Source organism: Quercus lobata, chromosome 1 (assembly GCF_001633185.2).
Source record: "Quercus lobata isolate SW786 chromosome 1, ValleyOak3.0 Primary Assembly, whole genome shotgun sequence".
In the NCBI taxonomy this organism is placed as follows: Eukaryota; Viridiplantae; Streptophyta; class Magnoliopsida; order Fagales; family Fagaceae; genus Quercus; species Quercus lobata.
The window spans coordinates 2,713,091-2,993,647 of NC_044904.1; the positions used below are offsets into that span (position 1 = coordinate 2,713,091).

At 34.4% G+C, this 280,557-nt stretch overlaps 21 protein-coding genes, 2 long non-coding RNA genes and 4 pseudogenes across 46 annotated transcripts; 16 read left to right on the plus strand and 11 right to left on the minus strand.

The window, feature by feature from the left end:
* The first annotated feature begins 3,926 nt into the window (after positions 1-3,926).
* LOC115974429 (loganic acid O-methyltransferase-like) lies at positions 3,927-6,601 on the plus strand. The gene is made up of 3 exons (XM_031094803.1): positions 3,927-4,156; positions 4,735-5,394; positions 6,119-6,601. Exons 1-3 carry the CDS (start codon positions 4,064-4,066, stop codon positions 6,458-6,460), a joined length of 1,095 nt encoding a protein of 364 aa, XP_030950663.1. The 5' UTR covers positions 3,927-4,063; the 3' UTR covers positions 6,461-6,601.
* An 8,929-nt stretch (positions 6,602-15,530) lies between these two features.
* LOC115993564 lies at positions 15,531-17,236 on the plus strand (annotated as a pseudogene).
* Positions 17,237-23,207: 5,971 nt separating this feature from the next.
* On the minus strand, positions 23,208-27,879 carry LOC115993574 (annotated as a pseudogene).
* A 1,788-nt stretch (positions 27,880-29,667) lies between these two features.
* On the minus strand, positions 29,668-52,664 carry LOC115974420 (putative disease resistance RPP13-like protein 1). The gene is made up of 28 exons (XM_031094792.1): positions 48,632-52,664; positions 48,255-48,434; positions 48,128-48,160; positions 47,607-47,729; positions 45,644-45,995; positions 45,252-45,521; positions 44,973-45,124; positions 44,595-44,774; positions 44,468-44,500; positions 43,938-44,061; positions 43,546-43,665; positions 43,150-43,274; positions 42,003-42,330; positions 41,540-41,768; positions 41,060-41,442; positions 40,744-40,858; positions 40,000-40,123; positions 39,625-39,724; positions 37,841-38,166; positions 37,448-37,606; positions 36,966-37,320; positions 36,619-36,754; positions 35,979-36,064; positions 32,573-32,693; positions 32,365-32,480; positions 32,158-32,246; positions 31,310-32,050; positions 29,668-29,974 (listed from the first exon to the last, which is right to left on the minus strand). The coding sequence occupies exons 1-2, from the start codon at positions 52,568-52,570 to the stop codon at positions 48,384-48,386; spliced, it is 3,990 nt and encodes a 1,329-aa protein (XP_030950652.1). The 5' UTR covers positions 52,571-52,664; the 3' UTR covers positions 29,668-29,974; positions 31,310-32,050; positions 32,158-32,246; positions 32,365-32,480; positions 32,573-32,693; positions 35,979-36,064; positions 36,619-36,754; positions 36,966-37,320; positions 37,448-37,606; positions 37,841-38,166; positions 39,625-39,724; positions 40,000-40,123; positions 40,744-40,858; positions 41,060-41,442; positions 41,540-41,768; positions 42,003-42,330; positions 43,150-43,274; positions 43,546-43,665; positions 43,938-44,061; positions 44,468-44,500; positions 44,595-44,774; positions 44,973-45,124; positions 45,252-45,521; positions 45,644-45,995; positions 47,607-47,729; positions 48,128-48,160; positions 48,255-48,383.
* On the minus strand, positions 41,632-47,266 carry LOC115993581. Its single transcript, XM_031117523.1, has 5 exons — positions 47,212-47,266; positions 45,180-45,410; positions 43,546-43,665; positions 42,003-42,097; positions 41,632-41,880 (listed from the first exon to the last, which is right to left on the minus strand). The coding sequence occupies exons 1-5, from the start codon at positions 47,264-47,266 to the stop codon at positions 41,632-41,634; spliced, it is 750 nt and encodes a 249-aa protein (XP_030973383.1).
* Positions 52,665-57,040: 4,376 nt separating the features above from the next.
* On the plus strand, positions 57,041-59,462 carry LOC115993592 (probable S-adenosylmethionine-dependent methyltransferase At5g37990; the record flags this gene model as incomplete). Its single annotated transcript, XM_031117533.1, has 2 exons — positions 57,041-57,337; positions 59,121-59,462. Coding segments are annotated over 2 exons (639 nt in total), but the record flags the coding sequence as incomplete, so codon positions are not given.
* An 8,677-nt stretch (positions 59,463-68,139) lies between these two features.
* Positions 68,140-77,180, minus strand: LOC115974437 (vacuolar-sorting protein BRO1). 2 transcript variants are annotated; one of them, XM_031094819.1, is made up of 9 exons: positions 76,303-77,180; positions 75,241-75,510; positions 74,560-75,108; positions 73,464-73,553; positions 72,172-72,240; positions 70,771-70,911; positions 70,477-70,525; positions 69,547-69,650; positions 68,148-68,935 (listed from the first exon to the last, which is right to left on the minus strand). In XM_031094819.1, the coding sequence occupies exons 1-9, from the start codon at positions 76,981-76,983 to the stop codon at positions 68,417-68,419; spliced, it is 2,472 nt and encodes an 823-aa protein (XP_030950679.1). In that variant the 5' UTR covers positions 76,984-77,180; the 3' UTR covers positions 68,148-68,416. The 2 variants fall into 2 exon arrangements, with proteins under 2 accessions (XP_030950672.1, XP_030950679.1); XM_031094812.1 differs by having other exon boundaries at positions 68,140-68,935; positions 74,560-75,510.
* Positions 77,181-78,291: 1,111 nt separating this feature from the next.
* Positions 78,292-81,074, plus strand: LOC115974451 (sarcoplasmic reticulum histidine-rich calcium-binding protein). Of its 2 annotated transcripts, none has more exons than XM_031094832.1 (3): positions 78,292-78,400; positions 79,019-79,095; positions 79,806-81,074. In XM_031094832.1, the coding sequence occupies exon 3, from the start codon at positions 79,865-79,867 to the stop codon at positions 80,852-80,854; it is 990 nt and encodes a 329-aa protein (XP_030950692.1). In that variant the 5' UTR covers positions 78,292-78,400; positions 79,019-79,095; positions 79,806-79,864; the 3' UTR covers positions 80,855-81,074. The 2 variants fall into 2 exon arrangements, with proteins under 2 accessions (XP_030950692.1, XP_030950698.1); XM_031094838.1 differs by having other exon boundaries at positions 79,840-81,074.
* Positions 81,075-81,753: 679 nt separating this feature from the next.
* Positions 81,754-87,880, minus strand: LOC115974465 (fruit protein pKIWI502). Its single transcript, XM_031094850.1, has 5 exons — positions 87,046-87,880; positions 84,717-84,816; positions 84,512-84,607; positions 84,344-84,424; positions 81,754-82,027 (listed from the first exon to the last, which is right to left on the minus strand). Exons 1-5 carry the CDS (start codon positions 87,606-87,608, stop codon positions 81,965-81,967), a joined length of 903 nt encoding a protein of 300 aa, XP_030950710.1. The 5' UTR covers positions 87,609-87,880; the 3' UTR covers positions 81,754-81,964.
* A 408-nt stretch (positions 87,881-88,288) lies between these two features.
* LOC115974475 (ATP synthase subunit beta, mitochondrial) lies at positions 88,289-92,974 on the minus strand. Its single transcript, XM_031094862.1, has 9 exons — positions 92,377-92,974; positions 91,149-91,224; positions 90,951-91,039; positions 90,721-90,838; positions 90,534-90,637; positions 90,261-90,419; positions 89,925-90,149; positions 89,518-89,829; positions 88,289-88,786 (listed from the first exon to the last, which is right to left on the minus strand). The coding sequence occupies exons 1-9, from the start codon at positions 92,851-92,853 to the stop codon at positions 88,673-88,675; spliced, it is 1,674 nt and encodes a 557-aa protein (XP_030950722.1). The 5' UTR covers positions 92,854-92,974; the 3' UTR covers positions 88,289-88,672.
* A 25,644-nt stretch (positions 92,975-118,618) lies between these two features.
* On the plus strand, positions 118,619-122,325 carry LOC115974491 (histone chaperone ASF1B-like). The gene is made up of 3 exons (XM_031094885.1): positions 118,619-118,862; positions 121,399-121,514; positions 121,618-122,325. The coding sequence occupies exons 1-3, from the start codon at positions 118,754-118,756 to the stop codon at positions 121,969-121,971; spliced, it is 579 nt and encodes a 192-aa protein (XP_030950745.1). The 5' UTR covers positions 118,619-118,753; the 3' UTR covers positions 121,972-122,325.
* A 425-nt stretch (positions 122,326-122,750) lies between these two features.
* LOC115974483 (protein DETOXIFICATION 16-like) lies at positions 122,751-129,999 on the minus strand. Its single transcript, XM_031094875.1, has 9 exons — positions 129,799-129,999; positions 127,170-127,452; positions 125,437-125,981; positions 125,039-125,125; positions 124,635-124,691; positions 124,311-124,549; positions 124,087-124,205; positions 123,772-123,858; positions 122,751-122,998 (listed from the first exon to the last, which is right to left on the minus strand). The coding sequence occupies exons 2-9, from the start codon at positions 127,395-127,397 to the stop codon at positions 122,930-122,932; spliced, it is 1,431 nt and encodes a 476-aa protein (XP_030950735.1). The 5' UTR covers positions 127,398-127,452; positions 129,799-129,999; the 3' UTR covers positions 122,751-122,929.
* A 4,126-nt stretch (positions 130,000-134,125) lies between these two features.
* On the minus strand, positions 134,126-148,365 carry LOC115993621 (annotated as a pseudogene).
* LOC115974500 (kinesin-like protein KIN-7B) lies at positions 141,055-146,458 on the plus strand. 19 transcript variants are annotated; one of them, XR_004087935.1, is made up of 9 exons: positions 141,056-141,252; positions 142,076-142,124; positions 142,218-142,310; positions 142,860-142,937; positions 143,894-143,941; positions 145,412-145,501; positions 145,609-145,709; positions 145,921-146,034; positions 146,193-146,458. XR_004087935.1 is itself a non-coding variant. In XM_031094897.1 (4 exons), exons 1-4 carry the CDS (start codon positions 145,318-145,320, stop codon positions 146,334-146,336), a joined length of 543 nt encoding a protein of 180 aa, XP_030950757.1. In that variant the 5' UTR covers positions 145,139-145,317; the 3' UTR covers positions 146,337-146,458. The 19 variants fall into 19 exon arrangements, 1 of the variants encoding a protein (XP_030950757.1); XR_004087938.1 differs by having other exon boundaries at positions 142,892-142,937; positions 145,418-145,501; XR_004087934.1 differs by having other exon boundaries at positions 141,057-141,252; positions 142,892-142,937.
* Positions 143,948-144,897, plus strand: LOC115974558. The gene has a single exon (XM_031094971.1). The coding sequence runs from the start codon at positions 143,989-143,991 to the stop codon at positions 144,493-144,495; it is 507 nt and encodes a 168-aa protein (XP_030950831.1). The 5' UTR covers positions 143,948-143,988; the 3' UTR covers positions 144,496-144,897.
* Positions 148,366-153,036: 4,671 nt separating the features above from the next.
* Positions 153,037-154,784, plus strand: LOC115993627 (histone chaperone ASF1B-like). The gene is made up of 3 exons (XM_031117573.1): positions 153,037-153,052; positions 154,211-154,326; positions 154,430-154,784. Exons 1-3 carry the CDS (start codon positions 153,037-153,039, stop codon positions 154,781-154,783), a joined length of 486 nt encoding a protein of 161 aa, XP_030973433.1. The 3' UTR covers position 154,784.
* A 910-nt stretch (positions 154,785-155,694) lies between these two features.
* On the minus strand, positions 155,695-163,863 carry LOC115974571 (protein DETOXIFICATION 16-like). Its single transcript, XM_031094984.1, has 9 exons — positions 163,490-163,863; positions 159,923-160,267; positions 158,212-158,756; positions 157,818-157,904; positions 157,421-157,477; positions 157,097-157,335; positions 156,871-156,989; positions 156,565-156,651; positions 155,695-155,807 (listed from the first exon to the last, which is right to left on the minus strand). Exons 2-9 carry the CDS (start codon positions 160,178-160,180, stop codon positions 155,742-155,744), a joined length of 1,458 nt encoding a protein of 485 aa, XP_030950844.1. The 5' UTR covers positions 160,181-160,267; positions 163,490-163,863; the 3' UTR covers positions 155,695-155,741.
* Positions 163,864-166,605: 2,742 nt separating this feature from the next.
* On the plus strand, positions 166,606-167,441 carry LOC115974579. Its single transcript, XR_004087976.1, has 3 exons — positions 166,606-166,685; positions 166,894-167,001; positions 167,102-167,441. It is a non-coding gene; the product is annotated as an uncharacterized LOC115974579 (long non-coding RNA).
* A 7,227-nt stretch (positions 167,442-174,668) lies between these two features.
* On the minus strand, positions 174,669-182,332 carry LOC115974567 (protein DETOXIFICATION 16-like). Its single transcript, XM_031094979.1, has 8 exons — positions 181,965-182,332; positions 176,814-177,358; positions 176,503-176,589; positions 176,263-176,319; positions 175,909-176,147; positions 175,676-175,794; positions 174,971-175,057; positions 174,669-174,872 (listed from the first exon to the last, which is right to left on the minus strand). The coding sequence occupies exons 1-8, from the start codon at positions 182,253-182,255 to the stop codon at positions 174,834-174,836; spliced, it is 1,464 nt and encodes a 487-aa protein (XP_030950839.1). The 5' UTR covers positions 182,256-182,332; the 3' UTR covers positions 174,669-174,833.
* An 8,436-nt stretch (positions 182,333-190,768) lies between these two features.
* LOC115974649 lies at positions 190,769-193,298 on the plus strand. The gene is made up of 2 exons (XR_004087991.1): positions 190,769-190,880; positions 193,100-193,298. It is a non-coding gene; the product is annotated as an uncharacterized LOC115974649 (long non-coding RNA).
* A 6,279-nt stretch (positions 193,299-199,577) lies between these two features.
* Positions 199,578-208,257, plus strand: LOC115974607 (protein DETOXIFICATION 12-like). The gene is made up of 7 exons (XM_031095029.1): positions 199,578-199,913; positions 202,344-202,888; positions 203,557-203,643; positions 203,756-203,812; positions 203,898-204,136; positions 206,292-206,497; positions 208,104-208,257. Exons 1-7 carry the CDS (start codon positions 199,644-199,646, stop codon positions 208,143-208,145), a joined length of 1,446 nt encoding a protein of 481 aa, XP_030950889.1. The 5' UTR covers positions 199,578-199,643; the 3' UTR covers positions 208,146-208,257.
* Positions 208,258-211,230: 2,973 nt separating this feature from the next.
* Positions 211,231-220,330, plus strand: LOC115993635 (protein DETOXIFICATION 12-like). Its single transcript, XM_031117585.1, has 8 exons — positions 211,231-211,488; positions 217,441-217,985; positions 218,086-218,172; positions 218,319-218,375; positions 218,972-219,210; positions 219,298-219,503; positions 220,032-220,106; positions 220,223-220,330. The coding sequence occupies exons 1-8, from the start codon at positions 211,231-211,233 to the stop codon at positions 220,328-220,330; spliced, it is 1,575 nt and encodes a 524-aa protein (XP_030973445.1).
* A 10,814-nt stretch (positions 220,331-231,144) lies between these two features.
* Positions 231,145-238,853, minus strand: LOC115974624 (secoisolariciresinol dehydrogenase-like). 2 transcript variants are annotated; one of them, XM_031095061.1, is made up of 3 exons: positions 238,192-238,853; positions 232,212-232,276; positions 231,145-232,072 (listed from the first exon to the last, which is right to left on the minus strand). In XM_031095061.1, the coding sequence occupies exons 2-3, from the start codon at positions 232,247-232,249 to the stop codon at positions 231,277-231,279; spliced, it is 834 nt and encodes a 277-aa protein (XP_030950921.1). In that variant the 5' UTR covers positions 232,250-232,276; positions 238,192-238,853; the 3' UTR covers positions 231,145-231,276. The 2 variants fall into 2 exon arrangements, with proteins under 2 accessions (XP_030950921.1, XP_030950911.1); XM_031095051.1 differs by lacking the exon at positions 238,192-238,853 and adding an exon at positions 235,597-235,681.
* Positions 234,259-238,145, plus strand: LOC115974641 (annotated as a pseudogene).
* A 13,025-nt stretch (positions 238,854-251,878) lies between the features above and the next one.
* LOC115974585 (protein DETOXIFICATION 12-like) lies at positions 251,879-276,740 on the plus strand. 3 transcript variants are annotated; one of them, XM_031095018.1, is made up of 7 exons: positions 251,879-252,224; positions 253,204-253,748; positions 253,847-253,933; positions 254,053-254,109; positions 254,235-254,473; positions 254,559-254,764; positions 276,505-276,740. In XM_031095018.1, the coding sequence occupies exons 1-7, from the start codon at positions 251,970-251,972 to the stop codon at positions 276,586-276,588; spliced, it is 1,473 nt and encodes a 490-aa protein (XP_030950878.1). In that variant the 5' UTR covers positions 251,879-251,969; the 3' UTR covers positions 276,589-276,740. The 3 variants fall into 3 exon arrangements, with proteins under 3 accessions (XP_030950878.1, XP_030950870.1, XP_030950861.1); XM_031095010.1 differs by lacking the exon at positions 276,505-276,740 and adding an exon at positions 255,357-255,737; XM_031095001.1 differs by lacking the exons at positions 251,879-252,224; positions 253,204-253,748; positions 253,847-253,933; ... (1 more) ...; positions 254,235-254,473; positions 254,559-254,764 and adding exons at positions 272,999-273,370; positions 274,344-274,888; positions 274,975-275,061; ... (1 more) ...; positions 275,362-275,600; positions 275,688-275,893.
* LOC115974615 (protein DETOXIFICATION 14-like) lies at positions 263,131-267,607 on the plus strand. The gene is made up of 5 exons (XM_031095041.1): positions 263,131-263,446; positions 266,030-266,574; positions 266,660-266,743; positions 267,085-267,141; positions 267,281-267,607. Exons 1-5 carry the CDS (start codon positions 263,180-263,182, stop codon positions 267,522-267,524), a joined length of 1,197 nt encoding a protein of 398 aa, XP_030950901.1. The 5' UTR covers positions 263,131-263,179; the 3' UTR covers positions 267,525-267,607.
* Positions 267,500-268,135, plus strand: LOC115974633 (protein DETOXIFICATION 10-like). The gene is made up of 2 exons (XM_031095072.1): positions 267,500-267,825; positions 267,993-268,135. Exons 1-2 carry the CDS (start codon positions 267,571-267,573, stop codon positions 268,044-268,046), a joined length of 309 nt encoding a protein of 102 aa, XP_030950932.1. The 5' UTR covers positions 267,500-267,570; the 3' UTR covers positions 268,047-268,135.
* Positions 276,741-280,557: the final 3,817 nt, after the last annotated feature.

Below are 280,557 nucleotides of genomic sequence, written 5' to 3' on the forward strand. Positions count from 1 at the left end.
GCAAGATAGTGTTTTGAAAATAATCACCCAAAATTATTTAAATTTATTTCTAAGAAAATAACATTCCAAATTCCTCTACTCTTAGATGATTTTCATGGCTCTAATCTATATATATAATATAAAACGAAAGATGTTTGATTATTTGTTGACTTTCTTATATTATTCCGTATAAGCTTTGGAGCCTTCACAATTTTTCACATCATTATTATTTTTTAAATATGATTTATTCTCTTTATTACTTATTTTGAAGAACCCTATTCCAAGTTTCTAAAAACTCTACACATGGTGAAAACCTTAAGCTTCAATTGCCACCTTCTTTCTCTCTCACTCCAATCCAATCTCTTATCTCCAACGAAGATCCAAAAAGCCTGATTGCTTTGGTCCATTACAAATATAACGCTTCTTTTCCTCTTTATCTTCTCTATGACTTTAAGTTCTTTTGTCTTCTTTTATTTTTCTTTGTTCTTCATTGCAATTTTTGTGCAATGCGAATTCAAAGACCGATCAAAGAGCCACCTTCTAAATAAAGAGAGGCCATTGCGTAAAATTGTCTTTTGTGTGCGTGGCATGACTGCACAAGTACGAATTTTTTTTTTTTAATCAAAATATTTTTATCTCATATTTGAGGTCTTTTTGTTTAACCAAAACCCTAGCCATGCTACTCCCTCTACATTAATATAGTACCCCTTCTCTTTGAATCTCCATATTGCTCAAATCTTAGTATCATTTTTTTTTTTGTTTATTTATTTTAATTTTCTTATTCTAAGAATGAGGACACAAGTTTCGTTCTAGGCTCAGGGGTACTTTTTTAGCTGTGATATAGCAGGATTTTGTTTGAATATTTAGATATTGTAGTATAAAACATTGCTAGAATTTTGTTTGTTTGATTTCTTAATTAATTATATCAACTCTATGTTTGTTCTTTATTATGGATTTTTTAAAAAAATTGCAATATAATCCTAAATGCTAAAATATAGAAAATCACATAAAAATTCAAAAATTAACCAAAGATAAAAATTAAATCCCATTTCTTGTCCTAAATCACAAATTGGCTTGCTTAAAATTTATGTACCACTTAAAGACATCATACAAACGAATGATATTCTCGGTTACATAATAGATGTGTTGCAAACACTCCTAAATGAACTTCGAAAATCGAAGGTGCAACAAAATGCCCCCACTATTGGGTTCTATGCTAAATGGCTTGAGAAACATGATAAGCTTGTCCTCTTAATTTCAAATACTTGTTGGGGGCAGTGGAGGTGAGAAAGATAGTCTAGCAGTCTAAAATAGTAGTATCACTCACAAATCTTAGAAGATGATGGACTGTCATTTAATAGATGATCAAATAATCCATTTCCTCTTAATAGATCTCATAAGCGAACTCCTAGCGGTTAAGCTCAAGTCTAGTAGTCATAGTGCAAATAAACAGGTAGAAAATTCAAAAGTGCAAGCAAGAAAGTAAAAAAGGATTTAAGAAATGGCCTTAAAGTCTTTGAATGAGCTAAATAATAGTTGAACTGGCTAAAAACAACAAAGAATGTCACTAAAATGGCCTAAATAAGCTCTTTTTTGGCCCAAGAAAACCACCCGATCCAAACACGTTTTTATGAAATCACATATTTTCTAGCAGTTTTTCTTGAATCCAACCGAGTTCTATTCTATCATATTTTACTTCGGTTCATCTCATTTGTGCTCAAATCAAAGTGCGTTGGTGGTTCATTTACAGCTAGACTTTTGGCGGAGCAGCCAGGCTAATTTGAAGAGTTGAGGGCACGATCATATCTGGTTAATATCTTTTGTTTTTAGTATGTTTGATCTTTTGGAATATTTGTATGGATCTAATAGCTAAACAATGAACAAAAGAGAATTAGAAACTTTCACGACAAGCAAAACCCAAAAAGACATTGGATAAAGCTTGAAGATACAAGTACAATTATATATTATTTTGTTTACTAATTCTTTTGTAATACTTATTAAACCAAATGTAAAAGCATATTATGATTATTGTAATATATTACTGTATAATATATGTATGTTTCTCATTTTTAACGATCTTATTTGTGAAAATTTGACAACTTTTCATAAGAAATGTTTAAACTACATTTTTCATCTTAAATTGGAGCCAATTTAGCTTTCAAATAATTGAAATTAGACAAATATTTAAACTTGATCATATTTATATTTGATCTAAAAAATTTTCCGTACATCGCACGAATTAGTGACTAATTATGATGATGAATATTAAAAACCACTTGTTCTTTAAAGAGAAATTATGGAAGCTGCCAAAGAAAAGATAGACCGTGGCCAATCAATTTGACATCAACACAGATATCTATTATAAAAAATGTCATGAAAATTATTGAATTTATGAATTTATTTAAAAATAATTTTTTTTTTAGGAAAATGCTAACGAGTGCCCTTAGGGCACTGGTTAATAATCCATATAAAGAAAGTTTTTATGGAAAATGAAAAAAAAAAAAATTACTATTTTGACAGTTTTTTTCATTTCCCATAAAAGCGGTATTAAAACTTTCCTAAAGTGGCTTATTAATGAATGCCCTAAGAGCACTCGTTAGCTTAAATTAATGTACCGTCTTAAATTTTTTAGTAACTGTGCATCCTACCAATTTTATCTGACCTTCCTCTATAATTGGACCTCAATAATTAAACTCATGTCGGTCACATCTGGACATTAACAAACGTGATATTTATGAAGCTTGATAAGTTGCATCATGATCACACTTTGACAGATCCTAAGTCCAACATCAAAAATCCAAGCTGCAAACCGCCATATAATTTTTGTTGTTTTCAAGTACAGAGTCAGTGGCCAGGTCCTCCGTGATCTTTGTTTTCTATTGCTGCAATCCGCTAAACTTTTTCTTGTTCACAGTTTTCTGTACTAGGGACTGTTTCTGGGACGGCAAATAACAAGTCCAGCTTTGTATTTATCATGACTCATACAAATCTATCATGCAAATCAACTCTCATTTCTGTACAATTTTAGCTTGGTGTGGTTAATATTTTTAACCAAAAAATAACATTTTGGTCCAGGGTTACGTTAATTTATTTCTTACATTTTGGTAATAGTCAAATTGGTCCATTTTATTTTCAATTTGCAATCATTATGGGTCTAACTTTGGGTTTTTTTTTAAGTTGCTGGGTTGATATGTGTATCTACTAGAGTTGAAGATTGATAAATTTGAATTGTGTTATTGTGTTTGGTTACCAAGAAAATGTAAGAAAAGCTGTGATTTATGGTATGGACCAAATTAATAGCAAATTGAAAATAACATTGACCAAATTGACAATGGCCCCAAAATGTAGGGATTAAAATAGAATTTTCGTCTTAATTCTACCTAACATTTCAGTTTGCATTGTAGTGATGGCTATAAAAATTGTCAAACTGAAGTTTCAACCCAAAAATAAAAAATAGTTTTACCATTCCAGTTTGCGTTGTAGTGATGACCATAAATATTGTTAAACTAAGTTTCACTCCCCCCCACCCCCCCCCCCCCCCCCCAAAAAAAGAAAAAAAAAAAAAAAAAAAAAAGCTTTTACCATTCCAATTTGCGTTGTAACAATGGTCATAAATATTTTCAAACTAAGTTTCACCACCCCTAAAAAAAAAAGAAGTGTTTTTACCATTCTAATTTGCATTGTAACAATGGCCATAAATATTGTCAAACTTAAGCTTCACCCAAAAAAAGAAAAGTTTTTACGAAATCTTTGATTTTATGTATTATAATTTATAAATGAATTTTTGCAAAACTAAGTTTAGAATCAATAAATAGATGATTTTCTAGATTTTAATTAAACTTTGAATTTTTTTGATAAGATTATAGAAATTAATTTGATATGTATTAAAAAACAGTTATTTTGCTTCTTTTCTTAATTTATCCTAAAACACCGATTCCTTCGCTACGACTCCATCAATTGAGCTGCCTTTATATTCTCATCTTCTCTCAACAAACTCCGAAAGGCATGCACATAAAAAATAAATAAATAAATAAAAATTACATATAGCAGGTGCATCTGAGTTTGTGTGTCTCGGAGAGAGAGAATGGAGGACAAAAGGACTCATGAATTGCCTGAATTATATGCACCGAATGGAGGAGAGGGGCCTTATAGCTATTCTCAAAACTCCAATTATCAGGTATTCTTTAATATTTAGAACTTTTTTTTTCTTCTCTTTTCCATCCATTCATTGGTGTGTTTGTTGAAGCATCAACGCCTTGTATGAAATCTGTTGGAAACTAAATTAATTTATACTGCCTGCTTCATAGCAATCGCTTGTAATTTCCAAGCACAGTGGACCAAGTTACTTTCCTATGAGAGTCAATAACTATTTTCTACGCAGAACCTGGGATGAGTAATTGAAAGTACTGTTTAATAAAAATATTTGCAGAAGATGAGCATCTTTACGTAACATTATCCTGAGAGAATATGGAGGAAATAACAATTTGTGGGCATGACAGTCTTTTAATATAAAAGCAAAGAAAGTCGTACTCAGTGCATAAAACTTTCATTTTTGCAAAGTATAGGCGAGGTGATTGAATGTTGGAAGTATTGTAATATTGATTACTCAAAATTCTTTTATTTCATTTCCTAGAAAATTACATTCCGAATCTAGCTTATGTTAGAATTCTTTGTCAAATTTAGGATAATGCAGCCAATCAAAATATATAGTGATTTTCATGGTTCTAATTATGATAATCACCCCTTGTTCTGCAGAGAGGAGTTGTGGAAGCTGCCAAAGAAAAAATCAACGAGGCTATAGCCAATCACTTTGACATCCAGACCTTTTGTGGTTCTAAAAACCCAGTTTGTATAGTAGATTTGGGTTGTTCTACAGGAGCCAATACCTTCATTACAGTGCAAAGCATAGTAGAGGCTATAAAACTCAAATGCAAATCAAAAGGAGTAAATGCTCAAATGCCAGACTTTCTAGTGTTCTTTAATGACAATGTCTCCAATGATTTCAATACTCTGTTCAAGTCCCTCCCTCCCGATAGGCAATACTTTGCAGCTGGGGTACCGGGTTCTTTCCATGGTTGCCTGTTTCCCAAGGGATCTCTGCATTTGATTCACTCCTCTTGTGCGCTAAACTGGCTCTCCAAGATTCCCATTGAGGTTATGGATGAAAGTTCTCCTGCATGGAATAAAGGGAAGATTCACTACACAAATGCAACAAAGGAAGTTGTGGAGGCTTATGAAACTCAATTTGCCAAGGACATGGAGTCCTTCCTTTTTTCTAGAGCACAAGAGCTTGTGGTTGGAGGGTTACTAGTACTCTTTGTACCTGCCGTCCCTGATGTCATGAGCAATTCTGACACATTTACTGGTACAGAGCTAGACATTCTAGGATCTTGCCTAATGGATATGGCCAAAGTGGTAAGTAAGCAATTCCTCTCCATTAAACCAGGATGATTGATGTGATTGATAATTTAGTTGGTTTTTTTCCACACATTGGTTAGCAGGATATATAGCTAGGATACAATTTTCCTTTCCCCCACTACACTATGTGACAACTCAAATAGGTATTAAAGTGGAATTTTAATCAAATGGTTTTAATTAAACATGTGATAGGTTTTTTCCACGTACACATAGATAGTCTTATAAAATGTCATGTAATAGCTTGAAGGAATCTCCTATAACCTGGTTTAGAGAAAAACTTTGGCCCAACTTAGTTCAACTTTCATCAAATGGAATTGAGATATAAATTATCCATCCTAAACTATAATGGGACATTTACAATATTATGCACTTCAAAAATATTCTACAACCTCAGAATTTGAGATCAATTTACAATTTGTCTACTTTACAATTTATATCAATATTAAAATTAGCAAATTAAGGGACAATATTCACCAAAGTTATGAGAAATTGACACTAATTTTCCCACAATATGATACTTTGACTAGATTAGATGGTGGATATTAGATAGACATTGTGAATTAATCTCAAATAAGGGTGTTTATTGCAATATCTATATTCTAGATTAGAGTGTATATAAAAATGCCTTGTAAGTCAACACTAGACAACAGAAATTATAGGATGAAGGTTAGCATAGACTGTGGTTTTTACATTAGGTTATTAAGGTTGTTCTTTCTTGTAGGGATTAGTCGAGGAAGCAAAAGTGGATTCTTTTAATGTGCCAGCTTATTACACCCCCCCTAAGAAGTTGAAGGCATTGATAGAAAGAAATGGAAATTTAAGCATTAAGAGAATGGAAGTATTGAATAACCAGAAGAAGCATCTTATCTTGCGGAGTGCCTCACTGCGTTCCTTATACTTGAGAGCCGTATTGGAAGGAATAATTGAAAAACATTTTGGAAATGAGATCCTGGATGAGTTGTTTAATCGCTTTACTCACAAAGTTGAAGGATCCTCATTTTTCTTAAATCCAGAAACTGATAAATTAATCATATTGTTTGTCCTTCTTGAACGCAACAATTAGATTTCATTGTTATTCCAGCCAAATAAATCTTATCATTTGTCATAAACGCATAATCTCTCATTGCAATAAGCTAAGAGCCTTGTACTTGTAACTCAATTGATTGACACCTTCTAGTGTTTCTAACAAAATCCATTATTCAAATTTGTCTTCCCCAATTATTGATGTATCCAAAAAGAAATTTAAAAGGAAAAAAAAAAAAAAAAAAAAACCTTTGTGTATACAATTACCCACTTATTCGTATCTCTAAACTCTAATTTTGTAATCATTTGTAGAATCCTAACATTTATTTTCTTTGATGTTCTATTTTTATTCAAATAAGCTAGGGACACAATAAAAATTTACAACATTCTCTAATAGAAGGAACACTTGAATTTTCCAATGCTTATTTGCACCATTTATTAGATGCTAAACAATGGTTTCCTCTGGTGAAAGATCAATGTGAAAAAAAAAATTAACTAAATTGACATTGGTTTCCAATGAGTTCTAGCTCAAGAAGCACTTTCTTTTCCCATAAGAATGGATGGGGGGTGAGGGTGCATGAGTAACTTACTTTTTCAAAAATGAAAAAAAATAAATAAATAAAATAAAATAAAATCTAGATTGTACAAAATCTAAAGGCGATGTTGTGGATTTAAAGTCCCACCCACTCCTGTAACTTACCATTAAACAAAGGCAAACATATTTTGAAACACTTTACATGGTTATTATAGGACTGCATGCTTCTTTTTATGATTGGACTGTATACAAATTTCATTTATTTATGTTTATGAATATGATATCGTAATTATGCTCAATATACATTTTAAATGCTTCAGTATTAATTGAAGTTGCTTTCGTATTGATGGAAGTATATGTAATTCTCTTTTTTATTATCTTGATGTGGATTAGCACAATGCTTATACTCATGTTTTTGTCACCAGTTTATATCATTTTTAATAAATTGATTGAAGCATTTGCTTGGAAACCTAGGGACCCTGATAGATCATATTTAACCTAGGGAAATTGTGAAAGATCATTTGACAAATTGTTTATTTCTATACATTACCGATTATATACATTACCACATCAGTTTATAAGTAGCATGTAATAAAATTTGTAATGACTTTAGTATTTTTCTTATAATAAAGTCTTGTTGAGTTGAAATGTATTAAATTTTTTATTTTTTATTTTTTATTTTTTATATATTGAATAGGCATTAGTTTTATTATAAACAAATTTGAATTTTAGTTTATTCTTTTTTTTGAAATGACCCAACAAATTTTATTTATGTTTGGATCCCCGAAGAGGCAAAGATCAAATCCTGATTTTCGTCCCTACTTGATTAAAGGCAAAGAATACTTAATCAGGGAACACATGTAGTGGCAAACAAAAGCAGACTCAACCAAACCTACTATTGTAGTCTTTAATATCATTGGAGCACTAAAAATAATAAATTCTTAAAGCTAAAAGAATCTAAACGAGGAAGTAAGAAATGTTGGTTTTAGAAGGGGTAATGTCAACCGAAGAATTGAATTTTTCTTCTATAAAATTGAAGAGATAATTTCTTGGTGAACACATTTCTTAGACACCAATATATTGCGTGAACCATGAATGGAGGTCTGGGTCCAAACTGTCAAAGTTTAGTTGACTGTACAGATAAGAAACATAAGGAGAAGTCAGATGTAAGCAATTCAAGCTGAGTTTGTTGAAGAATGTTTGAAGACATTAGCTCAGGCAGAGAGGCAGAGCATTGGAGCAGAGCATTGGACGATTTGTGGATGAGTTTGCTAAACGACTGTTACAGCAGATACGACCTGTAGTTTAGGCATAGATCAATTAGAAGCTATGTATAAACACGTGTAATGTAGTGATTGGTTGTAGGTATTGGATCCGTATAGTGTGGAGTTAGTTAGGAGATAGTTATTTCATTCCTGTACTAGTTCTGTTATATAAACCTTATGTACATTCAGTTTTGTTAATTAATGCTAGTATTAGAAAGTTTCTTCAATCTTGATTCTCTCTCTAGCTTCTCTATTTCCTAGCTCTCTGTTTTCTTATACAAACAGCTATGCTCAAAACTCCTCCTTTCAGGTAGTCTTTAATATTCAAGTCTGCTTTTTGATCTATTTTCCTATTTGATTTGTATCAGTATAACATCGCCACTAAAATTCTAATGGTGTTTGTTAAAGCAACTGCAACTTATATGAAATCTGCTGGGCACTAAACAAACTGATATTGGCTTACTTGATAGCAATCGAGATTATATTAAGTTCATTTATAAACATTGAAATCTAGACTCATTAATCTTTGTATTCTTAGAAATCATCTATAAGACGGATTTAAACAACAAAATGAACTATTTATACTATCAAAAAAATTTTAAAAAAAAATAACTTGATATATTATAAGATTATATAAATTTTTTGTTAATGTTATATCATTTAATAACTTTTTATTAGATATTTTTTTTCCTATTCTAAAAAAAATAGATGTCTTTTTGTTTTATTTTTTTTATATACTTTTTAAAATCAATTATTAGATTGCAAATTTTTTTTTTCTCAACATGCACACAAAATTTCATGATAATCAATATTATACTATCTATCTAATGCATAAACTAATGTTAGATCATTTTTTTTTAATTTAAAAATATTAAAATTATGAAACATATTTAATAGTTATTAGGTGAAATATTATTGACAAAAATGAGTGGTATGACTTGCAATTTTTTTCACTAGAAGATTTTGGATTTAAATCTTCTCGGTTCTTCTTTGGTAACTATTTTATTATCCATTAAAAAAAAAAAAAAAAAAAAAAAAAAAAAAAAAAAAAAAAAAAAAAAAAAACTTTGACCTAAGCCTTTATATGAATCTATACTTAAATTGAGCCATATAACGCTTGGTATGTCTGTAAACAAACAATTATGCACAGGTTCTATTTTTTTTTTCTCTGAAGTCATAGATACTTATGGACAACTCAACTCATTTACTATTTTACAGCCCCACCTATGAGATATAAGAACTCTTTTGTGTTGGGAAAAATCCTAATCCCCTCTGTGTCTATGTGTGAATTAAAATTAATGACTACCAAGCAATAGCAATATTATGGAAACAAAAAAAATTCAGCAAGCACCACATAAATACAACCACACAAGAACACCAAATCTTACATGAAAAACCCTCCGGTGTAGAGGGAAAAAAGCCATGGGGCAGCTCCGAAAAATATCCACTATGGAATAGAGATTACAACTATCAAGTTTATGCTAAACTTGAGTCCACAATAAATTTGATATACAACAAATAAATCTCAAAGAGTAAATACAATCTCACCACAAAGCCAGTAGCAAAATCTTCCTCTGAATACTCCAACTCTCCATGGTTGTAGCACTAAGAAACTCCATGAGAACTCCACCAATTTATCTTCTTTGTGTGTAACTTGAGCAAAGAAAAATGTCACCTTTTTCTTTTTCACTCTCTCACGCTCTCACTGTGTTTCTCTCTATTTTTCGAACTGCACCTCTCAACTGAAGCTCTCTCTTTTGTGTTACTTGCTCACTCTGGAACTCACACAAATATGGTCGAAACTCTTTGTGCTTCAGCTCTCTATTTCTGCTTCAGCTCACCACAAGGCTGAATGGCCTTTGCTTCTTTCTTTTCTTTTTCTTCTGCATGTCCCACATGCCTTGCAACACTTCTCATTAAGAGAAGTCAGACCTCTCCATGCTTTGGTCACTACCCAAGGAATGGCATACTGACTTTGGAAGCATGAGGAAGCAAGCACATTAATTGAACTTTGACTAATGTGACAAGCAAGTGGGCTAGACCCTTTAGGTGCCACACACCCAACAAGGATTAGGATTTTTCCCAACAAGTGGTATCAGAGCTTTTGGTTGCTTGGGTTTGACTGTCTTGTGTTGGATTAAATGGAGAATATGGCTATGCATACTATGATTAAACTCTCGGCATCGAATTATTCGATATGGAAGCCGATGATGGAGGATGTCCTTTATTGCAAGGATTTGCATGACCCTATTGAGGACGATAGTGTTAAGCCTAGTGATATGTCAGATAGAGACTGGGAGAAATTAAATAGAAAAACTATCAGGTGTATTAGACAATGCATCGATGTCAGTATTTTTCACCACGCATCTCAGGAAACAAATGTAGAGGCTTTTTGGGAAAAATTAAGGAGTCCTTATGAAAGAAAGACAGCTTAAAATAAAGCTTTTATTGCTAGAAAGCTCGTGAATTTGAAACTTAAAGAGGGTAAGTCCATTGCCGAGCACCTTAGTGAGTTCCAAGACTTGGTTAATCAGATGGTTACAATGAAGCTAGTAATAGATAATGAGTTGCAAGCTTTATTGCTTTTGAGTTCCTTACCTGATAGTTGGGAGACTTTGGTAGTGTCACTTAGTAATTTTGCTCCGAATGGTGTGTTACAACTTGCCATGGTTAAAGATAGTTTGCTTAATGAAGAAACTAGAAGAAAGGATATGGGCAAAGATATTGCACATGCTCTTGTCACAGAGAACAGGGGGAGAAGTAAGAGTAGAAGTTCTAAAGGGCGAGGTAAATCCAGAAGTCAGTCAGAGTCAAAAGGAAAATTCAAGTGCTTTTATTGTGATAAAGAAGGTCACATAAAAAGGAACTGCAAGGCTTGGAAAAATAAACAGAAAGAGGATAAAAATCAAAAAAGGGTGGATGATGAGAACACTGCTGCTGTTATAATGTTGGAAGATGAGGTCCTAGCCATAGCACAAGATGATTGTTGTACAGTTTCAGATCCTTATGTTGAATAGGTGATTGATTCAACTACTTCCTGCCATGTCACTCCTAGAAAGGAGTTATTCACTTCATACAAAGTAGGAAACTTTGGGAGAGTGAAGATGGGCAATGATAGTTATGCCGACATTGTGAGAATTGGTGATATATGTGTTAGGGCTAACACTGGATACACCCTGATTTTGAAGGATGTGAGACATGTTCCGGATATTCACATGAATTTTATTTCCACTCATGTTCTTGATAAAGAAGGTTATGGCAATTATTTCCGTGATGGAAAATGGAGGCTTAGCAAAAGATCATTGGTATTTGCTAAAGGGAAGATTTGTTGTACACTTTACAAGACACAAGTAAAGTTGCGCAAGGATGTTGTTAATGCAGCTCAGGAGGATTCTTCGCCTAACTTTTGGTATAGGCGACTGGCTCACATGAGTGAAAAAGGGTTGCAGATTTTGGCAAAGAAGTCTCTCATTCCCTTTGCCAAAGGTACGTCACTAAATCCTTGTGAATTTTGTTTATTTGGTAAACAACATATAGTTTCATTTAATATACCCTCTACTAGAAAACCCAATGTATTAGATCTTGTTTATTTTGATGTATGTGGTCCCATTGATGTTGAGACTTTAGGTGGCAATAAATATTTTGTTACATTTATTGATGATGCTTCACAAAAGGTGTGGGTTTATGTTTTGAAAACAAAAGACCAGGCATTTGAGCGCTTCAAGAAATTCCATGCCATGATGGAAAGAGAGAAAGGGAAGCCTTTGAAGTGTCTCCGTAGTGATATCGGAGGTGAATACACATCTAATGAATTCAAGAGTTACTGCTCCGAGAAAGGCATTAGACATGAAAATACAGTTCTTGGTACCCCACAGCAAAATGGTGTGGCAGAAAGGATGAACCGCACTATTGTTGAGAAGATCAGATATATGTTGAGAATGGCTAATCTGCCTAAGTCATTCTGGGGTGAAGCTATTGAGACTGCATGCTACCTAATTAATAGATCTCCATCAGTTCCTTTGGATTTTGATATTCCAGAAAGAGTATGGATAGGAAAAGATGTTTCTTACTCTCACTTGAAGGTATTTGGGTGCAAGGCATTTGTACATGTGCCTAAGGAACAAAGATCAAAGCTTGATAGCAAATCCACTCCTTGTATATTTGTTGGATATGGAGATGCAGAATTTGGCTACTAGCTATGGGATCCAAAAGAAAAGAAGATGATTAGAAGTCGAGATGTAGTTTTTCATGAGAATGAAAACTTGGCAGACTTTAAGAAAACTGAGAAACCTAAAGCTACAGTTGAGAATGGTTAATCTGCCTAAGTTATTCTAGGGTGAAGCTGTTGTGACTACATGCTACCTAATTAATAGATCTCCATCAGTTGAAGGTGTTCCTGATCTTACACCTACCTCTTCTTCCTTAAATAATGCCACAAATAGGGAAAAGGTACAAGATGAGAATTATGGTGATGAACCAACTGGTTTTGGTGTTGATGAGCCAGCAGGTGTTGATGGTAATGATGTGACAGATACAAATGGTGTTGAGCAGGGGAAGCAGCCTCCTCCACTAGAGATGGTAGAACCTCAAGTGAGAAGGTCTACTAGAGAGCGTCATCCATCAACTAGATACCCTTCTTCTGAGTATACTATGAAAACTGAAGAGGGGGAGTCAGAAAGTTTTCAAGAAGTACAGTCTCATAAGGATAAGCAAAGTTGGTTGAAGGCTATGCATAAAGAGATGAATTCTTTGAACAAGAATAAGACTTATGACTTGGTGGAACTTCCTAAAGGCAAAAGGGTATTGAGAAACAAATGGGTGTTCAAGTTAAAGAAAGATGGTGACAAGTTAGTGAAGTATAAAGCTTGATTGCTGGTCAAGGGTTTCAGTCAGAAACAAGGAATTTAATTTGATGAGATATTCTCTCCAGTAGTCAAGATGAGTTCCATTCGGGTAGTTCTAGGATTAGTAGCTAGCTTGGATCTTGAGCTTGAGCAACTTGATGTGAAGACAGCTTTTCTTCATGGTGATTTGAAAGAAGAAATCTACATGGATCAGCTAGAGGGATACAAAGTGAAAGGGAAAGAACATATGGTTTGCAAGTTAAAGAATAGTTTGTATGGTTTGAAGCAAGCTCCAAGACAGTGGTACAAGAAGTTTGACTCATTCATGGTGGGTCACGAGTACACGAGGACAAATACAGATCATTGTGTGTATGTCAAAAAATTTCCCAATGGTAAATTTGTTATTCTTCTACTATATGTAGATGATATGTTGATAGTAGGACAAGATGCAGGTGTGATTGGAAATTTGAAGAAGTACTTGTTCAAGTCATTTGATATGAAAGACTTGGGTCCAGCAAGACAAATTTTAGGTATGCAAATTCTACATGACAGGAAAGCCAAGAAGCTATGGTTATCACAAGAGAAGTAGAGTGAGTGGGTTCTTGAAAGGTTCAATATGAAGCATGCCAAGCTAGTCAGCACACCTCTTGGTTCTCATTTCAAGTTAAGAAAGAGATCTTGTTCTTCATCAAAGAAAGAGAAGGGAGACATAGCATCAACCATTTATTCCTCAGCAGTTGGGAGTTTGATGTATGCTATGGTTTGCACACGACTAGATATTGCTCATGCAGTTGGTGTTGTCAGCAGGTTCATGGTTAATCTTGGTAAAGATCACTGGGAAGCAGTGAAGTGGATCTTCAAGTACTTGAGAGGTAGCTCTAAATTGTGATTGACTTTTGGTGATTCTAAACCAGTTTTGGAGGGTTATGTAGATGCAGATTGGGCAGGTGACCTTGATGGTAAGAAATCTACATCGAGGTATTTATTTACTTTTGCAGGGGGAGCTGTATCATGGCAGTCAAGATTGCAGAAGTGTGTTGCCTTATCTACAACTGAAGCTGAGTATATTGCAGCTAATGAAGCAGGTAAAGAGATGCTTTGGTTGAAACGGTTTCTCCAAGAATTGGGTTTGAAGCAAGATGGGTATGTAGTTAATTGTGATAGTCAGAGTACTATAGACTTCAGCAAGAATTCTATGTATCATTCACGCTCAAAGCACATTGAGATGAGATACAATTGGTTGAGACTAGTTGAACAACAATTATTTGAATTAGAGAAGATTCACACAGATGAAAATCCAGCTGACATGTTGACCAAGGTTGTGTCTAGAGAGAAGCTAAAGCTTTGTGTTGGGTTGGCTAGCATGAATTCTAATTGAAGAGTTGGGTTGAAGATCTCCTTCTAGTGGGCTAGAAGGGGAGATTGTTGGGTGTGTGCCACCTAAAGGGTCTAGCCTACTTGCTTGTCACATTAGTCAAAGTTCAATTAATGTGCTTGCTTCCTCATGCTTCCAAAGTCAACATGCCATTCCTTGGGCAGTGACCAAAGCATGGAGAGGTCTGACTTCTCTTAATGAGAAGTGTTGCAAGGCGTGTGGGACACGCTGAAGAAAAAGAAAAGAAAGAAGCAAAGGCCATTCGGCCTTGTGGTGAGCTGAAGCACAAAGAGTTTCGGCCATATTTGTGTGAGTTCCAGAGTGAGCAAGTAACACAAAAGAGAGAGCTTCAACTGAGAGGTGCAGTCCGAAAAATAGAGAGAAACACAGTAAGAGTGTGAGAGAGTGAAAAAGAAAAATGAGACATTTTTCTTTGCTCAAGTTACACACAAGGAAGATAAATTGGTGGAGTTCTCATGGAGTTTCTGAGTGCTACAACCATGGAGAGTTGGAGTATTCAGAGGAAGATTTTGCTACTGGCTTTGTGGTGAGATTGTATTTATTCTTTGAGATTTATTTGTTGTATATCCAATTTTTTTGTGAACTCAAGTTTAGCATAAACTTGATAGTTGTAATCTCTATTCCATAGTGGATATTTTTCGGAGCTGCCCCGTGGTTTTTTTCCCTCTACACCGGAGGGTTCCACGTAAGATTTAGTGTTCTTGTGTAGTTGTGTTTATGTGGTGTTTGCTGAATTTTTTTTGTTTCCATAATATTGCTATTGCTTGGTAGTCATTAATTTTAATTCACACATAGACACAGAGGGGATTAGGATTTTTCCCACCATTTTGTTCATAAAGAACTGGGGATGGTTAACTGCAAGAATTGCATAAAGAAATCTAATTACAGAAGATGAGTATTTGTACGTTAAGTTCTATCGCAAAAATATAGTGGAAATAACAATTTCAGGACTTCATATTGTTTTGAAACTAATAACCCAAAATTTTGAGTTTTATTTCTAAGCAAATTGCATTTCAAATTTTGCTGCTGTTATATGATTTTCATGATTCTAATTATGATGAATATTAAAAATGATAATCACCACCTGTGCTGTGCAGAGAGGAGTTGTGGAAGTTGCCAAAGAAAAGATCAACGAGGTTGTAGCCAATCACTTTGACATCAACACCCTTTCAGGATCTCTAAACCCAATATGTGTTGCGGACTTGGGTTGTTCTACTGGACCTAATACCTTCATCTCAGTACAAAACATAATAGAAGCCATAAAACTCAAATACATATCTAAAGGAGAAAATACTGAAACCCCAAAATTTATGGTGTTCTTCAATGACCAACTCTCCAATGATTTCAACACTCTCTTCATCTCCCTCCCTCTCAATGGGAATACTTTGCAGCCGGGGTACCGGGATCTTTCTATGGTCGCTTGTTTCCCAAGGCATCTCTTCATTTTATTCATTCCTCTTATGCACTACAGTGGCTTTCAAATGTCCCAAAAGAAGTTATGGATCAAGGGTCAACTGCTTGGAATAAAGGAAGGATTTTCTACACAAATGCACCAAAGGAATTGAGGAGGCCCATGCAACTCCAATTTGCCAAGGACATGGAGTCCTTCCTAATTGCTAGAGCACAAGAGCTTGTGATTGGAGGGCTACTAGCACTTTTCATTCTTGCTGTCCCTGATAACATGAGCAAATCTGACATATTTGGTGGTTCAGAGTTGGACATTCTAGGATCTTGCTTAATGGATATGGCTAAAGCTATAAGTAAACAATGTCATAACCCGTTGTCATTAAAGTAACGTCGTTTTTACTTTGATTCACTAATGACATTACTTTTATTTTGCACCAATTATAACAAATCATGTTTAATTGTGAAAAATATTACATCTTGATTTAAAATTATACTTGTTTAGTGTGCAAAAGTTGTGAATGGTTGTAATTAACCCTTTGTTGGGAAATTCTAACCAAGGTATAACTTTCAATACTTTGAAACAAGTAACAAAAAATGGGATAAATTACAATCAATCATATGAAACTCCAAAAAGTTACAATCAACATCCTAATTAGAAATTAATTAATAATGTCAAGTCTACCATTCAAATTAGTATATAAATTAATAAAATTAATGGACACTTATCCATCCTACAAATTTCTACAATTAACATCTTGATTTCGCAATAATCTATCCCTAATCTAATACACTAATTTGGATGAAGAAGGACATTGCAAATTAATCTCAATCAAGAGAGTTGATATAAAATTCTATTGTTTAGGGTGTATTGCAAACGTAACAAATTTTAAGTTGAATAACTACAATTATAGAAAGAACATGGGTGTAACTGAGCTTCCTTGTTTCAGTGACTAATCTGGTTAGATAGTGAAATATTGGTTCATGAAAAAGTTACTACTTCCATGAGACAGACCATGGTTTTTAATTGCAGGGATTAGCTAGTGAAGCAAAAGTAGATGCATTCAATTTGCCCGGTTATTTCACCTCCCCTAAGGAATTGAAGGCATTGATTGAAAGAAATCAGTATTTTAACATTGAGAGAATGGAAATATTGAATAGTCAGAAAAAGTATGTGAGCTTGCGAAATCCCTCAATGTGTTCTGCATTCCTAAGAGCTACATTAGAAGGAGTAATTGCAAAGCATTTTGGAAATGATATCATGGATGAGTTGTTTAATCGCTACACTGTGGAAGTTGTAGAGTCCTCCTTCTTAATTCCAGAAGCTGATAAATCGATTGTATTATTTGTCCTTTTAAAGAACAACAATTAGACTTTAGCTTTATTCCAACTAAAAAAATATTATCACTTGCAAATAAATGTAACAATGGAAAGGAGAATATTCTTGTAATAAATTATCCATTAATTCGTACATCTCTTATTGTATAATCATTTTCAATGTTATATTTTCTTTCATTATTAGAGAGTAGTATTATACTTATTTTGTATTTATTTATGTATTTTATACAGGGTTTTGGATTAATGTTTATTTTTTCTTAAAATGAGTTTTAATGTGTGGATATGCTTTTTAAAGAAGTTTAGAATTAATTTTTACAAATTTAGCAAAACCGCACGAGTTACAAGAAGGGCATGATGAGAGGATTTATTTAATGATGAATTAATGGACTCAATTTTGACATGGGCCATTCCTTAATATTGAATGGTGCCACATCAACAATTAAAAAAAAAAAACAATTAAAAAGCTAGATTGAGGTAAGATTTTATTTAAAAAATGGATTATAATTTTAAAAAACTTAAAACACCAAAAAACTAAAAAAACCCATTTGTATTTCACTAGACCCATATGGGCTTTACAATCCCAATTGTACAGAAACCCAATTGGGTTTTGAAGAATTGTGTAAACTTATTAATGTTATAGCACCCAATAACTTTCTATGAGCATGAAATGTCTTTTTTATATTTTCTTTCTTTCTTTCTTTTTTCTTTTAAAAAAAATTCATTATTAGATTGCATATTATCTTTATGCATAACATGTACACCTAATTTCATGATAGTCAATATTATACCATATGATCCATAAACTAATGTTTAAGTATACTTTTAAAATATAAAAAAAATTTAAATTTAAATATATTAAAATTATGAAATATATCTAATGGTTATTAAGAGTTTTCATATTGACAAAAATTACACCATGTAACTTAGGTCTGAGTCGGCCCCACATCTTGTAGATTAGTGCCCATGAGCAACTCAAACACATTTACTGGTACAGAATTGGTCCTTCTGGGATATTGCCTAATGGATATGGCCAAAGTGGTGAGTAAAAGAATTTTCAATTCTTCCTCCTTGACCCTTGTTGGGGAAATTCTGGATAAACTAGGTGTGACTCTCAATAAGTTGAAATAGAAATGAAAAAAAAAAAAGGATTTATTACAACCATTCATCATAAAACTTCAAAATTCTACAATCAACAATTTAAATCGAAATTAATTTGTAGTGTCTATCTTGCCATCCAAATTAATAGATTATTGTACACTTATCCACCCTAAATTATGAGGACATTTGCGATCTATACTCTAAAATACAAAATTCAACAAACCCACTCAGATTTGGTGATATAGTAATTTCAACCAAAAAAAAAAAAAATCATACTTTTATACCATACTTTTTATAAACCGATTCCGAAAAAATTAGCAAATTGAATAAATAAAATTTAATTGATATATGTTTTTTATTTAAGGGTTCCCCTTCTAACATATTAACTTCTTAAACTTACAAATACATTTTGGATAGAATCACCTGTCAAAAAATGATTTGAAAATTGTTGTGTGTGACATTACTTAAAAAAATAATAATGAATAAAGAAAGAGTCTACCACCTTAAATCAATCATAACTATGTATCCTACAAATTTTATCGGACCTTCCTATACGGTACTTTGATGCGACCAGTCCAGCCAATATTGGTCCATTTTGGTCAATTCATCCACTTTAGTCTGTTTTGGTTAATTACAGTCCACTTCAACCCATTTGGTCCATTCAGTCCACATCAGTGATTCTTTGGAAAGAGAGATTTGTGTAAAAAGATGAGCTAATTCATTAATTATTTTACATTCTCAGCATAATGTTGGTAGGTTCTTGATAAAATGGTATTTTTCTTATGTTATTAAAGTCTAGTATTTTTTTTTTTTCGTAATATAAGTAATAGCTTTACTTATATTTGCTTCCTCTTTAGACCATTCAAAACATATAGAGGATGAAATGTTTGTGAGGAGCACTAGAAATAATTCTATCCCTAGTTGTGATGAATGGCAAAGAATGGTTCAGCAAGACCAGATTTAGTGGCAAACAAGAGTTGAATAGGAATGAGTACATTTTCGAAGTATTTTTACCTTCCAATAATTTTTTGTTGGAGCTTCCCTCCTTTTATCGAATATAAAGGTGTGAATCGAGCTTTAATCTATATATATATATATATATATATATCTAAAAGCTAAAGCATAACATTTATTGTTGCTACGCGCTCTTGTTGAGCCACATCATCTACCAATTTCCAACGTTCTCTCTCTTCTTCTTCTTTTTTAACTTTTTTTTTTTCGTCTTATTAATTTTCCAACTTAATGTTATACTTTCACCAACTTTTCCCCTCCCTTTTATCTTTTCATCTCCCCACTACTATCATCTTAATATCACTTTTCCTCAATCCCTTTATCTTCCTTCATTTTTGGCTTTTCTTATTCCCCTCTTACTATAAATTTACATTTCTCAATTTCATTCCATACATAGTTTCCCCACACACATAAGGTTATTTCTCTCTCTCAAATTTTTTTTTTTAATTTTTTGGTGGTTTTTTTTATTATTTTTCTTGCATCTCTACATTAAGTTGATAAGTTTTTGTATTATTTGAAACTCTACTTTCGATTGATGTGATTAAGTTATGTTTTTAAGTCGTTGTTTTTTTTCCTCTCTTTGATTTCATAGATATTATCCTATTGCATTATATATAAATATAGTATATAAGAATATAATGCTATTTTATTACATAAAATAACATGACTTGGTTAATTTGGTGTTTTTACAATATTTTTATTTACTTTTTTTCTTCTCATATTATTTTACATAAATTTCTTATTATTCTCTCACATTCTCTCTTGAAACATGGGTATTCTCTACCCTTCTCTCTCTCTCTCTCTTCATTTTTTTTTAATTCTTTCCTCCAACTCTTCTTTATATCGATGAATTATTGTGATTTTTAAAACTCTATTTTGGGTTCATATATTTTGGTGTTGTATTTTTTAGTTTCTTTTTACAAGTTGCATATTTTTCTCTCCTATTGTTTTGGTTTGATTTTTATTTGAGTTAATACTTGATTATTTTGGAAGTAAAAATTTGAATTTATATCAAAACACAATCTTGGCTATGCTAATAACAAATTGGCATTCAGTCCACTTCATCAATTCAGTCCGATTCGGTCTACTTTAGTCCACTTTAGTCAATTTTGGTCCAATTCAGTCTACTTCAATCCAATTCAAATAGGTCCATTCGGTATACTTTGGTCAATTCAGTCCAATTCGATCAATTCAGTCCAGTTCGATCCATTCAATCCCATTCAGCCCATTCGGTCTTCTTTGGTCAATTCGGTCCTGTTCGGTCCATTTGGTCCAATCCGGTCCATTCAGTCCACTTCGATTTATTCGATCCAATTTGGTCCATACGGTCAACCTAGGTCTATTCGGTCCAATTTGGCCAATTCGGTCAGTTAGGTCTATTTGGTCCATTCCGTCCATTTAGGTCTATTCGGTCCCATATGGTCCATTCGGTCTACCTAGGTCTATTCGGTCCAATTTGGCCAATTTGGTTCAGTTAGGTCTATTCCGTCCAATTTGGTCCAAATGGTCCACTTGGCAAATTCGGTTCAGTTCGGTCCTTTCGGTCTACTTTGGTCAATTCGGTCCTGTTCGGTCCAATCCGGTCCATTCTGTCCACTTTGATCTATTTGGTCTAATTTGTCCACCTAGGTCTATTCGGTCCAATTAGGTCTATTCAGTCCATTTTGGTCCTTATGGACCTCTTAGATCAACTCGGTCCAATTTGGTCTATACAGTCGAGTTAGCTCTATTTGGTCTATTCTGATCCATTCGGTCCACCTAGGTCTGTTCAGTCCAATTTGTCCATTTCGGTCCAGTTAGGTCTATTCATTGTAGCTAACTATTCGGTCCAATTTGGTCCACACGGTCCAATTGGCCAATTCGATCAAGTAAGGTCTATTCGGTCCAGCTTCGTCCATTCAGTCCATTCAAAGTCTGTTTGGATATCGCTTATTGCTGAAACTAAAAACCGAAAACATTGTAGCAAAATAATTTTTAAATGTGTGAATAGTACTGTGGGACCCAATTTTAAAGTTGTTTTTGCTAAAAAAAGTACTTGTGAGTCCCGTGAAGAGTGCACAGGACCAAGGGAAACGCAAAAACAGACGCAAAAAAGCAGTACGCAAACACACACTTAGTCTACTTTGGTCAATTCAGTCATGTTCAGTCCATAGGGTCCATTCAGTCCACTTCGATCTATTCGGTCCACTTAGGTCTATTCAATCCAATTTGATCCATACGGTCAATTTGTTAGGACATATGTGATTCACTTGTTATGAACATATGTCACTATTTTATGTAATTGGCTAATCCTCTGACAAAACACACTTTACTTTTATTTGAGTAGATCTAGGATGTGTTTAATACTTAAAGAAACAAGGTTTCAAGTTCAAATGTTAAAACCATGCAAGTCTGTCCAAGATTCAAGTGTGAAAAGTGCTATTCATTAAAACTCGACAACTAGCTTGACAACTAGCAATCTATCGAGCCTTGAAGAGCTATTCCAACAAGTGGCTCCACAGCAGCTCAACAGATAGGTATCTATCGAGGTTTATAAAGTTCAGTTTTTTAGGATTTTTTTTCATTCAATCCATGATTGTATGTTTGGGCTTTCTTTTCTCACAACCCTAGACATATAAAAGGATTATTTTAAGGGCCATCAAAGGTGACACAAGTTGCACAAGTGTTGAGCAAAGTTTGTTCAAGCAAATTGTGACCAAAGACAGAATTTGCCCTAATTCATCTTTCTTGTGAAGAAGCTGCTATGTTTGTGCACCGTAGGGTTTTATAACCAAGGAGCTTCTCGATCTTCATCGTGTGATGAATTGAAGAACTTCGCAACCAACAACCTTCTCTAGTTCGTGATTGAAGTCGCGTACTAAGATTCGTGCAATTGGTTAGTCACGTACTAGGAGTCGTGCATTGAAAATGAGAGATTGTCACTACAGAACAAGTCCAATTGGGTATTGGGGTAAGGATTCAACTGTAGGTTGGTATAAGGTACTGGGATTCCTTTACTTGTAACCGTTTGTTGTAATAATAGTGGATTCTCGGGAGTTGTGACCTTAAAATCACTCGATGGGGTTTTTGCTGTGTAGGTTTTCCCCATTTGTAAACAAATCACCGTGACAATTTATTTTCCACTGCATACTTAATTTAATTGGTAATTTGTTTGTGCTACCACGCGCTTTACATGTTAATTAACTTGGTTAATTTATCACAAAGGGTCAATACATTCTTGGCCTATCAAGTGGTATCAGAGCAGGCACACTCTAATTAGGGTTAATCTTTGCTGTGTGATCCATTAACCCCTGTTTGTCATGGATAAAGGACAGTCTCTCATTATACCTCCTTTATTTGATGGCACTAACTATGTATACTAGAAAGTACGCATGATTGCTTTCTTGTAGTCTCTAGATGAGAAAGTGTGGCAAGCTGTGGAGATAGTCTGGACCAAGCCAAAGGAAGCGCCGACCGATTGGGATGATGCCAAGATCAAGGCGACAAACTTCAATAGTAGAGCATTGAATGCTTTGTTCAGTGCAGTCACTAATGAGGAATTCAAGAAGATATCCTCCACTGAAACTACAAAGGAAGCATGGACCATCCTCCAAACAACCTATGAAGGAACTAAAGCTGTCAAGGATTCGAAGCTTCAGAGGCTCACTACAAGCTTTGAAGAGATCAAGATAGAGGAGGATGAATCGTTCGATGAGTTCTATGCCAAGCTCAAAGACATAGTGAACTCAGCTTTCAATTTTGGGGAAACCATTCCTAAACCCAAGATTGTGAGAAAGGTGCTCAAATCTCTACCAGAGAGATTCCATGCCAAGATCACCACGATCGAGGAATCAAAGAACATCGACAAGATTCCTTTGATAGAGCTAGTTGGTAATCGGCAGACCTATGAGTTAGATTTAACAAGAATTGGCAAATTGAGTTGCATAGGCCTCCACAACTACCTTTTGTGCATTTGTGTAGAAATCCTCCCTTTATTCCAAGCAGGAGACCCTTCATCCATAACTTCTATTGGAACCTTAGACAGCCACTGTAGTGCAAAAGAAGAGTGAATAAAATGAAGAGATTCCTTGGGAAACAAGCGGCCATGGAAAGAATCCGGTACTCTAGCTGCAATGTATTGCTTGTTGGGAGGAAGAGACTTGAAGAGAGTGTTGAAATCATTGGAGACATGGTCATTGAAGAACACTAGAAATTCTGGGATTTCAGTATGTACTCCTTTTGATATTGATTGGAGTTTTACGGCTTCTATTATGTTTTGCACTGAGATAAAGTTATTGGGTCCGGTAGAACAACCCAAGTCTGCCACACATACTGAGTTTAGAGAAGCTGAAAGGGTCTTAATGTCAAAGTGATCTGCTATTGCCTTGTTGATCTTTTCTTTGGCAGCTTCAGCAGCCTCTCTCTACAACACAAGTGGTGATTATAATTTTTTTTAATATTCCTCATAATTAGAAGCATGAAAATATTCTAACAGTTTGGATTTGGAATGCAATTTTCTTGGAAATAAAATTAAATAATTTTGGATGGTCAGCTTCAAATTACTATCACACCCTCAAATTGTTATTTCAGCTATGATTTCTACTAATTTTTTTTTTAGAATAAATGATTTTTACGTAGCATAAAAATACTTATCTTCTGCAATGAGTTTTCTTAAAGCTTGTCCTTCAATAAAAATAAATAAATAAATAAGCAAGTCCTTCAATTATGATAAATTCAACTATTCTCTTGGAAGCTCTTAAAAATAAAACCTATTTTCTTGGATACTAATTATGATAAATTCAACTATTTACTTGGCAATCTATGGTATAATCCAAAGATTCCAAACAAGAAAATAGATCAAAATGTAGGCTTGAATATTAAAGAAGACCTGATAGATGGAGTTTTGAGCATAGCTATAAGGGCCCTTTCCTCCGTTCATTGCATATGATTCAGGCATATGTCCTCTTGTCCCCCATCTCTCTCTCTCTCACTCTCTCTCTCTCTCTCTCTCTCTCTAACAAATACATATTTTATATATATGAGTTGAATTCAACTTTCAAGTTACCCATGGTATAATTTTAAGCAATATTACAACATTTAAAAACTTTTTCTTGAATTAGTAATTTAAAATTTCAACCATTGCATTACATGCTCTCTATGTTTTTAACAAGTTTGTTATATTTCATACAAATCAGATATTATTTATTATTTAATTCATAAACTCATCTTTTATACAGATTTAAAATTGAAAAACATAAAATTTAAACATTTGATATCTGACCTATTTATAATCTTCGAATTTAGCACCTTAAAATTTTGCAAGCATGAAAGGTATAAGAAGAAAACATAATCAACCATAGATTTGTCAAAATTTGCATCTAATAAAAAAAAATTAAGTGGTTTAAAATTTAAACATTTTTTAAAGTTACATTAAGTGAAAATAATAATAATAAAGTTAGGTGTAACTCAATCTCACCCTATGTATATTTCCAAGCGCATATCTTCAGATGTGTTGATTTTTTCATCAACTTTATCACATGAAAAATTCAATTTCTGTATTTATCTTGCCCTCCACATTTAAAATTTTTAATTAATGTTGTACTAAATACATCTTTAAATTTATATTATTTAATTTGAACCATCCTATTAATTAATTTAAGATTGGGAAGATCATTTTTTTTTTTTTTTTTGAGAAACACACACATATATAGGGGAAGGATGATGAGATAAGGGAATGCACTCACACGCCAACACCAAAACTGCATGCAGATTGGGAAGATCATATTCCATATGGTTCCTTACTTTCTCGATTTGATGCTTGAAAAAATACTATATATTAAGTAGTAATTTTTTAGTGTTTTCAATTTCATGCCGACTTAGACTTGCACAAGCTTGTTGTGATGTGCTCCAATGATGTTATATTTTAATTGATTTAGACTTGATAAAGTATTCTCTACATGAAAGCCCCTTGGACCTCACGGGTTTCCATCCTAAATTTTTTCAAAATTTTTGGCTTCTTTGTCGGGAAATGTACTGAAATCCATCTGTTTTTTTCTAAATCCTTTTATTTTTTCAACACTAAAATCAAGACTTTCGATACTGCACCAAATGGTCCAAATCCAAATGCGAATGCAGCGAATCTATTGAAACACCTTTACATTTTCTTTGCAATTGTCAACTCCATCTTTAATTGGTATCATTTCTATTTCCGCAAATAAATGCAATATTTCTCATGGTCTTCCTTGGTGATTACTTTATATTTTGCCATCTAGAACATATAATTAAGACAAAGACACTCTTACACCGAAAGTTGTTTGTTTTTAACAAATATACCCTTTACCTTCTATAACTTTGATCAATTGTTATTAAAGACCCTTTTACACCGGAAGTTGTTTGTTTTTAACAAATATACACTTTACATTCTATAACTAATCAACCCCATGCAATTGCTTTAAAAGTAATGACGTTAAAATAAATGAGTAATTGCCCTAAAGTAAGACCTTATATTTAAAAAGACTTTCACTTAAATTTAGCCGGATTAAAATAAACTGAAATGCTACGTTAATATGGCTTAACAGGAGCGTAGAAATAATAAATATTTTATTTAATATTTTAGATATTAGGAGATTGAGATCTATATATTTCTAAGTAAATTTCGATTTAGAAGAGGTGCTTTAAACCCAAACCTTTCTTTTCCCATTATCTAAGTGCACAAAAATTGACTTAATGCATCGAATGCACCAAACTGGACCAAACTGGACCAAATGGGCTGAAGTTATCTGAATGGACCGAAGTGGACCGAATAAAGTGAAGTCAAACGAATAGGACCAAACTGGATCGAATAGGAACGAAGTGGACATAATGGACGAAATAGGATCGATGTAGACCAATGAGGAACGTATAGGACCGAATAGAATCAAAGTGTATAGAATAGACCAAATAGGACCGAAGTGGACTGAATAAAACTAAATAGAACCAAAGTGCACCGAATAGGACTGAAGTAGACCGAATAGACCAAAGTGAACCGAATAGAACCAAAGTGGACAATATGGACCGAATGAGTGGACAGATTAAGACCGAATAGGACCAAAGTCGACCGAATGGGACAGAAGTGGATAGAATGGAAGTAATAGGACTGAAGTGGACCAATGTGGACTGCATTGGACCGAAGTGGACCAAATAGAACCAAAGTCGACAAAATGACCAAATAAGGAAGAATGGACCGAATATGACCAAAGTGGACCGAATAGAACTCAAGTCGATCGAATGGACTGCATAAGACCAAAATAGAATCATAGTGGAGAGAATAGACCAAATAGGACTGAAATGGACCGAATAAAACCAAATAGAAAAAAAGTAGACTGAATAGGACCGAAGTGGACTGAAAAGGTCCAAAGTGGACTGAATAGAACCAAAGTGGACTGATTAAGACCCAATAGGACCAAAGTGGAATTTGGAGTAGTTCTTTTATCTTTATGAAAAAAGAATGATATTCTTTCTAGTTTATTGACTAATTACTTCAAGGTTTTTCAATATATTACCCCTTGGATGATGTATTGAAAGCGGCCTTATATAGCCAAATTGGATGAATGATGGATCGTGTAAAATGTGGAATGATCTTGTAAGTAAATTGGTGAATTTTGCATATACGAGACCCAAATGGACAAATTTGAGTCTTTTGCATATAGAAGCCTTAATAATATCATAGTCCACAATACTTGATATTAAAAAGTTGCTCTCACAACTCCATCTGGAACGGGATTGTAGTCACAAGTGGTGCATTACGCCTTGTCTTATTTGAATGCTCACGAGTAATCGTGTGTTCCATTTAATTTAGCGTATCAATGGGTAGGTAAAAAAGGGGATGGGTGAGTCAATAGTCAATTTCTGTTTACTATTCTCTGAAAAGTAGATAAAGTATATACTCAGCTCCCTTGTGGATTCTAAAAAAATATAGCTTAAATAGTAAATATTTCCAGACTCAAATCATTCTAAAATGAAAGTGAAGAAAACAAGTAAGTATACAGTGTAACAATGGCGGAATAGAAAGAACAGAGTAAAATCTATGTGATTGAATATTAGCAGTACTAACTGAATAATACGATGTGTATAGTTCTCTATATATAGAGCAAGAGATAAGCTTAAATCTAATCTAACCAACTGACAATAATTCCGTAAGCTTGGAATCAGTTACACTCTATTTACACATGGATTGAGATCCCGTGCAATACCTAGGGTATTGCACGGGGTGCAATAGCTCAAATCCTAGCCTTTCATTCAATCTAATGGTTCTAAAATAACTCCACGTCACACTCTCATTCCTTCTTTCTCTTATTTTTTTTCCTGTTCATATCTTTCTCTCTGCAACTTTTCACTCCTTAGTCCTCTCCTTTGTTCTCTCTAATTTTCAAAATTTTCAAAAAATCCCGATGTTGTTACCGCTTCGCTTGCGCTCTCGCGGAAAACCACCGTCATTGTACGGACCAAGTCTCGAATCAGCCACCATTGCGCCACCCACCGGCCACCATTTCTCTCCCCCAATGATCTATCAGCCCCTGCTACACCTTTGTCGGCTTCACTGCTTAGCATCTCTAAACTACACTGCCAGCCCAATCACTTCCCAATGAGTTCTCTCTCTGACTTTTCATATATATTGGGAACACGAAAGAAAATAAATTGAAATTGCAATTTTTTTTTTTTTTTTAGTTAGTTTTGAGATTAAGGATTGAAATTAGATGGTGGGTTTTTTTGGCTGTGGGATTTAAGGGTTCTTTTAATCTGGGGTTTTTTTTTTTTTTTAATTTTCATTCTCACGGTGGTGATTTGTACTAAGACCCAAGAAATTGTTGATGGATATATTGTTTTGCTCGGTATTATGGGTTGGATTATTAATTTGTTTATTTTTGAACTTGAGCAGAATTTAATGCTTCTTCATTGTTGAACTTGAAAGGCACTATGAATACCTTTATCTAACCTAAGTTGGACATATAGGTGATATATGTGGACAATTTAGAGATTTGCTTTATTATTATTTTTTAATAGGGTATTGCAATGAAGATTAGGCATATCAAAATCTGTTAGTGATTCTTTCTTGAAAAAAAAATAAATAAATAAATCTGTTAGTGATTGAAATAATTCATTATTACAAAATTTGCATCAATGTGAAGTTCTAAATTTATACAGCAATTTAGTGTATTCATTTGCAGTAGATGGCATTAGTTTTGATGATGGAGAGTCTCCATTGTAGACCTCTCAAAGTTGAAAAGGTAGATTTTGCTGTGCACGGGTAATGTAGCATTAGTGGAATGCTTACATTTTTTTTTTTTTTTTTGGTTGGTTGTGATCTTGCTAGTTGTAATCTAGGTTGGTTTTGATGTAGCTTGTTTGAAAGCTACAGTAAGAGCTAAAGACCATGGGCGTGATTTCTTGTTGCGGTGACAGTAGACAGTTTGACATTGGTAGTAAACAATAGATACTAAAGACAGATGCAGTTTGACATTGGTAGTAAACAATAGGTTCCAAAGACAGATGTCTTTCAGTGTGTCATTAAATATTCGTACTATGCTTTGGTTGACTGCATTTTTGTGGTAATATGCTCTCAATTTGTAGTAATAGTTGAAATTGATAGCAATTAAACCTTGTAATGTAGGTTTGATAGTTCATGTACAAGCAAAATTGGTTGTTTCTTTGCTAAGTTCTGTGTAGTCATAGCTATGCTTTTGATATATAAATCACCCCCCCTCCCCGGGGCCCAAGTCCGTCCATCATCTTAATAGTAATATTCTTGTTTTTTTCTTTCAACCTTTCAATATTATCATCTATGTAGTTTGAATTTGAAAATATTATTGCAATGAGTCACAATATTAAAGGTTGCTACTTTTTATTATCCACTATGCAGGTGATTTCTTGGATGCAATTGAGCACTAAACCTGTTTTTTCTGAATTGGTGGCTCAATAATCTCAGCATGGTTATACATAAGGGCTGGCACTAACAGCCTACCATAGACAAGCCACTTGAGATCGAAAAAGCATATGATCTTGAAGCACACACACTTATTTCCCTCTTTTCTTTGTGTGGAAATTATATATATTCTACTAGCTAGTGGGAAAAATTGGCCTTATAATCAAGGTCTATAATTCAGTAGAACCCTTGTTATCTTGTTATTTGGCATTTTGATCAAAGTATACATTTCAATGAAATTTGTACTCTTTTGGAACAAGTATTTTTTGTTCCTTTTATGTGTTTGTTTTAATATTGCATTTGTCACTAAATTGGATACTCAATTATCTGTTGTCTATTGATTTTGATGAAAAAAAAGTTTTAAGCTTGGTAACATTTCAAAAGATAAATCATACAAATCATTACAGATATTGAAATATCAAGAAAAGAATAATTGCACTTTATTACATTCTCTTGGTTTGTACTATACATCATTGTAAGGGTTTTTATATACATAAACAGGGACACTCAAGTGTCAAAATTGAACGATACAACATAAAACTCAAGCAAGTCTTTTTTGTCTCATTACATGTTTCGAAGTAAAAAGAAGTTCACTCATATCAAGTCTAAAACTTTAATGACACTGAAAATTAGTCTTGCTAGCATCAAGATATCAATCCATAAGGAATGCTTCAAAACCTTTTCTGGCAATATAGCTTGGCTGGAGCTCTATGCTCTATCATCCTGCAACGTTAAAAAACAAATTTCAATCAATACAGTAACATCTTAGAAGACCAACCCTCTATTTACTTGCAAAAATCTTATATGATTCGTTGGTTTCAAGTGAAATAAACCAACAATTTGACTGGAACTTGAAACATAATTGCTATATATAAGTACTTTTCTAGTGCCCCACACAACCCACACCTTTTGAAATTAGAACAACCCTTATTTCAAGCTTGGCTAAGAACCGACAGAAATTTCCATGACAAAGAAAACCCAGCAGAAGAAAAACTACATCTACCAAAATTCAAAAATTTATCTATAATTTACTGCAATTAGAGCAAAAGTTAGCCTAGCTGCTGTATACTTGAACAGATGCACCCCCCATCATTTGTAATTGCACTTTGAACCAACCAAGTGATGTAAGAAAACTGCCAACTTATGCTCAAATTGTAGTGGCAACCGAAGCAACTAAAGAGTCTAAGACAATGCATATCTCTACATTATTAACATTTGAGGAACTAAGGAGGCAATATTAACATGATAAATTCTAATATTTGGAAGAAAAATATCCTCTTTGCCAACAAATGGGATTTTCACAAACTTCACAATGTCAGGTAGTTGAACGGAAATAATAGAAGAAACAGCCTTGTCTATGAGCACATTCTTGGCAAAATCAAGACCAAGTGTGATGCTTGCACATATATGAAGCCTTCCTCCTCAGATTGAATTTGAGTGTTATTAGGAGTTAGTAAAAATGATAGAACTATTAACAAATTAATGGGTGAAATTAATAAGAAAAACTCAAAAGACAAGTTGTTCAAAGGAAAACCAAGAACCCAAACACTCAAATTACAGTGTCTTGAAGAAACTACGAGAGCAACACGTAGAAAATCAAAACAAAAATTTTCTAATTGGTACTACCAGTGACATCAACTACAGACGCAATTCTTCATTTTTTTTTTTTTCATCCTAACCCACACCATCATATAGGAAAGCGAACAAGTGAAACTTAACCCAAAAAAAAAAAAAAAAAACCAATCCATAATACCGAGCAAAACAATATACCCATCAACAATTTCTTGGCTCTTAGTACAAATCACCTCCGTGAGAATGAAAAATTGTAAAAAAAATAAAAAAAAAAATCACAACTTCACCCAAAAAAAAAAAAAAAAAAAAAAAAAACACCCAGATTAAAAGAACCCCTAAATCCATAGCCAAAAAACCCACCATCAGATTTCAATGCCTAAGCTCAAAACCAACTTTTAAAAAAATATATATATAAAAAATTGCAATGTCAATTTATTTTCTATCGTGTTATCAATATATATGAAAAGTCAGAGAGAGAGAACTTACTGGGAAGTGATTGGGCCGACGGTGCAGATTGGAGATGCTAGGCAGTGGAGCCGACAGAGGCATAGCAGGGGTTGATAGATCGTTGGGGGAGAGAAATGGTGGCTGGTGAGTGGCGCCATGGTGGCGATGACGGTGGTTTGGCGTGAGAGTGGTAGCGGCAAAAGCAAGTCAGCAACATTAGGATTTTAAAATTTTGAGAATTAGAGAGAACAGAGGAGAGGACTGCGGAGTGAAAAGTTGGAGAGAGAGATATGAACAGAAGAAAAAAAAATGAGAGAGAGAAGGAATGAGAGTGAATTAAAAAAATTTTTCCTAAGTGATGCGGATCGATGACGTGGAGTTATTTTAGAGCCATTAGATTGAATGGAAGGCTAGGATTTAAGCTATTGCACCCCGTGCAATACCCTAGGTATTGCACGGGATCTCAATCCATTTACACATGTGATTAATTTGCTCTTAACAGAAAATATCTAATTACAAAAAAATATCTCAGCACTAATCCTTTGAAGAAGATGCTAACACGGAATCTGAAGCTCCAAGGCTAAACGATGTCGTATAGCTCAACTGAAAGAATTCTCTTTAAAACCAAAACGTCACCATTTGTAATAATGGGATACGGTGCCGTTTTGCTGCAGAGTTAAAATATGACCTTCAGCTGAAACTAGTCGTTTAAATATTTTCTATGTTCGCTAATCATCTAACACTTCTATTTGAGCTTCCACATTCTCGTTTTGGATTTATCTGCAAAACAGAAAAAATACAAAAGTTATTTTCTTGTTAAGGAAATTAAAGATTGTAAGAATTTTAAAAAAGAGACAAATAATATTTATTTGTGCAATTGTACTAACTTCTTCAAAATTTTTGTTTTCTTTACTTCAGCAAAGATTGTTTCTTTGGATACTTCATTTCCATTCTTAGTCCCTCTTTTTGTTGTTTCCTATAATCAAAGATGCAATATGTCATTATGCGTCATTGATAATATTATAACTTCATCGATAAAGTAAACGAACCATTTTTTCCTGTTCATTTCCTTCAATTTCAAAGACTCTAGTTACCTAAAGTTTTGTTTGCGAACGAAGAAATTGTATGCAGTAACTTTCACTTGGAAGATGTAGGTTTTCCCAATAATGCAATTGATACTATTTGGAATAATATTGTCACCATCTACATCCTATTATTTAAAGAAAAATAAAAAAATTTCAATTAGTGTAACATAATAGAATTAATTTAATTAAACAAATAACCTATTTCTATTATTTTTACCTCTTCTTCCATATTGGAGAGTTGCGTACCGAGAACTTTAATTAACTTCTGTGCTTCCTTGTCAAATACTACAAAATTTGCATGTTCTGTTATATCACCAACTTGCATGTCAAGCCTGTATCTGAAATATTGTTTTCAATTTACATCAGCATATATATATATATATATATATTCAAAATTAACCAATAGTAAATATATAGAATTACATACCTAATTTTTGGAAATTCACATGCTTTCATACATTTGTCACACCATAGTTTTTAATTCATGTTTTTCTTTCAAATTTTTAGGACACACATCACAGGAGACATTAAACGTGTCACATTCTACCAGAAGTGTGTTATAAGATTGCCCACTAAAAAACAAGGCAAAGCCATGAGGCAATAGACTAACCACTCAAGCCAAAAAAGTATAAGGTGATCAATGACTATCACTGGACTATGCAACCATAAAGTGGGATTGCATAGATACTAACCACTTAAGCCAAAAAAGTCTTAGGAGATCAATGAATATCGCTGGACTACCGTTTGAAACCACCTTGAGATAAGACTAACCACTCTGCAATACAGTGGGCAGGGCAATCTTCCCTTCGCTTGAGCATTCCTACCAGTGGCCAAGCTCATGGGGGGATGCCATCATGCATCACCAAACTACTCCTCCCCCCTAAAGAGCACTTAGGAGCAGATCCTTCCTTGCACTAGGAAATATTGATTTGTCGAGGAAACATAATGACCTCTTTTGGGGCAATTCTTTTAATCTTGTCCTAATTTTTTGCATACATGCTAAGAAAAATCCAATCTTGAAGGAGGAAAATTTTCAAGTCTAGATTCAACATTTTTTTTTTTTAATGATTTTTGGAAGCCAAAAAAATAGGAAAAATCATAAAAATTCAAAAAATGCTCAAATTGCTGAACCAATTGCTGGAAACCCTCTCTGAAATCTTGGAATGAATTTAGGAATGGATTGTAGGAACACAATTTGGCCAGGGGGAGGGGGAGAGGCGATGCAACATGCACGCGGGCATGCCGAAATAACCTCCTTTGGGCATCCCAACATGCACAAAGAACCTCCTTTAGGCATGCTGGCAGCCCCATGTGCATGCTGCCAAGGCCAAGGCATGCCCGCATGCATGTTGCCAAGGCCATGGCAGCCCAACATGAGCATGTAGCCAAGGCCATAGTATGCTCGCCTGCATGCTGCCTAGATATCCAAGAGGGGCCAAGTAAATGTATACAGCCGGTGTATGCAAATTAAGTGCATTGTGGCAGCTCAATTATGCCAAAATGATGGCCTAAGAAGTGTTATGGATCTGATAACAATATCCTCTGTTGGTTATCAAGCTCACGTAGGCGATATAATCAATATCCTCTCACAGAAATTTTAGATCTGATCTTGATCTAAACACCGCTATCTCTCTTTGATCTCTCCAATCTAAAAGGACTGAAGCATCCATGCTCCTCTGCAGCAAACCCCAGCCACCACCATCTCTCTCTCTCTCAATCCGAGCATAAAGCCACTCTTTGGACCCAATCTTTCCAAACCCTAATAGAAGTTTGAGAAGCATGGAGATAAGGGCACAACCACTGAGATATATTTAGACTACAAGCCAAGTGACAGAGGGGTGGTTCAAATGGAGTATAATGTGATATACTATATCAAACTTGGCCAGCTATTATGGGGGGACAGCATGTGTGAGTATCTATAGAGCAGATCCTTCCTGGCACCGGTGTAATCTCCTAGAAAACTAACCACAAGTTTTTTTAAAGTATATTGAAAAAACATGTCTATACTGTAATCCATAACATCAACCATTGCTAGTACAGAAAAAGATAAAAACGATGGAAGGAGGCAAAAGGCAGAGTCTTGATTCAATCCCATATTATATCATCCTCTATATATTCTCAATGCTTCCACTTTTTTGTGTCTTCAAATTGAAGTGTGTGTGTAAGGCATGGCATGCGTTAGTATTAGTGCCAAACTTTTTTTTTTTTTTAATTAGTCTCAAACTTTAGTAGAAGAAACTTTTATAGATGATACCCTCTAAACCTAATGAATACCCTCAAAGAGGGTGGGTGAACTTTCCCCCTGAACATAAAGAAACTACTATTGTTATTTGTGTGTAAACGAATATTAACTGTGAAATAGACACATCATTAATAAGCATGGATGGGAGGACAAAATCCAAAACCCCAAGAGGAGAGATCGATGAATGATATTAGACTTATAGGTAGTCTGTGTTGTGCAATAAAGTTTCTGTGGGTGAATCACAAAAAAGTTTACACCTGCTGGTTCAGCTTGAAAGACAATAGTGCACATCAACTATTGAGAGCTTAGAGAAAGTGAGATCAATGGATAGAGGGGAAGGCCACTTCAGTGTTCGTTTGTCACCGACGAGATGAGAATGGATGACCTTGGTGATCGGCCATGGAGGTTCAGAGAGAGAGAGAGAGGTTTCTAGAAAATTGGGCATACCGCTAGTGTTTTCAATGGTTTAAGTAGCAGTGGACAAGCAACCTCAGCCACCTCTTCAAAGAATCATTTCTTTAAGCCTCATATGAGAAGAATGACATTTGAATAATAGCAAGTTGAATGCATTATCATGCTACTGGCATGCTTGAAAAGCATAGTAACTCACTTGAAACAGAAGCCAGCCTATCAAACGTTGTCACTTTTCCCAAATTAATATTTCCTATTTTCCTTTGATTTTGTGATTTCTATAGAGAAATTTTATTATGTAAATGTCTAGTTACAGGATCTCTACTGCTTTTGAGTAAACTTCCTTACAAAAGGAATAGTTCAACACACCTTTAGCACTTTTTATTCCACCGTTGAGTCAATTCCCAAGAGTTTTTAATATATTGACAATTTTTTGAAGAACACATTGTTCACATACAGACATGAAATTTGTACTTCTCTTTTGGTATCAGATTTTATTTCACAGTATGTTTGTGTGCATAATTGTGAATGATGGATCAAAAGTGGGTTCAAGTACACAAAAGTGAGCACAAAGTATTCACCATTTACTTCAGCACATATCAACATATAGTGAAATTGATAGTAAAATTGAGTGGGTCACTTATTTGAGGGCTAAGGCATATGCAAAACTGGAGATGGGTGATCTGCTTCACTTGGGGATGGGAAGGTGTTAGACACCCAACCCCACCCCCGCCCTTAACTTTCATGTGTTTGGTTAATAACTTATGTTAAGTTGTGATGCTTAAGGTTTCTACATTGATTCTATGTGGTGAAGCCTAGAGTTTGTTGTTTATCCCTGCATTCCTCTTTTATCCTTATTATTCTACACTGTTTTACATCAAGCACATATTATGTTTAAATTGTTAAAAGAAAGTATCAATCATCAAATAAGAAACTAAAATACCTGATGTCATTATAATTTCAAAATTACCTGAACTTAATATATAGGAAATGGACAATTCTAAAAGCCCCCTTCCAACTAGAATGTGCACAAAAGACGTTAGTTTAGAAAATCCCCTGCAGAGAGAAACATAATTCTGCAATGGTCATTTGAATCCAATGCTGGAGTGACATAGCAGAGCAAAAAAAAAAATTATGGGACTCCTTCCTCGTGAAAATTTCAAATCAAGTTGTAACATAGTCGAGAACAAGGTAGCTAGATATGTTTCATTGGCACCTCCAAAATAAAAATAGAAAGGAAAAAGGGCAAAAAGAAGAGAAATAGAAATACTCCTCTAGAAAGGAATCCACATCCCAGCAATCAAGATCACTAATTAGGAATCCTAATTATTTAAGAGACTGCAGTCTTTGCGAACTCCACTCCATTTTAGTGGAAATAAGTTTTTTGCTGTCCTCAATTGCTAAATAAATCAGATTGGATAGCAGACCACCTTCTGGAAAAGACTCAAGCTGTTGACATTTTATGATTTGCAAAAATTTAAGGGAATGTTTTTATATTTCAATTCAAACAATCAGTTGCATGTTTGTATTTTTTTTTTCCTGATGTACAGCTGAAAAGAAATATAAGTAAAATCAAGATTGAAACTTATCTGCTCAAGTAGAATCAATACCTGATTTGGGTTGGGGCATCCATTTTTATGCAGCAGATGTGACCAATCTTTCGCCACTATTTTCCCTTCTTCCTTGGCAATTGTTTTGTTAACTGCACTTCTGGAATGTGTTTGACCAAGCCTTTTGTGGCACTTGCTATTGACAAATGGAAATAATCTTACAAAATGACCCATAAAAACTTGAGAACTCCAGCTTTGGACTAACAATCTTAGAAGAAATCCATTTATTTTTCCATCTTTTCATCAGATTTTAACAAATCTTTCAAATTTATTTATTCATAAACAAGGCTAGAAAGAAGCATAAATAAAATCAAATGGAGGCCTAGAGGGTTAAATGGAACAAGTACCTTATTGTCAAGTGGGATTTGATCTCATCTACACTTATGGCTCCGATAATGAGACTCATCATTGATTTGCATGATAGAGATGTGAGCAATCTTGCATCTAACTTTTATTCTTTTTTTTTTTTTGGAATTGTTTTAATCAAGGCAAGACATTGACGAAACTGTAGCTTAGAATGGATACAAGAAATCCCATCTTCAGCCATCTACTTTAGTATGGGGTAGTCTGAGATAGACAATTGTTGAAGAGAGGTAAGGAGTTGAAGGCCCTTATTGTCTAGGGATCTCAGATTTTGAAATTCCTTTATAGGAAGAGTGCTAAGACTTGTGGAAGTCCTCCTCAAGAAAGCACTTCTCTTCCCTGCAATCACGACAAGACAATAATAATTGATTAAGAGAGTGCAGTCTTTACAAACCCCACTGCTTCCTTTTGGCAATGAGTTTCTCAGAAGCATCAATGGCAAGACAATTCATATTGGTTGGCAGACCTTCTGGAAAAGACTCAACTTGTTGATAGTTTGCGATATCCAAAATTTGAAGAGATGGGAGGAGTGTATCCATGTTTTCTGGAAGTGACTTGAGACGAAGGCAATCATGAACTTTTAACAGTGTAAGGTTGGGGGCTAGGAATCCCCCAGTATGAGAATCTGCAAAATTAAGGCATTCCTTGATTTCCAAAGCTAGGATAACAAGTTCATGTCCCTCCCAAACTGAAAGAGACTTAATGTTGCCACACATGTTGATTTTGAGACTACAAAACTTTGGAAAGATATCCAAACCAAATGATGACAGGGAATTATATCTATCGGATATGACAAAAGACTCAAGGGAAGAGTGACATGGGCATGAAGGAAATTTTAATTCCCTACATTTAAAGATACCTTTGAAGATTGTTAGAGTAGTCAGTGAGCCTCAACCTAAGCAATATAGGGCCAGCAGCTGGATTTCCCCCTCTCTGCGCCTCTGGACCCTTGTCTTAGCATAGTTAAAGTTAATGTTCTTGCTGGTAAGAAGGGAGATGCGCAGATCCTACTGGTGTGGACAAAATGGACAGAAGGAGCATTGACATGCTGAGCCTTTGGAGCTGTCTGGAGTTAGGAAGACAATCTGCACCCATAGAGAGGTAATAACCAAAAGCAGACCTATCCTCTGGAGCAGCTTAATGCGAATTCCAAAATTTAAAGAGAGGTAGTCTTAGCCAGCCAATCTGCACCCACAGGTAGTTTGTAGCATCAGATGATGTAACTTGAATTAAACTAGGGAACATATATAAGATATACAAAATATCCTTCTCTATGTGGTAATATATATACGTTATGAAAAAATGATAAACAGAACGCATTATGAAAAAATGAAAACTAGATATATATATCCATTACATAGGCTCAAAGAAATAAAATTCTAAAAGATTGAGCTACTAATCTAAACCCCACCATATAAATTAAAAAGCTCCCTTTCACTTTCTTAAATGCTTCAACTTTTCCTTGTTATGAATTTACTCCAAATGATGAATATCTACTTTCAAACGTCATAAAAATCAACAAAAAGGAATTATGTTTGATAATGTTTGATAAGGACCAAAGAATTCTTATTTTTAGCAACAAAGGATGTGTTTAAAAATTCTGTGTTTTGAAAATTTGCAGGATCCATACAGCATGGATTTTTATTGTTTGTGATTATAGAACATTTAATTAGGCAAGAAAATCATTCAATACATTAACTATTTATAGAGTGTACATAATCACATGTGATTAGTTAAGCTGGTACATATTATTTTCATGAACTACCAACAAATGGAGAATCATTCAACATCATTGGACATCCCCAGTTGGACTGTAATGAACCCAAAAGCCAGTGAAATAGAATCCTTAGTAAAGAAAATATATTGGCACAACAAATCATTGAAAAAATAAGTATGCAACTAGGAATATATTCAAAATTTTCTGTAATGAATGAAAATTTTTTGGTATAGGTGAAGTCAAGTCTTTTTATGTTTTGGGTCAAAGCCTACGTTTACAGTGAGGTGGGGTAGGGGGAAATAGATATAGACTCTTAGTCACAAGTGTATTCTACACTGATCTCATCTAAGAGATTTCATTACTTGAATCTTGAAGAGCAAAAAAAAAATCATGAAAACATTTAACATTTTCAATTCCAATTTCTTTCATATATGGTCAATTCTGTTTAATTTCACATTTTAAAAAATAATGAATAAAAGGATGGCAATCAGAATCATAGTGAAACACTAACATGCATTGCTCAATTAAAACATTGCCTCCCACAAAACAGTCACTGACACTTTCCATTCTCAAAATTTTTTTTTTATCAATCCTGCCCTCCTTTCCAACAGCCACAGAATTTTCAAGAAACTAAGGTCGTCTGCATATTTCACAGGGCAAATGTGAGAATTACTCCCTATACCATAAATTTGATTAAATGAATCTGTTTAGACTCCTTAGTCACGTGTATTCAACACTAATCTCATCTACGAGATTTCATTACTTGAATCTTGAAAAGAAAAAAAAAATCATAAAATGTTTAATGTTTTCAATTTCAATTTCTTTCATATATGGTAAATTATGTTAAATTTTCCATTTAAAACATTAATGAATAAAAGGATGGAAATCGTGAAACATTGACTTGCATTGCTCAATCAAAACATTACCTCCCACAAAAAGTCATTGGCACTTTCCATTCTCAAATTTTTTTTACCAATTCTGCACTACTTTCCAAAAGCCATGGAGTTTCCAAGAAACTAAGGTTGTCTGCATATTTCACAGGGTAAATGTGAGAATTACTCCCTATACTATAAATTTGATTAAATGAATCTGTTTACACTCCTTAGTCACCTGCATTCAACACTAATCTCAACTAAGTGATTTCATTACTTTTATCTTGAAAAGCAAAAAAAAAAAATTCCTGAAAACATTTAACATTTTCAATTCCAATTTCTTTCATATATGGTAAATTATGTTTAATTTCCCATTTAAAGCAATAATGAATAAAAGGATGGCAATCAAAATCACAATGAAACCCTGACCTGCATTGCTCAATCAAAACATTGCCTCCCACAAATAGTCATTGGCGATTTCCATTCTCAATTTTTTTTATCAATTCTGCTCTACTTTCCAACAGTCACAGAGTTTCCAAGAAACTAAGGTCGTCTGCATATTTCATAGGACAAATGTGAGAATTACTCTCTATACTATAAATTTGATTAAATGAATCTGTTTAGACTCCTTAGTCACATGTGTATTCAACACTGAATCCAACACTAGTGACATAGTAGAAATAAAAAAAATTCTTGGGACACTTTCCTTGTAAAAATTTCAAATCAAGTTGTGACATAGTTGAAAACAAGGTAGCTAGATATGTTTCATCTGCACCTCCAAAAGAAAAATAGGAAGGAAAACGGCAAAAAGAAGAGAAACAGAAATACTCATCCAGAAAGTACTCCTCATCCCAACAATCAAGATCACTATTTAGAAAATCCTAATTATTTAAGAGACCGCAATTTTTGCAAACCCCACTCCGTTCTAGTGGAAATAAGTTTTTCACTGTCGTTGATTGCTAAAGAAATTAGATTGGATGGCAGACCACCTTCTGGAAAAGACTAAGCTGTGGACATTTTATGATTTTCAAAAATTCAAGAGAATGTTTTATACTTTCAATTTCAATTACAAACATTTGGTTGTATGTTTATATTTTTTTTTCTGTTGTACAACTAAAAAGAAATATAAGTAAAAACAAGATTGAAACTTAGCTGCTCAAGTAGAATAAAAACCTGACTTGGGGCATCCATTTTTTTGCAGCAGATGTGACCAATCTTTTGCCACTATTTTCCCTTCTTAACTGCTCTTCTGGCATGTGTTTGACCAAGACTTTTGTGGCACTTGCTACTGACAAATGGAAATAGTTTTACAAAAGAACCCATTAAGAACTCCAGCTTTGGACTAACCATCTTAGAAGAAATCCTTTTATTTTTCCATCTTTTTATCAGATTTTAACAAATTTTTCAAATTTATTTATCCATAAACAAAGTTAGAAAGAAGCATAAATGAAATCAAATGGAGGCTTAGAGGGTTGAGTGGAACAAGTACCTTATTGTGAAGTGGGATTTGATCTCCTCTACACTTTTGGCTCAGATAATGAGACTTCATCATTAAATTGTATAATAGAGATGTGAGAAATTTTGCGCTACACATTTATTCTTTCTTTTTTTCGTATTGTTTTGTCAAGGCAAGAAATTTACAAAACTGTAGCTTAGAATGGAAACAAGAAATCCCATCTTTTGGCAGCTACTTTAGTCTGGGGAGTCTGAGACAAACATTAGTTTTTTTGATAAATATTGAGATAGACAATAGTTGAAGAGAGGTAATGAGTTGAAGGCCCTACTTGTCTAGGGATATCAGATTTTGAAATTCCTTTATAGAAAGAGTGCTAAAACTTGTGGAAGTCCTCCTTAGGAAAGCATTTCTCTTCCCTGCAATCATGACAAGACAATAATAATTTTTTTTTTTTTTTTTTTTGTAGGAAGACAATAATAATTGATTAAGAGAGTGCAATCTTTGCAAACCCACTGCTTCCTATTGGCAATGAGTTTCTCAGAAGCATTGATGGCAAGACAATTCATATTGGTTGGCAGACCTCCTTTTGGAAAAGACTCAACTTGTTAGCAGTATGCGATATCCAAAATTTGAAGAGATGGGAGGAGCATATCCATGTTTTCAGGAACTGGCTTGAGATGAAGCCAATCATGGACATTTAACAGTGAAAGGTTGGGGGCTGGCAATCCCCCACTAGGAGAATCTGCAAAATTAAGGCACTCCTTAATTTCCGAAGCTAGGATAACAAGTTCATGTCCCTCCCAAACTGAAAGAGACTTGATGTTGCCACTCATGTTGATTTCGAGACTACAAAACTTTGGAAAGATATCCAAACCAAATGATGACAGAGAATTATATCTATCAGATATGACAGAAGACTCAAGCGAAAAGTGACATAGGCATGTAGGAAATTTTAATTCCCTACATTTAAAGATACCTTTGAAGATTTTTTAGTGTAGTCAGTGAGCCTCATCCTGAGCAATATTGAGCCAGCAGCTGGTTTTCCTGCTCTTTGCGCCTCTGGACCCTTGTCTTAGCATAGTTAAATTTTATGTTCTTGATGTTAAGAAGGGAGTTGGGTAGATCCTACTGGTGTGGACAAAAAGGACGGAAGGAGCAGTGACATGCTGAGCCTTTTGAGCTGTCTGAAGTTAGGAAGACAATCTGCACCCACAGAGAGGTAATAACCCAAAGTAGACATATCCTCTGGAGAGGCTTCATGTCAATTCCAAAATGTAAAAGAGAGGTAGTCTTAGCCAACCAATCTGCACCCACAGGTAGTTTGTGGCATCAGATGATGTAACTTGAATTAAACTAGGGAACATAAGATATACAATATATCCTTCTCTATGTGGTAATATATATCCTTTATGTTTTGATAAACACAAAGCATTATGAAAAAAATGAAAACTAGATATATATATCCTTTATGTAGGACAAAGCAATAAATTCTATAAGATTGAGCTACTAATCTAAACTCCACCTTAAAAATTAAAAAGCTCTCTTTCACTTTCTTAAATGCTTCAACTTTTCCTTGCGATAAATTTACTCTAAATGATGAGTATCTACTTTCAAACGCTTAACAGTTTCAATTCCAATATCTTTCATATATGGTAAATTCTGTTTAATTTCTCATTTAAAACAATAATGAATAAAACGGTGGCAATTAGAATCACAATGAAACACTAACCTGCATTACTCAATCAAAACATTGCCTCCCAAAAATAGTCATTGACGCTTTCCATTTTAAATATTTTTATCAATTCTGCCCTACTTTCGGATGGTCATGGAGTATCCAAGAAACTAAGGTCGTCTACATATTTCACAGGACAAATGTGAGAATTACTCTCTATACTATAAATTTGATTAAATGAATCTTTTTAGACTCCTTAGTCATGTGTATTCAACAGTGATCTCGAGATTTCATTACTTGAATCTTGAAAAGCAAAAAAAAATCCTGAAAAATGTTTGACATTTTCAACTCCAATTTCTTTCATATATGGTAAATTTTGTTTAATTTCTCATCACATTTAAAACAATAATGAATAAAAGGATGGCAATCAGAATCACATTGAAACACTGACTTGCATTGTTCAATCAAAACATTGCCACCCAGAAATAGTCATTGGCGCTTTCCATTCTCAATTTTCTTTTATCAGTTCAGCCTTACTTTCCAACAGCCACGGAGTTTTCAAGAAACTAAGTTCATCTGCATATTTGACATGGCAAATGTGAGAATTACTCTTAATACTATAAATTTGATTAAATGAATCTGTTTAGACTCTTTAGTCACATGTGTATTCAACACTGATCTCATCTAAGAGATTTCATTAATTGAATCTTGAAAAGCAAAAAAAATCCTGAAAATGTTTAACGTTTTCAATTCTAATTCCTTCATATATGGTAAATTCTGTTTGATTTCCCATTTAAAACAATAATGAATAAAAGGATGGCAATCAGAATCACAGTGAAACACTGACCTGCATTTCTCAATCTAAACATTGCCACCCACAAATAGTCATTGGCACTTTCCATTCTCAAATTTTTTATCAATTCTGCCCTACTTCCAACAGCCAGAGTTTTCAAGAAACTAAGGTCATCTGCATATTTCACAGGGCAAGTGTGAGAACCACTCTCAATACAATAAATTTGATTAAATGAATCTGTTTAGACTCCTTAGTCATGTGTATTCAACGCTGATTTCATCTAAGAGATTTCATTACTTGAATCTTAAAAAGCAAAAAAAAAATTCTGAAAATGTTTAACGTTTTCAATTCCATTTTCTTTCATATATGGTAAATTCTATTTAATTTCCCATTTAAAACAATAATGAATAAAAGGATGGCAATCAGAATCACAATGAAACACTGACCTGCATTGCTCAATCAAAATATTGCCTTCCACAAATAGTTATTGGCACTTTCTGTTCTCAAAATTTTTAATCAATTTTGCCCTACTTTCCAACAGCCACGGAGTTTTCATGAAATTAAGGTCATCTGCATAGTTCACAGGGCAAATGTGAGAATTACTCCCTATACTATAAATTTGATTAAATAAATCTATTTGTCATCAAGACCCCCCTTTGGCCTTGTGATTTTTTTCATGAAAAAAGGAAACTAATAATAATAAAATATAGGCCTCTGGCTTTTGTTTTTTTGAAGAAAATTGCATTTTAAAATTAGGGAATATCTGCATCCTCAAATTGTGAGCCATCAGCCATGGGGCGTGGGTGTTTTTTAAAATTGGCACTTTTAAAGAAAATTGTTTTTTCGTACTACAGATTTTCACAATAACAACACTTATCACAGATTTTACCAAACCCCAATTAAGATTTTAAAAATCATGCTTTCAAAACCAAATGGACACCAATCATGAAGCATTTGGGTAAAAGAAGAATCTTACCAAGTGGTGAAATTAACCTTGCATACAGGGGATCTACATCAGTCAAATAAACATCATTTAACAAATGTTCAAGCAATTTTTCTTATTTTCTAATTAAGTAAATCATTAAATCATATGGGTACTTAACTGGTTCGCTAGAACAGGTAGCTATGCATGAATTTTGAGTTGCACACTTTTCCATTTTCACTTTGAAAGCATTTGTCTAACAAAGAACAGGTAACTGAGCATGAATCCTGTCATACTTTGGGCAGCTTCTTCACAGAAATCAAGATAGAAATGTTCTTCTCCGTTCACCATAGATGGACAACTTCATGAGCCCAACATTGTAAAAAAGCGAATCAGACAAAGAATTAACAAGAGTCAAAGAAATCGTTTATTATTAGTAGTATTTTTTTCAATCATATATAATTAATTGACAATTTATAGAAAAAAAAAATTAGATGTCAATAAATAAAATTAAAAAGAATCCAAGTAAAATCAAGAGCGGGTTAAGTAAAACAAATACCTGATTGGCTTTTATTTAATGTGTTGGTTATTGATTTTTATGAAGGGGGTGTGAGCAATCTTGCGCCACTCTTTTCCCTTCTTCCTTTGCAACCGTTTCGTCAACAAAGGACATCCCACGATCGTTAAGTAAGTGATGGAGACAGGCAGCCCCTGCAATCATGACAAGACAATAATAATTGATTAAGAGAGTGCAATCTTTGCAAACCCCACTGCTTCCTTTTGGCAATGAGTTTCTCAGAAGCATCGATGGCAAGACAATTCATATTGGTTGGCAAACCTTCTGGAAAAGACTCAACTTGTTGACAGTTTGCGATATCCAAAATTTGAAGAGATGGGAGGAGCGTATCCATGTTTTCAGGAAGTGACTTGAGACGAAGGCAATCATGAACTTTTAACAGTGTAAGGTTGGGGGCTGGCAATACCTCATTGGGAGAATCTGCAAAATTAAGGCATCCCTTGATTCCAAAGCTACGATAAAAAGTTCATGTCCCTCCCAAACTGAAAGAGACTTGATGTTGCCACACATGTTGATTTTGAGACTACAAAACTTTGGAAAGATATCCAAACCAAATGATGACAGAGAATTATATCTATCGGATATGACAAAAGATTGAAGGGAAGAGTGACATGGGCATGTAGGAAATGTTAATTCCCTACATTTAAAGATACCTTTGAAGATTTTTTAGTGTAGTCAATGAGCCTCAACCTGAGCAATATTGAGCCAGCAGCTGGTTTTCCCACTCTCTGCGCCTCTAGACCCTTGTCTTAGCATGGTTAAATTTTATGTTCTTGATGGTAAGAAGGGAGTTGGGCAGATCCTACTGGTGTGGGCAAAAAGGACAGAAGGAGCAATGACATGCTAAGCCTTTGGAGCAATGACATGCTGAGCCTTTTGAGCTGTCTGGAGTTAGGAAGACAATCTGCACCCACAGAGAGGTAATAACCCAAAGTAGACATATCCTCTGGAGAGGCTTCATGTCAATTCCAAAATGTAAAAGAGAGGTAGTCTTAGCCAGCCAATCTGCACCCACAGGTAGTTTGTGGCATCAGATGATGTAACTTGAATTAAACTAGGGAACATAAGATATACAAAATATCCTTCTCTATGTGGTAATACATATCCTTTATGTTTTGATAAACAGAATGCATTATCAGAAAAATGAAAACTAGAGATATATATCCTTTATGTAGGACAAAGCATTAAATTCTAAAAGATTGAGCTACTAATCTAATTCCACCTTAAAAATTAAAAAGCTCTCTTTCACTTTCTTAAATGCTTCAACTTTTCCTTGCGATAAATTTACTCTAAATGATGAGTATCTACTTTCAAACGCTTAACAGTTTCAATTCCAATATCTTTCATATATGGTAAATTCTGTTTAATTTCTCATTTAAAACAATAATGAATAAAAGGGTGGCAATTAGAATCACAATGAAACACTAACCTGCATTACTCAATCAAAACATTGCCTCCCAAAAATAGTCATTGACGCTTTCCATTTTAAATATTTTTATCAATTCTGCCCTACTTTCGGATGGTCATGGAGTATCCAAGAAACTAAGGTCGTCTACATATTTCACAGGACAAATGTGAGAATTACTCTCTATACTATAAATTTGATTAAATGAATCTTTTTAGACTCCTTAGTCGTATGTGTATCCAACAGTGATCTCGAGTTTCCATTACTTGAATCTTGAAAAGCAAAAACAAAAATCCTGAAAATGTTTAACGTTTTCAACTCCAATTTCTTTCATATATGGTAATTCTATTTAATTTCTCATCACATTAAAAACAATAATGAATAAAAGGATGGCAATCAGAATCACATTGAAAAACTGACTTGCATTGTTCAATCAAAACATTGCCACCCAAGAATAGTCATTGGCACTTTCCATTCTAAATTTTCTTTTATTAGTTCAGCCTTACTTTCCAACAGCCATGAAGCTTCCAAGAAACTAAGGTCGTTTGCATATTTGACAAGGCAAATGTGAGAATTACTCTCAATACTATAAATTTGATTAAATGAATTTGTTTAGAGTCTTTAGTCACATGTGTATTCAACACTGATCTCATCTAAGAGATTTCATTAATTGAATCTTGAAAAGCATAAAAAATCATGAAAATGTTTAACATTTTCAATTCCAATTTCTTCATATATGGTAAATTTTGTTTGATTTCCCATTTAACACAATAATGAATAAAAGGGTGGCAATTAGAATCACAGTGAAACACTGACCTGCATTTCTCAATCTAAACATTGCCACCCACAAATAGTCACTGGCACTTTCCATTCTCAAATTTTTTATCAATTCTGCACTACTTCCAGTAGCCAGAGTTTTCAAGAAACTAAGGTCGTTTGCATATCTCACAGGGCAAATGTGAGAACTACTCTCTATACAATAAATTTGATTAGATGAATCTATTTGGACTCCTTAGTCACGTGTATTCAACACTGATTTCATCTAAGAGATTTCATTACCTAAATCTTGAATAGCAAAAAAAAAAAAATTCTGAAAACATTTAACGTTTTCCATTCCAATTTCTTTCATATATGGTAAATTCTATTTAATTTCCCATTTAAAACAATAATGAATAAAAGGATGGCAATCAGAATCACAGTGAAACACTGACCTGCATTCTCAATCAAAATATTGCCTCCCACAAATAGTTATTGGCGCTATCTGTTCTCAAAAGTTTTAATCAATTCTGCCCTACTTTCCAACGGCCACAGAGTTTTCACGAAATTAAGGTCGTCTGCATAGTTCACAGGGCAAATGTGAGAATTAATCCCTATACTATAAATTTGATTAAATAAATCTGTTTGTCATCAAGACCCCCCTTTGGCCTTCTGATTTTTTTCAAGAAAAAAGGAAACTAATAATAATAAAATATAGGCCTCTTGCTTTTGTTTTTTTGAAGAAATTTGCATTTTAAAATTAGGGAATATCTGCATCCTCAAATTGTGAGCCATGGGGAGTGGGTGTTTTAAAATTGGCACTTTTAAAGAATATTGTATTTTCGTACTACAGATTTTCACATCAACAACACTTTTCACAGATTTTACCAAACCCCCAATTAAGATTTTAAAAATCATGCTTTCAAAACCAAATGGACGCCAATCATCAAGCATTTGGGTAAAAGAAGAATCTTACCAAGTGGTGAAATTAACCTTGCATACAGGGGATCTACATCAGTCAAATAAACATCATTTAACAAATGTCCAAGCAATTTCTCTTATTTTCTTATTAAGCAAATCATTAAATCATATGGGTACTTAACTGGTTCACTAGAACAGGTAGCAATGCATGAATTTTGAGTTGCGCACTTTTCCATTTTCACTTTGAAAGCATTTGTTTAACAAAGAACAGGTAACTGAGCATGAATCCTGTCATACTTTTGGCAGCTTCTTCACAGAAATCGAGATACAAATGTTCCGCTTGATTCACCATCGATAGACAACTTCATGAGCCCAACATTGTAAAAAAGCGAATTAGATGAAGAATTAACAAGCGTCAAAGAAATCGTTTATTATTACTAGTATTTTTTTTCAATCATATATAATTAATTGACAATTTATAGAAAAAAAATTAAATGTCAATAAATAAAATTAAAAAGAATGCAAGTAAAATCAAGAGCGGGTTAAGTAAAACAAATACCTGATTGGCTTCATTTAATGTGTTGGGCTCAAGGATTTTTATGAAGGGGGTGCGAGCAATGTTGCGCCACTCTTTTCCCTTCTTCCTTTGCAACCGTTTCGTCAACAAAGGACATTCTCCGATCTGTATGTGAGAGACGGAGACAGGCAGCCCCTCTTCTGGCATGTGCTTGAGCTTAGGGCAGTATATGATGGACAAATCTTGAAGAGAGGTAAGGTGTTGAAACCCGTTGTTGTCCAACGTTCTCAAATTTCCAAATCCACCGATGCAAAGATGCTTAACAGTTGTGGGCAGTAAATACTCCTCCGGAAAGGACTCCACATCCCAGCAATCACGATCATGATTCATGAATGCTAATATTTTAAGAGACTGCAGTCTTTGCAAGGCCCACTCCATTCTATTGTAAATTAGTTTTTTGCAGTCCCTGATTCCTAAACAAACTAGATTGGATGGCAGACCACCTTTCGGAAAAGACTCAATTTGTGGACAATTAATGATATCCAATCTTCGAAGAGACGGGAGAAACGTGTGCATGTTTTCTGGGAGTGAATTGAGACGAGAGCAATTACTGACTTGTAATTCTGAGAGATTGGGGGCCGACAATCCTCCACCGGGAAAAGCTACAAAATTAGGGCAATTTTTGATTTTCAACTGTAGGAGATCAGTTAGGTGATGTCCCTCCGAAACTGAGAGGGCCTCCATGTTGCTACACCTTTCGATTTCGAGAAAACGAAGCTTCGGGAAGATGTCTAAAGGAAATGACTTTAGAGGATTACAGCTATCTTCTATCGTCAGTCGCTCAAGGGAAGAGTAGCAGGGGTACATCGGGAATTCTACTTCCTTACAATTACGGATACCAAGCCATTTTAGTGTAGTGGGACTGGATAGACCACCACGAGGAAGAGACTTGAGCACAGGAAAATCATATATATATAAGGCTTGAACACGGTGGTTGTGGTCCAACACTCCCTCTGGCAGAGACTCCAGGTTTTTGAATCCGATTACTGCGAGGTCGTGCAATGCGGGTGGCAATTCTTTCAACAGCGCATCATTACATTTCCTTAACTCTAATTCACGAATAGAAGGAGCAGTTGGAAGAGAAGTCTCAAGCTGTTCACATTCCTTAATCTCAAGTTTGGTTAAAGAAGGAAGGTGCTTGGGCAAGCTTCCACTTAGTTTTGGACATTCTTCAAGATAAAGCTCTTGGAGACTCGAAAAAGCTCCTCCTTCATCTTCGCCTTCTCCGTGATAAGGAGACCATTTCTCCCACTTCGACATTGCCTCAAATCTCAATATTTTCAGTGATTGGAATGGCGTAGTAGTGTAAGAACCACTACCATAAAAGTCAGCATCCACGGTAACAACTTCATCAAACCCAAAAACGAAGAGGTCTTGAAGAGAGGGGAGTTGTCCAAGTGATGGCAAACTAGAGCAATTTCTACAAGAGTTTAGATGAACAACTGTTACATTGGAAAATGAACCATCTCCAACCCAATTTGGAAAGCTTGTGTCATTGTAATTCCTGATAACAAGCTTTGTTAAGCTCGTATGAGGCTGCAGATTGTTGAGTACGTCTCTTTCACTTCGAGAAATAATGTCATTGGCAGCACCCCATCCCAATCTTAGCTCCTTAAGTAGCTCCTCATCGTTCAACTTTGCTTCCAAAGCATTAAGACTGTTGAGTACGTATCTTTCAAGTTGAGAAATAAAGCCATTGGCAGCATCCCACTCCAATGTTAGCTCCTTAAGTTGCTCCTTATCCTTCAACTTTGCTTCCAAAGCATTAGTTGAGTTTATCACATTCTGGAGATTCGATATCACAATGACTCCCCGAAGATTTGAAAGTTTTCCTAACTCTTCAATTCGGAATCCAGTGTCCTTGCCGACAACAAATTTGGTCAAAGTCTGAAGACATTGTAATTGACCCATATGTATTGGCATATTTTTAATGCTAGTTCCACTAATATGAAGATGACGCAAACTAATGAGATTTCCCATATTTTCAGGCAACGTAACTAGAGATATGCATCCTGATAAATTCAACGTTTGTAAGTTGAGCAACATACAAGTAGACTTAGGCAATCTCTCAATCCCAGTAAAAGAGACATCTAAATAACGTAAATGTTTGAAATCTCCAATTGACTCTGGCAACTCTAGATTACAATAATGTGAAAGAGAGAGCACACGTAAAAATCTTAGTTTCAATAATAGATCTTGTGGTACCCTCTTTGTTAAGTAGAACTTCCAATTCTTATCATCTTCTTTCATTCCTAACGAAATGAAGGTGCGTAAATTTTTAGCTTTGCACAAAGCATCAAACTTCTCTGGGGTGTCATACTTGCTTCTTAAGTAGGAAAAATGACGAGTTTTATCTATAATTTTGTTTGTGTTATCCTCTTCCAATCTGAAACAAAATTTGCCAGATATAGATGTAGCTAAATCATGGACTAGGTCATGCATTAGAAAGCACACTTTGCTTCCATTTGATTGTTGTAAAAGTGACCTCGATACTAAATCAAGGAAGTACTCAGCACCGATAACTTCCATTTCTTCATTCTTGTTGTGTTGTTGCAAGAAGCCCTCTGCCATCCACAACTGAACAAGTTCTTCCTTTTTGAATAGATAATCCTTTGGGAAGTTTGAACAATATGCAAAACATAGCTTTAAATGTGAGGGTAGGTAATTGTAACTTAATCTTAAAGCTGGAAGAATATTACCCCCATCCTTAGGCAGACTCCAAATTTCGCTTTTCAAAATTTTATTCCATTCCTCTACATCTAATTTAGAGTGCAATAGACAACCGAGTGCTTTTGCTGCCAATGGCAGACCGTCACACTTCTTAATGATTTCTTCACCAATTCTTTCTAATTCAGGATAAGCATTAGATTTTCCATTTTCAAAGGCATGATTTGCAAATAATAGCCAACAATCTTCTTCTGATAATTTATTAAGATTAAAAATTTGAATAGGGCGCATGATCAATGCAACACTTTTGTTGCGTGTTGTCACAATAATTCTACTTCCCGATGTTCCATATTTAAAGGGAATACTCAAGAGAGCCCAATCATCATAATTTTCATTCCATACATCATCAAGAATCAGTAAACATTTCTTTCCCATCAAATAATTCTTCAATTCAGTTTGGATCTTATTGAAGTCAGTGTGATCATGTTTTTGTGGACTGACAGCCTCAAGAATTTTTTTAGTTATCTTACGAACGTCAAATTCTTCTGAAACACAAACCCATGCTTTAAGGCTGAAATGTTCTATGATTTTTTGGTTGTTGTAGATTTGCCGAGCAAGGGTTGTCTTTCCAACCCCACCCATGCCCACAATGGGAATCACACCAGTTGAGTGGTTGTTGCTTGCTACATCGTTTGAGAGCAGCAAGTTGACTATTGCCTTTTCATCATCATCCCTACCGTAAATTATAGTCTCTGGATCTACCAGAGAAGTTGTGGGCACTCTTTGGGAAGATCTCCCTTCAACACTTTCTCTCAGACCTATAGCATTTGTTTGTGAAGCTAGATATTCCAGCTTCTCTAGGACTTTTTGTATCTTTGATTCTAGTTTTCTCCCAAACCGATCAAATGAAGTAGAGATGAAGTTACGTACCTTACTCGTAGAGGTACCAAAATCAGCTTCCACCTGGCACCGCAAAGCTTCAGTAGCGATCTCATCCAAAAGGTCCTCTGCGTGATAGACAGCATCCTTAAGCTCATCAAGCCATTCTTTGACAATTGTGTCTGTGATTTCCTTTTCCTCTGCGTCATTGAGCACTTTGCTGAGGGTAAGACACCATGTCTTCAGCTTTGTTAGTAGTGTAGCAGGGACTTTTCTTCCCCGGATGAACTTCACGACCTCCTGAGATGCCATCCTGTCAAATAACACTTGAAGGGTTGCTGACAGAAATGCTCCTCCTACTAGGGCAGCAGCCATGATTTTCTTTTTTGCAATGGAAATAAATTGACAAAGTGAGTAACTCCAGGAAACTAAAAGAGATTGGTTTTTGCTTGTGGTGTGAAAGCCTGTGCAGTTCGGTGCAGTTCTTAGTTCTTATAACACATTTAAGTAGATGCAGTTCTAGCCATTAGATTAGGTTCATGCATTCGTAGTTGCACATGGGACCACCTTACCGCGTGGTTGACTTGACCCCACATTGCCAATAATTCAACAATTTCTTTATTACTTTAACTCTATGGGGAATGCTTTTTGACAAAGGCTGTATTTGTTTTGGGTGAAAAGCATTTTCGGAAGTGTTTTTTCATAAAATAGGTTGTTTGGTTTATCCGGAAATTTGGGTCAAATGGAAAATAATTTCCGTTGACCATAAAATAAGTTCTCTAATTCCAGAAAATCATTTCCGTTTTTATTTTACCTTCAAATCACTTCCGAAACGACGCGCAAAGGGAGAAAGACAGAGAGAAAGAAGACGCGCAAGGGAGAAAGAGAGAGAGAAAGAGAGAGAGAGAACGACTCGATCGTCGTAGCACCGGGTCTGATCTTCGCAGCGCCGCGCCGATCGCCATCTCGCCTTTGACTTCGCCTGTCGACTTCGCCGTTCGACTTCGCCCTTCGACTTCGCCTTTGCGTCGATTGCGATCGCAGTCGCAGCACCGATTCGTCGTCCCCGATCGCGATCGTCGCACCCCAAAACCGATCGTCCTCGACCCCAAAACCGATCGTCCTCCCTCTCTTCCTTCTTCTCTCTTTGATCGGATTATGATTTTTAATTTTTCTGAGTTTTATTTGTGTTTTTGAATTGAGGGATGAAATATTTGTTTGCCAGGTGCGAAAATGTGTTTTCTGTGTGATTTTGATTTTTGTTGTTGTTGTGGTGGTGTTTTGGTGGTTGTGGTTTTTGATTGCCGGTGTTTCCTGCCGTGGGTTGAATTGCCGTGTGAAATTTTGTAGGAAAATAGCATTTTCAACCATATAACCAAACACTAGAAAATATTTTTCACAACATTTTTTGAAATGCAACCAAACACTTAAAGTTATTTTCCTTTCCGGAAAATAGCATTTCTGAAAAATAAGTATTTTCCGGAAAATCATTTACATGAAACAAACACAACCAAAATGTAATTTTTTGACCCCACATTGTTATAATTCAACAATGTGAAAGACCCAGCCACGCTTTCTTGTTAAACCAAAAAAAAAAAAAAAATGCAATGGGTTTCAGAAGTGGGAAGTAAGTAAATTCTTTTCTCCGTTTCTCAACTAAATACAAGGTGTATGCAAACTTTTGGGGGAGAATTTTTTGAATTGGTAATTTCACCATAAATATGTCTTAGGAAAAAAATCAGAGCGGTTGTGATTTTCACTTCTTGAAACTTAAGGTCCCATTTAATATGTGTATTTAAACAACAGTTTTCAGTTTTTTTAAAAATACGTGTGGGTAAAAAATGTGTGAAAATACGTGTAATATTGTTTAAAAATTGAAAACATGTGTTTAAGTTTATATACCAAACGGGCCCTAAAACTCAGGTCCTCCTCAAAATATGTTAAAATTTGTTTGAATAACATTGGCAATAATAAATTATTCTCAGGTTTTGTGACATAGGTTGTAATTGTGCTAAACTGAATCAAGCTAATTATTAAAATTCTAAGATCATTTAATTTTCTATCTTATATGGAACCCGAGTTGAGTTTGAGTTAAGATTTATTTAACTCTTTTTTTAGTATATGTTTGGATACGGATGAAAAGCAGCCCGTTTTGCGTTTGCGTTTCTTTTTTTTGAGCCATGATTTTTAACTTTTCTGTTAGTGCACTGTTCATACCAGCAAAATAAACTATTCACGGGACCCACAAACCTTACTTTTCAATAACTTTTTCATTAAAAATTGGTCTCACAACACTATTCACACATTTAAAAATTATTTTGCTACAGTGTTTTCAGTTTTCGGTTGAGTGTTGGACATGCAAATGATATTTTGCATTGAGCTTATTAGCTTGCATGTCCGAATGTTCATTCCTTGTGTGAATGATCATTGTGGTCACTATTTATAGTAATTGTTTATTTTTGGTCAGGCCATGCTTTATTGCTTCATTCCTTTTTGCTTGATCGCATTGTGCTTGCTCCATATGCATTTCAAGTTTTCTGCTTACAATGATTGTATTGTGTTGTTGTTTTCAAGAAATAATTGTCCGTATGATTCAAGAGTTTCACAGATTCTAGAGTTAGGTGTGAGTAAGTTTTGTTCAACTGTTCTCAATTCACATGTTAAGTCTAGAGTTTGTTTTAGAGGTTTGTCACGGAATAGTCAAAGGGGGAGATTATAAGGTTGAATTTATTCAATCATTAGTTGACTTTATTCTGTGCCAAATTTGCTTGTAGTTCAACATTTAGAAACCCTGTATTTATGTGGGAATCATGTAAGGGTAGTGTGTGAGAGAGTGTGATAAAAAACTCAAGAGTGTGCACTCAATAAGAGCCTCGCAACTGGATCTTGCGATTGGTGAGTCGCCAAAGGTGGCACACGTGTGAAGCATGCAGGGGGATTAAAGGGTCACGCCAGCTATTGCACTACAGGACAAAACTTCCAGTCTAGCTAGGCAGTTAGCTCGTGACTCAAACTCGTGACTCGTTCCAGTCGAGAGCTCGAGTCGCCAGAACACCCTGTTTGGTTGTAACTGACTCTTCGCATTCGATATACACTTTACTATAAATACCCTTATACCCACAAAATGTAGAAAGCTTCTAGAGAGAATTTTGAGAGAGAAACCCTAGAGAAAAACAAGATTAACTCATCCACAATCTTCATCCTTTGATTCTACAAATTCCTCTACTCTCACCCTCTCTATTGTTACATCCTTGAGAGGTACATTAACCAAATCCTTATCTCACCATACCCATATCTGTGAGAATGTTATTTGGTGCTTGGGAAACAATTCAGAAGGGACTAATTCATTTTGGTTGATGCAATGAGCCTATTACGGGATCCGATAAGTTAGAGAAGATAAGATTCAACGTAACCTTGTTGGAGCAAGAAGTTTGGAGGGCTTAGGTGCATTAGGTAGATTAGGTTTGGAGGGTCTTCTGCTATTCATGTATCCCAACTATATTCTCTAGTGGATTATTGACCGCTTTGAGGGCGACGGAGAGATTTTTGGCCGAGGACTTTGGTTTCCTCTTCGATAACACATCGCTGTGTTGTTTTTGTGTTTGCATCTCTCTTCCCTTAATCTTTGCCTTTTAATTAATGTTGTGGTTGTGATTAATTTCGGTTTAGATTGTTTTACCAATTTTGTTTTAGCTTATTTTCATATTCCGCACATATATTGTTTGATTATAAGCTTGAGTTAGTAATTTGTAAATTGAGGGTCTAAACATTCATAGATGTTTTACATACTATTTGAACATTCAAATTCAACAATGTCTTTATTACTTTAAATCTACGGGGAATGCATTTTGGCAAAATGTAATTTTTTGACCCCACATTGTTAATAATGAAACAATGTGAAAGCCCCAACCATGCTTTCTTGGTAAACCAAAAAAAAAAGCAATGGGTTTCAGAAGTGGGAAGGAGGATATAGATTGTTTTGCTCTCTGAATCAATGTATGCTTCAATGATTGAGAGTAATTTAAACCAAATCCACATTTTTTTACCGGGGTAAGCTTTAGAGAAAAATTGATGTTAATTGTATTTTTATTCTTCAAAAATCAAAAGCTTGCTTTTAGATAGCTACCTTCCTAGCTATCTTCTTTTGCTTTTGTTTCCGTTTGTGTTTGTTTCACATGGTAACTCAAAATCCTGAGCAAGGCAATCCAATAATGCTATAGGTCCTTTCTTTTCTTTTCTTTCCTCTTTTTTTGTGTGGATAATCTGCTATAGGTCATAAAATAACAAAATGAAATTTTTGTAAATGTATCACAAATGGATCACAAATAAGATGAGAGGAGAGAACAAAAATAAAAAATAAAAAAGGTCAAGACTCCATGGTTTTAAAAACCAAACTGGCCAATTTGACTGGAAATCGGGCATCAATTCAGTCCGATTATACCTAAAAACCAAAAATTACATAAAAAGTAGAGATAATCGAAAAATCGGTTGTTTAATAGGAGTACAATTGGACCAGTTTTAGAACAGTTCAATTAAATGTAAAAAACGCTGTGTTTTTTCAAAAAAAAAAATCAAATATAAAAAATAAAGAGTGTTTGAGAGATGGAGAAGAAGAAGCAAATTCTGAATTTAAGAGAGAATAAATAGAAGGCTTAAAGAAGTGGGGACTGGACTCGTTGGGATTTTTTTGCCATTTAACATGATTTTGCTAACAATTTTGTTAGTTGACAAGTTTTTGAAACTAAATTGTAAAGTTGCATCTAAAGTCTCTATGACTTGAGTTCCAAGCTCTGGAACAGCTGACATGTTATTTTCAATCCACGTTATATTTTTTATTCACTCCTCTTTGCACTAAATTGGCTGTCGAAGGTACCTAAAGAAGTTATGGATGATGGTTCTCCTGCATGGAATAAAGGGAGAATTTTCTACACAAATGCCCCAAAGGAAGTTGTGGACGCATATGCAACTCAATTTGCAAAGGACATAGAGTTATTCCTTTTTGCTAGAGCACAAGAGCTTGTCTTTAGAGGGCTACTAGCAGTTATCTTACCTGTTGCCCCTGATGTCACGAGCAACTCAGACACATTTACTGGTACAAAATTGGACCTTCTGGGCTATTGCCTAATGGATATGGCCAAAATGGTGAGTAAAAGATTTTTCAATTCTTCCTCCTTGACCCTTGTTGGGGAAAATCTGGATAAACTAGGTGTGACTTTCAATAAGTTGAAATAGAAATGAAAAAAATTATATATCAGGATTTATTACAACCATTCATCATAAACTTCAAAATTCTACAATCAACAACTTAATTTGAAATTAATTTGTAGTGTATACCTTGCCATCCAAATTATAAATTATTGAATACTTATCCACCCTAAATTATGAGGACATTTGCAATCTATACTCTAACGCTCCGTTTGTTTTGACGTAAAATATTTGCAAAAGTAAAATATTTTACATGTAAAATATTTTACTGAAAATATTTTCATTTTACCATGTTATTTTCATTTTACCATGTTTGTTTTGCATTCTTGAAAATGCGAAAAAAATGTATGTTTCAACAAAATGAAAAAAATTTAACAATCTCACAACCACCACCTAATCTGGCAAAAACCAACCCACCACCACACCACCAACCACCCAAACCACCACCATATCTACACAAACCCACCTACCACCACCCTAACACTCCACTGACTGACCGACAACTCAAATCCACAAATTGGAGAAGGAAAAAAACAGGCCAAAGCCGGCCAACCACCCACCATAACCCACAAACCTTGGCCCACAAACCATTTTAGCCACCAAAAAACTCAGCCATCACCGTGACCCACAAACCATCCCAACCACCCACCACAACTCATATACCAGCCAAAAAGCCCACAATGGTTAAAAAAACCCAGATTTGAGAACCAATGGATGAGTTGACAACGATGGAGGTAGAATTGGTGTGATGGAGGATAAATGAATCGGCGGTGGAGTCAGAGACGGTGTATGGTCGGACTGAAAAAAGAACTGATGGATTTGAGTGGTCAAACCAAGAATCGGTGCACAAAGGTGTAGAGCCGATGATGGCACAAGCGGAGCTGACAATGAGAGAAATCAGAGATGGGTGGCGCCGGGAACCTGAGTGGTTTAGTGTCTCTGGTTTGTGTGGGTAGAGGTGGAGCCGACAATGGCAAAGGTGGAGCTGACGATAAGAGTCGCCGGAGATGAGTGTTGCCGCGAACTTAAGAATGGTTTGGTGGCTCTGGTTTGTGGGAAGGGAGAGCTGAGAGTGGGAAGGGAGAGAGTCATGGGAAATAGTATGAGAGGTACTGAGGGAGAGATAGTGTAGTTACTTTGGATTGAAGGAGTGAAAGCATCGGGGTGAGAGCCAGAGAGCAAATGTAAAATGTTTTACCAAAATTTTAAGCGTAAAATATTTTACATAAATTTGTCTAGTTGATTTGGTTGACTGAAAATATTTTACTTTTGACTAAATATTTTACTGCAAAACAAACACAGTAAAATGAGAAAATATTTTACATCAAAACAAACAGAGCGTAAAATACAAAATTCAACAAACCCACTCAGGTTTGGTGATTTTCTGCCCATATATGATAACTAATGTGGACGATTTAAGGACTATGCAAATTAATGTTCAACTAGAGAGTTTATTTAACATTCTATACTTTAGGGTGGTTGCAAATGTCACAATGTTTAATTTGAATAATCACGAATTAATCTTGAACTAGAGGTGCAATCTTTTACCAACTATAAGGTTGGATAGGTCATTTGTGAAAAATCGCATATATAAACAAGAAAATACCTAAAATTAAACGTATCATTTTAGACCTAAAATTATGTCACCTTGATAGTGAAATATTGCTTCATGACAAAGTCACTCTTTCCATAAAGCATAGACCATTGTTTTTTATTGCAGGGACTACTTAGTGAAGCAAAAGTGGATGCATTTAATACTCCTGTTTATTTCACCATGCCTAAAGAATTGAAGGCATTGATTGGAAGAAGTGGGAATTTCAGCTTTGAGAAAATGGAAAAATTGAAGACCCAGAAAAAGCATCTTTTCTTGCAAACGCCCTCAATGCGTTCTTTGTTCTTGAGAGCCCTATTAGAAGGATTACTTGAAAGACAGTTTGGAAATGATATGATGGATGAGTTATTTGATCGTTACTCTGAAAAAATTACATGGTCCTCCTATTTCTTAATTCCAGAAACTGATAAAACAATTGAATTGTTTGTCATTTTGAAACCTAAAAATTAGATTTCAGTAGTATTAATTCGGACAAAAAAAAAATCTTATCACATACAATGAAAAAGAGAATATTATGTATAAGCAATTATCTTAATTCATGCATCTATATAATCATTTTGAGAATCTCATTGTTTTATTTTCCACGAATCTATGAATACCCCTAGGTCGATCGATCTGATGGTTTCCACTTTTCATGCTAAATTTATTTTAAATGTTCTTTTCCCAAGGAACTATTCCCATAAAGTTAAATCGCACTCGTATAGTAATTTCAACCCAAAAAAAAAATCATACTTTTATACCACACTTTTTATAAACCGATTCCGAAAAAAATTAGCAAATTGAATAAATAAAATTTAATTGATATTCTATCCCAAAAAAAAATATTAAAATTGATATTTATATATTAAAAAATCTACTAAAATTTATCACATTAGACCTCAAAATATAATGTGCCTACCAACCTTTTTTTCATTTGTTCCAACAACACTCTTTTTAAATTTCTTCCTCCTCTAGGTTTTTTATTTAACGGTTCCTCTTCTAACATATTAACTTCTCAAACTTACAAATACATTTTGGATAGATTCACATGTCGAAAAATGATATGAAATTGTTGTGTGTGACATTACTTAAAAAAATAATAATGAATAAAGAAAGAGTCTACCACCTTAAATCAATCGGTATTTATTATTTTACATACTAATTTGGATGGCAGGTTGGAAATTATAAATTGATTTATAATTAGGGTGTTGATCATAAATTTTGAAGTCTCATATGAATTCTCATATGAATGATTGTAATTAACCCTTTTTCTATTTCTTATTTCAAATTAGTTATATCCCTTGGTTAGAATTTCTAACCGAAGGGTTAATTACAATCATTTATAACTTTTTGCACCCTAAATAATAGAATTTTAAACCAACTCTATATAGATATAACATTTTTCCCAATAAAATCTCCAAACATTTTTCACAAGTTTTTCATTATATATATATATATATATAATCAATCAGTAATGCTCCTCCTACTAGGGTCGCAGCCATGTTTTTCTCTTTTATTTCAATGGAAAGAAATTGACAAAGTGAGTAACTCCAGGAAACTAATAAGAGATTGGTTTTTGTTTGTTGTTTGAAAGCCTGTGCAGTTTTTAGTTCTTAAGTAGATGCAGTTCTAGTGGTTAGATTAGGTTCATGAACCCATGTGCAACCATAATACATGAACCTAATCTATTAAAAAATAAATTAGGTTACCTAATCTTTTTTTTTTTAATAGCTTAGGGTGTTGCACTAATCTATTAAAAAATAAATTAGGTTACCTAATTTATTTTTTAATAGATTAGTGCAACACCCTAAGCTATTAAAAAAAAAAAGATTAGGTAACCTAATTTATTTTTTAATAGATTAGGTTCATGTATTCGAAGTTGCACATGTGACAACCTTACTGCGTGGTCCTAATTTATTTTTTAATAGATTAGTGCAACACCCTAAGCTATTAAAAAAAAAAAAAGATTAGGTAACCTAATTTATTTTTTAATAGATTAGGTTCATGTATTCGAAGTTGCACATGTGACAACCTTACTGCGTGGTTGACCTGACCCCACACTGCTAAGAATTTTTTATCACTTTAACTCTACGGGGAATGCTTTTTGACCAAATTTAAAATGTAGTTTTTATCCACCCTCCTTCAGAGGTGGAGTTGCTTATTAGATTAGATACCGTTGGCACTTTGTATGACAGATATGTAACCTCTTCTGCAGAGGCCTTTTAGTTTGTTTATGAAAGTTCCTTATTACCAAAAAAAAAATTGTGTTTGATTTGAAGAAATGTAAAATGCATTTGAGGAAGTGTAAGATGTACTTTTTAAACAATAGGTTGCAAACGGAAATGCTTCGCCCACAAAAGGCCCAGCCATGCTTTTTTGTTAAACCAAAAATAGACAATAGGTTTTTAGAAGGGAGGAGAAGATCACCACCGCACACCTTTGATGCAATGGTCGCTCTACAAGTATAAGTGCTTGTGGAGTGTGGGGGGTAAGAGTCGGGGTTCAAGTCTCCAGGAAGGAACTTCATACACATATATACTTAGATTAGGCTAGAGTAGAATTCTATCTTGTATCAAAAAAAAAAAAAAAGAGGAGGAGAATATAGATTATTTTGCTCTTCGAATCAATGCTTCAGTGATTTAGAGTCATTTAAACTAAATCCACATTTTTTTACTAGAAATGTTAGTGTCACAAATCATAATTTTTTATATAACTCGTCACATGATGAGTTGTAAACAGTAAAAATAAAATAGTGATTTTACGTGAATACATATTTTCACTACTCACAACTCGCTATTTAAGCAAGTTATAGCAAAAATTGTAAATTATTTTCTGACACAGTATTTCACTTTCTTTTTTTTCTTTCGGTGAAAGCTTTAGAGAAAATTGATGTTAATTATATTTTTATCCTTCAAAATCAAAAGTTTGCTTTTAGATAGCACTAAGAGATTCGCATGCCTCTGGCTAGTAGTAGGCATCATTGCCAACAACTTTAGGCCCCGCGGTTGTATTAATTGTATTTTCTTATTCAAAAGTTTGCATCTTTTTCCTTTTTCAAGAGTAAATTCTTTATTTTTTGGATTTAGTCTGGCACCAAGCACAAGATTTTCTTTATAAAATATTTTGTTTTTTTCTTTATAAGATCTTGGCATCGTTAGATTAGGTTCATGTATTCATAGTTGCACATGGTACCTCCTCACCGGTTGTCTTTATTACCAACTACCTTCCTAGCTATCTTCTTTTGCTTTTGTTTCCGTTTGTGTTTGTTTCACATGGTAACTCAAAATCCTGAGCAAGGCAATCCAATAATGCTATAGGTCTTTTCTTTTCTAAAAATTAGATTTCAGTGGTATTTGGACCTAAAAAATCTTATCACTTACAATGAAAAAGAGAATATTATGTATAAGCAATTATCTTAATTCATGCATCTATGTAATCATTTTGAGAATCTCATTGTTTTATTTCCATGAATCTATGAATGCCCCTAGATCTGATGGTTTCCACTTTTCATGCTAAATTTATTTTAAATGTCTTTTTTCTCAAGGAACTATTCCCATAAAGTTAAATAGTACTCGTATGGTAATTTCAACAAAAAAACAAAAAAAAATCATAATTTATACCATGCTTTTTATAAACCGATTTCGAAAATTTTAGCAAATTGAATAAATAAAATTTAATTGATATTCTATCCAAAAAAAATTTTTAATTAATATTTAAATATTAAAAAATCTACTAAAATTTATCACATTAAACCTCAAAATATAATAAGCCTACAACTACGTACCCACCTTTTTCATTTGTTCCAACAACACTCTTTTAAAATTTCTTCCTCCTCTAGGTTCTTATTTAAGGTTTCCCCTTCTGACATATTAACTTCTCGAACTTACAATAAATACATTTTGAAATGAATCACATATTGAAAAATTATATGAAAATTGTTGTATGTGTGACATTATTATTTTTTTTTTAAATGATAATAAAAATTAATAAATAAAGAATGAATGAATGAAAGAGTGTACCACCTTAAATTAAACAGTAATTACGTATCCTACAAATTTTATCTGACCTTCCTCCAGTACTTTGATGCGACCAGTCCAGTCAAATGTCAGTCCACTTATATCCACTTTAGTCTATTTTGACCCATTTTTGTTCATTTTGGTCTATTTTGGTCCATTCAGTCCACTTCGGTGATTCTTTGGAATGAGAGGTTTGTATAGAAAGAAGAGCTACTTCATTGAGAATTATGTCACATTCTCAGCATAATGTTGATAGATTCTTGATAAATTTTTTTTTTTTTTTATATTATTAAAATCTTGTATTTTTTTTCTATATAAATAATAGATTTACTTGTTCCTCAAAAAAATGTTTCTCAAAAAAAAAAAAAAAGATTTACTTATATTTGCTTCTTCTTTAGGTCATTCAAAAAGTATAGAGGATAAACCATTTATAAGAAACATTATAAATAAATCTGTCCCTGGTTGTGATGAATGACAAAGAATGCTTCAGCAGGACCACATTTAGTGGCAAACAAGGGGTGAATGGGAACGAGAACATCTTCAAAGTATTTTTACCTTTCAATACTTTTTGATGGAGCTTCTCTCGTTCCTTTTATCAAATATAATGATGTGAATTGAGCTTTAATGAGTTCTAACATGCAACATCAAGCAATTCCACTTCCTCAGTCCGTAAAGTGTATTGTTGAAACTGGATTGGAACACCAAGTAACTCTAGATTCAGGGGCTCTCACTATAGCTAAACACGAGAGAAAAGATCATTTCTACCAATGTTCACAAGTAATTAAGTAAACCCCCTACCAAAAGGAGTGAACTAATTAACAATTTAACACAACATGATGCTACTAGTTTGTACCAAGACTCTTGTCAAGCCTTGCTCAATCAAAATATAAGATCATTGGAGCATAATGTAGCAGTGTTGTACAAGTTAATCTGGAAATTAACAGGGTATTGGCATCACAAGAGGCAGGGTAAATCTGGGAATTGAGTCTTTTACCGATAAAATTGAAGAAATAATTTATTGGTCAACAGTGATAGAAAATAAAACATTGAAAATAATTATACAATTAGAGATGTACGAATTAATGGATAATTGCTTGCAATAGTATTCTCTTCTTCATTGTTACATTTTATTGCAAGTGAATATTTATGTGGTCGGAATAAAGCAAAAGTCTAATTGTTGCGCTTAAGAACATCTTTACATTTATATTGTAATATTTATTCATTTTAATTAATTAATATTAAAATGCTCCAACACTAAGCATGGCATGAAAATGCTAATTAAAATGATCTAATCGAAGAAGTTAGATATTGGCATCACATGAACCTAGGTCAATCGATCTGGGTTTTGAATCTTTCTTCCTATATATTGCATAGACCCATGATGCCCTTATAATTAAAACTACAACTGCTGTCAACAAACATATGAAGGCATCCACATGGTAATAAATAGCAGGTAGTTGTGAATTTGTGTCTGTTTCAAATAGTACTAAAAACGCGCTCTATAGCCGTGTTTTCAAAGAACGCAACTACAACTAACCTATAGCCGCGTTTTTAAGAAATGCAGTTTAACCTATAGCTGCGTTTTTAAAACACGGCTATAGGTTAAGTCTATAGTCGCGTTTCTAAGTATTTTTAGCTGCATTTTTTTTTTTTTTTTGGATAAGGCCTATTTCCGCATTCAAGATGCATGGTTATCGGTTCAACTGAATTTTTTTTTTTTTTTTTTTAAAAAGGACCTATTACAACATCTAAAAAACGTGGTCATAGCCAAACAAGAGCATCATCAAATTGGAGGTAAGATTGCTCACTATTGCCTCTCCCAAACTCTGCAAAAAATGGAAATTTTGAGCATTAGATTCAACCATTTTCACAATGGGGGAGATGGAGGGCGAAAAGACCTTTGCATTGCCTAAATCATCTGCAATGAATGGAGGAGAGGGTCCTAACAGCTACGCTCAAAACTCCGCCTATTAGGTATTCTTAATAATTCAAGCCTACATTTTTACCTATTTACTTGGAGTACCATATTGTGGTTTAACAGTGTTTGTTGAAGAAACTACAACTTATATGAATTTTGTTGGGATTGATATTGGCATACTTGATAACAATCACTCTGAAATATTAGTAACAATGGACCAAGTTACTTTAGAAGGGGTAACTTTCTTATGGTTAGATTGTAGCGGACTTACACCCGATAAAGTATTAGAACTTCAAGATTGGTTTATTTAAACTTATTTTGAGTTAGAGCCAAATTTATATTTATTACTCGGCTAAATTATACATTTTGACTTTGATGGGTTATTTTTTTCTTTTTTCTTTTTTCAAAAACAAGTTCAAGTTTATTTACCATATACTTGATTAACTTATTCATATTCTTTTCCCGTTTAAAGTATATATCATAGTTAAAATTATGTACTCGTTCACAAATATAATGATTAATAACAAAATTATAATTGAGATTATATTCTTCAAGTTCTTTTATAAACTCTTGAAAACTAGGCTCATTAATCTCATATTGTTAGAATAATATATATTATGACATACTTCTTCTACAAAAATGAACATGTTCATTTATATCATTAAAAATAATAAAATAATAGTTTGATATCTTATGAACTTATTTATAAAGTTAAAAAAAACTCTATCAATCTTACGCCACTTAATAATTGTTTATTGTTTTTTTTCTTTTTTATTCAAAAAATCCACAATTAAATTGTATTTTCTCTTTGTTTTTATCATGTATAACAAATTTCATGATAATTGATGTTATATCATCCGATGAATGTTTAAAATGTTAATCATCTCTCGTGTTGTAGGGAGGAGCTGTTGAATCTGCCAACGAGATCATAGCCAATCACTTTGACATTAACACCCTTTCAATTTCTCCAAACCCAATATGTGTAGCAGACTTGGGCTGTTCCACGGGACCCAATACTTTTATCTCAGTGCAAAACATAATAGAAGTAATAGAGCTCAAATACAGATCAAAAGGAGTAAATACTGAAATCCCAAAATTCATAGTATTTTTCAATGACCAGGTCTCCAATGATTTCAACACCCTCTTCAAGTCCTTTCCTCCCAACAGGCAGCAATTTGCGGTTGGGGTACCCGGTAGTTTTCATGGCATCTTGTCCTTATATCTCGGTGGTATGGAATTCAGATGCCAGATGGAGTTTTCTTGGGACTCAACACTTCTCTAGGTTCGTGGAGGTGGTTTAGAATGTGATAGACTGGGGGAACATCTTGATGAGTTCGCAATGCTAGCTTGGACCTTATGGTTTCAGAGAAACCAGTTGAGAACTAATGATAGAGCCTTCCCGATTTCCCAGTTACTACACAAGCAAACTCATCACTGTTAGTCCCTTATTGTGTATGGTGATGTCGTTAGACTGGGAAACACCAACATAGACAAAGAGAATAAAATTATGTAACATAACAATGAATTAGGAGTCCTAGTATTTATAGACTCCTCAAGTCTTTTGGAAAGAGATATGTCTATTTTCCAAGAGTTGTATCTTATCTAAAAGACACATCACTTCTATAGATAACTAACTTTAACACTTAATCAATTCTCTCCACTGTTGGTTGGTGAAGCAACACTACCCACCAAGTGAGTGTTATTATATAGATGAGGGTGCACCATATTATAGTGTGATCACCAATCACTATTATATACTAACAATCACTAAGTGAGTTTGTTCGTGCTTTTCTAATAATTCCTTCAATTGTTCCCCAGATTAGCTCTTCTAGAGTTGTACGTTGGAATACTTCTCCTAGAGCTATAGTTAAAGTGAACTACGATGGTGCTCTATTTTTTGAATTAGATGAAGCGGGAGTGGGGGTTGTTATCTGAAACCACTTGGGACTAGTATTAGCATCAATGGTAGATAAGGTGCCTTCTATCCTCAATTGAAGCTATTGAGAGAGCTTAGCTGTTGTTCATCCTCTTCGACTTGCCAGTGATTGTGGGTTTCCTCTATTATACTTGAGGTAGATTCGGAAATTGTGAACAATGCTCTTAGAAGTGAAGAAGAATCTTTCACCTCGTTTGGCCACTTGATTGTTGAAGCCAAGACTCTTGCAAGGACCTTTTATATACAATTACTTTCTCCCATACCCGTAATCAAGCAAACTCTATAGCTCATAACTTTACTAGACATGCTAGTTATGTTAGCAATTTCATGATGTGGACGAAGAGTGTTCCTCCACACCTAAATTCTGTAATTTTAGCCGAGCTTGGCTAAGTTTTACTAATATCTATTTTGCTTTCTTCCTACAAAAATAAAAAGTTATAGATGCCATGAATCATTTAACGATGATTTGTTTAATGATGGGGGTGATTCATTTTTGTAAATGTAATTGATAGCATATTAGTTTCAATCTTTGAAAATTGAAATTCAAATATGGCAAAAATATTTTTTGCTTGGGTCTTTTTTGTCATCTTGTCATTTGCTGAGCTTTCATTAGTTGTTCTTGGACCCCGAGATGAGGCATTTCTATTTTCTTTAAAATACAAATGCATTCACCATAAATTAAGCTGCTAATCATCAACATTCTCAAACAATCATTGCAATGGCTAAAACCATAGCAATATGTAGCCGAAGTCTGAGCTGCAAATATTCTGTATTACATGCAAAATTGCAACTTAAATTTGGGAAATAGGCCAATGTTAATGTACAGCTGTATCACCAACAGAAAAGATCAAACTGCTACCTGGATGAGCATACAATTATTTTCCACAAGTCTAGATAATAAACAAAATTGTATTGGGTCATACTTCCAATGTACCATGCCTTATGAAACAGAAGTCATGCATAGCTTCAAAACTTTCCCTCCTCTTCCCGTTGCAACTTGCAATCATACTCATTCATCAAAAAACAACCAAAAAGAGAGAGACAATAAACACCCCAAGGAAATACTTTTTTCTAAAGACACTCATAGGAAATTTCCCACCTCAAGCAGCAAAACCGGCTATGCATTTATCTAGTGAACAGATTATTGTCTATCAAATATATCAATCACAACCTCCCATTTGTCTGATTTTTTTTTCCCCATTTTAAACATTGGTTATTTTATAAGGGAAAAAAAATTCTAACAATTTGTGATTGATAGAAGCTTAAATGGAACACAAAAAGTGAAATAGATGATTTTTATTTATCAAATTAGTATCATTTCGGTAAATGTCAACATAATTTAAAAGCTATACATAGAAAAATCCTTGTACAAGCTATGCAATTCACATACAAAGCATTAGGCAAACCAGCATACAGATTATCAAGAGGCTATACGATCATAAATAAGATCTAGCTAAATCCAATCCATTTAACCAAGGATGGAACAAAGTGACAGATTACATATCAAAAGCAATCAAATTATATAGCCAAAATGGATAGATGCTACACAGCTACACTATTGTTGCTTATAGTAGCCACTTTGGTGAGGAGGAGGGTATGGAGCTGGGATGGTGTAAGGAGGCCGAGGATGAGATCCAGATTGTTGTGCATGGGCATTGTAGTATGGGCCTCGCCACCCCGGATAAGCAGGTTGGCCATACTCATGGCTTGCATGTGACTGCTGCTGTTGGGCCTGAGGATGTGGATATGGAACAGAAGTAGGTGGAACATGGTAAGGAGAAGGCACCTGTGGCGAGCTATAAGCGGGAGGTGGGGGACCATACCCAGGCATTGTAGGCTGCTCCGGTGGCTGATAGTAAGGTGCTTGTGGCCGAGAATCTGCTTGCTGTTGTGAATTGGATCTTTGATTCTGATGTCCTACTAAAGGGTAGTTATTGTAAGCACCTGCGTTTTTATTATCCTGGAAATTGAGGCCCGCCATTTGTCTTTGCACATCTTCAGTCATTTCCCGGCACTGGATGTTTCTGGTCATGACAAAATCGTTGCATTGCTGCTTTACATTTGTGATTGCATCCTGTTGAAAAAAGACAGCTCATTTATCAACACTTTTTTAATGTTAATCCTATTGAAAAAAGAAAATCTTGCATACACATGATGTATATACAAGTTACAAACATTCCTAAAGAATTAGAAGAGAGTCAAACAAAAAATAAGGCTATAAAAGAAATAGTCTATATAATCTATAATGGAATGCTCATCCCTAGTTCCAAGAGTAAAGAACTACTCATACAACACTCTGACTCTCAAAAAGAACATTTGAACTCCATAATTGGAATCTCCACACCATTTTAAAAGTGGAAGGAATTCCTCCCTCTCACTCCACACCAAATGCATTACCATGATTACCAATACAAACATGCCACCCAGGAACTACATACACCTCCCAAAAAAAAAAAAAAACCAAAAACTAAAATTTATGATGCAGACAAAATAACTAGTCACTTCTAGCAAAGTTCACAAATACAATAATGAAAAAATCATGTACACATGCTCACAAGGAGAAATCTATGCACATCAATAATATTAAATCTCACCCACAGCTACAAAGAGGAGCAAGTGTATACTTGAACAATAACTTTATTAAATAAATACTTGCACCACACAGTCTAACCAAACTTTTCTAACCTGTAGAGTAACATAAAATTTCAGTCCCTCATTGATGTTCTCCTTAATCTCTCGGAACTTTGCTATGGCAGCTTGAATCTGCTTGTAACATTTCTCACGAGATGCTGGAAAAAATAGAAGGGAAAAGATCAATAGAGAACCTTTTTCTATTTTTTTTTTTTTTTTGATAAATAAAATAAAACAAACTATTTTTGAATTGTAAAATGCAGCCTATAAGCATCGCTGAAATAATATTAGCATTTGAAAAAATCCAGAACGTTAGAGGAAATGTATGATAATAGAATCTGATTAAGTGATGTCCTTTGACCAGTAGAATCTAAACTTCAGAGAAACATGAATATAATAGATTATTACATAATGGACGAGCACAAACACAGACCCCCCCAAAACAAGAAAGCCCAGGTTCAGGTATATTGATAGAGATGGGTACAGAAAGAACAAGGTCAGAATCCTAGTGGCACATTACAAGTTCATCTAACATAGTTGAGAGATAGGTGGACCTAAACTATTTCATAGATCTGGTACAGGTCACAGTTTTCAGGTGATCTGAACTACTAAATTATGGTCAAACCAACTAGGATTCCATGTTCTGATGAGGTTATTGCTTTGAATTCATCATCACTGATAGAATTTTCAAAACTCGTCTCTCAAATGTAGGCCTCAATATGGCATCTCAGTAAATTTTTCGATAAGTGACATCCTCAGTTAATTGCAGAAGCCAACAAAAGCTGACATGCCAGAGCAACATGGTCTAAATGAAAATTTTTGAGCCATTCATTAGACTCTAAAAAGTACAGCAAGAATGTAGATTTGTTACACATTAATGATACAAAAATGCCAGAAAATTGAATGAATGCTTAAAAAATCTATATGACAAACAGATAAAAAAAATATATATATATATATTATAATCCAAAAAAAACAACCAACCTTTATAATCTTCAAGATTAAAGATGGCTGAAAAATCATCATTCTGAGCCTGAAAGAAATGTCAAACAATTATTGGAGGATCATGAAATCCCTCTTAAAATCTCTCCTTTTTTTAACTGAGCAGATATTAGAGACTAACAATTATATGAATAAAGATGTCAAATTTGCTTCATAACATATTCTCCAGTCAAAACCAATTCTATTTGGTAAAACATTACATTCAGTAAAAGAAAAAAGAAAGCTGGTATTCAAAGAAAATAAACAAAAAAAAAGCAGTAAAATAAAGAATTAAACCTGGATTTGCAGCAACAGTTGTTCTTGTGCCTCAATATTGTGGGCAATATCTTCACTAATGCGATCATATTTTGATATCTCCTTCCTGAAAAGATCCTCATAGGAGCCAGTTGATGTCATCAACTTTGGTAGTATATCGTCCTGAAGCCATACATAGAACACAAAAACAACCAATTATATCATAATGTATCACAGCAATACTGTCAATTACAAAAAGCAAAACAAACAAAAAAAAAGGTACGAATGAACACATACTGATCATAATACAGTTTTATAGCCAGCCTGATATGTAGAAACCAAACAACCAACCAATTGATTACTTGCTTGCACAGAAATTGCCAAAAGGAAAATAAGTGCAAAACCAGGATAATACAGAAAAGAAGATTCTACAATACAACAAATGTGCCTGTGACTTTTGTGCATGCCTTTGCCTTGCACAACTTCAAATATTAGGCCAAACCTTCTTGTAAGATAAAATTCAACTGTCATTTTCTTAGACTATAATAACTCTCATATCCAAACCGAATTAGCTGGTAAGTTTAGTTCATACGCTAAGTAGCACATTTTCATAAGCTATAAAAGTTTAGCTTCAATTAGTACTTTCTAAAATTTATCCACAATCACAATGCAGATATTAAATAAATGAATTTTTTTTAAAAGGATTGGCTATATAGCACAAGATATAATATTAAAATAAAGGTTTGACTTTTGAGACACTTCTTGCTAATTGGGCTGATACAACAAACAACTAATACTCAGAGATCAATCTGTGTTGGTTAAATGATCTAAACCCATGGAATCCTTGCCATACTATTGAAAATACTCATGATAATAATGACCTTGAGATAGTCCAAAGCAATATCAGTAGTAAGTTCGGTGGTTGAAAATCATGTAAAAATTAAACCACATGGCTCATGTTTATCTAAACCCAACAACAATTAATTCCCATCAGCCGAATGAGAAATACACTAAGAAATTTGCATACATTAACAGAAATTAAGCATTGAACAAAGAATCCTCATCTGTATATTTGTTGGATGAAAAGAAAAACCCTTACCCAAGTTCAAACAAGAAAACACTATTATATTGGATTGACATGGAAAAAATCCATAAAGTATTAAAAACTAAAGAATACTAGAAAGGAAATATCAACGTTCCCCCAAAAATATTAATAAATAAACATAAGACCAGCCCACTAAATAATTATGTGCAAGCAATTAACAATCCAAACAACACACTTTTCTTTCAATAATTTATTACTTTACAAATAAAAAATAAAAGCAAAACAAGAGTATCATTAATAACAATCCAACTTTTCTTTCAATAATTTTTTAAAAAAAATATTAGTTGATTAAAAATAATAATAAGTCAAACAAGAGCATCATCAATCATATTTCGCACCTTCCTTTTCATCTCTTTAAGCATGTCTTCAAGACCAGCCCGTTGTGCACCAAGAGTTTCTAATTGCCTCTGTATTGAGCACAAAATTGAAAAAATACAAGTCAAACACAAAATGTAGCACAGAACATACCAACCTTAAAGTATAACAACTCAAGATATGGTTTAGCACCTTCAGGTTTAATCACAAAAGCAAGACAGATATTATTTCTTCGACTATTTAAAGGTAAGAAAACATGATATGAACTAGTTGACAAAAATTTTCCAATTCCCAATGTTTAGTGAACATGATACTTCATAAAAGTTTGATTGCTTTGCTAATACCACCTCTCCAGGTTTTTAGCAAAAACACCCAAAGGCTCAGTTTTGAGGATCAATTTACAGAGGACACAGATCAGTAGAGGTTCACTAGATTCCTGCCTCTTCAGAAAAAAAAAAATATATATATATATATATATAATCCGTTAACATGGGAACTTGCTGTGAGGTTAGGACCTTTTTTTATTATAATTCAAAATTCTTGAGCTGCTGTAAGTCATCGAGAAAGCTATATGGATATATTGCATGCCAATATACCACATCCCATCATTAAGCACATGATCCCCAAAAATAATTTTAGTACATGAGTGCAAGTGGTTATGCTTCAACATCTGCCCATGTATTGGCACCCTTTTAATATTTTTCAAGCCACATCCATGCAGGCACACTTATTTTTTCCAGTGTCTACAAATATATAAAAGTGTATGGCAATGCTGTCCTTCCACAAACCTAAGCATTAACATTTAACCTTTTCAATCCTAGACTAATGGTGCAAAAAGTACAGTCCTACCACAAAATAAATTTGAAAATTTCCCTAGTCCTTCACCATCCCAATTTCAAGACACCCAATTGTTTAGCATTATTCTTATTCATACAATTTCTGGATACATATCCTTTTCTTAAATAAATACTGTAAAAATATCTATACTCAATACAAATGACATAATACAAATTTATAATAAATATTTAGAACAAAAATGTTAAAATCGTATCTATCAGTAAACAAAGCACAATACATATTCTGTAAGTTATGTGAAACAACCATGTGATATGACTAGATTGTTATCATCTTTTTGAAAGCTTCAAACTGATCTCTAAGCAAATGAGCGGATAAAACTATATGTCCCTTACAAAATGTACATTGGGCATGGTGAGAAAATAGGAAAGATGAAATTGACAGTCAACTTTCACAACGGGCTCACAAAAGATGTGGTTTTTGGGGTGGGTGGGGGGGGGGGGGGGTTTAGAGATTTTACCAAGCTCTGCTTCAGAGCACCCACAACAGCATCCTCATTGGCATCCAGAGACATTATTGGCCTTGCCAAACTTGGGAGGGCTGATTCAATCTGACAAAAGAAAATGCAAATATAGGCTTAGAAGCAGATAGCACCCACAGATGATTAACTAAGACCAGCTAAGGAAAACAATGCTGGACAAAAACTAAACCCAGGGTGCTGCCAAAAGCTAAACCAGCCAATACAGGTCAATAAAAAAATAACTAAATCAAACAAATGGTCAGTAGTTTGTACTTAGTGAATTCTAGCAATAATATAAAGGGCATCCCAAAAAATGATGAGAAGTAAGCTGTACAAAATTTATTAGTGTGAGAAAGGAGAAAAAATTTCCAGTAAATCTATTTGTGTCCCATTTCTTAGATACCAACTTCTCAGAAACTTAGAACACAAAGTCTTGTACTTGTACAGTAGGAAAATGGATACTTTTTATTTTTGGTGTTTTGGTGGGGGGGATGGAATTGCTAGGTGAAGGGTCAAAGGGATGACACCCCCAAGATTTGAACTGAGGCATTCCCCATAGTGGAAAGCCAGACATGCCCACCCCTTAATATTTTGATTTACACAACAAATAACCCCTTATGACCATTTATGTTCATTACAAATTTTCAAATTTCTCAAATTAAATTCTCAACCAGTATAACCACCAAAAAAAAAAAAATGCTTAATAACCAGATTGGTTATATCTTAAGAAAAATTTAAAAATAAAATAAATAAAAATAATAACCATAGGGGGCTAAGTGTCATTTTTAAAAATAAGAAACGGATTCTGACATTTCCTCAAACCTTAAGGAAGGTTAGTGTAATTTGCCAAAAAAAAAAAAAATCACCAATGAAACAACACAGCCTTACACAACAAATTGTACCAAAAACCTTAAACGCAAAAAGACAACCTTGGATCAAGAAATGCCTTTGAAATTCATATCAGCTTGCATTTTCGACATAGTATGATTATGCTATTTAAATTTTCTTATTGCATGTCAATGCATCATCCAAGGCCCATGGTATAAGGCATGGGAGACAAATGATAAACATAAATAACACAAATAGTTCAACATACTGGACGGCGATCAAGGATTGACATGAGTGCTGAATGTTCTCTCACAGAACGCTCAATCCGGCCATCACTTTCTGCAGCTTGCTTCAAGTTAGCTGCAAATCTATTCAACCTATCCTGTAAGTTTTTTGTTAGAGTGCTGGACTGAGGTCTAGTCCACCGTGTTCCAAATTGGCCTCTAAATTGAGCATCTTCTCTTGCCTCTTTCTGCAAAAGCTCCTCTATCTGGACCAGCATTTCCTGGTTGACCCTCCTCAGATCCCTAAGTTGCTGTAACTCTGCTTCCAAACCAGCGGGGCCCCCACTTATCTGCACTGCCTCCACATCTTCTTTGAGCTCTGTTGGGAGAGTGAAATTCCCTTCTAAAGCTAGAATGGAATCAGGAAGGTCCATCTCTTTGAGCCTTACTCGGGTTAACTCACTGGCTTGTTGTAATTTTTCAGCTTGTGTTCTGATAACATCATCAACCATTTCAGTATACCTAGAAAGTGCCTTTGCACTGCTGTCAGGAACAAGGCTTGCAAACATCTTCTCCTTGCTCGCATCCAATACCTCACTCATTGCCATTGACTTAACCATGGAGAATGCTGGAAGAGGTGGTAGGGAACTGGGGGAAGGAACCCTCATGAGGTAAACTCTGTCATTCTCTTTCATGGCCCTCTCTAGGTTCCGATTAATATTGACCTCTAACTTGCTAATTGCATCCAGAAGTTGTGCTGGAGCCCCCTTTGCAGATTTCTTTGACTCCGTTATGGCACTAACTGCACTCCTCAACCGTGCAATTTCCTCAGCAATCTCTTCTTTCTCGTGTAACTCTAAACTGTACCTATAGCAAGCTTCTGCATAAAATAGAACAGCCTTTAGTTGCACATGAGATATCCAGCCCTTGTCAAAATGCTGGTTCAGAGGTGCAACATTCAGTGCTGCCAAAGCTTCCTCATAGTACAACCCAACCTGTAATCACATACATCTCAAACCAAATTAGAAAATATGTAACACCACTGAAAATACCTAATATAAAGATACATTTCACTGTACTTGTGGAATGCAAACATGTACTGGAGTCCCAAATGACATTTAATTAAAAATGCAACTACAAATACAGTGCTAATTTAAATCATTATTATTAAAATCATATTGTTTTACTAATGTTTACACAGATATCTAAATGTACAAAAAATCCACATCCCACACACACAAAAAAATCTTATAAACATCCCAATCATCAAACAAGCAAAGAGTTCACATTAAATGATTTTTTTCTCATATATGGATAAGGATAGGATTAGAAACCTATGGTGTCCGCTCCATGATACTACTATTTACCATTAGACTAACACACCAATTGATTTATTTTTGGTGTAAGCAGGATTTGAACCTTAACCCAAATCCCCTAATTGAAAACAAGAAGCTTTGAGCTAACTAGAACCCACAAGAGTTAACATTTCATTGGTGCAATATCAAAATTGATCACTTATCAAAGAGACCCATCATACAAATACACCCAAATATCAAAATCCACATCCACTCCACTTCATCAAACAAGAGATTTTACCAATTGAGCTAACTAATACCCACAAGATTTCACACTACATAATCAAACCACCAATTGGTGCAATATCAAGATTGATCACTTATCAAAGAGATATCAAAATCCACATCCATTCCAATTCATCAAACAAGCACAACAATTCACATAGTAATTCATTACAATTCCTAATCAAATACCAAAATTGAAACACATACCTGCCTGGAGATCTTAGCACAGACCCCCGGCGTGCTCCCTTTCGCGATAGTATTCTCGAACACAGACTCTTGCGCTTGCGCAAGCATCAACCTTTCGAGCATCCCAGCGCATTCCACCCCCACGTCCACCGTGGCGCCGCCTCCAATCGCAGCTTTGGTCGCCGCATTATCCCTCAGATACGCGAACGCCCCGGCCGCCGCGATAAACGCGTGCGAAGCCAATCTCCGCCCGTCCACGGTGGCGCGATCGTAAGTCAGCCCAATCTGACTGTACACCGCCCCCAAATTGAACAGCACCGCCGCCTTCTCCAGATGAATGTTCTGCTGCGCCGCCTTCTGCTTCGGCTTGAACGCGTCGAACCACGTGAAGGTGACGGTGTTGACGTGGTCCTTATCGGGAGAGATCGGGAAGCGAGTCTCGACGAGACAGAGGGCTTTGAAGTAATTCTGGAGGAGGTCGCGACGGGCGGTGGGAGTCGGGTCGGGCATGCGCTCCAAATCGGCGCGGTACTGCTTTAGGGTTTGGAGATCGTCCTCGAGGTTCTGAGCTTCGCGCTCGGAGTAATTGAAAGCGATGTAGTTGCGGAGAGGCCGGTAGAGCTCGACGGAAGTGGTTTTCTTCTCGAAGATTGCGAGCATGATGTTGGAAGACGATGACGAAGAAGCCGATGGTGTGGCCATGGCTAATGATATTTTGAGAAGAAGAAGAAGGAGGTGAGTCAATTTGAGACTGTGATTTTGAGTTTTTGTTTTTGTTTTTGTGTTTTTGGTGTTTTTCTTATTGGCGAAGCAAAGTGTGATTGGAATGGGAATGAGTCAGCAATGTAAATGTAAATGTAAGACTTATGATTATGAGACGATTTTTTTTTTGGCAACACATTTTTTGACAACCTTTTAAATTTACAAGAAGAGATTTATAGGTCGGTACCCAAAAGTCTTCTGAGGTGATTGTTTGCGTAGCTCGGTCTTTTGTTTTAAGGTTTGCTTGTTTATTTAACTCATTTTTTCATGGGTTGCTACCTTAATAAATTATGGAATATATGAGTTATTAATTTATTAAAAAATCATTTTTGTGATCCTGTGGGCAAGTTTTTAATGTTGGATGGGGTATTGAGTTTGAAACTTTCAAATATGATAGTGTGATGCTAAACTAGTTTAGGTCATCAATTATTATCTCTTATTATTTTTGGCATTGTTGAACTGTGGGTGAGTTTGGGATCAAGTTATGACTCAACTCACATAAGTAAGTAACTATAAACGTGGTTAAGTTATGGCTCAACTCAATCACCTAAATCCAAATTATTCTAGGTGATAATAAGATGAAACTATGACTTTACTTAGGATAAGGATTGGATTTAGTGTTCTTGTGCATTGGACTCGTTAAGATGTGAACGCATAATAAAAGTTTGGAAAATGTTGACATCTCAATAAGTTAAACTATTCCTATAAAAAAATAATAATAAAATAAAATAAATCAAGTCAATTTATGGTTCAACCACACCACTCTACACCATTAGACATTGGGTGGGATTAATATCAAGCTATCAGCGGATTTGTCTACAAGAGAAAATAAAAATAATTAAAATAATTTAGTCAATTTTCACATAGTAAGCTAGTAAATTTTTTTAATGATTTGATCAAAATAAATTTTAAACCATGGGAAATTCAAATTAAATTCCACACTTTGACAAAACCTCAAATAAAAGCAAAATTTTCAATTCAAACCACAAAACTTTCTAATTTAACTTTGAAAAAACGTGCACTAGTTTTTAATTCAAAATGTGAATTTCCATGCTTTTTTTTTTTTTTTTCAATTAATTCGGGCCTGAAAAAACGCGTCTAAACCCAAGGGCCTAGAGATAAGAGAAACGCACGCTCGCACGCACCGACCATTAATCTTATTTTATTAAACAAAAAAAAAAAAAAAAAGGAAGTAACTTAGCGTGTTCGTTTCTGGCTCTATATATAGGCCTAGTACATTTTTACACACGGCATAAAGAATTTTCTGGAAGAAAGCTTTGGAGAGAGAGAGAGAGAGAGTCAAGCTTTGTTAATCTCCGATCTCAGCCTCCCTCCTTACCTATAATCTCCGATTCAGGTACGATATATCGATTCCTCCAAATCAAAGTTTCATTATTGCTACGTTTATGCTCTCTTCTTTTTCTTTGTTTCTTTAATTTTCCCGAAAGTTCAATAATTTTTTAAAGGTTCCAGCTTTTCTTTTTCTTTTCTTCGTAATGGGTTTTGTCGTGAACTCGATCTTTTGTTATAAAAAACTGTTCTTTTTGATTTTGTTCGAATTTGTATTTTCTTGTTTAAGTGCTGTTTTTGTTGAATAGGATCGGCTTGTTTTGATTTGATTTTTTTGGGTCTTCTTGTTCGGACCTAGGGTTTATATGTTAATTCTTGTTTTTAATATTGATGAGGGAAAATAAGTTAATAAAAATAAAATAAACGAAAAAAAATTATCTTTTTTCTGTATCCTAGGGAGAAAAAAAAGCTCTCAACTATATATCTAGTTCAGCTTCATTGTTTATGTATTTTTAATTTTAAGTTTATGGGAGTTTAAAATAAATAATAATATGAACTGGGTTTTTTTTTTTAATCAGCTTGGAGTTCAATAGGGTTTGGATTTTAAAAAAATGGGGTTTTGATGATTTGAAATTGTAGACATGTTGTCTAACCAGTTCTTGTCTCTGTTGTTTTCTCTGTACAGATTTGTGTTGGTTAGTGTGGACTGAGGCTGCTTGTGGTTTTGGGATTCCAATTAAATCCATTCTTTCTTCACATAAGGTAAGGAAGCCGAATCAAATTTTTGTTCTATTTTGTTCTTTCTGTTTTGATTAATATTGTTATATTTTTTTTTTTTACCTTAAAACTGTGTTATATGTCAGAATTTTTTAAGATGGAGTGATATACTTTTGTGCTATGAGTTTATGGTTAATTATAGGACATGAAGTAGTAGTCTATATATTTTATACATTTCATAGGTGGACATGAAGTAGTATATTATTTTTATAATGAAAAGTGGTTCTTGTTTATTAGCTGATTTATACTGTTGTTGAGATGTATCTAGTAACATCTTGTTCATGTTTATTTGTCGTAAGTATTAGTATGTGTGAAATCTTTTCCCTGTTGTGTTTTTGGGATGTATCATGTAAAATACTATTTGTAAGTGTAATTGTCAACCTAATGTATGTTGTACAATTGATTAAATGCTTTGTCATAATCAGTGTTGTAGAACGTGGTCATATTCATGATCATTGTCAATCTGGTGTATGTTCTAGCATTTACATGCACTTGTCATAGTCAGTGTTGTAGGTAATATTTATGTCCATTATTGGTCTAGTGCATTACATTACAATATTCATTATTGGTAATATTAATGTGAGTCACAAGTATTATTTGTAGATCTGATTAAGGAGAATTAAGTATGTTCTATTAGTTGTTACTTGCATTATGAAATGATGGAAGAACTAACATTGTTTTTTCTCTTCTTTGAGATGCACTTCCAATCATCATCATACCAACATGCAGATTTTGAGTTGGTTTTTGTTTTTGAATGGACACAAAGAGGTTCATCCAACTGGTCGAGGAGAAAAAGAAGAGAGCCCTGGAGAAGAAAGAAGCTCCTTTAAAATGGGAGCAGAAGCTAGAAGCTGCTGCCAAGGCAAAGGCTGATGCTGAAGCTAAGAGGAAGCTGAAGGCTGCAAAGCATAAAAGAAGATCAGTTTCTGATTCTGATAGTGACAGTGATGGTGACAGCAGTGATGAGGGAAGAAAGACAAGTAAAAGAGCCCACAGGAGGCACAGGAGGCATGGCCACTCTGACTTAGGTGGTGACAATGAAAGGAGGAAGGAGAGGAAATCTAAGCGAAAGCCAAAGAGACGATCCTCTAGCTCAAATGATGATAGCAGTGAGGAATATGAGAGTGGCTCTGAAGAAGATAGGAAGAGAAAGAAGCGAAACCACCGAAGGCACAGGCATTCAAGATCCGATACTGAGGGCTCTTCAAGTGATGATGATGGTGAGGCATTCAAGAAGAGAGGCCATGCAAAACGACACAAGCACCATAGGCGATCAGAATCTAGTGATTCAGATTCTTCTAGTATTGAGGACGATGGCTTAATTCGAAGAAACCATGGAAAGCATCACAAACGCCATAGGCAGTCGGAGTATAGTGCTTCTGATTCTTCAAGTGATGAGGAAAATGGTGCAGTCAAGAAAAAAAGCCATGCAAAGCACCATAAACGTCATCGTAGATCACGTAGTGTGGACTCCAAGTCATCTAATTCTGATGCCCACAGAAGCTATCGAAGGAGTGAGTCTATAGGAAAGTCATCAGATGACAACCATGAAGAAGCAGGTAAACGATCAAGGCACAAGATTTCTGGCCTTCATCACCACCACCACCACAAACATAGGCACCATCACTCGGATGAGGAGAAACATCATTTGCTCCAAGCAGAACCTAATGGAAAGAATACCGAGGATATGTGCAAGATTGAGAATAAAAATGCTGCTCATGATCATAATGGTGGAAACAAATAGGGAGATTACTGGTATTTGGGTTGGTTGATGTACCGTACTATTCTCATTTGCTTTCTTTTCTGACTGATTGGAGGGATTTCTTGAAATTTAAATGCAGACAGCAATTGCCTATTACTATTTTACATTTTACTGGAATTTGTTGAAGTTTAATGTTCAAACTTGATTAGTGATTCAAGTTGCTTAGTCTGTTCTTAAATCTAATTGGTGTTTTTTACTGAAATTTGTTGGCATTCCCTTTTTGCATGTTCAAGAGTTGATGAATAGTTGGTATTACTTTTTAGATTTCAAGTTGAGTAAATTGATTTGAAATTGACCCATTGGAAGATTGTTAGTTGTTACCAATCCTTCTCAATGGGTGGGCCAGGTGTGTAATTTATAACTTAATGAACATCAATAATAGATTTATAGTTTAGCTTGGACCTCTTTCCCAAGTTCACCATCAGCTTCTCAAGTTGTCCTTTTCGTAAGGTGATGGCTCAGGTTTATTGTCTGCAAAATGGTAGTTAGGAAGGGCTTTAGGAGTTAGGACAAAGCTAAGGTCCATTCACATCGTATCATGTGCTGAGGATCTCTGTAAAAGTTCCTAATTCTTATTTAGAAGCTGCGGTAAATGATAATAGTCGAGATAGTGTTTTTCACATCATACATATATTCTGTCTCTATGGGAAAGCTTATGCCTATTTAAATCGATTTGGCTAATGGGGTTGTCAGCATCATCCATGTACTTTATGTAGGTGGAACTAAAAACCAAAATAAAACAAGATCATCCCTACCCTAGGTGTAACAAGAAATGAGATTCATGAAAAAAAAAAAAAAAAAAACCTACAATCATCCCCTAAAAAGGGGTCCTGATATCATAAGGTTTCTCATCATTCAGATTAACATTGGATATCTAATCCTTGACAAAACTTTAAGAATGGATTTTCTATAATTTATCTTTGCTTGGGAGGCAGTTTTCATCCACCATCCACACATACAATAAGATGCTCAAAAATCCCAAAATTGGTTTTATTTTCTACACCAAGCTGAGATAATATTCAGCGGTTGGAACAAATAAATCACTAACTGTTGCTCAACAATAATACAACAATATGAACTACATCTAGTTTGTCAAAAGTTCTTTAATATCTTCTCACTTGACACGCCATCTGCTACAAGAATTGAAGTAATTTCCTGCCAGAATCAAACATCACTAGTGTTACTATAAAACATTAAACTAGACTGCCAAAATTACTAGCTTTGATATTATTGACTGCAAATAATGTTATACAGCCAATACCAGCAACGCTGACAATTTAGATGAACGGTAAGATGAAGATGATAAAATACAGCAATCAGTAGGCATCTAAACAAAAACCGGTTTCATGTGGCATACATGCTAACAATTAATGATGGATAAAAGCATTGAGCATATCATGCTCTTTCATATGCTGATGCATTCCTGCACCAATGCCACCAGAAAGACATACATAGAACAAAAAGAGTAAGTGAGCAACAGTAGGGCCACAAGCAAAGAATTATGGTATGACTTACAAGAAACAGCCTAGATTTTGACAGGTCCAAACAGCAGATAGAAAAATAATGTAGCTGACACAAATTGCTGGTATTTAAGGCTTTTCCCTAGCTAAGTTTTTTGGGAAGGGGGGAATCTGAAAGTTTTCCCTAAATCTTTACTAAGCTAACCACAAACTAAAGATTGTTGGAAACAATACCTATCTCCATAACAGAACATTAATTTAACAATTATTGTTGTCACATTTAGCAGCTTATACTAAAGGCCCCAAGCCAGTGGCCTGGGCCTCTCACATTTTCCATTCTGAACCAACAACCCATCCCGACTCTTCCAATCAAGAGGTAAGGGTTCACATTTCTCAACCAAGATATCACAGAACCTGCAAAATATTTCTGGACAAAACCCAGAACCAAGCTTGATAGAGAATGAGTACAACAAAGCTAGCTTTAGCTTTTTTTCTGACCCAAATCTTGATTCGCATGTATTCTTGTCTGACTTATATTACAGGTTATACAGAAGTCTGATACCTTTTGGGTCCAATCATGGCAAAGAATGCACCGCCCAACAAAGAGCAATTCTTCAACACCATTAAGTGAAACAGAAGATCAAGCATAATTTCAAAATTAATACATCATATTTATAGAACCCTGTGGGCTGTGGCCAATCCTTCCTCAAGTCCATCAGACTTTAACTGGTCTATTTGGGACTTAAATGTCAATTAAACCCACTCTTTAGCTTTAATATAAAGACGAAACATCATACCTTATTCAATTCTCTCTATCAAATCCCACCTTTAAACTTACAAGTGCATCATCTACAAAGAATGCACAATGACAACTCTCAGAAAAAAATTAAATTACAAGCTCTAGTTTGGCCCCAAATGTAAGTATATTCTATCTCAATAATTTTTTTTTTCTTCAAGTCAAAAGTCTTTTTGTCATCCCAAACTTCTCATTCTGTTGTTTGAGTAATATTTTTCCCACCACCAACCATCTTTCTCTGTACTAGGAGAGCTGATCAGTACAAACTGTCTATATACAACTTACAGCTTTATGCATGTGCATTGCAATGGCAATGTTTTATTGTTGTAAACCTTTTTCTCCCTACATTCTGCTCTTGACTCTGTACTCCTGTAATATCCACTCAATTAACACTAAACGTTTTCTTAAGTCAAAAGTTTTCAAATCATCTCAAACTCCTTAATCAATTGTTTGAGCAGAAAAGGATGACCTTTCTACTAGAAGTCCATATCGTGAAGCTGAACTAGGTATTTTTAGTTCTTGTAAATATTTGCTCTTTTAGTGCCTCTAACATTCCTTTAGTATGACTATTTCGAGTTTTGACAAAGTCATTCAGCTTTGAACATCTCCAAATTATCAAGTATAGGCAGAAAAAATCTTCTCTAAGGTTTAAAAAATAATTTTCTATCAATAAAAGTAAACAAAACATTTTCAAATTTAAAATTTGTCATTGAGCTCTAGCTCAAACACCACCTCATATGCCATAAATTTATAGCATTCTATAAGACAATTTTATAAATACTTTTTGAAAATGAAGAAAAAGTCCCAGTATTTCTATGCCATAAATTTATAGCTTTTAACATTTTCTGAACTTTCCTTTTGCAGTGTATTTTTCATTTCACCCCAACTATTAACACGCTACATGAATAAGCCATATTCTGACAATCATGATCTCATTACATATATGGAGATCAAATGAATGAGGGAGAGTCCACATCAATACAATGCAAAACAATAAAAGCATTTTACACATAGTGGCCAGGAAGGCAGGAACCAATAGTAAAGTCAAATACAGAGCAAAGACAAACACAGCTTAATCCCCCCACTCAACCCCGAAGACATGCTCACAGAAAGGAGAAAGAGGAGGGGGGGGGGGGGGGGGGGCACAGAAATCTCAGCACACCACAAGAAAATTTTAGTAACAAATAAAATAAATAAACTAGAAGAGTGGCAAACCTCAGTCATCTGTTTCTGCCCACAGAGCACAACACCAGTAGATTGAGGGCTGTAAATTTGCTTGGCTCTAGTAAAAGCAGCCTGCAAAAGCAGTTACATAGCTGAGTATAGATTTGATTATAGGGAAGAAACAAGACCAAAGCTCAATTGCTCAAGTGCACAATCTACCTGTACATAGCCACTTTCACCCGTCCAGTTGCCATCTGGTTGTGATAAAACAGGCACAATCTTAACCCCAGAAGATTCCCAATCTTTAAATCTATCCTATAAGAGGAAGAAACACAATTTTTAAATTAGATTCCATTGGGCAGACTAGCATTGCTGATTCTAAATAGTAGATTCGTGACACAAATAACAAAAATTTAAAACAAACCTGATAAGCCATTCGCTTAAGGTTTCTTGCCCCATAATAAAGCCTCACATCAGATCTCTTATCAGCACTAAATCCTGACTCAATGAGAGACCGGATTGAACTGCAGATGAGAAAGTCAAGAGAAATTAGTAAATGATGAGGATGTGCACATGGAAACTTCCACAAACATTGACATGAAAATGGAGATCAAGGAACAAAAGCACATTAAATTTCTATCAGAATGATTCCTTCTAGCAATAGTACTACATCAAAGTCCACATGGGCACAGTAATACTAACATTTTACATTTGGAGACTACAAATAAAGATTTAAATGTGAGATTTCAAGACCTTTTTTTTAAGGAAGGAAAAAAAAATCTTTTAAAAAAAAAATTTACTATAAGTAAGTTACACATGCCCCAAGTGGGTCTTGAACCTGTAAACTCATCCTTCATCCCACTGTGTTGGGAGGAGGAAATGCCAGTTAAGCTATAGCTCATTGGCAAGCCAAAATTATAGGCTATGAACTAGAGTTTGACAAAGCACAAGAAAATTACAATCAAATGGACAAAAGATGTTTAAGTTCTTAAGGGTTGCATCGTTCAGTAACTACGGAATTAAAAAAATTTATTTTTGTTGCTGCTGGACTTATGAGCAAAGTGAGTGATGCCTAACAGCCTAAGTCAATGATAGACTTGTTTTAATGTTGGCATAACAGTTCTAAGACTTTTTTTGGAATTTAGCCCTTTCTTGTTTAGTGCAGCTCAGGTGGAACGAGAGCAGTAGGAGAACATTTGAAGATTAAAAACTATTATAGAGAGACTCAAATCTCAATTTATTGGCACTTTATTTTATGGCTCTCCTTGGATCCATGAGACCTTTTTCTTTAGATGATTTTATTGATTCAATGTATTTGTAACTTATATCAATGAATTTTGGGTATAACCAGTATACTCCATAGGTCAAATATCGTAACGTCCTTTATTTTGGTTCAATCAATTCTATTACCTAAAAAGGAAAAAACAAAATACTGCTATGCTATACCAATCATCCAATTAAATTTCCAATCTTCATGGTCAGAATTAAATTATTGGTCAGCAAAATAATTCAAAAACATATCTTTAATCTTCTTTCACAGGCATCACATTCAGGGGATGAGGCTCAGGCCATAAGGTATAAATCGCAATCCACAGCAAAAGGAACTCTACTCTGCTATAAAAGGAGACAAAGGACTACTGCTCTCCAAATGGAAAGGGTTGGCAATCACTGAAAAAGGCTCATTTAGAGTAATTCAATGAGTTTCAGATACCAAATATCATTTTCAGTTTTCACAAGATTAAACCGTAAAAATGGCTGTCATGCAAAGCATGAGGCAGAAAAAAGGATACCATTCTAACAACCAATCTAAAATTCATGTAGTTATATCTATAGAAGCTCAAAAATAGGAAACAGTTGAACAAGCTTATATTGCTCCCATTCTAGTTCAGAATTACTACAAGCAAACCTTTTAACATCAAAACATCACTATAAGAGGTAGGAACTGCCAGCTCATGAGGGTGCCCAGCCTACCCACAATTATTATAAATTCTAGAACCACATCAACCAAGATAACATAGATGGGCAACATAATTTAAGATATTCCACAACGCTTTACCATGAAACTCGATAAATTCTAAGAACAAAGGATGATTAGTAATTTAGACAAGCAAACTAATTCCTAAGTACTCTTAGGATTACAAAATTTTCCATCATTGAGCACAAAAATACACCCATTTATGATGAGAAAAAAACATAGGGAAAAGCATTACGCAGTTAAACCTTCATTTCTTTAATACACTCCATTGGTTCTATGGAAAACGTTGTCCACATCTTTTGATGTTTGGTATGATGGAAAACATAAATAAATTGAAGACGTTTTCCTTAGTGAACAAAAACAAACCTAATAAAATAAAATAAAATAAAAGCATAACAGTTTAAGTTATACACAAACCAAGTGAACTTTAAACCCACGACTTAACCCTTCATGCCATTTGACTTAGAGCTCATTGGCACATTTCTCTTTTCCCCTAAACTTTCTACACAAAAAGGCCAGACAAAGCAAATCTTGCAACTTTCTAACATTAACTCATAAAGATCAAAGAAGTTCCCAATTCAACTTTGCATTGCCTTTACAAGCTTACCAATCCAATTCAAACACTAGTTTAACTAAACCTCCAAATCAAAACTGAAATTAATTAGCAAATTGATCCCATATTAACACATTCGTAAAGTTCGAACTCAAATTCAAATCTTGCAGAGACACGTAGACATTAAAATTTAAAAAAACGAAGTAAACGAAACAGAAATCTGACCTAATTCCGGATCCAGTGGCGAAAATGAGAAGCGTAGGAAATGACTCGGGCGGGTCGACCCGATCGATATCGAATCCACGTCCCATGACCTGGCTGAGCTCAACCACATCGCCTTTCTTCAATCCACAGAGGAGCTCAGCGGTGGAGCCAGCCACACTCTTCACCAGGAACTCGAATGCGCCGCGCGCTTCCGAGAGCGAAGGCGGCGACGCGATGGCTAGGAAGGAAGGCTTTTCGACGTCGGGGACCCGGAGCTGAAGGTACTGCCCCGGGCGAGTGTGGGACACGGCGAGGTCCGGCGCGTCGGACACGTCGATGGTGACGTGGAACAAGGACTCGGCGGCGGGCTCGATTTCCGTGAGCGGAGCTTGCGTCCAGACTGTGGTGTCTTGACGTACGGCTGCGACGGCTAAGCTTCTAAAGAGGCGGTGGTTACGGCTACGGCTACGGCTACGGAGATTTAGGTGGTTGTGGAGGTTGAGGCGGCGTAAAATAGACATGGGAGGGAGGAGTGGGCTAAGGTGCGCATGGGGCGAGAGAGAGAGAGAGGTAGTAACAGACATGGTTTTTTGGGTTTTTGAATGGTTGGGTTTTTATAATAGTAGGAAAGTTTAGGTCTTCGTGGCGGGGACTATGGAGAAGAGAGGCGGCGTTAAAGGTGGGTAGGTGGTGATGAGGTGGCGTGTGACAAAATGCGCCGAGGGTGTGTTTGAATTTGGTGGATGGTTAGTGAGAAGCCACGTGTTATTGGTTTTAGACTAGTTGACCCTGGGAGACTGGAGGATAGAGTGCATACAAAGATCTATTTTTTTTGCTGAACGTGTATAGAAAGATCTACTTCTTAGCCATAGAATGAATGGAATTCGGTCAACCTTTCCTGAATGGCCAAGCTCTTATCTTTACCCCTTTTTTTTCTTTTCTTTTTTTAATAACTTGATAATTACAATGAGTTGGAGAAATTTGAAAATGATGGTCTCTGTTAAAATAGACTTCAAATTTTTTGTTTTGTGGATCCAAAAGTGTTATTTTGTTTCAAGTTTTAACCTTATAGTGAAATAGAGAGGATGCCTATGGCTATGCTGTAAAGAAGGATTATGAACTTGACTCGCTGCCAGTGGATATAACAGCCCAAAACCAGTAGCAATGATAACGTTGCATTATCTGTGATTATTTAAAACAGCCAGCATCAGTAAAGTTGATGATTGATTGAAAGCTTCAACGTAGATGACACACAGTTTTGAAGGACAACCAAAACAAAACTTTCATTGAAAATCCAGTAAGCATACATAGATGCATAGTCGGCATTGCATCTCTAGTAAAATTTCATATGAAACAAGAATTTAAAATTAACACAATTCCACGTTTTAAAACACAAGGTAATATACATGTCCGCTTTCTTTTTCCCCTTATTAAATAACAAGAAAAAAGGGGAGGTAGGGCATTTTGGCTCCATTTCTCTTACACAATCTGCCATAAGATCAAAACAGAACTGGAAATTCCTGATACATTCAATCTCAAAAAATTAAATTTCCTGTTGCTGGCAATGCCAACACCACCTAAATTATTTGATTTTCGCAATTATCAAGAGAAGCTAACAAGAGACATTGGGGGTAGAGAAGGAATTTGATTAGGCTGCAGATTCCTTGGCAATCTTCTCTGCCTTAGCAATGACCTCTTCAATACCTCCAACCATGTAAAACGACTGTTCTGTTAGGTCATCGTATTTGCCATCCAAAACTCCCTGTCAGCCAAAAAAGGCAAAACTCCAATGAGTGAAAATCATGGACAGTGCTACTAAAACTAAGCACCATATTAATAATTTCATATGACAACGTTGTCCGTATCTCTAATACACACATTAACACATAGCATATGCAGGTGGATGCCAAGTGTGTTTGCACAATCATATGAATACGGAATTTATGGTTCTGCTTCAATCTTATTGCAAAAAATATTGTGTACTGCTCATAAACAAACATAACTCAACAAATGACATGATCATATAATACATTTTGTGCTGTTCCTCGGTCTCCACATGTACGGTTTTTTTTAATTTTAAATAAATATAGAAAATACTTGAAATAGATCAACGAAAAACTAATTAGATCCTCAATTAATAAAATCCTTCCACACATACAGAACCTAAGATGGAAAATATAGAAAATACTTAAAATAGATCACTGAGCAACTAATTAGATCCTCAATTAAAATCCTTCCATACATACAGAACCTAAGATGGAATATATACCCAAAAATTAACATGGACGCTTTTAAAACGGGTAGTAGTCTAGATAGAAAGACAAGATTAAACTTTTCTAACTTCAGGATCAAATATGCAAGGTATTATTGAAGCTCTGATATAGGTTATGAAGGATAGAATTCCAAGACTATTCTCCATCATTAAAAGAAAATATCTTAATATAAGGAATCCATAGATATTGGAAAGCAAGAAAGAGGGAGAAAGGAAGGCACCTGGAAACTGGTAATGCTCTCTTTCAATTCCACATACTTGCCAGGGGCACCAGTGAACACTTCTGCAACATGGAAAGGCTGGCTCAAGAACTTCATAATTTTACGTGCACGGGCAACAGTCAATTTGTCATCTTCACTGAGCTCATCCATTCCCAAAATAGCAATGATATCTTGCAGATTCTTGTAGTTCTGGAGAACCTTCTGTACCCCACGAGCAGTGTTGTAATGTTCCTCACCCAAAATGTGAGGAGAGAGCATACGAGATGTGGAATCTAGAGGGTCGACAGCAGGATAGATACCAAGCTCGGAGATCTATTATCATTAAAGCATAATAGAACTAATTAGATGACAACCTAAGAAGTAACGATCCCAAAGAACCGGTAGTACTTCATGAAACATGGTCAAACCTGTCGTGACAACACAGTTGTGGCATCCAAGTGAGCAAAGGTTGTAGCGGGAGCAGGATCTGTCAAGTCATCAGCAGGCACATAGATAGCCTGGACAGAGGTAATGGAACCTTTCTTGGTGGTTGTGATACGCTCTTGAAGACCTCCAAGATCCGTAGCCAAAGTTGGCTGGTAACCGACAGCAGAGGGAATTCGACCAAGCAAAGCAGACACCTCAGAGTTAGCCTGCAGGATGCACCAGAAGGAAAAGAGAAAATGACATCATTAGCAAGAAGAATCGCATGATGTTGGGTAAATCTACAGGCAGGAAAAAAGTTACTGGACAAGCTTGCTTACTTGAGTAAAGCGGAAAATGTTGTCAATGAAGAGAAGCACATCCTGCCCCTCAGCATCACGGAAATGTTCAGCCACAGTCAGACCAGTAAGACCAACACGAGCACGAGCACCCGGGGGCTCATTCATTTGACCGTACACAAGAGCACATTTGCTTTCAGCCTGAGAGACGGAAACAAGACAGTTAAAATATAAGAATCAAAACTAAGATTCAAAGAATAAGGGTTGAGGTGCAACAAAAAAAATTAGGATATGAATGAACATCATTCTATTAACCTGCTTATCACCAAGCTTAATGACACCACTCTCCATCATTTCCCTGTACAAGTCATTGCCCTCTCGAGTGCGTTCTCCAACACCAGCAAACACAGAGAAACCACCTGTTAAAGAAAACAGGAAATTTTTATTTTAAAAAATTGAATAACAAACAATTCCTGACATGCGTACTTAGAGTAAAGCCAACCGTGAGCTTTAGCAACATTGTTGATAAGTTCCATGATAAGCACCGTCTTTCCAACACCAGCACCACCAAACAGCCCAATCTTACCACCTCTTTGGTATGGTGCAAGAAGATCGACAACCTGTAGATGAAAACAACATTAGAAAATTTTGCAACAGTTCTAAAATTACGCTTCCAACTCTAGATTACCCAACTATTAAGGCTCTACAGTAGAAGGGACAGGGAAAGCATACCTTAATTCCAGTCACAAGGATCTCTTGTTCAGTTGCCTGCTCAACAAAAGATGGAGCTTCTCTGTGGATTGGCAAATAGTGGTCGGTTTCTGTTGGAGAATTCCCAATAAAATTGTCAGAAAATTTACATCACATTGAACAATGCACAAGAACAACAACCCGTGAAAAACTACACTTAAAACTTTATATTTTTCTTACTGAGATCTCCCCTCTCGTCAATTGGCTCCCCAATAACATTTATGATACGTCCAAGTGTAGCCCTACCGACAGGCACCTAAAGGGGGGGCATACAAAAAACAATTTATAAAATGGAAATAAAAATTTAACCGAGGAGAACACTGTCAATAAAAGGCAAACAAACAGCATGTTGATAACCACATAACAGATTGCCCAATTTTGCAGAAAACAAATGAGAATATGGAGAATTACAAAGCCTATAAGACATAAAATTTTCTGATAAGTAAGTTTTAGGACTAGGGGGAGAGGAGACCCAAACAAAACGAACATCATGACATTCAACAACAAAAGCATCCTTATGTAAACGCAGCCAAGGGACTGGAGCCAGTGAAATTTTAATGGCTAGCGCACATTATAATAGAGCATAGAAGCACAAGACTATAAAGAAAGTGCCCATTTGGAACCAACGGAATTTTAGTGGTTAATCCAGGTTCAGAATAGATCAAGTGCCCATTTGGTACATCTTATTTTTCGGGGCTTTTTTAAAATGGCCCATTTGTAACTTTTAAGCAAAAGGTTCTTACAAAAATGTGGTATTACAACATTCCTCCCAAACCGGCACAAACACACCATTTTGCAATAAAAACTGAAAAAGTAAACTATGCGCCTATGCCAAACAGGCCTTAAGAGTCTTCTTGATATAGAGCAAGTCACAAATTATGTTCTTTTAACACCAATCATCATCAGGACTACAACTTTAAACAAGTTATGCATCGCACTATCCCATCGAATCATCGATTCATATCAAAACAATAACTTGAACACTATTTTTAGACATTTATCATTATCACATTTAAAAATAAATAAATAAAACCCTATTTATGGTTCAAATACTATCAATCAATGGCATGCCATCTCCTACTATAAAATTGAAAAAAATAACAGTTTAAAAAAAATTTTAGTTGCTGAGAAAACAGATGAGAAATGCAATTAAAAATTTGAACTTTATGAGAAAAAGTCCTTGTTTTGGAATCGTTGACCAGAGGATTTTCAACTAGGGACATTTTCTCCGCATCAAAACAGAGACAAACAAAAGTAACACTCAGATCTACAAAACACATTAAGATCTACACCTACAAATCACCAAATAACCAAAGCTCAGCTCTTTTCATCCAATCACAACAATCAAAGCAACACAAAAAAAAAAAAAAAAAAAAAACCAAAGAAAAGTCAAAAATCCAAAACTCACAGTGATAGGAGAGCCAGTGTTGAGCACGTCCTGGCCTCTGACTAGACCTTCAGTACCGTCCATAGCAATAGTACGAACCACGTTCTCTCCCAAGTGCTGAGCCACCTCAAGCACCAATCGGACCGAGTGTCCCTGAACCTCTAGCGCGGTCAAGATCGGAGGCAAACCTTCCTCGAACCTCACGTCCACGACGGCACCGATGACCTGGCACACCTGCCCGATCGATCCGGCACCGGTGAACTCATCGGTGATCTTGCCTCTCTTCTTCGGCGCCGGAGGAGCCTGAGCTGGAGCCGCCGCAGCAGCAGCAGCGGAAGTCGAGTAATCGGCCACGCGCGACAAGAGGTAGCCATATGGAGAAGCGCGTGATGATGGCGACGGAGATGTGAGTCTGGGGGCAGAGCTTGAGATCGGCGATCTGGTGGATCGTCGTGCAGACGATCGGAGAAGAGAGGATAAGACTCTTCTAGAAGCCATTTTCGCGTAAGCTTCAGAGAGAGAGAGAGAGAGAGAGAGAGAGATGCTAGGGTTTGTGAACTCTGTGAGTGTGAGACTATAAAGTAAAGTTACAGTGGCTAAAATGGGAATATGCTTTGTTTTTTTCCTTTTTATTTCCCTGTTTTTCCGTTTTTGATATTGCCAAGGAAATAGGAAATGTTATTTCCATGGGGTCAATTTATATCGAACGGTTCAGATTTTTCATTATAAAAAATTTAACGGTTTAGATTTTATTTTATTGAAAAACAAACGGAGAAAGAAACGGGTTTTAATACAAAAACAAGTTACGGATTTTACTCAAAAGTCATGATAATTGCTTTTTTTTTAGATTTAGGTTTAACATTTTCAAAATTTTTAAATTTATGATAATTTCTAAAAACATAATTAATATCACAAAATCACAATATACTGATAATGTATACAACTATGAATGGTATACATTTTTTACCTATTTATGTTTACATAAACCCACAATTTATGATCAATTATTCACAATTATACAAATCAGCAAATTATAAACTTGAATGTAAAGATGGATGCTTTCTCAAAAAATAAAAATGTAAAGATTGATGTGCATGTAATATTGTTGTAAATTTAATTTTTTTAAAATAAAATGTACCAAATGGACAAGATTTAAAACGAGAGATCATGGCTATGTGATAATGATTCTAGGGGAGGGATATACTCATTCCGCTAATTAATTTCACCATACGTTAACATATGTACAATTGTGAGTAGTAGACATTTTTTACCTATTTTTGTTAACAAGATGCACCAACTACTTTTGATCAAGAATAATGGTAGAGATACAAATTATTTTACAAAAAAATTTATAAAATTTTGATATGGTGAGTGATTATTAGTAAATGAAAAATGTAATATTAATGATAAGCCTAAATAAAAACCAATAAGAAGTTGGTCACATCAACAATTTATACAAATATTGTAAAATAGTTTGTGTTTGGAGCAATACTCTTTGATTAATCATCCATAATTGTACAAATTAGGAAATTGTAAAACTGGGTATAAAGATTGATGTGTCCATAATTAATAAATTGTTTGTAAAATTAAATCAAAGAAGTGCAATGTAACAAATGGACAATGGAAAGATCCTGTACCTTTCAATAATTTGAGGATTTTCCAAAATCTAAGACTGGAAACGATGTCGTTTTGGGAGGTTGAGTTTATCTGGCACTCGCCTTGGCAAAATAAAGTTTCCTTTTTGGTATTGTCAAGATGTGCACGATAAATGACAACTCAAAAAAAATAAAAGTTAAATTTTAACGGGTACTGTACTATCTGCGTTTTCATGCTACTTTCCAACTTTTTAGTTTATGGAGTGTAGTGGAAAGACCATTATGCCCTCTCATAAGTTCACTCCACTAAACTAGGTGAACAACACTCCAACAAAAAGTCAATACGAGTTTGGGGCCAAATATCTAGTTATCTAGATAATATACAACTGAGGATTTAGTGGGGAGGTATTTTTATTCTCTAGAATTCTAAACATATTGTGAGCATGTATTTTCTTTTTATAATGAAATAATTTGGTGTCTAAATGAAATTTGAGAGTCAGTATTTAATTCCTTCAGATTATTAGAAGAAAGTTATTTTTTCACTATTAAGTGAGAGAGCAAAATGAAAAAGAATAGTAATATTTTTTGTATTATATAAGTGAATCAACAAAACAAATTTGCAAGAAGCTATGAAGAGAATGACTACTTTTGTGTGCAAGAATTATGTTCTATAGGCGATTAGGCATGACAATCTTGTGAGAGATGGGCACATAGTCGTAGTCATAATTATACACACAATTCATGCTTCTCAAAATTTTAATTCTCACCACCGCGCACCCTTAGTGCAGTAGTCACTCCACAAGTATAAATGCTTGTGGGGGTGTGGGGGGTAAAGGTTGGAGCTCAAGTTTCCAGGAGAGAACTTCACACACATATACACTTAAATTAAGCTAAAGTCAAAATTTTATCTTATATAAAAATAAAAATAAAAATTCTCCTTCTCAACTTGAACGAGTTAAAAATGAGGGGCTATTTGAGGGATTAAGCAGATTAAGCCCAACAAGCCCATGATTTTAATTAAGTCCATCAGCCCAAAACCTAGTGTTGAAGGGTTTATAAGTCAAGCGTCATATTTGGCCCATAAGTCTTGGAGTTGAGTTTAGTGAGGTGCATTGTCTAGTAATATCCTAGACTAGATAGCAATATAATATTCAGAAGTACCTCCTCAATGCTCAACCTACATCACCATTTGAACTAACCACCATTGTCGTCACCTTTTGATGGAATTGAATGCCTTAAATAGCTCAAATATGTGCCTAAAGGAATCTCTCATTTGAACGATCTGTATTGCTCTCTTAAAGGGAATAGCTTCATGATTGTTGCCAAGTGTTGACTTGCCTTCACATTAGTAGTTATTGTGTCTCACCAAATTTCAATCGCATATAAACCATTTATACATGTCCCCATTTGCACCATGTTCTACCCTAAGGTACACTCCAAAAGAAACAATCTTTGTTAGTTGTCACACTCAAAAACTGGCCAATTTGCATTATTCTCTTCTAAATAATAGCCTTGTGAGTTTTGCCAAGTGTCGACTTCTCTTATCATTAATAATTATTGAGTCTCATCAAATTTCAATCTCATTTATGCAAATGATCATGTCCCTATTTGAAAACTAAGCTTATCACTTAGGGTACATCTCATCATCCCACCAAATGAAACAAACTCTATGACATTTAGAAGCCTAGATTTTGGGCGTGATTCCCACCAAAACTAACCCCATTCCTCCTTATAAAAAAAAACATGTCAATTATATCGAGAACTTAAATCCACATAGTATTGTAGTGTTGATTTAACTATCGAAATGTTTTTGTCCAACCCTAACATTGGGTTAACCTAAGTTACACTTAGTGCCTATTTTAGTTTGAGGGATATGAAAAGTAAGGAGATAGAAAATGAGAAGGGGATAGAAGAGATTTTAATTCCCCTAATTTATGTTTGGTTTGGGGGTGGAAAAGTGGAGTGATAGAAAATAGAGTGTGTATAAATTTACCCATATACCCTTATTTCATGACTTTTTTATTTTTTTTTTTTTTTATATAAGTATTTTATAAAGGAAAAAAATGTGTTCTTGGAAAAAATAATAATAATAATGGTGTGTGCAGTTGGGGGCGGGGGGGGGTGGGGAGCGATAGATGGGTAATTTCCATCCAACCCCTTCTCCTTCTTATTTTCTCTCCAATTCTTTGAGGCTGAAAAATTGTGGGTTTTGGGAGAAAACAATTGAACCCACCATTTTCTCTCCCTCAAAATTACTCAAACCAAATATCCCTCCCACCCAAAATCTCTTCTATTTCCTCTCCCCATTTTCTATCTTTCCTATTTTAACTCTAACCAAATGTAGTCTTAAGATTTTTCTTTTCCTTACAAATAGGGGTGATGTTTGTAAGGGGGTGGTGGGCTGTGCTAGTGGTGTTGGGCTGCCTCTTGCTGCACTAAGCCCAAGTTTTTTGGATAAGAGAGTTGGGACCGATCTAGTTTCAGCTCAAGTTGGTCCGGCTTGTGCGTAAACTAGGCTAGGTTTGCCAGGAACGTGTTTACGACAAGCAAAACTGTTTCAGGCAAATCATGGCAGACAGACATAATGATAATAAAATAAACAGAAAATATCTAGCCACTTAGTGGAGAAATGACCGAATAGCCCTTGAACTCAATTACAACAACAATATTAATCGTTTTCTTTGCGAAAGGGAAAGAACATAACAGAGAACATCAAATATTAATACGCATGGGTTAGTCAGAATATTAGGAAAATCAATCAAAATCCAATCCGTAGGAGTAGAGCCACAAAGGAAAGAACGTTCCTTCTCAACGCAGTCAATCTCTCAGGAAAGAGTCCTGTCGTGGAGATTAACCGCCCTGAGGGAAACGAGTCTGAGTGGTTTTTCTGCACAGATACTCTCAAGGTTTTCACAAAGGGCCAGATTTCATAAGGGAGAGAAGGGACCAATCTACCGCAGTAACCTCCTTCTGCTTCGGTAGTCGCTTCCATTCAATACTCAATTCAATACATAGCATGCATTCAAATCCTTCCTCAGCAGCCTCCTGGTTCGTAAGCAATTAGCGGAAGGGAGAAAGAAATCCATAGAAAGAAAAGGCAAAGCTCCGTATCCAAGTGGGAATCTTGTTCCATTTAGGGAGGTGAAATCCCGTCCAGCAGAACCATTTGCGAGGTTTAATTCCTAAACCGGATCGAGCGGGTGCCTAAGCTTGAGTCATGATCATTAGGAAGTGTAATAACTTATTCACTTGCAGCGAGTTAGCCTCCTTATGAGTCGGGCACAGCTAATATCTTATTTGAGGAAGAAGGAATAGTCTGATCTATGATAAGAGATCTCATTCTCGGATGATGTAATAGCCAGACTAAGTCCCAAAGTCTTTCCAACCAACTTCAATTGTGAGGCATCCTTTTCTTAATAGACTGATCCGGGCGGGTTGGAGAGGCATCTGCCTATAGATAGACTGAAAGAAGGAAGACATCTTTCCTTCTTCTCCTCCCCATTTTCTCTCCAATTTTGGGGGGTTGAAAAATGGTAGGTCTTGGGAGAAAACAGTCAGGCCCCACCATTTTTCTCTCCCCTAAAATTACTCAAACCAAACATTCCTCCCACCCAAAATCTCTCCTATTTTCTCCCCTTCCATTTTCTATCATTCTTGTTTTCACTCTAACAACTAAATTTAGTCTTAAGATTTTTCTTTTCCTTACAAATAGAAGTGATATTTTTGTGGAAGCTCATCATCTATACTACTATTTAAGGGACTTCCCTTATTTAGACTGGACATTTTTTTAATTCCAAAATACCCCTAAAGTCTAAATTTAAGCAGAGATAAAGCTTAAAGATAACATAGTAAAAATACATCTTTAACTCTCACGTGTAACCTTGCCTACAAATAGGCAATGTTTAGATCCCACGTTTAACTCCAATTGATTTTCAAACTAATAAGCATTACTCCACGTTTTCACTTTTCTTTCTTTTCTTTCTTTTTTCTTTTTTTTGCCATTTTTTCCTTTATCAAGACATAACTCCTTTTCTTGCATTTAAAAAAAAAAAAAAAGACTTAACTTTTTTTTTTGAATACCCGGTTTCCCTTTCTCCTTAATCTCATCTCACGTTTGGTTTTTTTTTTCCCCTTCAAATCACTTTGTTTTGATTTTGAAGAAAAAAATATACTAAACAGTAGAGATAAAACTAAAGGATAACATGCTAAAAATAATTTTTAACTCCCATGTAAAACACTACCAACAAAATAGGACAACTGTCACATTAGTTACTCAACTTCTTCAATTTATTTATTCCTCAATTCCTCTCAGCTCTATGTTCTTTTTCTCTACACTATCTTCATCATCTTTTCTAAATACAAAATTCCAAAAAAAGAAAAATTTACTTACAAAAACAAAAGTGCAATTTTAATTGTTCATGTTCAACAGGTATGTCAATGTACATTGCTCTTTTCTATTTGTTTTTATAAAGAACTCAACACCCTTCTAATTATTTGGACTTTGGGTCTTCTTCAATTTTTTTTGCCTTATGATTATCCTTTTTTTAAAAAAAAAATATGCATTTGTGGGTTAAAGCTTACTCATTGCCTTTCTTTGATTACAATAGTATGGTATTTTTCTTTGATTACTATTATAGTAAAATGCCGATTGAATTTAGAACACAAACTGTGCAATTTGGATAAGTATCAAATTGTGTAAAAGTAACAAAAAAAAATAAACCTTTACCCAAAAATGTAGTAATTCCAAATTATAATTGTTGCAAATTTTAAAATTTTAAAAAAAAATAAAAATAAAAAAGCCTCTAAACATGCACGTGAGCGCATGCTCAGAGGCTATTATTCAATTTACTGAGGCAAACCCCTTACAATCCCATTATCTCAATTTACTTAACACACCCACAATCTTCAAGTCTAAAATGCTTCCATATAATCTTATAAATTCTAGCTAATCAATAATGTTAGTACAAATGTAAGAAATAACATTAAGTGTAAGATTACACACTACTTAACCATAAGATGTTCTTTTTTTGAGAAGCCACCCTCGAAACAGAAGGGAGGAATATCATTTAATAACTTCAGATAAATATACATCAAACACTCCTGGAGGAACATCCTCCACCCAGGATTGGAAATGCACAAAATTACATGCCAACCTGGCCATTTCGTGAGCAACTCTATTACCCTGTCTGCGTGTATGACTAAAGAGCACATTCCTAAGCGATGAGGACAGCACCATGATATCCTTTATGATGTGACCAAAGCTGGAAGAAGAAGGACCACCATTTTTGAGAGCTTTTATGATAATCCCTGAGTCTCCTTCCAGAATTACCTTGTTAAAATCGAGGTCCTTAGCAAAGCAAAGGGCACCCCGAGCCGCCAACACTTCCACCATCTCTACAGAAGTAGGCAGTGGAATAGGTTGTGTAAAAGCAACCATGACTAGACCCATGTCATTTCGAATTATTACTCCCAAGCCTGCGGAGCTGGAGTTACCGAAGGTTGCGCCTTCGAAATTGACTTTCACCCAAGTTGAAGGGGGAGGCAACCACTTTGGGGCTTTTGGATGAGAGGGAGTTTTTGGAGGGTTAAGGCAGGACTGTTGGAAATCCTGAAGGCTAGTTGATGCTAGTTGATTGATCATACCTAAAGGAGCAGCATTGTCACCCACACAATGCTTGTTTCGCCTAGTCCAAATTTGATGAACTGTCATGGCAAGCAGCTCCAGATGGCCGTTCTTCTCTGCACATTGCTGCCATACATCCATAAAGTTTGAAGCCTTACCCGATTCCTTAATCAACCAAGCAAAGTGAATATTCCAAATCTGCAGTAGGGAAGGACACGACCAGATGGCATGAACTGAGGTTTCTGGTTCCAAACCGCACAATGTACATGTTGTATCGATTGGGATTTGCCGCTTGCTTAGGTTTGACTTCGATGGCAGTGAGTCCGACGCTGCTCTCCAAATTAGATTCTTCACTCTATTAGAGACTTTTAAATTCCATATACCCTTCCATAGTCTTTTCGTATTGGAGAGATCCGAGGGCCTAGGGTGCTCATTTGATTCCATGTCCATTAAAAGATGGTAACCTGACCTTACAGAGTATACCCCCTTACTATACATCGGCCAAGTTATCAAATCCATACAATCGCCCAAACTAAGGGGGATGGCCTTGATTATGGAAGCATCATGGGGAAGGAAGTTAGAGTCAATTGTCTCCAGGGACCAACTATGCCTCTCCCTATCAATGAGGCTTGACACCTTTGCATTACTGTCCAAAAGGATAGGAGTAGAAAGAACTTTCTTCCAGCTAGGATCCGGCAGCCAATTATCATGGAATATCCGAATAGATGAGCCATTGCCCACTCTCCATAACATGCCCTTTTGGATAATTGTCCTGCCCTTAAGGATGCTGTTCCATGCGAAGGAACCATTCCCTTCTTTCGCCTCCAGAATGCTGCCCGTTGGGAAGAATTTTGATTTGAAGAACTTGTAGAAAAGGGAGTCCTCATTTGTCAGCAAGCGCCAAACTTGTTTCGCTAGCATCGCATCATTAAACTTTTGAAGATCTCTAAACCCCATGCCTCCTAAGCTCTTAGGTTTACAAAGGTTGCTCCATTTTGCCCAGTGGATTTTCCTTTGCTCACCTCGTTGACCCCACCAGAATTTCTTAATCAAGGATTTTATCTCATTGCAAAGGGTGATAGGGAGCTTGAAGCAACTCATGGCATAAGTCGAAATCGCTTGAATGACCGCTTTGAGTAGCACTTCGCGGCCTGCTTAGGAGAGGAGTTGCTCTTTCCACCCTTGAAGTTTAGCCCAAACTTTTTCCTTAATGTATCTGAAACTTGCTTTCTTTTTTTTTCCTATTAGGGTAGGAAGACCCAGGTATTTTTCGCATTGCTTCACTTCTTGGACTCCGAGTGAGGCTTTGATTTGATTAAGGGTGTCCAGGAGGGTAGATTTACTAAAGAAGAGGCTCGTTTTGTGCATATTTAGTAGCTGCCCCGAAGCTTTCTCATAGCAGGCAAGGAGAGACTGAATTGTTTAACATTCTTGCATGGAGGCTCGGCAGAAAATTAGGCTATCATCGGCAAAAAACAAGTGAGTGATCCTTGGTCCATTCTTGCAAATGGAGACCCCACGGATATGACCTACAACTTTTGCTTGGTGTAATAGGCTATGAAGACCCTCTGTGCATAGGAGAAACAGATAGGGGGAGAGCGGGTCCCCTTGTCTTATGCCTCTCGATGGGTGGATCACGCTTGTAGGTTCTCCGTTAATAAGAATGGAGTAGCTCACCGAGGTAATGCACTCCATAATTAGTGCCACCCACTTATCATCAAAGCCCATTCTTCTCATAATCCTCTCAAGATAGGACCATTCAACGCGATTGTAGGCCTTACTCATGTCCAACTTCAATGCCATGAACCCAGACTTACTAGATTGGTGGTTTTTCATATAGTGAAGGGTTTCAAAGGCCATGAGAACGTTGTCGGTGATGACCCGACCCGCTTGGAAAGCACTTTGGTTCTCTGATACTACAGCCGGCAGAACAACCTTGAGTTTGTTAGCTAGGACTTTTGATATTAGCTTATAGATCACGTTGCATAGGCTGATTGGCCTGAATTCAGTAATATTTTCTAGAGATTTGACTTTAGGGATCAAGGTAATATTGGTATGATTAATCTCTTCAGGAATTTTGCAATTATTTAAACAATCTAGAACTGTAGAGCATACTTCATCACCAATAAAAGACCAAAAGGATTGATAGAAAAGAGGGGGCATACCGTCCGGGCCAGAGGCTGTGATGGGTTCCATTTGATTGATGGCTGTCACTACTTCCTCTTTCACGAAAGGCCTAATAAGAAGGTCATTCATTTCCTGTGTAACTGATGGCTGGATTGCCTTCAAAACAACATCAAGTTCAGTGGGTTGGGATGAGGAGAACAGAGCTTGGTAATATTGAGTAGCAATCTCCTTAATCTGGGAGTCATCTAGGCACCAAACATTTGACCCATTTCTTAAGTCCAAAATCCTGTTTCTTCGAAACCTCTAGGAGGCTTTACTGTGGAAGTATCTCGTGTTTCGGTCACCCTCCTTCAAAAAAAGAGCTCTGGATCTTTGGTGCCACATTAGGCTTTCTTTATCCAGAAGAACATTGAGCTCTAACTGCAACGACTGATAAGTCAGCATTTCCATTTCCCTTTGCTTCATCTAATTCGGCTCTGTTTAGTCTCTTTGATTTCATATCGATTGATTTTTTGATGCTACCAAAAGATTGCCGACTCCAAGAAATGAGTTTTTCACCTCAGTTTTTGAGTTTTCCAACTACTAGAGACATTGAAGCATCGGGACAGGATTGACCCCAAGCATCCTTCACTGTTTTGGTGCAGCCCCCATCACTTAGCCACATTTTTTCGAACTTGAAGGGCCTATTCAGTTTTGGATTTATGCCTTCCGGGTTGATGATTAAAGGTTTGTGATCCGATGCATGAGTTTGGAGATGGTGAATTGAGGAGCCTGGATTAAGGAAGAACCACTGATTATTAGCTACTACTCTGTCAAGCCTTTCGAACACCATACCTCCCTGTCTTTTACCTTTCCAAGTAAACTTATCTCCCAAATAACCCAGGTCTTTGAGCCCACATTCATCCAGGACATCACGAAAAGCCCTCATACTCCTTTCCTGTCTCGGTCCAAGACCCAACTTTTCATGAGACCATAAAATTTCATTGAAGTCCCCTGCACACAGCTAGGGGAGGGAAGCATTACGATGGAGAGACCTGATACGAGACCAAGTTTCAGGCTTCCGAGTTGCTTACGCAAAGCCATAAATACCTGTAAAACGCCATTGTGATTCTGGATTACGACTAACAATGGTATCAATATGGTTGGGGGAGGAAGAGGTTACCTCTATGTGCACTGATTTTTTTCCAAAAGAGAGCTAAACATCCCGTTTTATTCACTTGGGGGACAATCCAAAAACAATCAAACAAAAGTTCCCCACAAAGCCTTTTCAAACGATCTTCACCTGCCCAAGTCTCGGCCAAGAAAAGAGCTGTGGGATCTTGCGCTCGAACCAATGATCCGAGTTCATGAACGGTATGCCAGTTCCTAAGCTCGCGCACGTTCCAGCAAAGCTAACTCATTTGGTTCAGCAAGGCTAGAGTGCAGCCGCCGCTGTTGAAGGAAGGCTCTTATTTTGTTTGGTGTCATGATGCACTCTGCGTTTGGAAGGGGCGAGTTCTTCCTGGGTTAAAGAATGATTACGTTTGCCCAGAGATACACCCAAAGATTGTTCTTCATTGTGAGTTGTAGGCCTTTGAATTCGGACCCATTTCTTTTCTTCATGGGCTTGGGGTTGGGGGGAGACCCTATTCAGATTTGTTATGTCTTGAAGAGGGGTGGTTTTAGTGGGTTTGGGTGATGAAGTGTTTGAGTCTGGGTTTGGGTCCAAATTAGAGGCAGGCCCAGTACTATCCACATGAGGAGCTCCATTATGGTCATAACGTGAAATCTCCTGGTCAATCTCCTGGATTAGGTGCTCAAAATCCGAGTTGGGGGGAACCATCCTAGTGGGGTTAAGTTTTGAATTTGATGTGGCCTGGGAGTCCCCTGGATTTTCGGGATTTGACTTCATGGGGTCTTTCACATTTAATGTTGACAGAGGGGGAGGGGTGGATACCGAGACCATTTTCAGGAACACCGTAGACGGTTGAGAGAGCGACCTGGAGAGTAGTGTTCTTCCCATGCATAATAGCGCGCGTGAGATAAAAATAAAGTCTATCTGCTCCCCAAATCTTCTTGGCAAACAACTCGGAGTCATGCTTCCTCCCTTGTCACAATTCTAGTTGCGTCAGAATCAACTTTGATGCAGTTGTTTGTCCCATCACAACGTTGTCTATCTGCTGTAATCATAAGGTGAAATCCTATTTGCTTGGGATTGACAATTCTTTAAATGGGACTCTCTGTGGGCTGAGCCGCTGAGCCTGGCCCCTTTTCAGTGTTCAAAAAGCGAGGAAAGTGGGTATCAAAGATATGATATTGGGATTAGATGCTCTAAAATGTGTTAGAGTCCATCCAATATGTCTTTTCTGGACTGGTCTATATGGCTTCCATTGTGGTTGATTTTGGAAAGCTTTGTTAAGCCTTTAATTATTGGGTCATTTCTCATGTTTTGAAGTCTCCCAATTGTATGGCCCATTACATTGCATGTTATGGGTTTCCATTTTGGGATTTATTCTCATCTTCAATTTTCCAACCCTGGTCCACACCAACCATTTATATCAGTAATTGGGATTGAAATTCTATAATTTCTTATTACAATTTTAAGTTATATTATATGTAATTTTACTGAATGATTCTATACGGCTTTTAAAAGGTGGTGAAACTAACTACTACTTGGTTCTTACACCCTGTATTATTAAAAAAGAAAAAAAATCCGTTCCTAGGTTATTGAAGATTGGATTATGTCAATGTAGTCATTTGAATTTTTGAAATAGTTCAGTGGCACCAAAATTAACGACCAATAAACAATTGGATATGTTCTATATAGAACTCTCAAATATAAATATACTTCTGTCAAACTACAATACTGTACTCAATAGCCAAAGAAAAAGAAAAAAAAAAACTCCATCCATATTCACTTTAATTTTATTGTTTGTAGTGCTTTTTAGTATATAGTATTTAATTACATTTAAAAAGAAACTGTAATATATATACACTCTCTCTCTCTCCTACCCCCTCTATACATAGTTACATACATTTTTATACATATACATAATTTGTTAGTCTCTTTTTAACATTTTCCTTCTTAACTTCCAACTTTTTTTTATAGGATTTTCTAACAATTTTTTATTTTACTATTTGATTAATTTCCACAACATAGAGTTTTACTTGTAAAAATTATAAATTTGAATTTTGACAATAAAAGAAGTATTGAAATTTAAAATTTATAGTTTACCAAATGTTTAATAGACTCATCATACGCATGCAATTAGGCTCATGGAAAAACCAAAAATTGATCAAAATAGGCTCAACATTACAAAACATTACAAAGGAATCAAATACATACCTCAATAGAAATTAAGACTAGGCTTGTAGTCGACGATCTTTGTCTCTCTCGTGATGGAAATATCCACGAAATTCTCATATTTGTGAGATGCAAAAATAGAAAGAAAAAAAATATATGCCAAAGAAAAATAATTATACACAAGACAGTATTTACTTGGTTCGACAATTTGCCTACGTCCATAGAGTTGTAGGGATTTCACTATCCTCAGGGGAAAATTACAGAGTGTAGCAGTACAGTTTTCTCTCTAAAAAACAACATAAAAACCCTTTGGAATGCCATTTCTGGAAGTTAATACTACTGATGGTTGACAAGAACGTTCCAGGTTCTGGCTCCATATTTGCAGTAGGGTTAACTGTATCATCTACTTCGTTATCAGAAGGGTTTTGTAATGAGATTCTGTCCTCATTGCCTTGATGTGAAGTAAACTCCAGATTTTTGACCCTAAGGTCCATGAGACCATGATCAACCCTAAGGATGGTTAATTCCTGCTTAAGGTTTCTCATCTCAATTTTGTTATCCTTAATCTCTTTCTGGAGATCTTGGATGGTTACCTCTTTCTTTGATTTGGTAAACCTGCTGTAGATTTTTTCCAAATCAACTTTGGGTTCCTGAAACCTAGGTTTGGATGTACTTGTTTCCTTGACTAGGGTTTTATGGAACTCACCAAGCCTTTGAGCTTTCTCTTCAGGGTCCTTGATCTGTTCTATGAGATCGAGGAGCAGCTCTTCTTGCTTGGTTAGGACATGGACAGTTTTGTTTCTACAACAACTATCCTGGCAAGCTAGGATTTCATCCGTGTCGCTAGAGGAACTAGAAGATACTCTAGAGGTTTCAGAGGATGTCCTAAACAACTGGTGTTTCTCTTGGTCACTAGACCCACTGCTTAGGTGATCGAGTTCTAAGAGTTTGAAGATTTCTTGCCTGCTGGTTTGGTCATTAATGAGAGTATTGATAAGGGTTTTGGCCTTAGCTCTACAATCTTTCAGGTAATGACCTTTCTTTCCACACTTATAGCATGTTTCTGATGCTGTAGGTGTGAACTTCCTTGGAGGGTTGGATCTACCTTTCCTGTAGAAGTCATTTGTTGTGAACTTTTGACGTCTATGGTGTTTAGAGGTAGGTTTTCTCTTATGGGGTTTCTCAGAGGGTTCTTCGCCTCTGTGTTTGGATTTCCTTTTGGAAATGATGGAAGGTAAGCCGTACTGGGTACAGAAATTCCCTATTTCGTACTTGGCTTTGCTCTTACTGGCTTGGCTCTGTATTTTGAGATCTCTACACATCTTCATCCCTTCATTTCGGATTGTGCTTGAGATGTCTCCATAGGTCAGGTTATCATAATCTATGATACCTAAAGAGCTGGCAAGAGTTTCTTTGACCTTTTGTCCAAACAGTGTGGGTAAGCCATTGATAAACTTCTCCTTCCAAAATGGAGAGTTGCAATCGCTTCTATGCATGACACGGGTGGTGAACACATCTTCATACCACCGGTATTCTCCAAGGTTCTTACATCTAAGGTTACTCAACTGATCGTAAATCCTAGATGTGACATTGCTGGGTTTACCTATGAAGTGTTTCATGATCGTATAGATCAGGGTATTGACTCCATCGGGAACTCCTCTGCCTATGCGTTCGTCAAAGATAGGGTTCTCGTCCTCATCTTTTTGGACAGCATGCTTAATGTCTTCCTTAGAGGTGGCTGTCATACAGTGGTTCCACCAATTCAACAATTTTCCAGTAAATCCTAAAACAATGAGCTCTACAACCTCGGTGTTAGGAATACCATCATTTAGATAGTTATTGGCTACCATGGTTATATGCTGGATTTTGTTTTGGATTTCTTGTTCAGATAAACCATCTATGTTCCATTCATAGAGTTTACCACTGGATACTGTGAATTGCATGGTTCTTTCCTCAAATTGGAGGTCAGGGGGTGTTGGTCTGGGGTACCAATTCTTGGTAAGGCTGGTTGGCGTTACCTTGGGTTGGTAAAGCTTATTTACCTGTAAACCTCGAAATTGGTCTTCTATTTGTTCTATCTCCTGTTCAGTTTCTGAGGAGGTTCTGCTAGAATTACTAGAAGCTGTATGGGCATGTAGGGTGTTTGCCTGGTGTTCAAGCCTAGGGTCCCTACTGGTTGAGATAAGATCTGGTGAAGGGGAAACTGGTTCCTTTTTCACGAGATCATCAAGCTTTTGAGCCATTTCCTTTAGGGCTGTTTGCTCCTTTGGTTTGAGGCTAGCTTGTCTGGTTGTGGGGAGCTTGACTAAAGGGTTTTCTAGAGGTTGGATTGGTTTGTTAAGGTTTCTTGGTTGGAGGAGAACTTTGTTGTCAATCCTATCTTCTATCCTGTCAAGCTGTTTTCCTATGACTCCTAAGCACTGGTTGGTATAGTTGTTTTGCTCTATTACCTTCCTGACAACCTTTTCTTCTGGGGTTGGACACTTGAAGGGTGAGGCAATAACATCTGTACTATGGTGGTTAAGGAGTATGGCTTCCTGAGGAGGATGGCTGGATCTAACAATTTCTGGTTTGCTAGAGCTTGGAGCATCCTTTTTGGGAAGTAACTTCCAGTTGGTTTTGGATATGACACAGTTCTTTTTATGCCAATTGAAATGTTTCTCAAAGTATTCAAAGAAAGGATAATCTGCTTTGACCTCTTTCATGAACAACTTCCATTTCTCCAAAACTTCAACCTTTTGTTCTCTGGTATGGTTTGCTCGATAGGCTTCTCTTTTAATTCGGTTCTTTTCAGAATTAAAATCCTTTTCGAGGTAGTCCATATCAGGAATGAATTCCTTGGTCAACACGAGGAGCTGATGGTCATATTCAGATTCTTGCTGAATAGGATTTCTAAAATCAGATCCTGATGGTGAGGGAGGAGGTTTAAGACTGTCCTGACTGTTGTTGTCTTCTTCTTGATCAACAACTGAGTCTTGCTTGGCTGTGTAACAAGGGGTACTAACCTGGGAGTGGTCTTTGACACCTTGAAACTGTGGACCTAAGTCTCTTCTAGATCTAGGAGCTCGTGTTCTAGACGAACTACTATGGGATGCAGGTCTATCTTTCAAGAGGATAGTTGGCTGCCTAAAAGGGGGGCGAAGATCCATGGATCTTGACCTTGGTTCCTGGTATGTATCCTGGTGCAGATCTAATGAGGATCTGGGCAAGGGTTCATCATACTCTAGGGGTGACCGAAACCTAGATTGGTCAAAACTTAGTCTAACCGTTCCATCGGCTAACTGCTGGACATAATCTGGATCTGGGTTCCTAACAGGATTCTGGATCTGTAGAGGATAATTTTCATTCTCTAGAGACCACTGTTCTGGGAATGTTATCTCAGACCAATTCAGGGTTCTTGGTACCTGAATGGTGGATCTAACATCTGAAGTTTGGATAAGAGTGGTTTCACCTGCCTTTCTCTTATCGAAAGCTTGGATGGACATGTTCGTCCTCATGCACTTATAATACACTCGGTATATAAGAGCAAGTTGTTTGGTGCCATGTAATACAAAGATTCCATGGGTTCTGATGTTGAGGGTGAGGACCTTCAAGATATGAGGGTCGTCAAGTGCAACTGTGAGGTTTGGAAAACAGTCGAAATGAATTGGACCGTTACTCAAACTGGATTCTATGGTTCCTAGGAGACTGTCTCTGAATCTGATGAGACGGGTATCTCTGAGGGCCATGAGGACCGAGTTGTTCAAACCTTCCCTGATCAATGGTTTAACTCCGACTTGGACAAGTCCTATGTGGAGGTATTTGTGACCAGATTCCCTGTGAGCTTTCACGGCTGCAGGGGACAACAAATAACAGGTTTCATATTCCTTGTTAATGCTGTAGACTTGTTCTATAGTCCTAACATGGTAGTCCGTTCTGAAAGACTTTTTCAAGGACCATGACGAAGACTTATAGATCTGGGTTGTGGGAACTTTAGGTATGTTCCAATCTCCTAACTTCTGATCTAGATCTGAAAGCTGGTACGACTCTGAGTTGATTGTTCCATCTTCTTGTGGAATCTCAGGTGGGTTTGTACTGCTAGATCTAATTGAAGTGGAAGAGTCACTCCTTCTAAACATCCTATTCATCATCTTGGATTACAAGCCTAAGTAATCAATCACAACCTAGACTACCTTTATCTTCCAATTTCTGGATCTATCCTTAGATCTGAAACAGGGAGTGTATGGACGCCTACTGTATCTTGTTACCAACTTACCACTAAGAAACCGGTCTATGAATCCTGCTACTACTGACACTATTCCCTTAGTCTGAGTGTACTTTCCCTATCGTTTCCGACCCTCAACGCCTAACGCTCTCCTGGCTAACGGCTAAACGGGCATTACAGATTGACTCGGGCTTCCTTCTCATCCTTCGGTACTTAGACTTTTTGGGTAGCAATCGATCACAGAACAGGACTTACTCCTAGGCTTACCGGGTAACATACTGACACAATACCTGGCATAGTACACATCTGAAACAAATTGTGGGAAAGAAACAAAGAATGGAAAAAGAAGATAACTGGGAAGCAAAAGATTAGCTTAAACAGATAATCACAAGATAATAAACAGTTTGAATGAACGGGAGGCTCAGCCTACCACAAAAAGAAAGAACAGTATAAACTGGCTAAGATGAAGTAGTAGATGAAAAATGTAACATATGGGAGTGGAAGTGCTATCAGAAAATAGATGTAAAACAAAATAATGTTTGTTAGAGATAACATACTTCAAAGTAATACACAAAATAATGGATAACTATGGCGGTTGTACCGGCCAACTTGATTTAAAATCAAAATTTACAGTAACTTACAAACACTTACGATCGAGCTCGTAAGTGTTTGTAAGTTACTGTAAATTTTGATTTTAAATCAAGTTGGCCGGTACAACCGCCATAGTTATCCATTATTTTGTGTATTACTTTGAAGTATGTTATCTCTAACAAACATTATTTTGTTTTACATCTATTTTCTGATAGCACTTCCACTCCCATATGTTACATTTTTCATCTACTACTTCATCTTAGCCAGTTTATACTGTTCTTTCTTTTTGTGGTAGGCTGAGCCTCCCGTTCATTCAAACTGTTTATTATCTTGTGATTATCTGTTTAAGCTAATCTTTTGCTTCCCAGTTATCTTCTTTTTCCATTCTTTGTTTCTTTCCCACAATTTGTTTCAGATGTGTACTATGCCAGGTATTGTGTCAGTATGTTACCCGGTAAGCCTAGGAGTAAGTCCTGTTCTGTGATCGATTGCTACCCAAAAAGTCTAAGTACCGAAGGATGAGAAGGAAGCCCGAGTCAATCTGTAATGCCCGTTTAGCCGTTAGCCAGGAGAGCGTTAGGCGTTGAGGGTCGGAAACGATAGGGAAAGTACACTCAGACTAAGGGAATAGTGTCAGTAGTAGCAGGATTCATAGACCGGTTTCTTAGTGGTAAGTTGGTAACAAGATACAGTAGGCGTCCATACACTCCCTGTTTCAGATCTAAGGATAGATCCAGAAATTGGAAGATAAAGGTAGTCTAGGTTGTGATTGATTACTTAGGCTTGTAATCCAAGATGATGAATAGGATGTTTAGAAGGAGTGACTCTTCCACTTCAATTAGATCTAGCAGTACAAACCCACCTGAGATTCCACAAGAAGATGGAACAATCAACTCAGAGTCGTACCAGCTTTCAGATCTAGATCAGAAGTTAGGAGATTGGAACATACCTAAAGTTCCCACAACCCAGATCTATAAGTCTTCGTCATGGTCCTTGAAAAAGTCTTTCAGAACGGACTACCATGTTAGGACTATAGAACAAGTCTACAGCATTAACAAGGAATATGAAACCTGTTATTTGTTGTCCCCTGCAGCCGTGAAAGCTCACAGGGAATCTGGTCACAAATACCTCCACATAGGACTTGTCCAAGTCGGAGTTAAACCATTGATCAGGGAAGGTTTGAACAACTCGGTCCTCATGGCCCTCAGAGATACCCGTCTCATCAGATTCAGAGACAGTCTCCTAGGAACCATAGAATCCAGTTTGAGTAACGGTCCAATTCATTTCGACTGTTTTCCAAACCTCACAGTTGCACTTGACGACCCTCATATCTTGAAGGTCCTCACCCTCAACATCAGAACCCATGGAATCTTTGTATTACATGGCACCAAACAACTTGCTCTTATATACCGAGTGTATTATAAGTGCATGAGGACGAACATGTCCATCCAAGCTTTCGATAAGAGAAAGGCAGGTGAAACCACTCTTATCCAAACTTCAGATGTTAGATCCACCATTCAGGTACCAAGAACCCTGAATTGGTCTGAGATAACATTCCCAGAACAGTGGTCTCTAGAGAATGAAAATTATCCTCTACAGATCCAGAATCCTGTTAGGAACCCAGATCCAGATTATGTCCAGCAGTTAGCCGATGGAACGGTTAGACTAAGTTTTGACCAATCTAGGTTTCGGTCACCCCTAGAGTATGATGAACCCTTGCCCAGATCCTCATTAGATCTGCACCAGGATACATACCAGGAACCAAGGTCAAGATCCATGGATCTTCGCCCCCCTTTTAGGCAGCCAACTATCCTCTTGAAAGATAGACCTGCATCCCATAGTAGTTCGTCTAGAACACGAGCTCCTAGATCTAGAAGAGACTTAGGTCCACAGTTTCAAGGTGTCAAAGACCACTCCCAGGTTAGTACCCCTTGTTACACAGCCAAGCAAGACTCAGTTGTTGATCAAGAAGAAGACAACAACAGTCAGGACAGTCTTAAACCTCCTCCCTCACCATCAGGATCTGATTTTAGAAATCCTATTCAGCAAGAATCTGAATATGACCATCAGCTCCTCGTGTTGACCAAGGAATTCATTCCTGATATGGACTACCTCGAAAAGGATTTTAATTCTGAAAAGAACCGAATTAAAAGAGAAGCCTATCGAGCAAACCATACCAGAGAACAAAAGGTTGAAGTTTTGGAGAAATGGAAGTTGTTCATGAAAGAGGTCAAAGCAGATTATCCTTTCTTTGAATACTTTGAGAAACATTTCAATTGGCATAAAAAGAACTGTGTCATATCCAAAACCAACTGGAAGTTACTTCCCAAAAAGGATGCTCCAAGCTCTAGCAAACCAGAAATTGTTAGATCCAGCCATCCTCCTCAGGAAGCCATACTCCTTAACCACCATAGTACAGATGTTATTGCCTCACCCTTCAAGTGTCCAACCCCAGAAGAAAAGGTTGTCAGGAAGGTAATAGAGCAAAACAACTATACCAACCAGTGCTTAGGAGTCATAGGAAAACAGCTTGACAGGATAGAAGATAGGATTGACAACAAAGTTCTCCTCCAACCAAGAAACCTTAACAAACCAATCCAACCTCTAGAAAACCCTTTAGTCAAGCTCCCCACAACCAGACAAGCTAGCCTCAAACCAAAGGAGCAAACAGCCCTAAAGGAAATGGCTCAAAAGCTTGATGATCTCGTGAAAAAGGAACCAGTTTCCCCTTCACCAGATCTTATCTCAACCAGTAGGGACCCTAGGCTTGAACACCAGGCAAACACCCTACATGCCCATACAGCTTCTAGTAATTCTAGCAGAACCTCCTCAGAAACTGAACAGGAGATAGAACAAATAGAAGACCAATTTCGAGGTTTACAGGTAAATAAGCTTTACCAACCCAAGGTAACGCCAACCAGCCTTACCAAGAATTGGTACCCCAGACCAACACCCCCTGACCTCCAATTTGAGGAAAGAACCATGCAATTCACAGTATCCAGTGGTAAACTCTATGAATGGAACATAGATGGTTTATCTGAACAAGAAATCCAAAACAAAATCCAGCATATAACCATGGTAGCCAATAACTATCTAAATGATGGTATTCCTAACACCGAGGTTGTAGAGCTCATTGTTTTAGGATTTACTGGAAAATTGTTGAATTGGTGGAACCACTGTATGACAGCCACCTCTAAGGAAGACATTAAGCATGCTGTCCAAAAAGATGAGGACGAGAACCCTATCTTTGACGAACGCATAGGCAGAGGAGTTCCCGATGGAGTCAATACCCTGATCTATACGATCATGAAACACTTCATAGGTAAACCCAGCAATGTCACATCTAGGATTTACGATCAGTTGAGTAACCTTAGATGTAAGAACCTTGGAGAATACCGGTGGTATGAAGATGTGTTCACCACCCGTGTCATGCATAGAAGCGATTGCAACTCTCCATTTTGGAAGGAGAAGTTTATCAATGGCTTACCCACACTGTTTGGACAAAAGGTCAAAGAAACTCTTGCCAGCTCTTTAGGTATCATAGATTATGATAACCTGACCTATGGAGACATCTCAAGCACAATCCGAAATGAAGGGATGAAGATGTGTAGAGATCTCAAAATACAGAGCCAAGCCAGTAAGAGCAAAGCCAAGTACGAAATAGGGAATTTCTGTACCCAGTACGGCTTACCTTCCATCATTTCCAAAAGGAAATCCAAACACAGAGGCGAAGAACCCTCTGAGAAACCCCATAAGAGAAAACCTACCTCTAAACACCATAGACGTCAAAAGTTCACAACAAATGACTTCTACAGGAAAGGTAGATCCAACCCTCCAAGGAAGTTCACACCTACAGCATCAGAAACATGCTATAAGTGTGGAAAGAAAGGTCATTACCTGAAAGATTGTAGAGCTAAGGCCAAAACCCTTATCAATACTCTCATTAATGACCAAACCAGCAGGCAAGAAATCTTCAAACTCTTAGAACTCGATCACCTAAGCAGTGGGTCTAGTGACCAAGAGAAACACCAGTTGTTTAGGACATCCTCTGAAACCTCTAGAGTATCTTCTAGTTCCTCTAGCGACACGGATGAAATCCTAGCTTGCCAGGATAGTTGTTGTAGAAACAAAACTGTCCATGTCCTAACCAAGCAAGAAGAGCTGCTCCTCGATCTCATAGAACAGATCAAGGACCCTGAAGAGAAAGCTCAAAGGCTTGGTGAGTTCCATAAAACCCTAGTCAAGGAAACAAGTACATCCAAACCTAGGTTTCAGGAACCCAAAGTTGATTTGGAAAAAATCTACAGCAGGTTTACCAAATCAAAGAAAGAGGTAACCATCCAAGATCTCCAGAAAGAGATTAAGGATAACAAAATTGAGATGAGAAACCTTAAGCAGGAATTAACCATCCTTAGGGTTGATCATGGTCTCATGGACCTTAGGGTCAAAAATCTGGAGTTTACTTCACATCAAGGCAATGAGGACAGAATCTCATTACAAAACCCTTCTGATAACGAAGTAGATGATACAGTTAACCCTACTGCAAATATGGAGCCAGAACCTGGAACGTTCTTGTCAACCATCAGTAGTATTAACTTCCAGAAATGGCATTCCAAAGTCAGGATTGTCATAAGCAAGGATTTTGAATTTGAGGTAGTTGCCCTAATAGATTCGGGTGCTGATCTCAATTGCATTCAAGAAGGTATTATCCCCTCTAAATACTTCCAGAAAACCAAAGAAAGGTTAACTTCTGCAAGTGGTGGAAATATGCAAATTGAATTCAAAATTCCAGATGCACAGGTTTGCCAAGACAATGTGTGCTTTAGAACCACCTTTGTTCTTGTCAAAAATATAACAGATAGGGTCATCTTAGGAAACCCATTCATGTGTCTGTTGTATCCTTTCATCACGGATAGTGAAGGAATCACTACCCATTCTTTTAGCCAACCAGTTAAGTTTAAGTTTCTTAGGAACCCTGAACCTAAAGAGATTGAATGTCTCCAAGAAGTTTCTGTTTCTAAAAATCTTAACCTCACCAATACCAAACCACCTTCTTATGGTCCAAATCAAGCCCAGAACCTTGATCAATTTGTACCATCCATCATATTTGATAATTTTTTGAGTCTTCTACAATCTCATAAATTGTCATCTCATCACAATGCATACAAAAGAATTTGTTCCATGACATCATATGATTTTAACAAAAATGCTTTTGAAAACAACCATTTTGTTAATACAGGAATGTCTTCTTCAAATTCCAAGAAAAAGGGAAAGTCACCTATAAAGGGATTTCCTCAAAGAATGCATGAAGGCGCTTCTTCTGGCCAAGAACCCAGAAAAGCAATATCCCTTCAACCTATGTACCCCGCAGCGGTTACATATTCCAGTGGTTACATGGCTGTTACTCTTCAAGAAGTTAAAAACAAGGCTTTACAATTTAGCAATGGAGTGTATAAAGATCTCCCACCCTCCACTAAATTCATCCTTGATAACCTTCAGAGAGCTTTCACCCAAAACCACTACAACCTTTTCCAAAGAACCCTTAGGGCACTAGAACTGCACCTAGTTGAGCTTGAGGCAGGAAATACAATTCTCACTAATCAACTCTTTGGCAAAGAGGATATCCATTCCATGGATAAAACAACTATCATGGGCACAGACTACGCTAGGTTAAGTCTTAAGACTCAAAACCAGCTTAGAAGTGCTATTGCCAACTTGCCTTCTGATATACAAGCACGTATACTTAGAAGCAAGGCTATGTCTGAATCATGTGACCTATGGTTCACGCATTTTGAAATTATGGTCACCACCCATTTCCCGGTTTTAGGTGAAGAAGCAGATGCTATTGAAACTGCCCTCATCCGTGAAACCTGGAACCAATACTTTGGAAGCAGTCACAGGGTCTATGAAAAGAAATATCCTTTTCCCGGTCTAATAGTCAACTATGAAGACGGAGCAGACGATGAAGACAGAAACCCAAGCTGGCTTTCAAAAATGTTTGAGTATGGTTTCCTTAGACTCATCAAACTAACGAGCCATAATCAGATCAGCCAATTCCCTTTGATAATACAACAGGTGGTCACAAAGATCAAGAGTCCATTTGTATCCATCAGATGCTGGAGCACTCTCCCACAATGGGACGGTAACAATTGGATGACAGTTCATCTTGCTCACCACCTTGTACTCATCAACGGGTACACTCACAATGGTCCCTGGTATGATGGTGATTCCTACCTTTCTTATGATGATCCCTTGGCCCTCTCAGAATGTTGGAATAACTACTTCAACAATGAACTCCGAGATGTCACTGGAGAATTATGGGAAAATTACTATTTTATTGGTAATACAGGAAGAATTACAGTTTTCACCACCAGGCCATACTCAGAAGCCTTCACCACCCAAAGGCTTGACTATACTTTTCCTAATCAACTCATGACTCGGAAAGCAGACTACGAACCTCTCCTTTATTGTGGGCTTTGTAATCTGTTTGACAAATACCATGAGCATGGCTATGACGATGGTCCCCCTGAATTTGATCCATATGAAGGGTACCCTTCTGGCTATGATACTGATTAAGGAATTTCCAGAATGGCTCCAGGATGCTCCAGAACAGCTCCAGGACCCCCAGCTTAGCTTAAGAATCACCTTTGCAGAAACGGCTACTATTCAGAACAGTACCCGCACCAGCAAAGCTGCCAGCAAGCACTATTCACTGCACAGTCAAGAATACTATGCAGAGCTACTATTCCAGAAAAGCAAGGGGACAATACACTGTTCATAAACAGTGACCAGCTACTGTTCACTCCAACAGTGCCCCAGCAGAATCATTGAAGTTACTGTTGCTTTCGGTTGAAAAGATATTCACCTGAAGTAAAAGCAATTTACCTTCCGTGATTGACGCAGTCTCCTGAACGCATCCAAGGCTCTCTCCTTCTATATAAGGCATCCTTGGCCTCAGTCTTCAGCAGGCTTAATTCGAGGCTCAATTCCACACCTCTTCAGAATTACCTCATAGCTCTCTCACTTAAACAGAATGGCTCTTTTCTTTTCTTCTCCCCTAGTTTACACTTGTACACTGAACTACATTTGTACTCTATTATGCTTCCGCCCCCAGTGCCCTCTGAACGACACTCTCTGTTTGTAGCTTACCCCCATTTGTTTCAGTGCCCTCTGAACGGCACTCTCTATTTGTAGCTTACCCCCATTTGGGATAGTTTTTATATCCTGCATACAAAATTCACAATGGACTACAAAAACGAGACAAAATTTTTTCAAGCCTTAGAAAATCTTCCATTAAAGACTGTAACAATATTATTTCAGGTTGTGCCATAATTTAGATCAAACACAACTAGACCCCAACATCTTGCTGAGCTTTCTCTCAGCAACAAACACCTTTAAATACATACCTCAATAAAAATTCTTTTCTCCATATAAATTATATATAATGTACCTTTAAATATTGAAATTCAACAAATTTCAAAGGTTGTTGTGTTTAATTATGTTATGAAATTGGTGGGTTTGTTAAATTGGAATGAATGTGTAAAGTAGGAAGGTGGGAGACGTGATATGTTTGATAGTGGTTAAAGGGAATTGAGGCAGAGGTGGGTAGATGCAATTTGAACGCGTTCAAATGAGGACAATTTTGTATCGCAAGAAGTTGAAACCCAATAGGATTTTTGAATCTATTGACTGGGATAAGAATTGTGATAAATAAAAAAATTTAAGATTTGAACAAAAGAAAGATGATATACGCTAGTGCGGTTGGATGGAGATTTGAGATAATTGTATAGAATTTGGATAATAAAAATTTTGGAATGTTTTGAAATAAAAAAAAAAACCATAAAATTTTCGAGATAAGAAAGAGTTATTTTTACATAAGGTAGAGGGTTTTTTTTTTGGAAGAAGTAATTTTGTATTTGTTTTAATAAACATAATTCAAGTATTTGAATTCAAATAGATAACAAATACATATAAGAATCAGACATTTGAATACAAATGAGTGGTATATATATATATATATTTCCTTTTGTACGTGAGAGGTAGTGGGTTTTTTTTTAAGAAGTTTTTTTTTTTTTTTTTTTTTTTTTTTTTTTTTTTTTTTCATAATTGAAGTATTTGAATTCATATAGATAACAAATACATATTGGAATCAGACATTTGAAAACAAATGAGTGGAGAGAAAAACTGTTTTTTTGTTTCCTTGTGTCCGTACATAATTGAAGTATTTGAATTAAAATAGATAACAAATACAGATAGAAATCAGATATTCAAATTTTTTTTTTTTTTTTTTTTTTTTTTGTGTGTACGCGAGATAGTATTACTCTTTTAACATTTTTTGTAGAATTTGTATGAAGATATAAGAATTTGTACGAGAATATTTTGGTATGCCAAAAGTTGAAAACAAAATAGAGGAATCCTCCTGTTATTAGTATAGATTAATAACTATAAGAATAAAAACCAACAACTATATTATCTAGTTTGATAAATACTACGTCTACAACATTTTCATAATAAATCACACAAAACAAATTGTTATTGGTTTTACTATAAACCTATCATTAAATTTATTTTTTTTTCCACCAATAATAAACTGTAATAAATTATCATTTAAAATTTGTTTTAAAAAGTATTTTAAAAATATTATGAACACCTTTAATCTACAAATCAAGAACTAAAAAAAAGTAAGAACAAATTTCAATAATATGAAAAGGGCAAAAAACTCCCGCCAATTTGTAAAACCTTTTCCCTCCACACTAGTCACCGGCTACAGCCGGTAACCCCAATATTCCCTCTCCCAACGCAGCCACATATATAAAGAGAAAATGCTATGTCCAATCTTGTTTTCATAGCTTCCACTCTTCAATGAGGCTCAGCCAACCCAGGCTTATTAGAAAAACCGATACCTATCCACGACCCGAACCAGAACCATCAAATCCAAATCAAAATCCCTTCTGTTCCTATTCCGGGTCGAGACTATGAGCGCCGTGAACATCACAAACGTCGCCGTTTTGGACAACCCGGCCGCGTTTCTCAACCCCTTCCAGTTCGAGATCTCCTACGAGTGCTTGACCCCTCTCAAAGACGGTAACAACTTCACAAAACGTCACCGTTTTGGTTTTTTCAAAATTTTTTAGCTTCATCTAGGGTTTGTTGTTTGTTAATTAGTGTAAAAATTAAACTACTACTTGAATTTAATTAGGCTTCTGTTACATTAATCTATTGTTAATTTAGTGTACAATTTTCGTTGATGTCTTGGTTGTTATGACTTATGATGATGTTTCTGGACTCTTTCTTGTACCCTAGCAAGTCTTATGTTGTTGTTCTTTGCAACTAATTAGGATAAATGTTATGTTATGTGTTTTTATTTATTTATTTTTGGGCATGAATTCTTTGCTTTTTTTGAATTTGTTGAATGACTAGGAGGTTGGAAATGACAATTTTGACATTCTTGTTGTGTTCATGAATGAACAAGTGGCGGGTTGTGAGTTCAAGTCCAGGATTCAGCCTCTCCAAAAAATAGAAAATAAAAATTTGGGGCTACGATTGTCTACCAATCACCTATGCCAGACTGTGCAAAAGTGGGAGTTTTGTACATTGGGAACGGCCTTTTTGTTTTTTGTGTTCACAAAGGGCTAAAGTCTTGTTGGGTGGCTAATGGGTGGTTCAAATGGAGAGAGAGGGGGGAGGGGGGGGGGGTTCTAGGACGATTTTTATACTAAAATCTTAAATTGGTTTTGTATTGTGAAAATTGATACCCTTTAGCTGGTTTTAGGAAGATATGGGGAAAGAGAAGAAACCGTGGTATCAAACCTTATGCAAAAGGTAGAGAGAAGAAAAACAAAAGGAAATGGAACCAGGAAAGTTGATTTCTTATTATACCCTCTCTTATTTTTGAAGGGCTAAATTGGTTACTATGAAAGAGTTTATAGACCTTGTTACATTTCTTTTGAGATCCTAACACTTGTGTTGAAGTCAGCATCTAAGGGTCAATAGGTTGCCTGTTGCCACTATCTCTATTTCAGTCTAGAGCACCGAGACTAAAGATGGGTTAGTATGATTAATGCAGTTTGTTTGGTGTTAAGAGTGCAGTTATCTGGCAGATTCATTTATGCAGAATGAACAGGCAGTATCTGACTTAAAGGAAGATTTACCTGTGGAAAAAAATGTAATATTTGAGCTTTGTAATCTGATTAACATTTCCCATAAATTTGGATGCTTTATAGTTACTTTTTAAGGAAACTAAGAATCCAATGATGTCTGATCCAGTCCTGATTTGATTTGAAGTATTGAGAATTAATGGTCCTAGTTGATTTCCATGATAATATGGCCTTAATGTGATGAAAGAAATGCTTTTATCTAGAGTGAGGAAACATAAAAAGATGATTTTTGGATGTAATCCTAGGATGGTTCAGATATGATGGAGAATTGTTTGAGATGCTTTTGACATATGCCATGGAGGCCTCTGAATGTAATCAAAATTGTGATAATAATCATATGGATGGAGCAAAAAAGGCAAAAGGGAGGCCAAAATGACTGGGGTAGAAGTTGTATGGAGTAAGCGAAAGGCATGGTTGTTGGATAGATAAATGGGACACGACCCTAGATAAGTTTCAGTGACATAAAAGGTCTTTGTACCCAATTAATTTGGCTTTAGTTAAGTTGATTAGTTGGATGTAATGCTAAGAGTTCTGGATGAGTTTTTTTAGTAGCTTCATATATGTGTAATAATTTTTTTACTTAAACACTCAAGAGGATTGATAGTTAGACAAACCTAAACGTTTTGAGTTATTGGTCTCCTTATATAATTTCAGTTGCATTGTTGTTTAAAATACTTCAAATTTAAAAGTATTTGAACCAATATTATATATCTCTGAGTACTATTTACCATTAAACAACTAGTCACTGATTCATTTATAAATTTTGGATATGATAGGCTTAGGTAAAGTGTTCAATAGGAAGAGAAGCTCAAAAAGTAGTTTGATTTAGTTAGTCCTGTGTTAGAATCCATGTGTTTGTTTAAGATATGCCTTACACAGGATGAGACAACAAAGAAGCCACTGATGGTTTGAAAAAGGCACTGGATCTAAGTGAGGCTTTTGGCCTGTTCCTTTTAATTTTTTCTTTCTTGCCCTGAATGAATAAACTAATCTTCGTCTTTAAGCATGTAGATGTTTATATCTTTGATGGAACTCATAGAAGAAGCATTTCGATATTTCCTATAGAAGTTCCTTTTTGAACTCCAGCTACCAAGTACTTGAATAGGAGATACTAAAATGCTTTGAGGATGTAGCATGTTTTGTCAAGATATTTTGTACATTTGCTTGGGGTAAAAGTGGCAGGTGCAGCAAAGTTGTATTTCAGTATTTGATGCTCTCTTTAACCACTCGATGCCTTCTCTCTTCTCCCCCACTCTCCCTGTTAGGTGGAGTCACTTAATTATACTAATGGGAATCATTCATTTTTCTCTTTGAAATTTTAATTTTTTTTAAAAATTAATTTTCCCTAATATAAACTTCTTGTGTATTTCCCTTGTTTGTTGTCACCATCTATGTAGTTAAATTTGTTTCCTTGACTTCTGCCTTGCTAGCCTTGCCATATTTTAACTCATAAAACATTGCAGATTTGGAATGGAAACTCATTTATGTGGGATCTGCTGAGGATGAGACATATGATCAACTTCTTGAAAGTGTGCTTGTTGGGCCTGTCAACATTGGCAACTACCGATTTGTCCTTCAGGTAATTTTTTATGAATGCTTGTGCTAAGTCCTAAACTTGGTTTTCAATGCTAATTTTCTTATGAAAATAACACTAAATTTATTGTTATTGGGGCCCCTGGCAGGCAGATCCTCCAGACCCATCAAAAATCCGTGATGAAGATATCATTGGTGTCACAGTACTGCTATTGACATGTTCTTATCTTGGACAAGAGTTTATTCGAGTTGGATACTATGTGAACAATGATTATGATGATGAACAGCTAAGAGAGGAGCCTCCACCAAAGGTTTTGATTGATAGGGTTCAAAGAAATATTTTGGCCGACAAGCCCAGGGTCACAAAGTTCCCAATCAATTTTCATCCTGAGAACAATGAGCATGGTGAAGAAGCCCCTCCTTTAGCTGAGAATGCCATTGAGACCAATGTGAATGGAGAAGAACCACTCCCTTCACCTGAAGGACCAGCCATTGAGCAGTAGGTTGTAAATTGAAGCAACTGTGTGACATATTGACTTCAAATTTTGACATACTGATGATTTTGGGTGAAACTGGCTTTCCAAATCTCAAACATCTCCATCCATGATATGCTTTTGTGACTGAGATCTACTGTGAATTGTCAGTTGGAATGTTTTGTACCAACACTGTACTTGGGTTGATGTGATGTGGTACATAATGGGTTAAAGATTTTGTATGCCATGAAAATTAAAGTTTAGGTTTTGTTTTTTTAAGTCTTTCATTACTTAGTCTTGTAAAATTTTCAATTTTATTGGAAAAACAGTATGTTTGACTGTGTTCTTTTAGAGATGGTAAATTATATGAAATGAATTGGAACCGAATTGCAACCTATGCTTAAAAATTTTATAGGAGTTATTGATATGAATATTTAGCCAATCTGTAAAAAATTTTGACTTTGTCATTGGGCAGAGATCATGAAAATTTTTGATAGTAGGTTGAGACAGCTTTCTGAGTTTGCATAACTTGTGCCATGCGAATAATCAACTATATGGATTTCTGGTTTCTAGTGAACATCGACGGATAGACTAAATTAAAACCAGTTAAAACATTTAGGCATTTAATGAACTTTGTGGATCAATTGGATCTTCAAGCAAATTTTTGGGACCAAAATTGGTGTTTTACTCATTAATTTATAATTGCATGCATTTGCGTAGATGAAAGAACATAGGATAGGATTGATATTGCTGGCTTCAGTCAGGATAGTTTGCAAGATCTAACTCCTAAAAGTTTGCAGGACTAGAAATGATAATATGTCTAAGGATATTTGTATTCAAAGTCTAAGCTAACTTGAAACTTTAAATCTCAACAAGAGCTATAATTTATTTATTTTACAAGTAAAGCACTTCATTTTATTACTCAAAAAAGAGAATTATTTATCAACAATTTATTTTCTTGGTGTGTAATGAAAAGTGAAAATCAAATCTATAGTTCCTCTTCCTCCTCAACAATTACGCTGCCACCTCTTTGAGCACCACGCACAGCTTTATTTGCCTGAAAAAGGAAGGAAAGACATTCTGTAAAATATAATACAATCACTTGGCAAAATTAAACCCAATGTTAGTAGGGAATAATGTTATTTATTTATTTATTTTGATGAACAAAAAAAGGGCCTCAAACGTGTGATCATTGATCCGGTCTACTTAAACCCGCTATTGATAGTGTGGGGCACTTCTGGGCAAGTTAGGGCTATCTACGTTGTGGCACAACATTTTTGTGAAGTGTACGATTCAAACCTGATAACTCTTGAACTCGCAGGTGTGACTAAGTCTGGGACTCCTACTTACGCGCCACACCCCTAGGGGCTAGGGAATAATGTTATGTCTTTGAACAAACCTAGACACATTATATTGTAGGTATAAATTTGGCACCTGAATAAATTATGAGAAATTTTTTTAACACTTTTAAGTTTGAAAGCACTTTTCTAGTCTAGTACGTTTGGAAGTAACTTTAAATCGAAAGCTTCTTTGTAAAAAGTTTGTTAAGTATAATTGTATTTAGAAAAAGTGAGACATTAAAAAAAATTAGACATAAGCAAATAAATTGAAAAAACAGTTGCCAAACAGATTAGCACGTTTCCAATAGTCATGATCATTTTAGTCCTATGGCATGGTCCCAATTTATTGAATCATTAATTAATTAGTGCCTCTTTATAAAGAGCTAGTTTCTTACTTTTTTGTGTGTGCTGAATATGCTAGTTTCTTACTTGATTCCTATAGATTAAGTCCAAGTTATGGGTTAAAGTTAAAGAGATGAAATTTTCTTACCTCTTTTTTCCAATCAGCTCGTAAGTTTACTATAACAAGTGCCACAACTTGAACAGAAAGTCCACATATGATGCCCATCCAAAGCCCCTAATTAAAATCAATTTCACAACTCAAATATTAGTATAGCAAAATACTAAAATTGCTACCAATTTTGCTATATATATATTTTTAAAAAAAGTAAATTGACGTGATAATGAATGTGATTGATAGAACGTCAACAATATAATAATATTATTTATCAATTACTTTTTATTGTGTATTTAAAAATTGAAATAACAGTTTTTAAGACACATGAAAGAGAGACTAAAGACTTACTTTGCCTCCAAAATGGAAGACGAAAGCAAAGAGCACAGCAGAAGGAATTCCCACAAGATAGTAAGCACCAAGATTTATAAATGAACATAGTTTTTGCCACCCACATCCTCTAGCAGCCCCTACATAGCCAAAGCAGAAATCACTAAGCAGATGAATCAAAGTAAGAAAACCAAACAATTTGTAACAATTGAACTTGATTAGTACTTGTGACATAAATTTAAGACCTGAAAGAACACATTGGAATCCATCCAAGAAGTCTGATAATGCAAGCAGTAGCATCATTTTAGCAACGTATCTGAGAACATCTTCCTCTTTGCTATAAAGCTTTCCCCAAACATTGCGCACCAAAATTGTAGTAATTGCTATTATTGTACCCTCTGAGAGAGCAACTATGATCATCACACGAAGAGCCAAACGTGCACCATATGGGCTCCCAGCACCCAATTCATTTGACACTCTTGTACTGTATAATAGCAAGAAGATTCTTTTAGTTTTGAGGGGCAATGGTATTAGTGGGAAAAGTCATATGAACTAGCTATGTCACTAACCTTAAAGTACCACCAAGACCAACAGAAACCATATAAACCAACCAACATGTGTTAAGGCTGCAGAACAATTACGAATGATTTTAAGAATATATTATCATAAAAGAGGTTTAAGTAATAAACTTAACTATTAGAATAAGGTAAAAACTAAAAACTTAGTTACATTCTTCTAGATTTTCAATTAAATTCAAACACATGATTGTATTGATTAATATAGTATAAATAATGTTATTTTTATAAAGGATAATTAAATTCAATGTAATCTTGTGTTTGAATATAATTAAGGAATCTAAAGTATAGCACTTTAGGAAGTGTATTTAAGTTTTACCCATAAGAAAATCTAAGATATTGACTCCCTATTCCTCATTTTTTATCTTTTAAAAATTAATGGAAGTGATAGCAAATACCTTATTGATAACACCGATGTCTCCAGTGTTGGATTTGGGAGAAGTCCCGCTAAGAGAACAATCATTTCAAATGACCAATATTCTAAGCTGTCAATCAAATTATTCAAAGAGTTAAACCCCAAGAAGAAAAAAGAAAGAAAAAGGCTAAATGCTTCAAACATTACAACAATGCAAATGAATGAACCGCAAGCTGGAATGATCCAAATTTCTTTTGCAAATAGAAGAGCTCCTTTTGTTAAGCATGCTTCAAACATTACAACAATGCACGGAACAAGACTCTTTTCACAATCTTTTCCATAACTTGTTAAGGTGATACATTGTGATTGAAACATCAGTTTCACGTGAATCCACTATTGATACTGCTTTTACAATACTAGTGATAAGCAGCTAGAAATTACCATATCATAATTGCTGAAGGAACTGCTAGCTTTAGGAAGCTGAGAATATCATGCAAGGCTTCTTTTGAAAACCCAGTCCAAGTTTTCTTGCAAGCCGGAGAAGATCTTACATAAATCGTGAACAAAAGCACATTAACCCAATTGGAAATGTTAATTGCCAAGGCAGCTCCTTTAATCCCAAGTTTGATTTTAAACACAAGAAACCAACACACAAGAACGTGTAGCAAAGCTGTGAATCCAGAGCCTATCAACATAGGAATAATGTTGTTTTGTGTTTGTAAAAACCTGTTTAGGCATTGAAGAATACCATAGGCAAAAAGGCTTGGGATCATCCAACGATTGAAAACTCCAGCTTCAGTAGCTATTTCATGGTTTTGGTGTAGAAGTATGAGAATGGTGCTTGTATTATACCAAATTATTGCTAGAGGAATGCTTAAGGCTAGGAGGGTTAGTATAGCTCGCTGTGTGTGAACACCAAGCATGCGGTACTGTTTTGCTCCATAGGCTTGTCCACATAGAGTCTCTAATGCGCTTCCCAAACCTAGCTTTAAGAGATTTATGACATAATGGAGATGAGAATTTGCATCAAAATGATACTTTATGATGAAAAATGATGAAGAATGGGGATGATGCATTTAACTGGAAAAAAAAAAAAAGGCTTTGTTAAGGTCATTAATTTGTTTAGAACGATTTGGACAAAAACAGGCCCATTAATATTTATGAATTCTTCTTTGTGCAGTGACCTCAACATGGAGTTGTGCATGCCATTGTTTAATCCTATTTATAGTTTCAATGCTTCTAAAAAAAAAAAACTATAATCTCAATACAGTTGGAGACACAAAAGTTATCATAATTGTTGGTGTAATCTTATACGATTGTTATATAATAGAAGTTTTATCAATGGTAGACTTGTGTAAAAGTGGCGATGCTCCAATCACAACTTACTTCCTTAACAAGTAGTGAAAATTTCTATGTATCTAATGATATTCTTATAGTTTAGGCCTTAATGATCAAGAGTGGAAGGAAAAAATCCACTGGCATGAAAGTAATGGGCTAAACTTCCGATATTTTCATTTCAAGCCCATGTATATGGACTTATGAAGATAGCAAATGCCCAGGAGGTAGGCCTTTTCAATTTTGACACAAGATATACTTACTCAATGCTACAAACACCGTTCTCAGCCAAAAAAAAAGAAAAAAAGAAAAAAAAAAGGCTACTAACACAATAAATTTAACTTTTTTTTTTTCATAACCATTTAAGCTGACAGATTGTAATTAGTGCAACTAGTGGTGATAGAGATATTAAATTTTTTTTACATATGGCTTAAAAATTGATGCGTACAAGAAAATTACTTCACCACCAATCATAATTATTGTCACATTAATTTGTAAATATTTTATAGTAAAATTTATAGTAACTTTAACATTTTCTTTAGTAAACATTACTTTTATTATATACAAATCACTACTTGCTGCCACGGCACTTATAAAAAAGGTTGTGAAATTTGTTGGGTATATATTCTTTTATCACTTATAGTTATTGATACTTACTAGACTTATCTTTAATGGAAGGTCTTTTTTTGTGATGATGTACAAATATTTGACACTAGTTAAGCTTTCCATAAATGTGACAGTCATGCACAGAATAAACTACTCATTGCAGAGAAAATTATTCAATAATCCAAGAACAGTATTCCTTCCTCCACATGAATCCAAGAATCCAATCCACTTACCAGGACATAGAGACCAGTGACTGAAGCAAAGGAAGATCCCAAGGAAGCACCAGAAAGAGGCAGCTCTCCTAAATGACCAGTGAACATCACTGATACAATTTGTAAGCTGTACTGCAACAAACTAACTGCTATAAGAGGCCCTCCTAGCCGTAGTTGCTTTTTTGCTTCTTTAGAATATTTTGGTCTCCAGCCATGGTTTTCTGATCTTTCTTCTCCTTCAACTTCCATATCATGAATTCTTACTTGTGTTGTTGTCACTTAGTGCTGAATAATCTAATGCCACCTGCGACAACACAAACCCAAATATCCCTTAAACGTTAAAGCTTTCTTAGTTCTAGCCATGTGGGTTAAAAAGCAAAGGCCTTTTTTACCTTTTAATTTTTTGCTTTTCTCACCTTTTTTTTTTTTTTCATCACAAAACTAACTTAAAAATAAAGTTAATTCTTATCGTTTTGTTTCACATTGAGTAAATAAGTTACCAATAACTACGTGATTATTATGAGTTATACCCAAAAATAACAAGTATGTGAGATGCTTTGTTTTTATTTTTACAGGACCAGATTAAATATAATAAAATTCTTAAATTAAAAATGAAAACTTTCATAGTAGAATAAAAAAGCTTTATTTTCATAAATTAAATTTTTTTTCAGGGTATCAAAATTATCTATAATATTTCTAAACTAACTTCATAGCAATCTCTCTTTTTTTTTTTTTCTTTTTTTAAATTTTATTTTATTTATTTTTTATGTACACAAAAACTCATTTTTCATCTTATTATGAAGTTTTTTTTGGACAAATTTCAAGAGCGAAAATACACCTTTTGTAGTTGCTGTTGAAACAAAAAGAGCAAACACAAGTTTAATCAATAAATGAATAGATTGCTGATTTTCTAACTCTCATAAACCCTTGATAAAAAAAGTATGGATAAATTCTTTAGATCTGGATGTTGAGGAACAGCAGGTTGGATTCTCAAATGTATTTTTTTTTTCCAAACTTAGTTATACTTATACAGCAAATTTAAAAAGAAGAAAAAAAGTATGCACAATGAAGTATAAACTACTATTTAGATACAATGAGAAATTTTTTTTGTCTTTATCTCAAATTTAAATAGTTAAATATATTAGCATATAATAAGCACCACTATTATATAATAATAATAATAATAATAATAGATTATATTATATAAAGCAATCAGAGACCTAGAGAAATTGACAGTCACTAATGAGAGGGGTGTTACATATGCTTGTTACACTATTTTTTTCCGTTGTTCATCATGTCATGTTTGACTAAGGCTGTAGACAAGATTTCGACGCAGGGGGGGGGGGGGGCGGTGGCGTTGAGAGGTTTTTTTCCATGAAAATCCAAGTTAGTATTCATTTAGTATTAACACAAAAATGATGTAAGGGATACCAAGAATATTTTAATATAAATATTATAAATTTACATGTCATCAATCATAAACAAAATTCAAACATTAATTTATTATGTTGTTTTGGTGGCACTAATCATACATCTGTCATATCAATTTGTAAGCTTTTTGTAATAAAAAATGTAGTACTTTTGTCATTTTCTTTTACAAACTATCAAGTACAAAATAATTTTTTTACAAGTAAGATATTATTTATTGGCTAAAAAGAAGAAGTTACTTTGTTTTATGCCAGAGTTACTAGCAAAATCTTACAAATTGATATATAAATTAAAGAATAGACAAAACAAACCATCTTCCATTTAAGATGGAAGAATGCTAAAACTAATGTAAATAGTAACAAATTGATGTGACAATAAACATAATTAACAACCTAATAAATGATATTTAAATTATTTTTTGTTATTGATAAAAGATCAATTTATAGAGGTTAGGCCTTAGTGCAATGGTATATAATTTCCACTTACAAATTCGGGAATCAATCTCTCCAAAAAAAAAAAAAAAAAAGGAGTAAAACCGTCTATCATAACATCTCTAAAACCCAGCAAATATAAATATTTTGTGCATTGATACCACTTTTAGAACAAATCATTCTATAAATCTATACAATAAAATTTGTAAAATTCCAAATACCATTTTTTATTTTAATATTTAATAGCACTGACACAATTCAACTCACCACCCACCACCCACTGTCATCATCTCTTTGTTAATTTTTTTCTTCAATGTCAAATTGTCAATGTCACAATAAGTGGCGACTTTAAGAAAAAAATTTATATATTGACAACAACAATAATAAAAAAAAAATACAAATATGTAAAATTTACAATTATTTTTTTATGAGTTTTCATATTTTGAAATCATTGTATAATTGTTCTATTATCGATAGATATCAATAGATTCATCGCTCAATGCACAGTTGCACGCTAGTAAAATACAAAAAAAAAAAATTAAGATAGCACAAACTTTTGGACTTTCTCTCGTACCAATGTTTGTGATTCCACATTTTCTTTATTAAAAAAACAAAACTCATATGCATAGTTAAAGAGTCTTGCTGTTGGTTTGTCTGTCTGCTTTATCTATCTCTATCTGTGGTCTGTACGGTACTCTCTCTTGAACAATAAAGCTCAGCCCTTTTATGCAAAACTAAAAAAGAGAAAAATAGAAAAGCTATAAAAGAGGAGTTTTGAGAGAGAGACATACTAGCTGGTCCAGAAGCGTCGCCGGCGTAGAGGGCTGGGCGGCGCAGCGGCGGTGCTAGATGGTTTGTGATTTTTGCGGTTGGTATGGGGATTTTTTTTCTTCTTCTTGAAACCAATGCATTTGGGTATAGGATTTGATAAAATGAGTTTCCTTTGTAAAGGGCTTAAAGAATGGATAAATATAGACTCACAAACACACGTGAATTGGCAAGTTGTTAACGGTTATGGCCTATGGGGTTATTAAAGTAATGCCAGTGTGGGCTTAAATGAGAATCCATAAAAATTACCAGGCCAATTGCTTTAAAAGTATTGTAAAAATGTGTGTGAGAGCTGTGAATCATTGCTCCCTAAGAATGGGCCATATGGGAAATTTTGTTGGACTAGACCCTAAAATATCATGACAACTTGTTAACGGTGTAATGTGAATAGTAAAGAAGCGAAAATGACGGTCTATATGAGAATTAATAATAATTTGTCAACTCAGCATGTATGAATTTTGTGGCAAAATCTGTTGTCTGTAACATTGCTATATAACCGCCGCGCACCCTTGGTGCGGTAGTCACTCTACAAGGGTTAGGGTTCAAGTTTTCAAGAGGGAACTTCACACACATATATACTTAGATTAGATTAGATTAGAAATTCTATCTTATATTAAAAAAAAAAAAATTGCTGTATATTTATGGTTTTAAGTGTTTGAAATTTTGAACCCATGAAAGCTGAGTCTTGGTGGTTCGGATTCTGTTGGGTTCTTGCTACTTGCTAGTACTCTAGCAAGTCTTATCGTGCTGTCAGGTTGTTACCTAGTGTGAAAATTAAAGTGTGGATGATTGTGATATATGGCTAGCTGTAAACTATGATAAATGTTATGTATAGGTTGTTGCGTGATTGATTTGTTTGCTTTTGGATTTGTTGATTGACTAGAAATTTGGAAAGCCATTTCAATGTTCTTGTTGTGTTCATGAAGGGTTAAAAGGCTTGTCTGTGTCACTATGCAATGTTGAACTTTTTGGTCAAAAAAGAGGGGGAAAAAAGAGAGAGGGTAAGCTAGGACCGTGTGTACTGGTTTATACTCAAGTCTTAAAATTAATGTTGTTAGTCAAACCAAAGATGCTTTAGTCTTAAAAAAAAAAAAATTTAACTTTTTTCATTAATTTCGTATTATCTTATAACCTCCCTTAAAGCTAATGAAAGAAATTTTTTTAGTTTGAGCAAAGAAACATAAGAAAGATGAATTTGTGGATGTAATCCTAAGATGGTGGTCATGATGGAGAATCATTTGAGACGGTTTTGATATAAACAATTCAGGCATGTGAATATTTCGGTACAAAATTGTGATTTTAATAATGTGGATGGAGCAAAAAGGGTGAAAGGGAAGCCAAATTGGATGGGGTAGAAATAGAAGTTATATAGAATAATGGAAAGAGACATTGTTGTTGGAGACACAAGTTGAAACATGACCCTAAAATAAAGTTGAGTGACATAAAAGGTCTTTGTAGTTGACCCCAATTAGTCTGGCTTAAAGACTTAGTTAAGTTGAGTGGTTGCTTGTAATGCTAAGAGTTGTGGAAGAGATTTGTAACTGGCTTCATTTATATTGTAATGAATTTTTGACTAAAACACTCAATAGGATTAATAGTTAGACAAAACTAAATTTTTTTGAGTTACTGGTCTCCAAATATAATCCCAATTCTTTCCTTTTTCTGTTGTTGAAATTTGACTTAAATTAAACTCTGCAACAATATTGAAATTTGAAAGTGTGATATGTTTTCTTATTTTAGCATGTTTCATTCTAATAGTTGTTTAATGAGTTAGTACTTCGCACGTTCAAACTTATGAACATGCCTGCCTTCGTGTAGTTAATGATTTGATTAAGTTGTGTTTTTGCTTGATGGGCTATTAGATATGTATTGGTTGACCTCACTTGAAATTGATGAGTAGTCATATGTATATTTTGGCTTGTTTGTATGTTTTTCAATTTTATGACATGGGCTCTGGTGTGTTTGTTTAGTTTGTCTATGCAACACAACTCAAGAATTGAGAAAGGGTAACCATTGAAAAGTGGAGTGTTTAATTTCTTTCATTCTTTTCCCTTTTCAAATATGTTGGAGGTGAAATGAAATATATTTTGAGAAGAGAGTGCTTGATATGGTCAGTTCACAAAAAGAGAATATCTTTCTTAATTGGAACTGCTTATCATTTGTACACCCCAAAACTAGCATTGTTATTTCATAACAATCCCCATTGGTAGAAAGTTGACTCATTTATGTCATGGCGTGCTTACTTGGATCTCACACTTGGACTATGAATTTGCATGCTATCGACATCTAGATGATGGACTTCCTTGGAGCTGTCTTGAAAATCCCTCTCTCTGGTGTGTGTTTATAATCTTGAGAGTTGTTCATCTTGACTTTAATTACATACTAGTAATTTGAGGGAAGAACAAATACTCTTAGATTGCATACAAGGAATTTTATAAACCATTGGGAGTTGGGAATTTCTTCTAGAAAATGCATTATCTTGGAAGATTTTGAAGTCGTGGTAAGCTGGAGTAGGAAATGTAAATTAGGAACATTTGAATTTGCAAAGGGCATGACTTATTGTTCTGTACCTTCACCGGTCCCATACTCTCATTGAGTATTGGAATTTGGAACCTATATTATAAATCTGCTAGTACAATTCAACAATGAGTCACTGAATCATTGATGAATTTAGGATATGATAGGTTCAGGGTAAAGTGTTCAATGGGAAGAGAAGGTCAATAAGGAGTTTGATACTCTTTGATTTAATTAGTACCATTTTAATGTTCATGCTTTTGTTTAAGATATGCTGTACACACAGGATGAAACCACAAAGAAGGCCCTGCCGGTTTGCAAAAGGCACTGGGAGCTAACTGACGGCTTTTGGCCAGTTCCTTCTACTTTTTTTTTCCTTGTCCTGAATGAATAAACTAGTCTATGTCTTCAAGTATGTATATATGATTATGTATGTGACATAGTTCATAGAAATATTTCTATATTTCCTATAGAAGTTCTGTTTTGAAGTCCTGCTATCAATTACTTGGATTTGATATACTAATGCTTTGAGGATGTAGCAAGTTATGTCAAAGGTGTTTTGTGCATCTGCTTAAGTTAAAATTGGCAGGTACAGCAAAGCTGTTTTTGGTTTCTGTTTACTGCGCGATGATGCCTTCTTTCTTCTCCCCCGCTCTCCCTGTTACTGTTAGGGTGAGTGACCTAATATACTAATTGGGAATTTGGAATCGTTCATCTTTTCTTGTTGAATTTTTTTAAAATTTTAATTCTCAAGTATGAACCATAGCATTTCTCTTAACTTATTTGTTGTCAACATCTAAGTAGTTAAACTTCTTCTTTTGAGTACTGTTTTGCTAGCCTTGCCATGTTTTATACTCAATTAACATTGCAGATTTGGAATGGAAACTCATTTATGTGCTGAGGATGAGATATATGATCAACTTCATGAAAGCATGCTTGTTGGGCCAGTAATGTTGCCAGCTACCCTTTTGTCCATGAGGTTATTTTATTTTATGATTACTGCTTGTGCTAAGTCCGGAATTTGAGTTTTTATTGCTAATAAGCTCATGAAAATAACACTAAATTATTTCTTGTTAGGCCCCTGGCAGGCAGATCCTCCAGATCCATAAAAAATGTGTGATTAAGAATTGAAGACATCATTGGTGTCACGGTACTGCTATTGACATATGCTTATTTGGGACTAGAGTTTATTCGAGTTGGATGCTATGTGAACAATGATTATGATTATGATGATGAATGGCTATGACAGGAACCTCCACCAAAGGTTTTGATTGATAGGGTTCAAAGAAATATTTTGGCTGACAACCCCAAGGTCACGGAGATGTAAGTCGAAGAACCCCCTCTTTTAGCTGAGTATGCCATTGAAACCAATGAGAATGGGTAATAACCATGCCACTCCCTTCACCTGATCGTCCGTCCAACTGAGCAGTAGTTGTGAATCGAAGAAACTGCATGACATACTGTGACATTTCTGCTTCAAATTTTGACATACTAATGATTTTGGGTGAAGTTGGTTTTCCAAATCTCAAAATCTCCATCCATGATATGCAAAATTGGCTAGATTGTGCTTTCTTTATGGCATATATATTGGTCATTGGAAACTAATAATGTCAATTTTTGCTTTTGCTTTTTTTTTTTGGGTCATGTTTGTTGATCTGAACAAGAGCTATAATATGTCAAATTTTATTTTCTACCTGAAGTATAATTTTCTTATTTAAAAAGAGAATTATTTACAATTCACTTTCTTGGTGTGTTGGGAAAAGTGAAAACCAAAATCTATAGTTCCTCATTAACAGTAAGGTCACCTCCCTGAGCACCATGCACAGCTTTCTTTGCCTGAAAAAGAAACGAAAGACATTCTGTAAAAAGAAAAAAAAAAAAAAAACTAATTTGCAAAATTAAGCCCAATGTTCGTGGTGAGTAATGTTATTTATTCCTTGAAACAAACCTGGACACATGATATTGCAAGTCTAAAATTGACACCAGAAAAACATTATTAGAAATTTGTTTCACTTTTAAGTTTGAACAGTTGAACATCACTTCTCTAGTCCAGTGCGCGCATTTGGATGTAACTTTTTACTGGAAGTTTAATTGATAAAAATTGAATGATATATACTTTGTATTTAAAAAATATGAGACATTCGAAAGTTGTACATAAGCAACTAAGCTTTAAAAAATTTGTTACTCAAAATATTAGCACATCTCAAATAGTCCAATAGGAAGATCATTTTAATCCTATAACATGGTCCCAATTAATTAGTTAATTAGTTTTTTTTTATTTAATTTTTTAATATTTTTTTATACAAGATAGAATTCTACTTTAACCTAATCTAAGTGTATATGTGTGTAAAGCTCCCTTTTGGAGACTTGAACCTCGACCCTTACCCCCCACACCCCACACCCCACACCTCACACCCCACACCCCACACCCCACAAGTACTTATACTTGTGGAGTGACCATCGCACCAAGGGTGTGCGGTGGTAATTAGTTCATTAGTTAGTGCCATCTATGTAGCTTAAATTTTGTTACTTGATTCCTATAGGATAAGTCCAAATCAAGAGCCTAAACTGATAAAATTTTCTTACCTCTTTATCCCAATCAGTGAATAAGTTTACTGCTACAAGTGCCACAACTTGAACAGAAAGTCCACATATGATACCCATCCAAAGCCCCTAATTAAAACCAATTTCACAACACGGATATTAGTATAGGAAAACATTAAAATAACTACTATAGAATTTTTTACAAATTGACGTGATAATGAATGTGACCGATCACATCAATAATATAATAAATAAATTTATCAATTATTTTTTTATGACCTATTTAAAAATTGGCACAATATAGTTTGTAAGACATATAAGAGAGAGAGAGACAGAGAGACTTACTTTGCCTCCAAAATGGAAAACGAAAGCAAAGATCATAGCAGAAGGAATTCCCACAAAATATTAAGCCCCAAGATTTATAAATGCACATAGATTTTGCCACCCACATCCTCTAGCAGCCCCTACATAGCCAAAACAAAAATTACTTTATAAGAACTTGAATCAAAGTAAGAAAAATCAAACAATCATTAACAATTGAACTTGAGTAGTACTTGGGACGTAAATTTAAGACTTGAAAGTACACATTGGAATCCATCCAAGAAGTCTGATAATGCAAGCAGTGGCGTCATTCTAGCAACATATCTAATAACTTCTTCTTCTTTGCTAGGGACAAAACTATGTACAAGCAGAGGGGGGCTGTGCCCCCCCCCCCCCAAATTTTTTTTTAAAAAATATTAAATAATAGGTAAAATAAGTCCATGAAAATTTATATTTGCCCCTCTCAAAAAAATTATATTTGCCCCCCTCGACTTTGAATTCTAGTTCTGTCCCTGTAATCTCTACTATAAAGCTCTCCCCAAACATTGTGCACCAGAAGTGTAGTAATTGCTATTGTTGCACCCTTAGAGAGAGCAAATGTGATCATCACACGAAGAGCCAAACGTGCACCATGCGGGAATCTAGCACCCATTTCATTTGACACTCTTGTGCTATACAATACCAAGAAAAATCTCTTAGTTTTGAGGGCAGTGCAGAGACTTTAGGAACTGGCAATGGTGTTAGTGGGGAAAGCCATATAAACTATGTCACTAACCTTATAGCTGCGCCAAGACCAAACGAAATCATATAAACCATCCAACATGTGTTAAGGCTGCAGAAAAATTACAAATGCTTTTGAGTTTGTAGTTTGTGATGGTAAAAACTTACGTAGAGTTCTTTAAGTTTTCCAATTAAAGTCGAATACATTTATGTTGTAATGATAAATGTAACCATGTGTTTAAATATGATTAATGAGCCTGAGCGATGTAACCAAGCCCCCGAATCAATTCTTCATGTACTTTGGGAGTGCGGTGCAGCGCAAGATGTGTGGGCAGGTGCTCCAGGCAGATTGCAGAAAAGGTGCACGGAGCAGAGGGATTTTTTGCAGCTGCTTGAATACTTATGCCACAGTTTGTCCATGGAAGAATTTGAGCTTTTTTGGGTCCTCTGCTGGCTAATTTGGCACCAGAGAAATATGTTACTGCATGGAGGGAAAGTCCAGGACCCATCAAGAATCACCATTCGGGCTACTGAGCTGATAGAGGAATTTAAAGCTTCAAGGGATCAGTTGGCTATCCATGCGCCAAGGGAGACAGTGCAATCGTGGTGTCCACCTCCAAGTACTCTGTTTAAGGTGAACTTCGATGCGGCTGTCTTCATGGATACGGAGTCGTCGGGTTTTGGCGCGGTTATAAGGAACAATATGGGTGAAGTGATGGCGGCGTTGTCAGCAAAAGGCCCTCCAGTTGCAAACAGTGAAGAAGCGGAGATTTTGGCTTGCCGGAAAGCTTTGGAATTTGCTGTGGAGGCGGGGTTCCAAGATGTTGTGGTGGAGGGAGATAATGCCACTGTAATGAACGGCTTGACAGCAATCAAACCCGCTAATTCATGGCTGGGATATATATATGAAGATGCTCGTTGCTTGGCTATGAGATTTAGGAGTGTATCTGCTAACTGTGTACGTCGTAGTGCGAATGGAGTGGCCCATTCTTTGGCCAGGTTTGCAAGTCAATTAAGTGAGGACTATGTATGGTTGGAAGAACAACCAACCCCTGCCATAGAGGCTTTGTATGCGGACTCTTTTGCTACTGCCTAATTGATTAATATATGGTCCATTTTCAAAAAAAAAAAAAAAAACACCCAAGGGACTGTATCAAAGTTTTACTCAAGAAAATCTAGAATATATGCTCCTCATTCTTTCATTTTTATATGTTAAAAAATTATGAAAGTGACACCAAATACCTTATTGATAACACCGATGTCTCTAGTTTTGAATTTGGCTGAAGTCCAGATAAGAGCATTAGCATTGAAGAATGCTAATGCCATATCTAAGGGAAATTTGACATTTGCAGCCTTAAAATCATCTGCATCAAAGAATTGTAAAGGCAAATATTGCAAATTTTTTTGCAATACTGCTACAGTGCAATTCTATCTTTAGAATTGCATTGTAGCAGTATTGTAAAAAAAAAAATTAATATTTTATCTCTCACTCTCTCATCTTTGTCTCTCATTTCACTTCACTCTCCCTCACTCCCACTCTGTATCTTCGTCTCTCACTCCATGTTTCTCCCCCATCAAACCCCATCAAACTCCACTCCCACACCCACACCTTCCCCCCGCCGCCGCCCTAATTACATCCCCAATAGCCCGGCAGCTCGCCAAGCTCAGCATCGACATAATCGAGGCCGGCTTCCCCGCCACCTCCAACGACGATTTTGAGGCCGTGAAGACCATTACCAAGGAGGTTGGCAATGTTGTCGATGCCGATGGGCACCTTTCGATCATCTGTGGCCTCTTTCTGTGATTTGTAATGGGGTTCGATGGTGTGGGTGTGGGGTTTTGATTTGTGGGAGTGGGTTTTGGGTCGTGGTGGTGCAGTGGCGGCATGGGGCCGTGGTTGTGGCAGGGTATTGATCTTGCTTAGGGCCGTGGTTATGGAGACAACGCCGGTGGAGGCGTGGAGATCAGCTTCCAATGGGTTTTGATGGGGGTTCTTAATGGATTTTTCTTTGATTTTTTGTGGGTTTCTTTGCATGGTGGTGGTGGGTGTGTTGTTGCCGTGGTAGTGTCTCTGGTTGTGGTGGCAAAGGTGGGTTTCATTTGTTTGGATTTTTACCGTGGGGTGGTGGTGTGGCCATGGGTTTCGGTTTGGGTATGTTGTTTGTGGTGGTGGTGGTAGCAGGTGGTTGCAGATTTGGGTTTTTGTTTTTATTTGGGTTTTGATATATATTATTTTATTATGTAAATATATTATTTTAATGAGTAGAATAGAAAAATAAAAGTTTAGAATGCTGGAGGTATTGTAAAAATGGTATGGTATAAATGATAAGGTGGCTTTTTGAGATGGTAAAATAGAGTAGGATAGCATTCTTCAATGCTAATGCTCTAAGAGAACAATCATTTCAAAGGACCAATATTCGAAGCTGTCAATCAAAATTTTCATAGAGTTAAATGCTTTGACAGAAGTGACATCTTGATGTTGCAATTACAATGTTATATGCTTAATTTCTTCATGCAAAAATCAGTGAAAAAGAAAGCTTCAATGAACCAAGTTTCTTTTGCAGATAGAGGAGCTCTCTTTGTCATGCATGCTTCAAACATTACAACAATCCAAGGCGCATGACTCTTTTCATAACCATTTTCATAACTTGTTAAGGTGATATATTGTGATTTTTATTAGAGGAACCCTCTTTGTGATGCATGCTTCAAACATTATAACAATGCAAGGGACACGGTGATTTTCATAACATTTTTCATAAGTTGTTAAGGTGGTATATTGTGATTTTTTTTAATAGTAAATGATAGAAGATTATATCTCTTGATTAGACCAACACCATTTTCACATGAGTCCATTGTTGACCTAGAACTTACCATATCATAATTGTTGAAGGAACTCCTAGCTTTAGAAAGCTGAGAATATCATGCAAGGCTTCTTTTGAAAACCCAGTGCTGGCTCAAGGCCTAGGCAACTTAGGCCTAGGCCTAAGGCCCCACAACAAATAAAAAATTTCCCTACTAAAAAAAGGCCCCATCTCCCTTAGTAAAAGGCCCAAAATTTTATAAAAATATAACATTTTTTAAATAATTGGTACTTTTTTTTAAGAGTGATGCTAAAGATACCACAAATTTTACTATAGATTTAACTGACATATCACCAATCACATAAAAAGTAATTCAAACACAAATAAATTAAGTTGTTGAAATTCATCAATTACAATGATAATCACATTTATTGTGAATATTTTGTAGTATTTTTAGTATTTTTCTTTTTCATTTCTAACAAGGCTTTTAAAATAGGAGACCAATAAAAATTTAACCCAATTGAAACCCTAAGATGTTTCAAATAAAATGCAGCAAATGTGATAAATCATTAATGACGACTAATCTCCTACTAAGCCACACACCAAATAATATCTATCTATCTCTTTCTTTTAAAAAGAATATATAAAATTAAAATTTAGATTACAACTGTACTTAACTATGCATAATCATATATCCAAGTTAAAGTAAGTTCCTTTTGATTCAACTATAATATTCAATCTTCTATATGAAATTAATCTTAGGGTCTGTTTGGATAGAACTTATTTTGCTAAAACTGAAAATTGAAAATTGAAAACACTGTAGCAAAATAATTTTTAAATGTGTAAATAGTATTGTGGGACCCATTTTTAATGAAAAAGTTGATAAAAAATGAAATTTGTGGGTCCGTGAACAGTGCCGGATGCACTGTTCACGGAAGACTGGTCAAAAATTGCGGCTACTGTTCATGTACAGTACATGAACAGTAACCGCTGTTGGGGTAAAACGCGTGCTCCAAAAAAAAAAAAAGGAAAACGCAGCAAAGAAAACGCCGTATCCAAACTCCCTCTTAGTTTAACTAGTATTATTCATCAATTTCTGTATTTACATCAAATTAGTCTTAATTTAATTAGTATTATATAATTTTATTTAATTAATGTTTACATATAAAAAGGCCCCATATAAAATTTTTGCCTTAGGCCCCAAATTTTGTTGGGCCGGCCCTGAAAACCTAGTCCAAGTTTTCTTGCAAGCTGGAGAAAATCTTACATAAAGTGCCAACAAAATCACATTAACCCAATTGGAAATGGAAATTGCCAAGGCAGCTTCTTTAATCCCAAGCTTGATTTTAAACACAAGAACCCAACAAACAAGAACGTGTAGCAAAGCCGTGAATCCAGAGCTTATCAACATAGGAATAACCTTGTTTTATGTTTGTAAAAATCTGTTTAGGCATTGAAGTATACCATAGGAAAAGAGGCTTGGGATCATCCAACGATTGAAAACTCCAGTTTCATTAGATATTTCATGGTCTTGGTGTAGAGCTATGAGAATGGTGCTTGTGTAATACCAAATTATTGCTAGAGGAATGCATAAGCTCAGGAGGGTTAGCATAGCTCGTTGGGTGTGAACACCGAGCATGTGATACTGTTTTGCTCCATAGGCTTGCCCACATAATGTCTCCAATGCACTTCCCATGCCTAGCTATAAGAAATTTTTGAAAGAGATGAAATTTAAGCTAATGTAATTGAGATGAAAATCTAAATCAAAATGATAATTTATGATGAAAAATGATGAAGAATGGGGATGATGCATGTAAAGAAATTAAAGCTTTATTAAGGTCATTAAATTGTTTAACAACAATTTTGACTAAAACTAGCCAATTAATATTTATGTGTTTTGTGTGTGGTGACACTCATATAGCTTAACTTAGAGTTGTGTAAGCCATTGTTTAATCCACTTCGGTTTCAATAAATGGAGACACAATTTTTCATTATGGTTGATATAGTCAGTTGTAATTATACTACAACAAAGTTTAGTTATTTCAACCCTCTTTTATCAAGGATTTACTAAAATCTATCGATACAACCTATAAATACAAATGCGGTAGGATATATTACTTAACTTTATTTCAAAAGTTATTTAGACCTTCAAAATAAATTAAAACACCCTTGAAATAGATGTGAAAAAAAAAAAACGCGCCAGTTTTTTCAGCCCACAGCCCTTGATAAAAAATTACAAATTTTTCAGCCCTCGAAAAAAGCCCACAACAAAATTGTCATCCCTTGAAAAAGCCCAACAAAATTTATAAATATAGCCCAAACGTAACCAAGAAACACAGAGCTCTTATCACTCTTTCGTTGAAAGCCTGAAACTGAGAAATCTCACGGAGCGCATGGAGATCTCATAGAGCTCGACGATCATTGATTGGGTACGTAATCGCACAGCTCCAATTAGGTACGATCTCGGTTTTGTGACTCTTCCTCTCTCTTGGCGTTGTGTTTCTCAGCTCTGGTTAGGTACGAATCACAAACCCTAATTTCGTCTTTGATTTTTTTGTTTTTTTGGTTTACCCACACTTTTTCATTGATTTCCCCATGATTTTCGTTTCACATTTCTCAGAAAACTGAGCTCATCATCGATTTCTAATTGTTCGACCTTTGCAATTTCATTATTCGATTTCAAATCATAATCTCTGTTTCCTTTACAGTTTTCATACAAATATTGATTGAGTTTTTTTAGACACCCTCTATGACTTGATTTATTGTGTTTGTGTATTCAAATTTAGTTTTCTTTCTCTCCGTGTGTGTGTGTGTGTGTGTGTGTTTATTTCAATCTGCATCGTCCAACTTGTTGGCTTTGGTGGTGAGTGTTGACTTTGAACTGTACGGATCTACTGGGTATCATTGTTAGCTATTGGGAATTTGTGTTTAGTAGTAGAGGAATATTAGTAGTGCTTAAAGCTTACTTGGGTTTATAGTGAAATAGTAGTAGTAGAGGAATATTAGTAGTGCTTAAAGCTTACTTGGGTTTATAGTGAAATAATAGTATTTTAACAATTCCAGAGTGGAGTTACCCTAAAACTTTGGAGACTCAGAGGACCTTAATTCGTAATTTACTATTTTAAACATTGTGTTTGGGATGATGGGTTTATTGAAATGCTATCGGTTTTTCTTTTGATGGTAATTTGGAATGGACACAGGTTTTTGTTTAGATAACAGAATGGTTAAGGCAAATTTAGTTTTATTTCTTGTTTATTTATTTTTTTCCAGTGCTTTGGTTCATATTTTATGGTTGAAAAGGATGGGCTCCAATAGAATTATAAATATTTCTGTTTGACAGGCTATTCGGACGCTGATCTCAAAGGGTGCTAGATCTGGTTCCAATCCAGGTATTTAATTGAATGAGTTTTGTCTTGCTAATCCTCATTTCTTTTTTACTTAGCAAAAATAAAAGATCTATATTTTTTCTTGTCATTTATTAGGCCCCAATAAGTTGTTTCTATTGGTTAAGGCTCCTTGTTCTTTCAACCTGCCTCTGCATTTTCTTCCCAAATGATTTTAAATATAGCAAAAAGGTAACAATTCTCCTTTATTTAGTTATTTATTTTGGGTTAAGTAAAAAGTGCAACAGCAAAGCTATATAAATAGCATGCCTTTTTATCAATTTTATTTTTTATTTTTTTTCTGTTGTATGGTGAGTCTGCTTGCTTTTATGTGCATAAGATAGTTGTATACCTGACATGATAGTGGACAGTCTTGATAAACTATTGTTCTCACTTTTCATTAATTGTAAATTTACTAGAGAGATTGCTATGTGCTATTGCTATGGTTGCTTCTAGCCAAATTCACTTATAGATTGCAGTAGAGTGTCCTATTTGAAGTAGGAAATAGGACACTGTTATTGTCTCATATAAAATACTGTTTCTTTTACCTTCTTGGAATTATGATTGTGCTGTGGAATGGACTGAATAAGTCTACAGAGTGGGTTAGACAGCAGATCGTCTTTCCACTTAATATTATGGATGCTTATCACTCTTTTAGTAATAGTTGGGTGAATTCATTCTGTGTTACCTTTACTTACTGAAAGCATCAGACTGTTACCTTTTTGTTCGCTCTTTTGGCAGTTGACTAGATTCTATTATTTCTTCTTTTGCAGCTTACTTGGACTTGCTACAACTTCTATCAGCGCATTTTTTGGGCAGGTGAGTTATCCCAACAATTTAAAATGATCAATTTGACAATCTGAGTTCTTGCTGACATAAGGTTTTAATCATTGGAAAAATATTAGTTGATAAAGTTCTTGGTGATGATAGAGTAGAGACTGAATATTAGCTTGTGTTTGTTTATAAGATGTGTTGATGCAACATAACTTTTCTTCTACTGGGAATGTATTTCCAGTGCAAAATGAATGAAGTCAAAATCTAAATTTGGAAATTGTTTTAGGTGTATTGAGATTGATAAATAAAAGTTGCAGAGTGCTGAGAAATTATATTAAATAATGATTAATGCAACTAAGTTGGTGCCTCAGATATTAACCATCTTGTTTTTGTCTAGTTTTCAAATTTCTTAGAATTTTGGCCCTGTTTCTGAATCAATGCAAACATATACGTTGGATTAGTTTGTTGTATGAGCTTATTTGTCTAGTTGGATAGGATACATGCCAAGTTCCCAAGCCTCTGTTTCTTTTTTTTGTTTCTCATTTTGTTCATAAATACCTGTTTTAGGACATGACTGTGGGCTTCTACACAAGTAAATGAATGCACTTCGGATGTTTGTTGTTAGAATCCCCTTGATCTCCCATTATTTGATATTTACTTATACTATTTTTGGGCTGTTCTTGTTGTCTAGTTTCTGACAGTTCTTAGCAGTCACTTCTTGAAAAGTTTCTACTCAGCTTGCCAATGAGTTTCTGATTTGCTGCATTAACACGTATATGCACTAAATAGTAAATACACTTTCTAAATGACCAAATAAATTTTTCACCAAAAAAAAAAAAAAAACACTGTTTCTAGTCATAGAAACAGTGGGTTGGTAGATTGTTTCTGGTTCCTCTTGTATCATATCCTTAGAGCTTAAGATCATCAAGTACTTTGAAATATAATGTCCACTGGATTTATATAATGTCTCAAACTCTACATTGAAATATTCTTTTATGCAGGCTTTTCCACTGGATTTAGTACTCTTTTCCGGTTGAGGGCAACTTAAGGTGTGTCCCTCATTGAAGATTTAAAAAAAAATTTAATCCAACTTTAGATGGAATGGAATTGGGTAAAGCTCAGGAATAGAGCTCTTCTTGAGTATAGACAAGGAATTAAAGACTTCCTTGATTTTGCATTTGAGCATACAACAATGGGGTATAAAATTTATTGTCCGTGTAAGAAATGCAATAACTACTTTGCAAAGACCAGAGATGATGTTGAGGCTGATTTGCTTACTATTGGTATTCTCCCAAGTTATACTCATTGGTTTAGACATGGTGAGGAGAGACATTTTCAAACATGTGATAGTTTGGATAGTGATGATGAGTCAGACGGGGATGGCTTGAGTGAGATGGTAGAAGATTATTGTGCAGCCTTTAATGCAGCCAGTTGTGTAGCTGGAGATTCCAGTGGTGACAGTACTCCTGAAAAGCCTAATGATGATGCAGCTAACTTTTTTCTGAAACTAGGAGATAACGAGCAGAAACTTTTTCTAGATTACAAGTATACAAAACTGTCTTTCATTGTGAAGTTACTTCATATTAAATGCCTTAGTGGTTGAAAAATCATAAGATAGTACAAGATTATACATAATAGTAAGCTATGAGATTTAACATCTAGAATGCACGGACGCGGCTGGGAGGGTGCCGCACTAGACTCTGACGCGGTGCGACGCGGGACGCGGCGTCCGACGCGGTTGAACGCGCGTCGATGCCACGTCTGCTTTTTTTTTCTCAGATTCGCGCCGACGCGGCTCGATTCGCGCCGAACCGGGCTGATTCGGCCAGAATTGGGCCATATCGGTCCATATCGACCGGCGACCGATATGGCCGATACGGCCGAAACATGCCGGAATCGGCCGAAACAGGCCGAAATCGACCTTGAAAATCGCCGGAGAGGCCGAAATTCTGACCTCAGATGCGTTTCTTGCCTTATTGTTTCTTTGTTTTGTGAATCAAGTATATTAATGTGTTTTTTAAGAATATTTTAATAGTAAAAATATATAGAAAATATAAATAAAAATATTTTTAATAATTTTTTAATCGCCGAGTCCCGCCGCACCCGCACCCGCACCCTACTTTTTCAAAAATTGCCGAGTCCCGCACCCGCACCCGCACCCGGGTCCCGAAACGCACCCGTGCTTCATAGTTTAACATGCATGTTTGTCCTTCAGAAGAAAGTATGTTTTAGCTTGATTTACAAGTGTTTACCTTGGAATATATATATATATATATATATGCTGTTATATCTAAATTGACTAATTTTTTTTAAATGTTCACGTTAATGTACACTTTTGTACACACAAGTGTCCATAATTTCACACGCGTTGTCCACATTTTTTAAGTATGTCCACACTTAACACATGAAAGGATGTGTATAGAAGATGTACAATAACGAGTGTTTTGCTTATTTATTTATTGGGGGATTGATAAATGAAATGGGATTTTTGTTTGCTTTCTGTTATTCAAATGTGACAGATAAAGTTTTTAGTCCTACGTGCTCGGCTCAGAAGGTTTATGAAGAAGGTGCTAAGGATGTGGCTCTATCTGCACTTACTGGAATTAATGGTTAGCTGCAGCTTATTTAGCGAGCAACTTGTAGTTTTAATTATGTTTCTCGAGTGATAACTGGTTCTTTTGGCCGATTCTAAGTACTTCCCCACCTTTTTTTGCAGCAACAATTTTCGCATATGGGCAGACTAGCAGTGGCAAGACTTATACCATGAGAGGAATCACAGAAAATGCTATTAAGGATATCTATGAACATATCAGAAATGTAAGTTCTTCTGGGACCCCCCTTTTCATTGAAAAATATCATAAATAATTACACACTTGTAAATCAAGCTGAAACATACTATCTTTTGAAGGACAAACATGCATGTTAAATCTCATAGCTTACTATTATGTATAATCTTGTACTATCTTATGATTTTTCAAGTTGAGTTTATATCTGTTCCCCTTTGTGTAAAATTATTTCAATCTCGCAGCACCAGGAGAGGGATTTTGTTGTGAGGGTTTCTGCTTTAGAGATCTACAATGAGACTGTTGTTGACCTTTTGAATCGCGAATTTGGTTCCCTTCGGCTTTTGGATGATCATGAGGTACCTGCCCATGAAGAAGTTTTTAGATAGATTCATTATGTGTTTACTGTAACCCTTAATTTCTGTCTTTTTTTTTTTGTTTTTCTATTGAAAGTTCAATGTTGTGATATTCTGTTCTTTTAGTCTGATTGTGAAATTTCCATTTTTGTTTTTTTCAGGTGGTTTTGCTGTTAATTTGGGTTGCTAATATAAGGAAACATGTGAAGAATTTAGAATTTGAGAAGGGACATGTATATAAAGCTGTGCATGTAACCGATTTTTATTTCCTTTCATTACCTTTGGCCTTATATATGATGTATTAGGATTTGTTCTGTTCACCTACTATCATGTCAGATTGTGCAAAGAACCTTGTTTTTACAATTTAAAACTGTTGCCCCTGTTGACTATTGAATTAGATCATATAAATATTGATGGGTTAATCTGACTTTTGGTATCATATAAATTCATACAATTATGAATTTTTTTGTATGTATATATATATATATTTATATATTTGTGCATGATTGTGTTTTTTTTTTTTTAATAAAATAAAATCTTGTTTTGAGGGTTAAGAGACCCCTTAAACAACCTTATTTATCAAGGGTTGTAGATATAATTTTTTTAAACCTTGGTAAAAGGTTATTTAAGGGTCTCTTGACCCTCAAAATAAGATTAGAGCACTTATTTTAAGGGCCACGAAGGCCGTTAAAATTTCTTTTTCGACGGTATATATTTCAAAGGTTATCAAGGGTCAATTGGACTCTTAAAATAAATTTTTTCAAGGGTTTTTAAGGTTTTGACCCTTGAAAAAAGTCAAATTTGTTGTAGTGTTAGTATATTTAATAATAGTGGTGACAATGATAGACTCGTGAAAAAATGACAAAAAATGACAATGTTCGGATCACAACTTATCACGTTAAAGAAGTGAAAAGAAAATGCATATCCTAACATTCCAATCACAACTTTTCCATTGTTTACGCCATATGGCCAAGAGTGGAAGGAAAAATCCAATGGGTTAAATTTTGGACATTCTCATTTCAAGCCAATATATATATGGACTTAAAAAGACAGCAAATACCCATGACGTAGGCCTTTTCAATGGCATAGAAGTATTGAGCTAAATTTCCGATATTTTTAATTTCAAGCCCATATATATGGACTTTAAGAAGACAATAAACACACGAAGGCCCTTTCAATTTTGACACAAGATATACATCCTCAACAATGCCATGGAGTATGTATGGACATAATAAATTTCACAAATTTTTCATAATATCTAATGTGATAGATTGTGTTTAGTCTGCAACATCACTTTTATTATATAACAACAATCACAATTTGCCATTTCAACAGTTTATAAAAAAATTTGTGAACTTTGTGGTGTATTTAGAATTTTTTTATATATAATAATTTTTTTTTTGAGAGAGAGTTTCAACTTATGATGTTCGCTCCTGATGATATCTCTTTATCATTAGGCCAAGACACCATTCAGTTTTTAGTGTAGGCGAGAATTGAACCCCAAATCTCTTATTCAACTATCAGAGACTTTACCAGTTGAGCTAGCTAGAACCTACTTTTATATATAATATTTGATAATTAGGAATGGAAGATTTGAATTTTAGAGTTAAAAAAAAATGGTATAAAAGATTTTTATTGATATTTGACACTAGTTAAGACTTAAGCTTTTCATAAATGTCATAAACTTGTAGTCATGTATTGAATAATTACTCACTGTAGTGAAAATTATTGAATAGTGAACATCATGTCTTCTTCCTGCATGTTGGATCTTATTATAAATTTAATTAATAAGACTTATTTTTATGTTTCCATATATATTCCATGCTTTTCTTTTGAAAGAAAAATTATTAATTATTATGTAAAAAGAAAGGAGAATTGATCGGAAAGTACCGAATAATTGCTCTTGTTGTAGTTATTGTTCACCACAAAAATAGTACAAGACTAGAAACTTGGAAAGAGAAGCCAATAGCCTTGTTTTAAATGAAAATATTGAGAGTTGAAACCTCTCTTTTCCAACTATCGAATAATTCACAACAAAAAAATCAAAAAAAAAAAGAAAAAAAAAAAAGAAAAGAAAAAGGAGAAGTCACTTACCAAGACAGTGAAACCAGTGACAGAAGCAAAGGAAGTTCCCATGGAAGCACCTGCAAGAGGCAGCTCTCCCAGATGACCATTGAACATGACTGATATAATTTGTAAGCTGTACTGCAAAATACTAACTGCTATAAGAGGCCCTGCTAGCCCTGCTTGCTTTTTTGCATCTTCAACATATTTTGCTCTAAACCCATCATCTTTTCCTGATGATGATCTTCTTTCTCCTCCTTCCAGTTCCATATTTTGCGTGGTTTCTCACAATCTTACTTGGGTCGTAATCAGATATAACTATATAATCTAAGCTTTCTGGTGGCTGTGGCTGGAGCTATGTGGTTCATATGCAATCATGTACAATCACTCAAGCCAGCGACCAACAAATTTGTGAGAGTAACACTTATAATCCTAATCTACTTATTTTCTTTGTTTACTTAACAAAATTGACTAGGTTGTTCGTTTTTATGACATAGATATTCAAGTTTAGAAATGCTAGTTTTTATTTTAAAATCTAAACGAGAGCTATAAATTATATATCAGGTTTTATTTTCGTATTTTCCACCAGAACTACAAAATTTTTCTTCCTAAGAAAGGAATGAATTATCATCAATTTATTTTGTTGGCGTGACACTGTCATGAAAAGTTAAACCAAATCCATGGTTCCTCGTCAACAATTATGCCACCTCCTGAGCACCACGCACAACTTTCATTGCCTGAAAAAGGAAGGAAAAAAATTCCTCAAAAAATAATAGTAATTGTCAAAATTAAACCCAGCCTACGTTTGGATTTAACTGAAATTATTTCAGTGGCTATGTTTGGCGTTTTTCTGTGGGTCCCGTGCATTGTTCATAGGACTCACAAGTACTTATTTCAGCAAATTTAACTTTAAAACTGGGTCTTATGGCACTATTTACACATTTAAAAATTATTTCACTACAATGTTTTCAGTTTTCAGTTTTTAACTGTAGGGTTAAGGGCCCAAATCATGTATTGGGTCTTGGGCCTTAACCGAGGACGTGAGCAATCCGAGGATGAGTGAATGGTAATGAATGGTTCAAACCCAGGATTCAATGAGCGAAATACAGATATGAGGATAGTTCGAGGAGGAATATCTCCTCGGATATGATAAATTCGTCTCAAATACGTATTCCAACAATCACAATGACCTTCCAGGAAGCTCTAGTGATAAAGATGTGTCTCATTAACATACGAGAAAAAAGGAAATCTAAAAATATTTAAGGGAAAGATGCTATTACGGCATTAAATGCACTACATCTACTTTTCTGGCCGCATTTATGTGGAGAAGACCTCTGAACAGTACTGCCTTGACCACCACAACTCACAGAAAGCCAAAGAGGGTGTTCGATGGAACAGGTACTCAAGTAAGGGCTCAGATGATCAATAAGTGTAGGATCAAGATGGTTCAAAGGAAGCTATATAATGTGAGAGACCCTCCATGAGATGAGGATCGAAAAATTCATTAGAGAAAGTACTGTAGCAATCTAAATTGTATTTGTACCCAATTGTGATTAACTTATAAAAGGTAGACCTCCTCGGACTATAAGTCTATTGATATCAGGGTCTCTTATTGGTGTTTGATTGTTATTTAATTCAATATTAGCCGTTGTCCAAACTCACTAAGGCCTAGTTCTTTGATCCACTCTCTACAAATTTATTGTACTGGGTTCATTGGGCTAAGATGGGCTTGGGCTGCGAACCGTGTCCCTACAATTGGCGTCGTTTGTGGGAAGAACTTGTGTGATAGTGAGTTTGACGTCTAATTATGGTAAAATTAGGTCCTCATCAAGAAGAATCCATGGGTTCTAGGCCACAGGATGACTTCCTTATTTTGAACACAAGCGAGAACGAGAAGGTAGCGCACACACCACACATACTGGTAAAAGTCATTCTCGGGTTGAGAGTCATGTCTCTCAAGAGCAAAATGAAAGAGCCATGCAAAGGGAGATTGACGATTTAAAGAAGAAGTTACGCCATGCACAACGGAAACGAACCCCTTCCAGTTCTGACGTCTCCTCCAATGATGAAGAGGACGCTAGTTACAGGCAAAGGTCAAGAATTGCACCAAGCAAGTCTTTCTCCTACGATGAAGAGCACCACCACAGGCGAAGATACAAGAGCCCGCCTCGTAAAGGCTTGGGAAACAATGTTATGAGCAAGGCGTTGAATCAAATCTCCAAATTACCTTTCACGTGCAAGATAGAGAGGGCAAAACTTCCTCGGTGGTTCCATCAGCCCACGTTCACCATTTACAATGGTCGAACGGACCCTATAGAACATGTGAGCCAGTTCAATCAGAGAATGACTATCCACTCTAAGGACAAGGCTTTGATGTGCAAAGTATTTCCCTCCAGTTTGGAACCTGTGGCGATGAGATAGTTCGATAGTATGAGGGCCAATTCCATAGACTCCTTTAAGGAGCTCACCCAGGCCTTTGGCTCTTGTTTTATCACGTGTAATAGGGTACCTCGGCCCTTGGACTCACTACTGTCCTTGTCCATGCGAGATGAGGAGACCCTGAAAACGTACTCAGACAAATACTGGGAGATGTACAATGAGATAGATGGTGACTTTGATGACGTAGCTATCAGCACTTTTAAGGTTGGCCTCCCGGCCGAGCACAATTTAAGGAAGTCTTTGACTGGCAAACCTGTTACCAGTGTGATCTAACTCATGGACTGGATTGATAAGTACAAGAGGGTGGACGAAGACCAATAGCAATGGAAAGGTAAAGCGAAGATTATCTCTCAGGAGAGGAGGGATTTCAGGTCGGACCGATTCAATAATAACCGACCTCGGAGAGATTTTGCTGGACAATCAGGGTCTGCCAACACCCAGATAGTTAATGCAATATTCCGAGAACAGGTGCATCAGGTTTTGGAGAAGATTAAGAACAAGCCGTTCTTCAAATGACCAGACAAGATGGCTGGAAATCCCATGAGACGCAACCAGAACTTTTATTGCCAATACCATCAGGACCAGGGGCACACTATAGAAGATTGTAGGAATTTGTGGGACCATTTAGACCAGCTGGTCCGAGAAGGGAAGTTGAAGTAGCCTCTGCACCACTCTAGTGGCTAAGTGGAGTAGACAGGTTCGGATCCTCGAAGAGATGCTTCTTCAAGTCCTCCTATGGGAACGATCAATGTCATCTTTGCTGCTTCTGGTAGGACCGGTTCTTGTCCCTCCAGAGTGATGTCTGTGGCTTGACTATCCACCGATGGCAACAATTCGGAGCCAAAAAAAGCCAGAATAGAGATTCCACTGGTTCTGGGCTTCTCAGACGAGGATAAGATCGAAACCATCTGACCCCATGACGATGCTTTGGTGGTCACACTCAGGATATGGGGGTATGATGTGAAGAGAGTGTTGGTAGAAGAGGGCAGTGCTGTCGAGATAATGTACCCTGACCTGTACAATGGGCTGAATTTGAAACTCTAGGACCTAATGGCCTATGATTCCCCTTTAATAAGTTTCGAGGGGAAGACTGTTATTTCAAGAGGTCAGATTAAACTACCCCTTTAGCTATGGTTCGGACGTGGTGGATGTGGATTTCATTGTGGTGGGCTTATTCACCCTACATAGCTATTATGGCTAGACCTTGGCTTCATGCCTTAGGAGCCGTCTTTTCTACTCTGCACCACAAGGTGAAATATCCATTGGAGGGCCAGGTTAAAGAGATTGTGGGGAGTCAGTTTATGGCTAGGCAGCGCATGGTGGCTGTCATCTTACATCGGCCCAAAATTGAGTCCTCGACCTCTGCTAAAAGGGGCTTATAGCAATCAAAAACTCTGGTATTGCTCGATAATGGATCAATCAAGGAAGTGAAGTGTGAAGATCTAGAAAAGGTTGTTGTTGGCAATGATCCGAAGAAGTTTTTCAGGTCGGTTCCCAGCTGCCTCCCTAGTTTACTGAAGAATCCAGCCCAGATGTTATGACCAAAGCCAAGAGCCAAAACAACTGTGAGTGCTAGAAGGACATAGAGCTTGATAGCAACTGCCATGGCACTATTAGCTTGGTTTGGATTGCCTGCTCCCAACTCATTTGACACCCTCGTACTGTAATCATTAGTTCTATTTTTCTCAATATCTATGACTAAATACAGAAGGGAAGAACTAGAAGGTATAAATACAAACCACTTGAAGTTGTTCAACTAACTAACCTTGCAGCAGTACTGAGACCATATGTGATCATGTAGGCAACAGTTTCTGTGTTCACACTGAATACATAATCCAAAAAAGGAAAAATTTGGAGTAAATCGTGAAGATTAGATTTTAAAATTTATAAAAACTAGGGGAAAAGAGTTTATAGACCTTGTTACATTTCTTTTGAGATCCAAACACTTGTGTTGAAGTCGGCATCTAAGGGACAATAGGTTGCCTGTTGCCACTATCTCTATTTCAGTCTAGAACACCGAGACTAAAGATGGGTTGTATATTTCACTCATTTCATCTCCCCTTCCCCCCCTTCAAGCTTGGCCAATCCAAATGGGGAATTAGTATGATTAATGCAGTTTGTTTGGTGTTAAGAGCGCAGTTATCTGACAGATTCATTTTTGCAGAATGAACAAGCAGTATCTGACTTAAAGGAAGATTTACCTGTGGAAAAAAATGTAATATTTGAGCTTTGTAATCTGATTAACATTTCCCATAAATTTGGATGCTTTATAGTTACTTTTTAAGGAAACTAAGAATCCAATGATGTCTGATCCAGTCCTGATTTGATTTGAAGTATTGAGAATTAATGGTCCTAGTTGATTTCCATGATAATATGGCCTTGATGTGATGAAAGAAATGGTTTTATCTAGAGTGAGGAAACATATAAAGCTGATTTTTGGATGTAATCCTAGGATGGTTCGGATATGATGGAGAATTGTTTGAGATGCTTTTGACATATGCCATGGAGGCCTGTGAATGTAATCAAAATTGTGATAATAATCATATGGATGGAGCAAAAAAGGCAAAAGGGAGGCCAAAATGACTGGGGTAGAAGTTGTATGGAATAAGCGAAAGGCATGGTTGTTGGATAGATAAATGGGACACGACCCTAGATAAGTTTCAGTGACAAAAAAGGTCTTTGTAGCTGACTTCAATTAATTTGGCTTTAGTTAAGTTGATTAGTTGGATGTAATGCTAAGATTTCTGGATAAGTTTTTTTAGTAGCTTCATTTATGTGTAATAAATTTTTTACTAAAACACTCAAGAGGATTGATAGTTAGACAAACCTAAATGTTTTGAGTTATTGGTCTCCTTATATAATTTCAGTTACATTGTTGTTCAAAATACTTCAAATTTAAAAGTATTTGAACCAATGTTATATATCTCTGAGTACTATTTACCATTAAACACCTAGTCACTGATTCATTGATAAATTTTGGATATGATAGGCTTAGGTAAAGTGTTCAATAGGAAGAGAAGCTCAAAAAATAGTTTGATTTAGTTAGTCCTGTGTTAGAATCCATGTGTTTGTTTAAGATATGCCTTACACAGGATGAGACAACAAAGAAGCCCCTGATGGTTTGAAAAAGGCACTGGATCTAAGTGAGGCTTTTGGCCTGTTCCTTTTAATTTTTTCTTTCTTGCCCTGAATGAATAAACTAATCTTCGTCTTTAAGCATGTAGATGTTTATATCTTTGATAGAACTCATAGAAGAAGCATTTCTATATTTCCTATAGAAGTTCTTTTTTGAACTCCGGCTACCAAGTACTTGAATAGGAGATACTAAAATGCTTTGAGGATGTAGCATGTTTTGTCAAGATATTTTGTACATTTGCTTAGGGTAAAAGTGGCAGGTGCAGCAAAGCTGTATTTCAGTATTTGATGCTCTCTTTAACCACTCGATGCCTTCTATCCTCTCCCCCACTCTCCCTGTTAGGTGGAGTCACTTAATTATACTAATGGGAATCATTCATTTTTCTCTTTGAAATTTTAAATTTTAAAAAAAATTATTTTTCCATAATATAAACTTCTTGTGCATTTCCCTTGTTTGTTTTCACCATCTATGTAGTTAAATTTGTTTCCTTGACTTCTGCCTTGCTAGCCTTGCCATATTTTAACTCATAAAACATTGCAGATTTGGAATGGAAACTCATTTATGTGGGATCTGCTGAGGATGAGACATATGACCAACTTCTTGAAAGTGTGCTTGTTGGGCCTGTCAACATTGGCAACTACCGATTTGTCCTTCAGGTAATTTTTTATGAATGCTTGTGCTAAGTCCTAAACTTGGTTTTCAATGCTAATTTGCTTATGAAAATAACACTAAATTTTTTGTTACTGGGGCCCCTGGCAGGCAGATCCTCCAGACCCATCAAAAATCCGTGATGAAGATATCATTGGCATCACAGTACTGCTATTGACATGTTCGTATCTTGGACAAGAGTTTATTCGAGTTGGATACTATGTGAACAATGATTATGATGATGAACAGCTAAGAGAGGAGCCTCCACCAAAGGTTTTGATTGATAGGGTTCAAAGAAATATTTTGGCCGACAAGCCCAGGGTCACAAAGTTCCCAATCAATTTTCATCCTGAGAACAATGAGCATGGTGAAGAAGCCCCTCCTTTAGCTGAGAATGCCATTGAGACCAATGTGAATGGAGAAGAACCACTCCCTTCACCTGAAGGACCAGCCATTGAGCAGTAGGTTGTAAATTGAAGCAACTGCGTGACATATTGACTTCAAATTTTGACATACTGATGATTTTGGGTGAAACTGGTTTTCCAAATCTCAAACATCTCCATCCATGATATGCTTTTGTGACAGAGATCTACCGTGAATTGTCAGTTGGAATGTTTTGTACCATCACTGTACTTGGGTTGTTGTGATGTGGTACATAATGGGTTAAAGATTTTGTATGCCATGAAAATTAAAGTTTAGGTTTTGTTTTTTTTAAGTCTTTCATTACCTAGTCTTGTAAAATTTTCAATTTTATTGGAAAAACAGTATGTTTGACTGTGTTCTTTAGAGACGGTAAATTATATGAAATGAATTGGAACTGAATTGCAACCTATGCTTAAAAATTTTGTAAGAGTTATTGATATGAATATTTAGCCAATCTGTAAATTTTTTTGTCTTTGTCATTGGGCAGAGATCATGAAAATTTCTGATAGTAGGTTGAGACAGCTTTCTGAGTTTGCATAACTTGTGCCATGCGAATAATCAGCTATATGGACTTCTGGTTTCTAGTGAACATAAAGACTAAATTAAAACCAGTTAAAACATTTAGGCATTGAATGAACTTTGTGGATCAATTGGAACTTCAAGCAAATTTTTGGGACCAAAATTGGTGTTTTACTCATATTAATTTATAATTGCATGCATTTGCGTAGATGAAAGAACATAGGATAGGATTGATATTGCTGGCTTCAGTCAGGATAGTTTGCAAGATCTAACTCCTAAAAGTTTGCAGGACTAGAAATGATAATATGTTTAAGGATATTTGTATTCAAAGTCTAAGCTAACTTGAAACTTTAAATCTCAACAAGAGCTATAATTTATTTATTTATTTTACAAGTAAAGCACTTCCTTTTATTACTCAAAAAAGAGAATTATTTATCAACAATTTATTTTCTTGGTGTGTAATGAAAAGTGAAAATCAAATCTATAGTTCCTCTTCCTCAACAATTACGCTGCCACCTCTTTGAGCACCACACACAGCTTTATTTGCCTGAAAAAGGAAGGAAAGACATTCCGTAAAATATAATACAATCACTTGGCAAAATTAAACCCAATGTTAGTAGGGAATAATGTTATTTATGAACAAAAAAAGGGCCTCAAACGTGTGATCATTGATCCGGTCCACTTAAATCCTCTATTGATAGCGTGGGGCACCCCTAGGCACGTTAGGGCTATTTGCGTCATGGCATAGCATTTTTGCGAAGCGCACGACTCGAATCCAACAACTCCTGAACTTGTAGATGTGACCAAGTTTGGGACGCCTACCAACACACCACGCCCTAGGGGCTAGGCAATAATGTTATGCCTTTGAACAAAACCAGACACATTATATTGCAGGTATAAATTTGGCACCTGAATAAATTATGGGAAATTTTTTTAACACTTTTAAGTTTGAAAGCACTTTTCTAGTCTAGTACGTTTGGAAGTAACTTTATATCGAAAGCTTCTTTGTAAAAAGTTTGTTAAGTATAATTGTATTTAGAAAAAATGAGACATTGAAAAAATTAGACATAAGCAAATAAATTGAAAAAACAGTTGCCAAACAGATTAGCACATTTTCAATAGTCATAATCATTTTAGTCCCATGGCATGGTCCCAATTTATTGGATCATTAATTAATTAGTGCCTCTTTATAAAGAGCTAGTTTCTTACATTTTTGTGTGTGCTGAATATGCTAGTTTCTTACTTGATTCCTATAGGTTAAGTCCAAGTTATGGGTTAAAGTTAAATAGATGAAATTTTCTTACCTCTTTTTTCCAATCAGCTCGTAAGTTTACTATAACAAGTGCCACAACTTGAACAGAAAGTCCACATATGATGCCCATCCAAAGCCCCTAATTAAAATCAATTTCACAACTCAAATATTAGTATAGCAAAATACTAAAATTGCTACCAATTTTGCTATATATTTAAAAAAAAAGAAAAGAAAGCAAATTGACGTGATAATGAATGTGATTGATAGCACGTCAACAATATAGTAATATTATTTATCAATTACTTTTTTATTGTGTTACAGTTTTTAAGACACATGAAAGAGAGATATAAAAACTTACTTTGCCTCCAAAATGGAAGACGAAAGCAAAGAGCACGGCAGAAGGAATTCCGACAAGATAGTAAGCACCAAGATTTATAAATGAACATAGATTTTGCCACCCACATCCTCTAGCAGCCCCTACATAGCCAAAGCAGAAATCACTAAGCAGTTGAATCAAAGTAAGAAAAAACCAAACAATTGTTAACAATTGAACTTGATTAGTACTTGTGACATAAATTTAAGACCTGAAAGAACACATTGGAATCCATCCAAGAAGTCTGATAATGCAAGCAGTAGCATCATTTTAGCAACGTATCTGATAACTTCTTCCTCTTTGCTATAAAGCTTTCCCCAAACATTGCGCACCAAAATTGTAGTAATTGCTATTATTGTACCCTCTGAGAGAGCCACTATGATCATCACACGAAGAGCCAAACGTGCACCATATGGGCTCCCAGCACCCAATTCATTTGACACTCTTGTACTGTATAATAGCAAGAAGATTCTTTTAGTTTTGAGGGGCAATGGTATTAGTGGGAAAAGTCATATGAACTAGCTATGTCACTAACCTTATAGTACCACCAAGACCAACAGAAACCATATAAACCAACCAACATGTGTTCAGGCTGCAGAACAATTACGAATGATTTTAAGAATATGTTATCATAAAAGAGGTTTAAGTAATAAACTTAGCTATTAGAAAAAGGTAAAAACTTAGTTACAGTCTTCTAGATTTTCAATTAAATTCAAACACATGATTGTATTGATTAATACAGTATAAATAATGTTATTTTTATAAAGGATAATTAAATTCAATGGAATCTTGTGTTTGAATAAAATTAAGGAATCTAAAGTATAGCACTTTAGGAAGTGTATTTAAGTTTTACCCATAAGAAAATCTAAGATATTGACTCTCTATTCCTTATTTTTTATCTTTTAAAAATTAATGGAAGTGATAGCAAATACCTTATTGATAACACCGATGTCTCCAGTGTTGGATTTGGGAGAAGTCCTGCTAAGAGAACAACCATTTCAAATGACCAATATTCTAAGCTGTCAATCAAAATATTCAAAGAGTTAAACCCCAAGAAGAAAAAAGTAAGAAAAAAGCTAAATCCTTCAAACATTACAACAAAGCAAATGAATAAATTGCAAGCTGGAATGATCCAAATTTTTTTTGCAAATAGAAGAGCTCCTTTTGTTAAGCATGCTTCAAACATTACAACAATGCAGGGGACAAGACTCTTTTCACAATCTTTTCCATAACTTGTTAAGGTGATACATTGTGATTGAAACATTATTTTCTTGTGGATCCACCATTGATACTGCTTTTACAATACTAGTGATAAGCAGAAATTACCATATCATAATTGCTGAAGGAACTGCTAGCTTTAGGAAGCTGGGAATATCATGCAAGGCTTCTTTTGAAAACCCAGTCCAAGTTTTCTTGCAAGCCGGAGAGAATCTTACATAAATCGCAAACAAAAGCACATTAACCCAATTAGAAATGTTAATTGCCAAGGCAGCTCCTTTAATCCCAAGTTTGATTTTAAACACAAGAACCCAACACACAAGAACATGTAGCAAAGCTGTGAATCCAGAGCCTATCAACATAGGAATAATGTTGTTTTGTGTTTGTAAAAATCTGTTTAGGCATTGAAGAATACCATAGGCAAAAAGGCTTGGGATCATCCAACGATTGAAAACTCCAGCTTCAGTAGCTATTTCATGGTTTTGGTGTAGAAGTATGAGAATGGTGCTTGTATTATACCAAATTATTGCTAGAGGAATGCTTAAGGCTAGGAGGGTTAGTATAGCTCGCTGTGTGTGAACACCAAGCATGGGGTACTGTTTTGCTCCATAGGCTTGTCCACATAGAGTCTCTAATGCGCTTCCCATACCTAGCTTTAAGAGATTTATGACATAATGGGGATGAGAATTTGCATCAAAATGATACTTTATGATGAAAAATGATGAAGAATGGGGATGATGCATTTAACTGGAAAAAAAAAGGCTTTGTTAAGGTCATTAATTTGTTCAGAACGATTTGGACAAAAACAGGCCCATTAATATTTATGAATTCTTCTTTGTGCAGTGACCTCAACATGGAGTTGTGCATGCCATTGTTTAACCCTATATATAGTTTCAATGTTTCTAAAAAAAAAAACTATAGTCTCAATACAATTGGAGACACAAAAGTTATCATAATTGTTGGTGTAATCTTATATGATTGCTATATAATAGAAGTTATATCAATGGTGGACTCATGTAAAAGTGGTGATGCTCCAATCACAACTTACTTCCTTAACAAGTAGTGAAAATTTCTACACATCTAACGATATTCTTATAGTTTAGGCCTTAATGATCAAGAGGGGAGGGAAAAAATCCACTGGCATGAAAGTAATGGGCTAAACTTCTGATATTTTCATTTCAAGCCCATATATATGGACTTAGGAATATAGCAAATGCCCAGAAGGTAGGCCTTTTCAATTTTGACACAAGATATACTTACTCAATGCTACAAACACAATCCTCAGCCAAAAAAAAAAAAAAGCTACCAACACAATAAATTTGACGTTTTTTTCCACAAACATTTAAGGTGATAGATTGTAATTAGTGCAACTAGTGGTGGCAGAGATATTAAATTTTTTTTACATAAGGCTTAAAAATTGATGTATATAGGAAAAATACTTCACCACCAATCATAATTATTGTCACATTAATTTGTAAATATTTTATAGTAAAATTTATAATAACTTTAACATTTTCTTTAGTGAACATTACTTTTATTATATACAAATCACAACTTGCTGCCACGGCACTTATAAAAAAGGGTTGTGAAATTTGTTGTGTATATAGTCTTTTATCACTTATAGTAATTGATACTTACTAGACTCATCTTTAATGGAAGGTCTTTTTTTGTGATGATGTACAAATATTTGACACTAGTTAAGCTTTCCATAAATGTGACAGTCATGCACAGAATAATTAAACAACTCATTGCAGAGAAAATTATTCAATAATCCAAGAACAGTATTCCTTCCTCTACATGAATCCAAGAATCCACTTACCAGGACATAGAAACCAGTGACTGAAGCAAAGGAAGATCCCAAGGAAGCACCAGAAAGAGGCAGCTCTCCTAAATGACCAGTGAACATCACTGAAACAATTTGTAAGCTGTACTGCAACAAACTAACTGCTATAAGAGGCCCTCCCAGCCGTAGTTGCTTTTTTGCTTCTTTAACATATTTTGGTTTCCAGCCATCGTTTTCTGATCTTTCTTCTCCTTCAACTTCCATATCATGAATTCTTACTTGGGTTGTTGTCATCAGATAAATATAATATTCCAATGCTTTCAGGCTGGCTAGGCAAGAAAGAATACAGTAGTCACTTAGTGCTGAATAATCTAATGCCACCTGCGACATCACAAACCCAAATATCCCTTAAACGTTAAAGCTTTCTTAGTTCTAGCCATGTGGGTTAAAAAGCAAAGGCCTTTTTTACCTTTTAATTTTTTGCTTTTCTCACCTTTTTTTTTTCATCACAAAACTAACTTAAAAATAAAGTTAATTCTTATCCTTTTGTTTCACATTGAGTAAATAAGTGACCAAAAACTACGTGATTATTATGAGTTATACCCAAAAATAACAAGTATGTGAGATGCTTTGTTTTTATTTTTTTATTTTTACAGGACCAGATTAAATATAATAAAATTCTTAAATTAAAAATGAAAACTTTCATAGTAGAAAAAAAAAGCTTTATTTTTATAAATTAACTTTTTTTTCAGGGTATCAAAATTATCTATAATATTTCTATACTAACTTTTTAGAAATCTCTTTTTTTATGTACACAAATAAAACATCACTCAAAAACTCATTTTTCATCTTATTATGAAGTTTTTTTTTTTTTTACTTTCAAGCGCAAAAATACACCTTTTGTAGTTGCTGTTGAAACAAAAAGAGCGAACACAAGTTTAATCAACAAATGAATAGATTGCTGATTTTCTAACTCTCACAAACCCTTGATATAATTAAAAAAGTATGGATAAATTCTTTAGATCTGGATGTTGAGGAACAGCAGGTTGGATTCTCAAATGTATTTTTCTTTCTTTCTAAACTTAGTTGTACAGCAAATTTAAAAAGAAGAAAAAAAGTATGAACAATGAAGTATAAACTACTATTTAGATACAATGAGAAATTTTTTTGTCTTTATCTCAAATTTAAATAGTTAAATATATTAGCATATAATAAGCACCACTATTATATAATAATAATAATAGATTATATTATATAAAGCAATTAGAAACCTAAAGAAATTGACAGTTACCAATGAGAGGGGTGTTACATATGGTTGTTACACTATTTTTTTTTTTTCATCATGTCATGTTTAATGCTGTAGACAAGATTTCGAGAGGGGGGGGGGGAGGTTTTTTTTTTTTTCATTACAATCCAAGTTAGTTTTCACTTAGTATTAACACAAAAATGATGTAAGGGATACCAGGAATATTTTAATATAAATCTTATAAAAAGTGGCACTAATCATACATCTGTCATATTAATTTGTAAGTTTTTTGTAATAAAAAATGTAGTACTTCTGTCATTTTCTTTTACAAACTATCAAATACAAAATAATTTTTGTTACAAGTAAGATATTATTTATTGGGAAAAAAAAAACAGTTACTTTGTTTTATGCCAAAGTTACTAGCAAAATCTTACAAATTGATATATAAATTAAAGAATAGACAAAACAAACCATCTTCCATTTAAGATGGAAGAATGCTAAAACTACTGTAAATAGTAACAAATTGATGTAACAATAAACCTGATTAACTTACTTTAACAACCTAATAAATGATATTTATATTATTTTTTTGTTATTGATAAAAGATCAATTTATAGAGGTCAGACCTTAGTTCAATGGTATATAGTTTCCACTTTCAAATTTGGGAATCAATCTCTCCAAAAAAATTTAGAAGTAAAACCTTCTATTATAACATCTCTCAAACCCAACAAATATAAGAATTTTGTGCATCTGATACCACTTTTAGAACAAATCATTTTATAAATCTAGACAAGATTTCGAGAGGGGGGGGGGGAGGTTTTTTTTTTTTTCATTACAATCCAAGTTAGTTTTCACTTAGTATTAACACAAAAATGATGTAAGGGATACCAGGAATATTTTAATATAAATCTTATAAAAAGTGGCACTAATCATACATCTGTCATATTAATTTGTAAGTTTTTTGTAATAAAAAATGTAGTACTTCTGTCATTTTCTTTTACAAACTATCAAATACAAAATAATTTTTGTTACAAGTAAGATATTATTTATTGGGAAAAAAAAAACAGTTACTTTGTTTTATGCCAAAGTTACTAGCAAAATCTTACAAATTGATATATAAATTAAAGAATAGACAAAACAAACCATCTTCCATTTAAGATGGAAGAATGCTAAAACTACTGTAAATAGTAACAAATTGATGTAACAATAAACCTGATTAACTTACTTTAACAACCTAATAAATGATATTTATATTATTTTTTTGTTATTGATAAAAGATCAATTTATAGAGGTCAGACCTTAGTTCAATGGTATATAGTTTCCACTTTCAAATTTGGGAATCAATCTCTCCAAAAAAATTTAGAAGTAAAACCTTCTATTATAACATCTCTCAAACCCAACAAATATAAGAATTTTGTGCATCTGATACCACTTTTAGAACAAATCATTTTATAAATCTATACAATAAAATTTGTAAAATTCCAAATACCATTTTTTATTTTAATATTTAATAGCACTAACACAATTCAACTCACCACCCACCACCCACTGTCATCATCTCTTTGTTAATTTTTTTCTTCAATGTCAACTTGTCAATGTCCTACTCAGTGGCGGCTTTAGGATTTTTTCTTAAGAATTTTTCTTAGGATATTACTTAAGAAACATAAATTATACAATCTAATAAAAAAAGAAATTCATATATTGACAACAATAACAATAAAAATATACGTAAATACATAAAATTTACAATTGCTTTCAATGAGTTTTCATATTTTGAAATCGTTACATAATAGTCTCATTATTAATGCTACAAGTTACATATTTTTCAATGTATACAACCAAACAATCATTCATTCATCTATTGAATGTAGAACAAATTATGGAACAAAATTTAAATTTATTAGCATAAAAAAACTAAGGTGTTTTCAAATTTTTTTTAAAGGGTAGACAAATAAATTTTTTCAAATTATTATATATATATATATTTTTCCAGATAGAGTGATCCTGGGACCACCGTGATCACAATAGCTATCATTAGATTCATCACTCAATGCACAGTTGCACGCTTATAAAATACCAAAAAAAAAAAAAAAAAAAAGATAGCACAAACTTTTTGACTCTCTCATTCCACTGTTTGTGATTCCAAATTTTCTTTATTAAAAAAACAAAACTCATATGCATAGTTAAAGAGTCTTGCTGTTGGTTTGTCTGTCTGCTTTATCTATCTCTATCTGTGGTCTGTACGGTAATCTCTCTTAAACAATAAAGCTCAGCCCTTTTATGCAAAACTAAAAAAGAGAAAAATAGAAAAGCTATAAAAGAGGAGTTTTGAGAGAGAGAGAGAGAGAGAGACATACCAGCTGGTCCAGAAGCGTCGCCGGCGTGGAGTGGCTGGGCGGCGCAGCGGCGGTGCAAGATGGTTGGTGATTTTTGCGGTTGGTATGGGGATTTTTTTTTCTTCTTCTTGAAACCAATGCATTTGGGTATAGGATTTGATAAAACGGGTTTCCTTTGTAAAGGGCTTAAGAATGGATAAATATAGACTCACAAACAGCAAGTTGTTAACTGTTATGGGGTTATTAAAGTAATGGGAGTGGTGGGCTTAGACGATAAACCCATAAAAAATTACCAACTCAATTGCTTTAAAAATATTGTGAAAATATGTGTGGGAGCTGTGAAGCATTACTCCCTAAGAATGGGCCATATGGGAAATTTTGTTGGGCTAGATCCTAAAATATCAGGACAACTTGTTAATAGTGTAATGTGAATAATAAAGTAGTGTCAATGGCAGCCTATACGAGAATTAATAATAATTTGCCAACATGAATTTTGCGGCAAAATCTGCTGTTTGTAACATTGCTCTATATTTATGGTTTTAAGTGTTTGAAATTTTGAACCTATGAAAGCTGTCTTGGTGGTACTGATGCTATTGGGGTTGGCTACTTGGGAAATTATTAGTACTTTGGAGTATCATAAATACGTAATCAATGGTGGGTCCCGTCATAAATTTAATTAGTGGGATCTATCATTTATGTGAGAGGAGGGAGCACATATTTATGGTACTCCGGAAGTACACAATAATTTTCTTTGCTACTTGCTTGTACTATAGCAAGTCTTATTGTGTTGTCTATTTTTACCTGGTGTGAAAATTAAAGTGTGGATGATTGTGATATATGGCTAGCTGTAAACTATGATAAATGTTATGTATAGGTTGTTGCGTGATTGATTTGTTTGCTTTTGGATTTGTTGATTGACTTCAAATTTGGAAAGCCATTTCAATGTTCTTGTTGTGTTCATGAAGGGTTAAAAGGCTTGTCTGTGTCACTATGCAATATTGAACTTTTTGGTCAAAAAAAAGAGGGGGAAAAAAGAGAGAGGGTAAGCTAGGACTGTGTGTACTGGTTTATACTCAAGTCTTAAAATTAATGTTGTTAGTCAAACCAAAGATGCTTTAGTCTTAAAAAAATAAATTTAACTTTTTTCATTAATTTTGTATTATTTTATAACCTCCCTTAAAGTTAATGAAAGAAATGCTTTTAGTTTGAGCAAGGAAACATAAGAAAGATGAATTTGTGGATGTAATCCTAAGATGGTGGTCATGATGGAGAATCATTTGAGACAGTTTTGATATAAACAATTCAGGCCTGTGAATATTTCCGTACAAAATTGTGATTTTAATAATGTGGATGGGGCAAAAAGGGTGAAAGGGAGGCCAAATTGGATGGGGTAGAAGTAGAAGTTATATAGAATAATGGAAAGAGACATTGTTGTTGGGGACACAAGTTAAAACATGACCCTAAAATAAGGTTGAGTGACATAAAAGGTCTTTGTAGTTGATCCCAATTAGTTTGGCTTAAAGAGTTAGTTAAGTTGAGTGGTTGCTTGTAATGCTAAGAGTTGTGGAAAAGATTTGTAAGTGGCTTCATTTATATTGTAATGAATTTTTGACTAAAACACTCAAAAGGATTAATAGTTAGATAAAACTAAAATTTTTTGAATTACTGGTCTCCAAATATAATCCCAGCTCTTTCCTTTTTCTGCTGTTGAAATTTGACTTAAATTAAACTCTGCAACAATATTGAAATTTGAAAGGGTGATATGTTTTCTTATTTAAGCATGTTTCGTTCTAATAGTTGTTTAATGAGTTAGTACTTCGCACGTTCAAACTTATGAACATGCCTGCCTTCATGTAGTTAATGATTTGATTAAGTTGTGTTTTTGCTTGATTAGATATATAGTGGTTGACCTCACTTGAAATTGATGAGTAGTCATATATATATATATGTGTATATATATATTGACTTGTTTGTATGTTTTTCAATTTTATGACATAGGCTCCGTTGTGTTTGTTTTGTTTGTCCATGCAACACGACTTGAGAATTGAGAGAGGGTCACCATTGAAAAGTGGAGTGTTTAATTTCTTTCATTCTTTTCCCTTTTCAAATATGTTGGAGGTGAAATGAAATATATTTTGAGAAGAGAATGCTTGATATGGTCAGTTCACAAAAAGAGAATTTCTTTCTTAATTGGAACTGCTCATCATTTGTACACCCCAAAACTAGCATTGTTATTTATAAAAATCCCCATTGGTCGAAAGTTGACTCATTTATGTCATGGCGTGCTTACTTGGATTTTACACTTGGACTACGAATTTGCATGCTATCGACATCTAGATGATGGACTTCCTTGGAGCTGTCTTGAAAATCCCTCTCTCTGGTGTGTGTTTATAATCTTGAGAGATGTTCATCTTGACTTCAATTACATACTAGTAATTTGAGGGGAGTGCAAATACTCTTTAGATTGCATACAAGGAATTTTGTAAACCATTGGAAGTTGGAATTTCTTCTAGAAAATGCATTATCTTGGAAGATTTTGAAGTTGTGGTAAGCCGGAGTAGGAAATGTAAATTAGGAACATTTGAATTTGCAAAGGGCATGACCTATTGTTCTGTACCTTCACCGATCTCAATAAGTATTGGAATTTGGAACCTATATTATAAATCTGCTAGTACAATTCAACAATGAGTCACTGAATCATTGATGAATTTAGGATATGACAGGTTCAGGGTAAGGTGTTCAATGGGAAGAGAAGGTCAATAAGGAGTTTGATACTCTTTGATTTAATCAGTACCGTTTTAATGTTCATGCTTTTGTTTAAGATATGCTGTACACAGGATGAAACCACAAAGAAGGCCCTGCCGGTTAGCAAAAGGCACTGGAACTAACTGAAGGCTTTTGGCCAGTTCCTTCTATTTTTTTTCCTTGTCCCGAATGAATAAACTAATCTTTGTCTTCAAGAATGTATATATGATTATGTATGTGACATAATTCATAGAAATATTTCTATATTTCCTACAGAAGTTCTGTTTTGAAGTCCTGCTATCAATTACTTGGATTTGATATACTAATGCTTTGAGGATGTAGCAAGTTATGTCAAAGGTGTTTTGTGCATCTGCTTAAGTTAAAATTGGCAGGTACAGCAAAGCTGTTTTTGGTTTCTGTTTACTGCGCGATGCCTTCTTTCTTCTCCCCTGCTCTCCCTGTTACTGTTAGGGTGAGTGACCTAATATACTAATTGGAAATTTGGAATCATTCATCTTTTCTCGTTGAATTTTTTTAGAATTTTTAAAATTTTAATTCTCAAGTATGAACCATAGCATTTCTCTTCACTTATTTGTTGTTGACATCTAGGTAGTTAAACTTGTTCTTTTGAGTACTGCTTTGCTAGCCTTGCCATGTTTTATACTCAATTAACATTGCAGATTTGGAATGGAAACTCATTTATGTGCTGAGGATGAGATATATGATCAACTTCATGAAAGTATGCTTGTTGGGCCAGTAATGTTGCCAGCCACCCTTTTGTCCATGAGGTTATTATTTTTTTTATGATTACTGCTTGTGCTAAGTCCGGAATTTGAGTTTTTATTGCTAATAAGCTCATGACAATAACACTAAATTATTTCTTGTTAGGCCCCTGGCAGGCAGATCCTCCAGATCCATAAAAAATGTGTGATTATGAATTGAAGACATCATTGGTGTCACGGTACTGCTATTGACATATGCTTATCTGGGACTAGAGTTTATTCAAGTTGGATGCTATGTGAACAATGATTATGATGATGAATGGCTGCGAGAGGAACCTCCACCAGAGGTTTTGATTGATAGGGTTCAAAGAAATATTTTGGCTGACAATCCCAAGGTCACGGAGATGTTAATCGAAGAACCCCCTCCTTTAACCGAGTATGCCATTGAAACCAATGAGAATGGAGAAAAACCATGCCACTCCCTTCACCTGATTGTCCGTCCAACTGAGCAGTAGTTGTGAATCAAAGAAACTGCATGACATACTGTGACATTTCTGCTTCAAATTTTGACATACTGATGATTTTGAGTGAAGTTGGTTTTCCAAATCTCAAAATCTCCATCTATGATATGCAAAATTGGCTAGATTGTGCTTTCTTTATGGCATATATATTGGTCATTGGAAACTAATAATGTCAATTTTTGCTTTTGGTTTTTTTTTTTTTTTGATCTCATCAAGAGCCATAATATGTCAAATTTTATTTTCTACCTGAAGTATAATTTTCTTATTCAAAAAGAAAATTATTTACAATTTACTTTCTTGGTGTGTTGGGAAAAGTGAAAACCAAAATCTATAGTTCCTCATTAACAGTAAGGTCACCTCCCTGAGCACCATGCACGGCTTTCTTCGCCTGAAAAAGAAACGAAAGACATTCTGTAAAAGAAAAAAAAAGAAAAAAAAAAAAAACTAATTTGCAAAATTAAGCCCAATGTTCGTGGTGAGTAATGTTATTTATTCCTTGGAACAAACCTGGACACATGATATTGCAAGTGTAAAATTGACACCAGAAAAACATTATTAGAAATTTGTTTTACTTTTAAGTTTGAACAGTTGAACATCACTTCCCTAGTCCAGTGCGCGCGTTTGGATGTAACTTTTTATTGAAAGTTTAATTGATAAAAATTGGATAATATATACTTCGTATTTAAAAAATATGAGACATTCAAAAGTTAAACATAAGCAAATAAGCTTTAAAAAATTTGTTACTCAAAATATTAGCACATCTCAAATAGTCCAATAGGAAGATCATTTTAATCCTTAGAGCAAATTTTGTTACTTGATTCCTATAGGTTAAGTCCAAATCAAGAGCCTAAACTGATAAAATTTTCTTACCTCTTTATCCCAATCAACGAATAAGTTTACTGCTACAAGTGCCACAACTTGAACAGAAAGTCCACATATGATACCCATCCAAAGCCCCTAATTAAAACCAATTTCACAACACCAATATTAGTATAGGAAAACATTAAAATAACTACTATAGAATTTTTTACAAATTGATGTGATAATAAATGTGACTGATAACACATCAATAATATAATAAATAAATTTATCAATTATTTTTTTATTACCTATTTAAAAATTGACACGATGTAGTTTGTAAGACATATAAGAGAGAGAGAGGGACTGAGAGACTTACTTTGTCTCCAAAATGGAAGATGAAAGCAAAGATCACAGCAGAAGGAATTCCCACAAAATAGTAAGCCCCAAGATTTATAAATGCACATAGATTTTGCCACCCACATCCTCAAGCAGCCCCTACATAGCCAAAACAAAAACTACTTTATAAGAACTTGAATCAAAGTAAGAAAAATCAAACAATCATTAACAATTGAACTTGAGTAGTACTTGAGACATAAATTTAAGACCTGAAAGTACACATCGAATTGAATTTTGGTTAAAGTTATGATGAGCAATTTATAATTTAGCCTAAAATATAAAAGTGTAGAGAGAGTTTGAAAGTTAAGAGCATGGACGCTAACCAAACAACACCCATACAACAAACATAAAAACAATTAGAACATAAAGGGGTACTACAATACACATTGACCATACAATTACAATTACAGACTATCCCAAAAGTAAGCAATTGATCATAAAAGTGAAACATATGTATCAAAAAGTGATTTATATTGCAATTAATTGTGTCCATGTTCAGCCCCATTGTTAACATAAAATAATCAGGAACTATATATATTTATGTGGGGGCCGGTTAATCAATAAATTATTAAAGTCTAGTTAATTGGGCCTGTGGCCCATCCAAGGACGTAAAGTTGTCCGATGAGGCTCATATCAGGTTGTAAGGGTAACCAAACGAAAGGAAGAGTAGATATCACGTAAGGTGATTTCAGTATTCGTCCGAGGACAAAATCCTTTTCAACAATATGAGTCCGAGGACGACCAGAACGCCACCTTGTTACAAACGTACTTCGGAGCTACGTTACCACTAAAAGTGGGATATGGGACCAAGGGTAAGAAAGAAAAGGAAAACAAATATCTATAACAACAGCTGCCTCCGCATTAATTGTCTCTCAACCAACTCTCTGGCCGCATTAATGTGGAGGTGATGCCTGAACAGTGATGAAGCAGCCTTAGAGCTGCTAGTTGGAGGTTCTAGAAGGTGTTAGATGGGACAGAAAGAGATCCCCTGAACCCAACTTACACGTGTGTGGTGAAGATGATATCAAGATGGCAGTATATAACATGAAAGAAAGCATTGAGGAAAGGAGATCGGGAAGCCAAAAACAAAGAATACTCAGAAGAAAACCTTATGAACCAAAGAACTGAACTTGTTTCAAGGATAAATTGATTGTTATATCTGTGCTAATCTGTCTATAAACGTGAGGTTTAATCGTTTTTTTTTTTAGAGTTAACTTAGTTCTTAGATACCCATGCTCTACAAATTTTATTGTTTGGGCCTTTAACGTACGAACCCAATACCAGTTTGGGATCGTCACAAATTGAGTCCTTACAATTTATATATAGAATAACCACCAACTATTATATAGGTGTAAATACACTTTTGGTCCCTACATTTTGGGTCATTTCTCGATTTGGTTTCTAAACTGATTTTGCTCCTATGTTAGTCCCTGATTTTTCAAAATCGTTTTTAAAATCGTTCCTACGGTCAACCCGGTTACGGAAGAAGTTGATGTAGCAAACGGAGTGCATACGTGGCATGTTAATCGTTGACGTGGCAAATAAAATAATATTAAAAAAATTTATTTTGCTTTTAAAAATGACAAGTCAGCATTTTAATTAATAAAAAATTAAAAAAATTAAACTGAAAAAATTCAAAAAAAAAAAAACTTTTTTCAATTTTAAATAACAATTTATAGTTTCAATTTTTCTTGAACTTTCTTAAGAAACAAACATTAAGTTAACACCCCTTCTCATTCTAGGCTGGCGTGTCTGTGTTTGTGTTTGTATCTATTTCATTTTCTTCTTTCTTTTTAAGGTAAACCAAAAAAAGAAAAGTCAAAATAAAAATAACTTAATAAATATGTGTTTGTATCTTTCTTTGTTCAGATCCTTTTTTTTTTTTTTTTTTTTTTCCAGATCCTCTCTTTCTCTGTCTCTTGGTGCGTATATGTGTTTGTATCTTTCTTTGTTCAAGCTTTCAATCCCTCTCTCTCTCTCTCTAAACCTGACTCTCTAATCTTTGGGTTTTTCTAGTTTTCCGTGGGGTGGTTGGTAATGGAGGTGGAGATCGGTGATCGGGGTGGAGATCGGTGTGGCTGGGGTGGAGATCGGTAATCCATGGGTCTTGGATTATGGGTTTGGTTGGAGATGGAGATGGAGATGGCTGGGTTTGGTTGGAGAGGGCTGGGTTTTTTTGGGTTTGGTCGAGGTGGAGATCGGTGGTTAGGGTGGTCGTTTTTGTTGGAAAGGGTTGGGTTTTTCTAGGTTTGGTCGGGGTGGGTGGAGATCGGTGGTCGGGGTGGTCGTTTTTGTTGGAGAAGGTTGGGTTTTTCTGGGTTTGATCAGGGTGGAGATCGGTGGTCATTTTGGTACTGTTTAGTTAACCGTGACTCGGACTGGGCTTCGACCAAGTGGATTCGGTGCTGTTGATGGCGAGTTGATGGTGGATTTGGGTTTGTTGACGGCGGATTTGGTGTTGTTGATGGTAGATTATTTGTTGTTTTTTGGATCGGGGTGTTGTTTGATGAAGTTCTGGGTTGGAGGTTTAATGATTTTTCTGGGTTGGTTTTCTCATGTTGGTTTAGGTTTGATGAATTTTTCATGTTCTGGAGGTTTCGGTGGAGGATAGGGATTTTGTATGAAATTTTGCATTGTTCTGGGTTTGATTGTGCTCTTGCTCTGGGTTTGATTGTTCTTGGATTCGGGAAGAATATTCTTGTGTTCTTAAATAAAAAATAATGAAAGCAATAATAATAATAATAATAATAAAATCAGATTTAAAAGTTTGTTTTATTTTTTTATTTAGTTTGAATTGAATTGAAATGAAAAATATAAATTATTTTTATTTTTTTAATTAAACTGACGTGGCTTTTTTTAATTTAAAAAATGCTGACATGGCATTTAAAAATATTACATAAAATATTTTATTAGTTGACTTTAACACCTGGTACTTCTGTTTGCCACGTCAACTTCTTCCGTAACCGGGTTGATGGTAAGGACGATTTTAAAAATGATTTTGAAAAATCAGGGATTGACATAGGAGCAAAATCAGTATAGGGACCAAATCGAGAAATGACCCAAAATATAGGGACCAAAAGTGTATTTACGCCTATTATATATTGTATATATGACAAATTATATAGTATTCATTCCACAACACCACTGTTACATATTCACTTAATATAAGAACACAGTTATATATTATACCGTACATAAAGTTATATACAGAAATCTAAAGAAATTAACAGCCACAAGTTGAAAGCTAGCAAATTTGAAATAGGAGTACAGCACAACACACAGTATCTAGACTATGGGCTGCTTTAGGCCTGTTTGGTAGGTTAGTTCTAATATACATTTTAAACAAGATTACACACATTTTCACATATTTTTTCACCCATATGTATATCAAAAACACCCAAACAACATTACTCAAACTCCTCAACCAAACGGGCCCTTAGTCTTTATATTTTGAAGTCTTTTAATTTTTTTAAAATTAATTGCATTCTTAAAGTTTGAAAATTTTGATACACTCCTTCAGTCCTTTGACATTAATTAATACTGCTTAAAAAAAAAGGGCCTTTTGTCCAAATCTGTTAATAAAGTAGTCGTTAAATGCTGCCACATTTCAAAATAGCATAGTTTTGATGTACTTATAAACTAAGGATGATGCTATCAACACTCGACAATAATTCAATATATGGCCTTCTCTTTGTATGTAATGTAACGGAATGTGAGAAATATTTTGGGGAAGAAAAATTAGTTGGGGGGAGGGGGGGGGTTCATAAAGAAAAAGAAAAAGAAAAAGAAATAGTTTATCAGATTTTAGGATTTATTTTAATTTATTTTTAAAGGTTTTTAATTACATGGATTAATCAAATTGACATGGCATGATTTCATTAGGTTAACTAAAGCACATGCGATATGCATAGGTGACATTTAATAGGCGCATTAGCATCTAATATAGACAGCAGAGCTTCTTTTTATTATTATTTAAATTTCAATCAATATTAGTATAAACATTAGAGTTAATCAAAATGTTAAAGCTTTAAGGAATAAAATTAAAATTATCCAAAACTTTAAGAGTGTAATTCAATTAAGCGTGCGTTTGGGTAACGTTTTTTGCAGCGTTAGGCACTGTTCACGCGTTTTAAGCGTGGGACCCACAGAACTGTTGCAAACAAATGAAAAAAAATGCAGACCCACGGCATAGTGTGAACAGTGTTTTGCTATTTAAAAAATATTTTGCTATAGTGTTTTTAGCAAAATAAGTAGTATCCAAATAGATTTTTAGTTTTTTTTTTTTTTTAGTTGGTTCTAAATCAAATCATAAAAGTCTAGCTTTTGAGAGAGGGAGAGAGAGAGAGAGAGAGAGAGAGAGAGAGAGAGAGAGAGAGTAGTGGTTATGGGGTTTATATGAAAGTGATTGATCACCCATACTGATTGTACTATCATTAAATTGTGGCAAAAATGATATTAAAGTATGCGATCTTAGAAGATCTATTTTAAAAGTAATCAAATAACTAAAAATTATGTTGCGATTACATTAAGCTCCTTTTTAGAGTCAAAAAGCATGGCCAAACGGACACTAAGCTAAAAGCAACAATTTCCTTTCTTTAAATTTATTGCACGCCACCCTTTATTATTAGTATTATTTTTATTAGGTCACGTCTTGCTTCGTAGGCCACAACGGGCACAAGGCTCACCCATCACCCACGTAGTTAAATCAAATGGCCCCACTTCGGTCAAATTAGGCATATAAATTAAGGAAATTAAACCCAGCTTTTTCAAGCTTTTGGACGAAATCCATGGGTTGAACAATTTTTGAGACTTGCTTGACTAAACTTCTGCAAATGCCAACTTTTTTAGCAGCAACCAGACTTGATTTTTTGAACCAAGAATTGTCACAAATATTAGCTAGTTTAAACACTAATATATATTTTTGATGGTCATTTTTTTATAGGACTTTTTACACAATTGTTAATGCTTGTGAATGGTAAATAATTAAGTGATTTTACTGGTGAGTCTATGTGAAACTCAATAACAACTTACAGTCGTGAAAACTTATTAAACTTTGGGGATTGATTGAAACTTCAAGAAAAATTTTGAAACCAAAATTGGTATTTGCCCATTACTATACATCTATAAATGCATGCATTTGGGTACATAAAAGAATATAAGATTGTAAGTTTTTGGTCAAATTATGTTGCAAGATCTGAGTACTCCTAAAGTTTTGTAAGGTGGATAATATGTTTAAGTGGTTAGGTTGTGTATCCATCATTATTATTTTTTTAAAAAAGTGATTAGGTTTATGCATCTACAATGCTAAAAAAGTGAACAGGGATAAGATAGCAGAAGTTTAAATGTCTACTTATTAATAATGCATCCAATAACAATGAGTTTATGTAAAATAGAATATGTGAAGATTCACTTAATTTAATCTTAGACTTATACACGTCAATAGACAATCTCTAGGAGAAAGTTTCATTGAGAAAATTGAGAAATTACAAAAATGGGACAAATACTTATAATCCTCATCTACTTAGTTTCTTTGTACACTAAGCAAACTTGACTACGTTCTCTTCTTTGTTTTCTAGTGATGTTGCACAGCACAAGTGAAACATCCGAGATATATATATAAATATATATATATATATATATATATATATATAAAATAGACTAATTTCAGTGGAGGATTAGGTTTGCCGCACCTCAAATAGTGAAAAAGTGTTGTCAAATATATACGAGATATAATCCTATGTGGTTCAAACGCAATCATGTACAATGTGTGTGTTTATTATTAGCTCCGTGCAACTAATTGTTGCTTGTAGTTTTGGTTATGGCGTGTTAGTGTAATAATAATAATAATAAAAAATGTACAATCACTCAAGCCAGTGACCAACAAATTTGTGAGAGTAACACTTATAATCCTAATCTACTTATTTTCTTTGTTTACTTAACAAAATTGACTAGGTTGTTCGTTTTTATGACATAGATATTCAAGTTTAGACTTTAGAAATGCTAGTTTTTATTTTAAAATCTAAACGAGAGCTATAAACTATATATCAGGTTTTATTTTCTGATTTTCCACCAGAAGTACATAATTTTTCTTCCTAAGAAAGGAATGAATATTTATCATCAATTTATTTTCTTGGTGTGTCGTGAAAAATTAAAAACAAATCCATGGTTCCTTGTCAACAATTATGCCACCTCCCGAGCACCGCGCACAACTTTCATTGCCTGAAAAAGGAAGGAAAAAAATGTAGGTCAAAATTCTTACTTGATTCCTACAGATTTAAGTCCAAGTCAAGGGCTTAAAAATAATGAAATTTTCTTACCTCTTGATTCCAATTAGTGCATAAGTTTACTGTAACAAGTGCCACAACTTGAATGGAAAGTCCACATATGATACCCATCCAAAGCCCCTAATTAAAACCAAAATTCCACAAATCCAATATTAATATACAAGAGAGAGATCAATAAATATCTAATATATTTGAAATATACATAATGAAAATGTTAAGGACACTGTGTATATATATATATATATATTTTTTTTATACAATTGTTGATATGATATTTGTGAATACTGATTAGAATGTCATTTTCGCTTAAAACCACGACTGACACAATTTTTATTATGTTGTGAAAAGGAAAATGTCTATATCTGTCTTGAATGTGGGCGCATGGATTGCTCTCAAGTGGAGTTGTATGGGATTAAAACCCAATTCAAGTTTCCTACTTGGTTGCTGAAACCAATATGGCTTTGAAGTCATTGATGAATGCAAAATAGTGCTGTGACCCACTCAAATAAGGGCATAAACTTATGCCGAATTATACCCTTCTATTATCCCATATATATAAGATCCTTTGTAGTGCGGCAATTATAATTCTCAAACTCTAGCAGCCTCATATATAAATATTTGTGGTTTGGTTTTTTTTAGAGAGTATTTGTGCCACTATTAGCCGCTCCATTTCTATAGTAGGACTTTCTTTGTGTGTGCTTGTGATTTATTTTTTTAATGCATGAGAGAGAGACTCACTATGCCTCCAAAATGGAAGATGAAAGCAAAGAGCACAGCAGAAAGAATTCCCACAAAATAGTAAGCACCAAGATTTATAAATGAACATAGATTTTGCCACCCACATCCTCTAGCAGCACCTAGATAGCCAAAATAACATTAATTACAATAAAAGCAATTGAATCAAAGTAAGAAAAATCAAACAATTATTAATAAGTGAACTTTGAGTAGTACTTGTGACAAGATTTTAAGACCTGAAAGTACACATTGGAATCCATCCAAGAAGTCTGATAATGCAAGCAGTGGCATCATTTTAGCAACGTATTTGATAACTTCTTCCTCTTTGCTATAAAGCTTTCCCCAAACATTGCGCACCAGAAGTGTAGTGATTCCTATTGTTGTACCCTCTAAAAGGGCCAATGTGATCATGACCCGAAGAGCCACAAGTGCACCATGTGGACACCCAGCTCCCAACTCATTTGACACTCTTGTACTATATATAATAGTAAGAAGAATCTTTTAGTTTTTGAGGGCAGTGCAGGGACTTTAGGAATTGATAATGGTGTTAGTGTGAAAATCCATCTAAACAATGTCACTAAGACACTAACCTTATAGCACCTCCAAGACCAACAGAAATCATATAAACCATCCAGCATGTGTTAAGGCTGCAGAACAATTACACATGAATTTCTTTTTGGCTGCATGGATATATATATTTTACCTTAAGAAAGGTTTTAAGTACTAAAATTGTAGTTTGTGATCACTAGCTATAAGAAAATATAAGATAATGAATGCGCTCATTCTTTGATTTTTATCTTTGCAAAGATTAAGAAAGTGATAAAAATTACCTTATTGATAATACTGATGTCTCTAATTTTGGATTTGGAAGTAGTCCAGACAAGAGAACAACCATTTCAAAGGACCAATATTCAATACTGTTAATCAAAATTTTCAAAGTTAATAAAAAGAAGTAAATTCTTCAATAGAAGCGACTTTTAGATGTAGCAATTACAATTTTATATACATTTTGTTACAGTTTGTTTTGAGTTCGAACCCTATCTCTACTTATGCACATAAATCAATGAGAGAAAAGATAAAAAGGTCCATTTTTTTGGCAAATAGAAAGCATATTATTGGTGAGGGACAGATAAAAACTGACCATATCATAATTGCTGAAGGCACAGCTATCTTTATGAAGCTAAGAATATCATGCAAGGATTCTTTGGAAAACCCAGTCCAAGTTTTCACGAAAGCTTGAGAAAATCTTACATAAATTGCCAACAAAAGCACATTAACCCAATTGGAAATGGAGATTGCCAAGGCAGCTCCTTTAATCCCAAGCTTGATTTTAAACACAAGGACCCAACAAACAAGAACATGTAGCAAAGCTGTGAATCCAGAGCTTATCAACATAGGAATAACATTGTTTTGTGTTTGTAAAAATCTGTTTAGGCATTGAAGGAGACCATAGGCAAAAAGGCTTGGGATCATCCAACGATTGAAAATTCCAGCTTCAGTAGATATTTCATGGTCTTGGCCTAGTGCTATGAGAATGGTGCTTGTGTGATACCAAATTGTTGCTAGAGGAATGCTTAAGGCTAAAAGGATTAGCATAGCTCGTTGTGTGTGAACACCAAGCATGTGGTACTGTTTTGCTCCATAGGCTTGCCCACATAATGTCTCCAATGCACTTCCCATTCCTAGCTATAAGAAATTTTTGAAAGATAGGAAATTGAAGATGATGTAATAGAGATGAGAATCTGCATCAAAATGCTACTTTATGATGAAAAATGGGGATGATGCATGTAAAAGGCACAAAGCTTTATTAAGGTCATTAATCTAATTAGAACAAATTTTGACCAAAACTAGGAAATTGTTTTTAACTACTTTATTTAGATTTGTAAAAAATTAAACCTCAAGGCTATAAAAATTAAATAATTAACCCTATATTTTCAAAAGTAACAAATTAAATCTCAGCTAATTTAAGTGGAACGACATTGTCTTCTGAGTTTAATATAGGCTGAAGGTTTAATTTGTTACTTTAAAATTAAAATATTTAATTTATGACCTCTTAAGATTTCAGTGTTTATTTTATTACTTTAAAATTAATGATTTAATGTGTTATACACTCTTTTCTCAAAAAACAAAATTGTTATACTTATACACTCCCATCCCCTCTCCTCTACGTGCGTGTGTGTCTGTTTGTTTGTAAAAAACGAAAAATTTTCATACACTTTTTTTTTTTTAAGAAACATGTCATACCCTAAATTATAGAATTTTAATTTAAAGTGTATTTTTCCCATGTATTCTTTTTTTTTTTTTTTTTTGGGTAAACACCCCATGTATTCTTATTGTGCACTAACCACCAGCTTAACCTGTAGGTTGTGCGGGCCACGGTTTAATCTTATTCCTATTTACAGTTTACGGTCCAGAGTCCAGACTGGAAGGAAAAATCCACTGACACGGTATTGGACCCAATTTTCTATATTTATTTCAAGCCCATATATATATGGACTTATTGAACAAAAAGGGCCATAAACAACCCATGAGGTACGCCTTTCAATTCTAGCATAAGATAGAGGGGTTAAATTTTTTTTTTTGGGGATACTAAAGGGGTTAAAATTTAGAGACTATTCTATAGGTGATGTATATTAGGCTTTTTAATTAAATTCATATGGTCATATTAAATTTAGTTTTTACTAGAAAAAAAATTATTTGAGTTGTTTTAATCAATGCAATCAAGTATTTGAATATAATTAGAACCTAAGATATATGATACATAAAAGAGTAATACTATGTGTAAGGACTCAATTTGTAACGACCCAAAATGATGTTGGGTTCGCATATAAAAAGGCCCAAACAATATCACTTATAGAGAGTGGGTTTGAAAGGTTAGGTCTTGGTTACCGAACGAGGGTTAGTCGTCTTGTTCGTACAGAATTAGGCCGTGTTCGCTCGAGGAGTCTTTCTCCTTGAGGCGGTCTGAGAGGCTTTTTCTTGGCCTTTTTTCCCAGCCCCCCCTTTTGGTGTATCAACCTTCACATTATATAGCCATTCTTGGTTGATCTTAGCCCTCCACTTGTTGATCAGGCAGGTGCCTACTTCAGTACCCGTCCCATCAACTGTCCCCCCTTACTTTTTGTTAGTTGCGATGATCGAAATCACCCTATCCAGGCGTCTTTTCTCATTAATATGGTTAGGACGTTGGTGGGTGCATTTAATGCGGAGGGGTCGTATTTACCCTGAACCAGTTTCGCACCGTACCCCCACGTGAGTCCCATTCTACTCGCATCTCCTTTAGGGGGCAGCCTTCAACGAGATGTTGCTCTTCCCTTTGAAATCTTGGAGTGCCGAGGACAGGGTCATCCTCGGCTGTGCCCCTGGCATTTCGGCCTTTCCCCATTCGTCCTCGGCAAATACCCTCCTCGGCACGGGCCCTGGGCCTTAGTAGAGCGTGGGCCGGATCATAAGTTCCTTGACCCCACAATAGCCCTTCAAAATCCTGCTATCCGGCTTCTCGGACGGATAGGAGGGTTTTGATGACATCAGACATCTGTCAATGCCTGTCAATCCTTATCACCTATCGGTTCCCGAGACTTTTCGTCTGCCCGAGACACGTTCCTAGAGACTTTGGAAGGTGAAGCGTGGCCTCATTAAATGCGGGCGGCTCTGTGTTTCCCACGTTCTACGGCATGATGGAGATCTAACGGTGGGGATTCCTTGGCCTTTATGGGCGGGAAAATTCGTGCAGTTACTCTCAATAGGAAGCATAAATGATTTTTGGAACGGATTTGTCTCTTCAGTTTTGCACTTAAGAGTTCTAGCGCGTATACCCTGGGTTCATCTGAACTTTCGTCCAAACTCAAGTCTATCTCCAACACAAAAAACCTGTCCGAAGCGTCTTTCCTCTTTTCTGTAAGTTCCCTGCCTCCATTAACTCGTGCTTTTTCTTTTCTGGGTTTATTTTTCTCTGGTTCCCTTTTTTCTCCCGTTCCTGGTTGAGTTTGAACCTGTTGACCACATATATGAAATTCTTTTCTTCCTTTTTCCTTTTGGTTACTTGTTAGTTGCCCTCGTCGATACTTACTACTGTTTATGATTTCTGAACTAATTATCGTAACATGTATGCATGGTTGCACATATGACATGTTTAGGATCCTGTTTCAGAATACTAGCACGCCCGCCCCCATAGGGTATTGAACTCGTGTCTGGACCTATTTCAGCGGGTATATAGGCATCACCTGAAATGTCATATGTGCCGTTAGGACCAACTTAGCGTCCAAATTTCCTTTAAGCAGTTGGTTTTCCCATAGGTTTAAGTCCGTGGACCATGCAATACCTTGATTCTGTCCAACGCTTGATTTTTAAGTAGTTGGTTTCCCCATAGGTTTGAGTCCGAGGACCATGCAATACTTTGGTTCTGTCAAAAACTTGATTTTTAAGTAGTTGGTTTCCCCATAGGTTTGAGTCCGAGGACCATGCAATACCTTGGTTCCGTCCAAAACTTGATTTTTAAGTAGTTGGATTCCCCATAGGTTTGAGTCCGAGGACCATGCAATACCTTGGTTCTGTCCAAAACTTGATTTTTAAGTAGTTGGTTTCCCCATAGGTTTGAGTCTGAGGACCATGCAATACCTTGGTTCTGTCCAAAACTTGATTTTTAAGTAGTTGGTTTCCCCATAGGTTTGAGTCCGAGGACCATGCAATACCTTAGTTCTGTCCAAAACTTGATTTTTTAAGTAGTTGGTTTCCCCATAGGTTTGAGTCCGATGACTATACAATACCTTGGTTCTGTCCAAAACTTGATTTTTTAAGTAGTTGGTTTCCCCATAGGTTTGAGTCCGAGGACCATGCAATACCTTGATTCTGTTCAAAACTTGATTTTTTAAGTAATTGGTTTCCCCATAGGTTTGAATCCAAGGACCATGCAATACCTTAGTTCTGTCCAAAACTTGATACCTTGGTTTAGGGGGATTACCTCCTCGGCCAAGCCCCTAAAACTATCCGTGCTGCTGACGCTACGAAACGCAGCCCCTAGTGAAGAAACGTAGCCCCTAGTGGAACTTTACGCTAGAACACTACATCCAGCTGTTGGAAATGATGTGAGGGATTGTCTCAACCTACCACCTGTGCCAAGACACAAGCCTTCTCCACAGACGGCGCCAATTGTAAGGACTCAATTTGTAACGACCCAAAATGATGTTGGGTTCGCACATAAAAAGGCCCAAACAATATCACTTATAGAGCGTGAGTTTGAAAGGCTAGGCCTTGGTCATTAAACGAGGGCTAGTCGTCTTGTTCGTACAGAATTAGGCCGTATTCGCTCGAGGAGTCTTTCCCCTTGAGGCGGTCTAGGAGGCTTTTTCTTGGCCTTTTTTCCCAGCCCCCCCTTTTGGTGCATCAACCTTCACATTATATAGCCCTTCTTGGTTGATCTTAGCCCTCCACTTGTTGATCAAGCAGGTGCCTACTTTAGTACCCGTCCTATCAGCTGTCCCCCCTTACTTTTTGTTAGTTGCGATGATCGAAGTCACCCTGTCCAGGCGTCTTTTCTCATTAATATGGTTAGGACGTTGGCGGGTGCATTTAATGCGGAGGGGTCGTATTTACCCTAAACCAGTTTCGCACCGTACCCCCACGTGAGTCCCATTCTACTTGCATCTTCTTCAGGGGGCTTTTTGGGGGCAGCCTTCAACGAGATGTTGTTCTTCCCTTTGAAATCTTGGAGTGCCGAGGACAGGGTCATCCTCGACTGTGCCCCCGGCATTTTGGCCTTTTCCCATTCGTCCTCGGCAAATACCCTTCTCGGCACGGGTCCTGGGCCCTAGTAGAGCGTGGGTCGGATCATAAGTTCCCTGGCCCCACACTATGGATATTACAAATTTTACCATGTAATTAATGTATCAAACTATCAATAAGTGCAAAACCGTAGTTTAAATATTCATTTATTATCTTTTTAAAATTTACTAATCAAATTAATTATTAGTTTATTACATCAGTTTTTAAAGACCGTGTAATAAAATTGTAGTATATATTTTTAACATTTTCTTTGAAAAAGCTGTATCTAAAGTTTTTACTTCTTATCCAAGAGTTTTGTAGATTAGTGGAATAGCCTTGTCTCCTAAATTAGGAGAAACAAGAGTTCAAATGATAGAATCCTCCTATCTTATCGTGATGATCTTCAACATTTCAACGCTAGCTAGCTTATCATGAATTTCATGGTCATGTTGCAGTTGTGATTACCATTGATCACCACAAAAATAGTCTACAGTACAAGAGAAATTAACCTCATGAAAGAGAACCCACTTACCAGGACAGTGTAACCAGTGACTGAAGCAAAGGAAGATCCCATGGAAGCACCAGAAAGAGGCAGCTGTCCTAAATGACCATTGAACATCACTGATATAACTTGTAAGCTGTACTGCAATATACTAACGGCTATGAGAGGCCCTGCTAGCCCTAGTTGCTTTCTTGTTTCTTCAACAAAATTTGCTCTTCTACACCAATCTTTTTCTGATCTTTCTTCTCCTTCCATTTCATGGCTTCTTTCATGGGTCGTAATTAGATTAGATCCAAGACCTGAATATTCTCCTCTTTCCATTCTCAGTACCTTTAGCCAAAGTGAGATGGAGGATGGAGGTGAATATTCATTATAACGTGATATAATATCGCTAAATATAAAATAATTAGTAACCGGACAAAAAATTTTCACCAAAAAAAAAGGGGGGGGGGGGATAAAAAATGTCACACGCATCTTTAATTAGTATAATATATTAACTCAAAACTTGTGGTTGACACCAATTAGTAACAGTAACACAAACTAACCAATGACCTTTAGATCAAATAACATTATTTGGTGTTTCTAACAAATATATTTAAGATTCAAATCCATTTTTCCTCTTAAAATGTATCAAAAATTAGTAACGCACCCATAAAAAAAAGGAAAAAAGAAAAGAAAAGAAAAGTAACACATAACAGAAATTTTGTTTTCTGATCCTCATTGTGCAAATTAATTAGGGAATAATAATTCTACATATGTTTCGTGTAATCTTCAGTTGAACTTGGATCAAATTTTCAGGTCAATCTAATAAACATATTTAAGGTTCAAACTCTCTCTCTTACTTAAAATGTAATATGTCCAAATTGAAAGTTATATTAAAAAAACAAGAACTTTCATGAATTTGAGGGTGAAGGATACTAGAAAAATTTGTGGTTTTGAGACAAGCTGAAAAAGCAGATGCCAAAGTTTTTGTGGCTTAAATTGTTCTTATCTCCTACTGTCGTGTTAGATCCCGACCATGCATCGTACTGAATTTTTTCATTCCACTTCAATTATCTTGGCTAAACAAAATGTGCAATGATGAGACTGTTTTATTTATTTCTTGAGAGAGTACATAACAAACGGATTTCACCTTAAGGACCAAAACAAATTAATAGAAACAAGCAGCAAAAGAAAGCTGCACAAACTGCAAAGCAGATACTCAAGGGGAAAAAAAAACTACAAAGCAGATTAAGGTATTTAATTGGCCCCATTAAGCTACTAGCTAGCAACCCACTATGAAATCAAAGGTACTCCTAAGCACAGCAAAATTACCCTAGTTCAAAAACAGTGAGAAAGGGACGCATGTCATCTGCTACAAAGATTCTATTCACGAGAGAACTCTTTACTTTCCTAGAAGCCACTACTCTATGCCTTATATTTAATTAAATGAAGAAGACTTTCTTGGGTTCTTGATATACTATCATCTTAATATTTTGTATGTATAGAGTAAGGTGTCAATTTAATTTGTACTGAAAACCATTTCGGTTTGGCAAAAAAAATGGTATGTTTTGGTACCGGTTAATACTGGTGTACCGTTTTAGTTTTACCACTATTTTATTATTAAATGAATAAATATTTTATATAATCTATTAAAGATATTGAAAATTGTAATTAAGTCCATCCGAATTTATTTTTGATGAGAAGTCCATTCCAAATTAATATGTTCAGCTCCAGCCAAGTGTTAAAACTCAATATAAATATATATTAACTACTGATTTGAGAATGAAAAAAAAATTAAATCAAAACTTATAATTAGTAACTTAATATTTGCCACCTGGATCTAAACTTGTACTATTCATAACATTAGTATTAATGAGATAAATATATGTATTTTCATGTATTAATTATCTATAGGTGAAGCACAAGGAATTTTATATGGTTAAATTTCTAAAACTAATAAAAAAATATTGTTTTGGTATGGCATTCCTACTCAAGTTTAATAGTTTTTGTAATAATTAAAACAAAAAAGAATTAGCAAAAGGCAAAATACAAATTTAATAACACCCACAATCAAGAATTAAAAAAAAAAGTGTTTAAATAAGTTAAAATAATTAAATATTTATAAATTTATTCAAGCAATAAGTTCCTTTTAAAAAAAAAATTCTAATCTTAAAAATTTATATCTCCTCTATTTTTAATGACATATAATTGAAGTTGATTCTCCAAATAGTAAACTACCTTTAAGTATTATATATGACAAGTTTAATGTAAATCGAATGTTATCTATTATAAAATCCATGAACTTATGTCCATAAATTTAGTGGCGGTGCCACGTTAAGGGCAGGGTGGTCCCAGGACCACCCTAACCTGATTTTATATATATATAATAAAAAAAATTTATTTGAATACCCTTTAAAATTTTTTTTGGAACACCTTCAATTTTTTTTATGCCAATAAAATTAAATTTTGCTCCATTATTTGTTCTACTTTCAAGAAAAAAGAAAAAGTCCAAAAAAAGTATTTTAACTAAAATCTAAAAAAGAAAAAAAAAATTTAACATAGCAAGCCCACCACAGGGAAAAAAAAAAGTCTAACATCAATCCTAAACAAAACTAACCCAAACGAATTCTCAAAAAAATTTTAGTTAAATTTTTATTGACTAAATACAGCCAACCCAAACGGATTCTCAAAAAAAATTTAGTTAAATCTTTATTAACTAAATATGGCCAACCCAAACGGATTCTCAAAAAAAAAAAAAAAAAAAAAAACCAACCAAAACCCAAATTACTAATACGTATCCACCAATTGATCAAAATCATCAAATGGAAAAGCAAATTAGCAAAATTGAAATCAGAACTGAACTCCTAACCTAAATGAAAAAAACCTCATCGACGATTAAGTTCTAAGCACATCGGCACGACGGTGCCTCCGCCTGGACTACCTCAAACTTGAGCAACAGAGCACATCGGGCCTCAAACTCGAGCAACAGCGATGGCGAGATCGGAGACCGGATTAGAGATTGCTTGGCTTGCCTCGTCGCCTCGACGTGCTGCTGTAGTGCCACCCCTTAGGCCTTAAGGTATTTCAGTTCTTTACTTCTCTCTCTTTTTCTCTATCAGTCTATCTCATCTAAATCTTACATCTTTGGCTTTGCTAATTGTTGTACTCTGATCTGAGAGTGACTGTGTGAGAGCGGAGCTCTCTCTTTCTTTCTCTTTGAACTGAAATGAGATTCTCTTTATCTCTTTGTTTCTCTATGTCTAAATGTCTAATTGCCTTTACTTTATAACTTTATTTGACATTTTGACTTTATTGGTTTGTGAGTTTGTTGTTTTGTGTATTGTGAATTTTGTGTGTTGTGAATGTTTTATATGTTTAATATTTTGTGGAATGTTGATTGGCTCTTGTGACTCTTGTTTGTTGAGTGGGCAGTGGATGGGGGCCATGGGGCCGTGGGGTGGGATATTTGAATTGGGGAAGTGGACAGGTAGAGGTAGTAAATGCTGAAGGCATGCAGAGGCAATATAAAAGACAAAAAATTAAATTATGTTAGGCACTAGGCAGTAGGTTGAGCTGTGGATAATGCACATGGGGTGTGTGCTAATGAGTAGGGTGTGTGCTAGACTGCTAGTAGTCAGTAAAGAAAAATAATGAACCAACTAAACAACAATAATTAATAATTTAATTAACCAATACATTATAAAAGACAAACAAATTAAAATATGGTAGGCAGAGTGGGTTGTGTAATTTATACTCCTTAAGGGACGTCCTGAGAAAAATTCTTGAAGTTGCTATTGCATAAACTTATAATGTGTCAGTTTTGTTAATTTGTGTGCATGATACAAAAAATTACAAACAAGTAGTGTAACTTGAATTTGATTATCTTAATAAGATAATTATTAATCTCTGATTATCTTGATAGTTATACGAGATGTAAATTGATATATTTTTTTTCTAAATAAACTAGAGTGGAAGGATTTAAACTCAAGCGTTATATTCATAATGAAAATTGGGTGATGCCACTAAGTCACAAATTAATGTAGTATTTTATTTATTAATTTTTTTACAGATGTAACTTGAATATATATAAACATTTCGAAGGTGTAAGTGTGTAACTCGAACATGTGTAAGCATTTTGTTACACGGGTACTGATTTTGTAATTTACAACTACATTTTACTGTTTTGCGTATAGTATACAAATTTGAACAAGTGACTCTAATATGGTAAGACAAAATTTTCAGATTGAAAACATGTTTTGGCTGTGAAGTCTTAATTAGGCAGCATAATATTGCTATTAACATGCCTTACTGCTTTGCGTCTCCTCTCTTCTACTCAAATATTAAGGAGTGGCTCCAATAAGAATGACAAGTACTATAGGCAATCCATGAATTTGAACATATAGTCTTTTGTTTTGCTCTATGCCTTATGCATTAATTTGCATGCCAAAAAAAAAAATTGTAATTGTAATTTTTATTTTTATAAATACAATAAAATTTAAATCTGTAACATCTTCTAATATGATTATTTTTTTATTAGTCTAAAATGCAAAACTAACCTTCTAAGTTTATTTAGATTTCATTTCAGTCCTCTAATTTTGCTTTTGTTCATTTCTGTTCTCTAACTTTCAAGTTTATTCAATTAAGGCTTTTCCATCAACTTTTATTATATGTTGTTGTTAATTTTTCAATTTTTTAAATTTTTCTTCAAAATTTTAAATAAAAAAAAAATTCAACTAATGATTGAAAAATATTTTTCAGATTTTGTTTTTCAAAAAATCTTAACAAAGGCTATCGAAAAGGCCTTAATTGAATAAATTTGAAACTCAAATGATTGAAATGAACAAAAGCAAAGTTAGAGATTTGAAATGAAATCCGAAAAAAGTTAGAGGGTCAACTTTATATTTTAGCATTTTTATTATTAAGTCAAGACATTAATAAATATATAACACATCTTATTATTCCACGAAGGGAAATACCTTACTAATTGAATTAATTAGAACCCACTTATGCATGAGTATATATATATATATAGAGAGAGAGAGAGAGAGAGAGAGAGAGAGAGAGAGAGAGAGAGAGAGAGAGAGAGAGAGAGAGAGAGAGAGCAAAGTTAATAATCGGAGAACATGTCTTTATTTTCGTGGTCTTGTAGAGCCCAATTGGTTTGACTCTCTACTAAGCTTCAAAATTCTCCGATTTATCTTAATAGCAATTGGTGGTAGATATAGGATTACAACAAGGCACCGACACCCAGACATGAATTATTGATCCTGGGAGAAAAATTACACACTATTGACTTTACAACTGTGATAAGGCTAATGATCTCACCTTTATCATAATTATTAGATCACGGCCAATTTTATTTGTATGCCCCAAAGGTGAAAGCTGTCATCAAAAGAATGCCGCCATATGAAGCCAAATGTAACACTATTACACAACAAGAGCTCGTTTGTTCTTTTCTATTTTGTGGGACTGTGAGATGTATCTCTTCAACTCAAAATCAACTGATAATAAGGAAAATACACGAGAATATTTTACAGTATATAGCATTACGTCTACTGCTTTGATTTTAAAGTGATTATAGAGAGTCGAATTTGAATTGTAATACTAACATATTTGATTGAAATGACATTTACCACTAAATATTCCTTGAATACACGTATGCATGCAAGTGTGTTCAATTAGTATGCCGCGCCATATATGTGAAGCCAAATGTTGCGAACTATTTAATTTTAACACATTTGGTTTGATTGTGGAGCCTAGGAAAAAATTTGTTGGATGCACATGGGATCGGAATCTTTAGTATCATCATGATGAAAATTATATTACAAAGGCCAAAGGGATCACAGCCAAAAAGTAATTAAAAATCCATACCAAATCAAGGGGGCAAAAAATTAGCGGCCAATTTTGTGAGATGTAACACTTTTTTGCCTTTTGTGCGATTACATCTTGTCCATCTTCTATAATTTTTTTTTGGAGCTTATACGTAAGTGCACCTTTTATTTTATTTATAATTTGATAGTAACATTAGGATATTTAAATCTTAGACATCTTTATTGAAAACACAAAAAAAAATGACATTTAAGCTAGAAGGATTTTGACTATATATACGCTTTTTTGAGACTTTTGATATGAACTCAAAAATGTTGATTAATCTACACATAACAATAAGAGAACCCATTTTATATTTGTGATATCTTATTTTTCCATTTTTTAGCCATATCTTGTGTGAGGCCAATTCTATCACTCACAAATCACGATGTAGGCCGTTGGGCATCTTTTTGTTCCTTGAGTGGAAGGATCCCCTGCTCTATGTTAAGTAGAATTGTCCAAGATTTGATTTGGACTTGCAAAATCGACAGAATTGACTAGACTTGAACCACTGTCGATTGATCCTGTTTGTTTTTAGACCCCTTAACAAAATATGTTTAACCTAATATTAAACCAAGTTGATTAACAAGTTTGTTAATTAGATCTAGGTTAAAACAATAAAGTCATATCATGTAAAGTAGCGGAAAATTAAATAACACAATGATATGATGACCCAGGAAAACCAAACCGGTAAAAAACATGGGGAGGATTTAATTTAGCTATCCTCAAGGTAAAAAACAAATCCACCATAGAGAATCAAAGTTTACAATAAGACTTAAACCACTAACATCCTATTGCTACCACATGTAGAACTTATTGACACAACCATGTGCAAACTCCAAATCCACAGACTCCTTCTCTATTTAGATTTTGCAACACAAGCACCCACATTTGTGATAAAAAACACAAATTCTCTTGTTTGTGACTCCAAGACCACCCTTGAAGGTTTATATCATCAGCACCTTTGATTACTAGAGAAGGCATCAACTTTTACGACACTGGATCTTGAGATTTTTCAAGGAATAACACCGGTAGAAGATATGAGAGAGTTTTTTGGTACAAAACCCTAGATACAAAAGAGGCACACTCTTCTCTCTCTAAAAATCCTTATAATAAAAACATGCTTAGGGTTTCCTTTATATACTAGTAGTGTTTTACTTGAAACCCAATACGTTTAAGTAGAGTTTAGGCTGAAATAGAATTCTGTAGATACGTGTTTCGATTGGTCGAGCCTATTCTTCGATTGGTCAAACTAGGCAAATTCTGAAATCTTCTTTCTGCAGCTTACTTGTTTTTGAATCTTGACTTGAATCACTTTGAGCATTGTCTAATAATACCTATAGACTTTAGGATCTATATCTAGACAAGTTTGTGTTCACGATTTGCCAATTGTTCTAAACTTTTAGAACCTAACAGATCTGATGACTACGATAGGTTTCCACCTTCTACAGTTGGTAGGTCAAGTGATGGGTCTCCCCTTCCAAAACCCCACAAACCCGACTTGACAATGAAAAACTCAAATTTGATGAGTTCCAATCATTCCAGTGACCATTCCTTTTGAAATCAATATAGTAAGATCCACTCATTCTAGTGTCATTTCTAGCTCATTCTAGCTATGAATCCAACAAAATCTGGCAGAGATCCACTAGATCTAATGAGATCTTCACCAGATTTGGCTAAATCTCATCGGATCCTGTGAGATCTCATTGGATCTGGTGATTTTTTCGCCAGATCAAGCGAAATTTTCATTGTTTCTTGCCCATAGTTTTCAGAACCGGATCGGACCGTGAAAACCGGGAATCGGGATGAAAATCGGTTTTTTAAGCATAAAGAACCAGATTTTTTGTTAATTCCGTGAGCCGTTAAAACCGGGGTTGGACCGCACGAACCGCTGAGAACCGTGCGGTCCAACCCCTTAGAAATTTTTTTTTTTTTTAAACAACTTAACACAATTTTATTTTACTTAATTAAATTATACATCTCTTACAAGGAATTAAAAAAAAATTATAATTAAAATCCTTCAAAGATATTCAACTTTACTTCAAAAATTAATCATAAATTTTACTGTTTTCATGGTTATTATTTTATTTTATTAACTTTTTTATTTAATTATTAAATATATGCTTGAAAATCATTATATTTCCCTCACATATATAGATATATTGTCAATTTTGCTAGTTTTATAAATTTAATATCTATATTTAGGCTTTAATTAATTATTAAATTAATTATGATATCATCACGGTTCGACCTTGGTTCGACCTCAAAAACTTTGAACCTCTCATTTTTACAGTTCAATGAATGATCCGGGTCTGAAAACCTTGTTCTTGGCCTCCCTCAACCATTATTGGTTCATCCAAATCTGACCGCCACTTGACGAGAATTTGATCTGTCCAACTTGTCTTCCTTACTAGGTGGCAGTGAGTTTGGTTCTTTTCCGCCTGATATAATTGGTTGATTTTGGGTTGGACATAAACCCTACCCGTGGACACTTGTGTTTTTTTTAATAAGAACATCCCTAGTGTTGAATGGACAGGATGAAGATGGAAATTCATCCAACTCTTTCCTTTTTAATAATATCTCAAAGCTGTATGCCAAAAAAATGAAAATAAAAAGAAAAAGAAAAAGAATTGCTGTGATATCATAAATTCTTGAAATTAGGGTGAATGAAATTAAATTCGCAAAAAGAATAAATTAAAACATGCACACAATAATAATATTTAACATCGTTTAACAATATTGTACTTACAATAAAGTTTAACTTAGATTAAAATTAACTATTGGCAATATTGATTCTATGGGTCATTCTACAGTACCCACCTTTTTTTTTGGTGAGTACGGTACCCACTCATAAATCTAACCATTGATTTCATTTGTTTTGATCCTGGCCGTTTATGTGATTTTAATGTATTACCGGTTACCAGTCAAGCAGGTAACATATAAAATCAATCACAGGAAAGAAAAAAAAAGAGACTTTTCTTTTTTCTCTCTCGCCGTCTCGCGTTTTCTCTCTCTACTTCTCTGCTGCGTTCTTTTAATTCTGCTCCTTCTCATCGTTCTTGGCCGATCTTCACCTCGTCTTCATACAAATCTCAGGTAACTATTCTTCATACATTTTCCCTGAATTTATCGGCGAGATTTGGGTTTTTGAATGATGGGTTTAATGATTTATTTCAAGTGAAAGTGAGAGTAGGGTAGGCCTTTTCTTCATCCCTTCTCCCTTTTCCCTGAATTTATCGTCAAGATTTGGGCCTATTTGGTTGGTGGTTTTTTTTTTTTAAGGAATTTTGGAACACAAGCATTAGTAATGTTGTGAAATCTGAATTGAAATTTCGTAATAGGCAGATTCGAATTGCAAATCAAGCCACTTGCTTCGATTTTTCCCCAATGGAAACCCATGTGAAAATTTCCCATTGAAGAAAAACAAAGAAGAGAGGTTAGAAATCAACATGAACAGAGACAGTTCTCTTAAAGCAACTTCAAAATTTTCTGAGCAAAGTCAAAGGTAATGGTCAATTGATGTATAAAAAGAAAGGGTCGAAGAAGACACAACATGATTCAAGTGTTAAAAATGGGAAGCCATCAAGTGTGTTTAAGAGGAGAGTATTTTGCTTCTCAAAATCCTTTCTTGAGAATAGGGTTAGTTGTTAAAATTCAAACTTCAATTTTGCACTACAAGATCCATGGCCTTGGTATAATTATCACTATTTAGAAGTTCACTGATGTGCCTCTGGTTATGAATGTGTATGTTAAATTGTATATGTAGAAGAAATGTACACTGGGTATTTTTAATAAATCTTGAAAATAGTATCTATGTCATTTGCAAAAAGAAAATTTGTGCACTGAATAGGACTTGGAATGTGAAACATGAACTTGTAGTCTTGTGAACCTGCCTGAAAGCTGAAACTAAAGGTCTTTGGTTGCTATGCTAAGAATTCTATATTTAATGGTAGAGAACATATTGCTTTTATATTAAACAATTTGGGTTTGGATTAGGCTTCTGAGTTCTTTCCATTAACTTGAATTATATGTGAGGTTTGGTGAACTGAGTCAATTTAGCTTTGTTAAGAAATTGTTTGATGAAATGTCTGTGTGAGTTGTGTATTTTAATGTATGAGTTTTTTGTCTGAGATTTTGAGCAACTAAAATATTATTGTGAAATTTTATGTCTATTGCATTTTCTAGTATTATTATCTAGTTAGGGATTGAGGTCCTGATGAAGGTTGATGGGCAAAATGGCTTAAACATTGCAGTTTGGTTTTTCCGGAACCATCATTTTATTCTGCTGGGCAATCAAATTGCTAGCTAGTTTTATTTTGTGTGAGTAGTTATGGATATGTGCTTTTAGAGCAGCCCATCTAGCCTTGGTCCTACTTGCCTATAGTAATTGAATTTGTTTCCCAATCTCTCTGAAGTATTGGAAGAAAGTTGGCTTTTTTACCTCTAGTAAATGGATCCAATAAGAGACTATTTTTATAGCTTATAGATATATAGATTTATCTTTATTTTCTATTTCTGTTTTCGTTTGTGGGCTGCAAACATTGAACACCCCCCCCCCCAAAAAAAAAAAATCCTCTCTTATCATATTCGTTGGATATTTGGAATTTGGTTCCGTTATGTTTGATGTTATTTGGCGAGAGTGAGATAGGCTAATGTTTGAGGACATGGAGAGTACAAGGAACTAGCTTCTAGCTTATTTTGTTGGGGACTCACAAATAGAGAGTCAATTCTAATGCTATTGAGTCTATCTTTTTGTACATAATCTTTTGTATTTTTTGTAATTCCTCAGACTACTTCTTGCCTTTCTTTGCATGACGTAGTCTCTTTTTAATAAATTTTTATTACATATCAAAAATAATCGAGAAGCATGCATTTTTTTTTGGTTAGTGGTTTGCTATTGGTTTGAAACACCCCTGTATGAGAAGAAAGAAACAAATAGCTCTTAATTCATTCGAAAGAACAAAAAAATAGGATAGTTAGTCATGATTTCATTTGGCAAAATTGCTGCAATAAGGCTCACTGCCACTTAAAAAAGTTAGTGAATTACTAAATGTTGAAACTACATGTTCATGAAATCTTGACATTGATCTAACACGTCTCCTAACTTTCAAGGTATAGACCCATAATAGCTGCCATTAAAGACAATATGGATTCAAATGGTTTGTAAAATGAAGAGGAATGAATTTGTTAAAATGTGTTGATTAAAAGCATGCGAGATGAATGGACCTTTGCTCATTTTGCACATTTTCTTTTTGAATTAATCTTTAGGAATTGTGATGTTTTTCGTATGATGTTCATGTTCTTTTTTATCGCAGCATTTGCACCCATGAATGGAGGAACTGCTTCTGAGTTACCTGATACAAACTCCTGGAAGCAACCATTTGATGCTCAGAGATACTTTTCACATAGTGAAAGTGACTGACAGGACTGTGTATACCTTTTTTTTTTTTTTTGAGAATAGGACTATGTATACCTAAATAAAGAAAAGGAGCAAGTTGAGACAATTTTCCCTCAGTTTTTCTCTCAATCTATTACTATTGGTGTCAATGCTTTAGCCAAGACAGCAGCTGGAGCCTGCCCCCTTACTGTAGCTGAATAGCCATAGCTTTTCTTCTTTTCTTTGTTGGATGTATGTGTAATTAGGTGTCATAGCTCTTCTTCTTTTCTTTTTCTTTTTTTTTCTTTTTTTGTTGATGGGTCTTCTTCTTTTCTTTGTTGGAATTGAAAACAAAATGTTCTCAGTGAAAAGAGAGAAGTATTATGACATTTAAACTTTTGTTTAGTTGAGAAGAAAAGTGAGAATGTAGTAAATGTAATAATGTGTAAATTTATTTTTTTGCCTCTTTTACATAAAATTAATTTTTAAATAGTATATAAGAAGTAATATTTCTTCAATTATTACATAAGAAGTAATATTTATTAAAAATAATGTTGTGAAAAAATATATATGAGAATTGCCTTGTTTGAAACCACGATTTAACTTAAGATCCTGCCAATGTGTCAAGAGATGACGGGACATAATGTACACTTGGAAACAATTTCAATAATATCACATTTTGTGCTAAAATTGTATTTTGAAAACATAATTTTTGTGTAAATGCATTCACTTTAAAGTCGTATTTTGGATAAATAAGTTTAGTACAAAATTTGAAAATTTGTATTTTACTTTGAAATTGTGTTTTGATATTTTAGCATAAAACAAGATTTGATTTTTAAGCTCACTTCATAAAAAGATGCAAGTGAAATGGTAATGTGGAGAGAGTAAGATGCAACCATCTCCTCTCTATCTCTAAAACTGTCTCTCGCAATCCTCCATAGCTAGAACTCACCTTGAGCTCTATCCAAGGCCGAGAGCCTGGAAACCTATAATTGTACATTAGATTTTTTGTAAAATCCTATATTGAAAACATGGTTCAAGGAGAAGCTATTCACCATTTCTCCTAAATAATTTGTCCATAATGTTATTTTTAATAATTACTAGTATGTAACTCGTGCTTACACACATGAATGATGAATTACAGTAGTGCTACTGGACACTACATATACAATATCAATTCACTATCACTATCCATGAAATTATACTAAATACAAAACAAAATAATATAACAAATTGGTTCAATAGTATCTCCTAAATTGAATAAGGATAAGTACATGGGATCATTTAGCTCAATTATAGTTTGTTACGTTTAATATCTTTACATACAAAATATCTAAATAGAAACAATATAAAAATATATATATTCATTAGTTCAGGGGTCTTTTGGTCATTCTTAGGTTACGGGGGTATTACGGTCAGTTTTTAGGTTCTAAAGATATTTTGATCATTTAGGTTCTGAGGGGATTTTGATAATTTTAGAGGGAATTGGGGGAATTCTGGTCATTTTTTAGGTTGTGAGGGAATTTTGGTCCTTTTTAAGGTTTTTGGGGTTATTTCGGTCATTTTTTATGTAGTATGGTTATTTCGGTCATTTTTAAGTTTCTAAGGGTATTTTAAGATATTCTCTAGGTATAGGGGGCATTACCGTGATTTTCTCTTCTAAGGGTATTTTGGTCATATTTTAGGTTTCGTGATTATTTTAGTCATTTTTTAGGTTTTATGGTAATTTCGGTCATTTTTTAAGTTTCAAGGCCATGTGGTCATTTTTTTTGTCCTAAGGGTATTTTGGTCATTTTTTAGGTTTTATCGTTATTTTGGTCATTTTTAAAGTTTCAAGGTCATTCAATCAATTTTTTATTTGTTCTAATGGTATTTCAGTTATTTTTTAGGTTTTATGGTAATTTTGGTAATTTTTTTTTTTAAGTTTTAGGGTGATTCGGTCATTTTTTTGGTTTTAAAGGTATTATGTTCATTTTTAGGTTTTAGAGGTATTATGGTAATCGGTGAGGGAAAAAAAAAAAAAAACTATCGAATATCGTGTGCAAAAGTGCGCTTACATTTGAAGTTGGTAATGCCCATTGTGACAATGGAACCGTTGAATGTGAGAAAAAAACAAGGGTATAACCAAATGTGGCAAAAGTATAGTCAAGAATGATGTGGGTACTACTTAACGTGACAAATACAAATAAACAATGTATTAGCATGTGTTAGTGTAAAATACACAAGTGTATTAGCATGAGTAAAATTACCTGTTCACAAAACATCAATTTTGACATATACTTGTCATTGTCCCCTATATATATTTTTAAACCATTTCAATGTGGGATTGCCATCTTCATCAATCATTTTTTGCTAGAAACATATATATAATAAGTAAGTAAAAAAGTGACTTTAGTGGTGGGCCCAAATCTAAAAGTACGATTAGATGTGATATTGGTACTACCCAATGTGACAATGAAATTGTCAAATGTGAGGAAAAAAAAAAAAAAAGAACCACTAAATGTGACAAAAGTACTGTTAAATGTGATGTTGGTACTGCCGAATGTGACAATCAAATGTGAGAAAAAAGTAAAGGAACCACCAAATATGACAAAAGAACAATCACATGTGATATTAGAACTGCACAATGTGAGGATGGAACCGTAAAATATGAGAAAAAATAAAGGAACCGCTGAATGTGACAAAAGTATAGTCACATGTGATGTTGGAACTGCACAATGTGAGGATGAAACCGTCAAGTGTGAGAAAAAGGTAAGGGAACCACCTAGTGTGACAAAAGAACTGTCATATGTGATGTTATAACTACACAATGTGAGGATAGAACCGTCAAATGTGAGAAAAAAAAAGTGAGGGAACCACCGAATGTGAGAAAAGAACTATCACATTTGATGTTGGAACCGCACAATGTAAGGATGGAACCCTCAAATGTGAAAAAAAAAAAGTAAGGGAACTATCAAATGTGAGAAAAGAACTGTTACATGTGATGTTGGAACTGCACAATATGAGGATGAAACCGTCAAATGTTAAAAAAAAAAGTAAAGGAACCACCAAATGTGAGAAAAAAACTGTCACATATGATGTTGGAACTGCACAATGTGAGGATGAAACCGTCAAATGTGAGAAAATGAGGATGAAACTGTCAAATGTGAGAAAAAAGTAAGAGAACCACCCAACTTAAGAAAAGAATTGTCACATGTGATGTTGGAATTGCACAATGTGAGGATAAAACCATCAAGTATAAGAAAAAAGTAAGGGAACCACCCAATGTGACAAGAATTGTCATATGTGATGTTAAAACCGCATGATGTGAGGATGAAATAGTCAAATGTAAGAAAAAAAAGTAATGGAACCACCAAATGTGAGAAAAAAAATATCACATGTGATGTTGGAACTGCACAATGTGAGAATGAAACCGTCAAATGTGAGAAAAAAGTAAAGGAACCACCAAATGTGAGAAAAGAACTGTCACATGTGATATTGGAATTGCACAATGTGAGAATGGAACCATCAAATATGAGAAAAAAGTAAGGGAACCACCCAATGTGATAAAAAAACTGTCATATGTGATGTTAGAACCGCACAATATAAGGAACTGCACAATGTGAGAAAAGTGTAGAGGAACCACCCAATGTGACAAAAGAACTGTCATATGTGATGTTGGAACTGCACAATGTGAGGATGGAACTGTCAAGTGAGAAAAAAAAGTCAGGGAACTACCAAATGTGAAAAAAGAACTGTCACATGTGATGTTGGAACTGCACAATGTGAGGATGGAACCGTTAAATGTGAGAAAAAAAAGTAAGGGAACTACCAAATGTGAAACAAGAACTGTCACATGTGATATTGGAACTGCACAATATGAGGATGGAATCGTTAAATGTGAGAAAAAAGTAAAGGAACCGCCAAATGTGAGAAAAAAACTGTCACATGTGATGTTGGAACTGCACAATGTGAGGATGGAACTGTCAATTGTGAGAAAAATGTAAGGGAACCACCCAATGTGACGAAAGAACTGTTATATGTGATGTTGAAACTACACAATATGAAAATGGAACCGTCAAATGTGAGAAAAAAAAAGTAAGGGAACCACCAAATGTGAGAAAAGAACTGTCATATGTGATGTTGGAACTGCACAATGTGAGGATGGAACCATCAAGTGTGAGAAAAAGGTAAGAGAACCACCCAATGTGACCTAAGAACTGTCATATGTGATGTTGGAACTACACAATATGAGGATGGAACCGTCAAATGTGAGAAAAAAAGTAAGGGAACCACCAAATATGAGAAAAGAACTGTCACATGTGATGTTGGAACTGCACAATGTGAGGATGGAACCGTCAAATGTGAGAAAAAAGTAAGGGAACCTGTGAGAAAAGAACTACATGTGATATTGGAACTGCACAATATGAAGATGGAACCGTCAAATGTGAGAAAAAAGTAACCTGATGTAACGGTTACCTCCTTTTTTTTTTTGGGGGGTACCGTAGAATTACTCTTGATTCTATATAACAAACATAACCTTTACAGTTCTTGCTGTTCTTCACAAACACTAATTACGCTTAATTTCTCATCAAGAGAAACTAAACCAAGTAAAATACTAAAAATAAGCTCTTAATATTGTGAACATACAAGCTTCATACACTCTCACAAATACTAAAACCCCAGATGATCCAATTATGCTCTCATACTAGCATATAAATCATAATCAATCTCTCAACTCATACATGTGGGCTAGCTATCTTCAACCCTAAAAAAAAAAAAAAAAAAAAAAAAAAAAAAAAAAAAACTACCAAGCACTTTCAGAGCTATTTGGTACATCATTTTAAACACATGTTTTTAGTTTTTAAACAACATTAAATGCATTTTCACACACTTTTTCACCCACACGTATTTAAAAAAAAAACTGAAAATTGTTATTTAAAAACATGTACCAAACGGGCCCAGCGTAAAACCATTTCCGGAAAGGAAAACGTTTTCATGTGTTTGGCTGTCACAAAATTCATTTTACGGAAAATTAATTTTGGTGTTTGGTTCATTTAAATGTTTTACCAGAAAATGCATCAAATCCGGCAAAACGCTCGTCCGACGAGCGGCGCGATCGACGATCGCGATCGCGCCGCTCGTCGATCGACGAGCGCGCTCGTCGGACGCGATCGACGAGCAGTGCGATCGTCCGATGAGCGCGCTCGTCGATCGCGATCGTCGATCGCGCCGCTCGATCGACGATCGCGATCGTGCACCGCGCCACTCGTCGGCGCTGTGCGATCGTCAGACGAGCAGCGCGATCGTCGATCGCGCCGCTCGTCGGCGCGGCGAGGCGCGATCGTCCCTCTCTCTCTCTGATCTGGGCTCTCTCTTCTCTCTTCTCTCTCTCTCTCTCTCTCTCTCTCTTTTCCCGGAAGTAATTTGAAGTGAAAATGAGGGGAGTAAATGATTTCCGGGTCAAAGGTGAAAATAGTGGTCAACTGGAAGTCATTTTCCGGAAAATGCTATTTTCCGTGACAGCCAAACACTCCGGTTTTACGGAAAATGATTTCCGGAAACAATTTTCACCCAATTAAAACACACCCTTAGTGCCTTTCTTCCCAAATGGAAGGACCGTTTGGTCAATTCCATGTTTTTTTTGGAATTTTTCGTTTTAGGCGTAAATCTCGTCAGGTAAAATTACATTAATTTATATTTATAATTCTGAAATGTGATAAAGAAATAAAAGAATACATGTAAATCATAAAGTGGCACGTGAATTTATCATATCTTTTCAGAATTTCTGATACATAAATTATTCATTAGTTTTCTATATTATTACCATAGCAAAGCCGAGGTAGGTGACAACGAGAGACTAATGTTGAGATGGATACCATTAGGCACAATGCAATGATTTCTAATTCTTTATTAAAAAATGTTATGTCTATAATATTTTCATAATATTTTTATTATAAATTTTAAATGGTAGATTGTTATTGACTATTATTGATGGATAAAAAAATAATTTTAGAGGTGAGTTCAAATTAAAATTCATAATAACTTACCACTAGTAAAAATATTGTGACAATATTGTGGACATATTTTGCACTTACCTAGCTATTTCCAACTATGCTTTTGTTTTGTTTTTTGTTTTTTTTTTTTGTTTTTTGCTTCAACTATGTTTTTGTTTCTTTGCATTACTTAAAGTGGACTTCTATTTAATTCTGGTATGGTGCACTGAATTCTTCTCAAGGCTATTAACTAATATATGTTAGTACATAAGATAAACTTAATTATTAGCAAACAAATACATAAATGAAAGAATGAATAAAAAATAATAAAAAAATTTCACAAAAGTTTCGTATAATTGACATGTTCCATGACGAATATCCTATATATCACGCATGAATCTCGCCAACACACGAATATTTATAGCCTTTGAAATGTGCCAATGTCCTTGTCTCTCTCTCTCTCACTGGCACTGAGTCTATGCTGAGGAACACTCACCAGTGAGTACCATGGGAGGGGAGATCACAGAGAAAAGCATGGAAGAGAGTTTATTACTGAAAGAGAAATCAGAAGTGAAAAACGAGAGTGTAACATGGAGTGCTTTGACTCAGGAGTTGAAGAGAGTGGGATGCATAGCAGGACCCATGGTGGCTGTGACTTTAACCCAGAACTTGATGCAAGTTATTTCATTGATGATGGTGGGTCACCTGGGTGAGCTTTCTCTCTCTAGCACTGCCATAGCCATCTCTCTCGCTGGTGTCACCGGCTTTAGTCTTCTTGTGAGCTTCTCTCTCTTAAGTTTCAAGTATCATTTAAATAATTCAAAAAAAAAAAAAAACGATTTTTTTTTCTCAAAAGATTTTTTTTATAGAAGAAATACCATATACTGTCACTAATAAATTAGCCATAATCAATTAGAAGAACGTCTTGAAAGTGTGGAAATACATCATTCATCCACATTGAATAATCACTAACATGCCTGACATGTTTAATTAAGTTATGAGTTATAATATTACCTATTTCACAGTATGAGAAAAACATATACTTTCTATATGAACAAAGAAAAAGATTGACAAAAACTAGGCAAGAATATAAGGACATATGTGACTTTTTGTCATGACCAGATGGATGCCTTTTTTACCATAAAAAAATCTATTGGAAATGATCGGGGCTTAATAAATTTCATCTTCAAAACTTCATGGGATTCCTATGTTTTACATTCTGGTGCTGGTTGCATTGCATTTGGGTAGTGTACTTTTAGAAATACAAAAAATGGCAATTTGTGATTTAAGTGGGACCCTTCTATTTTTGTTTTTCTTTTTATAAGTGAAATGTATTAAGAGATTAATTAAGGGTGGTTTTATTGCTGGACTCAAAATTAAATTTATCTTTTGGAATTTGGATGATTATATGTCTATGATCATTTTGCCAATAATGAGCCCTAAGCATTTTTATTATTATTATATTTTATTATTAATTTTTATACCACACTTGTTTTGATACTATGATAATTATCACTTGTTTCTAAAATTTAGAACAATTAAAAATGAATAAATTTATAACTATATAATATTACAATAGTATTAATATTAAATATGTAAATACAAATTTATTACAACATTTTCTATTATTCTTGGATGTGGGTGCTGCATAAGTCGCAGAATGACATAGATACCTGTTTGAGGTCAATATTAAAATCAATATTAAAAATATATGACACTAGTATATTTGGGCTCCACCAACAAGACACCAAATGCACAATGACATTAGTATATTTTGGATCCACCAACAAGACACCAAATGCACATGTGGATATATGAGCGGTAGATATGTAACATGCACACAAATAACTTTATTTTTGCACACACTTGGAGTGCTACATTGGTAATTATTTATTCTAAATCATGATTTGAAAGGGGAGGAAAATTTCTTGAAAAAAAACTTATGTTTAATTTCTTAGGTAATTGAATTAAGTTTTTTAATTAAATTCAATTGTATAATTGTATTAATCAACATAACAAATCCTTTTGTATAGACTATTCAAATTCAGTATATAATAGTTGAATTTAAATAAAAAACTTCAGGAACTATAGTTAAAACATAGTTCACAAGAATTTACTTATGTTAAAACATAGTTTTGTTTAAAAATTTTATATATATACTTTTTCAAAATATTAATACCATCAAATAAAGATATTAATTGATTTATTTTTGGTATAGATGAGATCCATTCAATGATGATAAATTTTTACGGATTGAACTAATTAATTAAAATCCAAATCACTCACCCCCCAAAAAAAAAAAAAAAAAAAAAAAACTAGAATCCAAATCTCCGATTAATATTATATTGGTCTACATAAGCAATTTGGAATCTTGTCATTAAATAAGCTCTAGTTGGTAGGAGCGGTTGCTGTCATTTAACTTTAAAACATGCAATAAGACGGAATATGATGAGACAGCGAATAAACTCTTTTGGTTTGATTGTAATTGGATGCACATGGGATCGGTATCTTTAGTCTCATCATGATGAAAATTATTTCATATTCATAATCACAATCATAGAGGCCAAAGGGGTCACAGCTTGGGGTGCTACATATTGTGTCATATCTTTAAGTATCATCATGATGATGAAAATTATTTTTACTTGGAGTAATAAAAAACTTGAAGTGCTACTACGTTGATGATTATTTAATCTGATTCATGATTTGAAATGGTGGGATAATTAAAAAAAAAAAAAAAAACTTATGTTCAATTTCTTTCTTAAATGCTAAATTAAGTTTTTCAATTAAATTCAATCATATAACACTGTATTAATTAATATAACACATCTTTTTGTAAAAAAAACTCAAATTTAATGATGGTTAATAATAGTTAAATTTAATTAAAACCTTAAGAAACTATATTTAAAACATAGTAAGCAAGAAGCTTTACTTATGTTTTGTTTATTTCTCAATATATATGTAAATGAGTAATTCTAGTACTACATAAAATGTTACAACTTTTATCACAACTATTCTGCATGTTAAATTATGATTGGTTACCGATTACTTTCATATAAATTCATTATTTTTTCTTCACTATTCACAATCTACCATGTTAATAGTTGTGGTATAAGTTATGATATTTTATGTGGTTTTAGAATTTTTGTACGGAAATTTATCTACATTTGATAACTAACTATACTTTGTAACTCCTTATGTTCCCAACAGTTTGGAATGGCGAGTGCACTAGAAACCCTATGTGGGCAAGCTTATGGAGCTCAGCAGTATCGAAAGCTTGGAATCCAGACGTACACAGCTATATTTTCTCTAACCTTAGTCTGTTTCCCTGTGTCTTTGTTATGGATTTACATGGGAAAGCTACTTAGTCTCATTGGCCAAGACCCTCTAATTTCATATGAAGCTGGTAAATTCATTGTTTGGCTTATTCCTACACTCTTTGCTTCCGCTGCTCTTCAACCGCTTATTAGATTTTTCCAGACACAAAGTTTGATCATGCCCATGCTTGGGTGCGCTTGTGTTAGTCTTTGTTTACACGTACCTATAAGTTCGGTTTTGATATTTAAGTCTGGCTTGGATAACCTTGGAGCAGCAGTGGCACTCGGTATTTCTAATTGGTTGAATGTCATTTTACTTGGATTATATATGAAGTTTTCTTCTGCTTGTGAAAAAACCCGTGTCCCTGTTTCAATGGAGTTGTTCCAAGGAATAAGAGAGTTCTTTCGCTTTGCTATTCCTTCTGCCATAATGATTTGGTAATTTACCTTTCCCTAGCAGCTTGTTTAGAAAGGTTGAGAGAATGGAAACAATATATATATTTCTATATCATATAATAATATAAAATGGAGTCATTAACTTTTTCTTTAATGTTAATGTTGTCACATGAGTTTTTGAAAGCTTACAATTTTCCACATTTTTATTATAATAAATTTTTTTAACTTGTGTTTAAAGTTACTAATAATATTAAATTACGTTATAGTTGGAAGTTTGAACTGTTTAAAACTTATTGTCCTTTTAAATAAACCATCCAAATATTAACATATTATGATTAAATTAGGTTTGATCTTCTCTAGGAATATATGAATTATTTTCCCTAAGTTGAATTAAATATTTTTTTCCAAATTATTGCATGGATTAAGGATTAGTGAAATATATTTTTAAGAAGTGTTCCACATGTTTCTCTATTTAGAATTGGAAGTTTAGTGGTAAGGATGATGGCTAGAGCTAATGGACTTGAAATATTGATTTTATTCCTATAAAGAAAAATAAAACGAAAGGGTATAATAATAAAAATGTATATTTATTTTAATTATATTCATTTATAATTTACTTATGATAATTGTAACAATAAGAAAAGGTAATTCTTTTTTAAGAGACTAATTAATAATTATACATATATTTTTTCAATGATTGTTGATTCTAGCCTTGAATGGTGGTCGTATGAGCTTCTCATCTTGCTATCTGGGCTTTCACCTAATCCACAGCTTGAAACTTCAGTTCTTTCTATATGGTAGGTTTTCCTTTAAAGTATCAGTACAACTTGGATACTCTTAAAGTTAATTGGAAATTGTGATTTGAACCTCAAAATTGTTCTAATTTACTGTCTATTTTTTTCTGGACAGTCTCACTACCATCTCAACACTCTATGCAATGCCTTACGGACTTGGTGCTGCAGTAAGGTTTGCTCCTAGACAAGTACTCACACACTCTATCATGCACAAATGTGTAATGCATTATTTAATTAATCTTTTCTTTGCATTATAGCACTAGAGTTTCAAATGAATTAGGAGCTGGAAACCCAGAAGCTGCTAGGATAGCCGTCTTTGCTGGGTTTTCTTTTGGAGTCACTGAGGCTTGCATATTAAGTACAACCCTCTTTGTCGGCCGGCATGTTTTTGGTTACAGTTTTAGCAACGTGAAGGAAGTTGTGGACTATGTCACAGCCATGGCTCCTCTGATTTGTCTATCCATTACAGTGGACGGCGTTAAAGGGGTACTTTCAGGTTGGAATTTTGTCTTTTCTGCCAATGAGTAAATTTCTACTAAAGAAAATAGCCTGAAAAAATTACATATTAAGGAGTAACAAATTAAAGAGTTCTTCTAGGTCACAACAAAAATGATTCGCAGCACCCCCTTAATTTGTCTATCACCTTACATATGGGTCATTTAAAAAAAAAAATTGTAAATTGTGGTGGGCTTACGTGGGAGGTGGTAGGCAAATTGGGGGTGTTTATTTTTGTTGTGATCCTAATTTTATAATGAACTAATATTATTCTCGTGCGATGCACGACTTGATAAAGATTCATATGTAAGCTTTTTAAAAAAAAAAAAATAATTAAAATAAAATTATTAAATAAACAGTAATAATAAATTCTAAAATAAGTAAGTTCTTATTGTTTAGAGTTTGGACTTTATCAGTGTTTATCTATTTTTATATTTTAAAATTCTCTTTGTGCTTTGTGTTAATTTCTTAATATGAGACATGGAATGAGTTTGATAATTCCTATTGGTTATGTTTAATCTATGTCTTAGCCAACACAAATAATAATAAACAAAATAGTTTCTCAATACAGATTTTTTTTCCTAGTGATAGTCTAATTAATTAAAAAAATTAACATACTCACAAATTAAATACAATAATCAAAACCTAAAATCAAAGCATATACCAAAAAGTTCAAAAAATGAGAATAAATTTTTTTTTTTTTTAAAAACTTACATAAGAGAATCAAGGACTTAAATGAGTGTCCATTATTTTGCTTCTTTATAGTAAACTTCCATTGGCATGATATCCTTCATGCAAATTTAGAAGTAAAGAACAATAAGTAAAATAAATTTATTAGATTAAAACATAACATAAGTTGCACATTGGGAAAAAAAAAAGTGAAAAAAATACAACAACGTGGGGTGTATCCTAATAAGATGCAATTTGAGGGAAAAAAAAAAACTTTGTATCCTTATATATATAAAAGTTCTGAAAATTTTGATAATAGACTATTAATTGGAGTAAAATTTAAATTTCTAAAACTTAGATGATAAAGTTTTACCTAAATTAAATTATTGTTAAATTTTATCTCTTAGTCAAGAGTTTTGTATCTTAAAGTCATAATAAATTATTAATTTAATAAAATGCAACTTGAGGAAAAAAATGTGAGTTGTATGGCATTTAAGTTTAGAAAATTTTGATGATAGACTTTTAGTTTTATTTAAGTTAAACAATTGTTAAATGTTATCCCTTAATTTGAGAAAATATATCATAACAAATAATATAAATTAATTTACTAATTAATTATTCTTAAAATGTTGATAATAGACTTTTAGTTAGAGTAAAAGTCAAAATGTTATTTTTTTTTCTTAAAAAGAAAACACAGGTTGTTGTCTGAGATTTAAGTTTATAATTTCTGGTAATAGACTTCTAGTTTGAATAAAATTTAAATTTGTTAAAATTTAAGTGATATGTTTTATCTAAATTAAACTATTGCTAAATATTATCCCTTAATTTGAGGAATTATATCATAACAAATAATATAAATTAATTTTTTAATTTGTTATTCTTAAAATATTGATAATTAACTTTTAGTTGGAGTATAAGTTAAAAAGTGTTTTTTTTTTTTTTTAGAAAGAAAACATGGGTTGTTGTTTTTGGGATTAAAGTTTAGAATTTTTTATAATAAAATTTTATTTTGAATAAAACTTAATATTTGTTGAAATTTAAATGAAAAATTTTTACCTAAATTAAATAGTTTTTAAATATTATCCCTTAATTTGAAGAAATATATCCTGACAAATAATATAAAATTAAATTATTAATTAGTGAAAGTAGTTACTTGGCACAATCACGACTTCTAAGCTCAAATTTTATTATATAGTATATTATATGATTAAATTCTATAGTTTCAAAAGTAATAAATAAACTATCACCTTTCAAAAAATAACAAATTAAAACCTATAGTTTCAAAAGTATTAAATTAAACCTTAGTATTTGAGGTTTAATAAAGGTTGAGGGTTTAATTTTTTATTTTCCAAAATTTCAAAATTTAATTCGTTACTTTTGAAATTATAAGATTTAATTTGTTACACTCTTCAACTATAGGGTTTAAAACGAATTTTTTGCAAATTTATTTTTTTGGCATAATTCTATATAGTGATATTTTATAACAGGTGTTGCTAGAGGATGTGGGTGGCAGCACATAGGAGCTAATGTGAATCTTGGTGCATACTATCTTTGTGGAATTCCGACTGCTGCTATGTTGGGTTTCTGGCTGCAGCTGAGGGGAAGGGGCCTTTGGATTGGAATACAAACCGGTGCTATTGTTCAAGTAGTTTTGCTGTCTATCATAACAAGTTGTACAAATTGGGAAAAACAGGTCCAATCTACATTCCTTTTTAATCTTAGTTTAGCCAAAATGTTCACATTCAAATCCCTAGTATCTAGCACTAATATTATATGACCACTCCAAAGAAAATCCAAATATCCAATGATATAGCACAATCAAGTGAGGCCCTCCACATAGAGCCAATTTCATGCCAAACAAGTCCTTTCACTTATACTTTTTCTTTTGTGGGTAAACCCTTTTAATTAAACTTTAATTGTGTATTAATTACGTTTACATACAAATTCATGTATCTAAACTTAAAAAATACAAAAGTACCTAATTTGAATTTATTATACTTTTATGTAATACTATGATTGTATACAATATATTACTTCCTCCCTCTCAATTTGTTTGTCTTTTATTCCATTTTTGGATGTCCCAAAATATTGTCCTTTTTTAAAATTAAAAACCATTAATTTACTAATGTTCCTATTATGCTCCTACTTTATTTCCAAAACTATTTTTGATAAATTTATTTAAAAGTAGTTTTGGAAAATTATACATTTTTATATAGCATATAAGACAATAAATGATATTCCCTTAAAAATTTAATGTTCCTATTTCACTGGACACAAGCCGCACCCTTTTTATATAGCAGACAAGACAATAAATGATATTCTTTTAAAAAGTTGATTTTTGAAACATGACAAATAAATTAGGACGGAAAGAGTATTTATTAAGTAGAAATACTACATATGTGGGTGTGTGTTCTACACCATGCATATACATTGTTTTTAAACTTGGACCGGAACGGCCGGTCTAGCCGGGTTAACCAGGAATCGGTCCTTGGATTGCAGTTTAGCCATGTCATTATTTTGGTAAAAATTGATGAAAATATGCTGCTGGTAGGACTTAAACTTGTTCTCAGCAAGTGAAATAACATCTCCAACATGCAAACCATTGGGCCACGCACATCTTGTTGGTTAGGAATGAAAAATTAATAAATATAAATCAATTTAAATATCAAATATATTAAAAAATTAAATGACACATCAAAGTTTGACCTCGGTTGAACCTCAGTTTAACTTCAAAAATCTTGAAGCTCTCCTTTTCCCGATTCATTAAATGGTTCAGGTTTCAAAACCATGTGCATATATAGGAATTATAAGGTAATTTACATGTATATATACTTAACACAAAAATAGAGTACAATTAAAAAGACACTTGGCATGTAGTTGAAATTGATTTAAAATCTAAAGACAATTAAAAGGATACATTACACAAAATTTGAGTGCAGCTAAAATTTAATTTGAATTCTTGATTAAGTTCTCGCTTTAATATATAACATACATTAGTATAATAAGGATGATCATTGATAGATTATTTATTAGTTTTTGCTCATAAGAAATTATATTTAGCCACGAAAGTTATGGAAACTTGATTCTATATATGGATCATGTCACCTTAATTATTAGGACCCAAGTAACACGGCAGCATTATTAAAAAAGGAAAAAAAAAAGGGGTAACACATGTAGCACCTCTCTCTCTCTCATGGTAGGGACATTGGGATATGCGATATTGGGATTTTGTTATAATTAATAATTATAGTCAAATTCCGACTTAAATCATAAATAATTAAAGGGATCTTCATGTGCAGGCACGAAAGGCAAGGGAGAGGTTGTTCGAGCCAAGAAATTGATTAGAAAATGAATTAGCGTCAGTATAGTATGCGAAGAATTTTCAAAGAGCTGATTTCATGTTGCATCTGTATGGGAGAAATATTGCTTAATTGTGGTAAAATCAATTTTCACATTATATGGAAATGAAGCTTCTGAAATAATTGTATTTGATGTTGATAAAAAAAAAGTGTACCATCGTCCGGTCGATGAATTATCATCCAGCAGATAATCATCATCACGTACTTGTACATCGTAATATCTTAATCGTAAAAAAAATGGTAAATTGTACCTTCTAAATTTGAGGGAAATTTATTTCGGTCTTCTTGCTTTACTTTCGGTTTAATTAAATAATTTAATTTTCAAATTTATTTAGAGTACTTGATCCTTGTTACTTTCGTTTAAAAACAATTTTCAAATTATGCAAATTAAGTATCCATTTGGATATTGAGTTTCACATCTGTGTTTCACGTTTTTTTTTTTTTTGGAGAAAAATGTTAACTGAGTTCCAGCGGGTCTCATGCATTATTCACAGGACCTACAAACTTTTTTTTTTAAACAAAACTTTCATTAAAAATAAGTTTCATGACACTATTCACACATTTAAAAATTATTTTGCTATAATATTTTCATTTTTAGTTTTTAGTTTTCAGCAAAATAAGTAGTATCCAAACGGATCCTAAGTATTCTTAACTTTATTTCGGTCTTCCCTAAAAAAAAAAGAAAAACTTTGGCAAAAATGCAAAACTTTTCATCACTTTTCATTTAAGTCTTCTAAGTTTGAGTTTTGTCATTTAAGTCCTCTAAATTTCATTTATTCTCAATTAAGTCCTCCCTTAACAATCTGTTAAATGTTGCCGTTATCTACATTAAAAATGCCTATTTTAAGAAAACGTTAATTTCAAAAAAAAAAAAAAAACCGAGAAATTATACTAAGAAACGACGAACATCATTGAAGAACAAAATTGAATCCCTACCCCATACCCAGCCCAATACTGAGAGATTGAGAAAGAGAACGGGAGATACCACAAAATCTCACCGGAATTCAATTTCGGATATCATAAACTCCCTCCCTTAAAAAACAGGGATATTACATTGTACTCTACTTGGAATGCAAAACCACTCTCGAAGATCGTCACCAATTCCTTGGAATTCATCGACCAAGTTCTAGGCTGCCAGATCTTTGGGTGTTAACAGGACAAAGAAAAAGAAAAAAAGACAAAGGTTTTACAAAAATCGGATCTAATAACCTTCCAAACATTCAAATTCCCAATTAGAAAAAAGAAAAGAAAATAAAAGGAAGGAGAGTTTTTGGGACTGACTGGGGTCCAAAGAATAGTCGTTGAATGCATACGACGTCGTAACCACTATGTTGCTCGCATTGTAGCAGGGCCCGCCTTGCTGTATTGGGCTGCAGTTGGTGGCGCAGGGCCCACAGGCCTAGTCCAGTGCCATCTGCAACGCTACGTCCTCTGAGTTGTTCTTCGCCACACACCACAGCTTCGTGCCCACAACGTTGGCCTGGGCCTTGGAAATCGACGCGCCGGCGGCAAGGAGTGGGAGCATGAGGATCAAGAGATCCGGTAACGGTTTACTATTCTTTCTTTCCCCACTTTGTTATTTGGAACTGCTTTGCCTTTTGTTTTCAAAACCCAATTTTGGGGTGTTTAGTTCAGCTCTTTAAAAGCAACTAATTATATTTTGGAAAATGGGTTTCATGATTTTCAATTCCGGTGAGATTTTGTGGTATCTCCTGTTCTCTTTCTCAATCTCTCGGTATTGGGCTGGGGTATGGGATAGGGATTCAATTTTGTTCTTCAATGATGTTCGTCGTTTCTTAGTATAATTTTTGGGTTTTTTTTTTTTTTTTTTTGAAATTAACGTTTTCTTAAAATAGGCGTTTTTAATTTAGATAATGGCAACATTTAACAGATTGTTAAGGGAGGACTTAATTGAGAATAAATGAAACTTAAAAGACTGAAATGACAAAACTCAAACTTAGAGGACTGAAATGAAAAGTGATGAAACTTAGAAGGTGAGTTTTACATTTTTACCAAAACTTTATTTCGGACTATTTTTTTTTTTTTTGGATAGTATTCAAAGTACTTGATCCTTATTTGAAGTGAACAGTCAAAAGACTCAAACTGATCAGTCCATGTCTCCAATAACCATTTAAACGTAGAGATTAGAGAAAAGAGCAATTTCCCAAAAAAAAGTAAAATTATCAGATTGTCTTTTGATGGAATTACAATCACCGAACTACAATACCTACGGCCTCCCAGATAAAATTTCATCTTTAATGTTGATGAATGCCCTGCATTTTTTCTCAGTCGATTTTTTTGTTTTAACACTTTATACATTATGGGTCTGTTTGAATTGAACTTATTGTTGCTGAAACTGAAAACTGAAAACTGAAAATACTGTAGCAAAATAATTTTTAAATGTGTAAATAGTACCATGTGACCCATTTTTAATATTTTTTAATACGTAAACAGTATATGCACAGTGCATGAACAGTGTATACACTGTTCATAACAGTAAATTCTGCCACCCAAAGTCAACAAATGAGGAAAAAAAAAAGAAAAAGAAAAGGAGAACGTGAAACTTGTAAAACGCAGACGCCGGATTCAGTGGAATCCAAACAGCCTCTATATATTTTAAAAACAAGGTTATGTTATCCGGCACCCTTAACATAATTGTTAATAAATCAAGTGAGAGAAGTTTTAATACTAAATTTATGGGAAATATAAAAAGTTGTTAGGAAAATTAATTATTTTATAATAAAATTAATTGCCTTAATATACTCATTTTAAAAAACAGAATATCATATTCAAAATTCATAAAAAAGTAAACAGGAATTCAAACCTCATGCAAACTTTTGCAACGTGGTTCATTCATTCTACACAAATGTTACAATTTCGTTGTCGCCTTTTCTCTTTACACACTCAAAAAAAAAAAAAAAAAAAAATCTAAGGCATATATAGGCCTAGCCCATGAAATAAAATACCAAAACTCCAAAACGCATCTCTATAGTCTATCCTATCCTGTTCAACATTTGAGCGAGTGAGGTGGCTGAGAATGAATTTTAACAAAGACACAGAGAAAGGCATGGAAGAGAGTTTATTAGCAGAAGAGAAAAGAAAATCAGAAACTCCATCTCTAACATGGGTTACTTTCAGTGGTGAGCTCAAGAGGTTGGGACTCTTGGCTGGTCCTATGGTAGCGGTGACTCTATCACAGTACATGTTGCAGGTCATTTCAATAATGATGGTGGGTCATCTGATGGTGGGTCATCTGGGTGAACTTGCTCTCTCTAGCACTGCTATAGCCATCTCTCTTTGTGGAGTCACCGGCTTCAGTCTTCTTGTAAGCCTTTGTTATTTATTTTTTTGTTTTCTTTGTTGTCATTTGAAAGGATATCAGATTTTTTCTTATCAATCAACTTGTTACAACTTACAACATTTAAAATTTTAAATAATGGACCACACTACTAAATTTTGGAAATAAAATCTTAATCGTAAAAATAGATGAAATTGAGATCGAGAGAAATCAAATAATGGAGGGAAATTATTGTATATTTTTAAAAGTATAGAGTGTGATCACGCCTCATTTTATATAATACAAAAAAGGCTTAATTCTATAATATATAATAAGAATCATAAAAATATGCAATCAATTGTATGATAGAGTAATTATTGGAAATGTGTAAAAGTGTTAAACTCAACTTGAAAAAAAGAGATGAGTTTAAATTACACCAGTGTAACTCTTGTGAAGTTACACCTTTTACATGCAGTAGATTTACAAGAGATTCAATGATAAAAAGTCAACTACATATCATTTAACTTAATTTAAGATAATTATTTTCTCTCTCCTCATTTAATACTATATAGGTATAAGGAAAGTGTTATTCATGGAGAAAAAAGTTGATTAATAATAAATGTGTAGAAGGTAGGAGAGAGTAGGAGAAATTGCAAAGAAAAAGGAAAGAAAGATTTAATAAAGAGAGAGAAGAAGCGACATAACATATATTTAATGAGGAGAGAGATGATGAGGAGACTATTAATTAGATAAGTATTTAATATTGTAATGGATAATGGTGTAGATTACCATTAAACTTTTGGTAATCTACAACTTATTAATTAGATAAGTATTTAATGTTGTAATGGATAATGGAAGAAATACTATGTTCACAATATTTTCACAACAAATCTTAAATGATAGGTTGTTATTAGTTGTTACAGATAGATAAAAAAGTAATTTAAGTTTTGAATTCGAATTAGAACCAATAACAACTTTACACTTATGATTTATTGTGAAAATATTATAGATATAGCATATCTCTTTAAGAGTAATGCTATATTCACAAACTCTTTTACAACATTTTTACAAATTGTTTTGGTAGCAAATTCCTATTGGTTCGCATATGGGCCCACCACTTACATTATTTTTTTACTTTCCAGTAATCACTTATCACATCAGTAATTTATAAAAAAGTTTGTAACTCTCACATTTTCCTTATTTTAGTGACCATAATAAAATTTATAGATCTAAAATCTAAAACAAAATATACAAGCCAAAAAAAAAGAAAAAAAAAACCTCATCAACAAAAATTACCAATAGTAAAACTAAAAAAAATTAAGGTCAATCAACCAATTTAATCCAAAATAAACAACCTTGCCCTTTAAAAAATTCTAAACAAAACTAATTTTGTTCTTATCCACAAAAAAAAAAAAAAAAAAAATCTTAGTAGCTAAGTAGTATCAAAGTCAAAGGTTGAAACCGTTGCACACAGCCAATAGTAAAACCATCCCCCTTAACTCAAAATTTTGGCTTCATCCCTGCAGGAGGCGTAGCCAGGATTTTTTTATTTGGGGGGCCTAATTATGTATTCATAAGTTAGTCATAACTCACACATATGTTATATATAAAAAAGAAGTACTACATTCACAATATTTGTATAATAAATTCTAGATAGTAAATTATTACTAGTTCTAATTTGAACCCACTATTGGAATTAACAATCATTAATAGCCTAACACTTAGGATTTGTTGTGAAAATATTGTGGATATAATATTTCTCTATACAAAATGATCAATGAAATTTAATAATCTTTCTAAACTCAAATCATTGTACAAAAATGACTAATTTGCTATAAACATGAACCCAAAAAAAAAAAAAAAAAGGATTTAGCATCTCCTATAAAAGTTATGTTTGACGCTAGTCTTTCATAGAATAAAATTCATCAATATCAATTCTATAAGATTTTCTATTCAAATCTTAAAATATATAAATAAATAAATAAATCTCTATTGTAACATAAATTCTCTTCTAGAAAAAAAATTAAAAGGAAATTCAATGTTAGCACAACTTATCAATCACCAAAATCCAAAAGTAAAAGATAAAATCAGCTAGAGAAAAAGAATGAGATGATGAGAAAAAAAAAAATCAAATTTGTTGGGAGTATAAAACCCTCAGTGCATTGTGCACAATACACATCAAAATTGAACACACAAAAAATACATTGCACTTCTGCATTCTTAATATAAAATATAAAAATGACACATGGCAACTAGGCATTTATTAGGTTTTGCTAAAAGCGTGTGTTTTATTTGGGAGGGGTCTACATAAGAAACTAACAGTGGAGTACTTATATTAAAATTTAAAGGGGGGCTAATTAGTACTATTGTTGAAGCACAGCTTATTTTTGTAGAAGTCTAGCTTATTTTTATATACTACTAGTCGCTAACCCGTGCGATGCACGGAATAGTTAAACAAAATTTATACACATTCACTTTTATTGGTACAATCATTTGAAAATAATTCTAACTAATACCCAAATGTAAGAGACACATTGATTTACTATTTAAAGTAGTCTTCTGAAGAATTTACACATATTGTGTAACTGAGGCTACTGAGCCTTAATTTCTCATCAACAATAAAAACATGAAAATTCAAAACATGGAAAGAAAATAAAAATTACAACAATTAATTCCATTATCTTTCATACTATACTTTGTAATTGTACGGAATTAAGTCAACTCAATTTAAGTAGTTGTAATAAAATTGGCTTCTACTATTCTCTATTCTATAGAGATATGAACATATTGGATTTCTCAAATAATTACCGGTATTGCAATAAAATGATTTATTATTGAAAATAAGAAACAAAGAAAATCTGTCTATAGCTTAAGAAACACAGTATACTAAAATTAAAGAGATAAAATTTTTGGAGGACAAAATATTATAGATAATTTTAGAAACAGATTATACACTTAAAAGGGTTAGTAATTTATAGCACTTACCCCCCATAATTAGTATACAGACAACAAGTGCGGTTGTCGTAACCCTTTGAAAGAACCTTCCCCAATTGGACCCTATCACAAAAAAAAAAAAAAAAAAAAAAAAACCCAATTAACAAAATTGATCCAAAAGGGTCTAAAAAGCACAAAAAATCAATTCAAAAAACAAAAATATGAGACAAAGTAATTACTTTCCGCTGCCAATGAAATCGTCTTTTGTATTGCTGTTCCAAATTGCAACACTTATCTCTCTAAGGCCTTCAATTAACGAAAACACAAACTTCTCTTGGAATACCGAAGTATTATAACCATCTATACACACACACACAAAAAAAACAAAATCAGCATAACTCACTATTACTCTATATAAGCCTCAAAAATATAAAGAGAAATTAAAGGGGTTGAATTTTTACATTTGGAGAGAGAAAGTTTGCAGAAACTGTGGTTTTATATTTCTTAACTTGAGAGAGGGGTAAGGTTGCTAGGGTTTTGAGGTGTTATAATATTTTTATTTTTATTTTTTATTTTTTAAATATTGTGCTGACGTGGAAAATTGTGGTGCCAGCAGAGGCAACTTGAAAGAGGGGTAAGGTTGCTAGGGTTTTGAGGTGTTATAATGTTTTTGTTTTTATTTTTTATTTTTTAAATATTGTTTTTATTTTTATTTTTTAAATATTGTGCTGACGTGGAAAATTGTGGTGCCAACAGAGGCTTCGGTTTTATATATATATATATATATATATAGATAGATTATAAGGGGCTTCAATGGTGTTTTTTTTTTTTTTTTTTTTTCCTGGGTGGTGGGGGGGGGGGGGGGGGGTGTCAAAGCTATACCTGCCTCTGCTTTTGACCAAGTGTAACTCGAATGAAACTTATTATTATTATTATTATCTCTCATTTCAGAATTTTTTCTCTCTTGGTCACACCGGAAATATCTTCAAAACATTTCTCATACTTCCTCTATAAGCTTCCCTAGGCAATTAACTTTCAGCCACAATTTGCCTAAAGTTCTATAAGCTGTCTTGCGAAAGAAAAAAGAAAATGGGAGTAGTACAAAAACCGGAAACTTGTAGAATAGGGACTGTACTGACAGAAATTAAGTTTATTAACCTCAGTTTATATGGATCAGTTTCATTTATCTCAACTGATCGAGATGCACATCTCAACTGATCGAGGTTCGTGCTAGATTTCAGATCTTGCTTTTCTCTTGGTCGATGAATAATCTTCTTTCAGATCTTAGGCTATGAGAAAAGGTCTTATCTTTTCATCCTAATGATAAGGAAAAAAAATAAATAAATAAATAAAAAGAGCATATTTACAAAGATATTTTTATCAACCTCTTAACCATGATTTCCCTAAAAATGAAATTAGTGGAGCATTGCATTGATTTAATCCTGATTAGTTTAAAGAATACAAAATATTAGTTGGAACATATCATAAAAAAAGATGATGCATTTTGTTTATATTGTTACTTATTTAGGCAAGATTTTGGTAATTGAATGAGAGAACAGTAGTTTAATGATTACTTGATTGTGTGTATTAAAAAAGATGTAACTGATAGTATTAATAATGAAGCTATCATACAACAATTTCAAATATGAAAAACTCATAGAAGGAAATTTTAAAACATTATGTATTTGAGATTTTTTTATGTCAATATATTCAAGTTTTATTTTTATTAAATTCTATTTAATTTAAGTTTTTTAATGATTACCCTTAAAAAAAATTCTTAGAGCCGCTACTGGTAGCAGTAGATTTAAGGTTAAGTCTATTGTATAAACTTCGGTTTTATTAGTAAAATCTTGCCTTGAGAATTGTTTAGGTTAAATCCTTCCAGGTTTTTTACTTTGAAACCACAATTTCAAAAGTTTTCCTAGATCATCATTTTGGGGGTTCATGTGATTTGTGCTTGTTTGATCTTTAATTGATTCAGATTTATTGCATAATTAATCTAATTAATTATTTGGTTAATATTTGATAAAATCTGAGATAATTGGGGTCTAAAACCCTAACACTTTTCAGTCCCACTTCCTCTTCAATAAATGGTTTGGTTTGCATAAATAATTGTTGTAGGCTAGTTACTATCTTCATTAAATGGATGTCTTTTCAAAGTGGACCGGACGATGGGTAGAGTTGGAGATGGGTGAGTAATTCATAGTTACGTGGGGGAGTGAGTATTGTTAGTTACTTAGAGAACAAGTTTCTTTACAAGATTATCACACAAAAAAAAAAAAAAAAAAAACCGTTTCTTTACACTTGAATTCACAATTTTTTACTGATTTTTATATGAATTCTTCAGTGATATTAATTATTTTATCTACTAATAACAATTTATCATTTTAACAATTGTGTTTTTCATGCTTCCAAACTTATTGTGGGAAAATTTGCAGTGTTACATTATTTAGTATCAATTTCATGATGTAGACATGTACATTAGTTTTATGAGGAGAAAATATGAATTTATATGTGACATGAGATCAATGAGGCCACAATGAAGATCTCCTAAATCCTTATACCATTAAGAAAAAAAAAAGTTTCATAACGTTCGATGATTGAATTTAACGTGCACGATAGGAGTCTAGTGACCGATGAAATAAAATCCCATTCCTAATAATTATAAATGCCAGCCTTCTCCTTTGCAGTGGTACCTTACCCTGAACCAGTGACCCACAAAAAGCTTTATGCTTTTGTTTAACACTAACCCAACAGTAAGGGGAGAAGACAGCAGTAGATAGAAACTAGAAAGGGATGAAATGGTTAATTCATCATGTTTGGATTTTAAAAAGAAGATGGAAATGATTTGAGGGGAATTAAAATGATATCTTATTTTGACTCCTCCCCAAAAACCTTTTTTTTTTTTTGGGAATCCCACAACAACTTCTTTTTAATTCTTCAAATTGGGACAATTTCAACAAATGGAGGAATGTGACAAAGGATTTTCTATTCAGATCAACAGAACTTGAACTTATTTATTTTAAAGAACTAAGTGGATTTTCTATGTTGTATATGTGACAACAGTTAGGAATGGCAAGTGCACTGGAAACTCTATGTGGGCAAGCTTATGGAGCTCAGCAATATCGGAAAATTGGTGTTCAAACTTACACTGCTATATTTTCTCTGATCCTAGTCTGTCTTCCTCTATCTTGGATATGGATCAACACGGAAAAGTTACTAAGTTTTATAGGCCAAGACCCTCTAATTTCTCATGAAGCTGGAAAATTCACAACTATGCTTGTTCCTGCACTCTTTGCTCATGCAACACTTCAACCGCTCATTAGATACTTTCTGACACAGGGTCTGGTCATGCCAATGCTTATAGGCTCTTTTGCCACCCTATGTTTTCACATACCTTTATGTTGGGCTTTAGTATTCAAGTCTGGAATGGAAAACCTAGGAGCAGCTTTAGCTCTTAGTATTTCATATTGGTTTAATGTGATTTTGCTTGCATTATACATGAAGTACTCTCCTGCTTGCGCAAAAACCCATGCTCCAATTTCTATGGAGCTCTTTGAAGGAATTGGGGAGTTTTTTCGCTTTGCTATCCCTTCTGCTATAATGGTTTGGTAATTGCTTTCATTTGCTCCCATTGTAAAGAATTGAGTGTATATGTTCATATTTATTATTGTTTTTCTTTGATGTTTTTATTCATTTTGATGATTGCAGCCTCGAGTGGTGGTCTTTTGAGCTTCTTGTACTATTGTCTGGGCTTTTACCCAAGCCAGAACTTGAAACTTCAGTTCTTTCTGTATGGTAAGTTTTCTTGTAGCATTTCATATCAAGAACACTATGGATCTTCTACAAATTAATCAGAATTTTTCTTTGATCTATATGCACTAATGAGATCCATTCCTCCAAAGAATCTGAATATTTAATTTATTGTTAACTTTTCTTGACAGTCTCAGTACCAGCACTACACTCTATACAATACCTTATGGATTTGGTTCTGCTGCAAGGTTTGCTCAATCAAATATATTTAAACATACATATAAAGATATTCATAGCTAATATTACTGCCGTTTATCGTGGTAAATGCAGGAGATATGATACTTCTTGTGTAATAACATTAAGAATGTGAACAAATATCAATAAAAACATATAAATCAATTGGCACACACAGAGAACACTAGAATTTATGTAGTTCAACAAATAGCCTAACTCCATGGAGAGAGATCAAATCCACTATAGTTAATAAGAAATACAACTATCAATCTCTCTTACATAGCTCTCACAAATGGAATTCCTTTCAACCCCAAGAAAACTATCAAACTATTCTTATTCTAAGAAACTTCTCCTTTTCCCATACAAGAGGATCCTTGGGCCAAGACCAACAAATCATTTAATGTGTTGTCTATCTATAATCATTCACATCTTATTTTTTAATGGACAAAAAATATCAATTACTTATTTGACAAGAAATACATTAATTATTTTTTACAAGGATTAGACTTTTTATTCACACAAAGAAAACCACAATAAGTTATAAATTAGGAATTTTGATCTGTTAAAATTTCATATCTCTAAGAATGTTTTCTCTTTCTTTTTGGTTTAGTACTAGAGTTTCAAATGAGTTAGGAGCTGGGAGCCCACAAGTTGTTCGTGTAGTTATCTTTGCTGTGTTGTTTCTTGCACTTATGGAGAGCAGTTTAGTAAGCACAATCCTTATAGCAAGCCGGCGAGTTTTTGGTTATGCTTTTAGCAATGAGAAGGAAGTTGTGGATTATGTCACAACCATGGCTCCTCAGATTTCTTTATCTGTTTTATTGGACAGCTTACAAGGGGTCCTTTCAGGTTGAAAATTTCTCTTTTTTGCCAATGAGTACTTTCTATTCATAATATCAGTTTTTGCATAGTTCAATCTAGTTATTGTTAACTCAGGTATTGCTAGAGGATCTGGGCGGCAGCATATAGGGGCTTATGTCAACTTGGGGGCATTCTATCTTTGTGGAATTCCAGTTGCTACAGTATTGGGTTTCTTGGCAAAGTTAAGAGGAAGGGGCCTTTGGATTGGAATACAAGCTGGTTCTTTTGTTCAGACACTTATGCTCTCTATTATAACAAGTTGTACAAATTGGGAGAAACAGGCCAGTCTATCCTCCAATTCTATCTCTTGATCCTTTTATTCCTAGTCTAGCTTGGAGTTCCCTTTTCCTTCGCTTGGTTGCCAAGACACTAGGAGGAAGGATTTTTCGATAACCATTGTGATCCTAAATGCTTATCAAATTCCCACGTTTGTTCCCTTTCTTCCATTTCTTTGGATTTTCATCTATCCACTTGGCAACTGATACCAGAGAACCTGCCCAAATAAATGTTATTAAGGAGTACGTTAGATTTTCCATTTAAATTTAAACACATTATTTTTTTGAGAAAGAAATTTAAACACATAGTTGCACTGAATATAATTATACTCGGAAAAAATAACGGTATTTGTCTTTTGTTGGTCAATGCAACCATATGCTTAAATTTAGTTGGAAAATCTAATGCACTGTATTTAAGAAATTGTACTTTGAGAAATTGTACTTAAGTTTTTCCCTTAATATTTTTCATGAATTTTACTCGTTGTGTTCCTTTTTTAAAGGGGTAATTTCTTTTGGACTTTCTTGATATTTCAGGCAAGCATGGCAAGGGAGAGGGTATTTAAAAGGAAACTTCCAATAGATAATGATGTGAATGAGCAGAGAACCAAGGTGAGCTAAATTTTCTTTGATGTCAGCACCACCCGTATAAATAATGTTGGCCAGGAAGTTACCTTATTGAGAAGGAAAATCCAGCTGTGTTAAAAGTGTTAGTGCTATGTCTGCAGTACAAGTGGAAGCTAAGGGAACAAGTGATGCAACTGAAGTTAATTTCTAGGTGGCCGAAGATACAGCAGCTGAAGATAAATGCCTCAAATGTTTCGTATTTGAATTAAGTGATAGTCGTTGTTGATGCCTCAAATGTTGTTATCCCTTTATTTGAGTTAGTCGTTGTTGATGTATCTAAACTATGAGCTATTGAATAAGAGGCAAGTTGATCTTAGATGGGATAGATTTCTTGGGTGCCATAGTGAGGAAACTAAGGAAAAAGGAAACAACACACACACTCAGAAACGAGAATAGAAAGGAACAGCAATGCATGGGAATGCATGAGCATGTGATGTGCAAAATTAAAAGCATCATGGGCAAAAATCCAATCCAAACTACCGCACTCACAAGTTACTCAAGCACACAACCTAGAAATTGCATGAAAACTAATGTACAATAGAATGCAATACATGGCCATGTGATAGCAAAATCACAACACCCAAACCCATAATTTTATCACAAAAACAAAAACCCCAAAATTCCCAAAGAAATTCAAAAACTTAGGTCTAAATGCATGAAATTCATGAGAAATGAAGAAAAGATGATATTTAAAACACTTACCAATGAAATAAAGCTTAACCATGTGTTTATAAGTTCTTGGGCACCTTCCCCTTGCAAGCTGGTTTTAGAGGGGGAGTTCTAACCATGCTTTTGTAATGTTTAGTATTAGAGCCAACCACCATGTCGAATGATTGGACGTAGCTCATTGAGTATGAGATCAAATGAGTTGCGGTTTTGTGGTTGGATCCCAGAAGGAGCAACCTAGAGGCTAAATTAAAATTACTAATTGGTGAGTGGAGCCACCAAAAGAGAAAAGACTATCATCAGACCAGTGTCACTAGAATGAGCAGTCATGCACAACAACTGCAAAGTGTGGTGATATGTTATGATCCTAGTGTCTCCCACATGAATTAAGTATAAACTTAACCATGTGTTTATAAACTCTTAGACACCCTCCCATTGCAAGCCGATTTTCAAAGGGTGAATTCTACCCATAGGTTTGTAATATTTTTAAAACTTCATAGGTGTTTTGAAGAATGGTCCATGCTTTCTTAGCACTTTCAATGGACGAAATCTTCATTCATCACAGCATTGAATAAGGCATTCAAAGCTCTACTATTGAAGTTAGCCGCCTTGATCTTATCATCATCCCATGACGTAGGCGGCTCTACAAGTTTGGTCCATCCCACTTTAATAGCTAGCCAGACTTTTTTATTTAGGGACTGCAAAAACACTCTTATGCGTACTTTTTAGTATACATAGTTAGTACCATAAAAAAAGGAGGAATAATCAATGATTGTCCAGGATCCATGAGAGCAAGGACCAATGGATCACAAAGTAAAGATTAAAACCTAATTAGAATGTGCTCGCTTTGATACCACTTGTTGGGTTATAGATTGATCTCGGTTAATTAATTCAATTAACCAAGTTGATTAATTGTATCAGATTACATGCAAATTATGGAGACACAAATAAATCACCAATTAAACTAAATTGTAGTGGAAATTAAATTGATACGATAATTTGTTGACGAATGGAGAAAACCTCTTACAAGGCAAAAACTTCACCAAGTGAATTTCAGCTCACCACTCCCAAGAATCCACTAATCAAGAATCAAGAGGTTACAAATATAAGAAATCTTACCACTACCCTGGACTATCCCAAAATACTAACTTACAGTTGAACCTTTACTTCAATCCCCAATTGGACTTGATCTTGTAGAGATTTTTTCATGTATGCATGGATCCCAGTACATGTTTGACTTCTCAGCAACTTATTGATTGTTGTTGAATGCAAAGTTTTTCACTTTAAAGCATGTTGAAAATTTGGAAGCACTTAGTTATAAAACTCTAAGATGCACAAGAATGCAATAGCTTCTCACAAGTGTATAGGTCTCTAAATCTGCTATGTGTGTGTGTGTGTGTTCTACACCATGCATATATAGGAATTATAAGCTAATTTACATGTATACATACTTAACACAAAAATAGAGTACAATTAGAAAAACACTTAGCACATAGTTGAAATGGATTTAAAATCTAAAGACAATTAAAAGGACACATTACACACAGTTTGAGTGCGACTAAAATTTAATTTGAATTATTGATTAAGTTTTCGCTTTAATATATAATATAGATTAGTATAATAAGGATGCTCATTGAGGAATTATTTAGTTTTTGCTCTTAAGAAATTATATTTAGCCACCTAAGTTATGGTGACTTGATTCTATATATGGATCATGTCACCTTAATTAGGACCCAAGTAACATGGCAGCATTATTAAAAAGGAAAAAAGAAAAAAGAAAAAAAGGTAACACATATAGCACCTCTCTCTCTCTCACATAGTAGGGATATTAGGATATGCGATACTTGGGATTTTTTTATAATTTTAGTCATATTCTAACTTAAATTATAAATAATTAAAGGGATCTTCATATGCAGGCAAGTAAGGCAAGGGAGAGGTTGTTTGATCCAAGAATTTGATTAAAAAATGAATTAACGTCAGTATGTATATATGCAAAGAATTTTCAAAGAGCTGATTTCATGTTGCATCTGTATGGGAGAAATATTGCTTAAATTGAGGTAAAAGCAATTTTCACATTATATGGAAATGAAGCTTCTGTAATAATTGTATTTGATATTGATAAAAAAAAAAATTTTAAAAAAAAGTGTACCATCATATGGTTGAGGAATTATCATCCAGAAGATAATTATCATCATCACCTCTACATCATAATATCTTAAACTTAAATGGTTTGATTAAGAATTACGTGATTATCTAGAACTTTGAGATTATCTTCTAAAAAAAAAAAACTAAAATTTAAATTGCACCCTTCTACGGATTGATCAATAATTTTTATTTTATTTTTATTTTTTTTGGGACAGTAGTCAAAGTTCTTGATCCCTATTTGAAGTGAACAGTCAAACTGATCAGTCCACGTTGAGCTACGTAGAGAAAAGAGCAATTTCCAATTATGGAACTGTAGGTCATAAAAAGATGCAGTCATCCCTTCATATTATACAAAAAGATAAAATTAGGTAGGCGAATATTTTTCAAAAAAAAAAAAAAGAATTAAAATTATCAGCTTCGATGTCAAAAAAATTATCAGATTGTATTTAATAGAATTATGATCACCGCACTACAATACCTATGGCCTCCCAGATAAAATTTCATCTGTAATATTGATGAATGCCCTGAAATATTTATTTTCAACACTTTATACATTATTTTTAAAATAAATTAAGTTAATTTTTTATACAATCAATTTAAAATATAGAAATTCAAACCTACTGCGAACTTTGCAACGTGTTCATTCTACACAAATGTTACAGTTTCGTTGTTGTTGTCTCTTACACACTCAAAAAAAAAAAAAAAAAAAAAATTCTATGGCATATATAACCCATGAAATGAAATACCCAAAGTCCAAAACTCTTCTATATATCTCTCTTCTGTTCCACGTTTGAGCGAGTGAGGTGGCTGAGAGTGAGTTTTATTAGACTGTTGGAAATAAAGGAGAGATAATACTTGAATTTTTCTTAGAAATTACATAATTTGATTTTACCAAAAAGAGGTGGCAGAGATGAGGCGTGGACCAAGTCACTGTCTTGAGACAAATCGTGCCGTTTACGGTATATCCGATGTAGTTAGACAAATATTTTCTGCATGTTACCCTTAGGATACAATAGCCCAGCCACCTTTATTGATTATCCTTGCAAGCCTACACTGCTCGTAAGATATAAGCTCTCGTACTTTCTTTTCCCAGAAAATTTTGTAAAAAATAGAATATTTTTGTGAGTAGTTAAGAAGCAAAGATGGTAAGTGTTTAAGACAATAGAAAATTATTTTTAAAAAGTCTGTAGCTTTCTAATTCAAAAAAATAATAAAAAATGTGTCTTAAAACTTTTATTTCTTTCTATATATATATATATATATATATTTGTTGACTTTAAAACTTTAAATGGTCATAAAATTATTGAAATTAATATGTGATGAATAGCTTTCATTATATATATATATATATATTATAAACCGGTCAAAACCTTTACCAAAGTATATACGTTGAGGTGAGGTAAGTTAATAGACAAATCAAGTTTCTCAAAAAAAAAAAAAAGTTTGTCTTTTAGTGTCATAATGCCATTAAAAAAAAAAATTTACAGCCCCTAACGTGGCTTTCTTTTAACTATCAAATAATACTTTCCTTTGAAACTTTGACTATACACAATAATTACAACCAAGAATGGAAAGTAATATATAATATTGTAACCCATTAAAGGTAAATTATATAAATATATAGTTGTACAATATCTTATACTTTCTATCTATAACGTTACTATTAAATACATTAAAAGAAACATTTTAAAGCAAAAGTTTATAAAGGAAATTATACTAAAAATTGGCAATATATGGTATTAAAATTCACATTAATTTTTAGAGATTTCCTAATTAAAACAATTGACAAAAGTTATTCAAATTTTGAATTATATTTGAATTTCAAAATTTAGCAATCAACGTATCTGACATTAAGAAATAATTAATACCCATAAATGAGTATTAAAATAAATATAACATTTTTTATGAAAATATCCAACATCATAGAGAAAGGCATGGAAGTAGACATGGCAAAATGGGTCAGACCCGTTTGACCCGTAATCTGATTGACCAGTTTAAAAATGAGCTGTTTTGACCCGTGACCCGTTTTGACTTGCGACTCGATTGACCCAACCCGAACCCAACCTGACCCGCCTGTTTTGTCACGTCTACCAACGTTGAGTAGATTGAGATTGAGGTGTAATTTTTATAAAATATTTACTTATTCTTCTTTACTTAATATGTTATGTACTCCATTATAGTTTGTCATTCTTTACTTGCCACCTTCATTTTCTCTTCCTACTTTAAATAGATCGAAGATTATACCAAGATTAGTTTCTAGAAAGTTGGAACAAGAGTTGCACCAAATTTGGGTATCAAGTCAAGTGTTTAGTGGTTATTGGTAACAATATCACCAATGAGAATCTAATCACAGTTAAGGAACTCATAAACAATTGACAGATTGCATCTATTTCAAAAAAAAAAAAAATTGTGTTTGAAAAATACGGGTCAACTTGACCTGACTCGCAACCCAACTCAACCCGCGACCCAATTTACCCGACCTGAACCTGACCCAACCCGCCCGTTTTGCCACGTCTACATGGAAGAGAGTTTATTAGCAGAAGAGAGAAGAAAATCAGAAACTCCATCTCTAACATGGGTTACTTTCACTAGGGAGCTCAAGATGTTGGGCTCTTTGGCTGGCCCTATGGTGGCAGTGACTCTAACACAGTACATGTTGGAGGTCATTTCAATGATGATGGTGGGTCATCTGGGTGAACTTGCCCTCTCTAGCACTGCTATTGCCACCTCTCTTTCTGCAGCCACCGGCTTCAGTCTTCTTGTAACCCTTTCTTGTTTATCTTTTTGTTTTCTTTCTTGCCATTTGAAAGAATATCAGTTTAAATACTATGAATCAAAATATGTAAGATTGTTGCAACATTTAAAATTTTAAATAATGGAGCACAATATTAGATTCTAGAAATAAATTAAATCTTAATCATAAAATGAATGAAATTGAGATCCAAATCCAAAGAAATCAAATAGTGGAGGACTATTATTGTATATTTTTTACAAGTATATAATGTGATCACACCTCATTTTATAATACAAAAAGTCTATACAATGAAAATAAGAATCATAAAAATATGCAATCAAATGTATAAGTGAGAATTATCAGAAAGATTATGTGATTACTTACTTATTAGTTACTAGGGTTGAAGTAAAATTGGCCGAAACAAACAGATCCAAAGATATTTAAAAAAAATAAAAATAAAAATAAAAAAACTCACGGATTGGTCTTGAACTTCCATCTTCTTAATCTTCTTCTTCTTAACAATTTTCTTATTATTCCCGAAAGGAACAATTACTTTTCTGCCACTGCCACTGGGAGATTCAACCACCTCCCCTTCCAATACAGACGAAGAAGATCCATTGCCACCACCATCAATTGCTCCCTGAGTTCCATTCAAAACACCGGCGTCACCATCATCGTCTACGGTGGCGTCAGGAACCAACTTGGCGACGCGCATCAACAACGCCTTCTCGACGATCTTTAGGCTCAAATCTTCATTCGTCGCTTTGTCGTCATCGTCGTCGCTACTCAGTACGAAGAAGGAATTCAACAGTTTGCAGAGCCGCTGGGTTCTGCTTCGTCTAGCAAAAGGCTGGGTTGAAGGTGGGAGATGGTCTAACATGGTGGTGGTCCTTAAATCTCTCCTTCACAGTGCCTTACGACTCTCTCCCTCCCCCTGTCTCTTGTGAAATCAGTGATTTCATTGGGTATAAAAATAACCTCTCTTTGGTTTTCACGTTTGATAGCAAAATTAAGAAAAAAACTTAATTAGCACAGTTATTCACTTAGATCCGATACATGGAAGTGGTTTTAATGAGAATGGGCTCACACACATTTAGCCATGGAGCAAAATTCAACTTCAGATTCTAATTGAACAATTGAAATGATAATTATGAACTGATTGCCATATAGATGTAGACACATGGCACAAAATTAGAGTTCTAATTTGGAATTGCAATTTGAGTTTCTCTCTGCTTCACCTATTATTTTATATATAGATTAGAGGAATTCAATAGTAATAGTTGACAAGGACTAGATTTGGTATGATCATTGGAGCTAGTGATTGCTTACTTAAAGGGAATCAATAGTAAAAGTGGTTGACAAGGACTAGATTTGGTATAATGGTTGCTAGTGATTGCTTTAAAGATAATGTGTGATTATTTCCTTAGAACATCTCAATGTAAAAGATGTGGTTGGTTTGACTAGATTTAATATCTTCCCTTAATAAAAGCGCCTTCAGATAGGGAGGATCATGTTCCATTCAAATTCTTCAATTTTTTTTCTTAAATTTGTAAAAATGTTAAACTCGACTTGAAAAAAAGGAAACTTTTATTACTTGTCTTGTGAATAATAAATTTGAAAGATTAAAATTAAATGAAGCAATCAATGTCGGTTACTTAACCGACCTCCGGCAAGTATAAATAAGGACCAAGGAGTTCCCACGTCTGTAGTAGCAGAGCACCATCTTTCTAGCGTGTGAGTGTCTTAGTGTCAAGTAAGAGTGTTAAGTGTAGTGCATAGGTGTTATATATTAAGTGAAGTGAGTGCATTATAAGGTTTTTTTTTTTTTTTTTTTTTAATTTTTAATTTTAGAAAGGAGTGCATTATAAGTTGGTGTGAGCAATTCAGGGAAAGAAAAAAAAAAAGTTGGTGTGTGCAGTGTTTCATTATTCTGTATCAGTTTCATAATGTTAGACTTAGACACGTGTATCAATTTCCTGATGAGAAAATATGAATTCGGTCATCTGATGTGAGATTGATGAATTCACACTGGAAATACCATTTTTCCGTAAAAAAAAGAAAAAAAAAAAGAGTTTCATGACGATAGATAATTGAATTTAATATGCATAATAAGGACCATATTAGCGATCAATGGGATAAAATCCCATCCCAATAATTAGAAATAGAAAATACTTAGATACTTTTGAAATATAGTGAAATTTTACTTTCTCTTCTCACATTTATGATAGATTTTACTATAAATTTAATAAATAAACCTTATCATAAATGTGAAAAGAGAAAATACTACCATTTATCGTACATGAGAAGTATCTAAAAATTACTTATAAGAAATAACAGCCTTCTCTTTTGCGGTGTTACTTTATTGTGAGTTGTGACCCACACCAACAGTACGGGGAGAAGACTGCAGTAGATGGGAAGGGGTGATAGTTTAATTCATGATGTTTGGATATTTAAAAGAAGATGGGAAATGATTTGAGGGGAATTAAAAAAATGATATCTTATTTTTACTCCTCCCAAAAACTTTTTTGTTTTTGTTTTTTGGAATCCCCCAACAACTTATTTTTAATTCTTCAAACTGGGACATTTCAACATATGGAGGAATGTGACTAAGAATATGCTGCTACAATTCCATAACATTGCTTTACCTGTGATTCGGATGACAATTATGAATACTTGCAGAGAAAAACCATTTGGTTGGAATATAAATAAAATATAAAAATTATTTTCTCACTAACAAATGGCAGTAATACACTATAAAAAATGATGGACGATTATAGATTAATTTTCTAAAAAAGAAGTAACATTAAATTTGTTTACCTAGTTATTGAGATCAACAGAACTTAAACTTATTTATTTCAAAGAACTTTGTACGTTTTTAGACCACTTAACGTAAGTTGTTTAACCTAGTTATTTACCAAAGTGATTACTTAAATAAATTATTCAGTTCTAGGTTAACACAATAAAATCATATCATGTAAATAATGCGAAAATATAAAGAACACAATGATATGATAACCCAGGAACACCTAACCGGTAAAAAACCTGAGGAAGATTTAACCTAGCTATCTTCATGGTAAAACAAATCCACTATGAAAGAATTGAAGTTTTTACAATAAAACTTAGACCACAACTTTCTCAAAAAAAAAAAAAAAAAAAAACTTATACCACTAATATCCTATTGTAGCATTGAGTAGAAAACTTACTACCTCAATTCCATGATAACTCCAAGTCCATGGACTATTTCACTACAAAAAATAAAAAAAATTCTATAGCCGCATTTTTAAAATGTGGCTATAGCTCTTGAAAACATGGCTATAGGTCAATTTGGCATATAGCCGCATTTTTTTAGCCATGTTTTCAGTTGTGGCCTAAAACCTGTAACTATAAGTCTGAGGGGTCTATAGCCGCGTTTTTAAAAATGCAACTATAGGCCAAGGCCAATGGCCGTGTTTCTAAAAACACGGCTATAGGACATACTTTAGCCACATTTATAAAACGCGGCTATAAGGGACAACTACAGCCACATCTTAAAAATGCGGCTATAACCCTTTTTTTTTTTTTTGGCTAGATGGCAAATGCATTGGATATAGATTTCTACACTAACTTATTTTACAATAATTATTTTAGATTTCTACAATAATTTTAGATTTCAAATTTTACATAAATCTACAATAATTTACTCTTAGATTTCTCATTTTCCCTTTCAAAATCACAAACCCAAATACAAAAATCACAAACTCAAATACAGAAATCACAAGAAATAATACATAAAAATCACAAACCCATACATTAATCCTATATATATAACCCAAATACATTAAAAAAAAAAATTCTTACTTTACAACAAGATTTGCCACAAGTTCAAATATATACAAAATAAATCCCCCAAATCCAAACCCGGGACCATTACATCAAGTTCAAAAATCTACAAATAGGATGAACGAATGTTGAAGATGCTATTATGTTAGTAAAATTCATTCATAAATAGGTTTTCAACACTATGTAAAATTCTTAAGGTGTGTTTCATTGGATTTATCGTACAAATAAAGATAGTAAAAAGAATATTAGGCAGCAATAATTTTGATATATTATCCTCTTCTCCATTAACATGTTCTAACAATTGTAGGTTTTTCCCCCTTTAGCACTAGGATTTCAGAAGTTCAAATAAAGAACAAAGATTTGCATAACGTATACTTCATATTGACATACATCAATTGCACCAAAAAATGACAAGACATACAATATACTTATATTACAAATAATCTTTATTTTCATTATTCACATCATCTTTGCCAAAATAGAATAAACAATCTACTACTACTACTAATAATAATAATAATAATAATCAAAGTCCTATCTGAAAACAGTTCACTAAATATAGAAGTCATCAAATACTATAAGAATGACTCTTTTTTTGCCTAGGTAATACAATCTTATGACCACGTAAGTATGTTCTATATTGTTTTAATTACTTTAAATTACAATCAATTGTCTCCTCCTCTTCTTCTCAAAAAAAATATATATATATATATAAAATAATAATAATAATAATTGTCTCCTCCATTATATTAGAAAAAAAAAAGTTTCGGTTTTAATTATTTTTTCCATTACTTAATATCAAGAAGTCACAATAATCATTCAAATAATAGTTAGATTCTTACTCATCTATATATATATGAATAGATCAACAAACCATAATATGGAGTCTACAAGTATAAGAGTAATATTCAACCGCACCAAAATTTACACGAAGATTTGTCTTTTTTTTTTACTTCTTTTTTTATTCTTATTATGTCAATTTAAATTCATCGTTTTTGTAAAACCATGTTTACTCAACACTATTTAATTACAAAGTTTCTTGGGTATGTCATATATTTGATGGCTGACAAAATGATTCTTACGTGGTAAAAATTTCCTTTCGATGATTCACAAAATGATTCTTAAAGTATTATTATTATATATTTTTACTTTAAAATAAGTACCATACAATGATCATTAATAATATTCTCATGCATCACGTGGGTCTACGGCTAGTTATATTTAAAAATTGACACATCAAATTATAAGATTTGTAATATCTTTAATCATCTGGTTAAAGTTTTACTTTAAGAGATTTGTTACTCGACCATTTTAAGAATGTTTTGGTATCACATTTATGAGAAATATAAAAATTTACTGAAAAAAATTTCTTTTTTCTTTTCCTATTAAAAAACTACTAAAAATGTTTTATAAACCAACACAGTTAGGACATTCATTAACTTTTCCTTATCTTTAATATTAGTATTTTATTTTTGATAGCTACAACAAAGATGAGGGAGTTTCAAATCTAGATTTTCATTTAAAATGAGAACAATCAACGTCAATGCCACTAAATTAGAAGGTGCTTGACTTTAACATCACTCTTAAGATAACATTAAAAAAAAATAAATAAATAAATAAAAAATAATAAAATAAAAAAAAAAAAAAAAAACCAAAATAGAGACATGGAGGTGATAGTTACAATTTACAACACATACATATCAAGAAAAAAAAAAAAAAGGCTTTTTAGTGCATTTGAGAAAGTTAGATTGGTAAGACTATAACCCCCATCAACAACCAGGTTCATTCCATTCACATACTTAGACTTTTTAGTGCATTTGAGAAAGTTGGATTGGTAAGACTATATCCCCCGTCAACAACCAAGTTTATCCCACTCACATATTTAGCCTCATCACTCCCCAAATATAGTGCCGCCTCAGCAATATCTTCAGGCTCCAATACCACTCCCTTCAAGTTTGCACAAGATGAAACCACATCCTCCACCTTATTTTTCTCCATCATCCCCATAACTTTTCTTAGCATAGGAGTTGCAGCTGAAAAAGGAGACACACAATTAACTCTTATTCCATATTGTCCCAACTCCACACTTAAGTTCTTAGTCATTCCCACCACAGCATGCTTTGATGCCACATAAGAATGTGGAACATCGCTAGCCATTACTGAAGCAATGCTTGAGGTGAAGAGAATGCTTCCTTTTTTAGCTGGAATCATAACCCTAGCAGCATGCTTGGCACCCAAGAAAGCACCGTAAACGTTCACGTCTAAAACCCTTTTGAAATCTTTGTTTTCTGATTCTAAAATTCGTGATTCCATGTTGCCTGAAATGCCAGCATTGTTGAACATGATGTCTAGCTTTCCATACTTGGATACAGCCATGTCTACAGCCCTTTCGACATCAGATTCATTCGTTACATCACAATGGATGTAAGAGATGGATTCAGAGCTAATGTCGTTGCAAACTAAGTGGCCAAGCTCGTCTTGGACATCAGCAATAAGGACCATAGCACCATGTCGAATAAAAAGCCTTGCAGTGGTCTCACCTATGCCACTGGCACCACCGGTTATTAATGCTACCTTACCTTCTAACCTTCAAGGACAAAGAAATAAGGAAACTAAAATTTATTAATCTAAACTCTTAGCTAATTTTTAATATAACATAAATTATAGAAAAAAAAAAAAAAGTGAATTAGAGGGTATAGAAAAAAAAAATGTTGTTATAAGAATACCTTTTGGTGATGGGAGTTGATGAAGAATTAGCATTCATCTTTTCCTTAAAATTGATGTGAAATCTCTGCCAAATCAAAGATGTGAGTTACAGGAAGGTTGAGTTTGGTGATGGAGAGGTGGCGGGGGTAGTGATACAATAAATAAGTTACTTTTAACTAATTTTAGCATCTGAAGTTTCGTGCTAACGTAAAAGATATCAAAAACAACTAATGTCTTATTCAGATTAATTTAAGGTCATTCGAAAGTGTATAAATCAATTTTAAATCTTTTGACAAAATTATAAGAGAAATATTATGTTCACAACATTTTCATAAAAAATTGTAAATGCTATATTCTAATTGGCCATTACTAGTGGGAAAAAAGAAATTCTAGTGATGAATTCAAATTAAAACCAATAATAACTTATCAACTAAGATTTTTTGCGAAAATATTATAGATGTAGCACTTTCTTAAATTATAAAAATCTAAACTAGGCATATGAAAAGAAATTTCCTGGCTTTAAATGAAACTTTGCGTCCAATTGAGTCACAAATCTTATAGATAATCAAATTGACTATTTGACCGGCATGATTTAAGAAAAATGATAACTAAAGCTATCTACATGTTTAAGATGATGTTTATCCAAGAAAAACATGTTTAAGATGACAAGCCTAATCCTAATAAAGGCATAGGACCATCAAATTATTTTTTTTCATACAATATAGAAATTCTACTCTAGCGGTCTAGTCTAATCTAAGTGTATATGTGTGTGTGAAGCTCCCTTTTGAAGACTTGAACTTCAGCCCTTGCCCTCTATACCACAAATTTATTGAAAATATTTTACTTGTACAACAAATTTATTAACCATGTATTATGTAAGGTTATTTTAGGATTTAGTATCAAGGTGGTCGATACCGTTCTAGTACCAGCTGGTATGTATATCAATATCGAAACGCCAACATTTCGTACCGGTTTAAATACCGGCCGATTTTGGGCATTACTAGGCGTACTAGCCGGTATCAAAAAAAAAAAAAAAACTTTTTTTTTTTTTTTTTAGTTTTGTAATTTGAATTTTTTAAGGACAAAATAGTAACTTACTTGCATTAACTTATTAATTTTATTTGTTTTCTTAGTATGCAATGAACAATTAAGTTTTCTGTTATATATATATATATATATATATACATATATATATTTTCTTTCAATTGATGATAAAGTCTAAAATCATGAATAATTTGTTCTGAATTGAAGTAATGTTTTATGGTAAACTTTTATATTTATTATAATTCACACACACACACATATAAAATAATGGTAAACTTGAAATGGTACACCGGTATTAATTGATACCGAAATATATTGTTCTACTGGTCAAACTGGTATAGCCGGAGATTAATTCCCTTGTTTAGTATTATATAAATATGATATCTCACATTGAGTTCATTATAAAACTGTACTCGGTATAGTAAAGATATAATTGTTAAGGGCTTTCTTATGTGAACGTAGGTCGAACCATGTAATCCACATCTTCCCTCTATAAACAATCCTACGTTCTAGCTACTTAAGATGGCCAAGATCAAGTGGCTACAAACTTTCGTACTTATATCTATCTTCAAGCCATATTAAGGAGAGGAGAAATAAAGCTAGCCCTAACAAGTGGAGAACATATGGTTGAAGTATGAATTTCTAAATGTAGGTCATCAAGTTTATTTTGATTAACAATCTTATTAATGAACAAATGTATACGCACAAGTGCAAAAATGTGAATCTAATAGCTAAAATGTACATATGCCAATGTGACATGCATACACACAATGATAGAAAATTGAATTAATATTAAAATTACATTCAATTTTATTACAAAAATAATACCATATATAAAATTTTAATTATATTTAAAAATTGTTATATCAAATTATAAGATTTGTAATATCTTTAAGCATCTAGTTGGATATAAATGGGGATGGCTTGACGTTCTTTCGATTAGTGCTAGTGACTCGGTGAGCACTGAGCAGTGCACTATACCCAAAAAAAAAAAAAAAAAGTGATATGAAACATAGATTGAAACCCGCCAAAAAAGGTGGGAAAAACGCATGACTTCTTTTTGACTTGCCAATGGCTGTCTTCACAAAAATAAATACAGTTTCGATGTCTTCTCTTACCATCCATCGATAAGGTATAACAATAAAATACTAATTCCATAGACATACATAGCCCATGAAATGATATACTCCACTAAAATCTGAAAGTTACAAAAACTTTTTCTCTCTCTCTCTCTCTCTCTCTCTCTCTCATTCCAAGCTCTAGCTAGTGAGGCGGCTGAGACCAGAGAGTTTCACGAGCCACAGAGATAGAGAAAGACATGGAAGAGAGTTTATTAGCAAAAGGGATCCAAGAAGATGATAAAAGAAAATCAGAAACAAATCCATCATCTCTAACATGGGCTACTTTCACTGAGGAGCTCAAGAGGTTGGGCTCTTTGGCAGGTCCTATGGTGGCAGTGGCTCTATCACAGTACATGTTGCTGATCATTTCAATGATGATGGTGGGTCATCTGGGTGAACTTGCTCTCTCTAGCACTGCTATTGCCATCTTTCTCTCTGGAGTCACTGGCTTCAGTCTTCTTGTAAGTCTTTGTTTTGTTGTTTCCAACTTAATTATTATATATTTTGTTTTCCTGCGTATAGGATTATTAATTTTTTTTTTCATTAACTCTACTAATAGAGCCTTCTTCTCGAAGAATAAGAGATCAGAGATTTAAACTTCAATTATATAAAAAATTAATTGAAATTTTAGTGTAATGATAAAAGGTTATATATATATATATATATATATATACATATATTAATTTTGTGTCTGAGTTTAGCTTATAAAAAGCTACGTCAGATTCTTGATTCCCTCATCTGGTTTTGGAAATTAGGTTTTAGGCTCTTTGGATGCTTAAATCAAAATATTTTATTTGGATAGTTTAAAAGATCAATAATTTGAATTTGGGCCAGCTAAAGATTTTAGAACCTATCCTTTGATTTGAAATAACATCTAATTAGATGTTATAAGCATTTGGTCAGCATATGGATGAAATTTAATAATTACAATCTCACTATCAAACGGCACTGACACACCAAAAAAATGGCAGTGACATGAATGGGTGAAGTCATGCATTTACAAAAAAATATATATTGGATGATTGTCAGTTGAATGTTCTAAAAAGAAATATCATTAAGTTTGTTGACATAGTTACTGAGATGAACAGGACTTTGACTTATCTATTTTAAAATTCAAATAGCTAAGTGAATTTTCTATTTTGTATGCGGTAAACAGTTAGGAATGGCAAGTGCACTCGAAACTCTATGTGGACAAGCGTATGGAGCTCAGCAGTATCAAAAAATTGGAATTCAAACTTACACTGCTATATTTTCTCTAATCTTGGTCTGTCTTCCTTTGTCTTTGATATGGATCTACGTGGGAAAGTTACTAACCTTCATAGGCCAAGACCCTCTAATTTCACGCGAAGCTGGAAAATTCACAATTTGGCTTGTTCCTGCACTCTTTGCATATGCAACACTTAACCACCCGTTAGATACTTTCAAACACAAAGTCTAGTCAAGCCAATGCTTATAAGCACTTGTGCTATTCTATGTTTTCATATACCTTTATGTTGGGCGTTAGTTTTCAAGTCTGGACTGAAAAACCTTGGAGCAGCTTTAGCTATTTGTATTTCATATTGGTTGAATGTGATTTTGCTCGGATTATACATGAAGTACTCTCCTGCCTGCACAAAAACCCATGTTCCACTTTCTATGGATCAGTTCCAAGGAATTGGGGAGTGTTTTCGTTTTGCCATCCCTTCTGCTATAATGATTTGGTATTTTTTTTTCATTTCCTCTAGTTGTAAAGAAAACTGTATGTTTTTATTTAGTGTTTTTGTTCCTTTTTGATGATTGCAGTCTCGAGTGGTGGTCTTTTGAGCTTCTTATACTATTGTCTGGGCTTTTACCAAATCCGAAACTCGAAACTTCAGTTCTTTCTGTATGGTAAGTTTCTTGTAGTAGTTCATAAGAATAATACTATGGCTCTTCTACAAATTAATTAGAATATTTTTTTTGCCTAATCTATATGCACTGACATGATCCATTCCTCTAAAGAATCTGATTGTTAGAATTTTTTGTCAACTTTTCTTGACAGCCTCAATACAATCTCAGCAATCTATACAATACCAATGGGATATGGTTGTGCGGCAAGGTTTGCTCAATAACTGAACATATTTATACATACATGGAAAGACATTTATATACTCAGATTACTAGTGTTTATTATGGTTAATGTTGTGTTATAGTGAAAAGCTCTGACACCACTTTTGGAATAACACTCCAGAATTTTTTTTGAGCAAATAACAATAAAGGCAAATAAATCAATAAGCGCACACATAGAAACATAAAAATGTTTGGCATACAGCCTACTTATACAATTAATGAATTACACCAATAAAATTGAAATTTATTATAAGAACATATAATGGAATGGGCCGACACTAAAAATCTAACAGTAACTAAGCCAACTTTTTTTCCATACCAAGAAAAACCAAATAAGTAACCAAATGCAATTAGAAATTTGAGGCAATTCCCAAAAAAATTGCATATTTCTAAGAATTTTCTCCTTTTGGTTTAGTACCCGAGTTTCAAATGAATTAGGAGCAGGGAATCCACAAGCTGCTCGTGTAGTTGTCTTTGTTGTGTTGTTTCTTGCAATCATCGAGACTAGTATAGTAAGCACGATCCTTCTTGCAAGCCGGCAAGTATTTGGATACACTTTTAGCAATGAGAAGGAAGTTGTGGACTATGTCACAACCATGGCTCCTCTGTTTTCTTTGTCCGTTATATTAGACAGCTTACAAGGGGTCCTCGCAGGTTAAAAAATCTCTCTTTTTTGCCAGTGACTAATGTCTATAAAGAATATAAGTTTTGCACAATTCTATCTAGCGTTTGTTAGCTCAGGTATTGCTAGAGGATCAGGGTGGCAGCATATAGGGGCTTATGTGAACCTGGGGGCATTCTATCTTTGTGGAATTCCAGTTGCTGTAATTCTGAGTTTCTTGGCAAAGTTAAGAGGAAGGGGCCTTTGGATTGGAATACAAACTGGTTCTTTTGTTCAGACAGTTGTGCTCTCTATTATAACAAGTTGTACAGATTGGGAAAAACAGGTCTATCCTCCACTTTTATCTCTTGATGCTTTTGTTCTTAGTCTGGCTCAGAATTCCTTTTTGCTTTGTTTCATTGCCAAAACACTGGAAGGAGGAAAAGATCCAAAATATTGGAATTTTTTAATATCCATTGGCCCTGAATGCTTATTAAATTCTCATATTTGATTATTTGCTCATTTTCTTCTATATATTTGGATTTTCCTCTATCCTCTTGGCAATTGACTAAAGAACCTCCCTAAATAAATGGTTATATGGACAATGTCAGTCACTGTGAACCCCATAGTGATAATCAATCACAATTAAAAACTTCACAATGTAATTACCTAAGAACTTTAGAAGAACATAATCCCATCAAAGAAAGGCAATTGAAACACAATTGTCAAATCTGCCTTATGTAGTGTAACTTACATATAATCTCCCTTCAAGGGGCGGAGCCATGTATACAGTAGGGGCGCGATGCCCCCACTCCCAAAAAAAAAAAAAAGAGTAAAAATTAGAGTAACAAATAATATCATTAAAACATAATTTTCACACAAAAGCAGACATGAAAATATATGAACATCTATGCAAATTATTGACAAAAAAAATTGTTCAAGGATCAGAGGGCTTTTTCAATACATAAACCCATACCCATTGCCAGCTTTCAATCAAATACAAAGATCAGAGAGCTTTTTCCCACAAACACAGACAGTATTATTATTAAAAGTATAGAACAACTAGCAGATCTACCAAATAGGAAAACAAAACCCTTTCAGCAACAAACATATTTAAAAAGGAAATGGGTCACGACGGAGGAATACCTGAGCTGAGCTGAGTGAGGGAGGGAAGCACCGCCTTGGGTCGGAGGAGATCGTCCGTGACGAAATGGGGAAATGGGTGACGTTAGTGTTGTTGCTCGTCGGCGCCGCTGGGAAATGGGTCACGACGGAGGAGATTCTAGGCCGTGTACACGTCGGAGAGTTCGATGTTGTTCACTGGCGAGTGGTGATGATCCTGACGAGGCGAGAAAGCTTGAGAAATTTGAATGGGTTTGGGTTTCCTCGTCGACGCCGCTAGGAAATGGGTCACGACGGCGAGATGGCGCCGCTGTACACGTCGGACACTTCGGCGTTGTTCACCGGTGATGATGGTACTGACGAGGCGAGGGAGGTTGAGACATTTTTCTGGGTTTGGGTTTCTGCTTTGGGAGAGAGACAGGGCTGAAGGGGAAGGGGAAATTAGAAAAAGAGAAATATTGATGGGGGATGAAAATGGTACGCGGGTAACAAAACATAAGTGGTCTGACACAGTAATAGTTGTGCGGTTCATAAATTGTGCGAAAAAATTGAGTGATGAAAATAAAAGTAATGTTGTCAAATGAGTGTGAAAAAATAAGTGATTAGTGATGAAAAATGCTTACCTATATAGGCTCTTAAATGCTTTAAGATTTTCATGAATTTTACTCATATTATTCCATTTTAAGGAGGTTATTTCTTTTTGAGCTTTCTTGATATTTTCGGCAAGCAAGGCAAGGGAGAGGATATTTCAAGGGAAACTTCCAAGAGATAATGATGTGACTGAGCAGAGAACTATGGTGAGCTAATTTTCTTTGATGTCAGCACCATCACTATAATGTTAGGTCAGGAAGTGACCCCACTGAGGAGGAAAATCCAGCAGAGTTTAAAGTGTAAGAATTCAAATCCAATTAAACTCTAAAGCTGATTTAAGAAAAGTGAATCAGTGGATAAGTTTCCAACACATCCAAACGAGCATCAGTTATTGTTGGCTTAGTGGAGGCCAGGTCGGCTAAGTCAGCTTACTTTTGATGAATATACATAGAAGGTTTTACTGAGGCAAATTATGAATGTCTGTGTGCAAGTTCATAGGTTTCTAAAGTTCTAGTAGGTGTTTGTGTACTGAGCATATTTGTTGATTATGTTATTTTGATGTGTAATGCATGTAATGGGACTCTTATTTATGTACTGTAGTACTCCAGAGCATGTGTTGTAATTTTGAGTAATATTCATGAGTTGTCGTACTGGTGAGGACTAATTAAGGAGAAACAAAGCTAAATGAATGAACTTATCAGCTTTTTTTCCTTTCTCTTATTGGTGGAAGACCCAAATCACTGCAACCCAGTAAGGCAATGACATATTGACATACTTGAGTTTGGTTTAGAATTTAAAGTAACCTAGCTAGATAGAAATTGGCATAGCCATTTGATAAGGTTTAAGTAAAACTTTTGTTTAAAATTATCAATTCTTCCTCCATAGAGCCTGTGTGATTTCCATGGAATTATATATAAAAAACAATATTCACAACCCAGATTAAAAATCCTCTTGGCACTTCATCATGAATTAAGGTAAACAGCTTATTCTTAAAAACAAGGAGGCAAAGAAGCCTGGTAGTTCTCAAATCCTCTAGGCATCAAAACTTGCATCAGGCAAGGTTTTTCTTTCTATGTTCATCTTTCTACGAGCTCATGTATTACTATGTGTTGATAATTGCCTCAAATTATCAACATATATGATGACGATGTTGGTTCCTTTGTATAAGTTCAGGCACTGCTTGGATTTTGTTGGCGTTTGCAGCTGGTGATAACGCTTAATTAGGGGCTCTGATGGAGGAGTTTCATTCATGATTCTTTATCAAAATTCAAGCGAAAAAGGTGAAATTTTTTTAATTGGTGGCTTGAATGAGTGCACATGAGTAACCACTTAGGTTTATATCAAATTAAAAAAAAAACTTAATATCAAACTAATACGTATGATGCATCAGCAATGATTTATTCCCAAATGCATGCATTTTTCAACTAAAGGTAACAATTCCACTGTACTCAAAAACTTTTTAACTGCTAGTACATACAGAAGTCTTTTGCCCTTCACCAATCACCATGCTTGGACGATAATGACTATTGGCTGTTACTTTAGAATGGCAAATGGGTTTGTACTTGCCCTCAGGTCTCCATCTTAGCCCTTGTATGAAAAAAGCGCACTGTGCATGTGAACCCATGTACTACTATAAGCTTAGAAAAGTGTTACAAAGTAACTAAGTGAGAGAAAGTAGGCTACATATATATATAGCTGGGTAAGACTCGGACACTTCGTGCAACACACTTAGGTTCGAGTCCCACTACCTGCAAAAGTCCACTGGTGGGCATCCTTAGTGGGGTTAAAATCCCGCACAGACAATAACCATAAATTCGGTTTGCCTAGCGCCCCTGTTCGAGGTGTAATATAACTATAAATCCCCCATTTTTATTTATCAAAATATATATATATATATATATAGCCATGCAAGCGAAGGCCGTGTAATATTTACTAGTACTATAAAAATATTGAAAATTGCCTAATGTGAACAAATTCTTAAACCCATCTACTAGGAACTTGTGCATGGTGAAGATATCAATTTGTGTTTGTCTTCCAATAAAGACAATGAGTCCAATTGTACGTTGTCTGTTATAGCTAGCTCAAAAAATCACTGCCAGCTATTGCTCATGTTCTGCATTAGCAAATTAGGATCTCCTTGATCCTCGCTATATATTAATAACAACATAATAGTTATGCTTGAGCCAAGAGATGAGATTGAATATGCCTATGAGACAGCCAATATCAGGTTTGCCTTGTTTAGATCTATTATTTTAGCCCAATTTTTCCCAAAGAATATAAATCCATACACGGGGAGACTCACAGTGAAATTAAGGCTTAAGGAAATTTGTGCAGCTTCATTTCTAAAATCCATACTACAAACACTTTCAAATCACATGGCCGAGCTGCAAGAGACCAATCCATACCTTTGTATTGTACCATAAGGGTACTTTTGTACACGTCCTGTTTTTACATCAAACTTTTTGGGTCTTGATTCTAATTAATATTGAGTTCAATGAGATTTTGAAGTAGAATTAATTAAATGAGTAATATGCAAAGAGTGGGAACATATATATATATATATATATATTTATTTATTTATTTAAAACTAAAGTTGAGAAAAAATCCAATTATATTTTAAATTGGATTTTAATTGTAGTCCAATTTTAAGTCATGTGTCTCGTCTATTTTTTTTTTTAGTTTTTGTACCAAGTGAATTATTAGGTGCAAAAATCGAAGAGTCCAAATCTCATTAGATTCTAAATTGAATTTCAATTGGAATTCAATTTTATGCCAAATAATTTAATTTTTTATTTTTATTTATGTGGCAAGTAAATTATTTGATGCAAAAATAATTGAAAAGTCCAAATCTAATTAAATTTTAAATTTATATATATATATATATAATGAAAAATCATTATATATTTTAAAATTCATAACTTAAAAATATGTAAATTATAACTCTTACATCATATATAATTTAAACTCATGCACATGTATAATGGTGATTGATTAATTATTTTTGATTATATATGTTCATATACATGGTACTATATATTAGTTTTTTATATTGATGCCGACAGGCCCCAGGCCCGAGAAATAGATTTTGTTTTTGTTACTTGTTTTTCTGTCACATCATTTATTAATTAGTTTTTTATATGGATGCCGACAGGCCCGAGGAAATAGATTTTGTTCTTGTTAGTTGTTTTCCTGTCACATCATTTATTAGTTTTTTTTTTTTTGGAATAACATTAGTTTATCATTGTTAATTATTAATTATACGAAGATGTTTTTGGACTTTCTTCTCACAAAAAAAAAAAAAAGAGAGATATTTTTGGACTTTTCCTTGGAGATGAAAATGCATGAAAGGAACTTCTATAACTTTTCCGAAAGTGAACCCTGGCTCGTCAGATGTGGAACGAACGCAACACGTGAACTTTCTTCTAACCCGTACAATTATTGTGGGTTTCAATATTTTGATAATGTCAACACTCTTTTTTCCAGCATGCCATTTTTGCTCACACTTCGTCATCCATTACATATTCAGGCATTATGAATTACACTTTGTTCCTAAAAGCTGTATCCATGACGTTATGTCTCTTGCACAGTAATGCTTGTAATATAAACATATTCTTGAGACTTGGTTGGGTGTTATTCCAAACTTGACTCTCCCATATTGCATATCCCTGGTTTTTCTATTGAATAAAATATGGAAAATACCATGAACACAAAAAGTTTCATAATTTTTACCATAACTCATTATGTGATGAGTTGTGAATAGCAAAGACCACATAATGAGTCCACATCTTTACCGTTCACAATTCACAACATAACGAGTTGTGACAAAAGTTATAAGACTTTATATGTCTCTAATTAACATTACTCATAAAATATTTGTTGGCATTACAATAAAAAACAAAAGAAGGTAATGTGATCTCTTTGTAATCATGTTGTCAATTACTTTTTTTTATTGGTCGTAGACGTAGTGTTATATATGGAATTTGACTAAACTCATGACTTTTGCTTTTGGGTCCTACAAAAAGAAGGAAGATTACTAGTTGTAATTACTAATTACTAATTTGAGTCAATGTTGAGTTGGGTTAAAAATTGTCTCAAATTGCTTATTTGATTTGGTTTGGGTTTTTTTTGTTGGTGGAATGAAATTCTACTCCTTCTTAAAACTAAGATTGGTTGTGAAAACTATATGGGCTTGGAAAAAATCTTACAAATAAATAAAAGGAATGAAGAAAACTAAAAAAATAATAAAAGATACAACACAACACATAAGAGAAGAACCCTTAAAATGTGCATAATAAGGATGAAGAATAGATAAGTTTCTATTGCCCTAATCTAATTGCAGCACAGGGCAGCATGCCAAAGGATGAAGAATAGATAAGATTGCACAACAAAACAAACCCCAAAAATAATAAAAATAATAAACAATTAAGAAACCTAATATATATCACACATAAACAGCGACGGAGTCAGGAAATTTAGGTCGGGGGCAAGATTAAAAGACAAGATTGAAAGTCAAAAACTAATCTAAAAAAATTTAAACGTGAATATTAAGATTATGCAATATACCTGTGACTATATAAACGTGACTCAATGACTTGAATTCTTTAAAAAACTCAACTTGAATGCTTTTAAAAACTCAACAGAAACTCTAATAGCTTGTTTGAATAGAGGGAAGTAGAGTAAAGTGAGGAAGAGTAAGATAAATTATCTTATTTAGATTTTTTTTAAAAAAACAAAGAAAGAAATTTGGAGGGGTTCTAATTATTTCTAACCCTTCATTTTCAATTCCCCTAAATTAGAGAGATATAAAGAAAGAGTAAAACATAAAAATATTTGACCAAATTAAGTAAAGGGGAAAATAATTCACTTTAAAACTCCTTTTTTTTTTTTAAGTGAATTATTTTTCCCTTTACTTAATTTTAAAAACATTCAAAAAAATTTTTTTTTTTTTTTTTTTAAGAAAATGGGAGGCATGCTTCATACTGTATTATATGTATACTTTTTTTTTCAGAGTTCTATTAGTATTAGGCTGCTGTGATTCCTACTCCGTATAGGCTTATATCATTAAAAGTAGGGGTTTTTTTTTTTTATTTTAAATGGCTACTAGGTGGGATCCATAGTTCTATATTAGAGTTATGTAGTAGTCTCAGAGCTCTAGTTAAGGCTGCTGAATTCTGAACCATGTAGCAGTATGTTATTCCCAATAAATAGAAAAGTTTTTTGGCTTTTGTGTAGAGGGGCAAATAATACATTTCAATGCTACTGCCATTATTAGTAAAAATTTGGAAGTTCAGGGGGGCAGGTGCCCCCCTGGCCCACCCTCCCTCCGCCCCTGCACATAAGTCGGTTTAAGGTTAAAACAAAAGGTGACGCACAAGTGACAGACAGATACCAAAACACAAAAGTTAAAGTCGGCTTGTGTACTGAAATAATTTAAGCCACAAATTGTCAGGCAGGACCATGTTAAATAAAATAGAAAATTTTATTGCACGATTAATTTTTAGATATTTTCACAACGTGGAGAATAGTATTTTTTCATCTTACATTTATAATAGAGTTCACTTATTAAATTTATAGTAAAGTCCATTATAAATATGAGAAGAAAGAGTATTATTTTTTCATGATTTGAGAATATCTAAGAATTTTCCTTATTACACTCCGAACACACCCCCTTTTGACACTATAGTTAAAATTGTAAAATAATGTTTTGAAAATACAATTTTAGTCCATGTGGAAGTATGTATACAATGAGTGTGTAATAAGAAGTGTGTATGATAATCATTACTCTAATAAAATAGGGATGGTTACATAGTCTATAGAGCTCAACAGGTTGATATATTCTTGTATTTTCAATAAAAATATCCAGGATTTAAATTTTTTTACCCCAACCATCAATTGGAAATTTTATTATTATTTTGAAGGAAACAGCCTTGTCGAACTGAACCTTGGAAGTTTAGTTTTGAGATAGATGGGTATAAAGAGTCCTAAGTCCTAACACATATTTGATGGACCATCTCCTTGATTGATCTAATTTTTTTGGCACCAAGCGTGGTTGATATGCTTAGATCCCCCTTTTTTTTGTAGGACTTAGATCCCCATTTGAACGCCAAGCATTACAATACCCATTTAAAGTTCGAAGAAGAAAGAGCCAATTCCCAATACGGAACCATTATTTGTGAAAAGATGAAATCATATATTATTAAGTAATTAAAAGAAATATAAAACGATAAAATTTTATAGGAGAAGATTTTAAATAAATAAAAAATTCAGAGTAAAATCAGATTGTTATGTTATTTTTATTGTACTATGATTGTGGATCTACAACACCTGCCCTTTTGTGGCCTCCCAATTAAAATTTCACTTTTATATTTAATGAATTCTATTGTTAACTAATTTCTTAACTTTTCTCTAAAACCAACAAAAATTTCCTCAATAGGAAAAAGTTCAACTCCATAGCCTAAAAGATATGTGGCCATGAAATAGGAATTAAGCAGAACATAATTAACTAAGTAGTAGAGTCGTAGAAACACCTCTTTCTTCCATATTTTGGACCCTAACTCCATGGAACAATATTCTTACTACTGCTGAAACATGGAAGAATTGATATCTTATATCAAAACATTATGTATGGATAATATGAAATGCCTAAACAAGAATTTTTGAACAACAAATAATTAATTTGAGCTAGTACTCACTACAAACAAATTCCATTAATGAAATATGTAAGTCCATTGAAAAATAAAAAATACTCATGTCAAATGAAATGGTTGTTGCTAGTTTGGATTTATCTTCCTTTAACCCACTATGTGGCGATTAGGGGTGACAATGTATGACATAACCCATGAATACAATAGGATTTTTTTTGTGAATTAGCGTTTAGTGTCATTGGGTTCATGTCAAAATGAGTGGGCATGCTTTAACACAATTAATAACTTGTCAATTTTGTGTTGACTTGCTTAACCTGCAATTACCCTCATGACATGACTTAATTAATATAAGTAAATGTTATTTTTATCTAACATAAATTTGAATTCTAAATATAATTGAGTACTTTAAAATTTTTTAATGGTTTATTGATAAATTATTCATTAAAAATCTTAAGTCCCTAAACCTTTATTTTTCTTAGATTATCTATTAAATGGGTTGTGTTGCACTAAATAGTGTTTGGATTGAGGGGTTTTGACACAGCTATTAAATGGGTTGGGTTAGGGTTAAACAATGTATTTAATTTCCCTTACCTCGACACGACACGTTCACAACCTCCTAACACGAATTGCCACCCTTATAGGTGATTGAATAGATTATTCATGTGTAATTTTGTTTATGTGATTTTTTTAATGAATCATGTGAATTGTTTATTTAATACATATGAATGGTCTTATAAATTATCATGTAGTAGGTTGGAGGAAATAGCTCAAAACTAATTTAAGGCTAAACTCTGTGCCATTTTACGCATGTATTAAAAGAATTTATTAAATAGTAGGATCAAGTCATATTTATATTCTTCTAAAAAAAAGTTATATTTATGTTTTTTTTTATTAGTCATATTTATATTGATTGTATGTTATATGCTTTTTTATCCATATATTCATATTTTGTATATTTTGTAAAATTCTAAATTTTAAATTAATTAAATATAAATATTTTATGCATAAAATAATCATTGTTAATCTTAAAATTTTGAAGCCAACTATAAGAGTAAGGAAATGTTTAGCTTTAAAATAATTTGAAGTTATTTTCCTGCGGCTCATTAATGAGTCATGTTAATAATACATATTAATAGTGTTATGACTTATGAGTAATGCTATTGAGGCAACAAAAAGTCACAATAATTTTACAACATTTCTAAATTAACATGACACATTATTAAAAAATTATTAAATTAGAGATTGTGGTGGGCCATACCATTGGAATATTGTAATTTTTTTTTTTTTTTGGGTAGAAGTAAAATTATTGTGACTCATTGCTAGGTAATGGGTTGGAATTGGATGATTTTTTTTTTTTGAGGGAAAAGTTAATGGATGCTCTAAAGGTATTGGTTTAAGAATTATTTTAGAAACTTTTTATGAGAAAAAAAAATAACTTTTATTTTTACCATTTTTTATATCTTTCATAAATTAAAATTTTTCTAAAATGATCTATTAACAGATGCCTTAAAGGCGCCTTAACAGAACCACCAAATTGGAGTTGGTCCTTTATTTATTTTTTGAATAAAAGGCTTTATTGACAAATAAAGAAAACTACATAAAGACTAGAGCTAGTCTTTGTTCCCAGTGGTAATTCCATGTAGGGGTGTGTAGCCAATCCGTCAAAACTGACCCGATTCAACCCAACCCGCGGGGTTAGGTCAATTTTTAGGGCTTGGTGAGTTGGGGTGGGTTACAACAAATTTTTTGATAGCGGGTTAGGTTGGGTTTGGGTCATAAAATTTCAAACCTACCAAATCCGACCCGACCCATTCATATATTTAAAATATATTATATAATTAATAAATTTTTTTAAATAACCAGCTCTTCCTCCTATCTTATATGTAACGCCTCAAAATCATAGGCAATAAAAGTCTATTTAATCTGAATAATCCATAAAAAATATTAAATAAAAGAAACTAGTAACCTTGAATCTGATTACAAAAGTCAAAGTTCTAATTCACCAAATACAAAACATCCTCAAAATAATTCTCCAACACAATGTTTAATGCCATAAAATAATAATAAAATCCTCAGTTCCACAAAAATAGTTTGTAATTTCTGTCTCCCAAGAATCTCTACTCCAGTAATCCATCTAATGTATCTGTACTGGGAAATAAAAGGGGGTGAGATAACTCAATAAGTGGAATTCACTAACATTGGGGTGTGGGAACAAACTTTTCAAATAAATAATTTTTTTCAACAAATTCATAACTTGTAACTCATCAATATTTTGTCATCAACTATTTCATGTAAAAGAAAATAATATCTTTATATTGTGAGCCATCAAAATATATATACCATCATATAAACAATTTCCTAGGCTTTTCTCGTGGTCAACGTTTACGCCCCGTTGACAGGGTTGTGCTGTCCCCTTTTAGGACTAGAACCTCCTTTCCATCCCTTTTTCTTAAGGAAGGCTCCTTTGGAACCTAAAGGTGCACTCCCTTGCTAAGGAGCTTCCTTTTTGGATCCTCAATAGTATACTCCCTTGCTAAGGAGCTATCAAATGTGCATTGTCCCCTTTTCTGGGACCGTCCCTTGCTAAGGACTAGCTACAGTATGATTGTCCCTTACTAAGGACTAAATACCATACTGAGTTTCTAATCATGATTTGTCATAGGTTTTCAAAACATATTCAATATGCTCACAAAATAATTCATTCATATTTCTCAAAATATAAAGACATATTCACACATACAAGTTTAAATAAATTTAGGTTGTCCCACAAGTTTTTCATAAAACGAATAGCCAATGTGCACATCAAACATTTGTAAAATATTTATTTATATATAGAAGATCAACATATTTCTTTCATATAAAATAGTTTAATAATCAACACTGTTTTGGGAAAACCCCCAAAATTAGTAAACACCACTTACCTTTTAGTTGCAAAAATAAAGGAAATCAACCTCCCTTGAATCACAACAATTCAGTAGAATTATCAATATGCTCACAAAATAATTCATTCATATTTCTCAAAATATAAAGACATATTCACACATACAAGTTTAAATAAATTTAGGTTGTCCCACAAGTTTTTCATAAAACGAATAGCCAATGTGCACATCAAACATTTGTAAAATATTTATTTATATATAGAAGATCAACATATTTCTTTCATATAAAATAGTTTAATAATCAACACTGAAGATCAACATATTTCTTTCATATAAAATAGTTTAATAATCAACACTGTTTTGGGAAAACCCCCAAAATTAGTAAACACCACTTACCTTTTAGTTGCAAAAATAAAGGAAATCAATCTCCCTTGAATCACAACAATTCAGTAGAATAAGAACCTAGCAATACCAAAAATAAGTTCATTAATACACAATTTCCCACTTCAAAATTTATTTTCACACTTATTAACGGTTTTATCCTAAACAATATTAATATATCCAAAATCCTCCATTTATTCACTTAACTATCAAATTTACTATTGGAAGCCACGTATTGCCATAATTTGTTGCTTAGCATTCCCTCTTGATGCCATTGGATGTCCATTGACTCTAACGTTATAAATATAAATAAAATATATATATATATATATATATATATGAAAGTTCAAAAATGTGTATAAACACCCTTAAACGTTTGGACCCCTAAATTATAAAATAACCAATTCAAGTTTTATGTCAAACAACTAGTGTGCGGAAAATGAACAAAAGCTATAGAATAGAATTGGAAAACAATCTAAGCCATATTAAAATCACAACCACAGTAGAAAATAAAAGGCAAAGATTAAGGGAAGAGAGATGTAAACACAAGGACAACACACGATGTGTTATATAAAGAGGAAACCGAAGCCCTCGGCATAAAACCTCTCCGCCACCCTCCAAGCGGTCAATAATCCACTAGAAAATGTAGTTGGGATACATGAACAGCAATAGACCCTCCAAGCCTAATCTACCCGATGTACCTAAGCCCTCCAAGCTTCTTGCTCCAACGAGGTTGCGCCGAACCTTTTTCTTTTCTAGCTTACCGGATTCCGCTACTAAACCGTAGCATCCGCCATCTTTGGCATCCTCCAATGCTTCCCAAAGCTCCAAAAACACTCAACACTCTAAATTGGTGTGGGTAGTGTTTGGATAGAAATCTCCTCTCAATAGGTATGACAATGAGAGAGGGAATGAGAAGAGACTACAAAGGTTTCTCTCTAAGAATGAGTAGCTCTCTCTAATTGGGTGGGTGTTTTGAAGAAACCTCTCTTAGGGTTTTTCTTTCTGAATAGCCACCAATATTTTGTGGGAATGAGGGGTATTTATACTGGTGTGAGAATAGAATGCGAAGAGTTAGTTTTTCCAAAAACAGGGCTGGCTGGCGACTTGACCTCGCAACTTGACTGAGTCGCGAGTTCAAGCCGCGAGCTAACTTAATGGCCAGTCTGGATTTTTGTCCTGTAGTGCTCCAGGTGGCATGACTGTTTAGCTTCCTTGCATGCTCTGCGCGTGCGCACCTTTTAGCGGCTTGCAAGCCGCGAGCCACCCGCGAGTCCTAGCCGCAAGTCTCTGCTTCACTGCACTGTCTTGAGCATTTCTTCACACTCTCTCACACACTACCCTTACATGATTCCCACCTAAATACAGGGTTTCTAAGTGCTGTATTATAAGCAAAGTTGTCACAGAATAAAGTCAACACATGGTTGATTAAATTCAGCCTTACAATATATATATATATATACAACTTAACATTGAAAGTCACGTGAGATAGCTTTAATCTCAATCTAGTGCTAGAATGCTCTCTTGATGCCGCTGGACATCTACTGACCTTAACATTATATATATATATATATATATATAAACCTATCTGATCAACATAGGGTGTGTTTGGATTGAACTTATTGTTGTTGAAACTGAAAACTGAAAACTGAAAACACTGTAGCAAAATAATTTTTAAATGTATAAATAGTACCGTGAGACCCATTTTTAATATTTTTTAATGAATAAAGTGGCTGTGGGTCCCATAAACAGTACTGCTACAGTACCGCTACAGCGCCGCTACAGTACAGATACAGTGCTGTTTGTCCCCTGGTTCAGCAAAACGCGTGAAATGTAAAAGAAAAAAAAAGAAAAAGGAGTGAAACGCAACAATGAAAACGCAACAAAAAAAATGCTCTATCCAAACGAGCACATAGTATATAAAGCTATTAATCAAAGGTAGAAGCCATATATTAAAATCATGTCAAATCCATTTCAAAGCCTATGGCGCATATATTAAAGTCATGTCAAATCTATTTCAAAGCCTATAGTCATATATTAAAGTCATGTCAAATCTTATGGAGGACTATACGGCTATATAAATAAAAAGTTCTTATTTTAATATTATATTCATCAACCCAAAGACCCAAATCCTCCTGATGCCATAAAGTAAAGGACACGGCTGGACACTTATTTGGGCAAAGACAATGGCGGTGAAAAGAGTGAGGCTATAAACCATTATATATATAAACCACAAGCAACCCTTTTTCCTTTCATATGGTGACAAAACAATTGATAAAGTCCAAGCCTATTAGACACAATTTCAAAGCTCTGGACATGCAGTCATATATGACCATTCTTATCTAATATAATAACAATATAGGACATCTTTTCCCTTAATGTAGGGATAGGTGGAGATTCATCCTCCATGAGACCAACGTCTCTTTGTTCCTTTCCATGACACAAGCCTATATGTACATGCCTAGTTTAAGTATGATAACAACCATAGGACACAAGCCTATATGTACTTGCCTAGTCTAAGTATGATAGCAATCATAGGATTTCTATTTTCATTAATATAGTTATAGAAACCATTCTCACAGCCACAATGACATAAGGCAAAGTTTAGTAGTAGGATGAAGCAAAAAGGATGCCTCCATCAGTAAAATGCACATGTGACTAAAGAGAAAAAAAGATAGGGTTTTTAAGTTCCATATATTTACTTATATCACCTCACTTGGGTTTTATATCCCATAGTATTTATATTATTTTTAATATCTTAAACCCAAATCAATTTGATCCATTTAATTATAGGTCTCCTCTATAATTTATGTATAATAATTTAATTGATATCAAAATTATGGGATGTTACATCATATAAAGCTAATATTAATGTATACTAGTTCATATATTAAGGTATAACTGAGTTGGAATATTAATTCATATATTAATGTATATTTTGTTTATCAATTTAGGTGACAGGTGTGATATATTTTTTTCTATTTAATTTAATAATAATAGTAATAAAAAAAATTGTCCAACTCATGAGTTCAACTCAACCCATGTGAATTAAGTTAGGTTGAACTTATATGATGAGTTAGATTGGGTTAAATTTTTTTAACACACTATGATAAGTTGGGTCAAAAAATTCCACTTAAGCCGACTCAACCCATCCCATGCACACCCCTAATTGCACGGACGGATATATACCATATATGGCCCTGGAAATACCATAAAGTTCAGGGCTCTCTACTTCTCTGTTTTTTCCTTGGACCTCTCATATTCCACGTTTGAGCTACAGAGGCGGCTAAGAGACAGAGAGAAAGACATGGAAGAGAGTTTATTAGCAAAAGGGATCAAAGAAGAGAAAAGAAAACCAGAAACTCCGTCTCTAACATGGGTTACTTTCACTGGGGAGCTCAAGAGGTTGGGATTCTTGGCTGGTCCTATGGTGGTCGTGACTCTATCACAGTACATGTTGCAGGTCATTTCATTAATGATGGTGGGTCATTTGGGTGAACTTGCTCTCTCTAGCACTGCTATAGCCATCTCTCTTTCTGGAGTCACTGGCTTCAGTCTTCTTGTAAGTCTTTGTTTTTATCTACTTAGCTTTTATATACATGTTTTTCTATCCTTATATACAGTTTTAAAGTCTCACTTTTTAACCAACTTTTAGTAAATAAACAATAACCAAAAAAAAATCCAAATGCAACATTTAGTTTGTTTTCTTTCATGCATACTTTGGAATAATTCTTGTTCAACCTCTGTTTTTTGTTCTATAATATAAGTACAAAATATTTTTAAGCTCACCTTGGAAAACATGAAACTTGTTTCTTTCTAAGTTTTTGTGATTACCCTTCGAGACAAGATTCTTGATTCATTTTTATGTGATTTGAAATTTTGAACTTACTGCAATTTGAGTTTTTGTGATTACCTCTTCGGGGCAAGGCAGGTCATGCCAGTTAGAAAATTGATTACTTTTCAACTTAACCGGGACTAGGGGTAGTTGGAGATGTCAGATGAGGGAATGGTGACTTGGGTAGCCTTATAATGTTTTATCCTTGGGTACCAGATCCATAACAGTTTAGTAAACTAAACCACTTCCATGTTTTGTTAATGAATCACTAAACATGTCTATAAGTTTCATTTGTTCTTTCACTGTTTGTGTGATTTATGTAATGATCAGCTTGCTGTCATAATGGATTGGACTAACATTGCTCTACTTGTGATTTGGATAACATTTATGAATACTAGTGCAGAAAAGCATTTGTCATGATTTGGATGAAATTTAATAATTAGTCTCACTGAATGGCAGTGACACACTGAAAACAAAAAAAGAAAAAAAAAATCAAATGGCAGTCACATCTATGAGTTTCAATAAGTCAGAGCTACTAGAAGATATGGGTGAAGTCATGCACTTACAAAAATATATATTGGATGATTTAAATGTTCTAAAGGCCAAAAAACATTAAATTTGTGGACCTAGTTACTGAGATGAAAGACTTTGAACATATCTATTTCAAATAACTAACTGGATTTTCTATTTTGTATGTGGTAAACAGTTAGGAATGGCCAGTGCGCTAGAAACTCTATGTGGGCAAGCTTATGGTGCTCAGCAATATCAAAAAATTGGAATTCAAACTTACACCGCTATATTTTCCCTAAACCTTGTCTGTCTTCCTCTGTGTTTGCTATGGATGAACATGGGAAAGTTACTAAGTTTGATAGGCCAAGACCCTCTAATTTCACATGAAGCTGGGAAATTCACAATGTGGCTTGTTCCTGCACTCTTTGCTTATGCGACACTTCAACCACTCGTCAGATACCTTCAGACACAAAGTATAGTCAAGCCAATGCTTATAAGCTCTTTTGTAATTCTATGTTTTCACATACCACTATGTTGGGTTTTAGTATTCAAGTCTGGACTGGGAAACCTTGGAGCAGCTTTAGCTATGGGAATTTCAGATTGGTTAAATGTGATTTTGCTTGGATTATATGTGAAGTACTCTTCTGCCTGCAAAAAAACCCTTGTTCCAATTTCTAAGGAGATGTTCCAAGGAAGTGGGGAGTTTTTCCGCTTTGCTATCCCTTCTGCTATAATGATTTGGTAATTGTTTTCATTTATTCCAGTTGTAAAGAAAAGAGTTTGTATGTTCATCTTTAATATATATATATATATATATATATTTTTGTTGATGATTGCAGCCTCGAGTGGTGGTCTTTTGAGCTTCTTATACTGTTGTCTGGTCTTTTACCTAATCCGCAACTTGAAACTTCAGTTCTTTCTGTGTGGTAAGTTTTCTTGTAGTATTTCATAACAAGAACACTATGGATTTTCTACAAATTAATTAGATTTTCCATTCCTAAAAAAAATCTGATTGGTCTATTTTATTGTCAACCTTTTTTTGCAGTCTCAATACGATTGCAACACTCTATACAATACCGTATGGACTTGGTGCTGCAGCAAGGTTTGATAAATCAAAACTATGTATACATATATTCAAAGACATCTATATATTATGGATATTACTAGTGTTTATAACGGTTGAAATTTCATATCTCTAATAATGTATGCTAATTTCTTTTTGTTTAGTACTAGAATTTCAAATGAATTAGGAGCAGGAAACCCACAAGCTGCTCGTGTGGCTGTCTTTGCTGTATTGTTTCTTGCAATCACAGAGACAAGTATAGTAAGCACAATCCTTCTTGCAAGCCGGAGTGTTTTTGGTTACACTTTTAGCAACGAGAAGGAAGTTGTGGACTATGTGACAACCATGGCTCCCCTGGTTTCTCTGTCAGTTATACTGGACAGTTTACAAGGGGTACTCTCAGGTCAAAATTCTCTCTTTTGCCAATGAGTGTTGTCTGCTAAAAATGTAAGTTTTTGCTGAGTTCTATCTTGTGTTTGTTAACTCAGGTGTTGCTAGAGGATGTGGGTGGCAACATATAGGGGCTTATGTCAACTTGGGGGCATTCTATCTTTGTGGAATTCCAGTTGCTGCGGTTCTGGGTTTCATGACAAATTTAAGAGGAAGGGGCCTATGGATTGGAATACAAACTGGTGCTTTTGTTCAGACAGTTATGCTCTCTATTATAACAAGTTGCATAAATTGGGAAAAACAGGTCTATCCTCTACTCTTATGTCTCGATGCTTTTGATCTTAATCCAGCGTATGTTTCCCATTTGCTCTGCTTGGTTGCCAAGAAATTGGAAGAAGGAAAAGAGAAAAAAAAATTAGATTGTTCAATGAGTTAGAATTTTTAATGCAACTCCACCATGGATTTATTAAAATATTAATCATTGATGATTAAATGAATGGTTAAGATTTTGTTATGTCATTAGGTCATCATCATTTAAATAAAAATAAAGAAGCAAAATCTAAACTGTTTATTAAAGTAAGAATGATTTGAATTTTAATAACCTTAGGAACTCTTGAGGTTTCTAATAACCTTGATGGCCCTAAATGGTTATCAAATTCCCAAAGTCATTCCTTTCTTCCATCTCTTGGTAGGATTGGATTGCCTCTATTTCACAATTAGGCAGAGCACTTCTCCAAATAAATGGGATGAAGGACAATATCACTCTGAACCTCCTAATGATAGTCAATCCCAATTTCAATGTTTTAGAGTGTCGAATTCTTTAAGATTTTTGATCAGTTCTACCCGTAGTGTTCCTTATTAAGGGGTTATTTCTGTTGTGTTTCTTGATATTTCAGGCAAGCAATGCAAGGGAGAGCATATTTGAGGGGAAACTTCCACAAGATAATAATGAGAATGAGCAGAGAATTTTGATGGGCTAAATAATGTTATTATTACTGTTGTAACTTGTAAGGATTGAGGAACATTGATTATATGAATGAGCTTATCAATCTTTTTTTTTTCTTTGTTTTTGTTCTTCTTCCTTTCTTTTTTCCCCCTCTTTTAATGGTGGCAGTGACATCCTTGAATTTGGTTTACATTCTAGAGGAATCTATATGGGATTGGCATAACCATATGGAAAAATGTTTTCCTTGCCAAAACATGTAGGAACTCTGTCTGAGGCTAAATTAATAAACTGTCCCTCATAAAAAGATTAAAATAAAAATTTAGTTCACAAATACTAATCCTTTCTCTATAGATTATATGGATTTCCATTGCAATTAAAGATTACTATTTACAAACCTAGTTGGCACTTCATGGTAGATTAGAGTAACAGTTTTTCTTCAAAACAAGCTAGGTTTTCAAAACCTGCACCTTCTCTTCTTTTTTTTTTTTTTTTGGGTAGTAGCTTAGGCACCAAAACCTGCATCAGGCAAGGTTTTTGTTTCTATGTTTATCTTTTCAATGAGCTCATGAATTAATCTGTTTGTAATTTTCAAATTATGTTCATTGTTGTGTAGGTTGACCAAACCAAAGTAGTCAAGTTTTTTAGCTATGTACCTTAAATGTTCAAAAAAAATTATAAATTTATTATAATGTCTAAGGTGTTCTCTGAAATATAATAAGTTGACAATTTGCTATGGAGATGAGTAATTAAACAGGTAAAAAAATTATTATATATATAAAATATTTTTTTAATAAAAATTCAGGGGGTAAATGAATCCCCTGAAATACACCCAGCGCTGCCCATGACCAAATATAATATAATTAGCTGCACATTGGAAATTTTAGATTTGAAGCCTTGTGTTGTCACTGTTGTGTTTCCAGATTGATATTGCTATAGTTAATAACACAATTCTAGCTGTTTATAAAAAAAATGTATAGTCAAGAAGACCTTTACACTACGAGAAAGTATCTCATGACTGGTTTAATGAGCACTGTTTTCACATTTGATGGAACCATATATTGTGAGAGGGCCCTCCATAAGTCAATATCATAAGATAATTTTTCTTTATAACTTAAGGCATGAAATCAACAGTCAAGGTGTTTAGTATAAAAAACAGTGACACTTACCTGTCTGCCTTAACATGAGCAAATTTTCAAAATTGCCGGCAAACCAGCATTCCAATTACTTCTCTTTGGATATGAGTTATTCATAACCAATCTCTGTCATTGAGCTTCCTACAGACTTCAATTGGCCTCTATTATTTTGAAGGAGTTTTTTCAAATTTATCAATGGTTGTTTAAGAGTCAACCTCTAGCAGAATTATCCGAATAACAGTGAAGCCTTGAGTTTTGACGTGAATAACAACAACGTTCAACTCCCACATTTAAAGCCATCATTTTTTTTCCTTGTTATGTTCTAATCTTTCATCTTTGACCGCATAATTATATTGCTGACATTATATTAGAGTTATTATGAATATGTTATGGCCAAATCAGGCCAAACCTCTTCTCAAAAAAATTATTAAAAAAAAAACCATTATTGGGCCAATGATAATAAAATTGGAACCTGACCGGTTTTTTTTTTTGGAGGAAGGGAACCCGACGGGTTAATCCGTCCAAATCTGCATAAAATAAAAAGAAAGGTGAATTTATTGGACCAACTGTAGAGTGTAGACTATAAAAATTAATTACTAGACTATAAACTTAAGCATTTATGTATTATTTTTATTTATTAAGTGTTTTATTTTTTTTTCTTTTAGTATATACGGATAAAAAAAATGTTAGAAAGTGTGTTAATTTTTATTTATTTTTGTACTTGAAGAAAAATACGGATAACATTAGATTGACCTGTCAAAGCCCGGGTAAAGGTCATAGAAATAATAACCCATTTTGGTTTAATAAGTTTTTGACCTTTACTCAATCAAATTAAACTCAAATTCAAACTCATCGGATCCAACCTATTTTCCAAAGCTACAACAATTAAGCAAGATTAGTTTATCCACTTTGCAGTATGTTTAGCTCATGTTCAATGCACAAGCAAGATTAATTTCCTACCTAAACAAATGTACTCTCAATTCCACTCTGCTGAGCTTGGTATCAAAGTCAAACTCACATTGTACCGCAGCTGTAACCCTTTTGTTTGGTATGAATTTTGGGGGGGGAGGGTGGGGAGTCTTGTAGTAGGATACATGAACGCCTTATTCTGATCCCAATTACAAAAAAATTATTGAGTGTACCAAAAAGAAATGACATTTCCATTGTTGAGGTTTTATAAATACAACAAATAAGTTCGTTTCCCCTCAAATTATTACTTTTCCAACAAGATATTCTATTACATGGGACTTGGGAGTTGGGACTGTCATGCGAAAGGGAATGAACTTATCTATTCCGTTTATGAAATTGGGATTTTCATCTCTTCAAATATGTTTGGCTCGAATGGTACTCAAAACTCATCAGATTCAACCCATTTGCCAAGGCAGCAACAACAAGCAAGATTAGTTTATCCATAATTAAATGCAGTATATTTAGGTCATTGTTCAATGCACAGGCAAGATCAATTTTCAGCCTAAGCAGATGGAGTTATCTATTCGATTTATGAAAATGGGATTGTCATCTCTTCAAATGTTTGGCTCGAGTGGTACCTTTCCTGGTTCGCATTCTTGGAATGCTTGTCCTCCTACTGGCCATATAAAATAAATTGTACACTCTCACTGAAACTAGTCAGACAACTTATAGAAAATCTATAAACTATGGCCCTTCTTCTGCACCATGCAGACAAAATTGTCTGTTTTGTAAATTATTGGGTAGGTCGATGTCCTGTCATAGACACATAAAATATGTAGTACTAGCTAGTAAACTAGTAACATGCTATTGCCTTTAGACTTTTTTTTTGGTTGTTGATAAAAGTGCCTTTAGACTTTAGTGCTATTAACATGCCAATATTATATGATTGCCGACTCTGTGATAATGAGTGCTGTCTTATGTCAATTAAAGTGCTTTCAGTTCAACACAGTGCCAACTGGCAAATTAATATCCCCTCCCAAAAAAAAAAAAAAAAAACCTAACAAATTAATAGTAGGTTCCAATTAACTCGGTTGGTAAAGTTTTTGATTTTTAAAAGGCAAAAACCGATTAGTTTCTTTGTCTGATATGATAATGAAGCACAATTATCCGAAGTAGATATCATCTGTTGAAACTTTATAAATAAAGATAAATAAAAAAAAAAAAAAAATAGCAATGACCTATTGACTATTGTGTAAATTATGAGGGTATATTCCATATTTGAGTGTTAATAGGTGCTTATAAAGAATTTGTTAACAGATTATTTTAAGAAAGTTTTAATACCTCGTTCATAGGAAATATAAAAAGTTTTTTTTTTAAGTAAGCTGTTTCTTTTTTCCTTTTTCATAAAAAGTTTATGAAAATGTAAGGGCGGATTTTGGGGCCCAGGCCCAGTGAGCAGGCGATTCTGACCCAAAAGACCCTCAACAATGAATTTGTAGAGAGTGGGTCGAAGAACTAGGTCGAGACAGAGTGCACGTAATTGTTAGTAAGCCATGCAACCATCTAAACGTGGGAACGTTTTATTCAGCCTCCTGGGATAACAGTTCATGGAACAACAACTTAGGCTTTTCTTACAGAACTTCTCTCTTTTTTCTCTCTCTTTTCCTTACTTTTTGCTCTCCAGCTTCCGATCCCCTGATCATGGGGGTTTTCTTCTCTTATATAGCATCCTTTGCATGATAATGGCCCTACACTTGTTGATCATCTGGGCCTCTACTTGAGTGCCTGTCCCATAGGACACCCTCCCCCTTTTCTGTGAGTTGCACTGGCCAAGATAATACTGTCTTCCTGTCCTCTCCACATTAATGCGGCTGGAAAAGTAGCTCCCTTGCATTTAATGCGGCAGTTGTAGTTGCCCCCCTGAGCGTCCAGCATTTCCCTTCGATTTGGGACGATTTCCCACTAGGTGAAGGGTGTGTGTTGGACTCCCATTTGATGTGTCCGAGGAGACACTCCTCCTCGGACGCCTCCCAAACAGGCCCGGCCCAACAGGGTTGGGCTGGAAGTCCTCTGGCCATGTCCTCACTTCTTGTTATGGCTGGGCCCCGCATGGGTGCCAAGGCCCATTGTTGACTGATGAACTTTATCCCCACAGAAAATATTTAGCATCTCCCTATATGGTCAATCACAACATAAAAGGAATCATTAGCATTTTTTGTTTGTTTCGATATTAGCATTTTCTAAAAAATTCAGAAAATTATCTCTTTACTTCTTTTATTTAGTTTCGCGTGAAATAGAGTTGTATTCCTTATTTAGATATGTGTGGGATAGAGTTGTCTTTCAGAAAATTTTAGCCAAAAACAATATCTCATACCAAGCTAAATAAGATTCTTTTTTTAAAAAAAATAAATAAGGAAGTTAAGAGACAGTTTTTCTTTAATCCATTTTTCTTATACTACCAAAAACAGGAAAATTTGAAAAACTATCTTCACATAAGTTTTCCATTAAAATAAGTAAAAATACTCTTATCATCTTTTTATTTTTGGTAGAAACTTATCATCTATAATTTTTCATGTGTGTAGACAAAATAATAGGGTCATATATATGCTAATGATCATTATAAATCCTGTTATAACTATCATAGTAAAATTTCAGCAATCTCGTGAATGTTGTGTTTGTGTGCGCCTTGCACAAGCAAATTTTTCTTCTTTTCACCTTTTCTTACTTAGATTAGTAGGTGAAGAACATAATTTACTCAAGTTCGGTGCGCATGGAACAACATCCAACCAATCTTAAAAAAAAACAAAAAACATAAGAGCGTGTCATGTGCAAACTCTTTTGTTTTCTTTGTTTATTAGCTTGCAATTTGGATCCTATGAAAACACAAAGAATATTAATGATGTGAATGAAGACAAATCTATTTGAACTCGCTAAGGCCTTTTCAAACTTATCTGGTAAGATTTGACAAAATAAGAGGGTGTTTGGTTTAGCCAAAACTCTAACTCAAAACTCAATTTTCATTACCCCATTCTCAAAATTGGTGAGCCCCACCTCGAGAAACTTTGTTTGGTTCAGTTTTTGTTTTCAATTTCCATAACCCAAAACTCATTAAATTGAGTCAGAGTTACTAAAATTGAGAACAAATTTTAGGAGTTTTCAAATTATGGAAACTGAGATATTGTGGCATTCTTGTAAATTTTAGCAATTGTGTGGGACCTGTAATCATAACTTGTCTCAATCGAGTTAGATCACAACAAACTCTCCCAACGACTCTCACATCCTTTTTTTCATTTTCATTACTATAGTCTTTACTCCACATACCCAAACCACACCCACCAAATTTACATTTCATTTCTTTTCCACCTTCCTCCTCTCAGTCCTTTGAACATTTCTTCTTTTGCATTTGATGAGTGATGAGAATTGAGTTTAGAGGTTTGAGTAATGAGAATTGAGTTTTGAGTTATCTTTAAACCAAACACAGCCTAAAATTTCAAGTGGAAAGGTCCAAAACATACATTGAGTTTAGTGTGTGTATATATACATGTATAAAATATTGAAAAACAAAAGGGCCAACTCAGAATAAAACACATGTACATACAAGCACAATCAAAAAGAGAGAAAGTTTGTGGACATAATTTTTGTGCCACAACTCTTGTTATAACTCAAGTCTGGTTGACTTTGTGGTGTTGGAAAAATATAAGACTAATTAACAAAACCAATAGATTAAGTTTGAGAGATGAGAGGAAATTTATTGATGATTGATAGAGCTGAAATGTGGAACTCAATCCACTATCCTAAGAAGTGATTTCGCCCCACTAGATACAATTTATCCTTGGTGCAAAACTGGGCTCCAACAAATCACCTCCCAAGATTCAATCGGTTGCATGTACTCACAAACCCAAGCTTTGAACTCGTATTGATGCCCAAAATAAGTTGAGAAAACAGATAGAGAGAGAATCATAGAAGTATAATCCTTTGTAAATTTTTGGCTACCTCAAGTGAACCATTGCTTTGGTATATATAGGATCACATATGAGAAAATTAAGGAAAGACATTGCACAGGTTTGCACATCCCCAAGAATCAAGGTTATCGATTCTGTACCGTACCGGCCAGTACGGCCGGAATATACCATACCGGCCAGCAATTCGGTACGCTCGGCCCCCTTGTTTCGTACCGGAAAAAATACCGGCCTCGTACCGGCCAATTTCGGGCAATACTGGCCGGTATCAGGCGTACCAGCCAGTACAGAATTTTTTTTTTTTTTTTTTTTTTAAGTTTTGTAATTTTTGAATTTTTGTTAGGACAAAATGGTAACTTATTTGCATTAACTTATTAGTATTATTTGTTTTCTTAGTATGCAACGGTAACTTTTAAGCTTTCTATTTTATTTTTTTATTTTTTTTCCCTTTTAATTGATACTAGAGTCTAAAATCATGAATAATTAGTTCTGAATTGAGGAAATGTTTTATGGTAAACTTTTATATTTATTATAATATATATATACACAGACACATACATACATATATATATATATATATATATTTATAAATATAAAAAATAGTGGAAAACCCGAAACGGTACACTGGTATTGACCAATATCCGAAATATATCGTACCGGTGGCCAAACCGGTACGGCCTCTGGTACGGTATTGACATCCTTGCCAAGAATATGTCATGATAGGAATCAAAACACTTTTCCTTATATTTTTTGATAAAAGAAAAATGGGTAGAGGGGAGCGACCTGAGTTGGCGTCTTTCACTTGGGCGTGACCATAATGACACTTTTCCTTATATTTGTCCTCAATAGTTATTAAGATTAAATGATATTAATCTGTGATTGCGGAAGTCTTGATACAGAGATGGAAAGGACATATTTTTAGCAAAGTAAATAGATAAGAGAAGGCTGGGTAATTATTGAATACCCACTAATTTGGTCAATAGATGTTCCATGCAATAAATTTGAAACATTTCCAATATTTGTGAGTTGTGAAAAACAATAATAAGTCCACCTAAAAGTGATCGAACACTTCAAAATTGTGACATAAAATTTGAATAATAAAAAAACAATTAAGACCATATAAAGTGATTGTTTACTTTTTATAGTCCAACACTTCAAAGTTGGTACATAAAATTTGTGGTAATAGAAGATCTATTACAACCAAAAAAAATAGGGCGCCATTTTTCTTGGAGAGTTTGATTCGTTCTTCAACTTTACCCCCAATCACATCAACAACAAAAAATAAATAACCTTAACCCCCAAGAAAGAGTCATAGCTGAATAAGATGTATGGATTTATTTATTTATCTATGAGAAGAGGATGTATGGATTTAGAAAAAATAAAAACAAACATGCATGATTGTAAGTTGTAACACGTATATAAAGACCAAAAGGCCCAAAACCTGCCCAAAACCTGTTATCAAGTAGAATAGTCTCTTCCCCCTCGCCGTATGTTTCCAAACTATAAGGTGTGTCAAAGTGTGGAGAAATTATAAGGTCCTCATGATGGACAAGTCATGTGGTCCACCATTCCAGTAAAAGACTCCCACTTGTTTAAAATTGTAGAGTTTTAAATAAAAACTGAATACTAACTCAGCAATTTTAAATAGATGGGAGTCTTTTACTAGAATGGTGAACAAATGACATGGTCCACCATGAATACTGTATAATTTCTCCAAAGTGTGAGTGTGAGGGAAACTAATCCATGAGTGAGACACAGATCACAAAAGAGAGATGGAGAAGAGCTTGTTAACAAAAGAGAGAGAAGAGAAAAGAGAGGGTTGTTGTTTAAGCATAACAACATGGGGATGGGGTCATGGTGAGTTTGTTCAAGAGGCCAAAAGAATAGGGTACTTAGCAGGACCTATGGTGGCTGTGAATTTGTCACAGTATTTTCTGCAAATTATATCAATTATGATGGTTGGTCACCTTAGTCAGCTCTCTCTCTCTAGCACTGCCATTGCTATCTCTCTCGCTGCTGTCTCCGGCTTCAGTCCTCTTGTAAGTCCATTCATATATTTATATATAGTTTTACTTTTTATCTCAATCTATGATTTTTTTTTTTTAAAAAATTTACTTTCAGGGAATTTTTTTTTTGGTTATAAGTTTTGGCCTAAGAAGTTGGACAAGAGATATTCAAACCAATAGAGATACAATAAGATTTGAAACTCATTGTTTTTTACCGATCAAGTTAAAATACTAATTAGTTTTGAGGTAATATTGATTTAAATCAAGATCTTTTATAGATAAAGTTTGGCTACAACTTCACTCAATATCTTTTTTATTGGATGTGAAATTTGATAATTTATATCATTGGATTACACTTTCTTCTTTGTATTTCACATACTTACAAAATTTTCAAAAGATCAAATATCAATAGCTATGTTATCAATTAAATGTTTAAATTTTAAGTTTTTGTAATTTAAAATTATGCATAAAAACCAAGTTTATGGAATGAATAATAAATAATACCTGATTGGCATGAAATTTGACATGCCTATTGAAAATATAAAGAAAATGCAATCTAACTATTAGATTTTCAAAATATATAGTCATGTTGATTTTTTTTATTGGGAGTTATAGCCAAACTTTATCCGTATTTTATTCAATGATAAGAGAGATTTTACTACCTTAGTTAATAAGATTAATCCTAGTGTACGAAGGTGGGTCTGAACTTAAAAATTAGGAGGAAGTGTAAGTGTCAAGTTTTGAAATTGTAAAATACTAATGATTAATGAAGCTATTAGGCAATTTTGTCTTGTAACTGATTTTTATTTTTTTGAAGGTTTTTGATAAGAAATGAACTATTGTAACCACTCACTGCTGTCTCGTGATTTACTTATTGTATTAGTCTAGAATATGAAGATAGTGAAATGACAATTACCATTATGAAATACAGATATACTATTTTGTCCTATCATCATCAAAATCTGTTGAGAACAATCTGATTAAATTTTGGTCCCCTGAAACGTTCTCAGCCCTCTTTTTTAGCTTGTCCATGATTTTAGTCAGTCTCTTTGCATTTTATTCTACTTTGTTTGATCGTTGCGTACAAAGGAATCTATTGGCCTCACGTATAAAATTTAAGATTTCAAGGAATTTTTAGGCTGAGATTGTTACAGCAATGAAAAACAACAAAACAAAACTTGTATTATTACAATATGAACCTATTAAGAAGAGGCATATTCCATATCAGAGCAGGTGCCAGATGGTCATGAGTTTTATCCAAGGAAAGAGACCACATCTGCACTATACTCTGTTAGGTTCTAAGAAATTAGGAACTAATGTATTAGAACTTCAATTTGTATTATGTTGGCAAACCATGATCAAAACATAGAGTTTAGGTTTAGGCTTGCTCAAAGTATGTTTATTTGTGAAATTGGAATCAAGTGATTGTAGAATTTATTGGACTAAATCTGCAAGGCTCGATCGATCGAAAATTAGACTCAATCGATCGAACCACGTGCAGATTTATTTTTCTGCAGAGTTCCAGTTCAGCCCAAACTCTACTTAAACGTATTAGGGTTCAAGTAAAACACTCCTATATATAAGGGAAACCCTAAAAATTTTTTTAGTGCCGTTTAGAGAGATTAGAGTGCCTCTTGTGCCTCTATTGGTTTTTAGGGTTTTGTACCCAAAGGCTCTCTAAAGGTTGCTCATATTGCGATTTGTGTAAATCTCTTGTGAGATCTAGAGGAGCTTTCCTTTACACAAACTTAGGGTTTTCAAGGAGGAGATATTTTCTACACCTTGATGATCAATTTAGTTGCTGCCATTAAAGTTTAAAGACTACACAAGCAGGTGTGCTTGTAGCTGGTGCAAAGGCCAAAGAAAGAAGGAGTCCGTGGATTCGGAGCTTACACATGGTCGTGTCAGTAAGTTCTACTGGTTGGTAGCAATAAGAAGTTGAGCGTGGGGGCTTGTAAGTCTTATTGTATGAACTTCGATTCTTTCTAGTGGATTTGCTTTTTACCTTGAGGATAGCTAGGTTAAATCCTCCCCAGGCTTTTTACCTGTTTGGTTTTCCTGGGTGATCATATCATTGTCTTATTTATTTTTCGCTGCTATGCATGATATGATTGTTTGATTGTGATAACCTAGACTTGTTTAATTGGACTAAGTAACAACTTGGCTAATTACCTAGGTTTAATCAATTGTTCAAGGGTCTAAAAACTGTCATACTCAAAAGGATTAGGCTAGTACTCTAATCACACTGTCACACTTAGTAGTTGTTTATAAAGTTCAGATTGGACTTGGAATACACTTACAGTCTTACACACGTCACACTTAATCAATATGCAATCAATACGGGGCATCACAATAGGAGATGCTGCTATACCAAGAGGCCATTGGCATTAGAGATGGATGGTTGTACACATGCACTAAAAGAACTATCAGAATACATTATTATGAGCTGAACCATGGGCCAATCTTCAGAAGATATAATAGTCACGTGCATGAGAGCATTCACACCCAGAATCACAACAATAACAGAACATTGGGTTATTAAGCTGCATTGAATTTGAAGTTAGCTGTCTATTCTAATAACTAACAGAATTCTTGTAATTTTCATATGCTAAACAGTATGGATTGTCTACTGCACTGGAAACTCTATGTGGACAAGCATATGGAGCTCAGCAATATCAAAAACTAGCAAATCAAACGTATACAGCTATTTTCTCTATAATTTTGGTTTGTCTCCCTCTATCTCTTGTTTGGATCTACATGGGAAAGTTTCTGGTTTTAATGGGTCAAGACCCTACAATTTCACATGAAGCTGGTAAATTCATAATATGGCTCATTCCTGCACTCTTTGCTTATGGAACTCTTCAAGCCCTTGTTCGATATTTTCAGACACAAAGTTTAATCATTCCCTTGCTAGTAAGCTCTTGTGTTACTCTTTGTTTCCATATACCTCTGTGTTGGGTTTTAGTATACAAGTCTAGACTAGGACATCTTGGAGCAGCATTAGCCATTGGTATGTCATATTGGTTGAATGTGATTTTACTTGGACTGTACATGAAGTACACTAATGCCAGTTCAAAAACCAGGGTCCCAATTTCTATGGAGATGTTCCAAGGAATTGGAGAATTCTTCCGTTTTGCAATTCCTTCTGCTGTAATGATTTGGTAAATTTTCTCCTCCCCTTTTTTACAGATGTAGTAGAGCACTTATGTGTTTTTTACTAATGTTCTCTCGTGTGATCTTTCATAGCCTTGAATGGTGGTCATTTGAGCTGCTTATCCTGTTGTCAGGGCTTCTACCAAATCCAACTGAAACTTCAGTCTTGTCTGTGTGGTATGTTTCTATTAGTCTTTCAAAAGTAGAACAACTTAATTCTCATCATTAACTGTAAATTACTGATGCAAAGAATATTACAAATTTTACTACATAAATATTACAAACTGATATGTCTATTTTTAAACACCAAAAAAAAAAAAAATATATATATATATATATATTGATTATGTTGTTGACATGGCACCAGTCACTCATTAACATGTTAGTTTGTAAGTTTTTTTATGATAAAATTAATAGTAGCTTTAGCAATTTACATTGCAAGTTGTTGGAAATTTAATTGTCTCTATTTACACCCAAAAAAATCCATACAATAACTATTTTTCAACTTTTCTAAACAGTTTGTCAACCATCTCAACACCCTACATGATACCGGATGGAATTGCTGCTGCAGCAAGGTTTGAATTGATGCACATTCTTTTATATAACTAGTTAACTACAGATATGACAATAGATATAGATATATGTACACATGTATAAATCATTGCTAACTCTTTACATGTATATTTTTTCCTTTTTCTGTTTTTAAGAATATAGCACTAGAGTTTCAAATGAATTAGGAGCTGGGAATCCACAAGGAGCACGTTCAGCTGTCGCTGTAGTGATGTCTATTACGGTTGCACAGGCACTCATATTAAGCTTAGCCCTCTTTGCCAGCCGCGGTGTTTTTGGTTATGTTTTCAGCAATGACATAGAAGTAGTAGACTATGTCACAACCATGGCTCCTTTAGTATGTCTATCAGTTATACTGGACAACTTACATGGTGTTCTTTCAAGTTAATTGCTTTATACACCTCTCTTGGTAACATGTAATTACATTTCAGTGTATGCATTTATGGGCAGCTGAGCTCAATCTAGTGTTTCTTCATATTTCAGGTATTGCTAGGGGATGTGGGTGGCAGGACTTAGGTGCTTATGTCAACCTCGGCGCGTACTATCTATGTGGACTTCCAGTTGCTGCCATATTGGGTTTTTGGCTACAGATGAGTGGACAGGGCCTTTGGATTGGTATACTGGTTGGTGCTTCAGTGCAGGCATTACTGCTCTCTATCATAACAAGTTGTACAAACTGGGAAAAACAGGTCTACCCTCCACTTATTATTCCTTCTAGCCTTCAATTTTAGTGTAGTCTATATTCTAATTTGTCCTCTTTCCTTGCATTTGACAATTTTGACATCTTAAAATATCAAGGTCTTTTAGATTTTGCAAAAAAACTATTGGCCTTTAACAAGTTATATTGATGTTGCAGGCAAGGCAAGGCAGAGAATGTTGGAGGGAAGATCTTCAGTGGAAAATAGATTAACATGACTGACTCTTGATCAACTATATTATCTTATTTCAAAGTTGTAAGAGAAATATAGTGCTTAAACTAATAAGATTGGTAGATTTTTTGCCGGCTACACTTAGTGTGAGTTTGGATTGTGTTCCAAACTCATCACATCTAGTGTTTGCGTTTAGCAGCTGGGTCCTATGCACTGTTCATAGGACCCAGCTATACGGAAAAACACAAATTATTCATTATTTAAAAACTGTTCATGGGACCACAGACACTATTCATCATTTAAAATTCATTTTGCTACAGTGTTTTCAGCAATAAGTTTTCAATTTTCAGCAATAAGCGGTATCCAAACAGACCTTTAATAATATGTATTGAGCGTTTCTACAAATAGAAGCAAAGAGAGCATGCCAACATTATTGTTTTTCCCTACGCAATGTGATAGCAAAAGAAGAGTTGGTGCTCAACTAGACCCCAGAACACCTTAATTCGTTAGAGAAATGCTATGTTCACAACATTTTCACCGGAATATAGAATGAAATTTTTTTTTAAAGAAAACTAAAGATAGAAATATTGATAGTGAACTTCTTATTTTGTATTACAACTTTGAGTTTTTTTTTTTTTTTTTTTTTTTTTTTTTTTGCAAGTGCTTTGTGGAGCAGTTTAAAGGCAAAAAAATTCTTATTTCCAAACAAGAATATTTCTAAATAGATCCTAATTAATAGCCTTCCATATAAGAAATCTAATTTGACTAAAAAAAACTATTAAAAACTTAAAACAAGAGTACAAAAAACTATTAAGAACTCAAAACAACGGTATAAAATCTATTCTAGAAAATTCTAAAAATGACAACAATAACAAAAACAATTTCCATAACTTTCTAAGCTTAAGGAAGCTTAAGGTAAGATAGAGTTGTTTTTCATAAAATTTTAGTGGAAAACAACTTTATCTCATGTCAAACTATACAAAGGAAGTTGAGAGATATTTTTCCTTTAAATCATTTTTTTTTTTTTTCCTGATATTACCAAACATAAGAAACCTATCTTCACGTAAGGTTTTCTATCGAAACAAAGCCAAGTGTAACTTCATTTCCAATCAAGAATATTTTATGTTTAATAGATCCTAATAGTAGCTGTAGGGACACGTTTTACAGCCAAAGCCTAAGGTGTATGGGATCTTGGACCAATGAGCCCAGTACAATAAATTTGTAGAGAGTGAGACAAAGAGCTAGGCTTTAGTGCATGGATAACAATTAATATGGTGTTCATGACAATCAAACAGAGATGAATTGAGTCTATCTAAGAAAGTTTGTTCTCGGCACAATCCGAGGAGCTTTGTTCTTGTAAATATTAAATGAGAATGGTTACAGGAGTTCTTGAGATTGCTACAGTGCTTTCTCTGTTAACCCCTCAGATCCCTTCTCCATGGTGGGTTTCTCCTATTATATAGTTCTATTTGAACGATCTTGGCCTTCCACTTGTTGATCATCCAAGCCTATACTTGAGTGTTTGTCCCATCAGACACCCTCTTTAGCATTCTGTGAGTTGTGGTAATCGAGGTAGTACTGTTCAAGGGTCTTGTCCACATAAATGCGGTGTTAGCAGCTTTCCCTTAGATATTCCTGAGTTCCTATCCTTTAGAACTTCCTGGAAGGTCACTCTGACTATTTAGGACTTATATCTGACTGTGCTTTAGCTGGTCCGAGGAAATATTCCTCCTTGGACTCGGACTACCACGCTCTCGACCAAAGCTCCACGCCCCATTGTATGATTTTGGGCCTATGACCTCACAATAGCCCCTCAAAACTCCGGTTTTTTCCTCTCATCCAAGGAGAAAAGTGGGGTTTTGAATTCTTTAAGAGTTAATTCTACTTGATCCTTTGATTTACACCCGTGGGAGTGCCATTTCACGCACCCTATATTTGTACTGTAAATTTCTCCTTTCAGAGCTACCAATCTGAGGAGTCGGTTATAATCTTAGGCCTGTCTTGACACTTAGTGAGAAACAAATAGATATTATAGAACGTTACTTTCCCCAAAGTATGTGGTCCAAGGAGTCAGGCATGATTAAGGTTCTGTTTAAACACTTGAAAAGTTGTCATGGAGTGTTAACAAAGCAGGAGGTCCAAGGACTCGGCATAGCTAAGATTCTGTTTAATCGCTTCAAAAGATTCTAGTGCGTGTTAATTTCCCCAAAGCAGGAGGTCTGAGGACCCGGCATAGCTAAGGTTCTGTTTAACCGTTTCAAAAGATTCCAATGCATGTTAATTTCCCCAAAGCAAGAGGTCCAAGGACCCGGCATAGCTAAGGTTCTGTTTAACCGCTTCAAAAGATGCTAGTGCGTGTTAATTTCCCCAAAGCAGGATGTCCGAGGACCCGGCATAGCTAAGGTTCTGTTTAATCCCTTCAAAAGATGCCAATGCGTGTTAATTTCCCCAAAGCAGGAGGTTTGAGGACCTGGCATAGCTAAGGTATTGTTTAACCACTTCAAAAGATTCCAGTGCGTGTTAATTTCCCTAAAGCAAGAGGTCTGAGGACCTAGCATAGTTAAGGTTTTGTTTAATCGCTTCAAAAGATTAGAAGATATCAATATATTCCTTCTAGAATAAAAGTTTTTGCAGGGAGATTGTGCCAACCGATTTTCCATCCATGCCTTGATTCTCGACTTCTTTTCCAATGGGGATTCAGCGAACCGAGCTACTAGACCTATGAGAACTAGCCCCTTGACAGAGGTACGAGGCATATACTTGATGTCAGAAACCCCTAGAACTGTGCCCCATTCAGCAATCCTTCCCGCGTAATCAGTACTTCGAAGTGTAGACCCGAGCGGAAGCTGAGTTATGACAACAACTGTGTCTATTCTTGGAAATAATGGGGAAGCTTTCGTGTAGCATGCACCACCGTCAAAATGGCCTTCTCCAGGGACTCTTGCTGATGGGAGCTTGATCCTATCATGATTAACCGTTGCACTCACTGACACACAAGCTCTCCCCACAGACGGCGCCAATTGTAGGGACAAGTTTTGCAGCCCAAGCCCAAGGTGTATGGGATCTTGGCCCAATGAGCCCAATACAATAAATTTGTAGAGAGTGAGTCAAAGAACTAGGTTTTAGTGCATGGATAACAGTTAATATGGTGTTCATGACAATCAAACAAAGATGAACTGAGTTTATCTAAGAAAGTTTGTTCTCGGCACAATTCGAGGAGTTTTGTTCTCGTAAATATTAAATGAGAATGGTTACAGGAGTTCTTGAGATTGCTACAGTGCTTTCTCTGTTAACCCCCCGGATCCCTTCTCCATGGTGGGTTTCTCCTATTATATAGTCCTATTTGAATGATCTTGGCCTTCCACTTGTTGATCATCCAAGCCTATACTTGAGTGATTGTCCCATCAAACACCCTCTCTGGCGTTCTGTGAGTTGTGGTAACCGAGGTAGCACTGTTCAGGAGTCTTGTCCACATAAATGTGGTGTTAGCAGCTTTCCCTTAGATATTCCTGAGTTCCTATCCTTTAGAACTTCCTGGAAAGTCACTCTGACTATTTAGGACTTATATCTAGCCGTGCTTTAGCTGGTTCGAGGATATTCCTCCTCGGACTCAGACTACCACGCTCTCGGCAAAAGCCCCATGCCCCAGTGTATGATTTTGGGCCCATGACCCCACAGTAGCCTTCCATATAAGAATTCTAATTTGAAAATTACTATATATTCCTCCAATGACCTTGGACGACATTTTACATCATACTCCTTCATTTGTAAAGAAATCATACTCGAGTTGACATTTCTAGAATTGAAATCTTCTATACTAAGAGAACAAATATCTTTATACTCCAATCCATTTTGTCTTCTTTTTCATACTTGCAATCCATTAAGTGAACTAACAAAGCCATTTTATGTTCTTTTTCAATAGTTTCGAGGCAATTGAAAAAATCAATGTATTGCATAACTTTTTTTTTTTTAGAATACTATTTTGTATAACTTAAATGTATTGTATTGTTTACCAAAAAAATAAATAAATAAAATAAAAGTATTATATTACTCTGTTGTTCACAACAATTTGATTATCGGCTTATTGGTCATGGTTGTACTATTTGATTTGATTTCAAATTGATCTTCCTCAATTGTCTCCACATTCTTGAGCCAGGATCTTTTCTATGAATCTATAATAGGATTTTTATTAATTTTCTTTAGAACCTTCATCTTTTCTTCTCTGACTTTTGTATAATCTTTAAGCAAGATATTCTCTTTATCACATAATTATTCAACTTGTGCCTCTTGTTCTTATTCTTCAAAATCACCTTTTTCCCATCCTCTTGTTTTGAAGCTTCTTTAATTTCAAAATTTGGCTTCACACACTCAACCTCCAAAATTGTATCTTCCTTTGATATGTGAAAGATATAACTCAAACTATTAATCCCCACATATGAATTTAGATGCTTAAACTCGTAACTTATATAATGCAAAATCTCATAATAATCACAATAGACAAAGAAATCTTTTTCTTTTTCTTTTTTTTTCTTTTTTTCCTTTTTCATTATTTGTCAAGAACAAATTTCACACTTATCTCAACACACTATCATCTTGAATGCAATCCCACCATTTGGCCATATCACTCTCTAACTTATATGAAACAAATTTTACTTTTTCTTCTTCAAATACCTCTGCTCAATAATCAAAATAATCTTCCAAATCAAGAATTCAGTCAACAAATAACATTTATGCATTATTTTATTTTAAAAAATTGTTGTATCTAAGAACGCATCCACAAATAGCCGCCTCAAGGTAGATCTCCAGTACAATTTTTCTTATTACTTCCACAATTCTTATTGGTGTAAATCCTTTTACCAACAAAAATAAATAAATAAATACCATTTTAACTTTAATCATAGGAAGAGAATGGTTAGTGCACGACTAGATCATGAAACAATTTGAATACTCAAGGTAGAGCTTTGGATCTATCACCAAAAAAGAAAAAAAAAAAAAAAAAAGAAGAAGAAGAAAGACAGAGACCAGGACTCTCTCCTTCTCTGTTTTTTCCTTAGACCTCTCATATTCCACGTTTGAGCTACAGAGGCGGCTAAGAGACAGAGAGAAAGACATGGAAGAGAGTTTATTAGCAAAAGGGATCAAAGAAGAGAAAAGAAAACCAGAAACTCCATCTCTAACATGGGTTACTTTCACTGGGGAGCTCAAGAGGTTGGGATTCTTGGCTGGTCCTATGGTGGTCGTGACTCTATCACAGTACATGTTGCAGTTCATTTCATTAATGATGGTGGGTCATCTGGGTGAACTTGCTCTCTCTAGCACTGCTATAGCCATCTCTCTTTCTGCAGTCACTGGCTTCAGTCTTCTTGTAAGTCTTTGTTGTTATCTACTTAGCTTTTATTTGCTTATATACATGTTTTTCTTTCCTTATATACATTTTTAAGGTCTCACTTTTTAACCAACTTTTAGTAAATAAATAATAACCAAAAAAAAATCCAATGCAACATTTAGTTTGTTTTCTTTCATGCATACTTTGGATTAATTCTTGTTCAAAATTTTTTTTTTCTCTAATATTAGTACAAGATATTTTTAAGCTCACCTTGGAAAAACATGAAACTTGTTTCTTTGAGTTTTTGTGATTACCCTTGTGACAAGATTCTTGGTTCATTTTATGTGATTTGAACTCACTGCAATTTGAGTTTTTGTGATTACCTCTTCAGGGCAAGGCAGGTCATGCTGGGTGGGAAATTAATTACTTTTCAACTTAACCGGGACTAGGGGTAATTGTAGATGTCAGATGAGGGAATGGTGACTTGGGTAGCCTTATAATGTTTTATCTTTGGGTACCAGATTCATAACAGTTTAGTAAACTAAACCACTTCCATGTTTTGTTAATGAATCACTAAACATGTCTATAAGTTTCATTTTTTTCTTTCAATATTTGTGTGATTTATGCAATGATCAGCTTCTCGTCATAATGGATTGGACTAACATTGCTCAACTTGTGATTTGGATAACATTTATGAATACTAGTGCAGAAAAGCATTTGTCATGATTTGGATGAAATTTAATAATTAGTCTCACTGAATGGCAGTGACACACTGTCAAAAGAAAAAAAGAAAAAAAATCAAATGGCAGTCACATGTATGAGTTTCAATAAGCCAGAGCTACTAGAAGATATGGGTGAAGTCATGCACTTAACAAAAATATATATTGAATGATTTAAATGTTCTAAAGGCCAAAAACATTAAATTTGTGGACCTAGTTACTGAGATGAAAGACTTTGAACATATCTATTTCAAATAACTAACTGGATTTTCTATTTTGTATGTGGTAAACAGTTAGGAATGGCCAGTGCGCTAGAAACTCTATGTGGGCAAGCTTATGGTGCTCAGCAATATCAAAAAATTGGAATTCAAACTTACACTGCTATATTTTCTCTAAACCTTGTCTGTCTTCCTCTGTCTTTGCTATGGATGAACATGGGAAAGTTACTAAGTTTGATAGGCCAAGACCCTCTAATTTCACATGAAGCTGGGAAATTTACAATGTGGCTTGTTCCTGCACTCTTTGCTTATGCGACACTTCAACCGCTCATTAGATACCTTCAGACACAAAGTCTAGTCAAGCCAATGCTTATAAGCTCTTTTGTAATTCTATGTTTTCACATACCACTATGTTGGGTTTTAGTATTCAAGTCTGGACTGGGAAACCTTGGAGCAGCTTTAGCTATGGGAATTTCAGATTGGTTAAATGTGATTTTGCTTGGATTATATGTGAAGTACTCTTCTGCCTGCAAAAAAACCCTTGTTCCAATTTCTAAGGAGCTGTTCCAAGGAATTGGGGAGTTTTTCCGCTTTGCTATCCCTTCTGCTATAATGGTTTGGTAATTATTTTCATTTACTCCAGTTGTAAAGAAAAGAGTTTGTATGTTCATCTTTAATTTATTTATTTTTTTGTTGATGATTGCAGCCTCCAGTGGTGGTCTTTTGAGCTTCTTATACTGTTGTCTGGTCTTTTACCTAATCCGCAACTTGAAACTTCAGTTCTTTCTGTGTGGTAAGTTTTCTTGTAGAATTTCATAACAAGAACACTATGGATCTTCTACAAATTAATGAGATTTTCCATTCCTAAAAAAAATCTGATTGTTCTATTTTGTTGTCAACTTTTTTTGCAGTCTCAATACGATTGGAACACTCTATTCAATACCGTATGGACTTAGTGCTGCAGCAAGGTTTGATAAATCAAAACTATGTATGCATATATTCAAAGACACCTATATATTATGAATATTACTAGTGTTTATAACGGTTGAAATTGCATATCTCTAATAATGTATGCTAATTTCTTTTTGTTTAGTACTAGAATTTCAAATGAATTAGGAGCAGGAAACCCACAAGCTGCTCGTGTGGCTGTCTTTGCTGTATTGTTTCTTGCAATCACAGAGACCAGTATAATAAGCACAATCCTTCTTGCAAGCCGGAGTGTTTTTGGTTACACTTTTACCAACGAGAAGGAAGTTGTGGACTATGTGACAACCATGGCTCCCCTGGTTTCTCTGTCAATTATACTGGACAGCTTACAAGGGGTACTCTCAGGTCAAAATTTTCTCTCTTTTGCCAATGAGTGTTGTCTGCTAAAAATGTAAGTTTTTGCTGAGTTCTATCTGGTGTTTGTTAACTCAGGTGTTGCTAGAGGATGTGGGTGGCAACATATAGGAGCTTATGTCAACTTGGGGGCGTTCTATCTTTGTGGGATTCCAGTTGCTGCGGTTCTGGGTTTCATGACAAATTTAAGAGGAAGGGGCCTATGGATTGGAATACAAACTGGTGCTTTTGTTCAGACAGTTATGCTCTCAATGATAACAAGTTGCATAAATTGGGAAAAACAGGTCTATCCTCTACTCTTATGTCTTGATTCTTTTGATCTTAGCCTAGCGTATGTTTCCCATTTGCTCTGCTTTGTTGCCAAGAAATTGGAAGAAGGAAAAGAGAAAAAAAAATTTAGATTGTTCAATGAGTTAGAATTTTTAATGCAACTCCACCATGGATTTATTAAAATATTAATCATTCATGATTAAATGAATAGTTATGATTTTGTTATGTCATTAGGTCATCATCATTTAAATAAAAATAATGAAGCAAAATCTAAACTATTTATCAAAGAAAGAATGATTTGAATTTTAAGAACTCTATAGTGGAGTTACCTTAGGAATTCTTGAGGTTTCTAATAACCTTGATGGCCCTAAATGGTTATCAAATTCCCAAAGTCATCCCTTTTCTTCCATCTCTTGGTAGGATTGGATATGCCTCTATTTCGCAATTAGGCAGAGCACTTCTCCAAATAAATGGGATGAAGGACAATATCACTCTGAACCTCATAATGATAGTCAATCACAATTACAATGTTTTAGAGTGTCAAATTCTTTAAGATTTTTGATCAGTTCTACCCGTAGTGTTCCTTATTAAGGGGTTATTTCTGTTGTGTTTCTTGATATTTCAGGCAAGCAATGCAAGGGAGAGGATATTTGAGGGGAAACTTCCACAAGATAATAATGAGAATGAGCAGAGAATTTTGGTGAGCTAAATAATGTTATTATTACTGTTGTAACTTGTAAGGAATAAGGAGGAACATTGATTATATGAGCTAGTCGCTAACCCGTACGATGCACGGAAAAACTATTGATTATGAAAAAAAATCCAATAATGAATGAAGAATTTAAGCTATTACACTATGAATGAAGAGTTTAAGCTATCACCTGCATTTTTTTTGTGCATTTCAGTTAGACTTTAGACAATAATAATTTGGTTATTACTTCTACTATTTTTGGGCTGAAATAAAAATTTTTTTTTTTCCTGAATTGAAATAAATGTCATCTTATTTTTTGTTTAACTCTTTTCATTCCTCTTCTAAGACTACTCAAGTGTCTGCAAATCTATAACACTCCTCCTTCTCATCTTCTTCGCTCAACTTTTTTTTTTTTTTTTAAATCGGTTTTCTTTTCTAACGTCCGCACCATCAAATCCAAAAGGAGCTACTCAATGAAAAAACATTCTTCATTTAGCTCAAAAATTCATATCCTGTTCGGAATGATGAAATTTCAGACAGAACCAGTGGAGTCAATACTATACCAGAGACCGTTTCGGTTTAACTATTAAAACGATATATTTTGGTACCGGTTAATACCTATGTACCGTTTCGAGATTACCACTAATATAATAATAATTTTTATTAACATTTAAAACAAATAAATTTAATGGTCTTTAAATAATTATTGGGTTAATATGTACAATTATGTTGTAGTATTGGTTAATACCATAAACATCTTCATTAAATCAATACCAATCCCTTTTTATTCTAAAAATAAAAATAAAAGCTCAATCCCTTTGTGTTCAAAAAATAAAAGCCCAATCCCTTTTTCCAATTCATTTTTTTCTATTTTATTTTTCCTCCACCATCTTGTCTAGTCAACTTTATCTTTTTCTTTAGAGGTAATTACACTAAACCCACCTATGGTTTGGTCTGAAATCATTTTGTCTACCCGTGGTTTAAAAAGTGTCACTTAATCCACTTGAGGTATGTTCTGCTTGTTTTCTGTAACCCATCTCTGTTAAAATCAGGGGTAAATAGGTATTTTTGCTCAAATTTTATGTCTCTCTCCTCCCAAAACAAAAAATAGCACAAAAATGTAAGAGAAACAAGATCAAAAAGTGGTATTGGTCTCTCTCTCAATTCACATAAATTTTGAACATGAAGAACATACCCAAAAAAAAATAAAACCCAGACCTACCTACCTAGATCTCCTATGGCTATGCCGTCTTCGCTACCGATCTCCTCGGCCACGATAGATCCAACAACCTTTGCTGCTACCTAGGCGACATGGAGAAAATCGTTGGAAGTTCCCTATCTTTCTTCCTCCACATCTGCAACAGCAAGCCGTACAAACTCCTCCTAGCTTTCCTCTTCGGCGAGTGAGGATAAGAGTTTGAAGCTCTATGATGGGATGTATACCATTCGTTGATTCAAGGGGAGCCAAATGAGAATGCAAACCTTGTGTTGAAGGATATGAGGGAGTGGATTGATGAGAGAGTTGAGAGGTATGGGTCCAAAAATCTTTGATCAAATAATGCCACTTTGTAATTTTATTTCTTTATCTTTCCTTTTTTGGGTTTAAAAAAAAAATTAATACTGTCTCCAAATAACCCAGATCTACCTACCCAAATCTAATCCACCGTGACTCTCCAAACTCTCCCTTCTATGACCCTTCAGAAACTCCTTCACAGCACATAGCCAAGGCTTTGTGTTGTTCCATTAACCATGTCAATCATTTTAAGCTAACTTCTTCACTCTCTACGAATGTAGCTCAAGCAGATATAATCTCAAATGGAGGTGAATACCTCTTGAAATACTCTGTTGGTACACCACCAGCCCAAATCCTAGGCATTGCTGATACTGGTAGTGATTTGATTTGGCTATAGTGCAAGCCTTGCAATGGCTTCTACAGTTCTACAAGCAAACAGCTCCACTTGAAGTACAAATTTAGAGTTTCACACAGTAAGTTGGCACTTGAACGAAATCTGAAACCCTAAATCGAGAACAGACACAAATACCTTGATTTTCTTTATTGAAACTACCTTCCCTAGCTTCGATGTTGCGAAACTAGTGTTTTCTCCCCCTCCAGACACTCCAAACCACAAAGAACACGTTGATCTCACCACAAGTCTCTCTCTCGAAAAGTTTATGAGTTTTGGGTGTTTTGATTCGCGTTATGTTGTGTTTTGGGGTTAAGAGGTGTTTTTGTAACGGCTGGGCTTGAGGTGGGTTACGGAGATTGACGGAAACATACCATAGGTAGGTTAAGTGATACTTTTCAAACCACGAGTAGGCAAAGTGATTTTCCCTCAAACCACAAGTGGGTTATGTGTAATTACCCCTTTTCTTTATGAGAAATGATATGTCCACAATATTTTTACAACAAATTCTAAATGTCAGGTTGTTACTACTTGTTATTGTTGGGTTAAAAAAGTAATCTCTGTGCTAAATTCAAATTTGAATCAATAACAACTAACCACTCTTGATTTGTTGTGAAAATATTGTAAAAATATTGTGGACGTAGCACTTCTCTTTGTTTATTTACTTACTTTTTATTACTACCTCATTTCTCTTTAATTCCCATCCACACATTTTCAAATTGAATCTTATCTTAAGATCCACTACACAGTAGCCCACGTTGTCCTTCTGTACTTGTCCCTCACAAATCTACTTCTCTTATTCTCTTTCTAGTCTCTCATGCATACGTTTCTCATCAAAAGATTTAAAACTAACCCATAATCACACTTAGATCTATTTCTCTCTTTCCCTCACAGATCAGTTTCTCTCTCGCAAGTTGCTTCTCCTCACTCAAACGTTACATCGGTTGGTCCAACCACCCTGTGCTTGAGCTACACTGCCACTACCATGCCTCCTTCTATCTTTCTTTGTTTTTTTTCTCTCTCTCTCTCTCTCTTTTCTTTTTTTTCTTTTTTTTCAAGTTGCAGAGGAATTACATTCCAGGTCGAAACGCATTTTTTAGCCGAAATGACTGAAATTTGCCGGAAAGGCCGGTACAAACCAAAATAGTCCGGTATTTAAAACGAAATGAAATAAGGGTCTATTGATACCGAATTGTTCACCTGTACAAAAAATTATTGCTATACCGGCCAATACGAAACGATATTGACTTCCTTAGCTAGAACGCCGATACAGGCCGAATTTTGGAACGGAATAGAATAGTAGGGTTACCTATACCAAAACGAAAAATTCCAACTGGAACAGAATGGTATTTAAAACATTGATCCTATACTGTGTTTGAAGAAATTTATGGAATATGGAGGAAGATGACAAAGAGGGAGATGGGATAATTTTGGTTTTTTTTTTTTTTTGGAGAAACTTTTGGTTTGGGTTTGTGCTCATGTTTACTGTTTTGGTTTGGTTTTGGATTGTGCTGCGCTTGTGATACAGAGGAAGATGGGAGGAGAAAGAGTTGATTGGGTTTTTATAAGGAAGGAGAAGGAGTATTGGGGAGAAATAGTTATTAAAATCAGAAGTTTTGTTTTATAATGCTGATGTTTTAAAAATAATGATGACGTGGAAAATTATGGGAGCTTCAAAAGTTTTGGTTATTTATATATATATATATATATATATATAGATGAGTTTATTGACCTTTTTTTTCTTTGTTTTTGTTCTTCTTCCTTTCTTTTTTTCCCCCTCTTTTAATGGTGGCAGTGACATCCTTGAATTTGGTTTACATTCTAGATTGGCATAACCATATGGAAAAATATTTTCCTTGTCAAAACATGTAGGAACTCTGTCTGCAGCTAAATCAATAAACTGTCCCTCATAAAAAGATTAAAATAAAAATTTGATTCACAAATACTAAACCTTTCTCTATAGATTATATGGATTTCAATTGCAATTAAAGATTACTATTTACAAACCTAGAATCCAATCCTCTTGGCACTTCATGGTAGATTAGAGTAACAGTTTTTCTTCAAAACAAGCTAGGCAGTTTTC

What these genes read in the sequence shown, in the direction of transcription:
- LOC115974429 (XM_031094803.1), top strand. Translation starts at nt 4,064, where the DNA reads ATGGAGGACAAAAGGACTCATGAATTGCCTGAATTATATGCACCGAAT. An exon ending in CTCAAAACTCCAATTATCAG is followed by an intron (nt 4,157 to 4,734) that starts GTATTCTTTAAT and finishes CTTGTTCTGCAG; the next exon opens with AGAGGAGTTGTGGAAGCTGC. An exon ending in TAATGGATATGGCCAAAGTG is followed by an intron (nt 5,395 to 6,118) that starts GTAAGTAAGCAA and finishes TCTTTCTTGTAG; the next exon opens with GGATTAGTCGAGGAAGCAAA.
- LOC115993581 (XM_031117523.1), bottom strand. Translation starts at nt 47,266, where the DNA reads ATGGAAAGTGCCAGTGACTATTTGTGGGTGGCAATGTTTAGATTGAGA. An exon ending in GTTTAGATTGAGAAATGCAG is followed by an intron (nt 45,411 to 47,211) that starts GTCAGTGTTTCA and finishes TTAATTTTGCAG; the next exon opens with ATTCTCCCAATGAGGTATTG. An exon ending in TGCCAAAAGGAAGCAGTGGG is followed by an intron (nt 43,666 to 45,179) that starts GTTTGCAAAGAT and finishes TGAAATATGCAG; the next exon opens with ATGACCTTAGTTTCTTGAAA.
- LOC115974420 (XM_031094792.1), bottom strand. Translation starts at nt 52,570, where the DNA reads ATGGCTGCTGCCCTAGTAGGAGGAGCATTTCTGTCAGCAACCCTTCAA. An exon ending in CATTAAATGAAGCCAATCAG is followed by an intron (nt 48,435 to 48,631) that starts GTATTTGTTTTA and finishes GGGCTCATGAAG; the next exon opens with TTGTCTATCGATGGTGAATC.
- LOC115974437 (XM_031094812.1), bottom strand. Translation starts at nt 76,983, where the DNA reads ATGGCCACACCATCGGCTTCTTCGTCATCGTCTTCCAACATCATGCTC. An exon ending in TAATCTTGAAGATTATAAAG is followed by an intron (nt 69,651 to 70,476) that starts GTTGGTTGTTTT and finishes TATTTTTTCCAG; the next exon opens with CATCTCGTGAGAAATGTTAC. An exon ending in AATTTTATGTTACTCTACAG is followed by an intron (nt 68,936 to 69,546) that starts GTTAGAAAAGTT and finishes TTTTTTCAACAG; the next exon opens with GATGCAATCACAAATGTAAA.
- LOC115974451 (XM_031094832.1), top strand. Translation starts at nt 79,865, where the DNA reads ATGGACACAAAGAGGTTCATCCAACTGGTCGAGGAGAAAAAGAAGAGA.
- LOC115974465 (XM_031094850.1), bottom strand. Translation starts at nt 87,608, where the DNA reads ATGTCTGTTACTACCTCTCTCTCTCTCTCGCCCCATGCGCACCTTAGC. An exon ending in GTGAAAGTGGCTATGTACAG is followed by an intron (nt 84,425 to 84,511) that starts GTAGATTGTGCA and finishes CTGCTTTTGCAG; the next exon opens with GCTGCTTTTACTAGAGCCAA. An exon ending in GGCAGAAACAGATGACTGAG is followed by an intron (nt 82,028 to 84,343) that starts GTTTGCCACTCT and finishes TGATTCTGGCAG; the next exon opens with GAAATTACTTCAATTCTTGT.
- LOC115974475 (XM_031094862.1), bottom strand. Translation starts at nt 92,853, where the DNA reads ATGGCTTCTAGAAGAGTCTTATCCTCTCTTCTCCGATCGTCTGCACGA. An exon ending in CAATGTTGCTAAAGCTCACG is followed by an intron (nt 90,638 to 90,720) that starts GTTGGCTTTACT and finishes TTTCTTTAACAG; the next exon opens with GTGGTTTCTCTGTGTTTGCT. An exon ending in ACATTTTCCGCTTTACTCAA is followed by an intron (nt 90,150 to 90,260) that starts GTAAGCAAGCTT and finishes TGCATCCTGCAG; the next exon opens with GCTAACTCTGAGGTGTCTGC.
- LOC115974491 (XM_031094885.1), top strand. Translation starts at nt 118,754, where the DNA reads ATGAGCGCCGTGAACATCACAAACGTCGCCGTTTTGGACAACCCGGCC. An exon ending in CTTGACCCCTCTCAAAGACG is followed by an intron (nt 118,863 to 121,398) that starts GTAACAACTTCA and finishes AAAACATTGCAG; the next exon opens with ATTTGGAATGGAAACTCATT. An exon ending in ACTACCGATTTGTCCTTCAG is followed by an intron (nt 121,515 to 121,617) that starts GTAATTTTTTAT and finishes GGCCCCTGGCAG; the next exon opens with GCAGATCCTCCAGACCCATC.
- LOC115974483 (XM_031094875.1), bottom strand. Translation starts at nt 127,397, where the DNA reads ATGGAAGTTGAAGGAGAAGAAAGATCAGAAAACCATGGCTGGAGACCA. An exon ending in ATTCCAATGTGTTCTTTCAG is followed by an intron (nt 124,206 to 124,310) that starts GTCTTAAATTTA and finishes TTGGCTATGTAG; the next exon opens with GGGCTGCTAGAGGATGTGGG. An exon ending in GAGCTGATTGGAAAAAAGAG is followed by an intron (nt 122,999 to 123,771) that starts GTAAGAAAATTT and finishes TTCCTTTTTCAG; the next exon opens with GCAAATAAAGCTGTGCGTGG.
- LOC115974558 (XM_031094971.1), top strand. Translation starts at nt 143,989, where the DNA reads ATGGAATGGAATTGGGTAAAGCTCAGGAATAGAGCTCTTCTTGAGTAT.
- LOC115974500 (XM_031094897.1), top strand. Translation starts at nt 145,318, where the DNA reads ATGTACAATAACGAGTGTTTTGCTTATTTATTTATTGGGGGATTGATA. An exon ending in TCTATGAACATATCAGAAAT is followed by an intron (nt 145,710 to 145,920) that starts GTAAGTTCTTCT and finishes TCAATCTCGCAG; the next exon opens with CACCAGGAGAGGGATTTTGT. An exon ending in GGCTTTTGGATGATCATGAG is followed by an intron (nt 146,035 to 146,192) that starts GTACCTGCCCAT and finishes TGTTTTTTTCAG; the next exon opens with GTGGTTTTGCTGTTAATTTG.
- LOC115993627 (XM_031117573.1), top strand. An exon ending in ACTACCGATTTGTCCTTCAG is followed by an intron (nt 154,327 to 154,429) that starts GTAATTTTTTAT and finishes GGCCCCTGGCAG; the next exon opens with GCAGATCCTCCAGACCCATC.
- LOC115974571 (XM_031094984.1), bottom strand. Translation starts at nt 160,180, where the DNA reads ATGACAACAACCCAAGTAAGAATTCATGATATGGAAGTTGAAGGAGAA. An exon ending in TCACTGGTTTCTATGTCCTG is followed by an intron (nt 158,757 to 159,922) that starts GTAAGTGGATTC and finishes AATCTCTTAAAG; the next exon opens with CTAGGTATGGGAAGCGCATT. An exon ending in GGTCTTGGTGGTACTATAAG is followed by an intron (nt 157,336 to 157,420) that starts GTTAGTGACATA and finishes GCTATTATACAG; the next exon opens with TACAAGAGTGTCAAATGAAT.
- LOC115974567 (XM_031094979.1), bottom strand. Translation starts at nt 182,255, where the DNA reads ATGGAAAGAGGAGAATATTCAGGTCTTGGATCTAATCTAATTACGACC. An exon ending in TCACTGGTTACACTGTCCTG is followed by an intron (nt 177,359 to 181,964) that starts GTAAGTGGGTTC and finishes AATTTCTTATAG; the next exon opens with CTAGGAATGGGAAGTGCATT. An exon ending in GGTCTTGGAGGTGCTATAAG is followed by an intron (nt 176,148 to 176,262) that starts GTTAGTGTCTTA and finishes TATTATATATAG; the next exon opens with TACAAGAGTGTCAAATGAGT.
- LOC115974607 (XM_031095029.1), top strand. Translation starts at nt 199,644, where the DNA reads ATGGGAGGGGAGATCACAGAGAAAAGCATGGAAGAGAGTTTATTACTG. An exon ending in TCACCGGCTTTAGTCTTCTT is followed by an intron (nt 199,914 to 202,343) that starts GTGAGCTTCTCT and finishes TGTTCCCAACAG; the next exon opens with TTTGGAATGGCGAGTGCACT. An exon ending in CCTTCTGCCATAATGATTTG is followed by an intron (nt 202,889 to 203,556) that starts GTAATTTACCTT and finishes TGTTGATTCTAG; the next exon opens with CCTTGAATGGTGGTCGTATG.
- LOC115993635 (XM_031117585.1), top strand. Translation starts at nt 211,231, where the DNA reads ATGGAAGAGAGTTTATTAGCAGAAGAGAAAAGAAAATCAGAAACTCCA. An exon ending in CCTTCTGCTATAATGGTTTG is followed by an intron (nt 217,986 to 218,085) that starts GTAATTGCTTTC and finishes TGATGATTGCAG; the next exon opens with CCTCGAGTGGTGGTCTTTTG. An exon ending in GTACAAATTGGGAGAAACAG is followed by an intron (nt 219,504 to 220,031) that starts GCCAGTCTATCC and finishes TTGATATTTCAG; the next exon opens with GCAAGCATGGCAAGGGAGAG.
- LOC115974624 (XM_031095061.1), bottom strand. Translation starts at nt 232,249, where the DNA reads ATGAATGCTAATTCTTCATCAACTCCCATCACCAAAAG. An exon ending in TCAACTCCCATCACCAAAAG is followed by an intron (nt 232,073 to 232,211) that starts GTATTCTTATAA and finishes TTGTCCTTGAAG; the next exon opens with GTTAGAAGGTAAGGTAGCAT.
- LOC115974585 (XM_031095018.1), top strand. Translation starts at nt 251,970, where the DNA reads ATGGAAGAGAGTTTATTAGCAAAAGGGATCAAAGAAGAGAAAAGAAAA. An exon ending in ACTTCAGTTCTTTCTGTGTG is followed by an intron (nt 253,934 to 254,052) that starts GTAAGTTTTCTT and finishes CTTTTTTTGCAG; the next exon opens with TCTCAATACGATTGCAACAC. An exon ending in TTTACAAGGGGTACTCTCAG is followed by an intron (nt 254,474 to 254,558) that starts GTCAAAATTCTC and finishes TTGTTAACTCAG; the next exon opens with GTGTTGCTAGAGGATGTGGG.
- LOC115974615 (XM_031095041.1), top strand. Translation starts at nt 263,180, where the DNA reads ATGGAGAAGAGCTTGTTAACAAAAGAGAGAGAAGAGAAAAGAGAGGGT. An exon ending in ACTTCAGTCTTGTCTGTGTG is followed by an intron (nt 266,744 to 267,084) that starts GTATGTTTCTAT and finishes TTTTCTAAACAG; the next exon opens with TTTGTCAACCATCTCAACAC. An exon ending in GGAATTGCTGCTGCAGCAAG is followed by an intron (nt 267,142 to 267,280) that starts GTTTGAATTGAT and finishes TTAAGAATATAG; the next exon opens with CACTAGAGTTTCAAATGAAT.
- LOC115974633 (XM_031095072.1), top strand. Translation starts at nt 267,571, where the DNA reads ATGCATTTATGGGCAGCTGAGCTCAATCTAGTGTTTCTTCATATTTCA. An exon ending in GTACAAACTGGGAAAAACAG is followed by an intron (nt 267,826 to 267,992) that starts GTCTACCCTCCA and finishes TTGATGTTGCAG; the next exon opens with GCAAGGCAAGGCAGAGAATG.